This window comes from Heloderma suspectum, chromosome 1 (genome assembly GCF_057233095.1).
Source record: "Heloderma suspectum isolate Gila_16-S chromosome 1, 16-S_ref, whole genome shotgun sequence".
Lineage (NCBI taxonomy): Eukaryota > Metazoa > Chordata > Lepidosauria > Squamata > Helodermatidae > Heloderma > Heloderma suspectum.
In genome coordinates this window covers 289117928-289360303 of record NC_139458.1, presented here as the reverse complement: position 1 = coordinate 289360303, position 242376 = coordinate 289117928, and the positions used below count along the sequence as shown (strand labels likewise).

General features: G+C 42.7%; 4 protein-coding genes across 20 annotated transcripts; 1 reads left to right on the top strand and 3 right to left on the bottom strand.

The window, feature by feature from the left end:
* Positions 1-31606: 31606 nt before the first annotated feature.
* On the bottom strand, positions 31607-140414 carry PRIM2 (DNA primase subunit 2). Of its 10 annotated transcripts, none has more exons than XM_084826851.1 (16): positions 140317-140414; positions 137688-137774; positions 136224-136343; positions 135794-135962; positions 135266-135369; positions 133106-133185; positions 126056-126176; positions 110879-110974; positions 109650-109787; positions 78394-78461; positions 75208-75280; positions 72655-72840; positions 55931-56057; positions 50769-50851; positions 42807-42875; positions 31615-33500 (listed from the first exon to the last, which is right to left on the bottom strand). In XM_084826851.1, exons 4-16 carry the CDS (start codon positions 135945-135947, stop codon positions 33273-33275), a joined length of 1527 nt encoding a protein of 508 aa, XP_084682977.1. In that variant the 5' UTR covers positions 135948-135962; positions 136224-136343; positions 137688-137774; positions 140317-140414; the 3' UTR covers positions 31615-33272. The 10 variants fall into 10 exon arrangements, with proteins under 10 accessions (XP_084682970.1, XP_084682977.1, XP_084682978.1 ...); XM_084826852.1 differs by having other exon boundaries at positions 136224-136315; positions 137714-137774; XM_084826848.1 differs by lacking the exon at positions 137688-137774 and having other exon boundaries at positions 140178-140414.
* A 234-nt stretch (positions 140415-140648) lies between these two features.
* RAB23 (RAB23, member RAS oncogene family) lies at positions 140649-179496 on the top strand. Of its 4 annotated transcripts, XM_084826857.1 has the most exons (8): positions 140649-140737; positions 149945-150031; positions 164412-164631; positions 166411-166496; positions 171310-171466; positions 172929-173011; positions 173372-173464; positions 174445-179496. In XM_084826857.1, the coding sequence occupies exons 3-8, from the start codon at positions 164477-164479 to the stop codon at positions 174582-174584; spliced, it is 714 nt and encodes a 237-aa protein (XP_084682983.1). In that variant the 5' UTR covers positions 140649-140737; positions 149945-150031; positions 164412-164476; the 3' UTR covers positions 174585-179496. The 4 variants fall into 4 exon arrangements, with proteins under 4 accessions (XP_084682983.1, XP_084682984.1, XP_084682982.1 ...); XM_084826858.1 differs by lacking the exon at positions 149945-150031; XM_084826856.1 differs by lacking the exons at positions 140649-140737; positions 149945-150031 and adding an exon at positions 156757-156792.
* Positions 179497-180601: 1105 nt separating this feature from the next.
* BAG2 (BAG cochaperone 2) lies at positions 180602-190574 on the bottom strand. 2 transcript variants are annotated; one of them, XM_084826859.1, is made up of 3 exons: positions 189819-190086; positions 183492-183601; positions 180602-182809 (listed from the first exon to the last, which is right to left on the bottom strand). In XM_084826859.1, exons 1-3 carry the CDS (start codon positions 189980-189982, stop codon positions 182409-182411), a joined length of 675 nt encoding a protein of 224 aa, XP_084682985.1. In that variant the 5' UTR covers positions 189983-190086; the 3' UTR covers positions 180602-182408. The 2 variants fall into 2 exon arrangements, with proteins under 2 accessions (XP_084682985.1, XP_084682986.1); XM_084826860.1 differs by lacking the exon at positions 189819-190086 and adding an exon at positions 190241-190574 and having other exon boundaries at positions 180912-182809.
* Positions 190575-204009: 13435 nt separating this feature from the next.
* On the bottom strand, positions 204010-242047 carry ZNF451 (zinc finger protein 451). Of its 4 annotated transcripts, none has more exons than XM_084826840.1 (15): positions 241887-242047; positions 240061-240147; positions 234788-234862; positions 231800-231925; positions 229991-230102; positions 221998-222148; positions 221568-221694; positions 220797-220950; positions 218681-218828; positions 216487-218114; positions 214183-214320; positions 209268-209398; positions 208582-208768; positions 206036-206101; positions 204010-204959 (listed from the first exon to the last, which is right to left on the bottom strand). In XM_084826840.1, exons 2-15 carry the CDS (start codon positions 240142-240144, stop codon positions 204901-204903), a joined length of 3186 nt encoding a protein of 1061 aa, XP_084682966.1. In that variant the 5' UTR covers positions 240145-240147; positions 241887-242047; the 3' UTR covers positions 204010-204900. The 4 variants fall into 4 exon arrangements, with proteins under 4 accessions (XP_084682966.1, XP_084682969.1, XP_084682967.1 ...); XM_084826843.1 differs by having other exon boundaries at positions 234788-234858; positions 240087-240147; XM_084826841.1 differs by lacking the exon at positions 241887-242047 and adding an exon at positions 241578-241851.
* Positions 242048-242376: the final 329 nt, after the last annotated feature.

Genomic DNA, 242376 nt, shown 5'->3' with positions numbered 1-242376 from the left:
ATATTTTCATTGATTTGTCACTGAATACTCTCAGGAGTATTCCTCTGAAGGCCCGGATACTGTAACCCTATGTTTCAGACTTGCCCTTGATTGGATAGCTACTGACACTTTTTCTGCCCGAGGTTTAAAATATTATAGAACACACACACACACACACACACACACTTTGAATTAATTGATGGCTTTGAAACACATAAAGCAATTGGCTGAAATAAAGTTTCTGTAATTAAGGGCAGGTGTGCTTTGCATACATATTCAGCCATAAATGAATGACATATAAACACCGTAACTATTGCCCCTCCCCACAGCATTGATAATATACTATGGCATAGTGAGTCTGTCCTTATGGCCAAGTAATACGTCCAAAGGAGTAATAGAAGTAATACGTCCAAAGTAACTCTAGGAACATAGGAAGCTGTCTTATACTGAGTCAGACCAGGGGCCTATCTAGGCCAATGTTTTTGACACTTACTGGCAGCATCCCTCCAGGGTTTCAGGGAGGAGTTTTTCCAGCCCTACCTGGAAATGCCAGGGATTGAACCTGGGACCTCCTGCATACAAACCCTACCTCCCTACCACTGACCCAGGGCCCTTCCCTTAACTCTCTTTGAATCTGCTACACTTAGCTCATTTATTCTCACATCTCTGAGCCTGCATTTTTCTAAATAAAAAGGCAGACATTTACAGATTGTGGGCAAATATCTAGATTCATTCCATTACAGTCTGAAAGGCCAATCTCGTTCTCCTGGAACATTAAATGTCATATCAAAACCTTGGATCAGCAGAGAAAAGCCATAGGGATTTCTTAACCCACTGAAACACATTGCAATTCTTTTTCAACCTTTATAGCTTTTTGATGCGAACAATATCTTGTTTTTGTGGGCTGTACCACTGCAAACTGCAGGTGGAGCTGATGTTTAATGACCCCCTCAGGGTGGGAGACTAAGGGCATTTCTTCATGAGGCTTTTATCCTGCACCTTTACTGAGGCTTCTGTTTCCAGATTCTTTGCAGGACTAAGATCACCTCCTTTACACGTGCTTTCCCCCCGAGGGGTTTCTTTCTCTGCCTTTCTATTTGTTTCATTATACAACCACTAGATAGTGCTGTGGTATAGTGGAATTGTGCAATTACACGAGACTCTCATTCTGCCATTTCTAAATAATACCAGACTTTCCTCGTTAGGAGGAAAAAAACAACCATGATAATGGTTGCAACGTACGGGAGAGGCCCTGGAGGGTGACATCATGTAAAGGACCTGCACACTACTGTGAGTGAGCAATCACAAGCACACAATAAAAAATAAATAAAATTTCATGTAGCATGGCTCTAAGCCTGGTTGGTACTGAGATGGTAAGCCTTCATGAAACCTCTGCCACTTGAGACTGCAGATGAACTCTTCTCACTGACATGCTAATTTTCTGTGCATGTTTCTCAAGCATTTCATCATCTGAGCTTCTGCTCTCAGTCTGAAGTGGCGCAGTCCATGTGCAGGTCTACTCACTCAGTGAGAACAAAGCCATAGTAAACTAGCACAATGCAGGCCAGGGTACATGGATGAAGATGCATCAGCACAAGTGAAAAGCTGCTGCTAAAACATAAGCTAATGCATATAAAAAGTGGTCAAGCACCATCTGGCAACCAAAAACTTGCAACAGGGAATGGCCAGTGAATGTGTGTGCTGGATACTCAGGTCTTGTGTGTGCCAGAATCACACAGTGATAAAATGCTTTGATTTTTAGCCCACCCATCCTGAATACTTCATATGAAAAATAAAACAAAAACATTACAAGCCCACACAAATAAACAAAGTAAATACTGTTTGCTTTATGTATGTCTGCCTTGGCTTTAACTGCAGAGATATGAATGACAAGTAAAATTAGAGTGCGGTGCACAGACCACCGGAAAAGTGGTTGTTTCGCCAAGTCATTGTAAAAATAAACAGCCAAATAAAATAAAAACATAAAACCAGAGGTGCATAGAGGCTGGCTATTACCTGTAAGTTCATGAGAGGTCCCCAGCTGTGAACCACTGCATAGAGCTCCTCTGGTCTCAGTTTAGTGAAGTAAGGCTCTTCAGCTATTGGTTGAGGGCTTCTCCACATGACTAGTTTACCCCACCAGTGTACTGCTGTTTCTAATTCCAGTTCAAGCACAGGCTCTGTACACTGGTTGTCCTTATGTCACTACATTCCGCCTATTATCTTTTCACAGGGTGGGGCAGAGCCTCTCATAAACATTGCTAGGCTTGTGCGACAAACCCTTACCCGCAGCGGGGGCATCGCACAATCTTCTCCATGGTACCTCCCCCTTTCCCTCCCCTTGCAGATTACTGGACAGTGGGTTGTGATTGACATAGTGACACAGTACAGATGGACAGCAACACCACGGACACCCCCCCCCCCTATACATGGCTCTCGGTGCCAGCCATTCCGTGTTGCGCTGGGCTATTTCGTGACCACGGCATGGCGGCATGCCACGCTGCTGCTTTTACAGACTCCCACCACATTGTGTTGTGCTGGCAAACAATACAGAATGACAAAGAGATGGAAGGGCGCAGGCGTGGCGGGGTGACACTCCCACCCCATCATCGTCATAACCACACACCCTGCAACTGCTCACACACAGCGGCTCATTTCACCATGGTACAAGTATATGGGCTGGTGCTTTCACGGCACTACCGGAGAAAATTTTCTACCATTTTCCCCGTTCTGAAATAGCACGGGATAAGCAGGGGGAAAGAGCAGGGAAAATCACTGAAGGAAAATAACATCATGTAAAGCACCCAGAAAATTCCATGCTTGAGGAATGATGAACACACAACAAAACCCAGGTGTAGAGACACCCTGGGTCACTGTGATATAATGGAATGTTCACCAGCAGTCTAACTTCAGGAGCTGTTAGCGTAAGCACAGAGATCTTAGTGTAAGCACAGAGATCTTCGGGACAGAAAAGGGTGCATGCTGTTAGTGAGAAGGATAAAGACTGAATGTCTAGTGCATTTCTGCTTTCCTAGGAACATCTGCAACCTTGCAATGTAGCTCCTACACTGGAGGAAGCTCAACAGTGCTCCATATGAGAGAGCCCTCAGTATGTTTATATGTGCTGATGGTGGGAACGTGAGGAGGACTGAATTTACCCTAGGTTTTCTGTAATTTTTTGTGGACTTCCACTTGTAGAATTTATAAATATAAACTCTTCATACAAGAATCAAATATCATTTATTATCTTTTAGGTAGAATAGTTTCCTTAGTAACAACAGATCCAGTGATGCCCTTACCTCCCTGTCTGCCTCCTCCGGGACAGAACTTGTGGGACACCATCACCATCAAAGGTGGAATTATGATCTCACCTCACACAACCTATCCCACTCAGTAGCACCTCTTGCACACAGCACAGTTTAGCAGGTGGACGCCTGCAGAAGCCACTGAATCCGGCAATACACTGCATTGTATTCGGGCAGGGGTGCACTGTAATATTGTATGGCAAGTAAAGGAGGATATATGGCAGGAGCTATTAGCTCCAGCCAGCATAGCCAGTGGTCAGGAATGAAGGGAGTTGTAGTTCAACAACATCTGGAGGGAAACACATTGCCTACCTCTCAGATATGATCAGATAGATTAGGGGTGGGAAATCTGGTGCCCTCCAAATGTTTGGTCTTCAGCTCCCATGATCTCTCTCCATTGGCTATGCTGGCTGAAGATGATGGTACTTATAAGCCAAAAGAAGTTGGCCACCCCTGAGATAGATTAATGTGCTGTAGTTTAGGAACTGAAGGGGGAGAGTTGCTACTTGTCAGTCCTGGCCAGACAGAAAATAGCTGCTCAATCACTTTCATGATGAGCTTTTCTACATGAGGCTGTTAATTGGCTGTTAATCCAATGTATCTACTTTTGGTTTCATCACAGAATTTGAGATCCAAGCACTACATGAAGAGCATTTTCTTTCCTGCTTTTCTGCTACATAACCTCTAGGTGGCACTCTGGTATAGCAGAATAGCATAAACACACAAGAGGAAACCGCACTTTCTTTTGCTTTCACAATTAAATGCAGCATTTTCCCTGCTCCAAAAATACTTGCCAAAAGTGCTGGTTAGACATAGAAGTGAAACTGGAAGATCATGTCATCCTCTAAAGAAGCTGTAAATAACTGTGAGTAGGGAATGATAAGCGCATGATAAATGCCACATGTAGAAAAGCCCTGTGTGTATAAAAAAGTCATTTTTAATTAATTGGGCCTCTTTTCTCTCTCAAATGTTTAATTGCTTAGATTGGATGCCCTTTGTGGGGTGTGTGTGTATGTGTGGATTGGGACGGGGAACTACTGTAACCCACTCTGAATCCATGGGATTGAGTGGGATATAAAGCAAGTAAATAACAATATTTTGTTAGACATAAAAAAGAAACATTCGTATTTTATTATTTCCATGGCTGGAACAGCAGCTAATTGCCTGGTACTCATATTCTATTTGGGTAGGCGGCAGGAACATTATATAACTAAAATCCTTTATGTAAGAAGTAAAGGTTCCCCTCAATTATGTTTGAGAAATTATATAGAGAATTAAGTGCATGCAGGTTTTCTGGATGCAGGCATTCAAAGAAGGTTCTATTGCTCTGAGACAGCATCTACACTGACAGGGTAGTGGGTTTTAGCTTAAATAAGAAAAATAGTAATAAACATTCCTCTGTTTTGTTAAAATGTTCATTACATTTAAGTCCTAGCTGAGCCAGGATTGATTAAGAGTGTGGAATTTTATTACCTTCAATGGGATTAAGCGCCATTTATTTATTTATTTATTTATTTATATATCTCCATCCTGAGAGGGGAAACAATCTACTAACTGCAAGAGATGTCCAGCTGAACACAAAGAGCATCATAAAAATTATACAGCCACAAAAGTTTTGACCCTTTTCAAGTTGCGCTGTAACATGGTTCAGAAGCATGGCTACATTTATTCTAATGCATAAGCCACAGTTCCTTTTTTTAACTACACCTTTTATTTAAAGTACTGTCATCTTGACAGATTCTGACCCCTTGACTAACTATAGCCACAATAAAATGGATCAGTTCAGGTGAAGAAAGATTAATTGCAATTACCATAAGCAAGCATTCCTCCAGCATTGCTGTTTCTCTGAAGTTTAACTGAAATATATAGACTATGTAAATCTACCATTCATCATGGTGGTGGTAAATTAAGCTAAAGCTATTGGGGGACAGATGGCACACTTAGCAGATCTGTAATTGTTCTTGCAAACACACTATCTGCATAGAATCAAACAAGTGGAAAGATGGCTCCATTTGTTACACTACATTTGTGGGGACACTCACCTATTAGTATAGCTTTATTTAAAAATCCAGGTGCAGAATTATTTTATTAAATAAATTTAGAACACCCCAACCGAAACATGTGGGATATAGGCTAGGGTATTTCAAGACTAGAAACTGTGATAAGGAAAAACAATAGATACAATTATTTTCTAGTTGATGAATTATATGTTTTAGTGTCATCAAGCAGGATACAAATATTCTTATAAAAATGAAAGGAAGAGAGAGAGAGAGACAAGGTAAATGTAAACAATCAAATTTATAGAGAAATCTTGTTACCATGTGATAAATGTTTGCAATTCTTCTGGGTGTATTTGTTCTTATAAATAAAACACACATGTTGAAGTAATGATATAATATTGGATGCTACTCTGCTCATTCTAAATGTTGAACTTCTGCCTTTGTCTCTCTGTTGGATATGCCTTACATATTATACCACTATAGCGAAGTTGGAGAGGGTTGTAGCTCATTGGTAGAGCATGTGCTTCGCATGTGAAAATGTCCCAGGTTCAGTCCCTGGCATCTCCAGGTGGGGCCAGAAAAGACTTCAGTCTGAAACCCAGGGGAGTTGCTGCCAATCAGTGTAGAAAGTACTGAGCTAGATGGACCAAGGGGCTGACTTGGTACAAGGCAGCTTCTTATGTTCCTTCCCAGGTTGGTGCAACCACTTCTGGTGCATCTGCAAAACTACTACTACTATAGTTATTTTCCACCAAGATAATTACAAAATTAATCCGTACAGTCCTTCAACATGGAGGATTTGGGGGATGTCTTTGGCTTATGCAGCCTGCCGAATCATGCAATTGGAAAGCCCCTTTCCCCCCCCCCTCTCTCTCTCACACACACACACACACACACACACACAGTCATGCAGCGGCTATTTCCCATAACCTCACTTCCTGTGATACCAAATGAGAAGCACCCACTGACTGACAATGTTGAAATGCTTGCGGTATGCAAAAACAAATAGGATAATACCATAAGGAGGGAGTTCCCATGAAGCAACAGATGTAGTTTGAAGGTGGCCTTAATAGAAGACCAACTAGCAAAGCAGCATGGTGGCACAGTCCAAACAGCAATTGTTACCTGAAACAATTGGGCAACTTGGCACCTCTTTCTTACAGCACTGTCTTTCTCTCACTTCCAGTTGAGCGCAACAAGACATGGAGGAAGTTGCTGCATAGACATGTGCTTAGAGAGCACAGTAATGGGTCACTGAGTAATACTGTATGGAAGTCTATTTTCAATCAGGAAGCAGATGAGTTCTATTGTCTGGACAGGAAAATGGTTTGCTCTGTAAAGCAAAGCAAACACTGACAGCCTCTGATGTATATTGAATGAAGAATGAATGTTGCTCACAACTCAGTGAATCATTACACTAGTAGGATTTTGATGTTATAGGATAAAACGGCATAGTATCCTCATGCACTGAAATATCGTCTGGGGGTGGGGGGGATGTAAGTATGAGAAAGAAATGCCAAACGGTTGGTCATAGCCCATTAATACAATTCTGCATACCTGCAGGGTTGTGAAGCTGTATGTTTGTGGATTCAACATGAACAAAAACAATTTTGCACAAGACGCAGGGGAAAGCACAGCTGACTGGGGTCTTCTGCATTCAGTTCATGATTAAATATTTTGCCTAGAGCAAGTGACCTAGATTCTAAATCGAGAGAACTCTCTGGACAGGATAGAAAACATCTACAATTTTATTCCATATACAAAATTTAATTCTATGCAAGGACTCTTTTAAATATCTAAAACTATTGAGTATAGGTGAATAAAGAAGGAACCTTTTTTACCTTTATTCCTCCTGCTGGGAAATTGTTTCTGAGCTGAAGAACACTCTGTCAAAGTAGAGCACTAAAGTTTGTCACAGCACATCCTGCTATCCCGCTGAGGCAAAATTACGTTATCCTAGAAAATATAGGACAGAGATATTAAAATAGCTCTTCTGGAAATGAGTATATCTGAATGAATACTAGTGAGAGAATATTTCCGCCTTTCTCTAATAGAGTCAATTCACATGAGGAGTTTTAGGTGGTGACATGTGCGTTAAGTGAATGAATGCCATTTGGAGATTTCTCCCCTCTGGTCACACTGCAATATGGTTGTTTACATGAATGACCAGCCAAAAAAAAATATGTTACCAGTTTTTTTGTACCCTTCCCAATTATGCATTTTGGTGCCACCTAGAGAGGACTTAAAGGATTGCCTGCCCCAACATCAATTTACCTGTATGCTACGACCTTATTTGGCAACTCCCCTCCGAGTGGCCTGTCATGTGAGCTGACAGTGTGCCCCTGTGTGTGCAAGAGAGAGAGAGAGAGGGACTACTCAGTGGTGGCACCCTAGAATCATAGAATCATAGATTCATAGAATAGTAGGGTTGGAAGGGGCCTACAAGGCCATTGAGTCCAACCCCCTGCTCAGTGCAGGAATCCAAGTCAGAGTCAGAGCATCCCTGACAGATGGCTGTCCAGCCTCATCTTGAATGCCTCCAGTGTGGGAGAGCCCACCACCTCCCTAGGTAATTGGTTCCATTGTTGTATTGCTCTAACAGTCAGGAAGTTTTTCCTGATGTTCAGCCGGAATCTGGCTTCCTGTCACTTGAGCCCATTATTCCATGTCCTGCACTCTGGGATGATCAAGAAGAGATCCTGGCCTTCCTCTCTATGACAACCTTTCAAGTACTTGAAGAGCGCTATCATATCTCCCCTCAGTCTTCTCTTCTCAAGGCTAAACATGCCCAGTTCTTTCAGTCTCTCTTCATAGGGCTTTGTTTCCAGTCCCCGGATCATCTTTGTTGCCCTCCTCTGAACCCTCTCCAGTTTGTCTGCATCCTTCTTAAAGTGTGGTGTCCAGAACTGGACACAGTACTCCAAATGAGGCCTAACCAGTGCTGAGTAGAGGGGAACTAGTACTTCCCGGGATTTGGAAGCTATGCTTCTATTAATGCAGCCCAAAAGAGCATTTGCCTTTTTTGCAGCCACATCACATTGTTGGCTCATATTCAGCTGGTGATTGACAACACGTCCAAGATTGTTCTCGCTTGTAGTGTTGTTGAGCTACGTATCCCCCATCTTGTAACTGTGCATTTGGTTTCTTTTTCCTAGGTGCAGAACTTGGCATTTATCCCTATTAAATGTCATTCTGTTGTTTTCTGCCCAGCGCTCCAGTCTATCAAGATCACTTTGAATTTTGTTTCTGTCTTCCAAAGTATTAGCTCTCCCACCCAATTTTGTGTCATCTGCAAATTTGATCAGCATTCCCTGCACCTCCTCCTCCAAGTCATTAATAAAAATGTTGAAGAGCACTGGGCCCAGGACTGAGCCCTGAGGTACCCCGCTCATTACCTCTCCCCAGTTTGCGAAGGTCCCATTGATAAGCACTCTTTGAGTCCGATTCTGTAGCCAACTGTGGATCCTCCAGATCGTTGTTTCATTACCTCTCCCCAGTTTGAGAAGATCCCACTGATAAGCACTCTTTGAGTCCGATTCTGATCGTTGTTTCATCTAGCCCACTTTGAGCTAGTTTGCTCATCAGGATATCATGGGGCACTTGGTCGAAAGCTTTGCTGAAGTCGAGGTATATGATGTCTAGTTATGGAATACTCTTCCCAGAGTATTCCACATTCAGGGCACAACCTGTTTCACTTCAGATGGTGGAAACAATGCAGAGGGTGAAACCATTGCTATTTTCCCAGGCCTTTTAACAAATTTAATCCCCAATTAAATTGGTTTAATCCTGCCTTTATGTGCTGTTTATCTGTTCTTAGTTTTAATATTGTCATGCTTTTATTGATTTTATTTTAGTTTTTGTATTGTAAAGCCACCCAGGAAAAATCTTTTTGAAGATACACCACCACACACACACACACACACACACACACACATAGACTTTGAGAATTCCAGTATTCAGTTCTGCTATCTGCAACGCCTATACAAAATGGGAATATTCAATTAACCGTCTGAAAACTTGATGTTTGTGTGATGCATCTCAACTGAGCCAGTCTGGTGTAGTGGTTAAAGTGTTGAACTAGGATCTGAGTTCAAGTCCCCACATAGCCATGAAGCTCACTGGGTGATCTTGGACCAGTTAGGCTGTCTCTCATCCTAACCTTCCTCACAAGGTTGTCTGGGAAGGGGATGAAGTATGTTTGCTGCCCTGAGCTTCCTGGGAGGGTTGGATAAAAATGTAATTATGAGGATGTTGTATTATTCCAAAATTCTTGAAGTGCCCTTTTTCCAACACTGACTTAACATGAAATTACTAGAATATGGGATCAGCATGAATCTAGCAGAGCACTGTTTAAGTGCCTTCAGACTGTGAAAAGATACTCTGTACCAAAAGGGTTTCATATTTCACAGGGTTTTCTTGTTTTTTGTACTTCAGTAACTTTGCATCAGGAAAATTATCTTTGGCTCCTGTTCTCTAAAGAAGTGGGAAATATTTTTGCTGGCTCATAACAACAGTGAAGATTCTGTCAGTCAAATTCTGCAGTACCCATAAGTGCAATTTTAATTAATTTTGCATCACTCTCCCTTGATTAAGTCAGGATAATTTGAGCCTCATTCTCAACTCTGACACGGCCCAGCAAGCTTCTGCCCAGGACTACAGAAAACCACAAAGCAGCTGAAAATCATAGAAGTGAACCCTGAAAGCAAAACAGGGAAAGAACAGAGAAAAAATCAAGGAGAGCTGAAAAGTGGCAAATATTTTAAAAGGGTCTGGTCTGTTTTGCCATTAGTATCAATGGAAATTCTCCTGGTGGTGTAGCATGCAAAGTTAGTTCATTCGATGGCTTTTGACTGAGCATAAGCAGAGCTGTTCTGATATAGATGCACATACTGTATTTTCTCCCAAACAATGCCAGTCGCTGTGTAATTATAATTTATTGTTTCAGGTTCTTTTCCCTGAAGAAATAAGGTACATGTGTGGAGCAGTGATAGGAGACAGTCAACCAGATATGCCTCTTGAGTATCCAACAAAGAATCTCACACAATGCTTAAGGATAGCGTATTATTGGTTAGATTGATTACCGGACATGAACGCCAAGATGCCTTGAATGGCTTTCCTAACCCCACCCAGCATTGCCAGGGGAACAACAATATAAAGCAAAACAGGAAAGTCAGAATCAGTGTATGCGGTATTAAATGGGTGAAACAAAAGGTGAAAGGGCTATGAACACTGGCGTTCCCATTCTCAAGCAGTGGTTCCCAGAGCCTTTTCTGATGGGCCCCAACATTAACATTTCACCATTGTTTGGGACACCCACCCATTGGGTTCCATGACTGCCTCTCAACAACTCTGTAGGTCTGCAGTTCCCACTGCACCACGTGCCCCCCACTCCCACCCATACATGTGTGCTGGGGGTTGCCTCATCAAGGGAGCATCGGAATAATTAAAGCACTTCCATAGCAAGAAACCCGGAATTGGGTACATTGCTTGCCAGAGGTACCTTCCAAAATCCATATGGTGTAACACCTTTACTAGGCCAACTCAGAGGTCACAAAAATGTGCAAGCTTTTGAGATCTCCAGATCTTTTCATTGGGCAAGATGTTACAAAGAGCAGGAAGGCGGAGGGGAGGCTAACTGGGTGTTGTAGTCAGGGCGTCTGCACAGTCAGAGTCTTATGATATGGAGGGAAAGGGTTTGCAGACATTCAAACTGGGCTCTGCCAGGTGATGTGATGGCTTCGGTACCCCTATGATGGGTGCAGAACCTCAGACCCGGGGTCCCAATCAGGCTCTCCTCCCACCCAGCCATTAATTGTAGCATCTATATTAACAGTATGACAACCTTCACTTACACATTAACTTGTGCCAGCTACTTGGTCTAAATATGCCAACTTTGGAAAAGACCAAAGTAAATCTAAGGGAGACTCCACCTTTAGAGAAGGCCGAGCACCAGCCGAGCACCTTCCAAGTCCCGAGGGTGGTGCATGCCACCCAAAGCCACTTGGCAGTCACTCTTTTCAGCACCATCCATGCACCCTACACCAGCATCCCCACTCCAACCATCTCCAAGCTGAGACTGGGGTTAATAGTGGGGATTCCCTTGTGAGCCATTCCCCATGCTGGGACTATTTAGTAATGATGCCTCCTGTTAGAAAGGCAATTGGCAGAGAAGAAAAGGCAAAACAGAATGAGTGTTTACCAGTCCTACATGCACACCTTTATTATCTTAGGATAACAAAAGGAGACCACATGCTTTTTCAATGAAGAAAACAGTTTTATTCACAAATATTCTTACCTTTAAAAGGCAGGTACAGCATAGAGTTTCAAAAGGGTTTGTTCCATCACACCAGTAGGCGCAAGAGCAAACATATGTGCTCCCAGCAATGTTGGGGGGGGGGAGAAGGGGAGGAGCAAAAGGAAGAAATCACAATGAAGAAACCACACTGTATGCTATAGAGATCCTGAGGCTGTGGTCAAAATTCCCATGAGCTAACCCTAACAGTGCCCCCTTCCAATTAACTTGCAGATGAGGCTGTAATATTCCGAACACCCAGTTGCGGGGGGGCAGAGTGACAGCAAAGGAATCCCCACTGTTATCTCTGATCTCAGATTCAGCGGTTCTTGATGGAAAGTGGAATAGAAATCTAACTGAATGTAATAGAAATCAGAGATGGGGGGGTTCCTCCAGTGGGCCGGGGTTTGGAGGAAGCCAAAGAGGCTCCATGAGCCAAATGCAGAACCTCCATGGACTGGATTAGGCCTGCAGCCCAGTTTTCGATTCTATCCCCCCAGGAACAGGAGAAGCAGTAAAAAAAAAAAAAAATGTGTGCCTCTCAGCATGTGCAGAATAGCCTTCTGTAATGTAACTCTCCCTCAGGTCTGTCTGCCTCCGCTTTGGGAGCTTCAGCTCGTAAATTCACCATGTAAAAGAGACACCAATTACCCAACCAGGAGAAGTACCTGGTTGGGTAAATAGCTCAGAAACATTAACAAGATGTGGGATTTTACTATTTTAAAACAAACAAATTAAAGTTTATTTAATACAAGAGATGTTATATTTTATAATTAATCACTCAGTTCTCAGTGTTACCCTGCCTACTCTATCCTTTCTACCTGCTACTCCTACAACATTCTAGATGTAGCTTCATCAAACCCTATCTCTATCTAACCAACTAACTCTCTCTGCTCTTGCTTTTTATAAACTCAGTCCACAGACACACACACACACACACACACACACCTCCTACCTCCCACTTTTCACTCACTTTCTACTAAACAATTGACCCTAACTTACCTGGGTTCTATATAACACAGCAAAGACACATAAACATCAATATAGACTCCACATGGCAAGCATTGTGATTTTGGGCCAATCTACACTTATGGTTTTTCCCGCCTCCATTGCCCTCCAATGAGGTTTCACCACCTGTACTCCACACTACGCAGCATCCACCTTGCTTTGGAACTGGAATTTCCCACTCTCGTGCTCCCGCTTTCAAAACCCTGTTATTCTGGTATTTCCCATTAATGTGCTCTGAATTTCTGTGTTCGTTACCGTATATGGTTGTTGTCCCCTCCCATGCATGCCCATATATGGCAGTGTTTGTATTTCCCTCCTGTCCAATCAGAGCCCTCAACGGCCCCAGGTCGTCTTCTGGCTAGCGATCACGTCGCTTCCTCAGCAGTCGGCGTTTTAGCACAAACCGATGATTTTCTCTTTGTTGTGTTTTAAAAAAAATACTGAGATTATCTTCGAATCTTCGTAGAATTGAAGCTTGGAGGGTGTCACTATAGCTTCCCCGTCTCCGAGGATCGTACAGTAAGTGATTTCACCCAACTTCCCACTTTCTGAGTGTGCAGTACTATTTGTCCTGTATATTCCTGCTCCCCCACTCTGCTGGTACCCCCATGATACCACCACTGGCCACCCACTGCACCCTCCCCCCCTTTATCTGAAAACTCTCTTACCCACATGGCTTTCTTCCCCGCCACCGGGGTATTGCAATGCTGGGAGCGCCAAGCACCATAGTGGTGCACAGAAAATGTTTTTGGGGAGACTTCCGCATTGCTGTCATCACTGTAAATGCTGTCCCCTTCTTCGAGAGTGCCCCGGTGTAGTGTATGAGGGTGCCGTGGCTCTTACACTACCTCCCCAAGACATTTTTCGGTGTTATTTCCCACTCCACACGGGGTGTTTTTTCTAGGGATGTCAAAGAATTCCACCACGGATCTCAGTGAAGCTGAATGCCAGTGCATTCGGCCCCCCAAAATCCGTGGTGGAATGAAGCTCCCCCCCCCCGGAAAAGGTGCCCGAAACGGAGCACTTACCTGGTGCCATTCGTGCTACTTTGCGAATGGTGGCTGCATCTGTGGCCGCCATTCGCTTCCCATTTAGGCCGTGATAGGCTATGTAAATACTTACGTAGCCTATCACGGCTAATGCAGGGACGCCATTTGCGTCCTTGCGGAGGCCGTGATAGGCTACATAAGTATTTACGTAGCCTATCACTGCAAAAAAGGGGAACCCAAATGGAGGCTGCCGTAGCCGCCACCATTTACGTTCCTGTTTTTTTTTTTTTTTTTGCCGTGATAGGCTATGTAAATATTTATGTAGCCTATCATGGTAAAAAAACAGGGGCTCAAATGGCGTAGTGGCCGCCATTTGCGCCCCTGTCTTTCGCCGTGATAGACTACGTAAATATTTACATAGCCTATCGCAGCCAAAAACAGGAACACAAATGGTGGCCGCTGTAGCCGCCGCCATTTGCGTCCACAGGCTCCAGATGCCTGTGAATGCACCTGGCTGGTGGCTCCATGGAGTTGCTGCAGAGCGGAGCCAGCCAGGTTAGGATTTTGGGGGGAGGTGCGGAGCGCCTCCCCCCCACTATGAATCACCCCTGCGAAAAGGTAAGTGACTTTCATACATCCCTAGTTTTTTCCCTTTCGGGTCTGTGCGGTCTTTGCACCCGGAGCAACGCTCTTCACCAAGGGCTACCCCGTCGGGTAGCACACACTAAGAAGCGGCAACGGCTGTCAGTGTACGCTTGGGGTTTGGGTGGACCAATTGTGCCCCCTTCTGAATAGCATTCCAGAACAATGAAGATCTCTTCCCCTTGTGTGTCCCCTGTCGCCACGAGTCTTAAGGCATGCCTGTGCTTGGGAGAAGAATGCGGGCTGAGCAGGTGGAACTTACTTTCCGAGGCTTGTGCGCTGAATGGCTTTTCGGGCCTCAATCAGAGCCGCCTTGCTTGGGAGCTGGGGAACAGCGCAGCGCCAGAGTGTGAACCATGCTTGTGCATTCGAGGAGGAAGTGGGCCGAGGAAAATGGGTGAGTGTGGATAATCACATTTTACTGCGAGTGCGTAGTAACCCAACATGGCCCCAACTTCATTGCGGTGGCGGGCGCAATGTAGATCGGCCCACTGTCACATCTTTCCTGTCCAATTAACGTCTTCCAGGAAGACCCGAGTCCTCCCAACATCTTTCATTTTGGAAACAAACACTGATTTTACACACCCAAATTTTCAGAATATGTTTAGCATAACATTTTGAAGGAAAGGAGGCACCTACAGAAAGTGGGAAAGAAAATCACAGCAAGGGAATCATTCCTTGCTTAGCTTTCCCCCTGCTTCCAGTTTTTACACTTCTGTTTCACTTTCCATCAAGAACTGCTGAATACAAAACAAAAGAGATAGGAACACCCACCAACCCCAAACCTTGTGGCCAACATCTGACCGCCACTTTTCCAAGTACCAGCCCAATGGTACTTAATGATAGGAATACAGAAATATTGCAGAGAGCAGAAGCTAATTGCCTCACTTTCATTCTGGAACAATTTGAAATATTAGGCCTTGCATTTTGCCTGCACTTGAAGCTTTCAGATCCTCATTAAACCAGAAACGCCATTGCAAAGAAATTCCCCTGCCTTGTTTTTTTCTTATAAAACACTGTAATTTCATCATAACGAAAAGAATTGCGTGATCATTTGGAAGCAGGCCATTCTGTAAAGCTGTTAGCTTCCCCGCAGACCATCAAATTACATGCTGCCCTAGAAAAAGTGTTTAACATTGAGCCAGTCCCATATTATCTTCTGCTTTCAAAGGCAGATGCTGAACTGGAATCATTTGTCAAACATAAAGAGACACAGTCCAAACTATCAGAAGTCAAGGGCTTCCTTACAATGTCAGTGTGATACGTTCAAATATATAATATATATATTAAAAGCAAGTACCTATGTACGCACACACACACACCTTTGCAACCAAGCTAAGCTATTTAATCTGAATGCATTACAGTGTTGTAAGCCATCTATGGCATTTGTCAAATAATTTGTTTACATTTCGAAGTGGTGGGAAGATCACCATAAGGAATAATTGCTCTTTAGAGAAAACAGCCCATTGAACTTCAGAAGGGCAGTAGCTGATATTCTTCAGCTTGGTCGATTTTTCTGTCTAACATGCATTAACTACGTCTTGTGGGATTCTTAGAACAGGTGTTTCACTCTGGGCTCTGGGAATTGAGCTTTTATTTTCCAGTATAAGAAAGACATCTTAATGAAGGACAACTGAGTATAATGGCGAAAGCCCCAGAGGTTCATCCCCTTAAGCAGATGTCTGATGCATCTGTCCACCATTTTGCCCTAGAAACACAGACCAAATATGGCCCAGAGAATTCTCAGAAAGCACATGACAACATGGCTCTATTGCTGAAAGTAAGCAGGTCTGACCCTGTAAAGTAGGGGTGGGCAACCTGTGGCTCTCCAGATGTTGTTGAACGACAACTCCCATCAACCCTAGCCTGCATAGCCAATGGTGAAAATGATGGGAGTTGCAGTCCAACAACATCTGGAGGGCCACAAGTTGCCCATCTCTGCTGTAAAATGTTCTGAATGGAAGACTACCTGGTAACCACATGAAGCTCCTCTGAAGGTGAAAACATAACATCTGGAGGTAGCTCTACTGCTCTGTAAATATACTTTAAAAAAATATTTGTGGCAAACGAAAAAACACAGTTCTGTAGGTTTTTGTCTACTTCAAGTGAGAAACATCAGCTGTGAATGGCACTTATTGGCTGGTGCCTGTGAAATCATCAGCGCTCCTCTCTCTCCCAGTCCCCAGCACAATTTTGCGGGAGTTTAGAGATGCTTATGAAAATGTGCATATACAAATGTGTATATAAATAAATGTATGTGCACTAGGGTGGCTAAAAGAGGAACAGCATCACTGAAAAAGAGGGCAAAACAAGACACTGCTTTACATAAAATTTGCATATGTTAATTTATATTGTAGAGACAAATTTAGAAATAATTATTATAATTTAAATTGAAATGCAATACATCTCACCCTAGCAGGGAAGAATTTAACCAGGTGTGGTTGCTCGATCTGCTGTTGAGGTACTAACCATTGATGGGCAATTTCAAAGCCTCTGTGCTCCTTGTCCTTTGAAAGCCCTTCAAATAGAGAGCTGCAGGGGTGTCGTTATAAAAGGGTCCACCTGGGCATAGGCTCTGGATCTTCTGAGCTGTCCTAATTGCAATTTTTTACATTTTCCCATTGACTTGCATTGGAAAACAGAACCGGCCATAACTTTTTTAGTTTGTGTGATAAATACATGACATTTGGAGACCTGGTAGCCCCGATGGAGCTGATTGAATGTCCCCATTTTCAGGCAGTTAGGTCCAGTGGCTTTTATGCTAGCTACAGGTAAAATCTGCCTTTTTCAAGAAAATCTGTCAAAGTAAAGAGCTATAATTTTTTTTTTGTGCTTCCACATAAGTTTATGGAATTTGGGGACCTGGCAGTCCCTACGGAGCTGACTGAACCTGCCAAATTTCAGACAGTTAGGTCCAGTGGCTTTTGTACTAGCCGTGCATAAATGTTTCCTTTTCTCAAAGACTAAAACAAAAAGTAAAAAACTGTCAAGCCATACAGGGGATTAGAGATCCTAATCCCCTGTATCCTGGACAGCCATCTGTCAGGGATGCTCTGACTTGGATTCCTGCAATGAGTAGGGGGTTGGACTCGATGGCCTTGTAGGCCCCTTCCAACCCTACTATTCTATGATTGTAATCAGAAGGTGTTTAAGGTGACCACTAGGAGGTCACTATCCCTAATCTCTGGTGTAAGTTATTTGGGGGGGGGGGGTTGATGTGCAAAAGACCTCTCTTCCCCTAATTGTCTTTTCTGCTCTTACGTGCCCACTGTTGGGAGCTTGCTTGCAATGCAATTTTGAAGAGGGGGAAGAAAGGGAAGAAAGAGCTCCATGTATTTCACACCGCATCTGATTTTACTACCCCCAAATTGGAAACTTTGGCTTCTGCAGAAGTTGAGTAGCTTCAGTACAGCAAAGGATCTAATCATCCTCCACAAACTTCTTTCTCCCCTTCCACTTTAATTTCTCCTAAATAGCTGCAGGACTCAAATTATTCCAAAAGGAGGGTTAGAACTATGTGGCATCATGATCGAAGAACTGCTGAGGCTTTTAAATAGGTTCTACAGTTTAAAAAAAACTAGAAAAAGCCCTCAGCCACCTCACCTCATAAAGTTAATTTAACTACGTGTAATCCTTACAAACCCTCCACAGCCTCCCAAATTCCTCTGAAGTACTACCTCTCTGAAAGGAGCCACTTGGCTCTTTTTTCTCTACCCCCCGCCCCAACACATTTCCAATCACCATTCTTCTTTTCTTTTTCCTCCCCCTATCCTGTTCTTTCTTTCTCTTCTTTATTCCACCCAGAGCATACCTTGGGGAATTCTTAAAGAGAATTCTCTTCAGTGGGCAAGAGAAGTTCTGAACTGTATTTGACTTTATACAAACAGACAAGAGGGTTAGTTTTTCTCCTTCTCACTCAAGCGTTTGAGAAAAGTGGGTTCACATGGTTGCAGAGAAACAAATCTGGGGCTGTTTTGTTTGTCAGTTGCCACTATCCAGCAACAGGAAGGGCTGCAGCTCAGTGGCAGAGCACATGCTTGGCATGCAGAAGGTCCCAGGTTCAATCCCCAGCATCTCCAGGTAGGGCTGGGAAAGAATCCTGCCTGAAACTTTAGAAAGCTGCTGCTGCCAGTCAGTGTCAACAGTTCTGGGCTAGATGGACCCAGGGTCTGACTCAATATAAGGCAGCTTCCTATGTTCCTGTGAACAGAAAGTTTTAATAAAAATAGGAGTTTGGGCTTTGTTTTTTAAGTGGAGGGGAGATAAATACTGCTCATTCATATAATCCTATGTATGCCTACCCAGAAGCCCCATTATGTTTAATGAGGCTTCGCCTCAAGAGAAGTGTGCATGGGATTCCAGCACAAGTTACTTTTGTAGGGAGATTTTCACCTTGTTGTTCTGCATGTTTACTCAGAAATAAGTCCTGAGTTGTGAGCATGGTACTGCAGGTTTAATACAGTGCCTACCTAATTCCATCTAATGAATTGACTACCCTTTCAGCTCAGTACTATGCATGTTTTGTCATTTGTGTGGGGGGGTGTGGGGGTGTTGCATGAACTCTAGCTTCGGTGGTGAGGGAAAGGCACGTAGTACATGCTCAGAGCTTCTCCATAACTTAACCCTAGTTTTGAAAACAGACTCATTGGCTGAATCCTGGTGAAGTCTTGGCACAAATGAAGTTATGGGGAGGAAGATACAATGAGAGTTTGTACATAACAAGGAGGAGGTAGAGGAGAGTTGCACAAAACAAGACATCTTTTTTTATGAAGACATACTGGAGGATGGTAGGATGCGGAGGGATGGTTGCATGGAGGGAAATAGAATTGGTAGGGGGAGAATATAAGTGCGCAGTGGTGAAAGAAAAGCATTCTGCATATGCTCAGAGGCACTCTCTATTTAAGAACATAAGAAGAGCCATGCTGCATCAGACCAAGTTCCATCCAGTCCAGCATTCTGTTCATACAGTGGCCAACCAGATGCCCACAGGAAACCCACAAACAGGACATGAGCGCAACAGCACCTTCCCATCCATGTTCCCCTGCTGCTAACATTGGTGAAATGTAAATAAATTCTAGTATTTCTAAATTTGCATGCCTGTATATCCTTCATGCAGGTTTCTTGCCCAGGGGACACCTGTAATAACCTGTGCATTGTCATACAAACTTACCCAAAAACTACTGGGGAAGGGGTGAAGGGAAGGGAAAGCAAATCACTCCCTCCCCCAAATTGGAGAACTCCCCTTCCACATGAACTGCTGCACCTATCCTTCTGAAACTTTGCTGGTTTCTTACTTAGGGGCAACTGTAGGCGGTCTGCAATTTTCAGAACAATGGTCCACAAGGAACATAGGGAGATAAGTATATCCCCTTTTGGAGACCTCAAAATGTAGGGATGGGTGGATTCCCTACCTGCTGGTCCGGGTAGGAATCTGCCCACAGGGGGAGGCAATCCGTCCCTCCCCCCAGAATCCATCTGAGCCAGCTCTGCTCTGTGCTGCAATTCTGCGGAGCCAGCCACCGGCTCCGCATCGCTGGTGATACGGCCAGCCACCATTGTGCCGTATCGCTGGCTGAGTGAGGGTTAGCTAACTCCGGATGCAAATGGCATAGTGGACACCATCTGCGGCCATAAAGCTGTTAGATTAACCTAAATACAGCCATTTACAGCTGCATTTAGGTTAATCTAACAGCTTTATGGTCGCAAATCGCATCCACTACGCGATTTGCGTCCCTGTTTTTTCACGCGATAGGCTAGCCTATTGCTTCTTATGTATGTATGTAATCTATAGGAAATTAGCAAACAAACACACAACTGTAAGTGGGTCAGGTTATACTAATATGATATTGTAACAATATAGAAACACACACAATAACATAGTGAGTGTTGGTAATCTATTTAGAATAGGGTTGTTATTACAACATTATAATTATACATATGAATACAATTGTACATATACTGGTAGATAACAGAAGCATCTGCATCACTGGTATATACATATTATTATTATTATTATTATTATTATTATTATACAAATTATAATTATCACAGTTTCTAGATCAGCAGTCAGGTCATCAATAAACACCAGTGACCCGGTTCCATTGGCACCCATACACGCCCATGCCATAATACTGCCTCCACCATGTTTGACAGATGATGTGGTATGCTTTGGATCATGAGCTGTTCCTTTCCTTCTCCATACTTTTCTCTTCCCATCATTCTGGTACAAGTTAATCTTGGTTTCATCAGTCCAAAGACTCTTATTCCAGAACTGGGCAGGCTTTCTTAGGTGTTTGCAGGCAAAGGCTAATCTGGCCTTCCTGTTCTTGAGCATTGCCAGTGGTTTGCACCTTGTTGTGAAGACTCTGTATTTACATTCATAAAGCCATCTCTTGACTGTAGATGTTGACAATGACATGTCTACCTTCTCAAGAGCGTTCTTGACTTGGCTAGATGTTGTGAAAGGGTTCCTCTTCACCATGAGCAGAATTCTGCGGTCATCCACATTAGTTGTCTTCGGTGGTCTGCCAGGCCTTTTGCTGTTGCTGAGCTTGCCAGTTAATTCCTTCTTTTTCAGGATGTTCCAAACTGTTGTGTTGGCCACTTCCACTGTTTTTGCTCTCTCTGTGATGGGTTTATTTTGTTTCCTCAGCCTAATGATGGCCTCCTTCACTCACAAGGACACTTCTTTGGACCTCATGTTGGGAGTTCCAGTGAACAGCTACCAAATGCAAATGTAACACTCAGAACCACCTCCAGGCCTTTTATCTGCTTGATTGGTCATGGGGTACCCAGGAAACAGGCCACACCTGGCCATGCAGCTGCTTGTCAGCCATTTGTTCCATACTTATGAGCCACCAACGATGGGTGTGTGTGTATGCCACTGGCTGTCCTTCCTGAATGGTTAGTGCCCCACTTTTGTCAAAGCCCTTGAATTACAGCTGAAAGTCCTGACTTTGCTCCCATCTGGGTGTGTTTCCTTTCAACTTCAATGTGGTGGTGTACAGAGGCCAACTGCCAAAACAGTTATCCTTGTTCCAATATTTCTGGCCCTGACTGTATAAGGGATTTGATCATATATGGATTAGATGAGATAGGATAGGATAGGATAGGGTTTGTGAAGAGATTGATTGTGAAGAGATAAATTGTGAAGAGAGTGTGAAGATTGAGAGAGAGAGAGAGACTAAGATTTGTGTGTATAAGATATACATAGATAGAAGCTTTAAAAGTTACTTATTTACTGTTTACCCTCTTAATGCTGTAAACAATAAAGATTTATTTGTTTTATGAAATCCTATGCCTTCTGCTCTTGGCTACAAAAGGGTAAATTAATAAAGGGAATAATACAAGTTATAATAAAGTTAGTGTGTCCTCACAGCTTGAGGAAAGAGTGAAGGGTGTTGGACCTGAGTCAAAAGGTCCTGGTGGCAGCATTACTGGGGGCGGGGGGTGTTGTCTGCTGTGGGAAAGGCCTCATAGAAGAGATATACTCACTGGTAACAGGCAGGAACACCACAGTCTTCTGTAAAAGAGGATACCTGGACACCCTAGGCAGGCCAGGACAGAGGTGGACTCAAAAGCAAGGCCCAACCAAGGAGCTTGAAACAGGAGATACCAGCCAGCCTGCCAGCAGCCTTTTGCATGTGCAGAATATCACATTGGGACAAAGAAGTTGGCTGCTCATGTTACTGTGTGGGGAACGGCATCCATTAGAGAAAACATTCTGAGGGCACAATCCTATCTAGATAGGTGGCTGCCTCCAAACTCGGAGGTGACCACCTATCCAAAGCAGGGCAGGAGAAGCACGGAGGGGATCATTCCCTCTGTGCTTCTCCTGCCCGGCTTTTTCTGCTAGACGGCTGATTGTAGCTGTCTAGCCACAGGAGCACGGAGCGGGGAAGGAGGCTGCTTTATGACACATTGGATGTGTCATACAGGCAGCTACGCTCTCCCCACCCTGGAATGCCCCCAGCCATGTCCCCTTCCAGCCCCTCTGCGCTCCTTTTGTGAGCGCAGAGGATAGGGCTGTTTCGCGCTGCCTTGCTGGCAGCTCGGAAGTGGGGGGAGGTCAGTTTTCTGGGAACCAACCTTGGAGCGCGGGCTCCGGGGTCGGTTCCCGGAAAAAAGCATATCCTGTGGCCATCTATCTGCCGTCTAGCAGCCATAGGATTGCTCCCTCCGTGAACTATTCCCCCCACCCTCGCCCCACAAAGCCATAATGAAAGACAATGCCTAAGAAAGCACCCATTTTAACTTTTCCAAATTTTTTTGCAGAACAGTTTTTAACTTTTGGCTCTTTTCTGCCTGTTAAGTGAAGACAAAAACAAACAAACATATGGCTCAAAGCTGGTTGTGGATTTCTTCATTTTGGCACCAAACAGAATGTAGTCAGTAGAGAGTTTTTGGAGCCCCATGCTCATTTATCTTATTCAGGAGAAAAAGCCACTGGTTTTAAAATGTGTACAAGTAGGAATGAATGCACTTGCCTGAGTCGAATGGACCCAGTGCTCCAATCGTAGAGGTCACGTTACGCACATCTAGCACTCTGCAGTATTTTACACACCTGGATGGCCAATGTTAGGTGGCACGTTCCTCTAAAGAGCTGCCAGACATCTAAAGCCCATCCCCACAGCTGTATATCTTTTCAAAATGGTGTACGCTGTGTTGCTTTTCTCCCCAGTGGCTAAAAGGCACAGGGATTTGTATATTTTAGCCCTCTGGGAGGAAAGAAGCTTGGGGGTGGGGGTGCCTCAGTGGGTGGGAGGCGATTTTTAGGAGACAAACAGTTGGGAAGAAACAAAGGGGATAAACAGGCCCTTCCATCAACCCACACTGTGGGGTGGGGAAGACCAATCTTGGCACTACATATAACGGGTATTGCCAGCCTCAGTGGGTGTTGCTATTCATCACCATACCCACAGAGACAGACACTGCAGAATCTAAGGGATAGCACATTTATTCTTAGAAAGTTTGTCTGCTTTGTCTGAACTAAATGCTGCAGTTGGCAAAATACAGCAAAGTTTTGTGAATGAAGATTAATTTAAGCACACTCTGATTTGTCCCTGAATGAGAAAGAGACAGAAGGAAAAAATGAAGAAAATAAATCAGCCAGCAGCAACAAGATGCAACTTAGGAGTGAGCTTCATTATTCAAGGGAGGGATTATTTTCTCCTCTAAAAATATGTCTCTTAATGGAGAAGAAAACTCTGTGGGTTGGATCCAGTGCAGTCATTCCACAGATGGAACAGCTTCTGTCAGTAGAACTGGGAGGAAGGGAGTGATCCTCCAACCCCACCCCACCCCATCCGCCATTGTTCTCAGAGGTTTGGGAAACCCTCTGGACCAGATTTTTGGGCAGTGTAGAGGGCTGCAGAATGGAGGATAGAAGGAGAAAGTCCCATTGTGCTAGTGGATGTCCACTAGAGTTATGTTGGGTTTAAACTCTATACTGTATATACTCACCCGCCCCTCTCTCACCCACACACAACATACCAACTTTAATGTGTTTAAACAACAAATTTCAGTACTACATATCTCGTTAGACTGATGTATCTAAACACACACTAATCTAAGTCAGTACATAACATCGATAAAATATAATTTTAGGGATTTGGGGTCTTCTGGGGGTGGCGACAGCCGACAGGAAGCTCTGGCGTGGGCTGGTCCATGAAGTCACGAAGAATCGGAAGCGACTGACCAAATAAACAACAACAATGACACTTGCCCTGACACTACTGCCTACTAAACTGCAGACAGCAATATGCTGTAAATATGGAGTCTCCAACATGGTCTCCTCTCTTGGTGCCTGCCAGGTTCCCTGTCTCCTTCCTGATTTTAATTTTGTTTCTTAAGATTATGTATGTATGTATGTATGCATGCATTTTTACTAGGATGCCAGCATCCTGCAAGGCTGCCATCCCACATCTTTATTTGGGTTCAAAAGAGTGATTTTGAATTTTAGATCTCAGACCCCCTCCTCTGCCTTGTACTTCAGTTCTTGAGGAAGTTACTTTTCTTTTAAGCCTCACCAGTTAGCTTTCTGGGAAACGAGTATTTTGTGACAGCCCATGCCCACCATAGCAGCCATTTTATGAATGGGCAAGTCCCCTCCTCCATGACAGCCATTTTATGAGAACACCCACAACAGTCTCACAAAATTCCAAATGTGTTCACCAACCCAAAAATGATTGGGATCCCTGCTGTACCTGAACTAAACCTCCAAGAGGAGCTACAGCGTTAGGCATGAAGTCAGAAGGAAGGGAATAGCCCTTTACTTGCCATTACAAATATCACGATTCCTGGCCTGATACAATACATAGATGTGACCACACAGCTCTCATTTAGAAAACGGGCTGCACTGCTTCCCTGTACTAGACTTTTACACTACAAACATGAAGGGTACTTCAGCCAGTGAAGGCTCTCCCATCCACGCATACAATCGGCAGTAACCTTTGAAGAGTGCTGTCCACACAGGTAACTTCCCTGTTTCAGTCCACAAATATCCCTAGAGAAATGGCACCTGCCTTATGCAGGGACAATTAGTGTATTCCTGGAGGCATGCTCCCTTATTCCTGTTTTGGCACTACTAGATGGACCCATAAACCATGCAGTATCACAGCAGGTGTTTGGAGCTGTACAGAAAACAGTTTCAGGACAAGAAAGAAAGTTATTGGTATTAGAAGTTACAAAATAGCAGCTTAGCAGAGGATGACGAACACCATACACACTTCAAGAATATGAAGCAAAATTGGCCAGACTTTACCCCCATTCATCAAAATGCCTGTAGTTTTCCATTTTAGGGGAGGATGGATGATGATAAATGTAGTGCAAACAAATTACAAGCTGTTCAGGCCCTTTCCAGCAGAGGGATCTGGGCTGAATTCTCAGGAAAGCATACAATCCGTTAAAAGCACCAGTATCTTACCATCATTAGCAATAGACTCTATGTTACCACAGCAAATAGTTTAGGGAAAGCTTTAGCACTAATCTTCCCGCTGGGCGACTGTGTCGAACTTCTATTGGAGGGCTCTTCCAGCTGTGGGCTCTTTTCTGGATAACATCCTAGACACCACTAGACTTAGACAGGCTCTGAATAGTGTAAGAGAACTAACTTTTTACAGTGCAACTTTTTGTGCACTGGAATTCAGGAGACCTTAAGAAACTCAAGGATAAGACTCACCTTTACTGTACCATTTTATGAGTGATACCTGTATTTATAAATGGCCCAGCATTACTGCAAGAGAATACATTGTGCCTGGGGGCCAATGTTTTGCAGTCCTAGGCTGGATTCTAGGATACATCTATACTACAAATGTAAGCCAGTCTAAGGCATTCCCTCCCCACTCAGCCCCAGTAAACTTTGTGAAGGTTATTCTGGGAAGACTATTCAACTGATAAAAGCTTGTAATATATGTATGGGCTCATGGACGCTGCTGCCTCTGTGCAGCATAAGGTTATATTGTAAGCTAAAAGCAATTAGGGGGCAATCCTATGCATGTTTTAGAGAAGAGGCCTACAACTCCCAGCATTCCCCAGCCAGCCTTGATGTCTAAACATGCATAGGATTGCACCCTTAATTGTTTAAGTTTTTCCTTGCCTGAGCCCATGTAGAAATGATGGATTAGAAATAAAACAGGTGGGACCCAATGGCGTCGAAAGGACATAAGACTAGGTGTCAAGTGAGACTGCCTGAGCGTTCCAAAGATGGGGCACTACAGCTGAAAAGTTCTTCCCATCAGTTGTCACCTGACAAAGGCCACCAACAAAGATGTCAACACATGGGCAGGTACATGAGGAAAAAATCAGTGCCTCAGATACCCAAGGCCCAAGTTGTAAAAGGCTGCTAAGGAGGGAGAGACAAGATTCCAATGGCTCATTGTTTAATAGGGCTGAGTAAATACGTAACATAAGGACTGCAACCCATGTGTATAAAGGTGCTATGTGCACAGTGCCTAGCTGGAGAGAAATACATTGTTAGTCAAGTAGCGCTATGATGTCTGACTGACTGACTAACTTTAAGGGTATATTGAAAGGTATTCCTTGTAGCTGCTTCACATAACATACCTCCTTTTCCTTAAAGGTTTGCTTGGGCTCTAGAAGTTGGGGAGGATAGAAGGTGAGATTTAAAATTCATTTTAATATTTGCTCAAAAGTGAAGGTTGGCCATAAGCAAAACTCTAAAATCCATGTTAGTGTAATACCTTTATTAGTCCAACCAAAAGACCACCAAAACAAGTGCAAGCTTTCAGGATCTCCAAATGTCTTATCAGGCAAGATGGTACAGAAAGCGTGCCGGGGGGGGGGGGGGGAGCTGACATTGAAATAATGGTGTCTGCATGCTCACAATCTTGAGATAGAATGGAGGAGGGTCTGCAGACATTCAAATAAGGCTCTAGCTCCAAGAACTGCAGGTGAAACCTGAAGCCATCACAGCTGCTTGTAACATCTTGCCTGATGAAGAGATCTGGAGATCTTGAAAGCTTGCATATTTTTTGTGATCTTTCAGTTGGCCTAATACAGATAGTACACTAATATGGATTTTAATATTTGCTGCTATTAGTTATAGCCTTATGTGCTATGATACCTCAGGGTATAGTGCCTCTCCATATATGAAGATCTTAACCTGAGGCCTTTCTCTGGGTCCCCTGCCCTCAGAGGTGTGGTGTTTGCTACCAGGTATAGGCTCTTTTCAGTGGTGGCACCCTGATTGCAGAATAATCCCCCCAGGGAAACCTACCTAGTTCCTAGTCCGCTGTGTGAATGGAAGGCAAGAATCTTTTTATTTTCCCAGGCTTTTTAATTGTTTAATTTAATCTGTTTTATATCTGCTCATGGTTTTATGCTGCTCTTTTAAGATATTGCTGCTTTGTTATGTAGTAGGGAAAGTTTAGCTGTTTTTATTTTGTTTTGGGGGGGGTGAGAGAGAGAGAGAGACAACACAAATGAGAACTACCCTGAGAACTTGGCTTGAAGAGTGGGTATTAAATTTCTGTAAGTAAATAAATTCTTAGCCTCAAATAGTTGGCTTAAAAAAAGTCCGTATCAGTAGCAAAAGCACAATATTACCATTCTAACTCTTGTTTTTGAGAGGTTGAATCTTGTGTCATGAGAGGCAGAAATGATTTCCAGATGGTACTTTGCCTTCAAGGAAGGAAGGAAAACAGCCTCATTTCTGCCACACAAGAGTATAGTTCAATGTTCTAGAGTTGCCTCACGGCAGCCCAAAGTTACTAATCAACAGCTCAGCATTTTGTTGTAAGTAAGAAGTGTCAAGCGTGCCTTCTCTTGCGAGCAATTGATCTCAGGATCTTCGGTTTTCCAAAACACTGCTCTTCTAGTGTCTCTCCTTCAGCTAATGGCTGCACAGGCATGAAACATTAAGAGCCCAGACAAAAGGCAATGCCATTTCCAACTGCAGCACAGGCGTCGTTTTCTTCTTCAGGTGCCCAGCTGAAATGCAGCCAAAGTCAAAAGATTCTCCAAAGGCAACCTGCCACCTGCAACCCTGAAAATATGACAATTCTTAGCATCCTGTTGTTTTCCTCTACATATTCACTGATGATGAGTAACAAGCTACTAGAAGAGATGGCCCTGTGCCACAAACCTCTCTTAAAAATGAGAATTCTCTAAAGGGTCTGGAGAAGCATGCACTGTGATTTTACACAGGATGGAGCAGGCAGTAGGCAGCAGACATCAAAAGACAAAGCTTTGAAGAATGGGACATTAACATGACTCTGAACGAAATATGGCAGGAACAAATGCAAAGTGAGTTTTATACTGCAAGAAAAGTAGTAGTATAAAAGAATTTTATAAGAAAAGGGGTGGGGGAGAGAAATGCAGCAAACAAGACACAGTACCCAATTCAGCAATTGACTGGCTAAATAAAACCAAAGTAATGCAGACACCATTCTACACAAATGGCTGGTTTTTTTTAAATTTTACAGTCAGGGCCAGAAATATTGGAACAAGGATATTTGTTTTGGCAGTTGGCCTCTGTATACCACCACATTGAAGTTGAAAGGAAACACACCCAGATGGGAGCAAAGTCAGGACTTTCAGCTGTAATTCAAGGGGGTTGACAAAAGTGGGGCACTAACCATTCAGGAAGGACAGCCAGTGGCATACACACACACCCATCGTTGGTGGCTCATAAGTATGGAACAAATGGCTGACAAGCAGCTGCATGGCCAGGTGTGGCCTGTTTCCTGGGTATCCCATGACCAATCAAGCAGATAAAAGGCCTGGAGGTGGTTTGGAGTGTTACATTTGCATTTGGTGGCTGGTCACTGGAACTCCCAACATGAGGTCCAAAGAGGTGTCCATGCGAGTGAAGGAGGCCATCATTAGGCTGAGGAAACAAAATAAACCCATCACAGAGAGAGCAAAAACAGTTGGAGTAGCCAACACAACAGTTTGGAACATCCTGAAAAAGAAGGATTTAACTGGCAAGCTCAGCAACAGCAGAAGGCCTGGCAGACCACAGAAGACAACTAAAGTGGATGACCGCAGAATTCTACTCATGGTGAAGAGGAACCCTTTCACAACATCTAGCCAGGTCAAGAACGCTCTTCCGGGGGTAGGCATGTCATTGTCAACATCTACAGTCAAGAGATGGCTTTATGAATGTAAATACAGAGTCTTCACAACAAGGTGCAAACCACTGGCAACGATCAAGGACAGGCCAGATTAGCCTTTGCCAGCAAACACCTAAGAAAGCCTGCCCAGTTCTAGAATAAGAGTCTTCGGACTGATGAAACCAAGATTAACGTGCACCAGATTGATGGGAAGAGAAAAGTATGGAGAAGGAAAGGAACAGCTGATGATCCAAAGCATACCACATCATCTGTCAAACATGGTGGAGGCAGTGTTATGGCATGGGCATGTATGGGTGCCAATGGAACCTGGTCACTGGTGTTTATTGATGACCTAACTGCTGATGAAAGCAGCAGGATGAATTCTGAAGTGCATAGGGCTATACTTTCTGCTCAGATTCAGCCAAATGCTGCCAAACTGAGAGGATGCTGCTTCATATTGCAGATGGATAATGGCCCAAAACATACAGCAAAAGCTACCCAAGAGTTTCTCAAGGCAAAGAAGTGAGATGTTCTTCAATGGCCAAGTCAGTCAACTGATCTCCACCCAATAGAGCATGCTCTTCACTTACTGAAGACCAGACTGAAGGCAGAAAGACCCACAAACAAGCAGCAGCTGAAGGCAGCTGCAGTAAAGGCCTGGCAAAGCATCTCAAGGGAGGAAATGCAGCATTCGGTCATGTCCATGGGTTCCAGACTTCAGGCAGTCATTGACTGCAAAGGATTTTCATCCAGGTATTAAGGGCGATCCTTAAGTTTGAAATGATGTTGGTTTGTTCCATTACTTATGAGCCACCAAGGATGGGTGTGTGTGTATGCCACTGGCTGTACTTCCTGGTTAGTGCCCCACTTTTGTCAAACCCCTTGAATTACAGCTGAAAGTCCCGACTTTGCTCCCATCTGGGTGTGTTTCCTTTCAACTTCGATGTGGTGGTGTACAGAGGCCAACTGCCAAAACAGTTATCCTTGTTCCAATATTTGTGGCCCAGTCTGTATATAACACAAATCCATGTGCAGGGTGCTTTACAAAATAAAACAGGACAGGTCACTCATGGCCCTAAAGGGCTTACAGAGGAAGGAGAGGGAGGCGGGGTATATAGGGGAATAATGAGTGTTTATTTCAGTTACACATAGTTAAGGCTTAGTTGCAGTTTATGGGGAACGAGGGGTAGTGCCAAAGACTTCATGGAAAAGGTAGTTTTTAGTAATGGACACAAAATGTTTTAAAATCTGAACAGGGCCTATTGTTCCTACATTTCCCCATGTTAACCACACAACAGAAAGAGAATATTAGAAATATGGAGATGGCCCGTTTGTAAGACCTCCTCAAAGGATTGTTTTAATCAGATAAACACCTTACCTGTGTGAAATAGCTTCCATCAGAACAACTCTTTATCATGAATGAGCCTGTCATATGGGTTTGAGTCCTAGCAGCTCCCTTTTTGCCTCTGACATGATTGCTGCTTGGTGAGAGATCTTGTTCCTACCATTCCTCATTGTAAGCTTGAATTCACATTTTCTGTTGCCCTACCCCCATGCCTTATGTGAACCTGGTGTCCTCCAAACGGTTTTAGACCACAACTTCCATAGGCCAGAGCCAGCATGGCCAATGGCCAGGGATTATGGGATTTGTAGCCCAAAACATCTGGAGGGGACCAGGTTGCCTACCACTGACCTATGCAGCAAGCTAATGGAGGTTGCTCCTTTGAGAATGTGGTTATGGCTTACCTTGTTACCTGTCTGTCCCTCCCTTTCACTCCCGGGTAAAGGACTCCAGCTCTTCTTCCCCACCCCATTGGGCTTGAACTCTTTGTTCAGATGAGCTCATGAAGTGGAAGGCACAGTGCTGTGATACCTGGAGGATTGTGTATGGAGTGAAGGAGACATGGGAGCATCTCATCGCTGTGAAGTAGATTTGCTCTTTCTGTGACTGTCTTTCAAGGGGATGTTGTCAGCATGCCACCCCACGACCTGTGTCATTGGTGTTGCTATGGTCTCTGAGGGCATTGATAATTGCAGGAGGGATTGCAGCTTAAATGACTTTACTGCTGAGCTTCTTCATCATATGGAAATATTTATAAAGTGACACACGCTCAGTAAAACTTCACAGAAAATGTGTGTACTTTCAGCTGGCTATGTGTTTCATCCAACACTGTCTGAGCAGACTTCCACTCACATAACAGGACTTGCTCTTCCGGTTCTCCTCTCTGCTCCTCCTGTAGAGCAGATTTTGGGTACGCACAGTGGGCTGCAAGGGAAGGGGGAATCTGCAGGCAGATGCAGTTGGCTCCAATACAGTGAAACTAAAACAGAAGGAGGTACTAAAGCACAGGGAAACAACACTACCTGCTGTGCTGGTAAGTCAATCCCAGCCCCAGTGCAGCAGCAGCCTTTGGAGCTGTTGTGCCCAGGCCCTTCCTGCAAACCTCTTTGAGCTGCTTAAATCGAGATTGGGCTGAACCTATGTACCTTGGGCCCAGCTAGGGGTATTCAGTATGAGAGTTTCAAAATACAGCAATATACTATGCCGGTCAGGAGCATCTACTGAATTATATACACAACCAACACATTTGTGGGTCTTCTAAAGAGGGGGGCACAGAACAGGAAAATGAGGGCTCAACAAACTTAGTACATCGCAGCTTATCAAGCTTGAGTCATGTCTCCAAACCAAACCCTTGAGAATCTGATGAAAACATGCAGGAACTTGCAGGAGCAAGGGAAGGGCAGCATGTAGTCAATAACTGCAGTAGCGGTATGGGATTGTACAAGTCAGGAGAAAAGTACTGATGAGACAAATGCAGCCCATGGGTTGTAGATTGTTTATTGCTGACTTAAATTCAGTTCACAAGATAGGGCTTCTTGACTACTTCAAAACGTATGGGACATACGTTTGAAAACATATTGTGATAGCTGCAGCATCATCTTCTTTTACACTCTTTCCATTTTCTAGTGAATAATCTGATGTACAGACAAAAATCATCCCTCCACAAAGCTGAGAGATGATGGAAGTCCATGATCTAAAAGACGTACTTTTGTGGCACCCTGGTATTTGATAAAAGGCTCATTTCAAGTAAAAGCTTCAGATCCCGTTCAAAATTCGCTGCTTTCAAATTCTTGAAATGCTGTGAATTGTGAAGAACAGCAAATACATTGCCCCTGAATAAGCAACAAGGGCATAGCCATTTCAGCATTTAGAAGTCTGCATTTATGGTTGGCTCGCTGAAGCATTACCTGCGAAGTAATACTATACTATAAAGCAATTGAGCTTATGATATAATTAAATGCTACAGTATCACATTAAGGGGCGAAAACCTATTGAAAATGTACACCTGTAGCAGAGGAAGATTTTTAAGGGGCCATCAGAGAAAAGTACCTCCGATCAAGAAAGATTTCTCATTGAAGTATGCAGTGCAATCCTGTACATGTCTACTCAAAAGTAAGTTGTACTAAGTTCAATGAGGCTTGCTCCTAGGTAAGTGATTACAGGGCTACATTCTAGGTAGCTCTTAATACTTCCTTTCCATCAACAGTTATTCTGAATGTCATTCTTGATTTTTAGAACTAATTTCATTGTTGATGTGGCAATCTAATGTAGTATCAACAAAGCAAATCACTCTTGAAATGAGAGGTTTCACAGTGAATATACAGCCACTCTTGGAGATGCAAATTACATCTTTAAAATGTTTAATTTTCTGTAATTATAAAGTGTTCTCTTAAGCATCCTGATCTATAACAGTAGCACCCACTGTTTTTCATGTAAGCATTCTATTGCAGATTCTCATTTCTGTTTTGTGGCTTCAGATGCAAAACTTTCTTACACTTCAACACAAATCATAAATGGAACTTTAAGAACAGATGGGAACCTAATCATTTTTAATTATGCTGGCTGTGACCAGTCTACACAATTAAGTGTAATTGGATTTGACAATATGTGCTTAAAACCTAGTTGTTTCAAACAGCAGCCTTTGCTACTTGAAATCACAGCAAGAAAGCTTCTCTATTATTTCAAGGAGCTGTTCATAAAGCAATTATGTGTTATATGTAATGTATTTAGTAGGCATCACCTGAAAACCACAATAAATATTTGCCCTGATCTACATTTCAAAATCAGGTTTATTAAGAAAAATAGTGGAGGGGAAAAAAAGATGCATAACAGTAAGCACTGGGCAGGAGGGCTAACAACTCAAATGTTTGCCCACAGAAATAAAAATGTGATTCAAACTGCTGTATTGCTCACATTTGCACACCACTGTGTCATTGCCATGTCACAAGCAATGGTTGCTTTTCAGAATTGATGCACAGATTACTAAGTTAGATGCATTATGCTGCTTTCCCCCTTTTCTTTTTAATGTAGAATGCAATAGGTCCTTATTCACCATGGTGTTGGCTCCTGAGTCTTAAGAGATCTCTTTCAAAATACAGAGAGGAACAGCAAAAGCTATGTTGTAAAGGGGAAACGATGCTCCTTAATCTTCAGCAAAGTACTCTTCGAGTCCCTCCAGTTCCATTTCTTCTGTTGTATTTAAAGACGAGGGAGTGGAGGCTGTATTTATACTTTTCTGGCTGCTCTGCTTTGGCTGGGAGCTTTCAGGTTGCCTTTGTTCTTTTTTTATTTCCTTGATGCCACCGAGTAGCTGCTGACTCTCTGCAAAGTACTGATTTGGATGGTTCAAAGAAAAGCCAATATCATCAACCTGTGCCGAAGACAAAAGAGAATAGGAACATGTCACATTACTGTACTTCACAAAGTCTTAGGGCGGAACCCAACTAGTTTCCCTCCATTGACAGAAGACGTCCATCAACAGAACGGGGAAGGGCATGATTTTGAGCAATTCCCACTCCATTCTGCAGCACCCACTCCCAATTTGCTCTGGAGGGTCATACACTAAAATTTCACTTTGTTCAAGCTTTGAGATAGTCAACTTTCCATTAAATATTAGGGTCAGCTTCCATTAAATATTGGTCCATTAAATCTGCTAAGAGTCAAAAAATGTTTGGTATTTGATCACCCTGTTTAGTTGCAGCAGCAGCAAGTACTACCACCACCACCTTGAAAAGAAAGTAAAAGAGTGGCAAATACACAGGCAATAATCCAAAGAAGCCAGTCAAGTACTATGGGAACTAACAAGCACTCATTTTGTTTTTTTTTATGCATGCTTCCTTTGGTGTAGGAATAGCAGCAGTGGGGTTTTTTAAAGCCCTGATTGCCTATTCCCTTTACATGTTCTGGCATAAGCAGAGGACGGGTGTTAGGGGAATAGCTGGGCTGGCTACTATATCACTGTTTTTTGTGATTTTGGAAGAGGTGTGGCCCTACTTTCCTCCCTGGAAAGGGGAGGAGTCCAAGCTCTGAAAAAGGGGTCAAGAAGGAAAAGATCTCTGGGCACTAGCATCGCTGAAGTTTTTTGTCAGTGTTTTCCTGCTATTGCTGTTGGCAGTTTTATAAATCAGTATATCGTTTCTTCACTGCAGGAACATGATACAAGTTCTTTGGATTTGTAATTTCTGGCTGATTCTGGACCCAGCGTAACTGCAGGCCATTCACTTCATGCATGTCTAAATGACTGCTTTGGTGCCTAGCTTTTGGCTGTTTGCACACACTGTTGGGTTGCCCTCTCCTTTCCCCTCAGCGGTCTTGAGCGTGTCAAACCGCCAGTTCTACACTTCCGTGCAGGGAGACAAGCAAATCACTGGCAGATTTACAGATCAAAACTGAGAATCTCTACTAACAAGTCAGAACCTACAACTACCAAATCCTCAGAGTAGCCTGCCCTCTCCATTTAGATTTTGCGCCTTTTCTTCTTTGCCTGCTCATTAGCTCATGTTATGATTAATTAGTTCTCTTTAGAGGTAAGCCTGGTTATTTTTAATCTGAGGATGTTACTGCTTCTATATAGAGCATATTTTCAAGACGTAAATTTCTGTTTGTAACACCTTTGCATAAAAACATTAATACTAAGCTGGTGTGTTTAAGGCATTAAAGAGAGAGTGGGATACACATTTCTTTGGTTTTTTTAAAGAAGTCTAATGCTTTAAAAAATGGTAAGCGTTTGATAACTATTTCCTCCAGCCATAACGTTTTTTTTTACCAAAAACATATTGATCATTTCTTTTGAAAAAAAAACTGAAAAGGCATTTAGCTTGAAACGAATCCCTGCTGCCCCCCCCCACCTATTGTCAATGACAAGCAAAACTTTAGCATGCAAGAAAAAACTAAAACCAAAACAATTTGTTGGACCACGTTAACCCCCCCCCCCCCCCGCAAAGCTTGTAATCTGGACTGATGCAGTAAAGGGCACTGTATTTAAAAACAGGCCTCTCTATTTCACCAGCTTTGTATTTCATCTGCAAGAGCCTCAAAGCTTTCCTCAGAGTCTGTTCATCCTGAATGGTGTCCTTCACACAAAGCTTGGCATCCTTTTGGTGTTATATCATGTGGCTTTAGAAAGAAGTTGAAACAATAATGCTGAACCTGTGTGATCTTGGGGTTTTAATCAAGAAGTTTTGAAATGACAGGTGATAATGATGCAAGGTGGTACTACAAAAAAGCCATATGGAATTATTTCAGATTATTATATGCTGCTGCGGTATTTATACACTCCCTCGCTTTCTTAAGAATTTGCTTTTAACTGAGATTTGATCACCAAGAAATTGAAAAGCAAACTTCCTTCCTTATAAACATAATCAAGATATGTATCTTCCAATAAAGGAAAGCCATTAGAAAGGCAACAACACCGTATCAAATACACTGGTCTTTGCAAAACTACATTAAAAGTGGCCATTTCCCTTATAACAAGGGATATGTACACCACCCATTTTAATAGCAAACACTGTAATTTTATTGTTTGCAACGTTATGGGCTTGACAGCTTCCGAAAACACCTTACATCCATTTTATTATGTTTATTAAGCAAAACATAATAAACTCATGATAGCAAAACATTTAGAGCTATTCAAGCACAAAGAACACATTTATTTGGATGGAATGCACCATTCTATCAGTTAAAGCAAACAAATAATTGATGCAAGAGATGAATGGGAACATTTCCAGCAATTTGTCATAAGTGAGAAGGACGATTAATTCCCTCTGCTTGCTCCTACAAAAGGTGGACTACCTATTTGCCTCGTTCCTTCATAGAGGCGATCCCAACTGCCCTCTGAGGAAGAGTACCAGCTGCAGCCAGCGAAGCAAATGATAACACCCTATTTAAAGAGGTGCTGATTAACAGTGCAATCCTATACAAGTCTATGCAGAAGTAAGCACCACATATTTCAATAAGACTTACTCCCAGGTAAGTATGTATGGGATTTCAGCCTTAGGCTGCAATCCTACACACTTGCCTGGGAGTAAGACTAACTGATTTCAATAGGACTTACTTCTGAGTAGACATGTATAGGATTGCACTGTTAAAGAACACATGCACTTTTTACAGCTTTAATTATTTGTTACTGATCTTAGTAGGGCATGCTGGAAGTCTTAATGGCTGAAAAGAGGGATTAAAATGTTTAAAAATAAATAAATAATAAACAACAAAGAAGACACATTGGAAGAAGCTATTTTCATCATGGCAGTTGCGATGCCACCAATATTTTTTTCAATGATCATGTATTAAACTGTAAATGTGATTACTTATACCTAGTGCTGGTTATATCCTTGTATCATTGTTTTATGCCATTTTTAGTGATGTATTGTTATGGCCTATGGCCAAAATAAAAATTATCTCAGGTATTTTTGCTTACAATCATATTTTCAGGGTTCGGGACTCAGTTTTAATATTATGACACCAGAAAGTAATTTCATTACATTTTAAAAAAACTTGAAGCTCACCGTGGCATCACTACTCTCAATTTCTCAATATGTTTTCAAGCAAAATACTAATTTGCAAATAACAAAGAATCTATCCTACCACATGCGAAAGTATAAACTTGCTCATTTATTGCTTTGCTTAACCATTTTCTGTATTATTTTTTCTTTCCTCTTGCTGTATTCACAAATATTTTAGTTCAGCACTTGGGGGTGGGAGGTGGGGAGGCCTCATTTCTTCCCATGTATATGAACTGACCAGAGCTAAAATCTAAATAAAAAGACTACATTCAAAGGCATCTGAGGTGAATCCAAAACAAGGTTATAGCACCCAAAAATATTCACTAAGAAGTGATGCAAAATAACAAGACTGTGATAGAAGTAAATAAATACACACACACACACACACACCTCACCCAAACTTTTCAGAGAAGATAAGGCTATCCAGCAGGCCTCTTCTTCTGTTCTTATCAATGTGTACTGCAGCTTTAATATACTACAGATACTACATTAATTATGAGTGCTCTAAAAGCTCTTCAAATTCTCCTTTGTACGAGTCCTTCAATAACTGTTTCAGTCCACACTTTGAGCAGCATAGTCTTTAGTCTTCTATCATAATAAAAGATGATGTATGTGGTCTGTCAGCACCATAGCACCAGGACCGTGAACCCTAGACACCTGAAACTTGGCACGCATACTAAGGAGACCCTAGGGGAATGCATCTCAGGGTTATTTGTTTTTAAAATGCATTAAATTTTAATTAATTTAAATGGTCTGCAGTACCATCCCAGTCACTAGAGGCAGATTTCCTTAACCAGTGCATAGCTTTGCAGTTGACACAGTTTGAAGTCGGGGGGGGGGGAGTAGTCTGAGGGACAAGGCTATACAGCTGCACCCTTCCCCCTGCTGTGGGGTAATCCCCCATCAGGGAATGGAATGGACAGACCCTCCATCAGGGGTGCACCACGGCAGAGGCCATGCCTAGGGGTGCCAAGAGGCATGGTTTCACTCAGACAGGCCCAACTCTGAAAGCTGCATGACTTTGCTTCAAGGCTTCACTGTACCAAACTAAGGGCTACTCCAACCCATGAGAGGCCAGGTTCATTTGCTAGTCCAAATATATGGCATGCCACTACGCTCGCATATTCTCCCTTCTATCAGTCAGATTCTGTGGTTATAATGCACCTGAGCCACACTGTCACTGACAATGCATCAACAGCTGCTGGCACTACTGCTGGCCCTCTTCCTACATCATCACATTTGAGTTTCATATGAGCATATTTGCTATTCTTGTTATTTGCAGGCCAAGATTTGGATTGATTGATTGATTGATTGATTGATTGATTGATTGAACTGGGAGGCTAGCACATTGCAAATCCTTCTGAGAAGTTGGTGTTTTGTTGTGCTTTGTGGGGGCAAATAGGTGATTTGGAATGTGGGGCTTAGACGCCACCTCTGCCTTGTGCTCAGTTTCTTGGCCAAGTTACTTTTCTTTTAGTCTCACCAGTTTGCCTTCTAGGAAATGGGTGTTTTGTGACTGGCCCCACACCTACCATAGCAGCAATTATATTAATGGGAAAGCTCTCCCCCATGGCATCCATTTTGTGAGAGTGTCCACAACACTCTCAAAATTCCAAATGTGTCCACCGCCCCCCACCCCAATTGAGGACCCCTGGTATAAGCAAAAATACTTGAGTTAATTGTTATTTTGGTCTAAGCAGTAGAGCTAAAAATAAATTAAGAGGCCTAAAGCTCAAGGTTCAACTCTAGATAATACACAACATATAAATATGCTTGACCTTTGCTTTTTTTTGCTTTTTTGAAGTGTGCTTTTAAAACAATTATTTTTTACAAACTTCATCTTTTGCATAACATATTGGCTATTTAAAAACATTGAGGTTATATGTATACAAATGAAAAGGTGAAGTTCACCATGCACTTCCAAGTTTTGAAATATCTATATAATAGGGGCAAAAATACTCCATACAATTGAAGTGTATCACATCATTGGAAACAACTGTTGAGGGGTTGATTTCCTGCCCCTCTTTCTCATCTCCCTTAGCATAAAGAAATTAGTGGAGTCGACATGATGGCAACATGGCTAAGCTGTGGTGCTCTGACTTTGTTCCTGCCTTAAAAAGCTAGTAAGTGAGAAGAAGGACAGAGAGCCACATGCATAGCCTAACATGGCAGTAGCAACCAATGGTGCTCTCTGTTGGCCCAAGAGCAACCATGAATTCTTGTGAACTGCCCAGAAAGCTTTGGCTATTGGACGGTATAGAAATTAAATAAATTATCATCATCTCATCACTGCCCTGTGTTAAAAACAAGACCACCCTTGGTTGTCTATACCATCCAGCTTTGCTCTTCTCTGAGCATGCATACTGTGAGTTTGCCATTCAGGTTTATTCCTTCTATAATTATTTGTGAGCCAGTTCTAACTATAAGTGAAACTATAAAATAAAATTGTTTAATATATACAAAATCCAACCAGCCCCAACAGTAAAATAGAAGGCATTAGTATGTTTAAATCAAACATTAAGTACTGCTTGTTGTTGTTCAGTCGTTCAGTCGTGTCCGACTCTTCGTGACCCCATGGACCATAGCACACCAGGCCTTCCTGTCCTGCGCTCTCTCCCGGAGTGTGCTCATGTTCATATTCATTGCATCGGTGATGCTATCTAGCCATCTCATTCTCTGCCGTCCCCTTCTCCTTTTGCCTTCAGTCTTTCCCAGCATCAGGGTCTTTTCCAGAGAGTTTTCTCTGTGCATTAGGTGGCCAAAATATTTGAGCTTCAGCTTCAGTATCTGTCCTTCCAATGAGCACTCAGGGTTGATTTCCTTTAGGATTGACTGATTTGACCTCCTTGCAGTCCAGGGGACTTGTAAGAGTCTTCTCCAGAACCACAGTTCGAAAGCATCAATTCTTCGGCGCTCAGCCTTCCTTATAGTCCAGCTCTCACAGCCATACATTACTACTGGGAAAACCATAGCTTTGATTAAACGGACCTTTGTCGGCAAGGTGATGTCTCTGCTTCTTACTATGCTGTCTAGGTTGGCCATAGCTTTCTTCCCAAGGAGCAAGCGTCTTTTAATTTCATGGCTACAGTCACCGTCTGCGGTGATCTTGGAGCCCAAGAAAGTAAAATCTGTCACTGCTTCCATATCTTCCCCTTCTATATGCCAGGAAGTGATGGGGCCAGATGCCATGATCTTCGTTTTTTTAATGTTGAGTTTCAAACCAGCTTTTGCACTCTCCTCTTTCACCCTCAACAAGAGGCTCTTGAGATCCTCTTCGCTTTCTGCCATTAGGGTGGTATCGTCTGCGTATCTGAGGTTGTTGATAATTCTCCCGGCAATCTTAATTCCGACCTCTGATTCATCCAACCCGGCATTTCTCATGATGTACTCTGCATATAAGTTAAATAAGCAGGGTGACAATATACAGCCTTGTCGTACTCCTTTCCCAATTTTGAACCACTCGGTTGTTCCATGTCTGGTTCTTACTGTTGCTTCTTGACCCTCATACAGGTTTCTCAGGGAACAGGTAAGGTGGTCTGGTACTCCCATCACTTTAAGAATTTGCCACAGTTTGTTGTGATCCACACAATCAAAGGCTTTAGCGTAGTCAATGAAGCAGAAATAGACACTTTTCTGGAATTCTCTTGCTTTCGCCATGATCCAGCGAATGTTGGCAATTTGACCTCTAGTTCCTCTGCCTCTTTGAAACCCAGCTTGTACTTCTGGTAGTTCTCGGTTCACATACTGTTGAAGCCTAGCTTGTAGGATTTTGAGCAACACCTTGCTGGCATGTGAAATGAGCGCAATTGTGCGGTAGTTTGAACACTCTTTGGCGTTGCCCTTCTTTGGAAATGGAATGTAAACTGACCTTTTCCAGTCTTGCGGCCATTGTTGAGTGTTCCAAATGTGTTGGCATATTGAATGCAGCACTTTAACAGCATCATCTTTTAGGATTTTAAATAGCTCAGCTGGAATACTGTCATCTCCACTAGCTTTGTTGTTACTAATGCTTCCTAAGGCCCACTTGACTTCACTCTCTAGGATGTCCGGCTCAAGTTCAGTGACCGCACTATCATGGCTATCAGGGACATTCAGATCTTTCCTGTATAGTTCTTCTGTGTATTCTTGCCACCTCTTCTTAATCTCATCTGCTTCTGTTAGGTCCCTGCCTTCTTTGTCCTTTATCATGCCCGTCTTTGCACAAAACGTTCCCTTGAGATCTCCGATTTTCTTGAAGAGATCTCTAGTCTTTCCCATTCTGTTGTTTTCCTCGATTTCTTTGCATTGTTCATTTAAGAAGGCCTTCTTGTCTCTCCTTGCTATTCTCTGGAACTCTGCATTCAGTTGGATATATCTTCCCCTTTTTCCCTTGCTTTTCGCTTCCCTTCTTTCCTCAGCTACTTGTAAAGCCTCATCAGACAGCCACTTGGCTTTCTTGCATTTCTTTTTCTTTGGGATGGATTGAGTTGCTGCCTCCTGAACAATGTTACAGACCTCCGTTCATAGTTCCTCAGGCACTCTGTCTATCAGGTCTAATCCCTGAAATCTATTCCTCACCTCCACTGTATATTCATAAGGGATATGACTGAGGTCATACCTGAATGGTTTAGTGGTTTTCCCTACATTCTTCAATTTAAGCTGAAATTTTGTAACAAGAAGCTCATGATCTGAGCCACAGTCAGCTCCAGGTCTTGTTTTGACTGACTGTATAGAGCTTCTCCATCTTTGGCTGCAAAGGACATAATCAATCTGATTTCGATATTGACCATCTGGTGATGTCCATGTGTAGAGTCGTCTCTTGTGCTGTTGGAAAAGAGTGTTTGCTATGATCAGCGTGTTCTCTTGGCAAAACTCTATTAGCTTTTGTCCTGCTTCATTTTGTACACCAAGGCCATGCTTGCCTGTTATCCCGGTGATTTCTTGACTTCCTACTTTAGCATTCCAATCCCCTATGATGAAGAGGACATCTTTTTTTGGTGTTCGTTCTAGAAGGTGTTGTAGGTCTTCATAGAACCGATCAACCTCAGCTTCTTCGGCATCAGTGGTTGGGGCATAGACTTGAATTACTGTGATGTTGAATGGTTTGCCTTGGATTCATACTGAGATCATTCTATCGTTTTTAAGATTGTACTCCAGTACTGCTTTTCCCACCCTTTTGTTGACCATGAGTGCTACTCCATTTCTTCTAAGGGATTCTTGCCCACAGTAGTAGATATGATGGTCACCTGAATTAAATTCGCCCATGCCTGTCCATTTTAGTTCGCTGATTCCCAAGATGTCGATGTTCAATCTTGCCATCTCATGTTTGACCACCTCCAACTTACCTTGATTTATTGATCTGACATTCCAGGTTCCTAAACAATATTGTTCTTTACAGCATCGGATTTTCTTTTCACCACCAGACACATCCACAGCTGAGTGTCCTTTCGGCTTTGGCCCAGCTGCTTCACTCTTTCTGGCGCTACTTGGAAATACCCTCTGCTCTTCCCCAGGAGTATACTGGACACCTTCCGACGTGAGGGGCTCATCTTCCGGCGTCATCTCTTTTAGCCTTGTGATACGTTCCATGGGGTTTTCTTGGCAAGAATACTGGAGTGGGTTGCCATTTCCTTCTCCAGTGGACCACATTTTGTCAGAACTCTCTGCCATGACCTGTCCGTCTTGGGTGGCCCTGCACGGCACAGCTTATGGCTTCACTGAGTTACGCAAGCCCCTTCGCCACAACAAGGCAGTGATCCATGAAGGGGAAGTACTGCTATCTTAATGTAACTTGGAGTTATATCTACTTCTACCTTGTAAAGAAAAAAAAGGAAGAAAAAAAGTGAGTAGACATCAAAACGTCTCCCTTTATCTAAGTAATTTCATTTGCCAGGATCAACCCAATGCCACTCCGTAAGTACAAACAGTTCTGCCACAAAGTAAAACTGCATAACCTCATAACACATTTGTTGATTATGTATACTAAACAATTAGAAAATGTGGAGTGTCAATTCATACATGGAACCAAAGACATCTGCTATATAATCATTCACTCAGCATAATTACCAACAGATAGCAGTACATGATGAATATGAGCAACAGAATGTCTGAAGTTTCGCACTGGATTTCCCAGAGTCTTTCTAGAGACAAGAGACTGAATCTTGAGTGATAAAAATAACATCTGAACATGTACTCACATCATGTGTCAGTTCAAAGTACTTCTGACAGGCCAGCTGGTAATGCATACCTTTCACCAGGTCCAAAACCTAGAAAAGGGAAAAGGGATTAAGAGGTTAAAAACTCTTTACAGCAATCATGTGAACATATGACCTTTACAAGTTATAGCACAATTGGCATGTGTATAATACAGGAATCTATATTCTTTAGTTCACTTAGAAGTTATAAGATTCAATGCTCCTGGCAAAGTCCCCCCGCCCCCTGTTTAAAGCCACATTATCCATAGAAAGAAGAGTGCTTCTCCCTTCACAACTGCAAATATCAGCAGTTTTTACTTCACAAATAAAACAGAAATATGGAAGAGTGAGCAGCACTGTATTCGTAATAGTTATTGTCGGAATATATCATGCTGCAAAAATCTCTTCTATGGTTTCAAGCAGAAATTTAACATTTGAGAGACAGAACTACTCAAGTTTGCTGTCACTTTTGTTTTACATATAGCTTGTTCATATATGTGTGACAAAATACGACTGTGGTCCCAATTTAGAAGAGGAGGTACAGAAAGCAACATTTTGTATCCTCTGTAAGATCAGTCCTCAAAGTAAGTTGTTCATAGAAATTCTCAGAATGAGAAAGGTAATTATCTGTTTTGAACTCCTATTAGAAACATCTTTCTATCTCTTGTAAATACAATTTGCTTTCCAATTCTACCTTGTGTAATCTCTTCTGTCCTGCATAAGCACTCATTCTTATCAGCGGAATGCAATGCCATTTGAAAATTTAAGTTGCATGTCATTTTCCCTTCCACCATTATATAATTAAACTGTATATTCGCTGCTTATCAAGCACAGAAAACTGCTGCAACTGAGAGATAGCCTCAGCAGTGTGAAAATTCTTGAGAAATGCAAATGTCCAACCCTTTTTCCAATGGCTGACCTTCCTGTGTCAAGCACAGCAATAAACTCCGGCACAAATCCCTGCTGTCCTCATTATTGGAGGCTGCCTTATAGTTATTGACAGATGTACAAATAATATTTGCTGAATATATCAAACCACAATGCTGCCAAAGAAATGCTTACTGGGTCTGTTTTGCTGTTACAAGCACAACTGATTTCATGTCTGCCTTTCCTTTCCCTTCCTGTTAAATATCATGTGAAAAAACAAGTCAACCAACCAAAAGAGTCTCAAATTTGGTACTGCTTATTTGCTTTTGAAATGGAACAGGTAACAATATTTAATTTTTTAAAACTTGGTTTTACATAATTAAAACTGTTAATGCAGCTTCACACAAAATTGAAATGGTGCCCAACAGAAGAAGATTTGGTAATAATAAACAAAGTGTATGCTGTACCTCTAAGGGCATGCTGCTAACTCATTTTGCCCACTGTAAGAGATGGGTCATATAAAGGCAGCATTAAACTAAAATCCTGAGTGGCATGCCACTTGTCCTATGTGAACCACAGTGCTTTTAACTAAGAGCAGCTCTCTCACCCCTTTTCCCATCTGCTTCTGCTTGACAGGCCACTTCAGATACTCAAGGCAATTTGAAAAGCAGACTGGGGTACAATGTAGGCAGTCACTGCTAGGACCAACCCACAAAGGGTATAGAGCCCTGCTTTAAGCATGCAATCCCTAAAAGGGCTTTGTGGATAGCAGTCTTTAGCACAATGCTAATCACAAATTATTGCCAATTATTGCCCAGCCCAAGTCAATGGGTTGGATCCAGAGAAGACGAAGGGGAACTCCACTTACACAATGGGGCTTTCCTGGTTCCTCCACCCTGACAGCCCCCATGTCCCCACAACCCAGTCTTCAAGGTTGATGGACCGTTTGGAATGGCATGGGATGGGGCATGGGGGCTGCAGCAGGATGGACGAATTTGGCATGCTGCTTTGTGCAAGCTCAAGTGTTTTTCCTCTTGTGCAAGACAGCTCTGGATCTAAGCCAAGTGCCCATGTTAAGCTTCAACAGTATAAGCAGAATTCACCATGCCAGATATTACCATGAAGTTAGAAAGATTTCTGGTCAAGTGAAACTTTTTTTGTATTTGCATGTGGTTATCAGTTTAACTATGCAACAACTCTGAATCCTGCCACAGTCCATGCACTTATCATATGGGCAGTGGCGCTTTAAATTTGCAGAGTGTAATGGCCCAGTTTTGTTGAAATGGTTGCTTTGATCCCAGGAAGCCCCAGACACAGGAAGCGTGATGATATTCATGCTGCAAGATAGAATGAACTGGTCCTCAAGCTACCAAAAGTTATTTGATAGCTGACCTGTAAACACTGCTTTCCCAGCAGCATTACTAGGGATCACAACATTTATTCAGTCCTTGTTGTATGTAGCCAAAGCAACAGTCTCTACCTAGACAAACATAAAACCACTTATAATTTGCAGCCAACTGAAAAACCTCACAGACCAATTTTCCTTTCATCCCCATGCTCTCTTACTTTCTGGAACTTTGCATACAATTACCCTCATAACAATAGCAAGATTGGAGAGGCAATGGAAACCAAGGCTCCTGTAGTTTTCAAAGTGGTGGAGAAGGGGGTTTGGCAACTGCATTTTGTCAAGGAAGAGTGAAAAAGATGTGCTATAGTCCCCTCATCTACATAACTGTAGAAGTACTGGAATGCTCACTGTCCCATTGCTATTAAATACTTTAATTGCAGTATACACATCGAGATTGGCTTGGACTCAAAGGTACCGCATGGAAGTAGAAAGGCAAGCCCTGCTGAATTCTGATTTGCAGCCCCATCCCCCTCAGGAGCAGCTTTGGGGGAGGGTGGGGTGGGAGCACCAGGAAAGCCTTATTGCTTAAAATGGTTAACTACTTTTGCTTTTATAATCAGTGATATACTCGTTTACTCAAGGTCAGTTTGAAGCCATTTTCAAATAAAATAGTAACTTCTATTCTTAAAGGCTCAATCTTTCCAGTAAAGACTTGCTGCATTTTATCTATTTCTAACCTTCATTTTTATTTCAAAGGTGACTTCAAATGTGATTGAGGTGCAGCTACTGGAACATACTTAGAGACATTTTCCCTAGTTCCAGGTCAGTTTCTCACTACCTTGATGTAATTCAACTTGTTCTCTAACAGCTTTGCAAATACCTTCATTTATATGCTTACATGAAGCAACCATTTTCTTTCTTTGCATGTTTTATTTCCAACATTCAACATCAAAAATTTACAGGAACTCTACTTTGTATATCCCAACAGAGATTTAACAAGATTGTTTTTACAAAAATTGCTCATTTTTAGCCAGCAAAAAGGCCGAACAGAAATAATACTTTCCTGCCTTCACATTCTTGAGGTAAGTGGAGGAAATGCCCCAAGGCACAAAGGTTTTTTTAACTTAGCAATATCCAAGTTGCATGTAATATTACATTGCTCATACAGAAAGAATCTAAATTAGTTATCCTGCAAATAATGGTTAGTGATAATCCAGTGCACTCCAATAAAGATCTACTTTTTTATCACCTATTAGCACCTCAGATTGTATAGGCAAGAAAGTAGAAAGGATGTATCACACCCACTTACAGGGACTGAATTAACAAGGTGTGGGAAACTGAGTTTACTTACAAGTCCCATTTGGTTCAATGGGCTTACTTTCTAGGAAACATGTTTAGATTACAGTCTTAACAGAACACCTGTGACATATGCAATGACTGAGCCTTTAAGGGGTGTTTGTGCAGAACTGCAGGCCTGGGGGCCAAATCCCCCGTCCTTGGCATCCCAATCTGGCCCTCTGGGGTTCACTAGATGGCCACCCCTCCTTCCCCTCACCCCACTCCCTTTCCCCCTACCACCTGTCCTGTGCAAAAGCCAGGAAACCCTCAATGAGTATTCAATGGTTTCCTGGCTTTTGCACAGCCTTTTCTCCATTCTAAAATGTTGCAATGCCTCTCCTAACACTTAGTTCCTGGCAGAAAGAGCTTGAAGCTGGTATTTTGGCCCCACCCCTTTTGCCTTTGGCCCCACTCACTACAGGAATGTAGACCCCAAAAGCTTATCCAAAATGGAATTTGGCCCTTGAACTGAAAGAGGATCTGCACCCCTGCTTTAAGGGTAGGGCAAGTGTAGGTAGGTGGTAGACTGCAGTTGTTCAATGAAACACTGGGCAATTTTCAGTGGACTACCTAAGGACTGCTCACAAGTACAGCCAACATGTGGAGGTAATAGCTGGACCACCCCCAACATCTGCACATCTCCCAGCAATACCCCTGATGGTCATGCATTGAGCGAAACGTTGGAAGGAGAGACTGTGTATAGGCTCTTCTTGCATTCATTAATCATATGAATGCTAAGGGCGCCCACACTGCCTTCCACATGTACAGTATACACATGGAGGGCTGGTTTGTGAACAGCCCTCCAGTGTCTGCTCATTGCTAGGATTCTCACAAAATGCTGGACTGGGTCAGCTTTGGTCTGATTCTGCAAGGCATTTGCTATTGTCTTAAGGAAGACTCTTGATCACTTCACAGATTCATTATGCCTGAACTGTAAAAACAGCCCGAGTATGCACACATGCTTTGTAAATGTAATGTGCGCGCATGCGCGCACACACACACAGGTAAACCTAGGGATTACAGCAAAATAAAAGAAGTAGTGCCTGCAGGTTTTTAACAATGAGCCAACAACAAAACATGATCTTGAAGACTGACCCCATCCCTCTCACAGGTGCAGTGTTGCATTTTTCCAGAGAGAATGCTAAACAGACTAGTAAATTATTAGCTTAAAGAATTAGCAGCAGAGAAGTGCTTCAACGCTGTTGTTGTGAGGTAGATTAAAGCAAAATGTTCTATACACCAGTAGAATAGGTTCCTTATACTTATTATATTAAGTTACAATTTATTCTGATGTTTTAGCTGAAATCATTTCTTCAAAGTAAGCCAAACTGAGTAAGATTCACTCAGAAAAGGAAAAATCTGAAGGTTTTCTACAGAATGTGAAATTACCTTAGCATTTCCCTGACAACTGTAGTAATCTACCAGTCACCATCATTAATGACAAGCCATCTGAAAGACCTAAACATACCCCAAATGTGAGTGTTTTAATCTATTACTGGAAATTATGAGAATGAAAATTGCCACTTTTAAATCTTATCTCTGTGCTACAATTGTCGCTTATTTTTATGTGGAACTCAGCCTAAGACACGGAATCTCAATAAAGTACTTGTCAAGCCAAAAACATGTACATCATGGAGAAATCTAGCAAGACAATGGGTGGAAAGCAGGAAAATTGTTATCACTGCCAGTGAGAGAACTTAAAATGTTGAAATTTCATGCAGAAATGCTTTCCTGACAGTTTGTGGCACTAAACATTAAATTGGCAAACAGGCCACCCACTCACTTTAAAATAATTTACATTTCATATAGGTAGCTATTGCATAAAGTACAAGCTAGGAATTATTATAATTGCATATTATGCTCTTTTGCAGTTTCTACATTTTATACCAGGAATATTTACGCTGTTGGGAAGAGATCTGAGAAGTCTCCCACCCACAGGATGCCTAGATTCAGCACTTGCCAAGAGCCCCCATCCCCCACTACCAACTGCCATCGCTGAGGCCACTGGAGGCAGGGAAGGCAGCACTCAGGCACTCCTCCTCCTTGCCTACATCCAGCTCCAGCTGAGAACTCATTGCTTGAGCAGCATTTTGTTTTTAATTGCTATTTGTACTGGATTTTAAGTACTGTTACCCACTTATGAAAGTCAGTTTTTGGCTGAAAAGCAGGATAATCGTACAATACAACACAGTGTATATCAAGGGCAGTTTACAAAGCAATGAACTTGTTTATCTCTTTGGATATTCATCTGCAGAATTCCTGGTCACAAGTTGTTACCGCACATGAAGCCAAGGTGTAAAACTGCACATAAGTCAAGCATCTGAGTGCCCCACTAAAACCTGTGAGGATTTTGAAAACAGTTTTACACAGAATTGCAGAATGCATGTTTGGATAGTTGAGATGAGGTACTTTTGCTGGGTAAAAGCAGTTGGTTCAGGGCTTGATTAAAAGCTCTAAACCCAGAGGACTGAACGGAAATAGGTTGGGGGCATCAAATCCCCCAACTCAGCAACTCAGATTTGCCCACAATGAAATATCAGCACCTTGCTTCAGACCCTTATGGACACACCCAGAAGCAATGGCCTTTATTTATGGCTGCAGTGGTCATGAGAATTAGAACACCCTGAGGGCAAGAGGTGAAACTGTATGCTGATACACAGCTTCTGGGTTTGCATAACGGGAAATTACTGGAAGTTAAATCAACAGAGCAATTGTAAACTAAAACAAGGAGTACCTGAATCAAGTATGGCTTTGGGAAAGAGAATCTCTGAAAGGCCAAGCAGCTTTGAACTGGACTGGCACTGTGACTGGCACTGTGACTGCCAGTCACACACAGTGACTGGCGTTGTCACTGTGTGTGAACCAGGCCTACTTGTATTCAAGTATTTTAAGAAGGGTCTAACACTTAGAAGCACATTGCAAAGCAACTTACTATACTGAGGCGACAATCCTACATACACTTATTTGGAAGTAAGTCCCATTGAACATAATAGGATTTACTTCTTAGTAGAGACGAATAGGATTGCACTGCCAGGTCTTATTTATGGCAGTTAAGCACAATAAAGCATTCCTAAAGCAAATATGTTTAGCAAAAAGCAAATATGGAAAGGCTTGCAATACATTCCAGCAGCTGTGGGGAGACTGAATTTGGATGGCTTGGCTGAAATAGTGTTGTATTTCCCATTAAAAAGCAAGTGGGATGACAGTGCATGGAGGAGGATAGAAAGGAAATCAGTGGGAGTGCTAATGGCTGATTAGCCTATTTAACTCTGTTAAAAGATGTGTCCTAATGTTTCCAGGGACAGGAAACAGGACAGACCAACTGATGTGTTCAAGTGAGAGAGGAGTGGGAGGCAGGGAATCCTTTCAGCAATGTGTCATATGACTCTATGGCCCAGTTCACATGCAATTACAACCCAGGTTTTTTTAAAAAAACATTGGGTTGTTGTGGACAAGCCAGTATGCTAGTACCAGTGGCTTGATTGCTCCCACTTGCCTCCTTCTGCCAGCAGAAGCAGCTAAACAACCCAGAGTTTAACCCAGGATTCTAACTCTGGCTTGTTGAAGGAGAGACAAACCAGAGTTTGGACGTCACTATAAGCAAGCCAGAGATGGAGCATCCTTGAGTTGTTTAGCCACACCTGCTGGCAGGAAGAACCAAGTAGGAGCAATCGAGCCATGGTGAATAGCATGCTGGCTTGTTCTTAACAAGCCAAGGTTTCAAAAGACCCTGCGTTGTCACTGTGTGTGAACCAGGCCTACTTGTATTCAAGTATTTTAAGAAGGGTCTAACACTTAGAAGCACATTGCAAAGCAACTTACTATACTGAGGCGACAATCCTACATACACTTATTTGGAAGTAAGTCCCATTGAACATAATAGGATTTACTTCTTAGTAGAGACGAATAGGATTGCACTGCCAGGTCTTATTTATGGCAGTTAAGCACAATAAAGCATTCCTAAAGCAAATATGTGCATGAATTAATGGATTATCAGAACTGCATATTAGATAGGGTAATAACTAATGCATATCACAATACCCATTGACTGCAAAACATTTTCACAGTCATAGAAGATTTTAACATTCCAAAGAAAAATATTGTCATAAATTCCCACTTTCATTAAAAACACAAAGTTATAAGAAGCTGTAATAAAACAGAACTTCATGAGTCTGCTCATTGTCCTTGATGAAATATAAAAACATGTATTATAATAATGAGAAACAGATCAATCCACTTGTCAGCGTTGTGAAGAGAACACTTCCTGGGGGAAAAATCTGCTGAAGCAAATAGTATACCCCGATTTAAAAGATATTTTATGTGTATAGTCACACATTGTACATCAGTATTAAACTAAACTGAAAGGTAATACCTGATGCAACATTACTGAAGTATCAGAAGATATTCCCTACCTGACTGATCCCAGTGGCAGGGACTTTATACGACTGTAGCTTCTGCTTCAGTAGATCAGGATCACTGTGGCGGAATGGGCACCCTGACAATAAAAAACATGGGCAAGCACACAAATAAAACTATTTACTCAGAAATTAGTACAACACAGTTGAGAACCTGGCTAAACAGTTCTTAATTCTCTAATACCTTATTAATAATAATTTTTTAAAAGGTAATTGCGCGTGTGTGCAATTGCTTTATATTCTTCTTCTAAATGACCACTGTGTGTATTATGGTTCTACAGGTTCAAAAGTTACATAACACATTACAACAAGTAGGCTAAGGTTCGCATTCATTTGAATGGAAAATAGTTTTAATTAGGTTTCTTACAAATGAGTATGAAAACTCACACAAAAAATATTGACCTGGTTCAGACAACCGTGGGTTAATTAAACCTTGGGGCGTCATGGCACATGTCGTCCACCGTTATAAATACACAAGCCTTGGCCAGGGGTTCCCATAGCTTGTTGTGTCATCCAAACATAGGTGGCAGGGATTATTTGACTGTTAAAGAACCCTCACATAACCCACGGTCTGCTCTAGGGTTAGGCAAGCATTGTTTAACTCTCAAATCTCGTCCACTCCCAGGTTCATATGACATGACAAGCCACAGCAACCCCTGCCTGGGGCTTACATATTCATAATGGCAGATGCTGCAGCTCCTCGAGGATAAATTAACCCACAGTGGGCTGTAGTGTCATGCAAATTGGCCTATATTGTAGCTACATGAAGAGAAAAGGCTGCAATAGTTCGGATATGAGAAAAAACTGAAAACAGAAAATGTATGAGAAATATTATTAAATGGCATGACAGCTATACTTCTGCCGGGTCAGCATGGGAAAGGAAGAATATTGCATACAATGCTGTTTACAAAATAATTAAGCTGGAATATTTGTTCCTAAGAGTATTTTATTCTGTTGATTTCACTGGGGCTACCTGTTGTTCAGTCGCTGTGTCCGACTCTTCGTGACGCCATGGACCATAGCACGCCAGGCCTTCCTGTCCTGCGCTCTCTCCCGGAGCATGCTCAAGTACATCTTCATTGCATCGGTGATGCTATCTAGCCATCTCATCCTCTGCTGTCCCCTTCTCCTTTTGCCTCCAGTTTTTCCCAGCATCAGGGTCTTTTCCAGGGAGTTTTCTCTTCGCATTAGGTGGCCAAAATATTGGAGCTTCAGCTTCAGTATCTGTCCTTCCAATGAGCACTCAGGGTTGATTTCCTTTAGGATGGACTGATTTGACCTCCTTGCAGTCCAGGGGACTCGTTGAGTCTTCTCCACTACCACAGTTCGAAAGCATCAGTTCTTCGGCACTCAGCCTTCCTTATAGTCCAGCTCTCACAGCCATACATTACTACTGGGAAAGCCACAGCTTTGATTAGATGGACCTTTGTCAGCAAGGTGATGTCTCTCCTTCTTACTATGCTGTCTAGGTTGGCCATAGCTTTCCTTCCAAGGAGCAAGCGTCTTTTAATTTCATGGCTACAGTCACCGTCTGCGGTGATCGTGGAGCCCAAGAAAGTAAAATCTGTCACTGCTTCCATTTCTTCCCCTTCTATATGCCAGGAAGTGATGGGGCCAGATGACATGATCTTCGTTTTTTTAATGTTGAGTTTCAAACCAGCTTTTGCACTCTCCTCTTTCACCCTCAACAAGAGGCTCTTGAGATCCTCTTCGCTTTCTGCCATTAGGGTGGTATCGTCTGCGTATCTGAGGTTGTTGATAATTCTCCCAGCAATCTTAATTCCAACCTGTGATTCATCCAACCCGGCGTTTCTCATGATGTACTCTGCATATAAGTTAAATAAGCAGGGCGACAATATGCAGCCTTGTCATACTCCTTTCCCAATTTTGAACCAATCGGTTATTCCATGTCTGGTTCTTACTGTTGCTTCTTGTCCCACGTACAGGTTTCTCAGGAGACAGGTAAGGTGGTCTGGTACTCCCATCTCTTTAAGAATTTGCCACAGTTTGTTGTGATCCACACAATCAAAGGCTTTAGCGTAGTCAATGAAGCAGAAATAGACACTTTTCTGGAATTCTCTTGCTTTCGCCATGATCCAGCAACTGCTGGCGATTTGATCTCTAGTTCCTCTGCCTCTTCGAAACCCAGCTTGTACTTCTGGTAGTTCTCGGTTCACATACTGCTGAAGCCTAGCTTGTAGGATTTTGAGCATAACCTTGCTGGCATGTGAAATGAGCGCAATTGTGCGGTAGTTTGAACACTCTTTGGCATTGCCCTTCTTTGGAACTGGAATGTAAACTGACCTTTTCCAGTCTTGTGGCCACTGTTGAATGTTCCAAATTTGTTGGCATATTGAGTGCAGCACTTTAACAGCATCATCTTTTAGGATTTTAAATAGCTCAGCTGGAATACTGTCATCTCCGCCAGCTTTGTTGTTACTAATGCTTCCTAAGGGCCACTTGACTTCACTCTCTAGGATGTCCGGCTCACGTTCAGTGACCGCACTGTCATGGCTATCAGGGACATTCAGATCTTTCCTGTAGAGTTCTTCTGTGTATTCTTGCCACCTCTTCTTAATCTCATCTGCTTCTGTTAGGTCCCTGCCTTCTTTGTCCTTTATCATGCCCATCTTTGCACAAAATGTTCCCTTGAGATCTCCAATTTTCTTGAAAAGTTCTCTAGTCTTTTCCATTCTATTGTTTTCCTCGATTTCTTTGCACTGTTCATTTAAGAAGGCCTTCTTGTCTCTCCTTGCTATTCTCTGGAACTCTGCATTCAGTTGGATATATCTTCCCCTTTCTCCCTTCCTTTTCGGTTCCTCAGCTACTTGTAAAGCCTCCTCAGACAGACACTTGGCTTTCTTGCATTTCTTTTTCTTTGGGATGGATTTAGCTGCTGCCTCCTGAACAATGTTATGGACCTCCGTCCATAGTTCCTCAGGCACTCTTGTCTATCAGGTCTAATCCCTTAAATCTATTCCTCACCTCCACTGTATGGAGTAATCATATGTAATCATACATAAGGGGTATGATTTAGGTCATACCTGAATGGTTTAGTGGTTTTCCCTACATTCTTCAATTTAAGCTGAAATTTTGCAACAAGAAGCTCATGATCTGAGCCACAGTCAGCTCCGGGTCTTGTTTTTACTGACTGTATAGAGCTTCTCCATCTTTAGCTGCAAAGTACATAATCAATCTGGTTTTGATATTGACCATCTGGTGATGTCCATGTGTAGAGTTGCCTCTTGTGCTGTTGGAAAAGAGTGGAAAATTGGAAATACCCTCTGCTCTTCCCCAGGAGTATATTGGACACCTTCCGACCTGAGGGGCTCATCTTCCGGCGTCATCTCTTTTAGCCTTGTGATAAGTTCCATGGGGTTTTCTTGGCAAGAGTACTGGAGCGGGTTGCCATTTCCTTCTCCAGTGGACCACATTTTGTCAGAACTCTCTGCCATGACCTGTCCATCTTGGGTGGCCCTGCACGGCATAGCTTATGGCTTCACTGAGTTACGCAAGCCCCTTCGCCACAACAGGGCAGTGATCCATGAAGGGGCTACCTACACTGGTTTAAAACCCAAGCATCATAACTTAGCTGGCATATGAACCATAACCAAAGGTAAATTGAAATCAACAGATACCAATGGTTATCCACGTGTTTAAAAAGAAAAAGGAAAGAGAAATTATACAGCCTTAGTACTTGGAAAAAAAACATCTCCTAAACAGTACAATGTGTACTCTGGCCAAAGGCATCCAGGCTGTACATTCCACAATGAATGACATTTAAGAACATGAATGGTGATGAGGATGGGGCTAGGGAATTGTTATTTACCTTCTTTATAATACAAAACCCCACACACAAACATATACCTTCCGCTGAATACAATTAACAAGGAACTTTTCAGACAGTAGATGCATACCTTAGGGGATTAGACTGAACTGACTGAGCAGAAATAGAGGTGAGAGTAAACAAGTCACTGTAATTGGCTAGTGACTTCCTTTGGAGCAGATCTCCCACTGGCTGCTGTCAGGGGAAAAATGGGCTACGTAAGTCTCCTAATTTGACCCAGTCTACCACTTCTAAGATTTCACTTTTCTGACAGAGTTCCATAGGCCTTTGTGTTGAGAGAATGGGGGCAACATTATTATTATTTTTATAATGAAACCAAAGGTTTCTGTACAAGTTTGAGGACAGATTCCTGCTTAAGAGAAGCCCTATACAGGCATTCCCCTGAATTTGTGAAGGCTCAAAGTGTGTACTGGGGCAGGGCTGTGCATACTGTCTCCATGACCTATGTCTCTGTGTGCACCTTCCTCACTCTCCTCAGTTCAGACTTCATTGTGTTGAACCAGCAAGGTCTGAACAGGAGTTCTACTCGCGCTCACTTGAACGTGAGTAGAACTCTCCACGCAATCAGGAACTTTGCCTTATGCCAATCACGTGGAGAGTTCTACTCACGTTCAAGTGAACCGATGTAGAACTCCTGTTCAGACCTTAGTGGTTCAACATGGCAAGGACTGAATGGAGTAGGGCAGCGCACATGGAGACATAAGGGGTGGATCTAGCATGTATGGCCTGTCCCAGTACACCCTTTGAACCCTCGTGTGTTCCAGTGAAGGCTTGAATAGGGCTAAAGAAAGCTGAACATCTATAAGAGGACCTGCTTTTATACAAGTCATCTTTAGACCAGTTATAGAAGTGTGCTGTGCTACCCCATTAGCGTTTTATTTTTATGACTTTATTTGTCAAAAGACTCAAAATATTTAACACCGTTCCAGAGATCATTTAGCTATTAGAAAAATCAAATTATTTATCACTATTTGAGAGACCACAAGCAAAGCAAAAGCACTGAGGAACTTTGTTCTTTGTCCTAAGACATATTGGGGTGGGCTGGAGGGAGTAGAAAAGCAGCCACAGAAGCAAGAAGAGACAAGAAACACCAAAAAGCTCGGTGGAGCGCATATTGAATGAATCTCTCTTGCTTGACCTACTTCTGTAATAAGACAAATCACCAGAAGAGTAACAACACACTAGGCTTGACAGTGATGACGGGCATAAGCTGCAAAACTAACTTCTGCCAGTAATACAGCCAGCCAATCAGTTGGCTTCCAAAGCTGCTGGGTCCCCATGCATTGTGAACATGTCAGGTGTAAGCACTCACCATGATAATCCCCTTGGCCTGGTGGATTGGACAGGATAATTTTCATGCAGCTGAATGGAGTATAATCAGTTCTTTTGCCTTCTTTTCCATAGTTATGCCGGATGCTGTAAGCATACCCTTTGTCAAACTGAATAGCAAAAACATTAAAAAAGAAAAAGAAAAGCAGATGGTTTACATTTGAATTGCACATGTGGGGGGGGCAGCGATTTCAGCTACTATGAAGGATGAAATACTTCGACTTCGAGTGGTCATATTTGATAACATCTTCCTGCTAGAACAATTTTAAAGTGAAAACTGAAACTATGTTGTCAGGCAGTTGGCAGTAAGTGGATCTCTATTCTTAGTTACCAGAGGACTTGTAAATCATTTCTGAGTTTGGCAAGTTGATATTGCAGATTTATTTCTCAATTTTCTACAATTACCTCTTGTACTGGACCTATTAATAAGAACCAAAGTAATCAAAGTTAAATCAACAGCTAATTTGAAACCAAGCTTTTCAAACATAAAAAAAAAACATTTAGTGAGTAAGAATTATAAAGTCCACATTTGATAATGAGTTAATTTTACAAATTAGCGCTTCAGGTACGGTTAAGGGCAAGTTCCTGCATGACTGTGGAAAAAACAAATACAAACTGTTATACTGATCTAAAACACTGTAGCCTAGTTGTACACATCCAAAAGAGGTAAACACCTTTCCCTTCCTAGCTTCCTCCCAAACTGAAGAGCACCTAGCCTATATAAGACTCAAACCCCATCAAGGGCCCATCATTTAACCCATTTGTTGACTGTAATTTTCTCCAGAGCTCCTCTGAGCCACTGCCCTTCTTGAGACGAGGACTCTCGGGTGATGATCCCACTTTTCCAAATGATGCAAGTTAATGCAAAGAGAAGGGATACAACTCCGCCTTGCCATTCAACTTGACATCAGACAGCACTCTGGGATCAGTTTCAGTTGTTGCAGCCTAATGATGTGGACAAGACGCTTGAATCACTCCGGCCCACCACATGTAAGCTTGACCCTTGCCCATCTTGGCTTATATGATCTAGTGGGGTGGATTGTCTGGGTGGGTCCAGGGAGTGGTAAATGCTTCGCTCTGTCAGGGGGTGGTTCCTGCTGCCTTGAAAGAGGCTGTAGCGTGCCCTTTCCTGAAGAGGCCCTCCCTGGACCCAGAGGTGTATGAGAACTATCCCCTAATTGCTAATATCCCCCTTTGGGGCAAGGTGCTTGAGCGTGTGGTGGCGGGGCAGCTTCAGACATTCTTGGAGGAAACTGATTATCTGGACCCGTTTCAGTCTGGTTTCAGGCCAGGGTATGGCACTGAAACAGCCTTGGCTGCTCTGACTGACAACCTCCTCCGGGTGAAAGACAGGGGCAGTGCTACCCTGTTGATCTTCCTGGATCTCTCAGCAGCTTTTGACACCATTGATCATGGTGTCTTACTGGAGCGGCTCTGCAAGATGGGGGTTGGGGGCACTGTGCTACAGTGGTTCTGCTCCTACCTGCAGGGCCGATTCCAGAGAGTGGTATTGGGGTTCTACCCCATGGCTATGAAGCTGTGGGGTGCCACAGGGTTCTATTCTATCCCCCATGCTGTTCAACATCTATATGAAGCCATTGGAAGAGGTCATTAGGAGTTTTGGGGTGGGGTGTCACCAGTACGCTGATGATACTCAGCTCTATTTCCCCTTGTTGAGGTCGGTCGAGGTGGTGAAGGTGCTGGACCAGTGCCTGGAGGCTATAATGGGCTGGATGAGGGCCAATAAACTGAAGCTACATCCTGACAAGATGGAAGCACCATGGATTGGTGGTTCCCAAGTCCGGGAATTGGGTAAGAGACCCGTCCTGGACAGGGTTGCACTCCCCTTGAAGGAGCAAGTGCGTACCTTGGGAGTACTCCTAGATCCATCCATGTCACTGGAGCCTCAGGTGGACTCCGTTGCCCAGAGTACTTGGGGCAAGCTTCAGCTGATCCACCAGCTACGGCCTTTCCTGTACAGGGATAACCTAGCCACAGTAGAACATGCACTGGTAACTTCCCAATTACACTATTGCAATGCACTTTACGTGGGGCTGCCCTTGAAGACGACTAGGAAGTTGCAGCTAGTGCAAAATGCAGCAGCTAAACTTCTGACCAGAACATCTCATAAAAAACATATAACACCGGTTTTAAAGGAATTGCACTGGCTGCCAATATACTTCCAATCGGAATTCAAGGTTTTGGTGATGACATTTAAAGCCCTAAGCGGCTTGGGACCTCAATATTTGAGGGAATGCCTCTCCCTATATATGCCAACCCAAGAACTGAGATCTGTTGGAGGGGCCCTCCTCTGAGTCCCACCAATACGAGACATACACTATGGTGAGACGTGGGAGAGGGCCTTCTCTGCTGTGGCACTCCAGTTGGGGAATGCCCTCCCCTTGGAGGCCAGATTGGCACAGACATTGATCTCGTTTCGGCACCAAGAAAAAACATGGCTTTTTACCAGAGCCTTTGAGGGCTAAATGCATTCCCTAGCACATTGTTTTAACTGTTTTATTGTTTTAGATTTTAACTGGTTTTAGCTTGTTTAATAGTTGAATATGTTTTTAGGTGTTTACATTATTTATTGTTTTATACTGTTTAAATTGATTTTATCTGTATGTTGACCTGAGATCTTAATGATATAGGGCGGGATAGAAATGTTTTAAATAAATAAATAAATAAATAAAAAATCACAGGCACTTACTCAGTACCCAAGAATATTTTGGGTGTCCAAGAAGGATAATTTATCATCAAAGCATTTTTAAAAAATGAATATTGGTGCATAGATTTTCTGAAATAAATAAATAAGCTACGACTTCACTATCAGCACTGAAGCTGAGATAGATGGACTAAAAGAAAAACTGGAGCTGAACTTTAGAAAACGTTTATTTTATAGTTAAATCATGCAGCATGTAACTGAATGATAGTTTTCTTTTGGAACACACTAACATGAAGCTGCAGGTAACAATGAAACATTCAAAGGAAGAGATTTTGAGCCATTAATGCACATTTGAAAAATATTTCATATTACCAGTCCTAAACAGATGCCTACTTTACCACACATCTGCTCCGATGTGTGGTAAAACTGCTCTCATGTGGCAGGAGAATTCAAACAACCATGCTAGTCCAGGAGGAAAATGCTTACCCCCAGGGGAGTTTGGTTTTTCATATAAGCTCTATGTCATTTGCAGCTAGGGATGGTGGAGAATTCCGCCACGGACCCCAATGAGGCTGGATTCAAAAGAATCCGGCCCCTGGAGTCCGTGGCGGAACGGAGCACTTACCTCTGCCTCCCTTCGGAATCCTCTTTGGCCGGATCCTCCCCAGCCGGCTCCGTATTGCCGGTGATATGGCCACCATTGCCATGCTGCATCGCTGGCTGAGGGCTCACTCCGGACGCAAATGGCGTTGCAGATGCCATTTGCGGCCATAAAGCCCTTAGTTTAAGCTAAAAGCAGCCATTTACAGCCACATTTAGCTTAATCTAAGAGCTTTATGGCAACAAATGGCGTCCACTACACCATTTGTGTCCGGAGTGAGCCCTCAGCCAGTGATGTGGCATGGCAATGGCGGCCATATCACTGGCGATACAGAGCTGACGGCCGGCTCCGCGGAATCACTGAGGAGTGGAGCCAGCCGAAGAGGATTCCGAGGGGAGGCACGGATCGCCTCCTCCTGCGGGTGGATTCCCGGACGGAACAACAGGTAGGGAATCCGCCCATCCCTATTTGCAGCTCAGTATTAGGTCTGTTTACTCAGAAGTAAAAAAGAGTTTAATGGCACATACTCCCTAAGTGTGCTTTGAAATGCAGTCTCAAATAAACTTCAGCATGATAAAACATTCTGTTTTGATTCCTTAGATAGTGAGGAAGATAAGGAACAGACAGAGCTGAACCTTAAGGCTGCATGCATTTCAGGGGCAGCTACATATCTGAAGACTGACTACCTCTAGTTTTTAACATGCTTATGGCAAGTAATGTTAAGGAATGACATTCTAAATAATTATTTCCAGGAAACATGCATAACGATAAAGCACATGCCACTCATTAACAACCAAAAAATAAAAGAAAAAGAAAGTCACCCTTGCCCTTCCTCAAAGTAGTACAATTTTTGCTATTTCATTCAACACTTGCTATTCTTTCTTATCAGTACCACAGTTCCAAGGAAGAGAAAGCAGGCCTTTCAAGAATCAGATTTGCTCCTGTGTCCATCATGCAGTTAATGAACCTGTCTATCAGACTGACAGTCAGGACATCTCAAAATACTAACAGCCTATGACATGAATCAACCACTCAACCCTGCACCAGTCCCTATTTCCCAGTACTTTCCCAAGATATGGGAGTGGGTGGGGAGGTTACATATGATAGACAGAGGTGTGTTTTAAAGAAAACCATTGTTTTATTCCTGCATGGTTAAGTGAGGGAAGGAAAAAAGATGGTCTGATGAGTTTTATATTCAGTGGCATATTTTACAAAACAACAGGGAGACGGCTAGAATGCAGGTGGAGGAAAACTCGTGCTGAGCCTGACCAAACACAGGTTAGAGCTCATTCTTGAGCCTACTCTGTGGAGGTGATGGTGGCAAAAGGGAGTTCTTTTCCACCACCATTGCATCATCCAGTGGAGCTTTTCCTAGTGGCTCATGGTCTGTTACAATCTGGGCCAGGGAGAGAGATGGTGGAACCTTCGGTAGCATGCTGTGACAGGTTTGCGCAACATTTTGAAGATAAATTTGTTCAAATCTGCCATGAATTGGATACCACAATTAATGCAGTTCCAATAGCACAGGAGCCCAGAGCACCGTCTGGTTGTTTTATTGTATGGGTTTCAGTTGTTGAGGCCTGAGGATGCAGACAAGGTGGCTGACCAAGTCTGGCTGACCACCTGTGTGCTCAAGCCTTGCCCTTCATGGCTCATTACATCTAATAGGAAGGGGATATCCAGCTGGGTCCAGGAAGTTGTAAATTCATCTTTGAGAATGGGAGTGTTGCCAGCCTCTTTAAAGGAGGGCACTCCTGAAAAAGCCTAACCTGGCCCTGGGTGATGTTAACAACTATAGGCCAGTAGCTAACATCCCCTTCCTGGGCAAGGTGGTTGAGTGGGTGGTTGCTGGTCAACTCCAGGCACTCTTAACTGAAACTAGTTTCAACTGGGCTTCTGGCCTGGTTTTGGAATGTAAACTATCTTGGCTGCCCTGTAGGATGACTTTTGCTGAGAGAGGGACAGTGGAAGTATGACCCTGTTGATTCTCTTGGACCTCTCAGCAGCTTTTGATACCATCAACCATGGTATCTTTCTGGATAGATTGTCTGGGTTGGGAATTGGAGGCACTGCATTGCAGTGGTTCCACTCCTGCTTGGATGGCTGATTCCAGAAGGTGGTGCTGGGGGATTATTGCTCTGTACCTTGGGCAACTATGCTATGGGGTTCCACAGAGATCTGTTCTATCCCTCATGTTGTTTACCATCTACATAAAACCACTGGGGGAGGTTATCCGGAGGTATGGGCTGAGGTGTCCTCAATATGTTGATGATACCCAGCTCTATTTCGTCTTTTCATCAAATCCAGGTGAGGCAGTGGCTGTTCTGAATAAGTGCCTGGGCATAGTAATGGACTGGATAAGGCCCAATAAACTGAGACTCAATCCAGACAAGGCAGAGGTACTGTTAGTGGGTGGTTCGTCTGCCCAGCTCAGTGATATTTAGCCTGTTTTAGAGGGGCTTGCACTCCCCACTAAAGGATCAGCTTCGTAGTTTGGGGGTGCTCTTGGATCAAGCGTTGTCAGCAGAGGCACATATTGACTCAGTGGCACGGAGCATCTTTTGTCAGCTTAGGCTGATATACCAACTATGTCTTTATCTGGACAGAGATAGCCTAGCTGGTTATCCATGCTCTGGTAACCTCTTGTTTGGACTACTGCAATGTGTTATATGTAGGGCAGCCTTTGTAAACAGTCTGGAAACTTCAGCTGGTCCAAAATATGGCAGCGAGATTGTTAATGGGAACTGGCCAATTGTGATCATATTATGCCAGAACTTTTCCATCTGCACTGGCTGCCAGTCCATTTCCAGGCCTAATTCAAAGCACTGGTATTAACAGTCAAAGCCCTAAATGGCTTGGGGCACCTGCCCATACCCTAAGATTGTCCTCAGTGGTCCTTCTCTGGGAGCCTCCATCAAAGGAAGTGAGGTGGGTGGCTACTAAGGACAGTATGTTTTACATTTTCATTACAGACTCTTTCTTTGAAGTAATTGGATTTGGGCTATCATGATACAATTGTAAGCTTGCAAAACATGCATTAATAAAAATGACAAAGGAATGCAGGTAATATTTCAGACATCTACCAACAATGAAATATAGCAATATAATTAAGAGTACAAATGTATTACATTTCAGGAAATGCATAGCATTATGAATAACTTTTGACACACACACAGACACAGAGAGTAAAGGTTGGTAACTGTTCCTCAGTCCCTGAATAATGTAATTTATTTGCTACTCAATTTTCCTTCTTGGTTTCAAAGGAACAGTCCTAACAAGTGAATTAGGTAGAATCCTGTCTGACTGATTTATTGTAATTCAGAGATGGCACTAAGCCTAGCACAAATGCTTGAATCAAATGATTTAATATTTTCTGACAACACCATAAGATTACAAAAACGTAAGTTAAAGACTGGGCAAGTGGCTGGCAGGACAAACAACTTTCAGACTCATTAGCCAAAGATCTTGAAAAGGACAGACTCCATAGGATTGGTGCTGATGTAATGCTGCTGATCCACTGAAAGTGAATTTGCTAGTAAGTAAACTTAATTTGCTCGTAATCTCTCCTAAGTGGGGGATTTGGGATGGAGAACAACAACAGAATCAAGTGCACTTCCAAAATGGGCCATCCTGGCTTTCCACACTGATGAAAAAGTCACAACCGCCTTCCTGCTGTCAAGGAACAAAAGTAGAAAAATCAAAGTACAAAGAGCAGGAAAATAAAACGAAATTAATACTTTAAGGTAGATCGGAATCCCAAAATTATTTTTAATGCATGCATGATAAACTTGCTATCTTCTTTTAGTGTTTTGAAAATAATAGTTAAAGCAGTAAGAGGAAAACTAGACTACATTATAATACACATGACAAATTTTTAACAGTAGTAAGAAAGATTGCACGGGGAAATGTTTGGATTTCAGCTATTCAAAGTCACATGTTTCAGTAAGGAATCTCAAACCAATATTTCCGTATTCCACATAGGTGTACAGTGGTGGTATCACAGAAGTGCCTCAAGGACTATGCTTTACTCAAAACTATGATGTGCCAAGACCATTACATTCACCAGCTGATAGGATGTGTTAGAAGTACAATATAAAATCTAATCTGCCACTATTCCGCTAGTTTACTTAACCTTGGTGTGCACCAATGAGCTGATTAGTAATTTAAGGTCTGAGAAAAGAGAAATTTCAGAGGGAAATACACAGAGGCATGATTTAGTTTAATATGCATCTACATTAGCTACAGGGCATAATTAAAAGTACATCACTCCTTTAAATCTACATAATTATATCCCAAAGACATTCTCATTAGTATCTTTTACTTTGCAGCTAAACCAGAAGAGGCCTGAGGTCTACAAGGTCAAACTTCTTTATTTTAAATATAATACTATAACAGTGAAATTGAAACAGATGCATAATGGTAAGGCTGATTGTCACCAGAATATGAATGGCTGCGAACAACATTTCCAACGCCCATTCGAATTTATCAAAGACCCCTCCCACAAAATGACTTCTAAAAACTGTATCAATCACTGATTAATGAACAGGGCCTAGTGCTAAAAATATGGAGTAACTGACGAGCTTTATTAATTTATGCATTAATTTATGGTAATAGGACTGCAGTATTTATTCAAAATAATGTTCTTTAACCAGCAATTTAGCTCTTAATTCAGTTAACAGATGGAATATACTTGTTCCAATAGCACACAATAATCCTTCATATTAATAACTGCATTATCTTAAGTGTCATCCTGAGGGTAAGTTTGCAATATCAAGACAAGGGAGGTGTCATTTGAAGACTCTACAGATAAGAATTTCTATGGCATCCCCCTCTGACATCGCAAGGACAGCCTTCTGCTATTCACCATCCCCCACTCCCCACAATTTCTCAAGAACCTCTGATCAGTGGACACACAGTGATACTGCAGTGTCAACAGAAGTAGTATATGCTATGTTGTGAAATATTTTAATACATTCACTTGATCAAGTCTCTAAGGATACCTGAGAGAATGCCTTCTTCTTTACCAGTCATCAGAGGCCTTGCTCCTGGTGGTTCCACACAGACCTATGGCCAGGTTGGAGTCCACCAGGAAAAGAGCCTTTAGCGTGGTGACCCCCTTCCTGTGGAATTCCCTGCCTTTGGAGGTCAGGTAGGCACCAACATTGTGTTGTTTTTGGCGCCTCCTGAAGACATTGCTATTTCGAGAGGCCTTCCCTGAGTGACCAGCTGCGATTTATGAAGTTCAGAATCTGTTCTTTTAAAATGTTTTAATTATGGGGTTTTATTCTTTTATCTTGTTGTTTACCGCTCCGAAATCTTTGATGTGGAGCGGTATATAAATATTGTAAATAAAGTCAATCAGTGGAAATAATTTATCTACACTTATTTCACAGACTATTAATTGAAGGTGTTTACCAGAGTTAAAGCTATATTGTAATAGAATGTTTTTTGAATAGAGGTGGATAACATCTTGTGGACTACATGACCCTTAAGGCACTTAGCTGCTACTTTTAATGACTGCGACAGAAAACTGACACAATGAATGAGAAATGTTTATCTCCTATTATTTTGAATAACTGAAGCAGATTTTGGACCACTGGAACTAGTAGTGTTAGGGGTAACTTCAACTGGAATGTGACAGCTACCAAGAGCCCAGAGAGACTAGGATTTCTTAAAGATATGCACAACAAAAAGTGGTTTTAAGTTCCAGTCTTGCAGCTTATTCATTATATAATTCAACACTTAGACAAATGTTCATGTATCCAAGACAGGCAAAATCAAGAAAAACAGCTTCTCCTCTGTTACCAACAACGAAGCCCTGACCAATGGCAACATATCAGGAATAGCAACTGTAAAGGAACATTTCTTGCCCAAGGCTGACACAAGTATTTCAAAAAACCTATTGGTATCTAATTTTTAGGGACTTGGGTGAACAGGCAGCAGGTATTTTTTCAGTCCAGCCATGTCTTCCTAATATCCATCACAACAGGCATTTTCTACCAATTGTCCATTCTCAAGAGATCAGAAGCAGCATCTTAATTATAATTAAGACATGCTATAGTACAGCCTCCCCTTCATGGATCACTGCCTTGTTGTGGCGAAGGGGCTTGCGTAACTCAGTGAAGCCATAAGATATGCTGTGCAGAGCCACGCAAGACGGACAGGTCATGGCAGAGAGTTCTGACAAAATGTGGTCCACTGAAGAAGGAAATGGCAACCCACTCCAGTGCTCTTGCCAAGAAAACCCCATGGAACGTATCACAAAGCTAAAAGAGATGACGCCGGAAGATGAGCCCCTCACATCGGAAGGTGTCCAATATACTACTGGGGAAGAGCAGAGGGTATTTCCAAGTAGCGTCAGAAAGAGTGAAGCAGCTGGGCCAAAGCCGAAAGGACACTCAGCTGTGGATGTGTCTGGTGGTGAAAAGAAAGTCCGATGGTGTAAAGAACAATATTGTTTAGGAACCTGGAATGTAAGATCAATGAATCAAGGTAAGCTGGAGGTGGTCAAACATGAGATGGCAAGATTGAACATCGACATCTTGGGAATCAACAAACTAAAATGGACAGGCATGGGCGAATTTAATTCAGGTGACCATTATATCTACTACTGTGGGCAAGAATCCCTTAGAAGAAATGGAGTAGCACTCATAGTCAACAAAAGGGTGGGGAAAGGCAGTACTGGGGTACAATCTCAAAAACGATAGAATGATCTCAGTACGAATCCAAGGCAAACCATTCAACATCACAGTAATTCAAGTCTGTGCCCCAACCACTGAAGCCGAAGAAGTTGAGGTTAATCGGTTCTATGAAGAACTACAACACCTTCTAGAACTAACACCAAAAAAAGATGTCCTTTTCATCATAGGGGATTGGAATGCCAAAGTAGGAAGTCAAGAAATCACTGGGATAACAGGCAAGTATGGCCTTGGTGTACAAAACGAAGCAGGACAAAGGCTAATAGAGTTTTGCCAAGAGAACACGCTGATCATAGCAAACACTCTTTTCCAACAGCACAAAAGGCAACTCTACACATGGACATCACCAGATGGTCAATATCGAAATCAGACTGATTATGTCCTTTGCAGCCAAAGATGGAGAAGCTCTATACAGTCAGTCAAAACAAGACCTGGAGCTGACTGGGGCTCAGATCATGAGCTTCTTGTTGCAAAGTTTCGGCTTAAATTGAAGAACGTAGGGAAAACCACTAAACCATTCAGGTATGACCTCAATCATATCCCTTATGAATATACAGTGGAGGTGACGAATAGATTTAAGGGATTAGACCTGATAGACAGAGTGCCTGAGGAACTATGGACGGAGGTCCGTAACATTGTTCAGGAGGCAGCAACGAAATCCATCCCCAAGAAAAAGAAATGCAAGAAAGCCAAGTGGCTGTCTGAGGAGGCTTTACAAATAGCTGAGGAAAGAAGGGAAGCGAAAAGGAAGGGAGAAAGGGGAAGATATATCCAACTGAATGCAGAGTTTCAGAGAATAGCAAGGAGAGACAAGAAGGCCTTCTTAAATGAACAATGCAAAGAAATCAAGGAAAACAATAGAATGGGAAAGACTAAAGATCTTTTCAAGAAAATCAGAGATATCAAGGGAACATTTTGTGCAAAGACAGGCATGATAAAGGACAAAGAAGGCAGGGACCTAACAGAAGCAGATGAGATTAAGAAGAGGTGGAAAGAATACACAGAAGAACTATACAGGAAAGATCTGAATGTCCCTGATAGCCATGATAGTGCGGTCACTGAACTTGAGCCGGACATCCTCGAGAGTGAAGTCAAGTGGGCCTTAGGAAGCATTACCAACAACAAAGCTAGCGGAGATGACAGTATTCCAGCTGAGCTATTTAAGATCCTAAAAGATGATGCTGTTAAAGTGCTGCACACAATATGCCAACAAATTTGGAACACTCAACAGTGGCCACAAGACTGGAAAAGGTCAGTTTACATTCCAATTCCAAAGAAGGGCAATGCCAAAGAGTGCCAGCAAGGTTATGCTCAAAATCCTACAAGCTAGGTTTCAGCAGCATGTGAACCGAGAACTACCGGAAGTACAAGCGGGGTTTCGAAGAGGCAGAGGAACTAGAGATCAAATCGCCAGCATTCGCTGGATCATTTAGAAAGCAAGAGAATTCCAGAAAAGTGTCTATTTCTGCTTCACTGACTATGCTAAAGCCTTTGATTGTGTGGATCACAACAAACTGTGGCAAATTCTTAAAGAGATGGGAGTACCAGACCACCTTACCTGTCTCCTGAGAAACTTGTATGAGGGTCAAGAAGCAACAGTAAGAACCAGACATGGAACAACCCATTGGTTCAAAATTGGGAAAGGAGTACGACAAGGCTGTATATTGTCGCCCTGCTTATTTAATTTATATGCAGAGTACAACATGAGAAACGCCAGGTTGGATGAATCACAGGTCAGAATTAAGATTGCCGGGAGAATTATCAACAACCTCAGATACGCAGACGATACCACCCTAATGGGAGAAAGCAAAGAGGATCTAAAGAGCCTCTTGTTGAGGGTGAAAGTGGAGAGTGCAAAAGCTGGTTTGAAACTCAACATTAAACAAACTAAGATCATGGCATCTGGTGCCATCACTTCCTGGCATATAAAAGGGGAAGAAATGGAAGCAGTGACAGATTTTACTTTCTTGGGCTCCAAGATCACTGCAGACGGTGACTGTAGCCATGAAATTAAAAGACGCTTGCTCCTTGGGAGGAAAGCTATGGCAAACCTAGACAGCATAGTAAGAAGCAGAGACATCACCTTGCCGACAAAGGTTGTATAATCAAAGCTATGGCTTTCCCAGTAGTAATGTATGGCTGTGAGAGCTGGACTATAAGGAAGGCTGAGCGCCGAAGAATTGATGCTTTCGAACTGTGGTGCTGGAAAAGACTCTTACGAGTCCCCTGGACTGCAAGGAGGTCAAATCAGTCCATCCTAAAGGAAATCAACCCTGACTGCTCATTGGAAGGACAGATACTGAAGCTGAAGCTCAAATATTTTGGCTACCTAATGCGAAGAGAAAACTCCCTGGAAAATACCCTGATGCTGGGAAAGATTGAAGGCAGAAGGAGAAGGGGACGGCAGAGGATGAGATGGCTAGATAGCATCACCAATGCAATGAATATGAACTTGAGCACACTCTGGGAGAGAGCGGAGGACAGGAAGGCCTGGCGTGCTATGGTCCATGGGGTCACGAAGAGTCGGACACGACTTAACGACTGAACAACAACAAAATAGTACAGCCTTCTCCAATCTGCCATGCTCCAGATGTTTTGGACTATAACTTCCATCATCCCCACCCAGCATGGCCATTGGAGCCACCCAGCATCGCAACAAATATATTTTATATTGAAAAATATCAACCTACTTGGTAGTAACTGCATCCTCCACCATCTGATGACTGACAGCCATAGAACCCTGAAACTAACCAAGACTTCCTTGAGCCTAGGACATCTTTAGACATTTGTCCCCTCAAGCAACAGTTTGCAGTGCTGCATTGCAAACTATTTTTGAAATGGAAAGAGTTTCACAAGTACCTCATGATATGTCACAGGAGTCAACAGTTCCAAGAAGAGAAAAGTCAAATATCCCCCTAGTGCACGTACCCTGCAAGAACCAAAGGGAGTCCTTCCATCCCAGCTAATATTCTTAAATTTTCAGGTTTGAAGTTCACATTGAATTTATATGTGAACACAAGACACTATTGTCATCCAGCAGACCACCACTGTAAATTGGGGGGGGGGGGGGACACAGAAGCATGAAAAATGCACAGAATATGCAAGATGAAATACAAATAGTAATTAGTCCTACTTAAATTAATGTATACAATCAGAGGTGCCCATTTTCATTTTAATAATTGACTAACTGAAATATAATCAAAACCATAATTTAATCAAATACATGACTTGCTAGCCTCTTGATGATTCATGCAGAGGAACGATCTGTTCCAGCAAAGTGTTTAAATATTAATTGTCATACTGTGGTACTGTGACTTATTCTTCCCGTTCCCACAAATTTCCCAGTAATAAAAAGTAGCACTTTGCATATGCACTCTTTGCATATGCTAATAATATAGCAGTATTAGCTTTCCATTTTAATATCTCATTCTAATGTTTTAGAATATCTTAAACTGAAAAGCTACTTCTAGGGGCACAAAAGCTCTAATGCAAACAAGCATCATTACTCCTTTTCATTTCTAGACCTCAGAGTTATTCTGGGAGAGCTAACTGAGGTAGAAGTAGGCACAGGGTGATTATTAGGAAAGTGAACCAGAATGAAGTAAGGGCTGTTTCCTTAATGGAACACTACCTTTGAAAAGCAGGTAATCCATGAAGCATCTAACCTTCAATATGAATTTGAAGACATCTAACCTTCAGTATCAACTGAACAACTTCATAAGTAAATATTATACATTTGTTTTTAACTTTTAAATAAGTCTCCTTGTCTCTTTATCCCATGCCTCTAGTCTAGAACCTCGCTACTGTGTGCTAAGCAGATACGGTTTTGTAGGAATTTAATGGTTGCAATGGAAATATGGGAACCCAGGAATATTTATCACATATGATTATTTGTGGGATCATAAGAACTCCCTGTCCTGCACATTAGGTGGGATGGTATAAAACAAGTCAAATCAAGGCAGGATTGGTAAACATGTTTGGCCACAGCTTCCCTGCAGCCCCTGCCCTCCTTCAGCAATTATTTTGCACTGTTGTCATCTAAGGGTCCAACTGCCTGCCTGGCTCTTTTCCTGCTTCTGATGTATTTAAATATTATTCTTGGTGTTAATTAGATAAGAGCGTTACAGGGATGGTAGTGGCAGACTATTACCACTGTAGCTTTTCAAGGTTCATAGTAAGAGGAAGATAGAGGACTTTGGTTTCATCCAGAATAATGAAGATTTTCCAAACTTATATATAAGCAGACAAGCAGAGCAGAGAAGCTACCACTTCTTAAGTCCCAGCAGGCCAGGGCAATAGGTGAGGGGAGCCTTTTTCCCTTCTCCTTTTTTTTTCTTTCATCTATCATCCTTTTTTATTCTTCCTTCCATCAATTTCAATGGGAGGAAAATAACTACACTGGCTCCATGGCCAGCAGAGTTTCTCTCTTATCGGGGTCATGTCAAGGGAATGGAAGGGCTTTGGATCCAGTGCATCCAAGGCCTCCGGCAACACACCCTTTTTCAGAATATACCACTTTCAGAGCAGCAATGGTGGAGAAGCAATGGCATCAGTGCTTTCTGCTACTACAACAAGGCCTCCAGTGTTGGGAAATATTACAGGGAAATATTATAGATATTATTTCATGTTTAAAAATTATTTTTAGCAACTCAACTATAACTGCAGTTTGAAAAGCCATTAAGCCAAAAGCACTATTCTTGTTACTGAATTAGTGAAAGGGAGGTCAGGGAGAGAAGAAAATGGATTATCCACAGACAACTGTAAAATAAAAGAATATTTTATTTTCTTCTAAGAAAAATATGGACTTCTAACTGGAAAAAAAATACTCTCTTGCCTCAAGTTGCCTGCATAGTTTCCCTTGGCAACCACAAAATTTAGATAGCACTATGAGCATGCAATATTTCTAGATCAGTCTAGGTAACAGAGATAAGTCCCCTTTCACCATCACTTGTGTCTATGATCACATCCCACTTATTCCACATAGGTATTGAAGCATAATGCAGTGGAATCTCATTATGCAGTCCAATTTATAAAAGAAAGGCAACAGGTATGTCATCAGGTTCAGTGCCTATGTTCTATTATTATAGGCTGACCATATTTCCTTGAGACAAAAACGGGATATTGGGATGACAAAAACAGGACAGCAGTCTGAAAAGTCCAAATCAAACTGAATGTAGGGCAGAAAGAATCTCTATGGGCGGAATGATGATATTGGGATGACAAAAACAGGACAGCAGTCTGAAAAGTCCAAATCAAACTGAATGTAGGGCAGAAAGAATCTCTATGGGCGGAATGATGATATTGGGATGACAAAAACAGGACAGCAGTCTGAAAAGTCCAAATCAAACTGAATGTAGGGCAGAAAGAATCTCTATGGGCGGAATGATGGTAGAAATAACAGTAAGACTCACCCTCCTGGCTCCCGCATGCTGAATGGGGCTTAGCGATCGCCTCTTGAATTCCCCGCCACTGCAGACAAGCAAGGGGGCAGCATCTGATTGTTGCTAGCTCAAGAAGCCTGGCCCTGACTGAAGTAAGTAAATGGAACTTCCTCTTTCGTCACACTAGTAGTTTTCCTGCACACACTGATTAGCATAGAGCCTTATGAAAAACGCGTTCAGTTTTTTACAAAAAATTAAAAACGGGACAAAATTGACATTTATATTAAAACGACAGGACCGTCGGGAAATATGGAAAAAACGGTACTGTTCTGTTTAAAAGGGTATGTATGGTCAGCCTATATTATTATTATTGTTATTATTCTAATATTGGTGGCACCCAATTGGTATTGTGGTGGCACAGACTATAGACTGTACCATGAGAGGGAGTGAGCTAACATAGCCTTTCCTGTAGTCTTTGCAATTAGCAAAACAACTAATAACCAAAATAATAAATAAGCCTGTTGCTAGTGCACCCTACCTGCAGCAAACTGTCTGTGTATGTGGAAAACATACCCAAACATCTTGGTTTAGAATTGAGAAGGATATCAGCAGAATGATAGTTTATGAAAAATGATTAGATCTGGAAGTAATATTACTTGAACGTACTCATCAAATCATACCCAAAATGCATCGTTTACTAATCTCAAATCTTTTAACCACTGCGAAACCTGAAGTAGCACAAAATCAGCAGTTTGCCAAATAGCTCAAATGTACAAATACATCAAAATCGTAACGTTACAGGAGGAAAGACAATGTATAGCAAGGTTTAGGGTGAAATCCAATGGTGCCTGTCAACCAACAGAATGGTCACCATTGGATTTCCCCTCCTCCTGAAACCCTCTGTAGGAGCACTGGAGGACCATCCAAAGCAGATTGGGGGGGGGGGGTTGTAGGAAGGAGAAGTCCTGTTGCACAAGTGGACATCCACTCAATGGACATTGGATGCTGCCCTTGCTGTAGAATTGGGTCCTTTTATTGATTTTGGAAGCGGAAACATATTGATATCCATGTATATAAATGCTTTCCAATACTGTAATTAAGCTTTCTATTTTCTTTTTGTAATTATTGCAAACAAAAGAAAGGAAATTTGGCAATATAAACTTATGAGAGATGAGTGAGGATAACCCACTGTGAGGAGAGGATGCAAAAGCAGCTGTTTTTGTATTTACTGTTTATGTTAAATAGCTTAAGTCTACAGCAGCTGTCCACAATGTGCATGTGCAGTGCCTGTGGACTATGCAAGTGTCCAAAAGAGAACAGTTAAAAACTGAGCAATGCTCAGTTGCCCAACAACTAATTTACCTTGTCTGCATCTACTTTTCCTCTGATGAATTCAGACTTCCAGAACTGCAGAGCTTGTTCTAATGTTAAACCAATGCCCTTTAGAAACAAGCCATATTGCATACGGCCTCCGTGACGGAGATGATGGTTATCACGCAGAGCTTTGTGCAGCTGGCGCATGCAGAGAGGAAATGATTTAACTGAAAGCTGCAACAAGAAAACTTGCATTAAAGACCTACTGACTAGATTAGCTTACAGGCTGTATTTTGATCACTAATTAAATCCTTTTAGAAAGGTGAATAGCTTGAGGAGAAAAGTGAATGCAAAGGCTATAGGGACTGCGGATAAATCTATTTTACAACTTCAATATTACTCTAAGCATTTAGAACTAATAGCGCTTTCTATACAAGATACAATAACAAATGCAACACAGAAGTACATTTATAAAAAGAGAAATGATTTTATTAATTCTAGCCGAAGGCATTAATCAGTATGATTAATTAGTTGCTGGTTTAAAAATATGGATTGTGATTGTATTTTAATAGTAGCTTTTCCCAAAGGAAGTATATTCTAAGTTGATGACACTGATGTCAATTATCTGTGGATATCTCTTATATATTTATGTAAAACATTTTTATACTGCCTTTTGTCATTATCAGACTTCGGGGACAAACAAATACAAAAAATGCCAACAGAACAGAACAGATAAAGCTTTAAAAAGAAACTAAAACAGTTGTACACTGTATTCCGCAATTTATTTATTTTTATTTTCTCAACTATTACTTCCTTGCATTTTTTAGAAACGAAGGGCAATATCCAATGCTGCCCATGCACCAGGTGCATGCAGGTACAGTGGGAAGCTGGCACTTCCTAAAACAACTGGAAATGAGCCGAAGCACTTTACAGAACGGTACAGGTCAGCAGAGCTAGCAGTTCTTCTGATCTGTCCCATCCCAGAAACTAGTGTTTTGGCTCATTTCTGGGGTTGCTCTAGGCCAGGAGTGGGCAACCTTTTCGGGACTGCACAAAACTGTCCTGGGCACCACCAGAAAAGGGGTGTGCTGCAGATGAAAGCATCAGCTAGGAGCTGCCTGACTTCTTCATTTCTTAAGAATGTCTCAGAGCCCCATGTGTGGCCCAGAAGCATTAATGGGAAAAGAAAATGTGAGCAGCTCAAGGCTCTTACTTTGCTTTGAAGAGATCCCAGCTGCCAGTAAGAAATGTTGTTGTTGTTTTTATTATTATGAGGGATAGGACATCTTGGCAAGTGCCAAGAAAGGCATCCAGGGGCACACTGGTGCTCAATGGCGCCACGTTGCCTACCCCTGCTCTAGTTGCTTCCTGTTGTACCAGTGGTGGGTCCATCTGGGGCAACATAATCAGCAAGAGGTGCACAGTTAACACTGGATACTGCCCAAAGTATCAGCTTTAATCAATACCACTCAAACAATCAGCACTATTAAGCTAATGTGCCAGGTGAACAATAGCCTATTAATAATTACATGTCATGTTATAGTATGTGAATAATAATATTAGCTTACCTTACAGGCTCAATTTAAGAATTACTGGGCCTGTTCAGACAACACCACAGCAGGATATGGAGTTAATAAATGCACTCTCAGGCTTGCATGCTCACTCAATCCCCTCCCCAACAGCAACTCCCTACTCTGAATCCGTGTTTGCAACAATTGGTTTGGTAGCTTGCCCTTTTGTCCAAATATGCAAGCTATGGCTTGCCTACAAAATCAGAACTGGAAGTAAGCAATTGTCATGGAGGGTGGGGGGAGAGCACATAAGCCCAAGGGTCATTAACATTCTGCCAAACAATGGTTTGGCATTCTATGTGATTTGAGCCCAGTGTATATGAAATGCTTTGAACAGTCTAAACTGCCATATAACATGTTAAGCCTTACTGACATTCACAATTTTGTTTGTTATATTTTTATCCTGCTCTCCCTTCATACAAGCAACATCTTATTTGGGGTGGTTTTAATGAAAATCTGTACATCCAACCCACGCTAACCAGTATACTACTTTTTAAAACCAATATGAATTTTATGCAGTTAGAATACTTGAGACACTCTGGGTAGCATCCAATAGGGGCCATGTGCACATGGCCAACCCAACCAGGCCCTGGTCCGCACATGCAAAGCTCCACCAGCCCAGGGCTGCGCATGGCCATAATATCATGCTTCTGGGGACAAGCCTCGACACACACGTTGGCCTTGCCCCTGGAAGTGAGATATCGCGGATGCATGCAGACCTGGGCTGGTGGGGCTGTGCATGCACAGACTGGGGCCCAGTGGGGCTGGCCATGCACACACAGCACCTACTGGATTCTACCCAGTGAATCCATGGAGTTGGATCCATAGGAAGTTAGTCGTGCATTGGTCCTGTTGAAATAAATGGAACTTAAATTAGTCATGTCTAACTTGTTCCAATGATTTCAATGGTACTAATACTTCACTAACTCATTATTATTTTCCATTGGTATATGGAAGTGGGTTTCTTCACACAAACTGTATGCTGGACCAGGGGAACGTGGAGTACAGAACAAAACCATAAAATACTTACAGCATCGATCTGTTCTAATGCAATTTTCCCAGTATTTTTTTCAATGCTGTAATCTGGACCAACATATGCATGGCTGTAATGTGGAAAAGAAAGAAAGGAAGTTACTTATGATAAATGTAATTTTCAGAAATTGGAAAAGGTAGTCTTGCTGTTACTATGGGAACCTAAAGTTAATTTTGTCTTTGTTTCTAAGAATTTTAGAAGTAATAATTCAACATAACAATTTAGCAAACCTAATTAAAACATGCTAAAGCCAGGCTTCTTTTTTAATCCCCTCAAATAGACACTCTGGTACTTCCAAATCAATATATTGCTTCCTTGAAAAAGTGCTCAGAACAGCAGCCTAAGCTGAACATTATGTTTCAAGTGTGAGCAAAATATGTGAAATCTAATGAGGCATATCAAAGTAGTTGCCCAAAGAAAATCTTTCTAGACTTCAGGTATAGATCTCCTAGAGTTTTCCTATTAAAAGAATCACTAGAAAAAAAGTGCCTTCTTGAATTTATCAAAGAACGATGACAACATTTCTACTGAGATATTATAGAGCACTATGAGGAGACAACCCAAGGGAATTTATAATAAAATCATGATTGTGGCTTTAAAGGGGTTCTGAGTGACAGAGAATATTCTACATGAATTTCAAGCAGTGAGGCCTTTTTTTCAAGGACAAAATATGATTTTTCCAAATATGAGGCAAAGATTAGTTAAGGGGGAAGCTTGAAGTGTTGACAGAAAGCAGATGTTGCATGACAACAATATTGCTAATTATCTGCCATTGCAAGCTCATTATATACGGGAACACTTCCATTACTTAAATGTTACCAAAGTTGATACACAAGTATTGCAGTATTATCTTCAAAAATAGAGTTGAGATGAATCCAGCTCCAAATTTATTTGTAATTTAAAATGCTGGATCCAAGTATGCACTTTATTTTATTTTAATCTATGTTGCCTTTCCAAATTTGGGGTGACGCTGGGGAGAAAAGTGAACTCCATGGTCTGCTATACAGGCTGGAAAAGAAGCATATTGCAACACTTCATGCTGTGCTCCCCACTCAGAACCAAGAATTGATACTCTTCATGGTCAGCTACACATATCAGAGCAGGAATGGGGAACATGTGGCCCTCCAAATGTTGCTGGACTGCAACTCCCATCATTCCTCGCTATAGACTATGCCTTCTAGGGCTGATGGGAGTTGCAATCCAATAACATCTGGAAGGCCACATGTTCCCCATCCTTGAACCAGAAGGGCATCTTGTGTGTGGCGGGGGAGGCGAGTTCCGCAACAGACGAAAGAACCAAGAAAGGTGAGATCATTCCACCTTGACCCAGAGGGCAAGGTTGAATTTGCGTGCAGCTGAGAAACTAGTCATCCCCTGACTAAAAAAATATTCCCTTCCCCATATGCCCCCAAAACAATCCATATACTAGGGATAGGGGGGCTGAGGAAAGAGGCATCCATGAATGACAATGGAAAACAATATTATGCAGTCAAACAAAAGAAGCTCTACAAAGCTCCTACTTCCTGTCCAAAGGTCAAGGCTGATCTGGGAAGCTTGGGGGAAGGAGTCAAAAGTTGACCCAGGCCCAGCATCACCACAACACATGGCTGGGCAAATGCTGGGGCTCTGATAGGGGCCGCCACCACTGACACTTGCCTCACTAGGTGGGGTGGAACCTCCTTAATTTTTTTCCAGTGTTGAGTGAAGCACTGGGCAGCAGTTGCTGCTGCTTGAGCAACCTGCCATTTGAATTCCCCCACAATGCCCATGTAGCATCGCTCTGGAAGCAACGCTACATTCGGGCCAACTGTGGGGAATTCATATAGCTGCTTGCTGCAGGCAGCTGCTGCCAGGTGCTCCTATTGGAATCTCTGGGCCGCAGTTGCTATTGCATACTCCAACAACACACCACCCCTACTCCCTCTGTTACAGATTTGGCCTTTGTGGAGTATTTTCAAACTTATAGTTCTAGCATTTAGGAAGCCTTTGGCTGCCAGTTAACTACCCATAGCTGATTAATACACTTCAAACAAAGCATACACCAACATTTGTTTAAGGTGGATTCAATTTTGGTTTTGTACTAACAAAAATTAGTAAATGAAAATAATTTTTATTAGAAATATACTTGTAACATCATATTAAAATATAACTTGCATAAAATAACGAAGTATTTCTTGTTGTTAAACAGCTTTGCTAAAGATTCTTAGATCTTAATAGCTTAACAGGAAATAGAATTTCCAAAACATTTTTTGTTCTTAGGCTTTTAGTGCTAATAGATTTAAAAGGAGAGACCTCACTCTAAGTACAGAGTTTCCCATTCAGTACTGAATGGGCTATTTAGCCGACAGATATACAGACATTTATTCTTCTAATAAGAAGCTCCTGCATTCTAAAATAACCACAGATTTGTACCTTTTTTGTTTAGAAATTACCTCATAGCTAATATTATCTACTGTCCCATAAATTAGGGCTCAGTCTTAATTATCTTATTGTTACTCAGCGTTCCTGAAAAATTAGAACATAACAAAGAGGCTTACATGTATACCTTTCAGACTAGATAATGATCAATTCTGAATCATACGTTTGAGAAGGTAATTTCTTAACAAAATGTGCTAATTACTCAAAATGTCTATACATTTTTCTAAATATCTGTATATCAAGCTTTTTAATGTGCATACCTTACAAAATAGTTTTTGCTCATTAGCTGATAAGCAAAAGCTTTAAGTACACTTTTGACCTGGAATAATACACTCTCACACCTGTTCATTACTCAAATAACTCTTTGGTCCAAGTGACAGGGCTTTAACTCAGTATTTTCTCTTTGAAAACCACCCAGATCATCTTAACAACCCCTTTTTATGCTAGTTACCCAGAATTAATTGTGAACCTGCTTGGGTCCTTGTGCATCCCTTCGATACAATTACTACTTTTTATTTATTTACATTTTCTAATTATTAATCATTAAATATTTGGCATTTGCATTTCATAATAAGACATTTTATACTGTTTTAAGAGAGATGGGTTAGCATTTTCTTAATAGCCTTCCCAGCAAGTTCAATAAAGCAAAATCAGCTATTTCTTAAAAATCCAGAACACTTCCTGCTGCCCCTACCAGGCTACCCAGTAATGCTGCTGCTTCACTGGGGTAAATAACTATTATAAAAAAATGTGTATTTGTATTACCTGAGGTGATTAAGCAGAGGCTGGAGTCTCTCATCAGTTTGTACAATGGGCAGTGATCGCGCTGTTAGCTAAAAAGGGCCAGATAAATAATCCACAAGTCAGCGAGTTCCAATAAAGTAATTTTCCAAGTGTTTTAATTTCTTAGTACAAACAATGCTGTTACTAGCAGTATAATTAATCTCATACTTACTAACTAATCAGTTAGTCTTGATAAGACTATAGGATCTTACCTGTGTCTTTTACCTTCAGTCTCACCTGCCATGTCCAATCTCAAGAAACAGAAATCAAAAGCTTTTCTCTTTTGTCAACACCTTTATAACCTCCATTTGTTTACCATCTTCCTACTCCTCCCATTTACACTCATCTTTACATCATCCTTCCACACAAACTGCTAACCTTTTAACTAAAACAATTTAAGTTCTTTCATACGTTTCTTCTTCAGTCCTAAACCCATTCACCATTGCATTTCAACTACTTTAGGGCTGAATCTAAACATAGCAGTTATACCATTATCATAACTATTGGTGCCCACTGGTATCGTGTGTATGAATAGTTATGATAATGGTATGATAACGGTATAACTGCTATGTGTAGATTCAACCTAAATCAGCTTATGGCAGCTAACACTAATCCACTCCTGTGCCAAATTCACTCCTGATGAAATACTGAAAGAAATCACGTCCAGCTCCCATAGAAATTTCTGCTACAACCAACTTGTAGTATCTTGAAGTTACTGTCTTACCAAATACATTCCTTTCTCACATTCACAGCACTTTCGTTAGATTGTCATGGCTTCTTCTATGCTGGTATAACACAGTACCTATGCGTGAACTTCAAATCAGCAAGTTCCCAGTTCAAATCATATTTCTGCCACAAAAATCAAGACGCAGCCATCCACAAGCCACTCTCAGACTCAGCATACCCCTGCTCCGGTCATCTCCAATATGGAGATATTATATCAATCTACTTTACACAGCTGCTGTAAAGGATAAGAAGAAGATCATATATGTCAAGTGCTTTGAACATTTGGAATGCTAAGTATTATTATTCTAGTCTCGGCTTTTCAGAAGATATCCTTCCTCTGTCTTGCCATTTGTCCTACAAATCATCCTCTTAACCAGAGCAGGAAGGCTTGCCTCACTTCTCTTTTGGAAATATAACAACCACCTCCATTTACACCACTTCTTCATTTTTCAGTTCATACATTAATCCCATCTCAGAATATTGCATCTCTTGATAATGTATACAAGTAACAACAGGACACCCCCATATGGATGTCACATAGCAGCTGAAGTATAGGACTAGTGAGATAACATAGGATGTCTGAACACATACAAAAACATGAAGCTCCCGGAGTCAAATACTTTGTCCATCTAGTCCAGGACTATCTATTTGAACTAGAAGTAGCTCCCGAAGGTCTTAGACAGAGATCTTTCTCAGCCTCCTATCCAAGAATGTACGAAGGCAACAAAAACAGTTTTTTTAAAACTTAATCATTTACAGTGAGGGCCAGAAATATCGGAACAAGGATAACTGTTTTGGTAGTTGGCCTCTGTATACCACCACATTGAAGTTGAGGGGAAACACACCCAGATGGGAGCAAAGTCGGGACTTTCAGCTGTAATTCAAGGGGTTTGACAAAAGTGGGGCACTAACCATTCAGGAAGGACAGCCAGTGGCATACACACACGCCCATCCTTGGTGGCTCATAAGTAATGGAACAAACCAACATCATTTCAAACTTAAGGGTCGCCTTTAATACCTGGATGAAAATCCTTTGCAGTCAATGACTGCCTGAAGTCTGGAACCCATGGACATGACCAAATGCTGCGTTTCCTCCCTCGAGATGCTTTGCCAGGCCTTTACTGCAGCTGCCTTCAGCTGCTGCTTGTTTGTGGGTCTTTCTGCCTTCAGTCTGGTCTTCAGTAAGTGAAGAGCATGCTCTATTGGGTGGAGATCAGTTGACTGACTTGGCCATTGAAGAACATCCCACTTCTTTGCCTGGAGAAACTCTTGGGTAGCTTTTGCTGTATGTTTTGGGTCATTATCCATCTGCAATATGAAGCGGCGCCCTTTCAGTTTGGCAGCATTCGGCTGAATCTGAGCAGAAAGTATAGCCCTATGCACTTCAGAATACGTCCTGCTGCTTTTCTGAGCAGTCAGGTCATCAATAAACACCAGTGACCAGGTTCCATTGGCACCTATACATGCCCATGCCATAACACTGCCTCCACCATGTTTGACAGATGATGTGGTATGCTTTGGATCAGGTGCTGTTCCTTTCCTTCTCCATACTTTTCTCTTCCCATCATTCTGGTACAAGTTAATCTTGGTCTCATCAGTCCAAAGAATCTTATTCCAGAACTGGGCAGGCTTTTTTAGGTATTTGCTGGCAAAGGCTAATATGGCCTGTCTGTTCTTGAGCATTGCCAGTGGTTTGCACCTTGTTGTGAAGCCTCTGTATTTACATTCATAAAGCCGTCTCTTGACTGTAGATGTTGACAATGACATGCCTACCTCCGCAAGAGTGTTCTTGACCTGGCTAGATGTTGTGAAAAGTTTCCTCTTCACCATGAGCAGAATTCTGCGGTCATCCACATTAGTTGTCTTCCGTGGTCTTCCAGGCCTTTTGCTGTTGCCGAGCTTGCCAGTTAAATCCTTCTTTTTCAGGATGTTCCAAACTGTTGTATTGGCCACTCTCACTGTTTTTGCTATCTCTCTGATGGGTTTATTTTGTTTCCTCAGCCTAATGATGGCCTCCTTCACTCACATGGACACCTCTTTGGACCTCATGTTGGGAGTTTCAGTGAACAGCTACCAAATGCAAATGTAACACTCAGAACCACCTCCAGGCCTTTTATCTGCTTGATTGGTCATGGGGTACCCAGGAAACAGGCCACACCTGGCCATGCAGCTGCTTGTCAGCCATTCGTTCCATTACTTATGAGCCACCAAGGATGGGGGGGGTATGCCACTGGCTGTCCTTCCTGAATGGTTAGTACCCCACTTTTGTCAAAGCCCTTGAATTACAGCTGAAAGTTCTGACTTCGCTCCCATCTGGGTGTGTTTCCTTTCAACTTCAATGTGGTGGTGTACAGAGGCCAACTGCTAAAACAGTTATCCTTGTTCCAATATTTCTGGCCCTGACTGTAGATAAGCTAAAGCCATAATTCCAAGGGTTAATTCAGATACCACTGCAAATGTATACAAAATTCATTATTCTTAAACATCTAAATCTTAGAAGCTCATGTGCTAATTTTAGTCAGAAATTAATAATATAACAGATAGTAATGCTTAGAAATTGGATTTGCTCACAACTATATATCTGTTAGAAATTCCTACTAGTCACAATTCTAAAGAATGATTTGAGACACGCACTTGATAGATTGGTTTTCAATGCAAGTATTTCATGGTTTTCGGTGCAGACTGATAGTGTTTGATTAATAGCCAGACAAGCAAAGGACAAGCTTGAGCAGGAGCCATTGTCCTTTACAACTGACAATTCCATATTTTATTATGCATTTTCTTCCAAAGAGGAGCAAAACATAGTATGTTGGAACAATATCCCTGCATTTCACATTTTTCATGCAAGGTAATATGCACACTATGTCAGGACAACAACACGGAGGTCCGTCAAGCAGAAGCACTTTGTTAAACATAGCACTATTAATGCAATGAATTCTAATTACTTTATGTGCTTGTCTAATCACTTGCTGTATATGAGCAGCCTAAGAAACTTGGGCAAGACATATATGAAAACCTCAATTCTTTCTGATCCTTCCACACCATAGCAAGGCCCAAACTACATATGACAGTGGTAGACTAGCGTCTTCAAATGCAGGTGTTCCACAAATACATTAAAAGCAAGGAATGGGGAATGATTTAAAGCACCAAAGAGGCTGGATCTTCCCTCTCTAGCCCCAGCCGCCAAGCCATTTTCATTTCTGGTATCAGAGCCTGAATGGCAAAAAAGAGGACTTGGGGCAGGGGTAGTTGAACTGGGATTATATCCAGTGTTAGTCCTACTTAAAGTAGAGCTATTAAAATAAATGGGACTTAAGTTAGACTAACATTGGACACCACCAATTGGAAATAACTCCTGATGACCTCCAGATATTTTGGATTATAACCCCCATCAGCCCCAATTAGCATGTCCAATGGTCAGGGATTATGGGAGTGGTAGTCCAAGACATCTGGAGAACACCACGTTGCTTATCCTTGAATTTACGGAAAATAACTGCAGAGTAAAAATGTAAGGAAAGCTCAAGACTGCACCCACATTATCTTTTTGGTGTTTTAAATCACACAGCCACTCCTGCCTTTAGACATGACTGGGACAGAACCAGATTCAGCCACAAAGTTCACTGGGTGACCTTGAGCCAATCACTTTCTTTCCGACTAATGCACAGCACAAGGCTGTTGTGAAGATAAAATTGTGGGGAAGTGTGGTCAGCCATGTATCGCCCTCTAAATTTCTGGGAGAAAGAGTGATGTATAAAAATGTGATAAAAAATTATTTATCCTATCAAATGGCATAACAGGAAGGGGAAGAGAAGGTAAGTTTGGTTTTACAGAAAACACTAGAGGGAAACGCAAATTAAATATTTCCTTTAAGAATATTATAGACTATTTTTTTTAAATGCCAAAACAGTTTTCCTTTCAGAAAGACCAATACAAAGAAACTTAAATACAACTCTCACAAGAATCCCACTTTTATTACCAAGGCTGCAATGTTTTACACACTTACCTGGGAGTAAGCCCCTCTAAATTCAGTGGGAGTAGAAATGTATAGGATTGCACTGTTAATATTGCTTTGCCTACATTTGGTATTCATTCATCTTAAATAAAGTTTTATATAGCTTCAGATACGTTTGAAAATTGCATCTTTTTCAACTGAGCACAATTCACACTTCAAGTTTACATTTAAAAATATATACTTTAGCCTGATGGTTAATATGCAATTCCAAATAGGTCACATCAAGTATAATTGTATGGTGTGTACTATCAAAAAATGATTGATCCAGAAACAGCCACTTTGCTAATGTTGTAGCAAAATGTCACAATGCAAATGTTATGCAACCAGGGAAATCAATATTAGACCAATGTTTGCAAGCTGGTATGCTGCCATAACTAGACAGCTGACATTTCAATGCTGATCAATTTAGAAAAAGTTTGATGTTAACCTTTAACATGTTGCAGTTCTCAAGAAATACTAAAATAAGCAAACAAATATGTAGTGATATTTTACATTATGCACATCTAGAGACAGTTGTTAAAATTCAAAAAACACTATTAAAAGCAGCAGTAATTCAGTTTTCTTTTCTTTTCTTTTGTTAATAGCCAACAAGCATCTTTTATAATTAAGAAAAATCAGGTGGTTGATATCAGTGGGAATTCACATGGACTTGGTACTATAGAGGCTTGAACAAAACCATTTACAATACATTTATTGTATTTAGATGCTGGCTTTCTTAAAAAAAAATCAAAGGACCTAATAAAAGAACTATACATGACTGTTCAAAAGCAGAATCGTCGAAGGAACCTTGATCTCTCGCCCTGTCCTGCAGAGGGGTTGACTACTTTAGACATCAAGAGAAGAGGGACCAGGAATCAAAGAAGGGGCAGAGACAATTGGGAGAGAAGTACTTGATGTAGCTGGAACAGCTGTTCACTATGCTATTCAGTCTGAAAGCAAGACCCTGAGTCTCCAGAGCTCCATCCTTTCTGAATGTGCCCCTTCTTTGGATCTCATCCATTATGTGATACAATGAATGGACTGATATCTGTGAAAATCCAAGTCCCATTCATTTCAATAGAACATATTTGTACTCTGTGCATTTAGGACTAGGTTGTTCCAAAATTCCTACCACAAGAAGGCAAGAATAAGTACTGGAACAGAATTACTATCATTACATGGTAAATGCTCTATACAAGCATTGGTATTCTACAACTATCCAGTTTATGATTTAGCGAGACAAGTGGGACTGCAGCAAAATATTGCAGTGGATTACTACCAGTGTGTGCACGCATACCCGCGTTACCTTAGCCACTGGATATTGGTAGGGAGTTTCGCCTCATTGCTAGGTCAGTTGGCAGTATTGCATTCATAGCCCAAGCATCATTTGTGGGGGTGGTACAGACTTGTAACACAGGCCCCCTCCCACACACATACCACGATCCATTGCATATATGCAATCCCATGAGTCATGAAAGAAAATTTTATATTTTAATTCTGAAATTATGTTTTCTACATTTCTGAAATCACACCATGGGCCTAAAACACCCCCACTCCTTTTTCATTCTTTTTCTTTAACTTAATATCCAGCATCAGCAAGACTCCGGTTTGTTTTGTAATTTTTGGCTGGTCCGAATAAATGTATTATCTTGCTGAGGTTTTGATTTTTTTTTTTCATTATAATGAACCAATGCAGAAGCAAACATTTTGTGATGGATCCGGATTTATGCTAGATCAACTGCATGGTGGAAGTGGACTTCCCCTCCTCCCCACAGCAGCCCCTTCAGCCCCCTCAAAATGGTACACAGTCAGGAGAACCTACTGAATGGGGTGAGCTGCTGTGTGCGGGGAGAGGAGGGATCCCCAAAAATTAGGCAGAGGGACTTTCCATGAGTGGAGCCCTTCCTCTTGTGGAAAGCAGCTTGTAGATCCAACCCTTTCTAAAGAGTCAAATCCTCCTTTAAGCATTATTTTTCTGGCCTTTTTCATTGTAAAATGAATCATCTCCTCAAAACCAATTTTCTCTTGTAAGTTCACCCTCAATAGACAAAATAGTTGGGTAGCATAACCAGTTCTTGTCCCATAGGAGAACATCTGTGGTTTTTGGTGAGTGCTAATTTGCTGAAATTTCTTTCAGTTTCTACCAAGTCAGTGGGCCAACTTGTGCAATTGCTGCATCCCGCCGTGGCTTATTTAAGCTATGGTGGGTTGATGTGCATGCTGGCGGCCATTGTGAATATTCAAACTATGGTGGGTGGGCACCGTCGTTTATCATGATGTCTGAACCTAATGCAGGGTGGGTTGTTGCTGTGGTTAACAAACCATGAACAACCTAAAAACAGCCCATGGCTGCCTAGACACACAGCAACCCAGCATGGCTTAAATAAACCACAGTGAGCTGCTGCAATTGTGTCAACTGGCTCAGTGACCTGTTGTTGGGTTATTTGAGAGTGGTTTCCCCCTCAAATAAATGATGCTGCCCAGATTTGGACAAGACAACAAGGTGCACCCAAGCAGGTAATTAAGTAAATGGCACCTGGCACACACCACCAATTTAAATAAGCCTTGGTGGCTTGTTTTGATTGTGCGAACTGGGTCACTGTCAAAAACAATCTCTAGAGCTATGCACACTTCACTCAAAATTAGTTACAATTATCTGTAAATCTTATTTAATAAGGTAAGTGTAAATAGATCCATTTTCCAAAAGAAGCCATGAATGTTGTATTTCAGGTGCAACATTTCACAAGATAAATTATCAGAAAGATCTGTAGGATACCTGTGAACTAGATTGTCAGAGTTCCCCTTATGACTGGACCCCCTGAGCAACCCCTTAAGGATCTCTTGCCTCCTTAATAGTCCCACCGTCCTTCTTTTAAACATCCCCTTCCCAATAATGTGGGGTTTAGGCTGTAGATGTGGGGTGACTGACATTCCAGACACCTGGGGTTTAACACAACCATTTACAGGTAAATAAAGGAAGCAAATTACAACTAAAGGTATTTACAGAATAGACCTAACTGATACAAAAGGCAGTAAGAGAATATAAAGGTTGAAAAAACACAAGTTCCTCTGTCCTAGCTGCACTTAAGAATTCTCCAGGCTGCTTCTTCCTGCTCTTCCTTCATGCTCTGGTCTTCCTCTCTCTCTGGTCTCTCTCTTCCTTTATATCCCCTCCTTCCCCAAAACCGAAAGTACTGTTTCAAACCTGGAGAAATGAAATCTAACTCAGGAAAATAAAACTTAACCAGGGAAATGAAATTACTTTTCTCAGGGATACCCCCTCCCAACAAAAAACCCCAGGCTTCTAGGCCTGACCTTTTTACCTTTCCTTGCTTCTGTAGGCCTCAAACTTTCACACAGACATTTACTCACATATATTTTGACCCTGTAAACCCTATGAGTTGCACTTGCTCCCACTGTCCCTGGGTTCAATCTCCCTGATTATTACAGTGCTTTGTCCCTCCGTCCTGTCTATGCATAAGGAAATCTGGGATTGGTAGTTCTTGAGAACACATGTCACATAGGGAAGCACCCCTACTTTTGGGACTGTTATATTGCTGGAGCTCAGGTTACAGCCTTCCTCGGCTTTGCACATGTTCGCTCCCCTTACCAGAGAACAAGCACACGCACGCATACTCCTCAGATAACTGTCTGCGAGGATTTTTGCCCCTTTGAGGAAGTAATTTTTAGAAGTCATAAACTTCCCCATAGCTTGGTGTCCCCCAAGCATGCAGAAGCATCCAATGTGTTTGTCTGTAGCCCCATTTTGCTCCCAAAATTATCAGCACTAGATTACCAACTTTGTTATTAGCGGGAAATATATTATATATATCAGTCACGATACATGGGTACTTTGACAACGTGATAAATCTGGGCTTTTATATTTTAGAACAATGTTTCTAGAATGTCTGTGTTTTAATATTTTAGAGGTTAGAATGAAAGGAATGTCAATTCCAGTTTCGTTCCCTATGTAACTTGAGATACGTCACAGTTTTGTTTATCAAAGCAGTACAAATATCTACAGAAAATAACAATTACAGCTTGTGTTGAAAACATTCCATTTGCATGCCTGTCATATTGGACATGTTTATGTATTTGTTTTATTTACCGGATGTATATCCCACCTTCTTGCCAAAAGGCGTCAAGGCTGCTTGCAGTAAAGCTAGAGGCAACAAAACCCCTGAAGATAAAAAGACAATATGATACAAAATAAAAGAAACACATGTAAGACCAGCAGACAGACATCAAACAGGCAGCAAACATTTAAAAAGCTCTCAGATATTTTAAAAGCCACTAAGAGCATCTCCCAAATGCCCCAGCCTAGGATAAGGAAGTATATGCTGAGCATTTTGGTTTATGGAGGGTACAGTTAAATCTGTGGTCCTTGTTTCACTCTGTAAGCCTCCTATATTCTGCTTCTGGCATATAGGTATTTCTGGAGACAGGGAAACATGAGCATCCCAGTAAGAACTGGTACATGCATATGGTGCTTACATATTTTCTCTGCTTAGAATTTAGGAATGCTTTTGGAGCATATATATTCAACCCAAAAGGCACAGGCCCTCACACCACTTATCCACTAGCCACAGATCTCTGTCTGGAATCCAGTCTTTTGCTTTCCTGTTATCTGAGCAGAGGAGGCCACCACGTCTGGGGTTCTCTCTCCTTTGAGGCATTAAGATTGGTTACGTCAGGATTTATTCAGACAGGCTTTATTCATACAGTTGGGTCCAGTATTTCCTCCTGCTGGCCCTGAGCAGAGTTCTGCACAGAATGTTTCCACTGGTAGAAAGGAAGGGAGGAGATTTTGGACAATTTTGCTCTACAGTCCCCTGTGCCTCCTCACCCACTGTTTCAGGGAGTCCCCAGAATAGATTTGGCACAGGAGTGAATTAGTGCCAGCTGCTACTGGATCAGCTCTGCATTCCACAAGAAGTAAGTTCTGGATCCAGTCCCATATGACTAGATGTTTGCTAAGGAATTCTTTGTTGTTTTTAAAAGGTCCTTGCTATATCCAGCCTTACATTTTATTCAGTTTTAAACTTTGATTCTTGTCTACCCTCCATTTGATTCTCGTCTACCCTCCAAAGATGCCTTGCACAGCATCTAATAAAAGCATAAGAACTCTCTGCTGGCTAATCACTATGGGTCAAAAATAAGAACAACCATTGACAACAGCCTGAATTAGGGAGCCATTATGACTGACTATATGGGCTTACTATTTGGCTGCTGGTAAGAGTGAATGCATCAAAATTTGCTGGTGGCAGCAAAAAAACATGATCTGCCAGGAGTCCCAGTATCAATCCTACAGGTAACACTAAAAGTTAAAGTACTACAAGGATAATGCAGTCCTTGCAGAAAAAACTCAAATATTTGTCACAGACAATTGACAAGATAAAAACTAAAATTGCTAAATGCTAGAGTGCTCAAAAGCACTCTGATGCATACTATATTTTATTTTAGGAACCAAATAAGGGAAACGTATTTGCCCACAGGATTGTCTGTTCTTTAAAGTCAAGATAACAAGTTGTCAATAGAAAAGAAGATATAAAAGGTCATTAATGTATGTTGCTTTACTTTGCAATTTAATATTTTTGTCTGATCGTTTTAACTACATTTCCCCCCAAACGTGTTAATTTTTTAAAGTATATTTACTTAAATGTTCCAGACATGTGTAAGGACACTCCTTAGCAGAGCTTTACACAATTGTCAAAGTGCTATTCCTAAAGCAGTGAAAATACACACATATACACAACCATAAAATGTACTTTTCAATCTTTCACCAATATGATACAATCCTTCATGCCGTGGTGTCTTAGCATAACAAGATTATTTCTCAATGTTTTCTAGACTTAAAGAGGTGGGTAGAAAGTAGATCTCCAGATGTTTTGCACTTCAACTCACAGCATTCATGACCATTGGCCATGCTGGCAGGGGCTTCTGGGAGTTGAAGTCCGAAACATCTGGAGATCTACCTTCTGCCCACCCATTTAAGACTTTAAATAGGTGTGTGTATGTGTTATATAATCTTAGAAGTAAAACACCCTCAAACTCAATGGGCAGGATTGACATAACTATAAGCAGAGTTCCATGCATGCAACAAAGCTTTCCCATCACTTCCTTCCTGCTGTAGCCCCAATGTCCCACCCCCAACTGCTTGGGTGGGGTGAGGGACCTTCCAGAACAGCATGGAATATGGAGCACCAAGCTGCAGAGCCAGAGGAACTGGAAGAAAAACAGAGGGCCTCCCCTTGCTTGAGTGGATGTACTTTCCACTTGTGCAAGTGCTCTCTGACTAATTTTACTCAGCACTAGGACACAGCTGCTACTTAAAAAACCAGGTACTGACAGAAGGGTAGACAGACATGTGACAGAGCTGAGGAAGGAGTGGAACAGAGCTCTCTGGGTGGCTATTACAGTTGTAGCCGTGTAGCTGTAGTGGTCACTTAAAGGCTTTTGACCATATGAAGGTTTGTTGTCCTGTGAGAACTGGCCCTGTAACCAAATATTTCAGGAAGTTAATTTGATTGTTTGATTTTTCCTAATATTGTGTCCTCTTTCCCCACTTCTCACCCACCCAATTATTCCCCAACATCACCATTTCTTCTTCAATTACAGCAATTTTAACTTCTAAAATATTAAGACAATGCCCTGGTATGAACTAAATATCAACACAACTCATTCCTCTTGCAGAAACGTCTTTAAAGTATTGTAATTTTTTTTAAAAAAAAACTTAAGCAAGCATGATAGTCCATAGATGGAGACTGCAGCTATAGTCATTAAAATAGATTTGAGTTTTCCTGTATGCAGTTTGTCACAACTTTAACACTTTTTGTACTGAACTTGCTGCTTGCATGATGGACAGTGAAGCAACACAATTTGCATTTAATTGATTTAAATAAGACTGAATAAATCTTCACCTTTATGTGACAAGCAGTCAAGACTGACAAGTGATGGTAGGCAGGTAAAAGTAAATGAATAGAAATTTGAATTGCCCTTGCCATTTATCTTGGTCTTATGTGTCGTAAATTCTGTTTGGGAGAGAGATATTCTGAATTTCACTATTCAAGCACTAAATGAAACTGTCTCCTTCAAAATGATAGTTCCACTACAGTAGTGATACATATCCTCATTTTAATTAACCTAATGGTCTATTCACCCACCATACTTGGAGGCCTATTTCATTACCCTAAATTAACATTTTCGTTCCATTAAGTATCAGATAAAAGATACCAATTGCATGCCTGGTTTACAATACAGTTAATCAGTAGCATTCCTTGCTTAGTGATAGCCATGTACTTTAAAAGAATTCAAATATCATAATGCATCATGACCAGCACTAAAAAATGAAGGGGACTATAAATGATGACACACAAGGTACTATACCTTTCGTATTCCTGAATACAGTGTTATTAGCTAGCCTGATACAGTCCTAGATAATTTGTTCATATTCTAAAAATACACAGCATTTTTTTTGTTTTTTATCGAAGTGACCACTGATGCAGTGTATCACCCAAACTATCTCTTGCTTCTTGAATAATTATTTAAGAAACATGACAAATTCATTGTTTCCTTAATAGGTACACAGAATTTTGTTGCAGGATCTAGATTTTTCTTAGCATTATCCCATCATCAGACGTATTACCACACAGTGGGCTACAACTAGGATCTATTCGAGCCCCCTGCTTTTCAGTTTTCTCTCATTGTTGCTTGTTTCAACAATACACTTTCAATTAAGGCTGTCGTGTTTTAGAAGCATGCCATATGTACTAACGCAGCTGGAGGAAATAGGGTTTGAGGATGTATCTTCCTTTTCTTGTCCTCGTCAAGAAAACCCTTTCCCTCAAATTATCTAGTGTTCTTGGCAAGTTTTCATAGAGATTTCCACTGGAGATACAGTTCATGAGTACCAGGGATAGGACTTTCTCAGCGGTGGGGCCATGGTTATGAAATGCCCTCCTGGCAGTGACCTGACAGGATTGCTCTCTTCCCACTTTTAGGCAGGTAGTAAAGACATTTTTATTCAGTAAGGAATTTTAGTAATATCTTCTCTCTGATAACTTTAATTATGTTTGTTTTACTGCTGCTTTTGTTCTTTTTATAAAGTTTAGTATTTATATTTATATTTGTAATGTGTGCTTCTTTGCATTTTTATGTAGAAAAGCAGGCTAAAAATAGTATTAAATAAGTAAATAACTTTACTCAATGGGGAGGTAACACAGAATGCCATCAAGTAGGTAGTTATAATAAGGTAAACAGTGAATGGACTTGCATTTTAGAAGTTTGAGAGGGAAGGGTCAATCTTGGAGATGCTGAAAAGGAACGCAAGACATGATTTGTCAATTCCTTGAATGTAGGAGAAAGTATTCATGATGACCCAAGAACTGCAACCAGGAAAGGAATAACCGTAACATAGACAATAAAGGATGGAATAAGTTAGGATTTAGTTAGGACTTTTAGGAGATCCATAATTTGCCATATCTGATGAAGGGAAAATAGGTAGAGGCATGAAGCTTTAGTAATTCATTCGTTTTCACATTTTTGACACATAAAAATAAAAAGATCTTGTGAATCAGCCAAACATGAGAGACTGGTACTGTGAAGTTTTAAAACTGGTTAAGTTTTTTTGATGCCTTAAAAAGAAATGCACCGAGAAGAAGAGATATTTAACCTGGCAAACAGTGCAAAGAGAGAAAGCATGGGCCATTTATTTCAACTTTCCAAACTAAAAAACATTCCCTACATAGAAAGGTGAATTTAAATAATGCTATAACTACAAATTAGAGAGAGATGTACTTGGAAATCACAGAAGTAATTCTGTCTCTGTATGTAAGTTATGAGACTAACCAGAATGTTAACTCACTTCTTTTAGTTCAAGAAAAAATGACTATGACCCCAGCAAGCCATTTGTCTCATTGCACTAGAATCCAATAGGGCCATCTCTCTCTCTCTCTCTCTCTCTCTCTCTCTCTCTCAAGTCCAACTGAGATGAGGATTGCCAGCCCTCTTAATTTCATTTGTAATCTGCTTCAAGGAATAGATATTTTAAATTAAACATCAGAACAGAGGTATTTTGAATAGATACTAGAGTAATATATCGTGAAGGATATTAAGAGATTTTTGGTTTTATAACTTGTATCAGTACTTCAGGTGTTTTTTGTATTCGGGAAGTCTTTAGTAAGAAATTTACTATAATCCATTCATATTCATGCAAGCTGTGTCCTATGCATATTTACTCAGACATAAGTACCACTGTGTTCAATGGGACTTAGTTCTTGGTAAGTGCATAAGACTGTAGCCTCAAAATATTAAAGAAAGCTCAATTGATGCCTCATTCTCCATCCATTCCATCAAGACCAGTTAGTTTGAGTGTCTAGAGAACTCTGAAGCTCTAAGAAAACACAGCCAAGTTAAAGGAAGTTAAAGAAAAAACCCAAGACAATGGGAAAAATCTGTGGCAATTCTGCTGTGACTGACCAGGTAAGAGTCATAACAGGATGGTTTGTATCATGTCCAGGAGACTGGCGGGGACCACAGATAGCTTGCGCTTATTTTATTTTATTTATTTTCATTTCATTTGGCAGCACACTTAAGAGAAATCAGGAGAGAGATCTCATCTGTTGGAGAAACTCAGGCCTGTAGTATATCTAACCATGTCAAGTAAATAACTCCACGACCAAGTGAAAAACATTTGAGTTTTTTTTGTTAATAAAACCATTCACCTTCAAGCATAACAGAGAAAATCTGTATGTCCTTCAACCCTCACTCTACTTATTCCAGCTGCAAGTACACTTTCAGCAACAGACCCAGATCTGGGAACCTGGGAATCCATTGGTCAGTGTAGAGGAAAAATATATGGCAGAGAGGCAGACAAAGGGTTAAGAAAAAAAATTCCACTGCAAAAAAATGTCTCTCCATCCTGGTGCTTTGAAGTTGTTCAACAGAGACCTGGATTCCCAGAGAAGGGCCAATAACAGAACATGTACTTTCAGGACAAGGGCACTGGTCACAATCCAGAGGACTGCACAGTAATTTTCTGCTTTAAAAAAAAGCCATTAAGATGAGCCCCATGGATTACCTAGCAAATTATTTTTATAAAGAATTTTAGTGGTTTCCAGTGCAGTGCAAAAAGTTGGTGTTAGGCAAAAAGAGTAAAATGCCTTACTGTGGTTATGCGTGCCTTTAGTTTACAGCCATTCTCCAGGTAAGGATATATGTGGATCCAAATCTCAGAAGACCTTGGTGAATGATGGGATGGCCCCCATTTTATATAGGTTACATTACTGAATCAACTGTAGAAATCAGTCATGGATCATCACTCAGTGGACAGGCCCCAACATCTGCCCAAATTCTGCTGAAGAAGTTGACTAGAAAAGCTTTTCTTTCCATTAATATTTTTGAATCTAATAATTAAAAACTTAATACAGTGAAATGGAAAACACGTTTCCTTTCCCACTGCAATCCATCTTGTATTCTACATACAGAAGTAGGGAGGAGGTTGGGACAGGGAGAATAATGGTATACTGCAATACAGAAATTAATTTTACTTTTAAAAATTGCTATGCTGCAATTTTAGAGAAAGGTAACTCTCAAGTAGTAAAGTAAGTGGCAGTAACCACTCGTGCAGTGTTATATACAAAGCCTTCTATAAAGCCTCTTTCAATAGCTTGGCTGTTTTTCAATAATGGAAAGCCTTGAAAATGAGAGGAGAAATCACTTGCACGCCTCCCATATTGGTTCTAATATTTTTGCATTTACTCAGATCAAGTACACAATGCACTAGTAAATCACTGAACCAATGTAGTGTAAAATATAACTGAGGTACTTCCATTTACATGACATTAGAATGGAAATAGGAGGATATAAAAGTATACTAACACCAATTCTTTAAGCAGAGTTTGATTTAGAATAAAATTGACTTGGCTAAAGAACACACTTTTTAAAAAATGATAAGAATTCTGGCTTCATTTCATGAAGTAATTCCCAGCTTTCTTTGATCTCACTTGAAAGATATTTAACTGACAATTTCATGTCAGACTTTTAATAAAACTCGTATGCTAGAAGGAGTTGGAAAGCTAACCTAAGGAACATGAGCATGAAAAAACTGAAGAAATGATGGCAAGGAGAGAAAAAGTTTTGAAGTTGACAGTTAATTCAGACAGACATAGGAAAGTTGTTCCAAATGCCACTGCAAAGAACACCGTAGCAATAACTGTGATGAGCCTCAGCGTCTAGATATAAAAGAATGGCCACCACCTCCCAAAAAACTCATTGGGGGAATAGCGCAAGTTCAAAAGTATTAGGGCTGGAGACCTGAAGCCATTCAATGTACTGTTTACAGTGTAAGACTATACATGTCTAGTTAGGAATAAGTCCCATCGAGTTTAATGAAGCCTGCTCTGAGATATGTGGGTATAGAATGCATTCTTAAGATTCTCATAACTGATGCAAATGCTCTTAGATCTAAGAAAGTGAAACACTATTGTAACGTCAAGGAATCTAGGCCCACAGATAGAACAAAGGTGTTGCAATTCGAGCAAGGGTAGAATGAGTTGTAGAAAAGTATGCCAGTTTTACCACCACACCTATTTTGTGTGTAATCAAAGTACTTCATAGAGTTCAAGCACTCTTCAATATAGTTACAGTTGAGTAAAAATGTTTGGTGTTAACATTGGCATACCCCTCTTTCCTATGGAGGGAGCAATCCTATTGAGATAGGTGGCTGCCTCTGAACTTGGAGGCGACTGCCTATCCAATGCAGGGCGGGAGGACCGCAGAAGGGATCTTCTCTGCTCTCCGGCTGCCCTGCATTCTCAGCTAGATGGGCGGATTTCAGCAGTCTAGCCGCGGGACTTCGTAATGGGAGGAGAGGCCAGATGATGCATAGGAAGCGTCGTGCCAGCATTTACGCACTCCCCACCCCCAGGAATGCTCCCTTTTGCCCCGCTCCATGCTGCTCTTCCAAGTGTGGAGCCTGGGGACGATCCGCGACACCTACGAGGTGGTAGAGGTGGTTTTCCGGGAAATGACCTCAGAGGACAGGCTCCAAGGTCAGTTCCTGAAAACTGAACAATCCTATGGCCATCTAGCCACTATCTAGCAGCCATAGGATCGCATAGGTCAAGCTTTCTGCAGCAAGGGTCTATGTGTGTGGATGGGAAGAGATGATACCTAACAGAATTTTTAAGCTAAAAATGTATTCCTTCTGTGACAAGACTCTTTCATAAGCTGCTAACTTAATAGTACACTAGTATATTCCGAAGGTGACTATTGCCTAGTTTGCTAAGTTTTCTAAAAATTGATACACAGAGATCTAAAACCTTCATCCCCAAGACCAGAGGCTACTTTTAGCTTGATTCCCCCATTTATACTTCTCTGATTCTCAGAATTTTGAAGTACATTTTAATATAGTCCCAAAGTAAGACATCACCTTTTAGACATGTATTTTCCATTTTATTTCAATTCTGCCTTGTTATGGGAAATAATCAAGGTGGCTGCTGTTGCTCTCATGTTGGTAAGGGAACATCCGAAGTGTTCCACAGATGTAGGTTGCTGTTACATCATGGTTAGCAACCACACAGACAACTCCAGTGCTGACTCCACTTTGAGTGATTTTAATTCTGTAAATCCTTAAAACTTATGTTAAGTTCAGATATGGAAACTGAGCCAATGTGATGCTATAACTAAACTAATAAAACTCCCAAAAAAGAGTTCTGTGGCAAACAGAAGTACTTTGTTCTTTAACAACTCACCATCTGTGAACATTTTCACCAGTTAAAAATAGATGGTTAACTCAAATGAATCCATTAGAATTACAATAGGTTGTGCACAACAGATGTCTTGTTTATACAACAGTTCTGGGGAACATATTTGTTAACAGCTTCTTCCAAGTTCTACAACCCAACAAAATATCTAAAACTCCCCATCTTTGCTATATTATCTCTTTAACTACTGGGTGAGTGGGGAGGCCCAAAGGCAATGAGAATCTAGAACATATTGTTACAGCCTTTAGGATGTCACAAAAATTGTGCTTAAGCAACCCGAGTGTGTCTTTTACCAAAGACATAAAAATCCTATTTGTATAACTGCAGCATGACAGATAAAGATTCGTTTTAAAATAGCTCATATCCGCACTCTGCAAAAATCTAGTAACAAGATATGGCACCCAATTCTGCTTTACCATGACCTAGGTAGCATTTGCTAAACTGTAAAAAAAAAATATGAGGGATTTATCAGTATCTCCAGGAGTAAGCAGTCAGCGAAACATATAGGGTAAGTATCCTATTGTGCCCCTAAATTCACACAATGGGGCCTTTGTGCTCCTAAAATATCCCAAAACAAGTGGAAACATTCGTTTCCAGTCTCAGAAGGGAGCTCCGCTGACCTGTCCTGATCTGGAAACCAGTGTTTCCGCTTGTTTATGGGGTTATTTTTAGACGTATGAAAACCTCGCTGTGCAAAGGGTCGCTCCTGCAAGCACAACAGGACCTGCAGAGGCAGAATGACCCCAATGCATACTGCCCATAAGATGCAGCACCAATAAAGCAAAATACAAGGGCTTTTCTCCTGAACTGCTATGAGACCAATGGAGTAGAGCAAATCCCCAGTTGTATGGAGGAAACTAAGCCCAGCATCTCAGAGTCCCCATTTCCCTACCTGTCTTGAGAGTATGAAGGTGAGTTTCAAGCAGATAGTTGCAGCTGCTGAGTTGGTTGCTATATGTGGACACAGGTTGCTGACATCTGTAGGGGTCAGCAGCCATGTGTTTGCATGGTGCTGGCTGTAGCACCCCTGCTTCTACTGCCACAAGCCAATAAGAGGAGTCATTCTATTCTATAATGCTAGCATAGTGATTAAGTTCCCTAGATCATTCTGGCAGCTCAGTAACCCACATCCCTTAAGAACACAGCATGTGAGCAAGCATTCTTTTCTGTTTGCTGAGGTCACCTGGCAGACTGGGACATCAATGCTTGATGTACCCCTCATAGCAAGGAAGAAGCGGTTTAGCTGCCCACAGTGAATGCTGCAATTAGGCCAGACCTTATTACTCTGTGTAGCAAGTAAGTATATCCTCCTATCCTCAGCAGTGAAAAAATTACCATATGGAAGTAGCATACCTCACCTGAGGTCTACAGCACTAGAATTCAACACCTGAACAAGCAGAAGATGCTTGTTCTCCCCACCAATACTGCTTGATAGCAACAGGATGATGCAAAGTTATACAACATAGCCCATGGCTGTAGCTGCACATAAGTATGACCAAAAAACCCTGGAAATGCATAGTGGCAAATGCCAAAGCAAAAAGATACTCTTCCACCACATCACAATCAGCTCTAGATTTCTGCTCTAACGACACAAAAGGTTTACTGCACACTGAGTTATCTACATAGAGATGTGTTAAACCCAAATTCATGCACCAGTATCAGCAATCCTGTTCAAATGAAACTCAGATTTCCACATTTCCAGTCCAATTCCTATCCACTACATTATAGGGCTCTGAATTCTCTGCTTACTCAAAGGATGAACAATCAACTTATGCACACCCATCATCTCAGTGGTGCCCAGGTCAGTCCCTTGAGATCTACGCAGACCACAATAAGATAACATTACTTTCTTCAAAAATACTCCATTATATCCCCAAATACCATGCACTTAGTTGTCGCTTCTGCTGGACTCCAAATTATTACAGCACCACTGTCTGAGATCTTAGACCATAATAGAACAGCATCGACTGGAGCTTAGCATGAAGCAACAAGGCATCAGAGAGATCCACCAACTTAAATTATGCCAAACATGTAGACATTCTACCTGAAGCATTCTCAATCCAGGAGGAGGGGGGCACCCACATTTCCCAGATGTGGATCTGAACCACAGCTCACCGTTGATGACAGACTTCAGGTGAAGGGGAAAGTCTTCATCAAATAGAAATGGCCAGCAATGTTCATGTGCAGTTCCAGTCCATTCTGAGTGACTATAAAAACACCATTTCTCCTCTACACCTATCTTGACTTTGTTTTGACATATGCAGTTGCAGCAGCTTACCTCAGAAAATGGCCTTGCAAGAAATAATATTTATGCACTCCGCTGCACAGTGACTAAAATTGCTAAAAATATTTCACAAAAATATTGCAAGTACCTTGAAGTCCCAGGCAATGCCAAACATCTTCTAACTGCTCCATAGTACCACAAATGGGGAAAAATAATAAATGGTACAGAAATAATAGGAAGTCATTAAATAAAATTATACTAAAATGAAAGCACTTTTCTGCTGCACTTCAGCATGAAGCATCCAGAGGACAAAGCCATTTTAATCATGTTTTATACTGCACTGTCAAAGTTATTACCTTACTAACCTTGTATATGCATATTATAAAAATCATCCATTTATGTTACAGTGAATTACTTTGGGTTAATGCTCAGAACTCAATACCTGAAACGAATCTCAAGTGACAAGACCCTCATTAATCATAATTTTCGGATATTAATGCCACAACACAAAGCCTTCTTCTTCACAGCTTGAAACTTCAGGTGATCAAATATTATTGAACACCATCTGCACAAAATTGCATACCCCACTCCCAATTCCAAATAGAATTTACTGGCAGAAGCTCCAATGATAGATGGTGTTTACAGATCTAGGTAGTGGGGGAAGGGAGAATCCTTGACAGAAAGGTGTAAAAAACATTATTCCATGTGGAAAAATATAGCATTTCCACCTCTAAGCACCAACAGCAGAGATTTGTAAACTATTTTGTCTGTTTTTAAAGATTTACATATGGGCTTCATAATCTGTATTTATATTCACAACCCCCCAATACCCAGCACAAAGATATCATCTCAAGTTCTCCATAAAGAGGAAAGGGGGGGGTGTCTTTCATGAGCTAGGTTGGCATAAGAGCAACCTAGCTCGTCTCACCCCATCCTTCAAGTTCTTGGGCAATGCGGATATGTACAGCAATGAAGTAAAGTGGAAGATCAGTTTTAGCAGTATATGTAGAAAGTGGGAAGGGTTTTCTCTTTCTGTTTAACTTTAAGGAAAGCACACCTTAAGGGAATTTCTAGACTGTATCTAACGCTATGGAAGATTTTTAAAAATGACTTGTCATAGGTACTGTGTTTTGCTGGAAAGCTGCAGTAATAGAGGCACTGACTTACATGTGTGCTGGAGCTATACATGTACAGAGCAATCCTTTATTATTTGTTTAAATATAAGTAGATATTTTCTTGGAAGCAGTGTAATTCCAGGGACTTCAACTGAAGCTAAAATACCCATATTTCTAGATGTATATTTGGAAGCACAGCTTTCCTTTTTGAGGCCAGAAAAGCCACAGTATAAACATGGGTCTGTACAACTTGTAACCAACCACACCAAACACAGCCCACTAGCTATTTACGACAGCCTATCAGGTACTTGGAAATCTCTAAGGTTTTGTAGCCTTAGGCAGTACGCACAAAGAGGTGGCGTATCAAGCTTTGGTGGGCTGCATCCTGGTGGATCGCACGTTGTAATTAACGTCTTCCAAAGAAACTTCTTAATCGCTTTTCAAGATTTCAAAATCTGTTGATGAATGCATATCCTAACAAGCTGACCTGGCCCCTCATATATCAAGTCCGGATTTTATGAAGTTATTTCAGTCCATTCTTCTGCTACGCAACTCAGAGCAGCATTTCAGCCTTTAAACAGCCCCAATGAAGTACCCAAGACTAAGGGACAACTTGCCCCAAACTACCCAGATGAGCTGCCTGGATGAGTGGAGATTTGAACTCCGGTATCCTATAAGCATAACATGCTAGCTGCTGCACCATGCTGACAAACAGCCTGTTCAGACATCATGCTAGGCCATAATAGTTAGCGTTTTTAAGCTAACCATGGTGGCTTAGCATGACATCTGAACAGGGATCAGACCCAACCATGGCGGTTTATCAGCTACACACAAACAACGCTAACTAACCACCTGCTGCAAGGTGGTTAGCAGCACATGGCTTAGGGTGACATCTGAACAGGCCCCATGGTTAATGGAGCACTTCCATATAGCTCCATGGCAAGAGCGGCTGAAAACAGCCATTACAGGAGCAGGGCTGCTGATGGTGGCCAATTTGTTCCTTCTTTCTGATTCCATTACAGAAATAAGTAAAAATTAAATTAAAATGTTGAAAAATTTCACAAAAATTGCTGCTTCGCTAAAATTCGCATTGTGCAAAATCGCTACATCAATATGGTGATTTTGCATACATGGGCAAATGTGCATTTTAGCAATATATAAGGATAATGTGCATTTTAGCAATATACTGCAATTTTGCATAAATGTGTGAGGGACAGGTGGGAGGACTACAAGAGGGAGTGTGGTTAGGGAGTGGTTAGGCTAACCACACTGTGGGATATGGTTAGCTGCACGTGTGGCAGGGGCTCTCGCAGTGGTTAGCGCTAGCTACCCAGCACCGTGGTTAGTCTAACCACCTGCCCCAATGTCTGCCTGAACAGACTCAAAGGCTTGGATCCACAGATAAGACTCACAACAGGGATCTCCCAACTCACACCCCCTACTATAGCCCCTGCATGCTCCAAAAGCTGTTCCTGAGGGTCTTGAGTGACCAACCGAAATCTCGTGGTTTTTGACCCTAACTTCCAAGACACAGCACAAGGTGAGAGACGATCTCCTTCTCCAGCTCCAAACTTGGAACTGGAGGGGATTCCATTCCACACAATGATAAAACAAGTCCCTCCTCCCCCTCCAGGGAGGACTAAAACTTCCTTTGGCTCTGTATTTATAAGCACCCAGCAAGCACAGAGCCAAACCAATGCACCTTCTCTACCTCCCTCCAGCTCAGAAGCCAAGGAGGAGGCAGACTTGTTTTGACTCAGCACTGTGTTGCAAGTACACAGCAAGAGAGAACCCAAATCAAATTCCAGACTTGGGGTGAGGGGGTGGGGGGACAGGGATCAGATCATCCTACCCCCCTACAGCAACTTTAATGCTCACCAGAAAGTGGCTGAGGCTGTGCCACAGCAATTGTAATGAGCAAATTAGTGGATTGAAATTTAGCAATGCATCCCTTCTCCATTTGTCTTTTCAATGTATTACATTCTTTTGTGGCACAGGTTTGGTTACCAGAAAACAGACTATACTCTGGCTTCTCTTTGGAACTTTGAGCAAAAGTTTTATCAATAGATTTAAAGCTTTTTACTTGGATCTTCATACATTTAATACATCCAAAAAGCAATTTTAAAATCCCAGTATCAAAATATGCATGCAAGCACATTTTATACATGTATATTTACACATACTTTTAGCTAATATGAGAATGCCTGCCACACCTAAATAAAGCTTTAAAATAAATAATAAATATCTCAGTACTTTCTGTATTTACAGATTACTGTATAAATTTTTTAAGTGCAGATCTATAAGATTTTCCGTAGTCTCCAAGTACAGTTTTACTGTAAAAAAACTATCAAAGGGTTTACAAGAACCAAAGAATTTATTTCAGTGTTCTGCTGTTTCCTAGCAACTAGGATCTGCTGATGTCTTCTCATCACAAGTAGACAATTTGTATAAAATCTGTTGTGTTTCAGGGCAGTCATGTGTCAAGGAAAGCAATGCTGTGCGCAGCAGTAAGTTTCCATCTATAAATAACATAGTCATGAAAGTATTTTAGTAACTATAGAATTAGGTTTAGAAGTCCAAATCGTTGATTTTTGTTTTGTCTTAAGTTGCAGTAATATGTATCTATGAGCACATAATGAGACAGTGAGGTAATTCAGATATTTATTTACAAAACTCCTGGAGGTTTGCCCCCAGAGCAAAACTTTAATTTTATTGTTAAGTCAGGGAGAAGGGGAGCAACATCCACCCACATGCTTTGCCAAAGCAACTGTGGTCAAATTGTAGGTATAACTCTCCACATTTGGGGATAAGGGTGAGATTGCCCTAGTGTAAAGGCCCGTCACCCTAAGGAGAGGTTCTCCACAGACTTAAAACAAAATTAAAACATTTAATGTTTTAATGTAAAACATTTTACAGGATTACAAGATACATTACTTGGATCCATAGGTGCTCTTGCATGAGCAGAAGGCAATACCACTCGTAGAAGGCGGCCCACTCCAATTTCCACTGATAATCTCCTTCCACAGCAGCCCCCCGTGCCACATCCCATACTATTCCAGAGTCCCCCTATGTTTGGGTGGGGGAGGCTTTTTAAGGAGTGCAGGATGTTGCAGTGCACAGAGAGGTAAAGAAAACCTCATTGTGTGAGCAAAATTATGCTCACACATCTGTGGATCCAGGCCAAAAGTGCTTTGAATGTGCTATACAAATGCTATTGATAATCACCCCTCACCACTGGCCAATCCCCTCCTTTCACTTCTTCTGCCACCATGAAACTACACCCCTTTATTTTCAAATGCACCTTCTTCTCCTAAGATAGCTGGCTATTAGGTGTGAAACAAAACAGATCAGAGGTACCAGGAAAGTAAACAAAGATATATAGTATTTTATTAAAAAGAAATAAAACACGAAAGCTTATTATTTACAAATATTGTTACTACTTTTAATTTCAGCAGCATTTGTCTCTATACAGGGTTTCTATAGAGTTACATTTACCACCAATGAGGTGTTGGGAGCCCCAGTTCCTACCCCTAACCAACATTAAGTCAATTCCCCTATCAAGCTTCACCCCAATTAACTCACAGGCCTAACAATGAAGGCTTAAAAGGCAGTCTTCCTTCTGATCGGGTTGGACTTCCACCTGGAACCTTCAAGGTTGTTCACCAAGCTTCTCCTGAAACCTTCAGTTTGGTCCAGCAGCTGCTTGGTCTTCAGACCACCTCCACCACTGATACTCAGCTCTTCCCTCCAAAGGCTGCTCCAGGAGCCTTCCTCTACCCACTTGCAGACCTTCTTCAGCTTAAGAACATAAGAAGAGCCATGCTGGATCAGACCACGGGTCCATCTAGTTTAGCATTCTGCTTCTGCCTCAGATGCTCTTATCTCGGCTTCTTCGTCTTGTAACTGCTTTTCTTCCTGGCTGCTGTCTTCTTCCAGCTCCCCTGCCTTTCACGGGAACACCTCCTGACAACTCTTCTTCAGCCAAACTCTCCAGGCAAACTTTCCTGACAGTCTCCTCTTGAGCATCCTTAGAATGGGCATCCTTGGAATGTTCAGTTATTCTCCAATCAAATGGTACCAATTTTGATCCTAGCTTCCCATATATGACAGAAAGAAACCTGGCTCCATTTTCACCTTAGTGGTAAGGGTAATGGCAAATTTGCCAGCACACCATATTGTAACTTTCCTCAGGCACAAGCCTTGAGTAAAAGCATACATTTTTCTTTTATTGTTAACCCATTTAGACCCTCAGTACATGAAAAAAAAACTAGTTAAACTTTTACCTCAGTTCCTTCACAAAGTCACCTTGAATCTCTCTTGGGAAAGGCATCTAAGAAAGCTAATTAATAATATGTTGATGAAGAAGGAGAAGGAAGAGATGAAAGAGGAGGACAGTCTCCAATATGGGGATGAAACTGACAAGAGCGGCTTCCAAAAGGTCACCTAGTGAGTTCTCAGCCAAGGCTAGATTTGAATAGTAGGCTTCCTAGTTCACAACCCAGGCTCTTATTCACTAGCTCTCAAACAGATCAAGTCTTATGCATGAAGGAATGAGTTAACTGTGAAGTACAAATAAACCTAGATCGTGAGCAGAAAAAAACTAAGAATGTGATCCTCTTCAAAGCCACTTCCATTAATGCAGACACAAGAGAATTATGTTGATTTGAACCTTCCATTATGGCTTATGTTTCAGAAACCATCTCACCTACTTCTCACTGTTTGGGAGCTTCTTTTTTTAAAAGCCATTAATACATGATGCAACAATGTGACCAAGTGTAACAGCCCGCCAGGACTCACTGGCCCAAGTCATCTTTCTTTTGCTGAAAACACCCAAGCAGAGAGGCAGCAAGGTCCCAGTATAAAGTTAAAAGGAGGCCTGCCTGGGGATGGCTCCAGCTGATAAAGGCAGCACAGTACAGCTGTGGGGGAGTGAAGCCTCAGCAGCAACAGCTGAGCCTGATCAAGATGCTGCTATAAAACTCTGGGAAGGTGCAGAAGGGATGTGTGGGAAGACAGGCTGGTGAGAGTTCCTTGCAAGAGGGCAGTTGCTCACTTTCTGCCAAGACACATGCTGGAGGAGGGCCTCACCTGCAACCACCAGCCAGGGCTTCTGTTGCTGGGAGATCTGAAAATTACCAGCTGGCATCCACAGCAAGACCTCAGGCATATCCAAGCTGGTGCTTCACATCCTTCTCTGAGGCACCTGAACAGCCATACCCACAGCTTGGTCCGGAGAGCTACTTCCCTAGGAATGGACAACCACTGGCCACTTGAAAGGCCAGTACTGCAAAAGGGGAGAGTTGGGCATTTTTGTAATTTAAAGCCAGGGAGTGGGGGAGGAAGATGTAATTCCTTTCCCTGAGTTGGAAATCTATACACTGGCTTGGCCTCAGTGCTGTAACTGGAGGCAAAGACTTGCAAATAAAAGCTGCCTGCACTTACTGGTGGACTCTTGTAATTATGGAGGCTATGAAAGAGGGTGGGCTTAGTTTACCCCTTCCAGAAGACATGCGCACACCAAGCTATGGAAACTACCTTTTAAATTTTAAATACTAGCTAATGTTTGCTTGAAAAAACACTTAAAAAGGGACACAGTCAAATTCACAGAAAGCTGGGGAGGATAGGCTTAACAATTCAGTCATCTCAACCTGAACAACTGAGCTGATGACAAAATGAAAAGTCAAGAGACCGAATGTGAAGTGGTTCATACAGGAAAGAGCTGCAGAAGTTGATTGCTGACTAGACAGTAACACTTCTGTGAGTGACAAACCGAACATGAGTCAACGTTAATGCTATAAGACAATTGGACAGTGCCATTTTTACTTGTGATAGGAACAATGTTGTCAAGACACAGAAATAGTAGTTCCACTCAGTGTCAATAAAATGTTGTTTAGAGGTTCTGGGCACCACAATTCAAGTTGGTATTGACAGGTTTCGGATTCAGATGAGAGCTATGAGGATTTTTTTAAAACCTGCCAAAATGTATAAGAAAAGGCTGAATGAACTTCCATGAGTTGTAAACATTCCAGAAATTTTGAAACCAGTGAGGAACTTATGGAACTGTAGTCTGCTCCATCTGTTGGTCTGGCTTAGAGTGTGATTCTCACCCAAACCTTCAGGTTTTTCCTCTGAGGCTTTGGTACTGCCTTGGCAGTTTCTGCCCCACCTCCAACAAGACAGGGCAATAAGCTGCTTGTTTTTGTAGCAGGTTGTCTGTACAGGGGTTCACAGAAACCCCTCTACCTGTTCAATGACTGCATGGAGGGGTTCCTGGGGCCATGCAGGCTGGCCCTGCCCATTGGCAGTATCACACACTGCTTCCCCACTCATCTGAAGAATGTCTGTTGGATGTGTAACAAAAAGAGTTCTCTGCACACACAGATTATTATTTATTACATTTCTATACTACCCCATAGCTGAAGCTCTCTGGACAGTTTACAGAAGTTAAAACATTAAAAACAATATACAAAGTTTAAAAGTCAGACACATAAAAGCACACAGACAATATACACAAACATACAACTAAAACCAACTTTGAACAGCCAGTCATAACTAAAGACACACCCAGGACCGATTAAAACTCATCATGCGCTGCCAAATGCTTGGGAAAAGAGATAAGTCTTAACCTGGCACTGAAAAGATAACAATGTTGGTGCCCGGCGGACCTCATGGGGAGCTCGTTCCACAGATGAAGGGCCACCACCAAGAAGGCCTTCTCCCTCATTGCCACCTTCTGAGCTTCCCTCAGAGGAGGCACCCAGAGGAGGACCTTAGATGCAGAGTGTAGTGTACAGGTCAGTTCATTTCGGGAGAGGCATGCCATCAGCTATTACGATCCCAAGCCATGTAGGGCTTTATAGGTTAAACCATCATCTTGAATTGAGCTTGGAAGCATATAGGCAGCCAGTGCAGGTGGGCCAGAGTCGGTCTTATATGTGTGGACTTTCTGGTCCCCATTATGAGTCTGGCTGCTGCATTTTGTACAAGCTGCAGCTTCTGAACCGTCTTCAAAGGCAGCCCCATGTAGAGCACACTGCAGTAATCTAACTTGAAGGTTACCAGAGCATAGACAACTAAAGCCAGGCTATACCTGCCCAAATAGGGGTGTAGCTGGGCCACCAACCAAAGTTGGTAGAAGACACTCCATGCCACTGAGGCCACCTGAGCCTCAAGTGACAAAGATGGTTCCAGGAGGACCCCCAACCTACAGACCTGCTCCTTCGGGGGGAGTGCAACCCCATCCAAAACAGGCTGAATACCCTCCATCTGGTCAGCAGAACCACCCACCAACAGCAACTCAGTCTTGTCTGGATTGAGCTTCAGTTTATTAGCCCTCATCCAGTCCCTCAGCACATCCACAGCCTCACCTGAAGAAGATGAAAAGGAGAAATAGAGCTGCATGTCATCAGCATACTGATGTCAATGCATTCCAAAACTCAACCGTTTCATGTAGATGTTGAACAGCATGGGGGACAAAACTGACCCCTGTGGAACCCCATATTGGAGAATCCACGGGACCGAGCAATGTTCTCTAAGCACCACCTTCTGGAGCTGACCCTCCAAGTAGGAGAGAAACCACTGCAATGCAGTGCCTCCCACTCCCAGCTCAGACAGATGTCCCAGAAAAATACCATGGTCGATGGTATTGAAAGCCACCAAGAGATCAAGGAGAATCAACAAGGTCACACTTAGGGATGTCAGAGAATTCCACCACGGATCTTGGCGAGGCCGAATGCCAGTGCATTCGGCCCCCGAAATCTGTGGCGGAACGGCCTGTCCCCCCCACCCCCCCATGGATCCCCCCAAGGACGAGACTTACCTGGGGCAGATGTTCCGGGCAGCAGCAGCTTCGGCGGTGGCGGTGGCTGGTCTTCCGACCGGCTGCCGCAGCCACCATTTGCAGTCTGGAGGGTTTTTTTTTTTTTTTACAGAGACGTGATAGGCTACGTAAAGATTTACGTAGCCTATCACGGCTGGGTTAAAAAAAAAAAACACGTATGCAAATGGCAGCGGCTACGGCTGCCGCCATTTGCATTCCTTATTTTTGGCCATCTTAGTCTACGTCAATATTTACATAGACTATTATGGCGAAAATAAAGGGGAACACAAATAGCGTAGCGGGCGCTATTTGCGTTCCCCTTTATTTTCGCCGTAATAGTCTACGTAAATATTGACGTAGACTAAGATGGCCAAAAATAAGGAACGCCAATGGCGGCGGCCGTAGCTGCCACCATTTCTGTACGCATTTTTTTGTTTTTTGTTTTACCCAGAGCCCTCCGCAGCCAGAAATCCAGCTGCAGACAGCTCTGGCCTGGGCCTGGCCGGCTGCTCTGTGGAGCCGCTGCGGAGCACAGCCAGCCATCGAGGATTCCGGGGGGGAGGAACGGATCGCCTCCCCCCCCTGTCGAGGATTCCGGGGGGAGGGACGGAACGCCTCCCCCCCCATAAATATAATCCGCGGAAAGGTAAGTACATTTCGTACATCCCTAGTCACACTCCCCCTGTCTTTAACCCAATATAGGTCATCATATAAGGCGACCAAGGCAGTTTCCGTACCAAAACCAGGCCTGACCCCCCCAGCACAGATATACTTGTGGTGAGCTCCTACCCTTGAAGAGGGAGGCTGCCCAACCAGAGCCCCTCCTTTAACTTTGTAGCTCTTCACACATACAAATTTACATGCAACAAACTCTGACAATCATTCAAGGATGCCTGTCAGGGGAGGGATATGAGATAGAACGAAATTCATTTGGTTCACATTTTACTACAAATTCACCTAACTCACACTTTCCGAACTACTACGTGAATTAGAATGCAATTGACATACTTCTCTGTATTTTGGGATGCAATTACTTGATTAAAAATGCATATATTAGTGAAAATTGCATAGAAAAATGTGATTTGGGGGGAATTTTCCAGGGGAGATTTTAGGAGAGGGGCGACAAGTTCTGTGGCACGAGCATACTTCCATTCATGTGAAATTAGATTCTGCCCAGTAGAGAAGACCAAAGTTTCTTAATACCGAGAATCCTTTCAGTTTACCACAATATTAAAATATTCTACCAATATGAAATATTTGCCTCATAGGTTCCACCTGGTCTCTCAAGCATGCCCAAAATTACAGTTAGTAACTGAAAATAACTAACTCCTTTGTATATACATTAAGATTTTATACAGGGATAAGTAAGGTCTTAACATATTTAAAATTGGTCAAGAACTAACGAAGACCTGCTGGGCAGAATTTGGCCTTAAACTGAACACACGTACCTTCACTTCTTCCCCAATGTGAAATCATTTCAAATTGCTAATGCAAACAAAGAAACTACTCTGCTAATAAAAAGATGAGATGATCCATTTACACAGGAGGACTAAATTTATATAAGTCACTAAATTTTACATTAACCCTCAAGCACCAATTTCCCTCCTAAACATAACGCTGTGATTATCTTAATGAAGTGGTGGCAGGGGAAGTGACATGAGCAGTTCAAATAATTTAGTGCAGCCTTCCCCAACTTGGTGCCTTCCAGATGATTTGGACAACTCCCAGCATTTGAAATCAAAGGTGCCTTCTAAACTTTTCTACAGGTGCAGCAACCAGAGCATTAAAAAAATGTAAAGGTAAAGGTGTCCCCAACTAGTCGCGTCTGACTCTAGGGTGTGGTGCTCATCTCCATTTCTAAGCCGAAGAGCCAGCGCTGTCCGAAGTCACTTCCAAGGTCATGTGGCCAGCATGACTGAACACCGAGGTGCATGGAATGCTGTTACCTTTCCTGCCGAAGCGGTACCTATTTATCTACTTGCAATTTCTTGCTTTCGAACTGCTAGACTGGCAGAAGCTGGGACTGAAGACGGGAGCTCACTCCATCACGCAGCACTTGGGTCTCGAACTGCTGTCCTGCCGACCTTCCGGTCTGCAATTCAGCATCTTAACCACTAAGCCACCGTGGCCCCTAACCAGAGCATACTGGAGTCAAATCTTTTCCCACAGCAAATATTTATTCTACCAACAAGAGTAATAAAGCTGACTCAAGTACTATTAATCAGGTTCAAAAAAGACCATCATTATTTCTGCCTCTGTTTTTCTACCCCTACCTAAAATTATTATGAAATTGACTAGAGCAAAAGAAAGCTGATTATCCATAACACAGAAAATTATTGCAAAATACTAATGCCACCTCTGGCAGAAGAACTACAGGTCTACATTGCATGGTAAAGGTGAAGTGCTGCTTAATAAGGATAAGGAGCTTATACTTTTCTTTTTAAAATAAGACTTAAATATTTCTCAAATCCTGTAAACTAAATCCCCACCCTATCCCAATCATTTTTTCCAGGGTGGATGCAATGTTGCCTGGAAATAATACACTGAAAATAAAAAGGGGCCATGAAGCACAGAGCAAATTAGGTAGAAAAAGACTTACTGCCAGGGCTTTCGACAGTTTGGTTCTGTAATTGTTTGAGACAATGGAAAGAAAATCCTGCCGAGGTACATAGGCATAACCACCATGGAAGTAAGCTTGTCTTACACGCACTAAATCCACAGCATCACAGAAAGGAACCTGAATTTGAAAAGAAAAAACAGATGTAATCAATAAAGAACCAGGCCAAGATACTTTAACTTAATTATACCACACTGAAATAAATAAAAATCCAATAAATCAAGGAAACATTTTAAAAACCTGATGAAGAGAATTTGTAACTTAAGGAATGTGATGTGGAACTCACATCAATTCTTAGCAATTAAAGGATCAACCCATAGCTCTTTAGATATCATGAAGGACCTTTTGCCCAGCCATATTAACAGATAGGTTGTATACAAGATACAAAAAACGACATGATTTTAGAAGCTTTCCGAATCAGATGCTTCTTTTCTCACTTCATAAAAAGGTAGGTGCTTGCAACTGGGTGCTAATTAACATGGAAAAATATCCTGATACATTAAATGAACCATATTCTTTCAGGAGTCATCAGTTCTGAGGAAGCAGCCACAGGGTTTTTTTTTTCAGCAGCCATTGTGACAGAGGGTGACCACTGGATGTGCCCAAGATGTTGCGATATTTGCACACATTCCCCAGTGGCACAGAATTGTATCACAGGGAAGTGGTGATTGAAACACATCACTGGATATTTGGGTAGGTAGGGGACCAAAGCACAACTGATATTGGGCATCTTGACACTTTCAGCTCTTAAACCATTTCCTTATTTGCAACGAGCTCAAAACTTTATACAGAACGATGTTGAGCATGCTTGTTAGTTTTGAGAAACCTTCTATGAAATAATAGTACTTTCAAGTCCAACTTCAGGAAGATTCTTTTCCTGAAAAGAACAATTCTGTCAAACTACCTTCCTGCAGACCTCATTGGTGTAAGATTTGTTTCAATACGTGAATACTCAACTTTCACCGAGGAAAAACACTTCATCTGCTTATCTGCACAGATATTGGCAAGTTAGGATTAGTATATAGATTGGTAAATCAACGAACCATTTTCCTTTGAGACAAATCTTTTACGTGAGGACTGTGGACAGAAGTAATCGGAACATGAAATAACAGCACTATTCACCTAAGTGGAAAAACTGAAGCTATGAGAATGACAGTACAAAAATTTTCATTTATACTAAGTGCCATCACAATCTCTGCCAGCTCACTTACCTTATAGAAGACATTTTTTTTTACTTCAGAGGGACTAAAACCAGGAGTTGCATTTTGCAACTTGTCTTCAATGTCCTCCTTTTCAGCGTCTGGAATCTAAAATAAAAGTAATTGTATTTTTAAAAGTTACTGAAAATGAGAGGTCAGAGCCTTTAAAGGGACCATGCAAACATAAATGGGACATCTAAGGCAAGCATAGTAAAAATGTGGAAAACAGATGTACTATTAAAGAAAACTAAGTAAGAAAGAATTAAAAAAAGAAAAAGGCTCAAGTGGAAGACGTAATGGCTGCATTCGAACATCACACTAAACTAGTTTAGTGCAGGGGTGGGCAACTTGTGGCCATCCAGGTATTTTGGCCTACAAACCACCTGATCCCTCACCAATGGCTATGCTGGCTAAGGTTGATGGAAGTTGTTGGCCAAAACATGTGGAGGGCGCAAGTTGCCCAACCTTGATTTAGCACGGAACAAATAAGTAAAAGCGAGGCTTTGGGTTGCACATTTCCCCCACTCCTCCTCCTGTGCAGCCAGGAGGAGTTAGAGGCATTTACTTCTACTTTTGTTAGTCACTGCTTGTTGCATCATCCTGACTGACAAAAACACATTTAACATGACTATGGTTAGTTCCAAACAAGCCAACTGCAAACCATGATTTGTGAAGCTGGCTTGTTTCAGCATACTATATTTAATGTTAACCACAGCTTCAAAGCCTGCTGCAGCTCATTTGTCAGGGTTTCCAAGCCCTCCTGCTGAATAGTGAGGCAACAGAGACTGCATTATGCAATGCACAACTCTTTTATTCAGTTAATAGCACCTCTTCACACCTGAAGTGACTACAAAGGCTGGGAGGCTCTGGGCCTAATTAGCTAAATAGGGCTTTTGTTAAGAGAGCTATTGAAAGCCAGGGCAGTTTCCTTTCAACTAATGGATGGGTTTCCCTCCGTGCTTGGCAAGCGTTTTCTGGGTTCCTCCCAACTTCTGACGGGCAGCCAATCTGGCGGGATGCCTCCCACTTCCTCGCAGCTCCACCCGCTTAATGTGGTGGTGGGCTCTGGCATCTGTCAATTCTGGTGCTTTCTGCCCCTCCGACAGAGGAAAGGGGGAAGACGATCTCTAAGACAGGCTCTCTTGCTTGATCAGCCCCTGGGAAGGTTCTTTGCTGACTCCTGGAGAGTCTTAAGGAATTTCCTTGCCCACTCCCTGTCTCGGCTGGGCTTCTTCTTCTAACTCCATCTCCGAATCTGAATCAGAGTCGGAAGCCAAACCAGGCAGCCTGGGCCCAATCCTCACATCAGTCACTTCATGCTAATCTATTGTCTACTTCAACTAAACAAGCAAAGCATGAAATGTTAACAAAAATGGAAGTGGCATTAAAAAAAATTGTGCTCTCTTTTCCCTTCAACATCTCAAATAGAAGTCACCTTCCGTCCCCAGGAGAATACCTTTGGGTATTCAGGAAATTGAACCCACCTTCCCATGGACACTGCAAGGCTCACATTTAAAAGGAGCTTTATGCTTTGGTTAAGCAAGTTGAAACAGATGTAAGGTATTAGGAAATCCTTCCTAGAGCTGCTTCTTAAGGCTCCAGAATGATCCATAATTAATGTGCCACCACCAGAATTATTTCTACCAACTCAATAGTGTGTTACGGTTGATAGCGGGAACATACATGGTTAATAGTAGGGCTGTGTGCGTGCGCGCGCACCCTTGTGTTGTGGTCAAGCAAAGCAATACGTTCACGTTGCAATATAGCGGGCTAGACACTGTCCTCTTTCGAGAATAAATTTGCCCCAGTGGGCTAAGCACTGTCCTCTTTCGAGAATCATATGCCCTGGTGGGCAAATATATTTATAGAGATATAAGTATTCCCAAGATTAAAGTACAATCTTTTTAACTACAACCACTATAATATACCTTATGGGAGCAGTTCCTTATATAAAAACAAAATCAACCAGGTAACCCACTCACCCTCCAGTGTCTGGGTGGAATAGCTGGGCTTGGAGGTATTGATAACCATTTCCTAAGATCCAGCAGCATGGCTGCTTGCACCAGACTTGCCCTCCTACGTAGTCATCCATTCCCCATTGCTTTCCCTCAGTACCTACCTGGCACCAGACTTGCCCTCATGGATGTTCGTTAAAGGACTTACAGTGTACTCAGTCCTACAGGGCCTTATAAGCACTGTGTTGTTTTAATCACCTCTATGCCCCTCCCATGTATTCATTACTGGGCGTAGAGTCTGGGATTCTTTTCCTCACTAACTCCCTGGCACCAGACATGCCCCCCCCCCATGGACGTTCATTAAGGGGAAGTGCACTCATTCATTCCAATTACCGTGCCTCGAAAGAATTCTGTACTGTTTTGTCAACACGACCTCCCCAGGTCAGTAGTGGGTATTCCATTCGGGAACGAAGAGCCTGACTTAGTGGAGAAGCTGGTCTTCCTCAAAGTTAACCTGCCCCTGCTGGGCTACTCCACCCTCATGCCCTCCGGCAACTGAGCAGCACACTCACTCACCCTGCTGTTTCTTTTTATTTCTGCTGGCCAGTTTTTGTCTTTATTTAAGTCAGTCAGGGCATTACATTTTTATTACTACTATTATTACTTTATTTAAGCCTCTGCCTGCCCGCCACACCCAAAGGAACCATAACTGATTTAATGAGCCTTACCCAGTTTCACTGTAATGCCCATGTATATGCACGGTTTAATCTTTGAGAGAAGCCTTGCAGGATCAACCTGGTCGCCCTCCTGTCCCGTGGCTGGGTGGAATAGCTGGGTTTGGTGGCTTTGACGCCATGGGCCTATTGCGTATTTGCACCCATGGGTCTTTCTTGCTCTGCCTGCCTGCCTGCCTGCGCCAGCCTCTACCTGCCTCCACCAGTCCACCCAGTCCATGCCTGAGTGGAATAGCTGGGCTTGATGGCTTTGATGCCACAGGCCTATTGCTTATGTGCACCCCGCTGCACTTACGGGTGTCTCTCTTTCCCCGCCAGCCATGTGCCAGTGCCCTTGCCTCGGTCCATCAAGACAACTGTCATTGTTCTTATCCAATCAATGTGCCCTCCTAGCATGGGTGGATTTCTGTTCCCAGGAAGATGGACATTACGTCAGAGGTGTCTGATGTCAACAGCATGAGAGTGGTGCCCGTTCTCCAGTTTCAAGTCCCGAGGAGTAATGCACTGTTACTCCCTTCCCCCTACCTTTTGGCATGTAGGGAGTTTTCTTTCTGTATCTGCTTTTCATCTGCTCTTGCTGTTTGTCCCAGGGCAGTCAAGCCCCAGTCACCCCTCACGGTCTTCCCCTATTACAGAATATGCCCTCTTGGCGGGCTTGGCTTTGGTTTGTCTCCGCCACCACTGTTCCGTATGCCCTGGTGGGCAGGGCAAAGTTGATTTGTTATTACTTTTTCCTTTATTACAAAAATATATAAACATAATTAACGAGCATTTTTTGAAGCAACTTCAACATATGCTGTTGGAGCTGGCATTACCGCGGCTGCGTGCACCACACTTGCCCTTCAAAAGCTCCTTGCTGAAGGACGTAAAGTGTACTCATTCAATCTAGAGTAACCAAAGCATGACAATAATTATACTATGCCCTGGTGCACAAGGCACTGTTGAGCCATTTCCAGTCCCAGGTCTCTCTTCCCTAACATGTCCTGGTGGGCAAGGCATTGTAGATTCGTTTGCAGCCCCAGGCCACATTCCTGTATAGCATTTGAGGTCAGCGCCCGTTGCCATGTATTAGCTCTAGAACTACCACAGGTCCCACCTGGCAGAGTTGCTGTGTCTTTCTGCCTCTGTCAGAAGACCACTGAGAGCCTGAGGTCATCAGAGATTACCAACAGCAAAGCTGAAACTGGATAATGTAAAATAAATATAAAATATTCATTTTGTGTGTGCAACAAAAAAAAGCACATCACTAAAAAAAACAAAGAACTCTGCCAGCCTGCCTGCCAGGTAATGTGTGCATTCAGCCAAAGAGAGGCTGAGCCTCTGATTCTTCTGAATAAGGGTTGTTTTGCACTTCAAAGAAACCTACAGCAAAGATTAGGGATACTGACCTCTGCTTCAACACACTATCCCTTCTGAGTTTGGTCTGCATTTCTCGGAACAGCACATATCACCTGCCCCAGTACAAAACTTAGTGGGCCAAACTGCCTGAATTTTGGCAGGTAGGATGCCCTCCAGGGGGGCTGAGAGGGCCCCAGATTTCAAGCACTTTTGTAGAAACAGTGAAAAGTTATATCTCTTTGCTTTGAGAGTTTTTTGTGGAAAAAATAAAGTTTTACCTGAGCCTAGCACAAAACGTAGTGAGCCAAACTGTCTGAAATCTGGCAGGTGGAGTCCCCTCCAAGAGGGCTAAGAGTTCCTCAGATTTCATGTATGTATCATAAAAACTGAAAAAGTTATGGCCATTTGTGTTTTCCCATGCAAGTCAATGGGGAAACGCCCCAAACAGGTGATTCAAATGTCCAAATCTCACTTCAGATCCGGATCTGAGTCAAAATGGATGGGGTCCAAATTGGTCTGAAGCAGAGCAGGGCCACTTCAGAAGATCCAAAGTGGCATCTGAAGTGGAGAGGGGGGTCCGTGCACAGCCCTAGTTAAGAGGTAGTTTTGTTGCTGCAGTATAATTCACTTATGGTAATGGTCTTCATGTATAAAGTTCATAATGTTGCAATAAGCTTCTTGTAAACAATTGTTTTTTTTAAAAAAATACTTTTTGCAATAATTCAGTTGTAGGAAATCTCATTGTTCCAACCCCTATAGGAGTTACACCATTTCCTCATTTTTTAAAAAACGTGACTAGCTTTGATCTAGCACCCTTTTCTATTTTGCAACAATTTGATTTTAAGCTTCTACCAAAACTGTATTAAACTAGAAAGTAGAACATACAGGGCAGAATCCAATGGGGTGCTTCCATCCCCGCTGATTCTCCTCCACCCCGCTGATTGCATTGCTCAAGTGGCCCCCACTGCTTGCACAACGGTAATTTAGCGCTTCCAGGGTAACCTGAAAGAAGCAGAAACACCTGTTTCTGGAAGGAACCACGTCGGCGGAGCTTGTGTAAGGGAGCTGTGCTGACCTGCCTCCTTCCAGAAACTAGCATTTCTGCTCATTTGGGGGCTCCCCAGAGGAAACACTAAATCTTCCTTGTGTTAAGTGGTGGGTCCCACTTGCACAATGCAATCAGCAGGATCCACCACTTGTGGAAGGGAATCAGCGGGGTGGGAAAGCATCGGTGGAGGCATAAGTGCCCTGTTGGATTCTGCCCATAGACAAGGACACACATGCATACACACACGAAGTGATTACTCCAGACCTAGTCATACTTAGAGAAGTCCCACTGAAATCAGTGAGGCTTAAATTAATCATGACTAACTTAAGTCCCATTAATTTCAGTGGGTCTACTGTAAATATGACTAAGTCTGGATCCAATCTATACCCAGCCATACAGCCCTCGGATTTTCAAACCATGCTGTAGTCAAGAAAATTCTATTTGAGCTCTTGTAGAGGGGATAGCCTCTTTCCTTCCTTAATTTAACATAGCCCTGGGATAGTTAATGGGTCATGGGAAGGTCTGAACTGAGTGAGGCTCATTGCTTTCTTCACACCCACTCATACTGCATATTAACATTAATTCAGGTCAGCACTCTGCCTCGTGGACAAGGTACAGGAGGACTGAGTTACAAGAGGTAAACGAGGAACTTTGGCTTTCCACAGCAAACGTATAATGAGTTATGCTTTACTTATAAAGCATTCCACTGATTTTCCCCCATATAGCCTACAGCTTTCTCACAGCAATAAATCAGATATTTAGCGCACTGCTGAAGCTGTGTGAAATCCAGAATATTCAGCACCTGGGTTTGTTTAGCTGTATTTAGGACCGGTAATGTATGGCTGAACAATACCACAAGAAGGAATGGGCTGCAGACACCACTGCAGTTATATTCACAATCAGAAAAACTCTACATTGCATCTTTCTTGTAGTATCATTACAATGAGCACATGATGTAGATTAGGCCCAGTAGGTCTGGGGGCTGGGCAGGTATCTGGATCTCCCATGTTCAAAACCAATTATATCCAATGCCTCCTCATGTTCTTTTAAAAATGAATCAATTAAAAATTTTAAATCAAAGGTGGCATTAGATGCAACTATAATATAGTGTGTAGTTCAGTTTTATTTTAAACTATTTTTACAAGTTTATTGTAACTACTAAAAACAGTCTTAGAAGGGTCCATTTAGATCTGTTGATAATCACCATCTGTCCCTAATCAAACTGAGATGATTAACAAATTAAAACCCTTAATTAGCATTGTGCGTATTTCCCCCAAATTACTTTCCATTATGTTTATGGAAGTGAGAAGAGGCAGCCATACTAGTAATTCTTCAATCACATTTACTACTTTGTTTTTACAAAACCATGGAAACCAACACACCATATGTGCAGAAAACTACAGCCAAAGATGGTATTCTTGAAGCAAACTTCACAAAATTGCTCTGTAGATAATATAGGCAAACTGTCTCAGGGAGATATAGAGAGGAGGCAAGAAGAGATTAACAGAGAATCATTTTTTATATAAGAGACTCAGATTTAATAGAAAAAAACACACCACTAACCTATGTGAACAAGAACAGCATGCCTCTGAGAAAGCAAGACAGGGCACACTAGTATTCCCTGGAAAAGTGACATCACCTAACAGGAAGACATGGGGCTTTGCTTCAATACAGACCAACCAGCAGTTCACTATGCCAAGCCCAATTATTCCAGGCCTTTAATAGGCCCTAAAGACAGTTAAGTTGTTGGCCAATACCTAAGTTAGGACCTTACTGAATACCACTGTGTGTATGGTGTTACCTGGTTGTAATTGTTAGTTTTCCTCTTTTATTCTTACTGTTTTTATATTGTTTTATTGTATTTTGTAGTTTTAAATCTTGCTGTATGCTGCCTTGGGATGGCTTACCCTAAAAAGCATCTTATAAATATTTTAATTAAGAAGCAAAATAGGATTCCTAAATCACTGGATTACTGCAAGACGTATCTGAAAAGATAAACTCAGAAAAACTGTTGTGCTAACCAATGCTATTGACGTTGCGCTAGAGGTCGCTTACACTAGTGCAATGTAATTTATGTTAACACTAGTGTCAAATAAGATACTGCCCACAGTTGCTTCTCCTTCACCATCTTGCCAGATTAGGCAAATGCTAGCATTGTCACACTTCTATCCAAGTTTCCACATTCTGACAAGTCACATAAGTAACAAATGCTTCTGCAGAGCTTTCCCTTCTCCAATTGGCTCGACGACATTCACATCTCGCACTAGGTCCTGAGCACCACTTAGGATTAAGTCCAGGATCACCTCCCCTCTGGTCTATTTTGTGACCCTCTGGTCTGTTCCTAGATCACAGTCATTTAGGTCTTGAGAAATTTTATCTCTTCAACATGGCCAGAACATGCTTTTCAGGGTAACTGAAGTCACCTGTAGCTACAACACTTCCTCCTTTGGATGCCTCCCCAGTTTTGTTCTCAATCTCAAGATCACCCTGAGCATTTTGATTAGGGGGATGATAACATGTCCCCAGCACTAAATTACTTTTGGGGCTCATACTGGATGAACTCACTGGAACCCACTTTAATGAGGTTTTTTAATCTGTGTTCATGTTTTTTGAAATGTTTAATTTTCTATGTATTTGAAAATCTTATAATAAAAATGTATTTTTAAAAAAACTTTGGAGGCCTAGCACTGTCACCCATACAGATTCTGTGGTGAAGTCTTCATCTTTCAAGGTTTCTCGTTTGTGTGACACTATGCCCTCTTTGACGTGCAAAGCAACACCACCTCCAGTACACCCTACCCTGTCCTTTCTATAGAGTTTGTATCCAGAGATGACAGTAGAGAGCCACTGTGGTGTAGCGGCAAGAGTGTTGGACTAGGAGCTGGGAGATCCGGGTTCTAGTCCCCACTCGGCCATGGAAGCTCACTGGGTGACTTTGGGCCAGTCACACACTCTCAGCCCAACCCACCTCACAGGGTTGTTGTTGTGAGGATAAAATGGAGAGGAGGATAATGTAAGCCGCCTTGGGTTCCTTGCAAGAGGAAAAAAGGCGGGGTATAAATGCAATAAATAAAATAAATAAATCTCACTGGTTCTCTCAATTCCACCAGGTTTTTGTTATGCCCACTATGTGTGTGTGCGCGCGCGCACACACATGTTCTCTTTTAAAACCAAGTACTCAAACTCTTCCTTCTTAGCTTGGAGGTTTCTAGTATTAGCATAGGAACACCTATACATGGTGTCCCTTCTCCAGATGCCTCTGGTGCATGCATTGTCACCTTCATCCCCAAGGCCAGGGATGATTCAGCCCAAAATGGAATCTACCCTGATCTTGTTGGCTTTTTCCCAGAGGTCAGTTTAAAATCTGTTCTGCCACTTTTTCAATGTTAAGCGCCAGCAGTCTAGCTCCATTGTGGTTCAAGTGGAACTCTTTCATACAGGCTCAACTTGTCCCAAAATATTCCTGAGTGCCTAACAAACAAAATCCCTCTTCCCTATACTACCATCTCATCCATGCATTGAGATCCCTCAGCTTTGCCTGTCTAGCTCACTTTGAGTGTGGCACAGGTGGCATTTCTGAGAAAGCTACCTTGGAGGTCATGGCTTTCAACCACCTACCTAGCAACCTAGGTTTGGCTTCCAGGACCTCACAACTACATTTTCCCATGTCACTGGTGCTGACGTGCACGCTGACTCCACCCCAGGACTATCTACCAAATTACTTAGACGATGTGTGATATCTACAGTCTTTACAACCGGCAGGTAATTCACCACGTGGACTACATGCTGATCACAAACCCAGCTATGTCTCTAATGATCCTAACCACTAATTCTGATAGTTTACACATGATGCCGTAATGGCATTATGGGTCCCCAACTTTAAAAGACTACAGACTGATGTACTCAATACCAGGGAAGTTTTAAGGGTGAGCTCCTTCAGTGTAATATTAGTGTAAGGCTCAAACAGGGTCCCCATTAGACCCATCAGAACTCAGTTCAGGTTCCAGGTTAGCAACTGGTGCACCAAAGTAGAGTTTAAGGCAGGAATGGGGAAACTCCAGCTTGCAGGCTGAATCCAACCTGCTGCTCAATGTGATTATGCTCACAACTAGATTAATTAAAAAACCCAACAAACTAAAAATGCAGTCCAGAGCAGCTACGTTATCAAGCTGGCTGCTTTAAATCTCCACACCGAACATCAGGAGGCTGCAACCCAACCTGAAAGTCAGCTTGTGCTGGTGGAGAGATGAACAGGTGGGGGAGGGATAGCCAGGAAGTAGCCACAGGACACAGGATCAACTGTGCAGGGCATTAGATTGACCTCTTGGTCACAATCTCAGCCCAACCAGCTCCTCTCAGTCACTTCTCAATGACAGACCAGTGTTAAGGCATGGCGAATGTTGGCGAGAAAAGAGAACACGTGTACAGCAGCTGTGGCACAAGGAAAGGGTTTGCCCATTCTGCTTGCACCACCCTGTCAAACAAATTCTGGATAAGGTGCCAAACAAGGTTTTCTAGCCCAGGTTCCCACATGACAATGGAAATTAGTGAACACTAGCAGCTGCCATTCTTTGCAGCTATTCAACGCTGGTTTAGATAGGCCTTTTGTCTGATCCAGCACAGCTCTTATATTTTGCAGACACTGTGACCACTGAAACCCAAAAGTGGTTTGGATTCTACTACTAAAATTCAAATTGGTGAGAAACCACACCAACAAAGCACTTCAAAAATGTAAATGAACTAACTACTATTAAAACCCAGTTATCCTCACGTTACTTTCACAAAAAGTCAAGAACTCTCAGTTCACTGAGATGAATTACAAGTGTCCTCATACTTTCTTCGACTGGTCAATTAAAAAAGCTTGACAGTGAAATAAAATGAAAGAGGCCTGCTCTTATTGGAACAATTCAGTGATAAACCAGCAAACTGAAAAACTTCCATTTTCACTGCTTAACAAACCTCTCCAAAGACACCCTTTTAAAAAATCGCAACAAAATCAAAGAGCAGCTACCTGGGGGAAAAAACTGAACTTTACCAACTTCTGCTGCCTATTCCCCTTTTATTCTGCCCAGCAGGCCAGTAACCGCATGACAGAGCATTAGCTCCTCCAACTGACTATTCCAGGACATGGTTTTTTCCTCCCTCAGTAGTACAGAAAATGCACTCTTGGCAGAATTTGATTTAAGAATATGCAATATGTGTGTATGTTTTTATTTATATATATATATATATATGTATATATATACACACAAACACACACACACACACGTGTGTGTGTGTGTGCACGTGCATGAGAGAGAGAGAGAGAGTGAGAGAGGGAGAGAAAGAACCATGTACAGATTTCCATGAAGTTCAAACAGTGGATTGTCTAATGAAAACTATATAGTCCACAACCTCAGGAAATACATTAGTACCAATATGATGCAATTCATTATAACATTTGATCATGCTGCATCTTGTCATTTTTCATTTGCTAAACTCAGCACAACCAGTTTTTTTTAAAGGTGTAGCATCAGTGTTAAAAAAAAAAGATTCACAGTTGTTGCTGTTTTTTTCCCGTCAGAGCCCAGGGTCGATAAATCCACAAGTATAAGCGTCACTAGGGATGTATGGATTCTGTAAAATCTGTTCCATCTGTGTTTCACAGGTTGTCAAGCGCCTTTTGTTCTGTCGTCCGCCCACTGGTGGAAATTGATTTTTTATAGTTTCCAAATGTGGGCAAATTTGCATTTGTGCAAACTTCACATATGCAAAAACGAGCAAATACCAACAAAATGTGTGAATCCCCCCAAAATGCACATAGCCTATGGAGGAAATACACATTTTTGGCTGTTTTTTTCAACTTTTGCATATTTTTCTACGACGAAATTTAGGCAAAATTCCCAAAGGTTAGAGAAACGGTCCTTCGGAATCTGCCCGATAGGAGAAAAGCTGGTCTTTTCATAAAAATCTGAACTCATTTGGTTCTGTTGCAGATTTCTCCGACATCCCTAAGCCACACACATTTAACTCTCATTGATATCTACGAGGCTTAGGTATGCCCAACTTTGCACTAGATTGTGACCAGGATCTGCCTGCCAGTACAACAATAAGGCATCCTTGAAACAGCTCAGCATACAGGAAACATGACAATAAGATCACAACCAGGCGCCACTCATCCACAGAGCAAATGCTCCTCGTCCTCTGACACAGAATACTCCAAGCAGTCTCCAGCAAGAACCCTAATTAACACTACCAGGGTTCCTTCTTAATCAGGCCAAAAATTTGCACATGGTAGGTCAGAGGCTATGGGTTGCAAACATGAGATCCATGACCTATCCCCAGTTCTTTAACCACAGAGTATTTTCTCCCCATTTAAAAAAACCCTATTTATATTTTAATGAGGGACCTTCTCTTCTATTCTTAAAAGATGTCTAGGTGCAACAACTGTTGACACCTGGAGCTCATTATCTGTTTCTGACATTTTAAAAGATCTTATAAAAGAACTAGTTTCCTTCACTGATAAAACATGAGATACTAGATCCAGCTATAGTGCTCGCTTCTGCTATGATTAAAGCATCACAGCCCTAAAAATAAGTTACCTGCGTTTGCATAGCCCCTTTGATGGCCACTGTCACCTTAAATGTCAGCATTTACTCATAGAGAGTGGTTCTGTGCTTGTAACAGACTCTGCATGTAGGTTTTGTACAGTATTTTACAGTCAGTCCATACAATATTTTAAACCCTTGGTTTTCTCAATACATCTGGGTGGAAACAAACAGAGAAGCTTTTCTTCAACAAAAATATCCAACCCAGTATGGATTATACACAACTAATGAAAGCTTCTATACTGAATTTTGGTATTAGTTTAACATCTGGTTAATGATATCTGGTGACACAGGCTAGTACCCAAATGTTAGGCCTACTTAGAGTAGACCCACTTAAGTCATGACTAACTTAAGTGCCATTCGTTTCAATGGGTCTACTCTACATAGGACTAACATCAGATACTACCCAAAGTGTAACTCTCTGGACTTTATTAATAAACCAAGGTCAAAGGAGAAGAGTCTCAAAGTTCTTCTGCCTTCTCCTCTGGTTTTTCTCATATGAAACTTAGAAGTAGGAAGACTAATCAATTAAGTTAAGAGGACAGGAGGGAAGCTGGCAGCATGATCCCATCCTTGCCCATCAATGTGGACACTGGGCTGGATCTAGACTTGCACTCAGGGGAATTGTGCTTGGGCAGGGCAGCAATTTCGGCTGATTCCTCCTTCCCTCTGAAGCCATCTGAAAACCTGCTCTGGAGGGTTGGGGGACTCTCCAGAACAGGATGGGAGGTGGTGCTGGGGGAAGGGAGAATTGACCCAAATCACTGTGTTTCCCACCTTACTCCAGTAGGAAGCCTCTGCCAGAACCTGGGTCTCTCTCTGAACAGAAGGAGCCCTTCCATTTATGGAGGAGAAGATATGGATCCAACCCATTATATCAAATAATATGTATAACAAAATGTACCAGCTTCACATGACGTGCTGTAGTTCAAATGGGAAAGCCACCAATACAAGTTTTTGAAAAAGTACTTTTTTCGGATTTTCTGGAAAAGTAAATGTATTATGCCACTTGTCATAATACAAATGGCATAATACTTGTGAACTGAAGTATTCTGAACTGAAACCTCTTGCAGTTGTCTGCTGTTGGAGATTTGACCTTTTCTTAGGAAACAAAAGTGTAACTAAACAGAAACCTCTGTACAAATCTTGCTAATCCTAGTCGTTCACTTGTACCATACTAGAATAACTTTATCAGCAAAAGTGACCTTCAAAAACTTCATTTTAACCCATCTCCTTCACATATCCTTCCTCCAGCATGGTTACAAAACAAGAAATGCTACTCGCTGACAATGTCTAATGCAGCACCCAAGTGCTGTCAGGAACCTGGAGATCACAGTACAAAATCCTATCACGAAAATGCCCAAAGAGTTCCACACACATTCACCAGAAGTCTTTCAGTATGTTCATAGTCACTCTAATCATGTTTTTAAAATAACTGTACAAGGCCCAAAAGCTTTACCTCAATCCCATCCCTTTACAGTACCAAAATCAAAGAAAATGAGATGGAGCAAACTTTATAAGTAAGGACCTAGTGCAGGGGTGGGAAATGTATGGGTCTCCAGATGTTGCTGGACCGCAACTCAGCCCTAGCCTGCAGAGCCAATGGTGAGGGATGATGGGAGTTGCAGTCCAACAACATCTGGAGACCCATACATTCCCCATCACTGACCTACTGTTTTGTACACTGTGGTGAAGCTCCTATGTCCCTTTAAGCCAAGTAGTATGGCCTTATAAACCAGGATGTGAACCAGGAGAGCGCTCGTGCACACAGTCCATTCACCCCTGCTTAGCATGAGCAGGTAAACTAACCAGGAAGACGATAGCTTCTTGTGATGTCTGGGATTATGGTTTAAGTGCAACCAAAGAAGCCAGGATTATAAATCACCTTTAAACCAGTTTGTTGTTGGTTTACAAATCCTGGCTTGTTTGGGCACACTGAACCATAATTTTAGGATCAGACATCACAAGAAACGATAACCTTTTAGGTTAGTTCACCCACTCTGAGAGCCAGTGTGGTTTAGTGGTGAGAGTGTTGGACTGGGAGCCAGGAGAACTGGGTTCTAGTCCCCACTCAGCCATGGAAGCTCACTGAGTGGCTTTGGGCCAGTCACAGACTCTCAGCCCAACCTACCTCACAGGGTTGTTGTTCTGAGGATAAAATGAAGAGGAGGAGGAGGATTATGTACACTACCTTGGGTTCCTTGCAAGAGGAAAAAAAGGCGGGATAAATATTGAATAAATAAATAATATAATTACACAAAGGGGAGAGTGACGAGCATGTGTGCATGAGCACACTGCTTATTCCCATTTATTAAACCACAATTGCTGGCTTAAAGTGATGTGCAAGCATTGCCAGTAAGTAGGTAGTTGAATACAAGTCCTAGCAAAACTGTGCAACTCTCTTTGCCTTCATTAAAAGAAACTGAAACTTAACGGCATTACCTGCCACAGTGTGATTCACATCTTACCAAATGTGGCAAAGGGAAAATATCCATGAATTTGAATTAAAAATAATCTTATATCATTAAAAGGTGATTCAAAATGTGAATGCTGTAACAAGTCTTACTGATAGGAAGGGTATATCTCTACAGAGGACTTGTGACCCTCCAGATGTTTTCATCTACAAGTTCCATCAGCCCTAGCCAGCATCGCCAATGGTGAGGGATCATGCGAGTTGTAGACCAAAACATCTGTAGGGCCACAAGTTGCCCATCCCTCCTCTAGAATGCCTCCATAGGCACCTATGACTTCTCTAAAATGATGGCTGCCTATTAACGTGGCACAAGACTAATCAGTCAAATGAAGCCAAAAGGACCATGTCCAGATTAAGAATCTGTGCATCACACAGTCTCTACCATGTCCCTCAGAGTTTTCATCCATTAGCACTGATTTTTCAATAAGAATATTAACCCCTGTATTACATACAAGGTAAGAAACCTACTTAATTCAAAATCTCTGAATAAAATGGATGAGTTGTCAGTATGCCTTTTACGACCTAGTGCAGAAGTGTTTTCTAACCAAAAACAAGCTTGCCCTAGAAAAGGAATGCTCCCCCTGTTATGGTCCCATATGGCATGCATTCCTACAGGGATGAGTTTACATCAAACTGGAAAACTTATGCCGAGTGATGTCAGAACATGGATTCAGATATGTTGACATCAGTATTGTGTGTTGTCTTCATGCAACATAGTCCCCGTTTTTGCTTCTTTTGTACCAGGAACAACCACGCTGAAGATCCTCAGCACTGTGCACACAAGAACAGAAGATCTGTCATGAGGGACCGCTAGGGACCAAAATTCATTTCTACTGACAAGCACTGCAGCCCAAACAACTGCTACAGAGCAGAAAATTCAGAACTGAGTAGCAGCCAGCGGGTGAAAATGGGGGCGGGGGGGGGGAGTGTGTGCGCTTACAAACCTTATCCAGTCTTCCAACCAAATTTCAAGCATTTCTACACTACCACAAACACTAAGAATTCTGGAAGTAAAAGAAAAATTGCCACAAAATTCATTTGTCAAAGGACTTACAGCATCATATTTCAAATTAACATATCCAAGGAATTCTTCAATCAATGGGTCAGTTAGCTGAGTGAATCTGTAGCGGAAAAGATCCATTTCTTGTTGGATAAACCACCGCCTAAGCTCCTCCCTGCAATAGAATATTTAATACATGTTGAAATTCATTTAATTTAATAACACACCATGGTTCTCTAGATGCACCCTTTGAAAGATAAATGGCGTGGGGGAGGACTTAACTTGAAATTTTGTCACATTCAGGTTTCTATTACTGGAACTAAGTTCATTACATAATTTGTTTTTGAACAGCTGTCTTTAAAAAAATATTTCCAGTGCTCCTGTTTGTGGTATTTGCCCCTCCCACATTTCTTCTAGCTGGACAAAAGGAGCCAGCATAAGTAGTGACTCCTATAGTTTTTGAGAACATCTAGATACATGTTTATTCAGAACTGTTCTACTGAATTCCACTAAGACTGGTCAAAAGAAAAATCTGAGAACACTCAGACACCTGAAATGACTAAACAAAGCAAAACAACACACAGGAATATGATTGACTGATGACACCAGGTAGAGACTGAAACTGTTAACAAGTGCTGAAGAGTGTTGAAGTTTACTGCATGGTGACTGCATGTGTTCTGAAAAGCAGAAGGGAAGAAGCTAATGTGTTTATAGGGCCAAGGGTCTCTGCCAAAAGATAAAAAGACATCAGTCACTCTCCTCTCTTCCCATTTGGTGCTCAGTTCATAGCACCAAGAAAAATGTTGATGTGTTGAGACATCACATAAACCTGAAATACAGTTTCTTCCACTCATGCCAAAGCCATGACTTTTTAAATCAAAAATGTCAAATTCTGTATTTTTCCAAGCTCCTGATAACTTACTTCAAGGTAGGGCTGCATCCAGAGTTCCACTCACAGTAAGGCTCCCATTGGAGGAAGGGTGCAGAGCCATTTTTGCATTACAATGCTTTGCAGGTAGTAATGCAAATTGCAGTCGTGCGCACAACATGTGTCGGGGCAGGGGGAGAGGCTTCTTTTGCCCCCTGCGATCATCCAAACCCAGCTTTAGAGTAAACCCACTGAAATCAATGGGACTAATGTAAATCTTATGTAAATCTCATTGACATGAATGGGTCTAGGTATGACTAAGTATGCCAGCAAATTTGGAAAACACAAGAATGGCCAACAGATTGGAAAAGATCAACTTATATCCCCATACCAAAAAAGGGAAGCACCAAAGAATGTTCAAACTATCGAACGGTGGCACTTATTCCACATGCCAGTAAGGAAATGCTCAAGATCTTGCAAGGTAGACTCCAGCAATTCATGGAACGAGAGTTGCCAGATGTACAAGCTGGGTTTCGAAAAGGCAGAGGAACTAGAGACCAAATTGCCAATATCCGCTGGATAATGGAGAAAGCCAGGGTTTCAGAAAAACATCTATTTCTGTTTTATTGACTATTCTAAAGCCTTTGACTGTGTGGATCATCACAAATTGTGGCAAGTTCTTGGTGGTATGGGGATACCAAGTCATCTTGTCTGCCTCCTGAGGAATCTGTATAACGACCAAGTAGCAACGGTAAGAACAGACCACGGAACAATGGAGTGGTTTAAGATTGGGAAAGGAGTACGGCAGGGTTGTATACTCTCACCCTACCCATTCAACCTGTACGCAGAACACATCATGCGACGTGCTGGGCTTGATGAAGCCAAGGCTGGAGTTAAAATCGCTGGAAGAAAACATTAACAATCTCAGATATGCAGATGATACCACTTTGATGGCTGAAAGCGAGGAGGAGCTGAGGAACCTCATGATGAAGGTGAAAGAAGAAAGTGCAAAAGCTGGGTTGCAGTTAAACCTCAAAAAAACCAAGATTATGGCAACCAGCTTGACTGATCACTGGCAAACAGAGGGAGAAAACGTGGAGGCGGTGACAGACTTTGTCTTTCTAGGTGCAAAGATTACTGCAGATGCTGACTGCAGCCAGGAAATCAGAAGGCGTTTACTTCTTGGGAGGAAAGCAATGACAAATCTTGATAAAATAGTGAAGAGCAGAGATATCACACTGACAACAAAGGTCCGCATAGTGAAAGCAATGGTATTCCCCATAGTAACCTATGGCTGCGAGAGCTGGACCATAAGGAAAGCTGAGCAAAGGAAAATAGATGCTTTTGAACTGTGGTGCTGGAGGAAAATTCTGAGAGTGCCTTGGACTGCAAGAAGATCAAATCAGTCCACACTCCAGGAAATAAAGCCAGACTGCTCACTTGAGGGAATTATATTAAAGGCAAAACTGAAGTACTTTGGCCACATAATGAGAAGACAGGATACCCTGGAGAAGATGCTGATGCTAGGGAAAGTGGAAGGCAAAAGGAAGAGGGGCCGACCAAGGGCAAGATGGATGGATGATATTCTGGAGGTGACGGACTCGACCTTGGGGGAGCTGGGGGTGGCGACAGCCGACAGGAAGCTCTGGAGTGGGCTGGTCCATGAAGTCACGAAGAGTCAGAAGCGACTGACCGAATAAACAACAAAAATGACTAAGTCAGTATCCAACCTACGGAGTTTACAGATGCTAGCTACTGAAAGAAGCCCTTAGGAATATAAAAATATGGTACGTAATTTTTAAAGGATCAATTTCATGTTTTCCACAACTCCGCAAGTATTATGTAACCAATGGTAAGGATGCATAAACAACTCCACAAAATTTCTGCCTTTGTTTACTAAAGGTACTTTGTTTACTAAAAGTACTAAATATGTGGCAAGCAACAATTTACTCTCTCTTTCATGGGAAAATGAGTTATGGACAAATATAGAGTGAAATCGAGTTACATTAGCAAACAACGCAAAAAACATTTGTGAATAAAAGCAAAGAATGAAAATGCAATCTTTTGCCTCTTGGTGGCACTATTGAACCACTAAAATCTGACAGATTAACAATTTTAATTTTATTACTACCAAACCATCAGATTCACTGAAAAATAATGCCTGACATTTTCTTGTTATAAGCCACCAATGTTTACTTAAAAATATTAAGGTCGCAATCCTATGCATGTTTAGAGAGAAAAAAGTTCTACAACTCCCAGCATCCCCCAGCCAGCCATGCTGGGGGAGTTGTAGAACTTTTTTCTGTCTAAACATGCATAGGATTGTGACCTAAATTATTATTATAAACCCACCTCTTCAAAAGGCCTGGATTTTCTTCACTGATTAAACAATTACCTGCTTCCTAAAAAAGCCAATAGGTAATGGCTAGTCTCTGTAAGCAGTTTGTGCACTTTTACTTATTACTGATTTAAAATGGTTTTCAATTATTTAACTGTGTTACCATATTAGAAATATTTTATTTATTGATATGTTATGAACTGCTTTGGGGTGTATTTTCCTTATAAAAGAAAAAATACTATATAAATCTTTCCATAAGTAAATTTAGCACATATGTCCTATTTAACATACTGCAGCTTAGACTTCCAGAGGCAAAGGTGAGCCACAGGGCCAAACAGCCCATCACGGGTTAATATGACTGTGAGGAGCTGTGGTGCATGCCGGTCGCCATTATGAATACACAAACCCTGGCTGGGGGGTTACAGTAACTTGCAGTGTTGTACAAATCTAGCCAGAAGGGGTTATTTGCGGGTTAAATAACCTTAGCATAACTCTAAAACAGACCACTGTGGGCTGTCGTGTCATCCAAACCAGGTCACAGACTCAATTCAGACATTACACCAAGGCATGGCTTTTGCTAACCCAAGTTTAGAACAGGGGTGAGTAACCTCAGGATGTCCGGGGCCATTTTTGCCCCCCTGGACCCACCCACCGCGGGTCACAGTCTGCTGTGCAATCTGATTTTTAAAAAATTTAACAAAAATAAAAGGCATCCGGAACACTGTGGAGCACCAAAAAGGCCAAATTTAGCACTCCCTAATGCTGTGGACACCATTTGTTTTTGTTTTTTTAAAAAGTTTGTAAATTTTTTTTGCAGGGGGCAGTGAGGGCTGTCACAGGGGTTGTGTGCTGCCCACGCCTGGTTTAGAATCTAAACCATGGTTTGAGCTTTCAAATTAGCACAAAACAAGGTTAGAACTGCTTATCTGCTTGGTTTTCCTCTTTCCCAAAACTCCAGTTCATAAGCTCATGCCCTTCTCCGTGGGCCTGGTATGCACATAATGCTAAACCATGGCGTGGTTTGTTGAAATCTGGCTTGTCATTGTGTCCAAACCCATTCCAGCAAACAAACCATAGACTGGGTTCGCACGACACCTGATCATAGGTTGTCGTGTAAAACAAGCTGTGGTGGGTTGTCGTATTGTATGAACCTGGACTGCTTCCCACAGGGTGGCTTGTTTGGAGGCAACAAGCCACTCTGACAAATCATGCCTTGTTCTAGGGGTTGTTTTACCCACTATGGGTTGGCATGTTATCCAAACCCAGCAGAGCCAACCCATCGTGAGTTACAGCAATCAGGTACAGAGCTGGTCAGCAAGAGTGGCAAAAATGCCTCCCGCTCTTCCCGATCATGCCCACCTGAGCTGCCTCATGCCTCCCTCACCAGTGACAGCCCCTCTGACAATGCTCAAACAGCACTTTCGAGGCTGTCACTTGTTTACCAACCCCTTTAAAAAAAATTGCCACCAGATATTTGTGCAAATGTATTAAAATAATGAAATACTTTTAAATTATTTTTCTGGCCCCAGGAATGTGCACAAACACCTTCATAATTCGTGTTGATTTTTGTTGGGTTCTCGCAGCGGCGCAAGTGTGCACTTGCACCTGTCAGGTCTACGTAGCCTCGCCTTGGCAATATCCTCGTCAGTTTCAGCTGTGGAAGGGAAGGAAGTGCAGTATGAATCATAGAAGGAAATCGACAAGACTGTGTATAGGCTATTTTGACAGCCGTTCCGTTCGACAGGGACAGGTCAGGAAAAGAGGACAAGATCGCCCTCTTAGCGAGGTGATCCTCAGGGTTTTAAGAGTTGAACTGACAATTGTGTGTGCCTTGGTTCCACTCCACATTTCTCCTAGTAGCAAGTCCTTTTATGAGAGAAATAAGGTCCACCCCCTTTTTGCAGCTCTCATTTGGAGCAGTTGCTGCCACAGTTACCAAGAATGGGAGCTGGAAATAGGAATGGGAGCCTGTCAGTTCCCTTGTTTGTTTCATACTGCACTTCATTCCCTTTCACAGCCAAAACATACAAGAATATTGCCAAGGCAAGGCTACACAGATCTGACAGCCGCAAGTGCACACTTGCGCCGCTGCGAAAAACCAAGCAAATATTTTTTAAAGATTATGAAGACATTTGCACACACTCCTGGAGCCAAAAAGGACTCATGATCCGAGAGGGGAGGCGGATGGGACAGACAGACAAGACAGGTTCTGCCACACAGGACAATGGGATACTAGGTGGAGAACTGAGGGGGAAGGAGGGGGAGAACAACCCACAGGGAGCCCCATTGTCTGTCAGGTGCACCACAGGTTGTTCCAAAAATAACCCACATTGCGTAGCTTGTGTCGTGCAAACCCGTCTACTGTTTGCTAAACAGCTACAAACCACAAAAAGAAGCAAGAGACTGGGCTCACACAACATCACTGGGTTCACAAAACAAGAGTTGAATATGAGTTCAATGTGCATTGTCACTGAACTGTTGGTTGTTGTTGTTGTAACGTGGGTTATGCTTAGGCTGACCATACGTACCATTTTAAATGGGACAGTACCGTTTTTTTCATATTTCCCGACCATCCTATCGTTTTAATATGTCAATATGTCAATTCTGTCCCATTTTTAATTTTTTGTAAAAAACTGAACGCGTTTATCATAAGGCTCTATGCTAATCAATGCGTGCAGTAAAACTACTAGTGTGACGAAAGAGGAAGGTCCATTTACTTTCTCCAGTCAGAGCCAGGCTTCTTGAGCTAGTGACGCTCAGATGCTGCCCCCTGGCTTGTCTGCAGTGGCAGGGAATTCAAGAGGCAGTCGCTAAGCCCCATTCAGCATGTGGGAGCCAGGAGGGTGAGTCTTACTGTTATTTCTACCATCATTCCACCCATAGAGATTCTTTCTGCCCTACATTCAGTTTGATTCGGACTTTTCAGACTCATATTTCGGTTCAACAGGCTGTTAGCTTTTTTTTTTATTACAGCAGAATATTACATAACCCCGTCCCGTTTTTGTCATCCCAATATCCCATTTTTGTCTCAAGGAAATATGGTCAGCCTAGTTATGCTGTCTGAACCTAGCTACAATAACAAACCATAGTTTGTTAACCACGAACAACCCACAGTTCATAACCCAACAACAACCCATGAGTTCTCTTCATGGGTTGTTCATGGTTAACAAACAATGGTTTGTTAGCATGGCTGGGTTCAAACAACACAATAACCCATGTTTCAATAACAACTCATGTTTCAACAACCCATACTCAACCCTTGAGTGTGGGTTATCCTGTTGTCTGAACCCAGCTTTGTTGCTAGCTTGCAAAGTCTGGCTTGTTTAAATCATGGCTTGTTGTGATGTCTGAACCCAGAACTAGCTTGTTTGCACTGCTGCCTACCCTGAAACAGAGGCATTCAGCAAGAGCAGACTGAAAGCAAAATCACTCTGAAGGCTGGCAAAATCCGGGGGTGGGGGAGAGAAATGAGCCAGAAATAGGGAAAATAAGCTGAGGTTTGCTCGTCTCTAAGACAAGTCATGGTTAAAGCAACAAACCATGGTTAACATAAATCATGTCTTAGTGTTACATGTCAACACAGCAATCTCTGGGGACAAAGTGATGGCTGTAACTATAGTATTTGGAGCTTCCTTAACCATGTTTTGATGTGATGTCTGAATTGAGCCACTATCATTTTCACTTCAGAATTAGCAGCATTTTAAAGATCAGATTATTCTGAAAGGGAATGTTGCTCAATGGATAGCTAGAAATACAACTTTACAAATTATAAAATCCACAAGGGTGCGGATTGCGCATATATACACACACACACACACACACACACGTGTGTGCGTGCACGTATGCTTGTGTGTGCGCGCGTGTGTAATTCAACAATAACTGGACAAACAATACCTACGATTGGCAGTAGGCAAGGCGCAGTATGAAGTGAGAAATATGATCTTTTCTTCTTGCCTCATGTTCCTTATCAGCCAAAGCCTAATTACAAAAGAAAAGAAAATTTAGACAGCACCCAATGTAGCATATCATATACTGGGTGAAATCCAACACTGCATGAGCAGAAGGCAAACTTGCACAATGGATTTTCCCCTCCCCTTGAAGGCCCCTGTACTGCCACCCCAAAAACCCCTTCTCTAGAGAGTCAGGTGGAACTGCCAAACATTGCAGGTTGTTTCTTATGGGGCTGCAGTAGGAGGGGAAATTGTCAAATCGGAACTTTGTACAGGGAGGAAGAGGGGCAAGGAAAGATCCATTGCGTGAGCTGCTTTCCACCCATGCAACATCAAATTTCACCCACTATAAAAGTTTGAATACTTTACTATAAGAACGATTAAAAAGAGAGTAAGTTCTATAGCCCAACTGAACAAGGTGCAAAATAGTGGGGGTGGGTGACAGAGCCAGATGCAAAATGATGCATCCCCACCACATTCAAGATATAATTGGTGGGAAAACATACAAAAGATTTTTGGAGTGCCCTGAGAGATTCATTTAGCACCCTCTCTGATGGAATTATTTATTTGAAAAAAAAATCCCACTTTTCTTTATAAAATAAACTCAGCAGCTAACAAAAAGCAACAAGATAAAATACATGAGCCGCAATAAAAACTGCTCAAATTCCTAAAATTAATTTCATACATTAAAATCAAGAGCAGGATAAAAAAAATTCAGGAAGAGGGAGGCAGAACTTGAAGCTACATGAATGTGTAATAGTGGCCAGATTTGCTTCATTCAGGAAGGGGCGTAGCTGGTGCACCAGCCAAAGTTGTGCAAAAGTGCTCTTATTCAAGACCGCCACTTGAATGTCCAAGAGTAAGGTTGGATCCAGAAGCACTCTCAGCTTGCAGATCTTGTATTTCAAAGTAAGTACGACCCCATCCAGAACAGGACATATGACTATTTCTTGTTCAGCAATCCTATTGACCAACAGCACCCTCGTTCTATCTGGATTAAGCCTCAACTTAATTCAGTCCAATTCTGCACTCAAGACACAAATTCAAAACTTCCTCTGCTTCCCCTTTCATTTCAGATGAAGAGGAACAACAGAACTGGGTATCATTCACATATTAATGTTACTCAACCACAGATCCTCCCCTAGCAATTTCACACGCATGTCAGACAGCATATTCTGCCATATGAAGACATTTTTATTTCAACTGGCATTTGGTCTGGCAGTCTGATGCTATCTGGTTCCCCCACCATTTGATTATTTTGTAACTGTACAGTTTTATCTGCCACTCTGCCTATTTTATTTTGTCTGAGACTGTATTTTTATGTTGTAGCCACCTTTCATGGTTCTGCTTTTAGAATCAGAAATGTGGAGTATAGATATCTTTATAAATAAATTGAATTATGAGTCACAGAAAGAGCCCACTCTTTCTGGACAGTACATTGGGCAAGATAGTGAGCGAGCAGACAGAGAAAAGGAAGAGCTACTGCCTACATGATACCCTGCCTTTTCTTTCTAGGAAGCACTGGAAATTCTGCCTAGAAAGAAACTGGCCATTGGGGCAGCAAAATGTGGAAGGTTGATATATTGGGATACAACAGTCCCTTTCATCAAAATTTGGAGTGAAAATCTTTGGGTGTGTCCATCGCCATCCACTAGGTAGGGTGTGGGCCCTGCAACCCATTTCAGTTTTGATTCTCCTGTCACTCAAGGGAACCTAAGCAGCAGCAGGCTCAGAAGCCACAGCACCCTGGCATATGCCGACTGATGTCAACAACACACACCAAGGCCTCTGAACAGATCTAGCATAGCCTACATTGGGTTGGGCAGAAGGTAGATCTTCAGACGTTTTGGACTTCAAATCCCAGAAGCCCCTACCAGCACAGTCAATGATCAGGAAAGCTGAGAGTTGAAGTCCAGAACATCTGGAGATCTACTTTCTGCTCTCCTCTGGTCTACATGACAGGAGACCCAAGAGTTGCCAGTATGTACCCATTTTTAAGCTATCAGCACTCCCCATCTCCAGTAATGTTTCTTCCAGAATTGCCTCAACTACAAATTAAATACATTTATATTCAAAGAGTCAAAGATATATTATGCCATTTTACTTACATAGTATGGAAATTTAAGATGCTTAATTTCCAGTTCCAGCTTTTGTTTGTAGTTAGCAGTACCTTTCACATAACTCACACCCAAGTTCTCTACTGCTTTGAGTACTGCAAAGAACAGACAATATCAGCCTTGAAATGTGTCAGTGAGTGGATTATCAAAGACATATTTGAAGATATGTAGTCTGTAGGATGGATCAAAACTAGTAATTAAAAAAACAGATAATATTGATCTTCCATTAATGGTAACAATAGCCACGCTGAAGAGAACTCAAAAGGCACAATCCTATACATGTTTACACAGAAAAAAGACCTACAACTCCCAGCATGGCTGGGTGGGGAATGCTGGGAATTGTAGGAACTTTTTCTGTCTAAACATGCATAGGATTGTTTCCTAAGTATATTAACTCTATAATCATGAAAAAGTTGACAGGAAGTAATCCACAGAATAGTTTCACAGAAATATAGCACTAACCAGTCTGGACAGCCATACAAAACAAGTGGCTTCATTCCATTCTACATTGTTACTCACATTTAAGTCTGTCAACAGCAAAACTTTCAAATTCTATTAGAGAGATATTTTCAGTAGGAGGATCCACATAGAACTGAACACTAAGTGGGTAATGAACTTGTCTGTCATTCGCCAACTTCGACAATTTCCATCTCTCTTTTCCAGAAAACAGCATTTTCCCCGAGTAATCCTATAAAGAATCACAACAAGAGTTTTCTTTATAAGGAGTGAATGAACAGTAGTCAAAAGAATATGCAAGCTTCAGAACCTACATTAGCCCCAATGACACATAAAATCTAGATGACATTCTTTTGAGCTGAGGTCCTCTAATAAAGTTAGAAGAATTTCAACATTGATTTTTAAAAGTTTTTAGCTGCATCATGAACATGTACATATTTCAAAAACTGTGTGGATTTGGCCACTCTGTGACTTGCAACCATTCCCCACTTACTTCAGAGAGAGTTTGCCTTCCACTGGGTGCAGATGATCATAGCGAGGGTTAGCACGATTTCAAAGAGCAAGTTCCCTGCTACACTGTTCTTCCTAAGACAATGGTATGGATTCACTTCTCCTACAAACAGGGGAAATTCTCCAAATAACCAGCATCATTAAGTAAATACCCCCATGCAGGACACCACATATTGTATTGTAGTTACTTGGTTTTTTTGGTAAAACTTTCATTTGTTAGCTACTCCAGGAACCCTTTGGGATTGAAGAGTGGAATATCAGTACATACAAGACAGAAATAACATTTAAATGCCTCTACAGCAATCATCAATCTAAACAAGTAAAGTGCCAGAAACAGTTACCCCTGTGGCAGTGGTATACACTGCCATGCAAACATTACACAGTTTGGACCACTGCATATGGTAGAGGCACTTCAACATTATTCACCACTGCCTAAGTCAGTAGCACAATTGGAGGAGCAATCCAATGCTCCCTGGGAGGACTGCTGAAGGGCTATACAATACTTGGGATCTCCCTCTCTGCAGGTGAACTGTGCAGAGTTCTCCCCGATGCAGCAACCTGCACTGCTGTGATTGAACATTCCATGGGTAGCAGAGACCAGAAAGGGACATTCCAGGGATGCATTGGGGCAGGCCATGAATCCACAGGATCCTAAGTCCCCTCGTTCCCCCAGCACTTCCCCAAACAGACTCCAAAACAACATCAGTCCTGAGCTGATGTAGTTAATCCCTACCCACTGGTTTCAATGGGAGGGGAAAGTTTGTTTTTTTTACAGCTGGCAAAGAGTCCAGTGGAAAAAAAAATGCTGCCATTCCCACTGTGAGTCAGCAGGGCTTTGAATGCGGTGGTGACTCCACCATGGATCTCACCCCTACCTTCCTTGTACTTAGGACTGCTCTGTTACGGATTAATTCAGTGGCAAGCACAGGCAGACATCAACATGTACATTGGCTTATCATTTTTTCATATTCAATGCTGCTAAGCCGCCATGAACCTGAGGCTTGAATAAGATTGCTGCCAGAAGGCTCTTGGTGTACAGCTATCATACTAATTGAATGCACATGCGATGTACACAGAGTGGGAAACTTCAACCAATCCTGAGTTTGCAATTACTGTACACTTCGCAACAGAAAGCAGAGAGTAGGAATAAATGATAAATTCTCCCATTGGAGGGAAGTAAATAGTGGGATCCCACAGGGATCTGTATTAGAACCAATGCTTTTCAACCTGTTCATAAATGATCTGGAATTTGGAATGAGCAGTGAAGTGGCTAAATTTGCTGATGACACCAAATTATTCAGGGTGATTAAAACAAAAAGGGACTGTCAAGAGCTCCAAGAGGATCTCCTCAAACTGGGAGAGTGGGCATCTAAATGGCAAATGCAGCTCAATGTAAGCAAGTTGAAGTGATGCACACTGGGGAAAAAATCCCAACTTCAAATGTAACCTGATGGGATCTCAGCGGTGACCAACCAAGAAAGAGATCTTGGGGTTGTGGTGGACAGCTTGATGAAAATGTCAACCCAGTGTGCTGCTGCTGTAAAAAAGGCAAACTCCACGTTAGGCATAGTTAGAAAAGGAAATGAGAATAAAACTGCCAATATCATACTGCCTTTATATAAATCTATGGTGTGACCACACTTAGAATGCTGTGTACAGCTCTGGTCACCACACCTAAAAAAGATATTGTACAGCTGGAAAAAGTGCAGAAAGGGGCAACTAAAATGATCAAGGGGCTGAAGCATCTCCCCTATGAGGGAAGGTTACAACAGCTAGGATTGTTTAGCTTGGGAAAAAGGAGGGTAACGGGAGACATGTTAGAAGTGTACAAAATTATGCATGGTGTGGCGAATGTGGATAGGGAGACATTTTTCTCCCTCTCTCAAAATACCCGGTGTCATCCCATGAAGCTGACTGGTGGGAGATTCAGGACAGATAAAAGGAAGTACTTCTTCACAAAGCGCATAGTTGAACTATGGAATTCACCACCACAGGATGTAGTGACAGCCACCAATTTGGATGGCTTTAAAAGGGGGTTGGACAAATTCCTGGAGGAAAAGGCTATCAATGGCTACTAATCTTGATGGCTATGTGCTGCCTCCAGTACCAGAGGCAGTGAGCCTATGTACAGCAGTTACTGGGGAACATGGGCAGGAGGGTGCTGTTGCGCTCGCATCCTGCTTGTGGGTCCCTGGTCGACAGCTGGTTGGCCACTGTGTGAATAGAATGCTGGACTAGATGGACCCTTGGTCTGATCCAGCATGGCTCCTCTTATGTTCTTAACACACATATTCAGCAAAAATAACTCTGTGTATGTAGATAAATAGTCTTCCATGCAGGAATTGTTCCTTGTTTGACACACCACTGAGCAAAAAGAAGGGGGTTAACTAAAGATGTGAAGGCCTGGGGGAAAAAAACTGGAAAAATTCAGAGGAGGTTTTTTCTCCCATTTTTTTCCCCAATGACTTTTCTCCAATAGAAATATTGGAATTTGGTGAGAACATTGAAAAATGCATTTTCTCTTTTGGAATGAGTAAAAAATTTTACTTACTCTAAATATGAAGTATTTTATTGTAGGCAACCTACAACATTAGAGAATTAGGCATTACGCCACCGGTGAGCATGTTGTGGCTCTCCAGATGTTTTAGCCTACAACTCCCATAAAGTCTAGTCAGCACTGCCAAGAATGAGGAATGATAGAAGTTCTACTTGTATTGAAAGTCTACAAAGCCCTTTCTGAAATCCTACTTTACTCTCCTATTGTGTTTGATCTGCTTTGCTCTGAAAGTGTAACACATCCAGCATTATCTGCTTAGCTACCTTGAGTCAAGATTTGTCATGCTTATTTGCTATGGACCACTTCCAATACATAATTAGTCAGACCAGGGGTAGGCAACTTTTTGGGCCCATAGGAACATTTGGAAATTCGAGAAACTGTTCTGGGCACAACCATAAAATGGCTGCCATGTGTGAGCATGGCTAGTCACAAAGGAAAATAAAGGAAAATTACCTGCCCAGAGTAAGATAGCAGCAACTAGAGGCTGCCACTTCACTTCGAAGCAATCCCAGGTGCCAGTAAGAAAATATATTTGAAAAATTAAACTGAGAGGAGTAGGGTGTCTTGGTGTGCACCAAGGAAGATGTCTGGGGGCACACTGACACCCACAAGAACCACCTTGCCTTCCCCTGAGTCAGACAATTTCTAAGACCGCTCTTACTTTCTTCTTTCATAAAATATTAAGACTGTTTTCCTATGCCTGTTGAAAGCAAAAATAATGTGCCCCCACTCTGAACTATATTTTTAGTAAAGCAGTCACATCCAAGTAGGATCTCTGTAAAGTGGAGACTGATGACAAGTTGTGTGTGGGAGGAGTCTAAAATCCTAGCAGCAACTAGTTTAGTGAAGAGTGGTGGGCAAAGCTGTCCCAGTCCTCCCAAGTGTATTACTACCAAGACCTAGCTCTGCCAAGGCAATCAGTTCTTTACACACCTCTTGATTAGCAACTTGTATTGGAGGGTGGGAAGAGTGACTGGTCTTCAGTTGGCCAGTTTTGGCTGTGGGGTCTCCAGTTGCTTATCCCTAGCCTAGACACCAAACATGGAAGGAGGGGGCACCATTCTTGTGCTCGCCAAATATTTTGGACCACACACCCTTTAATCCCTGGCCATTGTTATGCTGACTGGGGCTGATTATTTTGGAACCCCAAAAAGCCTTTCCCAACCTGATTCTTTACAGATGTTTTGGATGGCAACCCCCGGCCCTGACCACTGGCCGTGCTGACTGGGGCTGATGGGAGTTGAAGTCCAAAACGTCTGGAGGGCACCAGGTTGGGGAAAGTTGATTTATAGGATGTGGAGGAAGAGATGAAGGCAGTGAAAGGTATCCATTACGTCTCCCGCCGGAAAGGGCCATCGCCGCCTTCGGAAGCACACTTACCGGGGAGTAAGCCCTACAGGGCTCACTGGGTCTTTCTTCTGAGTAAACGTGTGTAGCATCGCACTTGGCATCAAACGGGGGGGGGGAGCAAACAAAGAATCCCCGCACCCGAGAATCCCACTTCCTAAAGGACACTCACCGCGCAGCCTCCTCAGCCCCGCAGCCTCCCTGCAGCCCCGTCCCTCGCTACCACCAGAAGTCGACCCCACTTTCCCGCGCGAAAACAACAAACGCTCCGCCCCTCCCCCGTGACGTCATCTCCTTTCTGCGTTCGAGCCTCGTTCTGATTCTGCTCCACAACGCGACCTCTTCCGCCGGCTTCCGAGGTTGCCACGACAACGCCCCGGCCTTTCTCCCTTCACTTCCAGGGCCAGTTATGCGAAGGGGGTGGGGAGAGGAAACTTGATTAGGGGCGGGGCAACGAGGGAACAGCGAATGACAACAGGTGAGGACGGAAGTCGGAGGACGCTCAGAGCGAAGAACGCCTCGTTCTGGGGTGGAAGCAGATCTTGTTCTCGAGCCGCTGTTTGGCCTGTTGATACCATAGAGATAAGAGAAAGGTAAGAGTCGCGTACAGCCCTCACTTCCGTTTTCCGAGTGAACGCCGCCGTATGAGGAGAAAGAAGCGTAATCATAAACTTCTTTCAGAAAATTGTAAACTGCATCTTCTGCTCCCTGAAGAAGGGGCTTCCTGGTTAACTTTGACGCCATCCCCACCCCGGCGTAAATGTGAGAGTAAGGCAGCCTTCTCCAACCTGGGGCCCTCCAGCTGTGTTGGACGACAGCCTCCGGAATCCTCCAGCCAGATGTTGTGAGTTGTAGTCGGACACATCTGGAGGGCACCAGGTTGGGGAATGCCGCAGTAGAGCCACCGAGAAGGGGTGCAGGAGGGCTTGCGCGTAGCTGTGATTTGGTAGCAGCGCCCGCCTCTCCCTTGCCTAACAAAACTGGATAAGCAAAGACTGGAGCTTGAACTCTTTCTCTCCTTCGGTCTTCAACATTTAAAAAGCTGTGCTGGGAAATCCAGATAAAAAAGGTAAAGGTGTCCCCAACCAGTCGTGTCCGACTCTAGGGTGCAGTGCTCATCCCTGTTTCTAAGCCGAAGAGCCAGCGCTGTCCGAAGACGCTTCCGTGGTCATGTGGCCGGCATGACTGAACACCGAGGTGCACAGAACGCTGTTACCTTTCCCGCCAAGGCGGTACCTATTTATCTACTTGCAATTTCTTGCTTTCGAACTGCTAGGTTGGCAGAAGCTGGGACTGAAGACGGGAGCTCACTCCGTCACGCAGCACTCGGGTCTCGAACTGCTGACCTGCCGACCTTCCAGTCTGCAGTTCAGCGTCTTAACCACTAAGCCACCGCAGCCCAGATACCCGCCCATAATTATCACCCCCCTATTGAAGGAGCGGGGTGGCCTCTCTTTCCTCTGCTTGAAAACAGGGACGGCCCTAGTCGCCTGAGGGCCTGCACTGCTTAGCTTTTCCAGTGAAACTTTCCAAATATTCAAATAGCTGCATAATTGCAACCTTTGCGTGATGTTTCCAACGCGATATCCCCGTCCTTCAGCGCTGTGTCCAGACGTGTTGTGCCCTTCCTTTAAAAAGATGGATAAATATCTCCTGCGTCGGGAGAACGAGTGGGAAAATTCAGTTTTTATGTTGTTCAGTCGTTCAGTCGGACCCCATGGACCAGAGCACGCCAGGCCTTCCTGTCCTGCGCTCTCTCCTGGAGCATGCTCAAGTTCATATTCATTGCATCGGTGATGCTATCTAGCCATCTCATCCTCTGCCATCCCCTTTTCCTTTTGCCTTCAAGCTTTCCCAGCATCAGGGTCTTTTCCAGGGAGTTTTCTCTTCACATTAGGCGGCCAAAATAGTTGAGCTTCAGCTTCAGTATTGTCCTTCCAATGAGCACTCAGGGTTGATTTCCTTTAGGATTGACTGATTTGACCTCCTTGCAGTCCAGGGGACTCGTAAGAGTCTTCTCCAGCACCACAATTCGAAAGCATCAATTCTTCGGCGTTCAGCCTTCCTTATAGTCCAGCTCTCACAGCCATACGTTGCTACTGGGAAAACCATAGCTTTGATTACGGACCTTTGTCGGCAAGGTGATGTCTCTGCTTCTTACTATGCTGTCTAGGTTTGCCATAGCTTTCCTCCCAAGGAGCAAGCGTCTTTTAATTTCATGGCTACAGTCACCATCTGTGGTGATCTTGGAGCCCAAGAAAGTAAAATCTGTCACTGCTTCCATTTCTTCCCCTTCTATATGCCAGGAAGTGATGGGGCCAGATGCCATGATCTTAGTTTTTTTAATGTTGAGTTTCAAACCAGCTTTTGCACTCTCCTCTTTCACCCTCAACAAGAGGCTCTTGAGATCCTCTTCGCTTTCTGCCATTAGGGTGGTATCGTCTGCATATCGGAGGTTGTTGATAATTCGCCCAGCAATCTTAATTCCGACCTCTGATTCATCCAAACCGGCATTTCTCATGATGTACTCTGCATATAAGTTAAATAATCAGGGTGACAATATGCAGCCTTGTCGTACTCCTTTCCCAATTTTGAACCACTCGGTTGTTCCATCTCTGGTTCTTACTGTTGCTTCTTGACCCTCGTACAGGTTCCTCAGGAGACAGGTAAGGTGGTCTGGTACTCCCATCACTTTAAGAATTTGCCACAGTTTGTTGTGATTCACACAATCAAAGGCTTTAGCATAGTCAATGAAGCAGAAATAGACACTTTTCTGGAATTCTCTTGCTTTCTCCATGATCCAGCGAATGTTGGCGATTTGATCTCTAGTTCCTCTGCCTCTTCAAAACCCCGCTTGGACTTCCGGTAGTTCTCGGATCGCATACTGCTGAAGCCTAGCTTGTAGGATTTTGAGCATCACTTTGCTGGCATGTGAAATGAGCGCAATTGTGCGGTAGTTTGAACACTCTTTGGCGTTGCCCTTCTTTGGAATTGGAATGTAAACTGACCGTTTCCAGTCTTGCGGCCATTGTTGAGTGTTCCAAATTTTTTGGCATATTGAGTGCAGCACTTTAACAGCATTATCTTTTAGGATTTTAAATAGCTCAGCTGGAATACTGTCATCTCCGCTAGCTTTGTTGTTACTAATGCTTCCTAAGGCCCACTTGACTTCACTCTCGAGGATGTCCGGCTCAAGTTCAATGACCGCACTATCATGGCTATCAGGGACATTAAGATCTTTCCTGTATAGTTCTTCTGTGTGTTCTTTCCACCTCTTCTTAATCTCATCTGCTTCTGTTAGGTCCCTGCCTTCTTTGTCCTTTATCATGCCCGACTTTGCACAAAACGTTCCCTTGAGATCTCCAATTTTCTTGAAGAGATCTCTAGTCTTTCCCATTCTGTTGTTTTCCTCGATTTCTTTGCATTGTTCATTTAAGAAGGCCTTCTTGTCTCTCCTTGCTATTCTCTGGAACTCTGCATTCACTTGGATATATCTTCCCCTTTCTCCCTTGCTTTTCGCTTCCCTTCTTTCCACAGCTACTTGTAAAGCCTCATCAGACAGCCACTTGGCTTTCTTGCATTTCTTTTTCTTGGGGATGGATTGAGTTGCTGCCTCCTGAACAATGTGACGGACCTCCGTCCATAGTTCCTCAGGCACTCTGTCTATCAGGTCTACTCCCTGAAATCTATTCCTCACCTCCACTGTATATTCATAAGGGATATGATTTAGGTCATACCTGAATGGTTTATTGGTTTCCCTCACGTTCTTCAATTTAAGCCAAAATTTTGCAAGAAGCAGCTCATGATCTGAGCCACAGTCAGCTCCAGGTCTTGTTTTGACTGACTGTATGGAGCTTCTCCATCTTTGGCTGCAAAGGACATAATCAATCTGATTTCGATATTGACCATCTGGTGATGTCCATGTGTAGAGTCGTCTCTTGTGCTGTTGGAAAAGAGTGTTGGCTATGATCAGCGTGTTCTCTTGGCAAAACTCTATTAGCCTTTGTCCCGCTTCATTTTGTACACCAAGGCCATGCCTGCCTGTTATCCCGGTGATTTCTTGACTTCCTACTTTAGCATTCCAATCCCCTATGATGAAGAGGACATCTTTTTTTGGTGTTCGTTCTAGAAGGTGTTGTAGGTCTTCATAGAACCGATCAACCTCAGCTTCTTCGGCATCAGTGGTTGGGGCATAGACTTGAATTACTGTGATGTTGAATGGTTTGCCTTGGATTCGTACTGAGATCATTCTATCATTTTTAAGATTGTACCCCAGTACTGCTTTTCCCACCCTTTTGTTGACTATGAGTGCTACTCCATTTCTTCTAAGGGATTCTTGCCCACAATAGTAGATATGATGGTCACCTGAATTAAATTCGCCCATGCCTGTCCATTTTAGTTCGCTGATTCCCAAGATGTCAATGTTCAATCTTGCCATCTCATGTTTGACCACCTCCAGCTTACCTTGATTCATTGATCTGACATTCCAGGTTCCTAAACAATATTGTTCTTTACAGCATCGGATTTTCTTTTCACCACCAGACACATCCGCAGCTGAGTGTCCTTTCGGCTTTGGCCCAGCTGCTTCACTCTTTCTGGCGCTACTTGGAAATACCCTCTGCTCTTCCCCAGTAGCATATTGGACACCTTCCGACCTGAGGGGCTCGTCTTCCGGCGTCATCTCTTTTAGCCTTGTGATACGTTCCATGGGGTTTTCTTGGCAAGAATACTGGAGTGGGTTGCCATTTCCTTCTCCAGTGGACCACATTTTGTCAGAACTCTCCGCCATGACCTGTCCGTCTTGGGTGGCCCTGCACGGCATAGCTTATGGCTTCACTGAGTTACACAAGCCCCTTCGCCACAACAAGGCAGTGATCCATGAAGGCGTCAGTTTTTATAGTATTTTTTAAATTATTATTGCTGCCCCCCAGTGGTTCATTTTAAAAAAAGATGAAGGTTCCTTGCAATTCTTCTTGACTTAAAAAAAACAAACATTCCAGAATGGATTAGCCCCGGGGTTGCACAAAATATAGTAATTGAGATAAGCCAATTTTGCAGCTCTCTCCAAGTTAAGGTATGGAAGAAAGGTTGCCCCTAGTCTGTTTGTTTTTGAGATCCAGGTTTGAAAGGAAAACAGCTCCTTAACAGATGCAAAAATTTAACTATCAACACTAGAATCCAAGAAGGGGTACTGACTTAGCTCTCTCCACCACTCCTTTTCGGAGTGGTTATCATCCAAATTACTATCTACAAGAACATGACAGCTTCTGATTGACAATATTAGGTTTAAATATACATCATGCAGGCAGTTCTTTCAAGAACATCCTGATCATTCATAATGCTGATTTCTCACTGATAACTGCAAATATATGTCAGTGATTATTCATGTTACTAGTCCTCAGGAATGTCAAAATCAAAACTTTCTAGGAATAAGCAGTCAGCATTTTACCAGTTAATAACAGAGAGGGGAAAATCTCACATAGTCAACATGTGCAAAGGCAAAGACAGTCTACACCCAAACACAGAATTTCAAGTAAGTAGTCAAAAGCAATACTGGGCAACTCTTTCTCTTACAAAATACCTTCAAGATGAGAAGATAGAATTCCCAGAGCCATTTCCAGTTCTCTGCGATATAATGGTACACCATTTGAGAAACTTTTTAAATTTGTCTTGATTAATAACCAACATCTGAGCATGTGAATTTGCTAGGCGGAAAACAGTTTTCCATGTCACAAAGTAGTGTTTGCTCCCTTCATATTGTGAAGACTTGTTCCTTTCTTTCTGAATAGCTAGCAAAATTAGAAGCAAGTCAAATAGATGTATGCAGGTATGGAACATAATATGACTATTATTAAACAAAATGTGTATATGAGAAAGTATTGTTGCAGTTTACATTTTAACTGACAGCTAGAGAAGCAGAAGCTTTACAAACATTTGTTGTTCTCCCCATGTTGGTTCTGCTTTCATTCTGCTTTTCACCCACAGGCAGCTGTATAGTTCCCAGATGTATAACCAGGACTGATTGATCACAAAGGCTTTCACTACAGTCTGAGCATTTATACAGCATCTCTGCTGTGAGAATTCTCTGGTAGCTGTGATTGCTCTGTGTGTGGAAAAAAGATTGATTTTATATGATTTCTCCCGTGTGCTTTTAAACTTTTACTTCTTTACCTTTACATTCTGCATTAGTTAGGGGGCAATCCTATGTATATTTAGACAGAAAAATGTCCTGCAACTTAATGCTGAGAGGTGTAGGACTTTTCTGTAAAAACATGCATAGGATTTCGCCCTTTGTTATTCAAAGTATGTATACCCCGCTTTTCAACTAGAAAGGCTCCCAGAGCAGCTTACAGATCAATGAAAATAGAGTCCCTGGCCCTAGTCTTCCAATCTGAAAGGACATTATGAAAAAAGGATAGGTGGGTAAAGGAAAAATTTAAATAAAACGTTTGTGTTTTGGCTTCCTTGGGAGGAGAAAGCACTGGAGTTGTACTTTATAATTTGCTTTGTTTACAAGCATACAGGTAGAGCATAGGTGGGAGCAAACAGCATGTACTCTTACCAGGCAGCAAATCCGCCATCCCACATCAGAGAAAAATGCCCCACATCACAAGGTGTTTTCAGTCATCTCTTATATTAGCATATTCTCTCTGCTTCTGTCTCAAATGCTGTTTCCTTCCTTCATTCCCTGCCTGGCTTCCTATTCCAAACACTCAAGAGAGATCTATCAAGAAACTATCTCCTAACGATTATCTCCTATAAAGAAACATCCATTGATCATTAAGGCCTGTTAACTATTACTCTATCTAACAAAAGGAATTGGTTGGCCAGCCATATTAATATGGGACTTTTGTGAATTCTTTGATGTAATGTCAGGTGTGCACCTCCTCGGCTGAAACCCTTCCTGCATGTGAAGTATTTATGTCATGTGATTCTGATACCTTATCAATAAAGCAACTATTCTATTTTACTGCATCACTCTGCCTTAGATTTAGTGCCTACTCACACTGAACTGCTCTGTTGGGTCCTGCCCTACTGATGACTTGTTATGGAGGGGGGAGAGAAGAAAAGTTGGGGGTTCTAAGTGGGCCCAAATACAGGTGGTGATGGCAAATGATAACTGCACATGTGTAATGTCTTTGAAAAGTTATCATTTTTAAGTGGACGCCATCAGGAAAGCAAGGACAAGGAGGTTCTTACATATCTGAATTAGCAAACTATGTTTAGCACCTTGCCTTCAAGCCATGGTTTTAAGTGGGCTTGCAAACCTGTGGTTTAAAAGTTAGTGCTAACTGTAGTTTTCCAATCAGGACAACACAACAACTGATGGCTTGCCAAAAAAACCCGCATGCAATAAAGAAGGAGCAGGTGCTTATTGATCACCAAACCATAGTTAGTCATTAGATCTGAATCACTATAGCTAAGACACTGACAAGAGGCACACATCACATTTGGTATTATATAATGTTGGAGGGGCAAATACCAATTCAGCATTAATTTCTAAATTACGTGAATTGGAAACCAAAGATTCATACTAACAGATGGTCTTTAAGAAAACACTAAGTAATGTGTTTCTCTGCTGTTTGAATGAAAGTCTTGTGTTACACAATGTAGGCTATATTCTTAATGTAGGCACAAGCTTGTTTAATGCAGAATGCCATCTGGTATTATACTGATTTACAATTTTGGTGGTGATGAGGAGTGTATCACTGATGATGTGTTGGATTTTTTATTTAACCCTGCATTCAATATGCTTTGACACAACTCTTGAAAGAACAGGAGCAGTGTCTTCCTTTGCATCTTGTTACTTTTCCTCCAAGCAGCAGGAAACCCTGATGAAGATCAGGCTACTTGACAAATTAGTTTTACTCACTACTTAAAATGAGATTTGAGGAACAGGCACATAATGTAACCTGAGCTTATTGTCTGTAGATAGGAAAATATCTTCTCTGCTTCCATCAACAGAAATAATTACACTGGAGATACAGAAGTTAATTACTACTGCTAAATTTTAAGTAAGGCCTGTTCACTATGGAATTCCCTTCACATCACTGATATTGTATATGAGTCATAGAAGCATTCTCCAGTGCACTGCTGCAACCATTAATGTTGAAAATAATTGCATTTGTACTTAATGAAGTTAACATTAATGAACTTTTTCTCAAATTTTAATAAAATGAATGAAATCGCAAATGTGGTCATTCCTTTTTTTAAATAGCTACATGTGTGAACGTACAAAGAGAATTGTAAGAGGATATTTTGATCACTAAATAAATTGATCTAACTTTTTTTCTTTTGGGACCAGGCAATAAAAAGTTAATGTAATTGGGGGTGGGGATTAACACCACACTGTAGCAGTGCTATATCAGCATTAGCTTTATTCTGTGGGAACTGTGCACCATTAAGTCCCCTGACATTACTCAGTTTCCTTACCAATTCCTGTTATCAAACCCAGTGCAAGTCTTGGGCAGAGGAGAAAGTTGGCCATGAGTAAGCGCAGCAGCTGGAGCTAGTCGGTAGGTTGGTTGCAAACAACAACGAGTCTCACTGATCTGTACCTCAGCCAGGTCTCTATTATGGCCTTGCTGTTCCAGAAGAGACACAGAGAGGGGGACAGCAGAGGTGGAAACAGTTCTCTGGCTTCAGCCTAAGCCGACATCTTGTTCTTCTTCGGTACCTTTGCCACCTGCTTTCCTGGCACATTCTGGTTGCTCCCCTCTCCCAGCATGAATGAGGCACCAAGTTTGAACTCGGCATGGATTCAGTTCTTCATGGTAGAAACTGCACCATTAGTACAGCTCTAAGCATCTCTAAAAGGAACTGCCACATGAAACCGCAGCTAGCACAGCTGCATTTATTCCTCCGTCTTTTGCTACAGCCTTCGTTTTGGGGCAGGGCAGAGCTACATTAACTGTGCTGCTTCAAGCAGAACAACAAGGCTGGCGAAGTTTCGCCCATCCATCCATGTCCTTGCTGTTGGCATTGCTTCTGTTGCTCTGAGAACGGAAGGGGATGTTTTTATTTACAAGGATATGCATTGCACACAACAGTACTCAAATCTAACAAAGAACCAACTAGGCACTGGTGACACCTTTCTTCATAACCATGTGAATTTCACTCACCTAGGAGCAGGGATGCAGGACAATGAAAGAAATGGTTTATTTTGTTATTTTATATTCTTAGGCTGCCTTTAATGATGGAACCCTCTCCAGGTGGTACACAAGATTTATAAAAACATACCAACTGGATACATATAAAAAAAATCAGTAAGGATCAATTAAAATTATGGTGGTATGGGAAGACAGGTAATAGAAGAAGTCAGAGTCACTGGTTGCTGATCACTTCTCTGCACCAGGTGTTATAATATCAGTACATCAGTTCAAACCTGAAAGGATTGGGCTGCAGTGTCGTTCGAAGCTAAATAAATTATACCAATATTTGAAAAAAATTGAGTCATAGAGAATGCAATGATGTGAGAGGAGTGGTGACTGTATTCTCAGCAATAAATGACTGAACAAGTGGTGTCAATACCAGAGAAGAAGGCTAGGGTGGAAGCACCCATGATTAAAAAAAAAAAAGAGTAAAACTAAGCCTGTTCTGGAATTTGGATATGAGAACATGTCTTTACACAAAGCCTAATACAAACTCTCTTTTAGCTGAAGTCTTTACACCCTTTTTACTTCAAGTTAATTGTTTCATAAGCGTAATTATGGGGAAGTAGCTAATCATTTAAAACTTTGGTGTATATTGCCAGTGTTTTTAAGAAACCAGCTGCAATGCCACGTTCTTTGCCATTTCAGGCATATCTTCTGCTGGATAAAGAACCTTCAGTGGCGCCGCAGTGCTGACACCAACAAACAGATCTTTCTGAGCTAAGTATATCCCAGGTATATATGAATTAGAATGAATTGCAGCTCCTGACACTGGTCTCAAAGAGATTTGCTATTCTGCAGTTTCTAGAGAAGACACAGCACCCCTCCCCAACCCCCATCCTGCAAAGCCCAAGTCCTTATATATGAAAGCTGGTGCTACAGATCTGAAAGGTTGCTTCTAAGAAGCTGAAGGCTTTGAGAAGTCGGATGTTTTGTTAACTATGGTAATCTTAGGGAACAATGATTTCCCCATTCCTTCCAGCCTCCTGCATCCAGGGTCCACCAACATTTATTTTAACAAGAATCTCTGATCCTGATGTAACTGCTTGAATTTAGCAACTAGAATTGTAGATAAGGCCTGAAGTGCCTATATCTTGTATCCATAAAGATAATTAAACAGGTATATACAGTCCAGTGGGCCCACAAAATACCCTGCTGACACCTGTGATTGATTGGTTTTTAATTGTCACTGGCCATCTTTATTCCTCTGAATGTGTTTGCACCCCACGTGGACACAGAGACATTCATAGGAAGTAAAGATGGTGAGAGGAGACTGGAAGTCAGTGCTTTGCTTTGAAGTGCTCCAAGCTGCCTGCAAAAAAGGCTGTCATCAAAAAGAGACCCAAGTGGAATGGGGAGAAGAAGCAGAATGACCAGGGAGAGTTGCAGAGAGCAACCGGAGGAGTTAGACAGGGGTGCAGGGTGACCCAAGGGTGCAGGGGAAGCAAGGAAGGAGTTTGGGTGTGATATGAGAGTCAGTCTTGGGGGTGGGGATGATCCTGAAAAAGGGAGAGAAATGATTGACTGAGGTACATTAATTTTATGTACTTGGGGTGTGGAAAGAAACAGGAAGGCTGAGAGTTTGGGGGGTTGATTTTGAATGAGAGAGAACTGTGGGTTCAAAGGAGTGGGGTTCTGTTTAGGGGCTCAAACCCCCACCTCTGCCTTGTATTCAGGTTCTTAGGCAAGTTACATGTCTTTTAGCCTCATCAGTTTGCCCTTCTGTGAAATGGATGTTTTGTGACTGGCTGTGCCCACCATGGCAGCCATTCTGTGACTGTGCCCATGATACTTCCTCAGAATTCAGCATCAGTAGGGAATTGTTATCATGAATTAACCAATCCAGATTAATGTAGCATGATAGTGTGCTCAGGCAAAGGTATTTTTACAGCCAAATCCTATGCAAATTAGACACACCTAATATTCGGCTTGGGCACCCTTAATTCTTTATAACAGAAGTATAAATGGTGCATGTTCCACAAGACATGCTGGCTTTGCCCAAATAACTCTTATGCATTTTTAATCCCAATACTGTGCATGTTTTCTCAGAAATAGGACCTACTCAATTGGATTCACTCACAAGTAAATGTGCACAAGATTGCATCCCTAACACCAATCCATACCAAGTAATTTTACCAACTTGTAGCCTGCAAGGTTTTTAAAGTGTCATTTAAGCATTCAGCTGCCATCATATATGCTATTTTAATTATATTTTCCCAACAGCAAACAATGAAAATGTTACTATATTTATAGCCCATTCCTAAATACGTTTACTTCATGGGTCTTTCTTCTTAGAAAATATGTTTAGGGCTGCAGAAAACTTTGTTGTGTTTTTTGCTCCAACAGACTAACACAGCTATCCTTCTGGAAACTTTCAAACCAGTTATTAATATTTTTTTCTTTCCTTAATGCTGTATTTGACTTTCACAAAACTGGACAGCATGTTTGAGTTTGAATATTATATGGAAACACTGATGTTTGCTTTTGTATCAGCTGCCACTGGATTTGAACTTTGGCATACAAGGCTACCAGCAGCACCCTTATATGTTGCTTACATATACTCCCCTGTGCTCCTTGAACAAAAAGTGGAATCCAAATGTAATAAATTTCTACCTGTTATGCAGCTGGTAAAGGCACAGATTTCACGCTTAAAATAATAGTGGCAATCCTTGGGCATCTCTACACCAGCCTAAAATCCTGCATTTAAAATGGGGCTTTCTGCTTCCATTTTAAATGCAGGATCACCACTCCCTTTTTCACATGCTTCCTTCTATTTAAAAACAGAACAAAGGGCATTTAGTGCAGGACACGCCTTGAATTATCACAGCATCATGTAAAGAGCCTGCAAACTTCCATGAAGGAGCAATCTCAATCACAGGATAAACGCTCTAGCAATCATCTGTCCTTCCTGGAATCTTAAACCCTAAAAAAATCTCCACCGTTCAGTCCTGTACCTATAAACACCAATCCCATGCATGTTTCCTCTGTGGTGTATCTGGGGTTTGCTCCCAAGTGATGTACAAAACTGTCATTATTTCCTTTTTTTCTGAATTACATCTCCCCCCCCCCATACACCACCTAAATTAGAAGTTTTGTACAACTCGCGTTATATAATCATAATTTTCTCTAGCTCTAAAATTGGATGGTCTAGTGCCTATCTGTTTGAAAGTGAAAGGGGGCCACCCAAAATAAGGGAGCAATTTCCTATTTGGGGCTGGGGACACATTGCAACATTATGTTACTGGTCCCCATTTGTTGAATCTTATTACTAAATGACAAAACAAGTTTCAGCTGTACTAAGGCAAGGATATTTCATAGTGTTACCCATGGTTTGTTGCTGTTGGCTTACCTCAGTTTCAGAGAGTAGCGCTTGCCCTCTTAGAACATGACATGACTCTTTGTTCTGATGGTACATAGGAAGCTGTCTTATACTGAGTCAGACCATGGGTCCATCTAGCCCAGTACTGCTGACACCAACTGGCAGAGGCTCTCTAGGGTTTCAGGCAGGAAGTTTCTCAGTGCTATCTGGAGAAAGCGCGGATTGAATCTAGGACCTTCTGCATGCAAAGCAGGTCCTCTACCACTGAGCCACCATCTAACCATTAGGTGGATTCACCTCATTTGTCACAGAGTGTGTGTGTGTATATGAATATCAGGGCATGGAACATGTGTACTTACATGCTCAGATGTTATTCTGTAGCATCACAAACTACCACGGAAGAACCTAATTTTCTGAAAAAATGCCAACCAGAAACATAACGTAAAGCTGTTAAACTTTAAAGCAGATATACCTCAGAAGTCTTGATAGTTTGCTGTTATAGTTTCAATCCTTTTGCGTTAGTTTTGTTCTCAGTTCTTGCCTCAAACATTCAAGACAAACACATTCTCAAATAACCAGTATTAATAACTGTGATCCCGGAAGTAATGTATTGCTCTTACTATACCTAGTAGTGCAACTTTAAGTTTCTGTGTTTTGTTTGGCCCTTCTTGTATGAGCCAGGCAACAGTTGACTCCATAGCTTTAAATAGCCTTCTGTCCCTTGTCCTTTCCATTCTTCCCCTGACTTGCAACACCACCCTGGAAGCAATGGTAATTAATGCCTCTCTCAGATAGGTTGAAGTACAGAATTAGAGGGGGTAGGATGGCTGGGTCAAAAACACAACACTGACACATTTAGGGTGCAATCCTATGCATGTTTAGACAGAGAAAAGTCCTACATCTCCCAGAATTCCCCAGCCAGCATATATAGATCCTTGACAAAATGCAGTCTCTGTCACTTAAGGCTAAGATTTAAAAGTCAAATATGCTACATATCCAGATAAAGAGGGTCAAATGGCTTGAAGAAAGTGGAAACATTAAACAATGTAGCACAATATAATTTCCAACTATAGTAGTTGGAACTTAATAGGCATAATCAAAGGCAGAAGAGGCAAAACATATTGTCATCAAATGTTCAGTTTAGAAATAACATACCTTTTACATCTGACTGATTACTCACAAAGTTTACTTAAAAGTCAAATTGTATTTTAGTGGGACTGCAGCAGATTACACGGTGTTGAGGACTGCACAAGCTGACAGTCTAATCCTATGGCTATTTACTCAGGAGAAAATCTCACTTAAATCAGTGGGGCTTACTACCAGACAACTGTGCATACTATTGCAGTCTGAGTGTTGCCTATCTCCTTTTCCTCTACTCTACTTTATTAGTAACTCTACTTTACTCAAGCAGTGAAGGTTCCAAACTAATGGTGAAAAGCAGTTAATGCGCTCTTTTCTTTCCCCATTCTCTGTATCTATAGAGGATGACATATAGGATCTGGCCAAAGATGACAAGAAATGATTGAAGAGGCCCTTGTTATTCTTTACTTGCCTGCCAATTTGTTTAGGCTATGACTGAGTAAACAAAACCAAGCCTGAAGTGTATTATGGGGCACTATCATATTGCCATGCATTAATCTCAATTATTTAGTGCCTTCAGCAAGCATCTCTTGTCTCAGGTTTTCATGGAGCACAATTTTGAATGGATGAAGTCTTGCCAAAAGCTGGCTGAAACTAGAGAGAGGTTTGTTTGTTTATACATACAAAAATGTATGTCCTGCTCTATTGTTGCTTACACACTGCTCAAGGCGGATAACAATTAAAAACAACCATAAAATACAATCAAATTCCAAACAAAAACAAAATATAGTAAAAATAGAAATAGGTGCAGCAGATAAAGCAGAGGCATCAAATAAAATGTATCTATCTAATGCCTGCCTGAATAGGGAGGTTTTTGTCATCTGGTGAAACACCATAAGAGAGGGGACCAACTGAGCTTTCTGGGGCAAAGAGTTCCATGGTTTAGGTGTGGCCACAGAGAAGGCCATTTCACTTGTCCCCATCAATTGAGCCTCCACCACAGAAGGTCCCCTCTGTCAGATCTTAGGGCATGAGCAGACTGATATGGGAGGAGGCGGTCCCTACAATGTCAATTTAAGGTTAAATTATGGCATATTATTATTGCCCCAATTCTCTGTTTAAGAACAATCACAGTAGCCTTTCACATACCTGAAGAGCACACCAACATAAAATATACTTCTCACATTTACCTCAAGATTCAGACATTATGGCTTCTGCGACCAGGCTGGATACTTTGTGTAATTTGTCCATTACTCTGCTACCCCATTGCAAGAATGCTTTCCCCCCTTGGCCCAGAGTTGCAATTAATTAGGACTGGAGGAAGCACTTCCTGTCCCAATAAATCCCCAGATTCAAGGGTCCAGAGCCCATAAAAGTATGTAGCACTCTGGAAGGTGTGGAACCTTCCTTTGACCTAATTTCTCCTGCCCCCATAGTATAGGTGATAAGAGGTTGAGGCTTCAGCACATACACATGAACTGGTTTTCCTTCCCTTCCCCCACCCATCCCCATTAACTCTTAAGAGCCCGCAATATTCCATAGCTATTAGAAAGCAATGAGCTTGTCAGACCACTTTGGTTCTCTGTCTCCTTTAAAACGTACAAAGTAATTTTTTTCTGCAAACTAAATGTAACTAATATATGCGTGGTCTCATCTAGCCCTGTGCCAGGTCAGGAGTTGGGGTTGGCCTAGCCTTGCTGAGCATTAATGGAATCTGCTTGCTGTTGGGGCAGACAAAGGAGAGGAGCAAGTGAATGAGGCTTCTTTAACCATCTCCACAAGTTCCAAAAATTCAGTCTATATTCCATTTGGTCTGTGTTCTTCTGACTAAGGATGATGGGAGTTGTAGTTCAACGCAACTTTGGGGAAGGAATCTTGCAAATTTCTTCACTGTTTCTTTTTCCTTCAACTGATGCCCAATGACCATGCTGTCACAGGATGCTTTCAGATGGAGGGCTTCTAGTGCTACCAGTCAGTGCATTGTGCAGCAATTGTATTTATTTTTCTTAACAGATTTTCTGCAGTAAGAAAAAAAGGATGGAAGAAGAGGGAGCATCAGAGGCAATATGCCTATGTATACCAGTTGCCGGGGAACATGAGTGGGAGGGTGCTGTTGCACTCATGTCCTGCTTGTGGGTTTTCCATGTCCAGTTGATTGGCCACTAGGTGAACAGAACGCTGGTCTAGATGGACCTTTGGTCTGATCCAGCATGGCTCTTCTTAGAGAGGAAGAATGGAAAATGATGAGATCCGGACCCACAGTCAGGCTATGTGGCAGGATAACTCTCCTTCCTTCCTTCTCCTTAACTTACAAACTAATTTTTTTCTCAGCATAGCATAGAGTCCCCTTAATAGACAGAAACTACTATCTCAAATAGGGCATTGATCTTCCAGGCCAAAGTGCAATCCCTGTATCACACACACTAAGGCTGCAATCGTATACACACTTACTTGAGCATAAGCCCCATTAAACCTAAGAGTACTTAAGGAGTAAGAAAGCTTACACTGTGACATATTTGTTAGTTTTTAAGGTGCTGCAGGACTTCGTTGTTTTTACTTCTGAGTAGACAAACACAGGATTGCGCTGTAGCACCTTGATTAGAATTATTATTAGGGTCAGGGTATTAAGTGTCTGAATGCTGTAGTAAAGAAAACAAATATTCTTGTAGTGCTGCAAGCCCTATCCACCCTTACGTGGGAGCCACAATGCAATCTTACGCATGTCTACTCAGAAGTAAGCCCTGCTGAGGTCAGTGGGCATAGGCTCGATCCTTCGTCTCGATCAGGTCAGCGGGTTTACGTCGGGGGAAACGCGCGTGAGGCTCCGGCAGCACGTCTCTGAAGGGCCCTACGGCAAGTCCTCGGTTTGCCTTGGGGCCTGGGTTGGGCTGAATCTGGGGAGCTCAGCGTCGGAAAAATCTGTCGGGATCCTCTGCGCCTCCCAGGCTGGAGGGCTGGCCGGTTGCTCATCGCGTGTGGCGCTTCTCTTGCCTGCAATTATCCCTCCTCCTTCTCCAGTCTCCCACCCGGGCCCGCCAGGCTGTTCCCGCCCCCACAGAGCAGAAACGGCAGGCGGCTTGGGCCGGCGGCGGCGGCGGTAAGCGCGTCTCGCCTAGCCTCCCCGTGGTCCCGAAGGGGAAGGGCAGCTGCTGAAGCGGGTCCCCCGCGCGGCCCTGACGGTGTTTCCGGGCGTGTGGTGGCCCCGTTGCGGGGGGGCCGGGATACGCGTCCGGGCTGGGCCGGCCGGCCCGCTTCTCCCGGCTGCCCGTCGCCGTGGCGGCGCCTCTCCCTCTTCCCCTCGCGCGCGTACACAACCCGGCAAGCGGCGCCGGGATTGGAAGAGGGCTGGACCAGTCTGCGGTTCGGCGCGGCCCGGGCGGAGGCTGCCGTAAGCGGGCTGCGTCGCAGGCGGGGAGCGGGGTGCCGCTGGGGCTGCGCGGGCGGCGGAGAGGGGATGGCCTGTGCAGGCGCGTTGGACTGTGTGAGGGCGCCGTGGTGGGAGTTGGTTGGTCTCGGAGAAGAGACTGCCTGCCTGCCTGAGCGGCAGCGGCTGGGCTGGGCTGGGCTGCGGAGCGGGTGAGACGCAGCCTGCGTGCTGGGATGAGCACAGACGAAGTGTTGCTCCCTCAGTCTTCTCCGACCCCGCCTTTCTCAACACGAACAGCGGGGGCTTCCCCCCGGCAGTGCCGCTTATGTAAGAGCCCTGCTTGAAAATCATTGGCTATGATCAAAGAGCTCAGGCCCCTAATTCCCAAGAGTTGTGGTTACTCAAGTGGAGATGAAATAGCACGCAGTGTATGCTCAGGGACACAGTTACCTTTGTAGCATTTAGGTATTCCAAGGCTGTGGCCTCGCTCAGATTAAGTTTTGGCCCTTCTTAGTGCTGATATCTCACAGACAGAATACAGTATAAACATTTTGGCGAGGAAATCTTGGGGTAGACTGTATTTTGCTAGGGAATCCTTTCAGCTACGTTGGTGAAAGTTATGTATGTACCTCTGACTTGACAGAAATGGTATGCCGCTTGTCCAGATGGTGGGGGTATATATTGCCTCTGAATGGCAAAATGGTCAAATAATGGTCAAAACTACACCGGCAATTCTATAGACAGTTCTGCAAATGATATGAGTTATGATGAGCATAGTATGTAAGTGCTGTAGAGAAATGCTGTTTCTACGGAAGAGGTATTAGCTAGTTTAGGGGTTTATTATTACATTTATGTCCCGCCTTTTTTCCTCTTGCGAGGAACCCAAGGTGGCTTACATGGCCCTCCTTTCCATTTCATCCTCACAACAACCCTGTGAGGAAGGTTAGGCTGAGAGTCAGTGACTGGCCCAAAGTCACCCAATGAGCTTTGTGACCAAGTGGAGACTAGAACTTGGGTCTCCAGAGTCCCAGTCCAACCACTACAACGCACTGGCTCTCACACTGGGTTGAATGGTACAGTCACTAATCTGGATTGTGCTCTGCATGTTTATTCTGCTGTAGCAACTGTAAACATAGGGCTGTCTGGCTTGGAGTGGCTTGCAGATATCAGGTGTGCTAATTCAATATAAACAAAACTTGCAAATCCCTTTGGAAGTGATCCAAGGCCTGGCAAAGCTAGGCTACACATTACATTTTCCTCATAGTGACTTCTCTGAACACTGACTATTATATAGTGCACCTTTACCATGTGGCTCCTTCCTATGGCAAGGAATGCCATGATGGAAGTACCACACGTTCCTGGTGCTAAAGTGGTAAAGGGGCATTTCCCAAAGTACAGTGGATTCATGCTGTAAAGTGTGCTACATGTCCTGTGTGGAGCTGCCACTGTGTGGAAACGTTTTTGGTTCCCCTAACTCTGATAACGTGTAGGTGGCCTTTAAAGGTTGGAGCTGGAACAATTATTGACCTAGGGAGCTTTGCTAAGACCAGCCCTAAAAACTGCTACCCTAAATATATTAAGAGTAGGATATAACACGTGAGGCCGTTTCCCAAGGCCGTTTTCCAAAGTGTGTAACGTAGAAAGGAGGGATTGAGAGGGGTTTTTTTGGTAGTTGATGGTTATGGGAGGGAGGAACACATTAGATTTATGGGATTAACTTGATGCTGGAAGAACATTGCACAGGGTACAGAAGGAAATAGGCATGGAATGAGGCTATATGGAATATATATAGCATGGAATGAGGCTATATCCTCAGAGGAGAGAGGCTGCAGTTACATCTGAATTAAATCTGGGTGTATCTTTGGAAAGGGCCTATTGTAGAAACTGACAGTGCCTCAAAAAATTACAACTGGGCAAGGTTAAGAGCAAACAGTATGCAAATGACTAAAGTGTGATAATGTGCAGCTGTAAGATACCACACATTACTGCAGAGATTGTATCAAAATTACTATCCGAGCAACTCTTCAATTGTTGTTTAGCTCTTGCTCAGAGAGCAAGATTGTTCTAATCCATTTTTCCAATTTTACCTTGTTTTTAAATAATTCTGTAACCAAATACTTTATCGTACTGTTACAGAAGAAATTGTGCATGCATAATATAGATTAGAGAACAAACCATCTATGGAAAAGAGCATTATAGTAACTGTTGCCACAATCCACAATCCCTTTAGCAGGCACCTTAACTTTTAATTTCATTTTTTGTTGTTACTGTTCACATTGGAATTTTAGTGTAAAATGATAGTGTCTCCTTCTGCAACCCATTGAGGGCCATGAGCTATAAACGACAGGGGCCTGGTAGCTGATGTAATTGACCCTGGCTACCCTAGAAGCACACGGGTTCAAGATATATCTATGCTGACAATGGATAGACAACTTCAGAATGTTCAGTTCCCACGACATGATGCCATGGGAAAAAGACAGAAGCCCTATTCAGGTGTTTAGTATCCAGAAATACTGAACATGCAGGGAGGGGGATCACACTAGCCCCACCCTCTCCTTCATCACCCTTTACTTGTGGAGGGCAACTTTGTGAAGAGGAGAGCCTCCTGCATCTCTGGAAACTCTCCACACAATCAGGAACACAGCATTCTTAATCATGTGGAGAGCCTTCATGGATACAGGAGGCTCTTCTCTTCTCTTTATTTATTCATTCATTCATTCATTTCTATACTGCCTAATAGCCGAAGCTCTCTGGGCAGTTCCCAAAAATTAAAACCAAACAGCACACAATAAAACAATTTAAAATATATAGAACATTAAAACCACAATATAACAATTTGTTGTTGTTGTTCAGTCGTTCAGTCGTGTCCGACTCTTCGTGACCCCATGGACCATAGCACGCCAGGCCTTCCTGTCCTGCGCTCTCTCCCGGAGTGTGCTCAAGTTCATATTCATTGCATCCATGATGCTATCTAGCCATCCCATCCTCTGCCGTCCCCTTCTCCTTTTGCCTTCAGTCTTTCCCAGCATCAGGGTCTTTTCCAGGGAGTTTTCTCTTCGCATTAGGTGGCCAAAATATTGGAGCTTCAGCTTCAGTATCTGTCCTTCCAATGAGCACTCAGGGTTGATTTCCTTTAGGATGGACTGATTTGACCTCCTTGCAGTCCAGGGCACTCATAAGAGTCTTCTCCAGCACCACAGTTCGAAAGCATCGATTCTTCGGCGCTCAGCCTTCCTTATAGTCCAGCTCTCACAGCCATACATTACTACTGGGAAAACCATAGCTTTGATTAGACGGACCTTTGTCGGCAAGGTGATGTCTCTGCTTCTTACTATGCTGTCTAGGTTTGCCATAGCTTTCCTCCCAAGGAGCAAGCGTCTTTTAATTTCATGGCTACAGTCACCATCTGTGGTGATCTTGGAGCCCAAGAAAGTAAAATCTGTCACTGCTTCCATTTCTTCCCCTTCTATATGCCAGGAAGTGATAGGGCCAGATGACATGATCTTAGTTTTTTTAATGTTGAGTTTCAAACCAGCTTTTGCACTCTCCTCTTTCACCCTCAACAAGAGGCTCTTGAGATCCTCTTCGCTTTCTGCCATTAGGGTGGTATCGTCTGCATATCGGAGGTTGTTGATAATTCTCCCGGCAATCTTAATTCCGACCTGTGATTCATCCAACCCGGCATTTCTCATGATGTACTCTGCATATAAGTTAAATAAGCAGGGTGACAATATGCAGCCTTGTCGTACTCCTTTCCCAATTTTGAACCAATCGGTTGTTCCATGTCCGGTTCTTACTGTTGCTTCTTGACCCTCGTACAGGTTTCTCAGGAGACGGGTAAGGTGGTCTGGTACTCCCATCACTTTCAGAATTTGCCACAGTTTGTTGTGATCCACACAATCAAAGGCTTTAGCGTAGTCAATGAAGCAGAAATAGACTTTTTTCTGGAATTCTCTTGCTTTCTCCATGATGCAGCGAATGTTGGCGATTTGATCTCTAGTTCCTCTGCCTCTTCTAAACCCAGCTTGTACTTCCGGTAGTTCTCGGTTCGCATACTGCTGAAGCCTAGCTTGTAGGATTTTGAGCATCACCTTGCTGGCATGTGAAATGAGCGCAATTGTGCGGTAGTTTGAACACTCTTTGGCGTTGCCCTTCTTTGGAATTGGAATGTAAACTGACCTTTTCCAGTCTTGTGGCCACTGTTGAGTGTTCCAGATTTGTTGGCATATTGAATGCAGCACTTTAACAGCATCATCTTTTAGGATTTTAAATAGCTCGGCTGGAATACTGTCATCTCCGCTAGCTTTGTTGTTACTAATGCTTCCTAAGGCCCACTTGACTTCACTCTCTAGGATGTCCGGCTCAAGTTCAGTGACCGCACTATCATGGCTATCAGGGACATTCAGATCTTTCCTGTATAGTTCTTCTGTGTATTCTTGCCACCTCTTCTTAATCTCATCTGCTTCTGTTAGGTCCCTGCCTTCTTTGTCCTTTATCATGCCCGTCTTTGCACAAAACGTTCCCTTGAGATCTCCAATTTTCTTGAAGAGATCTCTAGTCTTTCCCATTCTGTTGTTTTCCTCGATTTCTTTGCATTGTTCATTTAAGAAGGCCTTCTTGTCTCTCCTTCCTATTCTCTGGAACTCTGCATTCAGTTGGGTATATCTTCCCCTTTCTCCCTTGCTTTTCGCTTCCCTTCTTTCGTGAGCTACTTGTAAAGCCTCATCAGACAGCCACTTGGCTTTCTTGCATTTCTTTTTCTTTGGGACGGATTTCGTTGCTGCCTCCTGAACAATGTTACGGACCTCCGTCCATAGTTCCTCAGGCACTCTGTCTATCAGGTCTAATCCCTGAAATCTATTCCTCACCTCCACTGTATATTCAGAAGGGATATGACTGAGGTCATACCTGAACGGTTTAGTGGTTTTCCCGACGTTCTTCAATTTAAGCCAAAATTTTGCAAGAAGCAGCTCATGATCTGAGCCACAGTCAGCTCCAGGTCTTGTTTTGACTGACTGTATGGAGCTTCTCCATCTTTGGCTGCAAAGGACATAATCAATCTGATTTCGATATTGACCATCTGGTGACGTCCATGTGTAGAGTCGCCTCTTGTGCTGTTGGAAATATAACAATACAACCACAATAAAACCTAGCAGCAGTGCAGGAATTTAAAATACAAATTTAAAACAGCAAAGCTAAAAGTTTAGAAAGCTAAAATGCTAAAATGCCTGGGAAAATAAAAAGGTCTTCACCTGGCGCTGAAAGGAATACAATGTAGGTGCCAGGCGAACCTCGCCAGGGAGCTCATTCCAGAGCCAGGGTGCCACAGCAGAAAAAGCCCTCCTCCTAGTAGCCACCTGCCTCACTTCCTTTGGCAGGGGCTCACGGAGAAGGGCCACTGATGATGATTTTAAGGTCCGGGCAGGCACATATGGGAGGAGGCGTTCCTTCAGATATCCTGGCCCCAAGCCGTTAAGGGCTTTAAATGTTAATACCAGCACTTTGAGTCGGGCCCGGAAATGGACTGGCAGCCAGTGCAGCTGAAAAAGTACTGGCGTAATATGAGCTCGCAGGCCAGTCCCTGTTAACAATCTTGCTGCCCTATTTTGGACCAGCTGAAGTTTCCGGACCGTTTTCAAAGGCAGCCCCACGTATAACGCATTGCAGTAATCCAGACGAGAAGTTATCAGAGCATGGGTAACTGTAGCTAGGCTATCTCTGTCCAGATAAGGGCGTAGTTGGTATACCAGCCTAAGCTGATAAAAAGTGCTCCGTGCCACTGAGTTCACCTGTGCCTCAAGTGACAGTTCTGGATCCAAGAGCACCCCCAAACTACGAACCTGATCCTTTAGGGGGAGTGCAACCCCCTCCAGAACAGGTTGAATATCACCTAGCTGGGCAGACGAACCACCCACTAACAGTACCTCCGTCTTGTCTGGATTGAGTTTCAGTTTATTGGCCCTCATCCAGTCCATTACCGTGCCCAGGCACTTCTCTTCACAAAGCCACCCTCCACTAATACAGAGGGTGAGGCTAGCACTCTCTCCCTCCTCATGTGTTCAGTACTTCTGGGTGTAGAATGCCTGAATAGGGCTAAAGTGGTACAAGCTGCATATCTCCCTTAAGCACTGTAGATCATACATGATACATTTAACAGTTCAAGACCAGATGGTTCAGAAATTTGGACTTACTCAGTTGACTACAGGCTAAGGGAATTCAAGCCCATGTTAGATTTTTTAGACTTGAGATGTGTTAGTGGAAATAGTTAACAAATTGTTTCACTAATATGTATGTGCATTATATATTATATAGCCTTGATAATAGCTTCATGTTAAGAGTTTTTATTTCTTGGGGTACCTTTACGTACTGCACCCTTGTTGTTGTTTTTTAAAAAAACACACCTGTGCTAGTTTATGTGATATTCTGCAGTTCACATTTTGAGAACATGAAGATAAATTATCCCAAATTACGCACTCAAGAGCTGATGTGCTGAAGTGGCCAAAGTCCTATGCACACCTTGACTGGGAGTAGTCCCTATTCAACACAGCGGGACTGAGTTCTGAATAAACATGCATAGGAATGCACTGTAAGAACATCAGTATTGTGGGCCAGGAAGTCTGTAGTTCAAGCATGGCCTCTGCCACAAATGTGCTGGTTGACTTTAGTCTCGCCCTGTTCTAATCTCCCCTACCTCTCATCTGCAATATTGGAATAATGATATGGACCTGCCGTACAAAATTATTATGAGAATTATTGAGATAATGTATTTGAAATGCTTTAAATGCTAAAGCTTTTCCATAAATTCGAAGTAATATCATACAAAGTGTGGTACTCAAAAGTTGCTGTGTATATTTAAATGTTAATAGTTCCTGTTCACTTTAGACACACGACAGAAGTTCTAGTGATTTTGAACACTCCAATATTAACCATGTTGCTGTGCTCCAGCGAATGCTACCCAAGGAATCTTAGGCTCAGCTGGACTTCTTGTACTCAGTGGCATAGTAGCCACAGAAGTTGCTGTTGACCCTTTCTCTCCACCCAGTTGGTGCTATGTGTGGATTAACAGTGGTGTGTCAGCCTCATGCCCTTTTACTAGAGCCTATTGATCTAGTGTGGGAGTCCCTGGACTGGTGTGAGAATAGTGAGGCTATTAATATGCGGTATATGTCTGTGCACATTTATTCAGAATTAGGCCTCACTGTGTTCAGTGGGACCTGCTCCAAGCTAAGTTTGTGTAGGATTGTAGCATTAATGTGGTAGCTCCAGAGTCGCGTAATAAATTTGTGGAAGAACTAGAAGTCTGTCTCCTTGATCACAAATCCTTTATCATTGTTTTTTCTCCCATTCAGTTACAGATTTAGGAAGATCTCAACTGAAATTGTGAAGTAACTGCAGTTTTTTGTGACTTGCCAAGATGTTGGAGGAAGATATGGAAGTTGCCATCAAGGTGGTGGTGGTTGGAAATGGAGCTGTTGGGAAGTCCAGTATGATCCAGAGATATTGCAAAGGAATTTTTACGAAAGACTACAAGAAAACTATTGGAGTTGATTTCCTGGAAAGAGAAATGCAGTATGTATTTAACAGGTGGGGGTGGGGTGGGACAACTCCTTCTTGCCATTGGGGTATGTGGTGTTGTGTGTATTTAATGCTTTTGTAAGTGCTGAGCTAGCGTGTCTCAGAGAAAATGTTGTGACATTGTTCTTTGTTCATAGAGCTGAATGTGAGGTATTTATATGGTAATTGTATTCTGCAATGTTCCCACATAAGTGCCAGATTTACCATCTTGAATAATAAATGCAAAAATGCTTACCTTTTGTGTGTGAAGAAGAAAAGGGCTACTTTTCCAATAGCGGCAAGATGAAATAGGATGGTTCTGAATGAGGAAACAAATGGGAAATATTACTAATAATGAATAACAACAATTTATACAGGAGACATGACCTTTCCAATAAAAGTAAACTGGAATCTTAAATTTTGTCCAATTTATTTCACTGCCCTACAGTACTTGGATCATTTTCTCAAAGGAGGAGGGGGAAAGGAAGTGGGATGGGCTCATTCCAAATTAAGCATGACTTAATTACATCTAGTGTGGAGTAGTAGTCAAGAGAGTTGGATTATGACCCAGGAGACTTAAGTTCAGATCCTCACTCAGCAATGAAGCATTGGGGCAGTCACATTTTTTCAGCTTAACCTACCTTGTGCAGTTGTGAGGATAAAAAGGGTAGGAGAGAACCTTTGGATGTGTTAGGTACGCTCAGAGCACTGTCTTTACATAAATCCATTGAGTTGTATCCAGTGGTGCTTTTGCCATAGAAAAGGGGCAGGGAACCTTTTTTGGTCCAACGGCTGGATTGCCTGCTACCCTGAGACCAATCCCGCAGACCACATGTCAGGAGGGCAGGCCTGTGAAGTCATTCCCCTGATCTTATCCACCCATGTCCCACCCATTTTTCCTTTCTCTGAGTCAGGCACCCTGGCACATAGTGCATCATTCCTACTGGGACAGTATGCAAAGGGAAGGGACCTGGGTGGCCCATGGAGGAGCCCGTCCTCCGAACGCCAGCTGAGGCAGGTGCCTTCTTCATGCACCATCCCGTCTGGAGCAATGAGTGATATGTGAAGAGTAGGGACTCAGGCAGCGCGCTGGAGCTCTGTGCCTCTCTCTGCACAGAGATACGTAAAATAGGTGGGGATGATATCAGGGGAGGGGGCCTGGGAGAGGGGCGTGATCCACAGAGGTACCTCCTTGGGCCTATTTCAGCCAGGGGGCCAGAGTTTTCCCATTGCTGACTTAGCCAAAAGTGCTTCAGGACGCCTGTTTTTTGCCAGTCCTCTCTAACTACTGCAGCCCTCTGCGCCATACCCAGTTATGTTGTGGAGGGCCCCCCAACCCCCAGGAACTCCATTATGTTGTGGAGGGGCCCCCAACCCTCAGGAACAGCAGTGGAGGTAAGTAGTTAGGAGGGATCAGAGAAAATTAGGTGCCCCAATTTGTGTGAGGCAAAGGCATCATTGGATACAACCCACTGAAAAGCAGTGGGATGGGATTTACAACTGCCTGAAAAGAAGTGGGATAGTATCCCACCAGTTGCTGGGGAGCATGGGTGGGAGGGTGCTGTTGCGCTCATGTCCTGTTTGTGGGTTCCTGGTCGACAGCTGGTTGGCCACTGAACAGAATGCTAGAGTAGATGGACCCTTGGTCTGATCCAGCATGGCTCTTCTTCAGTTCTTAGTTCAAGCACTGCTCCTACATGCATGTTTTAAATAACAAGTTCTTTGTTTTTTCATAGTATGCTGTAGCGTTTTAGCCTATTAATAACGCATGATATTGCTTGATTTTTTTTTTAGAGTCAATGATGAAGATGTCCGACTGATGCTATGGGACACAGCAGGTCAAGAAGAATTTGATGCGATTACTAAAGCTTATTACAGAGGTGAATAGAATTATTAATTTATGTGAATCTAGCTGTATAAATACTTCTACACTATGAAAACTTTTATTGATGGCACAGGCTCCCCGATAATAAAATTTAGTATACCTCAAAGAACCTTTGCTTTGTAAGTTATGTTGAAGACAATTGTACTTCTCAAATGCCCTAGCTAGATTCATATTTTCTTTCTTGGTTTTAAATATATCCTGAAAGTAGTGTATTGTATCTCTTTTTGTAACGTTGAGGGACATATTTAAAAATATTACTATAAACATAACTAAAACATTTTTAAATTGGGTTTTTATAGAATCATAGAATAGTAGGGTTGGAAGGGGCCTACAAGGCCATCGAGTCCAACCCCCTGCTCAATGCAGGAATCCAAGTCAGAGCATCCCTGACAGATGGCTGTCCAGCCTCGTCTTGAATGCCTCCAGTGTGGGAGAGCCCACCACCTCCCTAGGTAATTGGTTCCATTGTCGTATTGCTCTAACAGTCAGGAAGTTTTTCCTGATGTTCAGCCGGAATCTGGCTTCCTGTCACTTGAGCTCATTATTCTGTGTCCTGCACTCTGGGATGATCAAGAAGAGATCCTGGTCTTCTTCTCTGTGACAATCTTTCAAGTACTTGAAGAGTGCTATCCTATCTCCCCTCAGTCTTCTCTTCTCAAGGCTAAACATGCCCAGTTCTTTCAGTCTCTCTTCATAGGGCTGTGTTTCCAGTCCTCTGATCATCTTTGTTGCCCTCCTTTGAACCCTGTCCAGTTTGTCTGCATCCTTCTTAAAGTGTGGTGCCCAGAACTGGACACAGTACTCCAGATGAGGCCTAACCAGTGCTGAGTAGAGGGGAACTAGTACTTCCCGGGATTTGGAAGCTATGCTTCTATTAATGCAGCCCAAAAGAGCATTTGCCTTTTTTGCAGCCACATCACATTGTTGGCTCATATTCAGCTTGTGATCGACAACAATTCCAAGATCTTTCTCGCTTGTAGTGTTGTTGAGCCATGTATCCCCCATCTTGTAACTGTGCATTTGGTTTCTTTTTCCTAGGTGCAGAACTTGGCATTTATCCCTATTAAATGTCATTCTGTTGTTTTCTGCCCAGCGCTCCAGTTTATCCAGATCACTTTGAATTTTGTTTCTGTCTTCCAAAGTATTAGCTATCCCACCCAATTTTGTGTCATCTGCAAATTTGATCAGCATTCCCTGTACCTCCTCCTCCAAGTCATTAATAAAAATGTTGAAGAGCACTAGGCCCAGGAGTGAGCCCTGTGGTACCCCACACGTTACCTCTTTCCAGTTTGAGAAGGCCCCATTGATAAGCACTCTTTGAGTCCGATTCTGTAGCCAACTGTGGATCCTCCAGATCGTTGTTTCATCTAGCCCACTTTGAGCTAGTTTGCTCATCAGGATATCATGGGGCACTTTGTCGAAAGCTTTGCTGAAGTCGAGGTATATGATGTCTACAGCATTCCCGCGGTCCACAAGGGAGGTGACTTGATCAAAAAATGAGATCAAATTTGTCTGGCAGGACTTGTTTTTGACAAATCCATGTTGGCTTTTAGTAATCACTGCATTGTTTTCAAGGTGCTTACAGATGGATTGCTTTATCATCTGCTCCAGAATTTTTCCAGGGATTGATGTCAGACTGACTGGTCTGTAGTTCCCAGGTTCCTCCTTTTTACCCTTTTTGAAGATAGGGACAACATTAGCTCTCCTCCAGTCATCTGGCACTTCCCCCGTCCCCCATGATTTCTCAAAGAGAATAGACAGCGGTTCTGAGAGTTCTTCTGCCAGTCCCTTTATTACTCTAGGATGCAGTTTTAGAACTTAATATCTTCAAGGAAGAATTCTGGAGCTCCCATAAGCTAGTTGTACCAGAAAATTTGCAAAGAGGTTGTATCCATTTGTTTTTGTATATGGACAGGTCTATCAGTGCATTACCCTAGAACCTAAAATGCAGTTCTTAGTGTTACTTCAAAGGTAGCTCCCCATGTGGAGGCCATCGAAAATAGTGTGTGGCAATAATTTGATGTGGAACCCATAATGTTTGTAACGTGTTACTATAAGGATTGTTTTAGTTGTTGGAGAGTTTCTAAGGGTGCAATCCTATGGCCACTAGACAGCAGCTAGACAGCCATAGGATTATTCAGTTTTCAGGAACTGTCCTCAGAGCCAGCTCTCCGAGGTCAGTTCCCAGGAAACTGCTTCCCTGCCCCTGCCGCCTCATAAGAGACGCAGTTCATCCCTGGCTCCATGCTCGTAAGAGCAGCATGGAGCGGGGGGAAAGGGGGTGTTAGTGGGGGCGGGGAGGGGTGGGAACAGCAGAGGCATCATTACGACGTTTCCTATGCACTGTCTGGCCTCCTCCGACCCACTCTGCCTAGACAGCTGAAATCAGCCATCTAGATGCTAATGCAGGACGGCTGAAATGCAGGGGAGAAGATCCCCTCCGTGCTCCACCCACCCTGCACTGGATAGTTGGTAGCTTCCGAGTCCGGAGGTGGCCGACTGTCCCCATAGGATTGCACCCTAAGTCAGTTCCAACAGCTGCTAGTAATGCTGACATGGAGTCTTTTCATGCAGTGGAGCCAATGACAGCAGGTTACAAATATTGCAGCCTCTGTGTAAAACACCACACACAACTGTGTTTTGCAGACCATAATATTTGAATCTGTCTTCAGTGATGTATTGTCACCAGCATCAGTTGCTTGCAAGCTGGTGACCCATTTATTCTTCCTGGTCTTCCACTGAGGAACTGCTGGCATAGTAAAACTGGCTACATGGGTTTTTCTGGAGAGTTGAACGATTCATAAGAAGGGGCCTTGTGGTTCCACTCTGCTGATTGTGAAAATGATTCCAATGTTACCTGTTAAGATAAAAGACTTCAGCTATACACACTTACCTGGGAATACGTCGATTGAAGTCAGTGGGCCTTACTTAGGAGTAGACATATATAAGAGTACACTGTCAAGCTGTAAAAAAAAGTCTGTTGAAAAGTTCATGTGCATAGCTGTTTCCTAATTAAAAATACCCATTCCTTAGCTTAGATTCTCTAGATTGTGTTCTGCTGAATGTATAACTTCACTAGAGAGAGAGAAAATCTCTGTAACACTCTTCTTCCATGGCATTTTTGCACATTTTAAGACAGAGTAGTGTGATCCCTCTCTCTAATATGGAGTGTAGTTCTGAATCTCTCATTAACGCAAATAAACAAATAAACCAATAAAAATACTAGTGTGTAAAAAGTAAGACAACCTTGTTACCTTTCTGTAGGCATTAAATATTGCAACTGCCATTATGAAATCTCCCTCTAGGTTTATTCATTGTGTTCTGGTGCTGCATTAAACATTTTAAGCTATGTGGCAAAGTCTATATAATATTAGTTAGATTGGGCAGTATCTTATGGTGTTATTCCACTAATGCAAATTATGTTGTACTAGATTAAGGGACTAATAGCATTAGCTTGAGCAACAGGATTCCCCAGAAAATGCATCTCACAAACTAATGATATTGGCATTGCAGTAGAAGTCCCTCATGCGAGCACAATGTAATTTGTGTTAGCAGAATGACACTGTAGGATACTGCCCATTGTTTTAATAACTGATGTTCCAGCTAAATGAGAGGGAATTGATACATTGGCATACCTCTCAAGTGTGAATTTGCAGGTATTTCTTACAACCCCCCTATCTTCAGCTAAGGCATAGGATATTGGGTTACCTTAAGTACACAAGGTTTCTTCCTGCTAAGTGACTGCTCAGAATTCAGACAGAACACTTACTAGTCTAAAATTACCTTTCATCCACTATTAGCAATGGGAACTGGATAGAATTACAAGAGTAGCCAGCTCTTATAATACAAAACACTGGTGTTTATTGTTCAGCATCAAGTATTTGACTCCTGATAAGGGTCTCATTACATAGTTCTCTTTAAACTGTAGTATAAACAAATTAAGAATTGACTCTGAAAGCCAAGACCCCTTTTGGCTGTGTAACCAAATGGCCTGAATTAAGTGTAAGGGCTGGAAGTCATCTCACTAGTGGATTTAACATGGCAGGAGATGTCCAGATGAGTTATTTGCTCACATGGAAAATGTAGAGGATGGAGTCTGCAGCAGAAAGAAGAAAACTGTTTCTTTGTTACTGTTTTTGCAAAGCTGCTTTTTACATGTTTTTACTGTGTATTCATATAATTAAAAATATTGTTACCAGGCAGTATCCAAACCTGGATGTGTAAATGCAAAAGAGCAACCTGTGAGTAATCTTCAAGGGCAACCTTGTTGGCATCAGTATTTGAAATTTACAAGGCTGTTGCTGGGTTTAAAACCAACAGAAAAGGTTGCAACCTTCTCACCAGCTGGTGAAAGAATTTACCAAAATAGGGGATGTAGTCCATAAATCCGCTCACAAATGTAAGCTAAGCTATAAAGGCACCTGAAGCTTTCTGACCTTTTAGGATCAGAGTGTCTTGTAATAAATGTGAGCAGCAAAAAAGTAATCATATTTTCTGTCTGTGGGGGTAGTTCAACAGGTAACTGAATTGGGTAACTTGAAAACTAGCAGCAGTAAGTGATGGGATCATATGCATGTTTACTCAGGTAGAAGTCCCACTGTGGTCAATTGAGCTTATACCCAGGTAAGTGTGATTAGGATTGCAGCCTTAGCTTCTGATGTCTGGCCCCAAGTTGAATAAAAAGCACCTACAAAATATTGTGCTGGAATAAAATAGGAGAAACTGGCCAGTTTCAGATACTTGATAGGTTTGATGTAGTTAAACCAATTCTTCAGAAATTACTATTGTGTGCTAATTCTATTTTTTAGGAGCCCAAGCTTGCGTGCTTGTGTTTTCAACCATTGACAGAGAGTCTTTTGAAGCAATCCCTACCTGGAAGGAGAAAGTAGTATCTGAAGTTGGAGACATTCCTACAGTGCTTGTTCAGAATAAGATTGACCTCTTAGATTATTCCTGTATAAAAAAGTAGGTGTTGTTACCATACTTTATGAAATCAGTTCACCAAGCACTTTAGTGACTTTATAATAGTCACTAAGGATTGCTTAATGTAAAAAGAAGACACACACTTACCCTGGTACTTTGGCACAAGTTATACTTTAGATCAGGAGCACTGAACCTCCTTCATCTTGAGGGCCAAATTCAGTTTCAGAGATGCTCTTGGGGGCCGTATTCCAGTGCTGGTTGGAGCCGAAGGCAAAAGGGGCGAGGCCAAAATACGAAGAATACATGCATATTGCAGCTTAAAGCTCTTCCTGCCAGTACCTCAGCCTTAGGAGAGGCATTCCAACCTTTTAGAAGGGCAGGGGGGACTGCACAAAAGCTGGACAACCACCAAGTGATAGGTGGTCAGGGGTGTGTGTGCCTGCGGGACCCCAGGTGGGCTTGATTTCGCCTGCAGTCCTAAGGTTCAATGCCCCTGCTTTAGATAATGGAGATATTGCAGTTGTATACTATAAATGTTGCTTAAGATAGCTTTTTTTTGTTGTTCAGTCGTTAAGTCGTGTCCAACTCTTCGTGACCTCCAGTCCTAATTATGCTACAAGCAAGTGAAGGCCAAACGACATGTGATGGGGCAAACTTGTGTCTTTAAATGTGGATCTACATGTCATGGATGAGCAGGGACATCTCTAGAGGAGTCTGTGTAGGAGGTGTGACTTATGGGGCATATAGGAAGGGGATGTTGGAAGGGGATGTCCTCCCCTGCTCACTGCTTTCCCCGTCACATTCTATCCCGAGAAATCTTCTGTTGCTGTTGATAAATGAAGTGAGGCTGGCTTGGGGGAGGGAGGGGTGGGAGGGGCTCAGCACTCCCACCCCATGCCTCATTTCTGCTTTAAATCACACCCCATTCTCGCTTTCCATGTGACATGAAAAGGGCAGATCTGCATTTCAAGACTTGGGCCTGGCACTATCAGGAGGTGTAGGTTAGCCATAAGTCCTACTGAAATCAATGTGACTGACTTCCATGTAGTGTATTTAGGACTGGAATGTCAGTTACATTTGGTTGTACATCACCAAGGGGAATGTAATCTAGGCTTATGTAAGAAGTGTATGGGTTTTTTTTCTGTATGACCGCAAATAATTGATCTAGTTTTGAATCTCTCCCTCTCTCTCAGTATGTGTGCTGTTTTACATATATTTTATTAAAGAATACTATAATGGTTTTTAACAGATCGTATTTTTATAGTGTCTGCCAGCCCACCATCCATTTTAGCTCCCTTCCCTCCGCTTTCCTTGTAATAATTAAAGCTAGTGCTACACTATTGTCAGTAGTAGTCATGTCTACTACTCCTACATACAATTAACTTTCAATAAATTAAGGTGCAATCCTAGTGTACTTTCATGAACGTGATTAACTGAATTCTATCTATTGTACTGGAAAATAACTGGTGTCCAAAATAAACCTTTTTTTCTCCCTGGTAAACAGTGAAGAAGCAGAGGCATTGGCAAAAAAATTAAAATTAAGATTCTATCGAGCATCTGTAAAGGAAGACTTAAATGTAACAGAAGGTAAGGAGCTACTGATACAGAGCTATAACTTATCCAGATGCCAATTTTTAATCTCTTTAGCATTTTTATTTTCTTATTACCCAGCATTAGTGTCAGGCCTAGTTCTGACTGAATGATAAAATCTATATCTATGCTTGTCCCTGACCCCTAATTTTCTGTGTCCAAGGAATCTCTCTTGGATGGAAGACCGCAGACTCATTTGCCACCTCCTACATGTGCATGAAGCCTGTTTTTATAGCAGCTTTCTCACTTAACAGTTAGACCTGGATTAGTAGCACTCTGTATGTTCTTAACTTGACTATTAAAATGTGTGTGTGTAATTTTTCTTAACGCCTTAATGTAGCTTTCTGTATGCCGCAGTTTTTAGGTATTTGGCTGAGAAGTACCTTCAAAAACTCAAACAACGGATAGTTGAAGATCCAGAAGTAGTACACACAAGTAGTAACAGAATTGGTATGTATGCAGCAATAAATTGCAGCCAGACAGTATTGCCTGCTGATAAAAGCCCACTGTTAACTGTGGGATGCTTTTTGTGTTTCCAGTGTATTTCAACGAAAATTGAATCAAAACGCCTACTTCCCAAATTGTTACAGAATATATGTGTTGTTTTCTTTTTGTAAAATAAACCATTATGGCCATGATGACTATGATGGATTGTCATGTTACGGCACTAATGATCCTGACTAGACCTTGTCAGCCGCTCCTCTTAAAATCTTGTACAAAGAAGTTATGCAACAGATGGAGAATGCATGATTTCTTATATATTGTCAAAGGTTTGAAAAGATGTAGTTTCTATTAGTAGTCAGTATTCTGGTGAAGATGTACAAGAGGCTTGTTCTCTTAAGAAAAAAGCTGGCACCTGATGAAAACAGCTTTGTAAACTGTCTTTTTTATGAATACACTGAACTTTTGTACATAGTCCTTCCTTAAAGCTCTTCACAGTCAGTCTGACTCTTCTTTTTTTCTTCAAAGTCCTCTCCACTCCTCCCCCCCCGCCTTTACAATTTATTTTGTCTGTAAGTGAGATTTGTTGGGTTTTACATCTCTATTGTGCTTGTTTAGTTGCCAAGTGATGAGTGTGGCTGAGTGCCAATGACCAGTTACTTAGGTTTAAGCTCTCCATTGAAAATTAACTGGACAGTGGCATCTATTTACTTAAACTGGCTTTAGCATCTTAACTAATGGAATCATTATTAGATCAGGAAGTGGACACACATTTTTAGAATGGAAAAAAAGATATATCGTATTTGAACAGCTTTAACTTGTATTAATCGTTTTTGAAAGTATATAGGTCACATCTCCAAATGCTCAAGATGACTACCAATTAAACGATTAAACTAAAATCTTAAAATCTCTACACTTTGATATACTGTGCTTCAAAGATGGTCACATACATATAACTCTTTCTGTGCCTGTGTTTTGATTTTATATAGGTGTCTTCAACACAGCAGGCGGAAGTCATTCTGGACAGAATTCTAACTTGCTTAATGGTGGTGATGTTATCAACCTTAGGCCAAACAAACAAAGGACCAAGAAAAACAGAAGCCCTTTTAGCAGCTGCAGCATACCTTGACGATGTACATAGAGAAGAAAAGCCGGTCTGACACAGCTGTTCAGCTGAAGTTTGTAAGGAACACAGCTGGCTATAGAGGTGTTTTACCAGTGCTTTAGCAGATGTTGCACACATTGGAGCCCACATTAATAGTGGATACTGCTGTTAAAATGAATTATTATTATTGGTACATGAGACCGCTGGTGGCACAGAAATAGAACCACTGCCCCATGCATTTATTTCACATAGGACAACTTTCCAGTTGAAAGCTATGATGTATTAAAGTGTACAATAGGTTTCACTTTTAAAAACTTGTGGAAAGGCTTAAATATCCAAAGTAGTCATACTGTTCAAGATAAAGCAGCTTTTCCTACTCATTAGAAGGATACTTAAAACTAAAGCTGGAATTAATAGTTGGTTAAACTACCCAGTGTACATTCCTGCAATGTTGGTGGTGCAATATTTGTATAGCTTACGAATTTTAACTGCAATGTGCATACATATATAGAAGCTTGGTCAAAGATTCGGGCTAATAAAACAGGTACTGTGTCTGGTTATAAGGTCTTGATGACTTCTAAAGTGACATCCTAAAAGAAATTTTCATTTTCAAAAATAACTTCTCAATGAACGTATCAGAAATGGTACTCTCCATGTTCAAACTTTCCCTTCACAGTGGGCCTTAACTAAAAAAAAAATGTGCTGTGCCAAAACCTAATATTTATGCTGCTACATTTAAATATCTTAGGCAATTTCATGTTGGGATATACATTCTAAATTTTTAGAGGGCAAGGAGGTGATAAATGGTACAGTCAGGCAGAACACATCAAGTTGTTCCTTTTTTCAAAATAGAACTCTATAGCTTGTATATTCATACACTCTTATGGGAAAACATGGCGAAATATGAAGAGATTTGTTAACAAAAGATTAAAGTTATTTTGAGGAATTTCTCCAGTGCATCTTGTAACATCTATTGTGCACCTAGGTTAAGGGAATGAGGCCCTATTTCTGTTCTGTCATTTTTAAAGATGTGCCTGTTCTAAATAACACTGTGTGAATGTAAGCCTGCAATCTTATGCTTACTCATCTGGGAGTAAGTCCCACCAAGTTCATGGGACTTACTCTGAGTAAACATGTGTAGGATCAAGCTGTTGTCACCTTAAAGTTGATGTACATCCATATAATATGTTTACGATCAGGGTGGTAAACTATTTTTTTTTTTAATCTCATGGTGTAAGGTCATTGCTAAAACTTTAAACCTAGTTTTCTTTTTGTTGAAGCATGTTATCTACAATACTGATTCTGTTTACATGATGTTGTGTAATATTTCCACAGTATTTCTGTAACAGTGCTCTGCCAGCAGCAAATTGCTCTGTTTCTAAGAAATGTTAGAATATCAGTAGTTTAGGAGCATAGTTCTATTCAAAGGCAAATAACATGACCTGGAGCTCTACCAGCTGAGCTGTACAGTTCTTTTGGATGATGATCTCTTCTTATGAATATTACTTTTAAGCTACCATATTGATTCTTTTTATGAACTATAATAATCAACATTGAAATATTACATTTACTTAGGAGATCTTCTCACCATAAGTCTGTATCTTGTTATATTTTTGGAGAGGGTTTCTAACATTCTATGAATTTATATATAATAAACCTAAAATCTATACATTTTTTCAGTGGTTCTTGGCCCACCTGTCTCATAACAGGGGCATGGGAAGCAGATATTATTCACACATACTGAACAGAATAAGATTTGTTTTGCTTTTGTAGCCATTCCTATTGCTGGCAGTGAGGTGGGCATTGCAGTCATCAATCCCTCCTTTCATTTTGACAGTTTTCATTTGTAACAAGCGTATCTAGTCACTGGATGACTGTACATGTACAGGTCGAAATTGTATTTGTCATGCTTTATGAGACAATTGCATGGGCAGATAAGCAAGTTATCAATTGTCCAATCTCCGTTAAACAGTCTTGGTTTAAATATCTAGGGCTCTGCGTGCATATTATTTTTTTATATGGAAATGTTTACATTAAACTGGTAGCCTTACATGTTTTGTACTTGTGAACAGAAGGACTCTGATCTCAGTTTATTTTGTCTTGTTTGCCTTTCTGTAAAATAGCGCAAATGTAAAGTGTATGTGTAACATGTACTTGCCATTTGCGCTGCTGTGTTTAAGGCCTTCATACATACTACTTTTTTCAGAGTTGAAAATTTGACTTGAGCACCTGTAGTAGGCTAAAAACCAACTTTGAACGCATCCTGGATGTATACAGATATCTATGGGACTGTGGCCTGGAAAGCTTGTTATTTCCAGAAAATAATTATAGAAGTCCTCTGTATTTCATTTTCAATATAGATGTACTCAAAGTACAGGAGGAAGTAACACAAAATGCTACCCTTTCTTTTAGTAATGAAATTCTAGTGTCTGTGTGTGTAATTGAGAGTTAATGCTAGTACCCTAATCCAAAGGTTTTAATGCAGAGCCATGCTGCTGGCGAGCTCCCTCCCAAAGGGATGATTGGTGCTGCCAGCTTGGATAGTGCTAATTACCTGGAGGCTTTGGAGGGGAAGGATGGAATTTTTCCTGCTGCACCTCCAAATAGGCCAGGGGTGCATAATCTTATTGGTCCCAAGGGCTGCATGAGATGTGGCTCCAGGGCTGCATGCATGTGTGCTCCTACCACATGCATGTACATGTTCCAACAATCCGTATGTGATCTCTGGGGGAGAGAGTAGAGCACCTTCCTTCTACCCCGTCCCCCAGTGTACCTGATACAGATCACTCCTTCCTTGCTTCTAGAAACAGTGCAAAAAGAGTGATCTCTATGAGGCTCTCTGGAGGAGAAAGTGGAGAGTACAGATGGTGGAGAATTTGGTGATGCTGGGGTCAGGACACCCTTGGGGGGCTGCAGGTTATGCGTCCCTGAAATAGGTGTTCGATGCTGTCAGAACATAGAATGATCACCATATTTCTTACAATTTTTCTACAGGCAAGAAAGGAATATCATACATGCAGCCCTGGGTGCTGGATAAGGGTATTTCCCTTTATCTGCACAGAACACAATCCATAAAGATTATCTGTGTGCAGAAGCCTGTTTCCACACCTATGTCATTCTTAATGCATGGGGGTGTAAAGAATAAGCACAAAGAATATACTGTAGCTGACAGCAGTTTCCCTAAAACCAACATGCAGTTACCTTGACATGAGAAAACGTTAGTTACCATCTATACCTTGGGTGCGATGTAGCCATGCTCGGCACAAACCATTTTAAAAGCATCAGAAGTGCCTCTTACGTTATATAGTGTGCCTGTTTCTGTTTTGTGCTTCAAAGTATTAGATACTATAAGAACAAAAATGGCTGGGGACTGATATTCTTTGTGGTTTGTGTCACCGTCTTTAAAATAACTCCCTCCCCCTTTCACTACACCTACAAATGCTCATTTTGAAAGTTTTCTTTAGAATGATACATTTTGAGGAAGAATAAGCAAACACTGTGCAGCTCAGGTCTTGTGCTGCCCTACAGTGCAGCACTTAAGGTGGGGTGTGAAGGAGGGTTTTTTGGTTCTTTGGTGGACCCACCTAATGTCCATTAGCTATTGACATTATTGCAAAGAATGTTGAACTAAATGGATCTTTTGGTCTAGGAAGGCACTTTTTGCTTTTTTAAACAAGAGTGTATGCTCTGGCTCATGTAAAACAGATTTGTTATGCCTTAACCGAAGAGATCATAAGTATCCTCTTCTGTTGTATAACTTAGAACATTGGGCACCATGCAGTTTTAAATAAGGATTCCAGTTTTAAATAAAGGGGGAAAAACCCCGTTTTTGAAAAGTAGAGCATTCAAGGCTTAAGTTGGTAACTCTCTGACATGGAGAACGTACTTTCAAACAATTTTGGTTTATCAGTAAAATGTGCATTCATTAATTCATTCAGTTCATTAACTTGCTTGTGAGTAATCAACCTGAAGTCTGCAAGGTAGTCAGATCAGTACCTTTATCAGTTCCTAAACCTTGGTAGATTGCTAAATGTACACTGTAAATTATTAGCTTAATAGTAGCTGATGCAAATAATATGGCATCAGTTGATTAGCTATAATCTACCTAACCTACTTGTGTCTATAAAATACCTTTCTAGCTAGAGTGACCACTTACAGAACTCTATTAGGGTACTCAGAAAACTTCCAGCATTTATCTGATGATAATGGGCAGTATCCAACAGGGTGCAACGGCTAGCGTAAATTATGTTGCGCTAGCATAAACTATTCTCGTGCAAGGCCAATAGTGTTAGCTGGCGTTCACCGTGCCAGTAATTTGATTGTCTTTGCACTAGTGCAACGTAATTTAAGCTAGCAGTTGTGCCCCATTGGATACTGCCTGCTGCGTTAAGTATTGTGTGAATACTGAGAACAGCAAATGCGAAGAGTCTGAAAAACATAACTATTACAGAAAGATGGTTAAAATATTTTCAGCCATTCAAATTGAAGAGTCTGATCTTGTGCAACCCTTTTAACCCTGTTTAAGTCCCCAAATGCACAGTGAAGTCATAGCTGGCTTGTCAAGTTGACCTCTGAGACTAGGGTGACCTGCTTGTTGCCAAAGGGGCAGGTAAGCTTGCTTAATACCAGTTGCAGTTGAAACCTCATTTCAAACCTAGTTTCACATTCTTGTTTGCAGCCGATCCTTTACTATGGTTTAGAACTTTAGGTTAAGTGATGAATTTGCATAGGTCTACTCAGGCAAGTAATTTAGTTTAGAAGCAATATCCTCAATTTCCTATTGATGGTGAAGGTAGGGTTTTTACTTTAGTTGATCCGAATACTTTACAAAGTAGTCTTAAATTAGAAGAGATTTTTTTAAAAACTTTTAATCCATTATAGAACGAGTGATGCTCAATCTCTCATTAATCTAAATGATTAAAACATATGTATATGCACTTTAGTGGACGTTGATTATTTTAAAGGAATTTGTCATTTCTTTTGAACATTGGGGGTGTGGGGGAATGAATGCGTTAGGCACAAACTTTGCTTATGCTTTCTCTATAAAATTGATAAAAGGTACGTTTGGCGACAACTAGAGGCTGATTGTCAGAACATTTTACCTAGTGTAGTCAATGGCTTAACTAAAGCTGCAATCCTATACACCAGGCTTCTGCAACCATCCAGCATGGGCTTCTTTCCTCTCCAGTCACATGACAACTGACAGTTGGAGTGGAGAGTGCCTGGGGTGGGGCAGCTCCACACTGCTGCTTCTGCAGCCAACGGCTGGTTCAGACTGACTCAGACTGGCTCGTCTTGCCATGGCATATTAACTTACTATGATCATAGACTACCTTTCAGCCATAGCTCCACAGGTGGTTTACAAGAAACAACAACAAATTAGGTGCTCATTTGGTCTGTGTGGATACATGTACTGCACGCTCTAACTCAGCCTTCCCCAACCTGGTGCCCCCCAGATGTTTTGGATTATGACTCCCAGCATTCTTTACCATTGGCCATGCTGGTAGTTCAAGTTCAAACATCTTGGTGGCGCCAGGTTGGGGAAAGCCATCAAGATGTGTTGAAGTTCAAAACATCTTGATGGCGCCAGGTTGGGGAAAGCTGCTATACACAGTTGGGAGTAAGTTTCTTTGAACTTCATGGGACTTGCTTCCCAGTAGACATGCATAGGATTGCACTGTGTTTCTATAGTATCTGAGTAATACACTCAGGGAGCAATCCTATGGCCACTAGCCAGCGGCTAGATGGCCATAGGATATCTGGTTTTCCGGGAACCGACTTCTCCGCCATTTCTGTGCTGCCTCAGAGGCAGCACAGAACATCCCCATGCTCCCCCAAAATGCAGGGCAGGAGACGCACGGAGGGAACGATCCACTCTGTGCTTCTCCTGCCCTGCATTGGATAGATGGTCACCTCTGAGTTCGGAGGCAGCTGCCTGTCTGAATAGGATTGCACCCTTAAAAACCCAAATTGATTCCTACATTATTTAAATCAAGACATTCCATACCCAGATGTGTTGCCATTTAACAAATACACATATAAGGAATATAAATAAAGGTTATTTTAGTACTGCTTAGATACCTATGTTCAAAGATTTTTTAAAAATGCACCTTTACCACTTGAAAGTCAATGACCATTAGGCATATATGGTAAAAATCACATACAGAATTAACACACTACAATAATTTGGAAGAACTGAGCAGACAATAAAGGACTTAAAATACTTAATATGCTGGGGGCAGTTCTCTATAAAATCCCTAATTGCATTTTGAAACCTCCTTTGCCAATATTGCTGGATTTGTCATGAATATTAGCGTCGTTGCTGGACATGGTGGTTCTGAGAGCATGATTAACTTAATATCCTAAATTTATTTTCTGTAACGGCAGTGAGTAGTTTCAATATAAAAATTAACCAAGAGTAGTAAGAGAGGGCAATTCTGTCGTGATCAAAACACACCTCTACCCCAAGGCATTTCTCACAATGTTCCCTCTTTTTCTGTTATGCTAGAAGTGTGAAAGTTTTATAGAATCATCAGTTCTACTCTAGAAATATCAAGTGATGCACACCAGTCAACTTAGAGTCTTTTATTGCAATATATAGGGTTGGATCCAAGGACCCTGTGAGTGAAGTTCTGCTCGGGGGGGGGGGGGGGCAATTTTAGCTGGGTCTCCCTGCACCTCCAGAAAAACTGCTTTAGAGGGTTGGATGACTGTGTGGGAGGAAGTAAAAGGGAAATCGGCAAAAATTGCCGCCTCACCTCTTTCTGTGTCCATGAGCATGATGGATGTTGCTCATGACTATGGGACTATGAATTGATAGGTGGTACTTGAAGTTTGTTTGTGAGCAGGGAGACTAATATGGGGAGTGCAACTAAAATATAGTTCAGTAAAGGTCTTCTCATACTTTACCTGGTTCCAAGAATTAAGAGATCTTTAGATACCAAGTTTGTATATTCTCAGAAAAGGGGGTGGGGGGAAGGCTGTTGAAGTGTTTACAGTGTAAAGCATAATCTAGTTTATTTACAACTCTTCAGCAAGAAAAAGTGCACATCAACCCTTCCTTCACTTCTATTGCAACATCCTCCCCACCCCACAGTCTCTCAAGCATATGTTCAGAGGAAAGAAAAAGTGTGCTAGGTGAAATGTTTGTACATGACAAGTAACACTGAAGCTTTCTAGAGCCCTGAAAAGAACAAAACAGGTACTGCTGAACGTCCAGAGTTTAGGAGGAAGAGATGACTTTACAATACAAGTATTGAAATACTAAATGGGAGCAAACTGGATATGACTTATGAAAAGGTTAATCCTTAGGGCATAAAATGTCTACATTTACAGCCAATATCTTAAGTAAAGCTATGGCTATGCTACCTATTAATTTAAATATACCCAGCAGTTTAAGGACGTGTTCCCTGTACATGGTAAAATAGTCTGTTGAGCCTGTTGGTGGGAACAGAAGCCATGGAATAAAAACTGCTAAATGTTCATATGGTTCTTACAGCTGCTTAACCCCGTAGCTGTCACAGGATGTGCTTCATAAAAACGCACTTCTTAACCGGTGGTCTAACCAGGGACACTCTTTACCCCCAGGATAAGGGGGTAAAGAGGATAAGGTACCTCTTTACCCCAGGATAAGGTAAGGGTATTTTTCCAGTATTCTCCCCTTCCAGCTGTATGCTCTGAATGGCCAAGGATTGATTTAAGGGCTACATAGACATGCAAGGTCTCCTTAAATTCCAGGGTATCAGATTTGTACTACTAAGCCCCAAAAGTTTAATGTTAACAGCAGCATTTCTTTGCTTTTGTATACTGGATGGAAACATTCATTTTTATAGTAGTATTCAACAGCCTTTAATCTTTTCCATTGTTGCAGAGCTGCCTTGCAGTTGTCTTCTGATGCTCTAATAGCATGATGGATTTTTCAGAATTTTCTATATTTCTAAGCAGAGTCTCTAGCCGTCTTTTGATTTTCTTCTGATCTTCTATAGCACATCCAATTACAACAGACTGGAATTTTTGATCAACGGGTCCAGATGGAACCTCAGACGTACATGCACCATAAAGTGACATTAAGTGGCCCTTGGAGTCTTCCAAATCATCCAAGGTTTTACAGACTATTTCATCAATTATCCGTGTGGCACGTAACAGGGACTCCTGCTGCTGGGGATTTCGGATGGTTTCTACAGAAACCTCAACTGTGAGGGTCCTGCCCATGAGGCGTTTGGCTGTCAGATTGAGTTCTTCCCTTTCACCTGCGTTTTCAAAGTGAAACATTTTGGTTTTAAAGCTTTATATAAGACTAAATTACCATACTGAGTTGGAAGAGTAAAGAGTAATAATAGTACTTGCATCATTTACTCTGTAGGCCATAAAAATTGGCGTGCAATAATACTAATAATAATTATAATAAATAATAATAATAATAATAATAATAGTGGGCTTGAAGTGACGGTTATGAGAGATTGGCCTGGTCTGTATGCAGCACCAACCCTGGGTTGTGAACAAGTCAGCATACTAGTTCATGAAGCTTGATTGTTCTCAATGCCACTGGGAACAGCTAAGCGATGCTCTGTTCCTAAGTTGTTTAGCGTGACGTTCTAACCTGAACTCTGGCTCGTCTCTCCTCCAACAAGCCAGAGTTGGGGCTCAAGGTTTAACCAGTGACTAGCATGCTGGCTTGTTCATGACAAACCAGGTGTTTTTTTAAAAATAGTTGGGTTGTAGCTTGTGAACTGGGCCATTTTTTCTTGAACAATATTAGCAGCCCTCCATATTAGATACTGTGTCAAGATGTTTCAACTGTCAGATAAAGGGGCTCAAACATCTTATGGCATGTGTTACAATCACATATGAATTTATGATCTTTCTATATCTTTTCTTCATTTTCCCGAAATAGGTTTCAAATGAGAGGTTTAAGAATTACTGGACTCTAACCTTCACTGATGTTCCTCATATCCTGACTGTTTTGTACACTGTGGATCATTTCCAGAAGAGTTTCTTTTTCTTGCTCCATTGTAGAAGCTGCATCACGCAAAGCCTCAACCCTGTGGAGAGGAAATAACAAATAGGAAGAGTTTACAGATAATTAAGTAGTACTTGTATTGACTTTTCATGTTCTCCAGTGAACAACTGAAAGTATTATTTATAGCAGTGCCAATTAATTTTACATTTAAATTGAAGGACTAAATTTCGTGCACTGCCCGTAAGTTTTACCTTGTAGGCAAATAGCGTGGCAGTCCTGCTATTTACGAATATAGAGATAGGAAATCCAGTTACGAATTTTGGTTGTCTCTAGTTTGGCCTTTATGAGAGAAAGCACTTGGACTGGGGCTGTGTAAAATGAGAAGGGCATACATGTGAAGAAGAAAAAAATCTCTTTCCTCTTCCACTCCATACATGTGAAGAAGAAAAAATCTCTTTCCTCTTCCGCTCCATACATGTGAAGAAGAAAAAATCTCTTTCCTCTTCCACTCCCCTTGCGTATATACAATAGGAGGAGGGTGGGAAGTATCCCAGGTGCTGTCAAATAAGAAAGGAGAAATGACAACCAAAGGAGTACAACAAGCTGGAACTCTCAATTGTGGAACTTGCTTCCAGTGGCCATTACAAATCTGACAGTGACCATTTTAAATAGTTTTCAACTACTTACACAGACAGGACTGTGACTGTACTCCTGAAAAAATGTAAAAATGATAAAACATTTTCTTTAGGGAAATGAGTGGGTGGGGGGAGGTTGCTTTATTACAGTGTGAGGGTGCATGCACATAATCAGGTAATTTCAGTCAGAAAAACGGAATAGGGAAAAGGGTAAACGTATGGCGGCTTTTTAAATTTTAAAATGTTGAGATTGCTGATAATGGCTATTCTATGTCATCTCTGTTCAGCCCTTTGATTCAATGTAAGGGGTTAGGAGATGGTCTTTTTTTAGACAGGGATGTCTATAGAAAGATGCTTGTATTGAACTAGCAAAATGCCCATTGTCATCAGTGGGAGAAGGTAAAGAAGTAAACTCAGGAACACTACTAGAATAATGTGCTAAATTTGTTCCTTGCCCATGTAATAGTTAACAGCTCCTGCTTCTGCTACAATTTTTGAAGAGAGCCTTAAATGTCAAATCAATACTGTGTTTTTAACATAGCCATGTCTAACAGCATTTTCTTTCACACATCTCGTTAAAAACTCCTTAAGAATGTCATACAATTTGATCAGAAGAACTAGTATACGTAAAAGGATTATTTTTTGCTTCCACAAGGGATAATCACTGTTTGAATTAGCAAAATTAATACTATCTTGTTGGTAAGCTATACTTGCTCTGCAGCTACAGTCGTATAGCCATGTTATACGGATGAAGTTTTATGTTTAGAAAAACAGGCAGAATCCTATACATTATTACTGTTGTATTTTCCAAATAACTAAGGCAATGGAAAAAGCTTTGAACCTCTTTAAGACCCAGTTCTGTGCCTGCCTTCTCCACTTCAGACTGCAGAAGGGGATTCACATGATGGAATGCTTGACCGTAGAAAACAATTTTCTACACACCTAACGTTATCCTGTCAGACAGAAGACCAGGCTAGAACCCTTCTTCCTAAAATCTGGTTTTCTGTGTTCAGGGAAGGTTTTGTGCAGAGGGGTATTTCATCAAGTTAGTGGCAACCTGCACTCAGAAATACTGTGGCTTTGACAATTATTTACCATTTCATAAATATGATTGAAGCATATTTACTATGCTTCAATCGGCTTGTAGAGTAGCTCAACCTGCAGCCAAACTGTTAATCACAGTCCATTTCTAGTAAATCCTCCCTTTTTCTAAGCTTGCCAGCTTCCTTTTTTGGAGGTATTGGAATATATGTGGAAAGGCAACAGCAGCTCTTTCAGCTTTAGTACAATACGAAGGAGATAACTTGAGTGTAAGATGATTTTCCTATTCCAGTGAGGAGTATAGTAATGTTAGTGTAGTAGTGTTGTCTTATTCACCTGTATATAGCTCCAGCTTCTTCTTTTTTACGAGTTGCTCCCTGTGCCTTGAACAGCAAGCTGACAATGCAGAAATTAAGCTTGTGAACCCTTTCCCTTCCCTTCATCTCCATCATAAGAAAAGCTTCATCTGCTAAATTCCTGCATGTCAGGCTGCTGTTACAAGCAAAGGAACAGAGCCAGGGCGAAATGACAATCTGAACTATGCTCCCTGGATTGGTTCCAGGTTTAATTTTGTAGTGTCTTCATCTATTTTTAAAAGGTGTCCTGTGAATAACTTCAAATTTTAAGAGAATCTGTTTCCTTCCTCCTGTCCGTAGAAAATAAACGTCCAGTTTGTGGCGTGAACTATCAGGCAACTGGATTATGTTGTTGAAGTTCTGGGGGATGAGGAAGGGTTGATCTGTGATATAGTTCTGAAGTCATGTTTGGATTCACCATCTTAAGGAAGAGGGGCTGGGATAGATGCTATTTAATTCTGGACCTCGTTTTCCTGGCCAATTAAGCTGAAATCCTAAGCACACTGAGCAAGGAAAAAAATCCATTAAACTCAGTGGGCTTATGTCTGAGTAAACATGCTGAGGACTGTGCTGGGATCCATCAGAAACTGAAGGCCCAGGCCCTGCCAACAAAAAAGGTGCCCAGGCTCCATGTGGTTTCTGGAATGACAGCTGGGATGCCCAGGTCCCTCCTAGTTTGGAACTATATATAGCTCTCCCACCATAGCACCTGTGTACTTCACTCACAAAGCTGGACCATCTTTCTGCAGCAAATTTTTTCCTCATTCTTGCACAGATGGAGAAAAAGTCTGAGGCAGCCCCAACCATCTATGAAATTCCAATTCACCAACGTCCACCACGGGCCACACTTTGGGGCCCATTCAATACTGGGAATATCAAATAACTACTTGCATGTGTGAAATAGCCATTCCAAAATAAACTCTACAGAGCAAGTTTTCATGTCACCTGATGCCACTGCAAACACAATATTTTACAAGAGAGGCAGTTCAGAGGTTTCAGAGGTATGTGTATAGGTATCAATCATCTGTAAGCAAGCAACACGGAGAGAAAATCCTCATCCAAACGTTTTGGAAGATGAGAACCTGTCCTGCCCAAAAAAGTTTGCTGCATTAATTAATTAAATTAGAGAATTTAAATTCTTCAGATAATAGTGTTCTGAAGCACCTAACATGCAGTTAAAGCAATCAGTCATATTGTTAAAACCCCATAAAACAGAAGCAGCAGAGAATGATAAAAGCCAGCCTAAAACAAGGCAAACAATACAGAAGAAGAAGAACTGAAATATTGCCAAAATGATGTCAGGTTCAGCACCAGGTGATCCTCCCTGGGACGAGTGTTCAAGAGCTGGAGTGCCACAATCATCTGCCTTACTTCTGCAGGCAAAGGGACCCTGAGCAGGGCCTCTGAGGAAGCTCTTTGTAACCATGCAGATTTATGTGGAAGAAGCGAGACCTCAAGGTGCCCTGGTCCCAAGTTATTTAAGGCTCTAAAGTTTTAAACCAGAAGCTTGAACTGAGCCCAGAAATGGACTGGTTGCCAGTGCTAGTCATCTAGCTGTCTTATATGTATGACAATTACAATTTATGAAGCATCTTCAAGGGCATCCCCACATATAGTGCACTGTAGTAATCTGAACACACTGCAGCGCTATATATCACCCCTGTCCCTTTTGATATAAGACTGCAGCAGCCCCCTTTCTTCTGTAGTGTGGTAGCTGATTAATGGACTTTCCCTAGAAGTCCAACTGCCTCTGTGTGCATCATGACAAGGAGGTGCCTCATCGGATGTTACCACGGATAGTCAATCTGTTCTGCTGACTTAGATCAGAGAGGCCTGGATTCAAATTTCAACTCCACTAAGCATCCTCTGTGAAACCTTTAAGCAAATAACCTCCTATCAATTTCCATTTCCTCTCTGTATTATCCAATTTCCATTTCCTCTCTGTATTATCCAAGAAGGCCATGGTCAGGATGGAGTCAGTGGGTACACCACTCCAGCGAAAGCACTGATTAATACTCACCGAAGAAGTTTTAGAAATGATTGCTTCTATTTAAATGACAAGAGCTAGTTTTTAAAGTATGGAAATGTCTGGTTTAAATACACATGCACGCATGTGCACTACAAGTTAGATCCACAACCTGCCTTCCATGGACGGAAGGCTCTGCTCATGGAAGGTGACTCTGCCTGATTTGGGGGGATTCCCCCCGCACAGCTCACACCATTCAGCAGGGTCCCCTGACCCTCTGTGTAGCATTTTCAGCGACCTGTTGCGGAGAGGAGGGTGCAGGGAAGTCCACTTTTGCCAGCCCAATTCTACACACCTAAATCTGGATCCAACTCTATGTATCAGTAGTGGTGGCTACCTCCCACAAAAGTGTCAGTGCTCCAAAGGCCATTAATCTGACCAGCCCAGCTCTCCCTTCTCAAGATTCATCTGACTCAGTAGATTTTTTAAGATCACCATCACACTTCAGCTTAAGTGCCAACAATTACCTACTATGACTTTGGGCATGGCAGGATGTTTAAAACAGGGAAGGGAATGCTAAATAATAAGGGGTAATTCAGTTATTAAAGTAAGGTGCTTGTTATAATTAGGAAAAGATATCTGCACTTAATAACAATCCTTATTCACCCAGGACCCAACTCCAGGTTTGAGGGGGGCCTGGCCCAAGTGCTTTACGGTGGGCCCCCTTGGGCATACCTAGTATGGTGGCACTAGAAGCAACAGCAGCCAGCGTGCTCCACGGGTGGCCGGGAGCTAGCATTTTAATGGCTCAGAATGCTCTGGAGTGCCCGATGGTGTCCACTCAAGGGCATTCTGGGAAATTTAAATTACTGCTTGCAGATCCATCCACCTGGCATGGACACCCAGGACAGGTGTCAGTGCTGATGGGCCCTGGCAGTTGCCCTAGGATGCCAGGTGTTGAAGGCAGAACTCTCTATTCAACTTTTATGTTTCTGGCACCATTCAGAGACATAAAAATAAACACAGGTACTTGGACTTGGTGACAGAAGCACCAATGTACATGTTATATTGAACATGTGGAAGGGAAGGAGGAGTTCCCACTCCTCAGTCCCAGCCTAACAATATGTGCAAAGATACTCCATAGGCGCCTTCTCTGGAAATGGGAACCCTACCTTTCCAATTGCATGGAAAGCCCTTCTCGCACAATTGTACACGCATATGCACTATGCCGGGGTGTTGAACCTCTTTCAGTCCAAGGGCCAAATTCCATTTTGGAGAAGATCTCGGGGCTGCATTCAAGCGGCAGGTGGGGCCAAAGGCAAAAGGAGCGGGGCCAAGATACCAAAAAAAATTACTAGCATATTTTAGTTTAAAGCTCTTACTGCCGGGAACTAAGTCTTAGGCGAGGCATTTCAATATTTTAGAATGCGGGAGGGAGGTGCAAAGGAGCTGGGAAACCACCAAACGATTGGTGGTAAGGGAAAAGGGGGTGGGGAAAGGCAAAGGCATGGCCATCTGGGGAACCCACACAGCCAGACTGGGACCCCAGGCCAGCTGGATTTGGCCCCCAGGCCTGTCGTTCGACACCTCTGCTCTATGCTCACATTAAGTTAGAGGCATGGAGATGGGGAGCAGGGATGGCGCGCCTGACCAGGCTCTCCCGCCTCCCGCTCATCCACCGTCCTGTGTGAACAGTGCTAGGGTTGTAGAAGGCTCTGCGAACTAGAAGGAAATCACTGCTTTTCCGTTCATTTCTTTGCAGCACCTCAGAGTCACAGAAGCTGGCAACGGGGCTGATGGTGCCCAAAGGGGGCACTCTGCAGGTTTTAAAGTAATCCTAATTACAGGATTATACACAGAAATGTCAGCATTTCTCTCCCCGCCCGCCCCTGACAGGGCTTCTGTGCCATCTTTTAACAGACGCCTGGCAAGTTAAAAAAGAACAAACAAAAACCAGCAGGTGACGTCCTGCGGCCCACCCCACCCCCAGCCGGGGAAGAATGCGCAGTTGTTAAGACACAGGAGCCAGACGGGGAGGAGGAACTTAGAAGAAATATAATGAGCAATCATGGATGAATGACTGAATAGCGCTTTCAATGACGGGGAACTGCCAGAGCCAGCCCTCCCCAGGAAAGCGGCCGCCTTTCTCATTTTCATTCTTCAAAGCTACACACACAAGGCGGGAGGGGAGGGGGCTGCTCTTAGTCGCGCGCGCTCTGCTGCAGGCACCCCCTCAGAAAGATACCGAAGCCCCCGCCGATCCCCCTGGCCAAGCGGCGCTGCCCACCCCCGGGGGGTCACCTCCGCTCCAGCTGGTCGAGGCACTCCAGCAGGCGGCTGGAGCGGTCCGCCATGGAGGTGGAGCGGAAGAAGCGGCCTCGGAGCTGCTGCCCGGCGCCCGCTTGCTGGGCTGCCTCGCCGCCGCCGGAGCTGCTCTTGGCGCGGCCAGTCTCGGCCTGGGCCATGGCGAGCTGCGCGGCGAGGGAGGCGCCGCCGCCGCCGGGTGCGTCTGCCGCTTGCCGAGACAGCGTCCCCGCACAGGCAGCGGCTGCAGCGACCGCGGCGCTCCGGTGACACCCGACTCGCCGCCGAAGGAGGAGAGGAGCCGCGCCCGCCCCAAGCCGCTCCCTCCCTTCTCTCACCCCGGCGGCGATGAAAGAAAGCGCCCAGCCCACCTTCCCATAGCCACCGTAGGAGCACGAGCATGACTATTAAGTCATTACACGGGGGGGGGGGGAGGCGCTCTGCGTATGTTCAGAGGCGCCCTCATCTTCATGGATAATTCACACATCGCGCATCCCAGCCACAGCACGGAAAACAGGTTCCTCCGAGGCTGAGCCGCAGCGGCCCCTGGCTCGAAGGACGCCCTTCTCCGGACGCACGTGCGTCCGCCACAGTCTCGCCGGAGGGGTTGGGGCCAAGGGCCTCCCTGCGCAAGAGGCGACGCACGCGCTTGAGAAGTCTCCGGTGCCCACCTCCGCGCCCCTCGGAGGGAGAGGGAGAGGAGGAGGTCGCTGCGCCTTCAACGAAGGGCCGCCTCTCTATGCTGCAGCCTCCGCGAGCATGCAGGGCGCGAAGGGCAGGGCGGCTGCTGGTCTTACCGCCCCTCTAGGCAGCGTCCGGGACGGCTGAGCAAGAGAGGGGCTGGTTGAGGCAGGGCCTCCTCCGGCTTGCACGCTGCCCGCCCACCCCTCTCGGGGCGCGGGAGACCTGGGGGCCTCCTGGCTGGGGGTCCCTCCCCCTCGCTCTTCTTCAGCCTCTGCTGCGGGGCAGGGGTAAGGACAAGGGATTGGCATTCAGGGGCGACCCAGCCAGCGACTGGCCCCCTAGGCAAACTATGCAGTTGGCACGCCGCCTCCAAAACCCAAGGGCATATCTAGGCAGAGGTTCTTGGTAAACATTTTGCCCCTATTTTCCGTTTAATGAAGAGGCAAACCCCTCCCCCCCCCGATCTTTAGAAGCAGAAATATTACCATTTATAATAAACGGCACGCCCTCCCAATTTTTAATTTTTTTCACTGAGCATTGTATCAGTGCAGTTGTTGTTCAGTCGTTCAGTCGTGTCCGACTCTTCGTGACCCCATGGACCATAGCACGCCAGGCCTTCCTGTCCTGCGCTCTCTCCCGGAGCATGCTCAAGTCCATATTCATTGTGTCGGTGATGCTATCTAGCCATCTCATCCTCTGCCGTCCCCTTCTCCTTTTGCCTTCAGTCTTTACCAGCATCAGGGTCTTTTCCAGAGAGGTTTGTCTTCGCATCAGGTGGCCAAAATATTTGAGCTTCAGCTTCAGTATCTGTCCTTCCAATGAGCAGTCAGGATTGATTTCCTTTAGGATGGACTGATTTGACCTCCTTGCAGTCCAGGGGACTCGTAAGAGTCTTCTCCAGCACCACAGTTCGAAAGCATCAATTCTTCGGCACTCAGCCTTTCTTATAGTCCAGCTCTCACAGCCATACGTTGCTACTGGGAAAACCATAGCTTTGATTAGACAGACCTTTGCTTAGACAGTCACTTTGATTAGACAGACCTTTGATTAGACAGACAGTCACTGCTTTCATTTCTTCCCCTTCTATATGCCAGGAAGTGATGGGGCCAGATGCCATAATCTTCGTTTTTTTAATGTTGAGTTTCAAACCAGCTTTTGCACTCTCCACTTTCACCCTCAACAAGAGGCTCTTGAGATCCTCTTCGCTTTCTGCCATTAGGGTGGTATCGTCTGCATATCGGAGGTTGTTGATAATTCTCCCGGCAATCTTAATTCCGACCTGTGATTCATCCAACCCGGCGTTTCTCATGATGTTCTCTGCATATAAATTAAATAAGCAGGGTGACAATATGCAGCCTTGTCCTACTCCTTCCCCAATTTTGAACCAATCGGTTGTTCCATGTCTGGTTCTTACTGTTGCTTCTTGACCCTCGTACAGGTTTCTCAGGAGACAGGTAAGGTGGTCTGGTACTCCCATCTCTTTAAGAATTTGCCACAGTTAGTTGTGATCGGCGCAGAGGGGCCGATAAAAACAACAAAGGAGCTGAGCACAGCAGTCCACTCTGCAAAGGAACAAAAGTCCCATCCATAACGAAAGGAGGTCCCTGGATGAAGGGTCCCAGTTCCATCCTCTGGGCAATGCAGCCAACAGAGTGCCACCAGTCCCTAAGCTCAGCCCTCCAAGAGCAAAAGAAGTGGCTGCGGGGGGAGGGGCTCTCACTGCAACTGCGAGCACCAGTGCAACAGGAGGATATTCTGCATCCTTTGAGGGAGGACCGAGTCCCAAAGGCGGGCGGGCGGGCAGCCTGCCTGACTTAGCCTCACCATCCCCAGTCACCCCCTTGCTCACCTCCACAGCCTCAGTCATATTCCCTCTGTATGCACATGGGAATTGACATAATAACATCTTCGTTATTTTATTTGTTGTTGATTTGTATTTGTATTTTTTCCCTCGAATTTGGCGCCCTGCTTAACTTGGTGCCCTAAGCGACCGCCTAGTTTGCCTATATGGACGGGCCACCTCTGTTGCTATTTACTGTTTGATTGTCTCTCCTCTCCAATCGGCTGCTTTTCCTTACTAGTGGCACCAGTGTTAAATACCCTTTCCCAAAAATATGTTTAACATAAGTAGTGAGGCACTAAATACATGTGAGAGGGGAGCTAGCCACACCGTGAGGGTCTAGAGGCACACTTGTCTTCATTAATGCTTGACATATTAGAGCTTGTTTCAGCCATGCCATTGAAAACGTGTTCTGGAGGCCGCATCTTCCCTGAAACCTGGTTCAAGGTATGTCGTGGAAAGTCCATTTATCCCCATAAAGGTGGATGGAGCAAAGTGAGATCAGCACTGCTTCCCCCTCTCCTCCCCACTAGAAGCATCATTCACCACCATCCCAGGTTCTCATTAAGGTCATGTTTTTCATTCTCAGCTTAGATAAAACTATTTCTCGTAGCAAAAGTGGTGAACCTTTTTCTCCACTTGCAGCATCTGTCCTCATGCATACCTTTAAGTAGATAGTGCTACCTGTGCTTAAGAGTTCTATATTTGGGGGGAGGGTGTTAACAGGATACAGCAGTCCTGCAGTTTCTTGAGCTCATACCAAGAGTTGACAGAAATTTTCCTTCCATTAACTGCATTGTAGTACTTTCTCAACATTTCCGTTTATCGCCACCTTTTTTGGGTGGGGGTGGGTGGGCCAGGATTTCCTACTGCTTTTAGAAGGTCCAAATAAATAGTTTTTAACCTTTGATGTAAAACAAATACAACAAAAACAATACACTAAGAACATGTGAAACAATAAAAATCTGCCAAAGAATGCCAAGAAACTGCAGAAAAAAAGGTGAGAGATACCGTGGAGCCAAGAGATGTTGTAGCATATGGACTGGTTTGAATCTTAACTTGGGCAAGCCACTCTCAGCCTGAGCCAGCTACCTAGCTACAATACAGGGATAATAATACTGACTTTCCTTACAGGTTTCTGCAAGAATTATTATAAGATCATGTATGTGAAGTGCTTTTCATCATTACAGCTCTAAATAGCTTGGGAGCAGAGTATCTGAAAGACTGCCTGCTTTCAGAGTTGGCTTTTTAATACTTGTGTTAGAGGCTGTGACAAACTCCTGTATTCCGACATAGCTCAACAAGCCTGGAATTTCATGCCTTTGCAGTGAACCCTGAAGAAATTGCTAGAGGTTGATAATTTCATCACAACGAATACTGCATCTAGTTGGAACCCACCAATTATTTTGACATGTAAGTTCAGAGTTGCTAGGGGGGTGGATCTAGCCACTGAATAATTTTCTGATTGGGTGGTTAGAAACAGAGCTTCTCTGACCACTGGACAAAAAGGAACAATCCATCTGCACAAAGGGGGATGGGCTTTTCCTTTACTCAGATTCCCATAAATATATGACTTCACTGTCAGCCTGGGCCTTCCTGGAAACATATTATTAGGAGCCCAAAGATGTTTTCTGTCAAACCACCCTCTCTGCAAAGAAGTCTGCATATGCTCTGAAAGCAAATATTCTACTGAAGTAGGTAATGTGTAACTAGTTAAGTCAATATCAGTTTGGAATTGTGCGATGGTTGCCTTCCCTTGTTCTTCCCTCCCCTGACCCCAATATATTTCTTTTTTAATGGGTTGGATCTAGATTGTTTTCCCACCCCATTCCAGAGGGTTCCCCAGGAGGGAGACAGATGTGGCGGTGTGTGTGTGGGGGAGATGGACATGGCCAGGGCAGTGGTGGGGAGACAGATGCAATAGCGACAATGGCGGGCGGTGTGTGTGCTTTCCTGCCTCAGGCAGCAGGAGATCTTGTGACACTGGGGTCCTCCAGTCCTCTAGAGCAGATTTTCAGGAGCATGGGGAGCTGGAGGAAAATTAACAAAAAATGACTCCTTCCCCATTCCATCAGCAGGCTTCTCCACTGGACCACAAGCCTTCCATGGGTAGGAGGCGGCCTTCCATCTGCAGGAGGCATGTTCTGGATCCAAACCTGTGGGTAGTATCCAACGTTGTCCTGGCATTAGCGCTAATGATGTTGCGCTAGCAAAAACCAGTGGTTTTACAATGCAATTAGTGCAATGGGAAAGAGTGGCAATTTGCTGCCAAAATCTGGCAGCAAAAAGGGGGCGCTTTTTCTTCAAAACAAAAGCTCCCTTTTTTGTTGATGCATCACTGAATTTTGGTGGCAAAATTGCCACTTTTCCTGTTGCACTAATTATGTTACACAAATGGATACTACTGGACATTTGGCTGCATTGCTTTAACGGAATTTCTTACTAAAACCTTCCCCACATGCAAGACTGCAGTTCAGCTACCCCTTGTGTTCTTACAGTCAGGGCCAGAAATATTGGAACAAGGATAACTGTTTGGCAGTTGGCCTCTGTACACCACCACATTGAAGTTGAAAGGAAACACACCCAGATGGGAGTGAAGTCAGGACTTCCAGCTGTAATTCAAGGGCTTTGACAAAAGTGGGGCACTAACTCTTCAGGAAGTGCAGCCGGTGGCATACACACACACACCCATCATTGGTGGCTCATAAGTAATGGAACAAACCAACATCATTTCAAACTTAAGGGTTGCCTTTAATACCTGGATGAAAATCTTTTGCAGTCAATGACTGCCTGAAGTCTGGAACCCATGGACATGACCAAATGCTGCATTTCCTCCCTTGAGATGCTTTGCCAGGACTTTACTGCAGCTGCCTTCAGCTGCTGGTTTGTGGGTCTTTCTGCCTTCAGTCTGGTCTTCAGTAAGTGAAAAGCATGCTCTATTGGGTGGAGATCAGGTGACTGACTTGGCCATTGAAGAACATCCCACTTCTTTGCCTGGAGAAATTCTTGGGTAGCTTTTGCTGTATGTTTTGGGTCATTATCCATCTGCAATATGAAGCGGCGTCCTCTCAGTTTGGCAGCATTTGGCTGAATCTGAGCAGAAAGTATAGCCCTATACACTTCAGAATTCATCCTGCTGCTTTCATCAGCAGTCAGGTCATCAATAAACACCAGTGACCCAGTTCCATTGGCAGCCATACATGCCCATGCCATAACACTGCCTCCACCATGTTTGACAGATGATGTGGTATGCTTTGGATCAGGAGCTGTTCCTTTCCTTCTCCATACTTTTCTCTTCCCATCATTCTGGTACAGGTTAATCTTGGCCTCATCAGTCCAAAGAATCTTATTCCAGAACTAGGCAGGCTTTTTTAGGTGTTTGCTGGCAAAGGCTAATCTGGCCTTTCAGTTCTTGAGCATTACCAGTGGTTTGCACTTTGTTGTGAAGCCTCTGTATTTACATTCATAAAGCCGTCTCTTGACTGTAGATGTTGACAATGACATGCCTACCTCCTCAAGAGCGTTCTTGACCTGGCTAGATGTTGTGAAAGGGTTCCTCTTCACCATGAGCAGAATTCTGCTGTCATCCCCTGTAGTTGTCTTCCGTGGTCTTCCAGGCCTTTTGCTGTTGCCGAGCTTGCCAGTTAAATCCTTCTTTTTCAGGATGTTCGAAACTGTTGTGTTGGCCACTCCCACTGTTTTTGCTATCTCTCTGATGGGTTTGTTTCCTCAGCCTAATGATGGCCTCCTTCACTCACATGGACACGTCTTTGGACCTCATGTTGGGAGTTCCAGTGAACAGCCACCAAATGCAAATGTAACACTCAGAACCACTTCCAGGCCTTTTATCTGCTTGATTGGTCATGGGGTACCCAGGAAACAGGCCACACCTGGCCATGCAGCTGCTTGTCAGCCATTCTTTCCATTACTTATGAGCCACCAACGATGGGTGTGTGTGTATGCCACTGGCTGTATTTCCTGGATGGTTAGTGCCCCACTTTTGTCAAAGCCCTTGAATTACAGCTGGAAGTCCTGACTTCGCTCCCATCTGGGTGTGTTTCCTTTCAACTTCGATGTGGTGGTGTCCAGAGGCCAACTGCCAAAAGAGTTATCCTTGTTCCATTATTTCTGGATGACCGCAGAGTTCTGTTCATGGTGAAGAGGAATCCTTTCCCAACATCTAGCCAGGTCAAGAACACTCTTGAGGAGGTAGGCATGTCATTGTCATCATCTACAGTCAAGAGACGGCTTTATGAATGTAAATACAGAGGCCTCACAACAAGGTGCAAACCACTGACAACACTCAAGGACAGGCCAGATTAGCCTTTGCCAGCAAACACCTTAAAAAGCCTGCCCAGTTCTGGAATAAGATTCTTTGGACTGATGAAACCAAGATTAACCTGTACCAGAATGATGGGAAGAGAAAAGTATGGAGAAGGAAAGGAACAGCTCATGATCCAAAGCATACCACATCATCTGTCAAACATGGTGGAGGCAGTGTTATGGCATGGGCAAGTATGGCTGCCAATGGAGCCGGGTCACTGGTGTTTATTGATGACCTGACTGCTGATGAAAGCAGCAGGATGAATTCTGAAGTGCATAGGGCTATACTTTCTGCTCAGATTCAGCCGAATGCTGCCAAACTGAGAGGACACCGCTTCATATTGCAGATGGATAATGACCCAAAACATACAGCAAAAGCTACCTAAGAGTTTCTCCAGGCGAAGAAGTGGGATGTTCTTCAGTGACCAAGTCAATCACCTGAAGTAGGCCTTGCTTTGATACATTTGGTGAACTACTTTATTGTGTTTTTCTAGTGGCAAAAATAGAGTGATCTTTCTCTTATCTATTCTTCACAGTGACAGACTACTATTGATAAACCACTGTACATTAGTGTCATACAACACACAACCTTAATCATGATCACTATATCTAGAGTGCTGTAGATGCTGGAAATGGAGGCACACAATACATGAAGTACATCTGTTGTAACTGGGGGCAGTATCCTATGCTGCTGGCGCACCTCTGCCAGTTCTGTTGTTCCAGCAGGACCTACCATTTCCTAAAGCAACCCCAGAAATGACCAGAAACACTCATTTCTGGGATCGGACAGGTTAGCGGAGCTCTGACATGCCCTGTTCCGGAAACTAGTGTTTCTGCACATTTCTGTTTTTTTCAGGATCTGCTACCTTTTTGTTGAACTAGCTGTAGGTCCCGTTCACACATGGGGCAGCATAACATACCTCCCTGTCATACTTTTGGAGACAGAGATGCAGCCATATTTCATAAAGGCAGCCATATTTATCTATAGCAGCCTTCCCCAACTTTGCCCTCTAGACATATTGGACTACAACCCTCACAATGCCCCAGCCAGCATAGGTGGCTGGGGGTTATGGGAGTTGTAGTCCAACACATCTGGAGGGCACCAGGTTGGGGAAGGCTGATCTATAACAATGACAGGACAGGATTCTTTTATAGAGTAGAATATGGCACATAGATAAAAGTAGGAACTGACATAATAAACACACCAGTTTTTACCTTTTAACCCATTTCTGTTTTCTTAAGTCACTACAGAGCATATTATAGAGCTATCTCATCTCAACAAGTATAGCCAATTCTAGTTTCTAATCGATCCTTAAGAATGTATGTTTCCATTTCCAGCTTTGTATATACAAACCTGAGGGAATTAGTGCTGTAAAATGCATCACCCAAATTAAAATAAGTCAATAGCCTTTTGGCAAATTGAGCAAAATGTTCAGCCATGGTTTCAGACTTGTTTTTAAAAACTTTACTCAGAAAGAACTGAATGTGAGTATAAAACGGCACTGTAAGACTTCTGTAAGAGTCCTTGTAGTTACTGGAAGTCTCTCTATAAATAAGCATTTGAAGAGGACAGAAGACTTTCCTTCTATGAAAGAATGTTGTGACCTCACAGTTATGTAAACTTAACCATAGTTGGAAGGATTAGAAGAACATGTATGTCAAGACAATATTCACTCACTAATGGATTTCATTATGACTTTTAAAGGTCTGATTCTCCCATGCTCAGCCCCTTTTTTCTCTATATACCTCTGGAAGGTTTGAGTTACATTACTTACTACAAAGGCTAAAGTTTCATTCAAACTGAAGTGTATTCTAAAATTAAGTCTGCAGTCTTATGCACGCTTACTTGGGGAGTATGTTATACTGAACTCAGTGGCGTATACTAACGTATGTAGAAGTGGTCATAACATATAGCCATGATCTTATTGAGGCTACAAAAGACCTTGCAGACTGATGTCACATCCCTATCTCACGGTGAGGAAAAAACATCTGAAGTTGATTCTACTTCCCAAATTATTTTTATTTGCAAACTTACCTCTTGAAGCTGAAGCTGCTTCAAAATGGCAGAAAAAATGTTTATGTATCTGGGATGGGAAACCTCCAAGATTAACAAAAACATTAAGCATAACTTTGAAGGGGTGTAGGACTACATAAAATAAAACTACACTATGCAACTAGGCTTGCATTGCTGCTCACTGGAAATCTTTAAGAACTATTTTGGATGGACATGTTTTTAACTAAACCCATGTATCAAGATGTAAGGAAACAATATACAGATAGAGTTATGGAGAAATGGAGTCTATATATAAACATTGGAACTAATTTTGTGATATCTAACCATGCAATTTCTTTTCTCTTATTCAACTCCTTGAAAATATTCTAATATTTTTATTTAACTTAATATTTTGTTGTGTTAGTACTTGTGTATTTATGTTGGTACTTACCAATAATATCTTTGTATTTGTTGTCTTTTTCAAAATTTTAATAATAGTTTAAAAAACTTTAAAATAAAAAGGTACCTCCAATTAATCAAACAGAAGTTTGTTTAAAAATTGTATTTAATGCATTTACAAAACAAATGGCAGGTACCACTTTAGAAGCGACATTCCCCCTTCTCACCCGCAGGAGGGGAATAAAACCTCTAAGGGTCGGGGAACTGGTGTGGAGCAGAGGATTAGATCCTCTTTCTCACAGTCCAAATATCCTCTTGCAGCTCCCTACCCTAAACACTCAGGAAAAAAAATGAGGAATTCTTATAACTCTCATATAACACGGAGTTTAACTCAAAGATGGAGCCAGATGCAATCTGTATGATTATTTTTTAAGAAAGAGAAGCAGTAAAGCTTTTCCTGAACTGTACCATATTATGTGCAGAAGGAGAGTTGCATATGTTCAATTGCTCCCCAGAGGATAAAATTTCCTGCTGACAGAAAACTAGCATGACAATACCCTAAATTTTCCTCAGACATACTAGTTTTCTATGTGGAGTTTTTGTTCATCACTTCAGAGAAGCCAGGGATGCTCTTTAAGTGGCGTTATAGTCAGATGTTAACAGAAAATATTCTGGCCAGGGTCATTTTGCTGGGATTATGCCGGAGGCAGTTTGGCAGGATTTATAAGGCACCCTCTCCCTTAGGGAGGATTCCCATTCAGTTATATCCACATAGCTAAAAGCAAATCCATGTGGATACTGTTACAGCAGAATGGTGGTGCTAACAAACTAATAGAATTAGGGCGGGGGGAAGAGCAGAAATTATATCATGCTGCAGGTAGAATATGGGAGGGAAAAAAGCAGAACAGAATCGGTTTATAAAATGTGGGGGGAACCCCATGATACTAGACACTCTTAGAAACATATGGTATCTCATTCAGAAAAAAATGGCATGCAGCCGAAGTAGGGTTTAGATTTCTATTTATAGGGAACCATGCTTTTATGAGGTGGGACGGATGGTTCTTGCCATTGTGTTTACTTGGATTGCCTTCAAGTAATGTTAAAGATGCCCAGGAAAGTGTTTGGGTACTTGTATATGAAGTATAAAAAGTATGTACATGTACTAAATCTTTGAAATGAAGAATACAGAAAGCAAACTGGCAGCAACTAAGCAGCCAAGATACTTGAGTCCACTGGAAAGCAACACAGCTTATGAACAGACAGAGGCATAATCCAAGCACAGATGAAAAAAGATAGTTTGAAACCATTTCAAGTCAGCCACAGACAAGTATGTTCTCTTCTTGGGAGATGGCCAGTACCAGTTCCTTCTCTCCTGTATCACTTTTATAATAACTGTATTATTATGGTGCATCAGAATCCTACATATGTGTGCTCAGAAGTAGACATGTGGAACCAGTTACCGGGGGGGGGGGGGTGCTCTCCCTCACTGGAAGTCTTCAAGCAGAGGTTCAACAGCCAGCTTTGAGGATGCTCTAACAGGGGTTTGAAACCAGATGGCTTACAAAGCCCCCTCTACCTCTCTGATTCTATAACTACTTAGATATATTTTTAATATGTTCAGCGGTATATATATAAATCTAATCAATAATAATTCTATTTATGCTCAGTGGGGCTTACTCCCTGGTAAGTGTTCATAGGATTGCAACTTCACTGCTTCAGGTCAAGAATCCCAGCACCAGGAAGGGAATAATGGCTTTGAAAAGGGCACATATGTAGAACCTAATTACTAGTGGCATTAGTCAACCACTATGTTGACATCTAGCTCCACGATTAGACTACTGCAACATGCTCTATGCACATGGTTCAGAAGCTGCAGCTAAGGTGCTTACTGGGACACCCAGCTATGCTCACATAACACCTGTATTAAAAGAACTGCACTGGCTACCTATTAGCTACTGAGCCATGCACAAGGATATGCTGTTGTCATACAAAACCTAAAGAACTTAGGACCAGGGTACCTAGCAGACCGCCTTTGGTTATATGTACCCAGGCAACCTTTCAGATCATCAGAGGCGGCCTTACTGGTCCTTCCGAAACTAACAGAGTGTTACCACGCAGTACCCCAACGGTGGGCCTTCTTGTTAGAGGCACCCATCCTTTAGAAAATCCTCCCTTGTGCAGTCCAGGAAGCAAAAAAATGTAGCACCTTTTAAACACCTCCTTCAAATGCACCTATTCACCCAGACTTTCCCTGGGCTGCAATTAAATTAATTGAAATTTTCAATGTTTTTAATATTGTATTTAAATGTGATTTTAATATTTATTGTGAACTGCTGAGGGATTTTATATTTAGCAGTATATAGCTGTCACAAATCAATCAATAAAATCTGGAGCAGTTATTTTTTGTTTCCATACATAGCATTTCTCTATATCTACACACCAACAGTGAATTAGTATTTATCTATACTTGCTATTTGATTATGAAGATGGCAAGCCACATTGAAACCTAAATTTCAGCATCACAAAGATTTTGTCTACACATTTTTGAAGCCAAGCTGAGTTAGGTTCAAAGCAGTTTATTGCTGTGGGATTAGTGTTGAATATGTGAATGGGATGTTGCAAGGACCATAACACTTCTCGTGTTCTGCATTAGAAATGGTTTGAGCGATGTATGGACGCAGGTGGCCAGGCCAGTGGTGTGTCTAATGCTGAGGGCAGGGATGGAGATACTCACACAACATGCTAACCCACACTCAGTGGTTCATTGTGGGTTGCTTGAACTGTGGGTTAGTGTGTTGTCTGAACTCAGGACATCTTCTGCAGGGTGGCTTGTTAACCCCCCTGAACAACCCAACAAACCATAGGCTCTCAAGGTGGCTTCTTTGAGAAAAATAAGCCACACTGCATGGTTAACAAGCCACCCTGCGGATGTTCAGACAACACACCAACCCTCAGTTCAACAAACAACCCATGGTTCAACAACAACCCACACTGAACCAGTGTTGGTTAGTGTGCTGTGTGAACACCCCCAATGACTAGGGAATGGGGTGTAATGCATGAAGGGGCTGTGGTACCAAACATTTATGAAAAGTGAGTTGCATGTGAGTTTAGTAAACACTGCAAGAACTTTTTTAAATATGATTTGACTGTCATACTACTGACTACTGAACAAAACCTTCACCACTCCTACTAAAACAATTAGTCTGTCTCCTTAGCCTGTGTGCAGTTATTCATATGAGATCCATATGCCCAGGTTGCAGTACAAATTCATAAGACGGGGACAAGTTTGGGAGCTGCTCCTTCATCTCCCCTTAGCTAAGAGTTCTGATGTTGCACATGAAACAAAAGGTAGGATAAGGGTCCCCGGCCACCCAATTCTCCTGAGAATATGGAAGAAGGCAGCAGCAGGACACCCTTCTCCTTTGACTGCTCTTTTGAAAAACTATATTTTTATTTTGTCTTGCATTAAAACCTAATTACATTTTTTAAAGAGTGAGCACTCCTGTTTAAATATCAAGTGCACCTGAGTTCTTCCTACAGAACAGAGATTGTATGCACATAGACAGTTTTACATAATATGCACAGATTAATGGAGTACATGCCCACCTCTGACACACACCCACACACTGACCTGGTTTACATGCAATGACCAACCATGGGTTACTTAAGTCACAGTTGGTCATTACATGCAAACCATGGTTGGTTGAGGCCACACAGGAGAGAGCATGCTGCCTCTTGCCCACCACTTCACATCCGGTTTAGAAAACAACCTAGGAATACCCCTGTTCCAGAGTTGTTCAGCATGAAGTGCAAACTTGGAACTCTGGGTTGTTGAGAGGGAAACAATCCTGAGTTTCAGGTTCACACATCGTATCACACAACCCAGGAATGGAGGGTGTTCCTGGGTTGTTTTCTAAACTGGATGTGAAGCAGAAAAGGTGAGCAGGCAGGAGGCAGCAAACTATCTCGCTCGCTCCTGCATGGCCCTGACAACCCATGGATTGTCATTACGTGCAAACCAGGATCATAGTCTCAGGGGTACCCAATACCTTTTCCTGTTCTGAACTCTAAACAACCACAAACACATACACACACACATCCATGGCAGGCTGAGGAATCCTGGAAAAAGAAGGAGCATACTATTAGTTTGCCAATATTAATAAAAACAGATCAGGAAAAAAGAGCCAATACTCTGATTTATGAAGGAGGCTGCATACAATAAACTTCCTAGCAGAGTTGCAATGCTGGGACAAAAGTTGAGAAGGCTGGAAGCCTAGTAATCAGTTGGGTCTTAATGCTGCCTGCAGCTCATTTAGCCCTAGTAAACAAAACAAAAAAAAGAGGCCATAGCTCACTACAGAGGGATGTAAAGATGGAAGAAGGGAAAGCTGTCTATCAGGGATAGTGGATGCCCCTCCTTCCACACCAATACCCCTGAAAAGTGATCCTTATCAACCCAAGAGCTGGTCAAGGCTCATTAGGCCACTTTCAACCTCAGAGAGAGGCAGGCAGGCCTGTGAAAGAAGTTCCTATGGTCTCCCCAAATACATGTCCAAGTTTCCCACTAGGCTGTGCCACCTGGTTACAGGCTTCTTTTTCCCCTTAAACATGCAGCCTAGAAAACTCAATAAACAGCTAGCGCCTTTGTAGAGAATATTCTCCTTCCAAGAGCAGTTAACACTCTTTTCTCAAAGCTTCTTGATATTTGTATTATATTTATGGATTGACATATATGCAGTTTTATGCCAATAGAATGGCTAAGCAGCTTTAACGCAAAATTAGTCACTTCAAAACACATCTTAAGGAGGCCGATAGTGGAATCAGAGGTTTAAAATCAACACTTCCTCCATTCCACTCCTCTATGCATAGTGAAAATAACTAGAGAAACTGAGTCATCAATTTGTATGCCTTTCAAGCAGCATTTGGCTGAAATGAGGACATAATACAAAAATTGTTGACATTTTAATTATGCTCAAATATAGAATTCTGCTCTGAGAAATAGCCACAATAAATTAACCATGTAGGAACGTAGAAAGGTCATGCCTTTCTGTAGTTACACTATTCAGATGATGACAAAAAGAGGGGGAAATAAATCATTGGATTATTAAGACAGAAAACAAAATATAGACATAGCCCAGTCAATTTGTCATTGCATTCATTCTCAAAATAAAATATACATAAGAACAAATATACAGGCAACAGGAAATAACTAGACCTTAGTCACTCAGTTTTAGTTCATGAGTCACAGTGAAGCCACCTCATGAGTTTACCTCTACACTGTAAACTTCAGGATTAGTGCCTAATCTTCTCTTTATGAACTAATCAACAAAGACAAGATGGTCCCAGAAAATCTGGATTTAATACTCATTCCAATTGCAATGGTTGTACTAGAAATACACACGCAACAGGTTAGCAGTGCTTCCAAAAGAGGTACATTAAAATTCAAAAAGGAAAGCAAAGTTATAAAAAAGAGAGAAAGACAGGATAAATCATAAGGTAAGCCTAGTTTGCAGACTAGGTAGAAGAAACAAAAGCCATCCTGTGGCTCAGTGGAACTGCCATATCCTTGAGCTTTAAGTATACTTTAACGTACCACTTTCATATACCATTATTGCTTGAGCAACGAAGTATGCTGATTGAAATCCAGTGTACAGTTAAGTGCGCTTGAGTTCCACTGCAGCTTATTGTACTTAAGTGTTGCTGATATAACTCAGGTCTTTCAAGTGCCATTGAGACCTTGAAATATTAACCAGCATTTTTTTAATCTTTATAAAATGATGAACACATTTCAGTTACTCGGAAGCAGTTTGGATGTTTTGCTGCACTAATCTTAAGAATCTTCATATTTCCTCAAGGCTTCGTCTGATTGCTTCTTGAAATTCTGCATCTTCCTCTGCACCTGCATAAAAACTTCAGAATTTGAAACTGCAGCAGCAAGTAATAGTTACACAGTTAGTTTGGATACTGACTCAGGTGAGAGTTTTGGCTTCCCAATTAGTGCCTTGTTAAACAAAACACCAAAAAACACCCCACCAACCTTTAAGTGCCAGGTGAATACCACTGTTGAATACTTGTGAGAGATACAACAAGAGTCCTTGTGTTTATATGCTTGCAGGATTAACAGACCACCTTCCTACTATGAAACCAAGTAGGTCTTGGTCCTGGGCTGTAATCCTGTCTCTGGCATGATCTGACTAGGTGGCCTTGAATATGGCCTTAGACCGAGTCAAACCATTACTCCATCTAGCTCAATATTGTGTACACTGATTGGCAGCAACCGTCCACAGTTCCATCCCTACCTGGAGATGCTACGAATTGAACCCAAGGTCTTCTGCATGAAAAACATGCGCTCTACCACTGAGTTGTGGCCTTTCCCTAAAGCAAGTCACTACTTTTTTGTGCTGGTGCATACAACTGGCAGTTCCCACATGATAGTCTTTGGAGGCATGCGTGGGGGCTGTACACATGGTTGTCATGATGTGTGTCATCACAGCAGCTCTAAAAAGAACAGCTGCAATAACACAAATTGTGGAGGCCGTACAAGCACAGCCCATACACAAAGGGGCTGGTTCATACAACCATTGCCTCCATGTGATCCTGAAATGAATCACAAGCCTGCCAACAGCCCCGCTCACCCAGGGAAACTGATGTGCAAGTGCCAGAGTGTATGGACTAGTCCTCAGATTCGGATCGCCAGACTGTAAGTAAAGGAAATCTATAACAAGGATTTAAAGTAGCTGCCTCATGATCAGTGGTTCAGTTAAGGCAACTACCATTTTGTGGATAGTCTCCTTTTTTCTCCGGCTATTTTCCGGAGTGTGTTTTTTTCTCTCCACAGTGCACTTATTGCTCAGGAATATACCTCCATAGTGAAAAACGTGTTCTAGATTATTCCACATTTGGTAATATTATCAAACCCTTCTATAGCCACTTTGTCTTTTTGAATAAGCAGCCTGCATGTAAATTAAGACATACCCTTTTGGTCCTTTGTTTCTTCCAAAAACGGCTGCATTGCCACTGGAGTATCTTCCTCTTCACTTTCTGTAAACAGACACAAATTTAACTATGCAGTACTCTGGCACTCATAACTAGCTTTCCTCTTTTGAACTTTTTTGACTGTTAACAATTGGCTGCCACATCTTATTGTACCTCCATTCAAAAGACAATACCCTCAAACAGAAAGCAACACCAACACAGCTAACCCATCTCACACGGTGGCTATGAAGATAAACAGGGTGGAGGCAGGGGAGAGAAAAACCACGTATGCTCCCCTGAGCTCAGGAGGCAAATGTGACACCCAGGAATGAGCCTCCATTTAAGGAAACTGGGGTTTTATTTCCATTAGCCAGGTCTGTTTTGAAAGGCATCCTTAAACCCTTGATTTCCATGTAGGAACGAGCATAGAATCTAATCACACATGGTCAATTGCATGTCCATGTATTTTACTGCGCGTTCACGCAGTGAGAAGACGAGACTTGCATATGCTTTTCACATTGTTACATATAACAACTGCACAGGATGTGACCAACTCAAAAGCTTTTCAACAGGGATTTTTTTTTTTTTTTTTTACAATGTACCAAACAGGACTCTGAATCATCTAAATTTCAGTTCTAGATAATATGGATTACATAAGTAGGGTTAGGCATATTCTGTGATCCCCTAGGGAGTTGAACTGAACTTGAACCCAAAAGTAGGTTTAGAAGAGACTTCTTGTTCTTTTTAGTGAACCAGAAGTGAACCCAAATCTCAACTCTCCTGAGGCCCCATTCAGACATTTCCTTCTCAGCATGGGAAGGAGTTATGGACCCACTTCGGACATAGCAGCTTTCGGCAGCAATCCATGGGTTAATTAACCGGCTGTTTTATTTTTTTACTGTGTTGTTCACCACTCCGAAATCTTCTGATGTGGAGCGGTGTGTGTGTGTGTGTATATATATATATATATATATATATATGTGTGTGTGTGTGTGTGTATATATATATATATATATATATTTATACACACACACACACACCGCTCCACATCAGAAGATTTCGGAGTGGTGAACAACACAGTAAAAGACAGACAGACTGACTAACTAAACTAACTAACCTAACGAAACTAACTAACCTAATGAAACTAACTAACCTAACAAAACTAACTAATCTAACCCACCCACCCAAGAATTGCGGGGACATGCATGCTTCCAGCAACAACCTACGAATGTGGCATTCATAGGTTGTTTCCATAACGTCCAAACCTGGGCACTTGGGGTTGTTTACGCGTTAAACAACCCCAAGTTAACCCACAGTTCGCTTCTGGGTTAACTTGGGGTTGTTTTAACCCATGAATAACGTAAGTGCCCAGGTTTGGATGTCATGAAGCAAACTATGAATGTCGCATTTGTAGGTTGTTGCTTGAAACTGGAAGTGGCTTGCCTCCCCACAATTTGTTAATTAACCAACAAATTGTTGCCAAAAGCCATAATTGCAGCCGAACAGGGCCATTCTGTAGCAGCTCCCATGCAGAAATGGTAACTTAAGAGGGAGCTGTTAGTTGTCTTGAATCTCTAACAAGTCCTCCAAGACAAAACTGGTTCAAAATAATAGTTTCAATAATCAGGTGAACCAGAGGTTATGCTGATTGGTGAGCAAGTGCGTGCCTTAGCTCCAGATCTGAAGAGATATAAGAGCAATTAAGAATCTAGAGAGGGGCAAGAAGAAGAAATGGGAGGGAGAATTTTGGGACGGGTAGTTCTATCTCTTGAATTTACCTTGATCTCAGGGACAATCTGCTTCTAAGAGGAATCTGAATGAAATTTTCGCTAATTTCTAAAACATTATACGCCAAATTGTGAACTGTAAGTGTGCCTAGCTTTTTAAATTAGAGATGTTGGAGCTTTGAGGAAGAGCTCTGGGCTATTCCTCAAAGTGTACAAACATACTGCACACTTCAAGGATTCTTTCATTTTCTATTTTGTAGTTGCTAGGCCCATGTTGCAGAGCTTCTGCAGTATACAGCAGGACTGGGCAGGGCAGACTTTAGTGAAAAACAAAAGCGGATCCGAGAAGTCTCGCATCCCAAGGTCTACCCAGTCCGAGCCAGGTGCAAAATAGTGGCTCTGGAAGGTGGAAATAGAATAGAGGAAAAAAGGTGCCTCTGAGTACATGCTCAGCCCAGGAACTTGTTTTTAGTACCAGAACTGGAGCTTGTACACAAATCCTTTCTCACATGTATCTACTCCAAGCTTTCTTGATTTAAGCACTTTAACTTAGGGTGGAGAAAAAGGCCTTTTGTCGTCACTATTGTTAAACCATCAGGAGCTGGAAACCCTTGTTAATCTAATACAAATCACCCAGAGATATACCAGTAAATCCTGATCTACTTTCTCCCCACCGTATAGAGAATCAACTAGTTTGTTAAAACTGTGTCAAAAATGGCCACTACAGTATTTGATTGGAAATTACTTGTTCAATAAATGGAAATATTTTAATTGCATCAGTTTCTTTTACCAGGTGACACATGCTTAGCATAGAGATACCTTTGGCTGTATCTGAAATGCTGTTTAATAAGGCACACATTATACTGGCATCAATCTTATGAGGATCTAGAATGCGGGTTGCCCTCTGAGTCATCTTCAGCTGGTCCTCCAGCTCTAGAAAGCTTTTGTCTCCAGAAAGAATAGTGAAAGGAATATGCTTCGGAAGGTGTTCATCCAGACGGCCCACCTATGAAACGGAATAAAATTAGAAGTCTGTAATTAACATGAAGACATTTGGCATAAAAATCCCTAGTAAAAGATACTTCACAAGTTGGAAGGGTGGAAGTGCCTTGAATGTCATGTAGCCCAGTCTTTTGCATTGCAATAGGATTCTCAATGTATACCAGAAGTTGACAGCCAGACTGAGCAAGCTGGAAAGAACAACAGGCTGACCCCTGCTCCACGCCTCCATCTTTATATGCTACTACAACTTTAAGAAGCTTTTAGGCACGTGCACATTTTAAAAGTGACAACCTGTGTCATAAAAGGAAGGTCAGAAAACAATTTAGGTTAGAATTTCTCAAGTCTCATGATCGGCCTAAACTCTATTCCCATCGAAGTAAAAGTGCACCAGAGGAAAAACAGGCAGGAATGTTTTTCAAAACATCACCCATAATGAAAATTAAAGACTAGAGGCCCCAATCATCCCCTATTCATCTTATCAACACCGAAGCCTGAAAACGTACGTGCACACAGATTGCAAAGTCAGCAGCCTCTCTCCTTGTACTACAGCGTGGATGGAGGAAGAAACACCCAATCTTGTTAAGGTAATTAAAAATCTTGCAATTTACAGGTGGCTTCCAGTTGTTGTGCCCACCTAAGCAAAGAAACAAAAAGGCAGCTATTGTTAGAAACTTCACTTAAACGCTGCCAGTGCAAGTTTTGAGGGGGAAAAGCTAAGTGTTCTGAAAGCAATACAAAAAATGATATACATTTTTGGAAAGCATCTAATCTAAGTTGCGTATGGCTGATATATGCAATGAATTATACACGCCCAACTCTAAGCTCTCAGTAGAGCATCGAATCAAAAGAGGAATGCTGGAGAACTTTGCAACTACTATATTCATCAGGAATAGCCAACTCGTAACCTGCAGATTGTGTTCAGCAGCTTTAACTGACCCCATCACATTTTTATAAAAGTTGTTTTGTTTTTTAAGATTGTACCCAGTTTCATTCAAAGGAAAATATGTCTTCAGGTTGTAAGGGATAGTCCACCTTAAGTTTCTGACTCTTTTGGTTTTAAACACAATGTTATATCCAAGTACATGTGTTCTGGAGTTTCACTATACAGTAAGGGAGTCCCCCGTCCTGTGTACACACACCCTCTCTCTCTCTCTTGCATGCACGCACACCGCCCCACCTCATAGGAACCTAAGAAGAGCCATGCTGGATCAGAACAAAAATCCATCTAGTCCAGCGTTCTGTTTACACAGTGGCCAACCGGCTGCCTGGGGGAAACCCACAGGTAGGATATGAGTGCAATAGCACCCTCCCACTTGTGTTCCCCAGCAGCTGATGTACACATACATACTACCTCTGATACCAGAGGTAGCATATAGCCATCAGGACTAGTAGCCACCGACAGCCTTATCCTCCATGAATTTGTCTAATCCCCTTTTAAAGCCATCCAAATTGGTAGCCATCACATCTTGAGGAAGTGAATTCCATAGTCTAACTACGCGCTGTGTGAAGACGTACTTCCTTTTATCTGTCCTGAATCTCCCACCAATCAGCTTTATGGGATGACCCCAGGTTCTAGTATTATATGAGAGGGAGAAAAATGTCTTGCTATCCACTTTCTCCACACCATGCATAACTCTATTTACTATTATCCCAGTGCATGACTAATCTAAGAACACTCAAGCCCTACCTACTTATTTCTCCCAGTTATTATTACATGCCCTGAAAAACACAATTTAAGGATGGTAACACCTAGTTAAATTAAATTATGTAGCTTCAGGAGTCAAAAGAGTTCTTCTGAGCAAAACTGACCTAGAACGTAGCCATTTTCTTCTAGTTCTTTTAACTGATCCTTGATAGACTGACCTGGTTTGCATGACATGACAGCCCATTGTGGCTTAATTTGCCTGCGAGGCACCCGTAGTAGCCCAGCTTGCTGTGGCTTGTCACGTTGCATAAACCCAGGTGGCAAGAATTGAAGGGTTAAACCACCCTCAAATAACCCAAATAACTATGGCACAATGCAAGAGCCCTGTAAATTACACTGCGGTGGGCTGTCGTGACGTGCAAACAGGCCCGTTTTCTCAAGCTTGGTGATACACCAAATTCTGCAGCCAGATGCATCTTATTAATAGTTTCAGTTATGATATTTTGCATCAATATTGTTCAATAGCCCCCTTTCTCTGCAGGTTCTCTTCTTCACTGATTTCAGAAATCTTCTATTCAACTCCCTCCCCACACCCAACACCACCACAACGCACGGGCTGTGAACGAGAATTGCGATTCATAGAACACTGGAAAGAAGAAGTTCAGTCCCTTTATACTCTTCTCAAGATAGTGGTCAATATGTTGAAATACATAGGATTACACTCCGTTCCGGTTGGAGCCAATGTCGCCCTTGCAGCATGCCATGGAGCTTCTGTGGGACGCTATTTCAAACAGCTTTTTAAAAGGTTGAAAAACCTTTCCATCTCCCCCCTGGAATGAAAAGGGGGGGGGGCAGGAGCAGCTTTGGATCAAGTTTCAGAAGATTAGCTATCTCTGCGTATTAGCAGGGGGGCTGGACTCTGGAGCTAGTCTGCCAGAGCTTAATCATCGTTCAAAGCTGTTTTGAACCTCCTATCTAAATGGGAGAAAATAGGGCTGATGTGCTCCACTGTAGTTTATGGATTAAGAAACACCAACAACATTTGAGGAATGGATTAAGATATATCAACAATATTCGAGGACCTGCAAGATTTGTTTGAAGAGAAGGATGACTACTTTAAGGTGAAAAAAAGGTTCTCTGCCTACCCCCCCCACACACACCCCTTTCTTGGCAAAGAGACTGGATACTATTCAAAATTCCATCACCACCCTGCAAAGGGCTGTGGATTTAATCAACACTTCTTGGCAAAAAATGGAGGTGAAGATTAATGAGCTGCAAGATCGGGTGGCAGGGAATGAAAAAAACATCACAAGCTTTTTTCAACAATTTCTCTGTCAGAATTTCTCAATTGGAGGCTTCTGTACGCAAAGAAAATGTACGTATCATTGGTATTAAAAAATTATCTACTGATGTAAATTTTTCTACTTTTGTGGATAGGTTCCTGCATGAGATACTCCCTGTGCCATCTGCTTATTCATTTGATACTGAGCAGGCATTCCGTGTGTCAAATGCCAAAGGGACTGGTTATATGGTTATAGTCCAATTTGCAAGAATCTCCACAAAAAATTATATCCTGCGTTTGGCAAGAGAGGGTGGAAACCTTTTTTGGAAACAAGATAAAGTTATGCTATTTCCGGATTACACCAAAGAGGTTGCTGATAAAAGAAGGCAATTTACCAAGGCGAAAAATCTGGCAAAACAAATGAACTTACAGTATCACTTAAAATATCCTGCTACATTTTGCATTTTTTCTGAAGGCCAGATGAAGAAGTTTCTAAATCATGAAATGGCAGAGGTGTGGCTAAATAGAAAATCACATGAGAGTTCTGCTCTACCACCATGAATTGGAATCTACAAACATGTTTTGCTAACTGGCTTTGTTTAGTCTGGAAGATTCAGCCTAGGCCAGAGATAATTGCTCATATATATATCCGTTCTTTTTGTTTATCTTCTCTCATTTTCCCCCCCCTTCTCTTTCTCTTTTTTCTTTAAATCCTTTCTTTTTAAAATGGATATGATATACTGTACTTAAATTTACTGTCTGAGGGTGTATAGAGATGTGCACACTCATTTATATATCTAGTACAAAATATATTAGTGATTGTTGTAAGGTTGATTTTAAGATTTATTATCATACAATATTATAAATTTTATTAGTGATTTGTTAGTATTATTATTAATCCTTTTAAATCTCCTTTTTAATTATTATTATTACTATCATTATTGGTTACTAAGATTTTTGGCTGTTTAAATTGTTAAGCTTTAATATTATATATTAGCTGAAGGGCAATATATGGTTACTAGAAATGAACTCTAGGCCTGCTTCCTTGCTATAAGACTGATGATATGATATTGAAATGTAAGGTTGATTATTTAAACTGTATTGAATTGTAATATTGCCAATGTTATAGGTATAATTTTTAAGTGGAATGGGATTTGAAGTTTCTGTGTAATGGAGTTTAAATTTAATCCTTTTCTTCTTTCTCTTTTTTTTTTCTTTTCCTCCTTCATTACTGCTGTGTCCTCCTAAGAATACTGTATTGTGGAGAAATTGTAGTTATTGATTAGGTGGTTGGTATTGTTTATTTCATTTATAAAGATAAAAAATAGAATAAAAAGTATTCCCCCCCCCCCAAAAAAAGGATTACACTCCACCAAACTAAACGGAATGTATTTCCACATAATGGCTTATAAAAGGTCTTACTGTCCTATGCCCATTTTAGGATTAAAGTGTGACAACTTACACATTTTCACTTTTTCCCCCCTTCAACAACGACAAGACTTAGAAACCTATTTAAAATTGAAGAGGAGATTCTAAGTAGTCCACGAGTCAAGAACTACCAGGTTTTGCCTCAGATGATATATGGCATGAACCGGCCTCAACAGATGCTATTCGGTTCCTAGATGCTCTAGCTCACGTTTTACATCATGGTTGGGGAATCTCTTTCTGCCCAATGCCCAGATTCCATTTCGGAGAAACTCTTGGGGGACACTGCCTACCAGAGGTAAGCAGTGCCGAGGACAAAAGAGGTGGGGCCAGGAATAAAAACTATCAGCATATTTTAGCTCTTATTGCAAGTATCTAAGGGAGCAATCCTATGGCTGCTAGACAGTGGCTAAACGGCCACGGGATACTTCCGCGCTGCCTCGGAGGCAGCATGGAACAGCCCTGTCCTCTACACTCGCAAGAGGAGTGCGGAGTGGCTGAAAACGGGCGTGGCTGGGGGCGTTCCGGGGAGGGTGGAAATGCCCGTACGACACATCCAATGTGTCATGCAGCAGCCTCCTCCCACGCTCCATCCTCCCGCGGCTGGACAGCCACAATCTGCTCTCTACCCAAAAAAGTAGGGCAGGAGAAGCACGGAGGGAACGATACCCTCCGTGCTTCTCCTGCCCTACTTTGCATAGGCAGTCACTTCTGAGTTTGGAGGCAGATGCCTATCTAAATAGGATTGCTCCCTAAGCCTTAGAAGAAGCATTTCAAACCATTTAGAATAGGGAAAAAAACTGCACAAAAGCTGGGAAATCAAAAGATTGGTGCTTGGGGGAAATGGCCTACGGCCAAGGGAAGGGTGTGTGCCCATCTGTGGAACCCTGGAGGATTGGGCCCCCAGCAAGAGGTTCCCCACCCCTGATTTGCATAAAGCAGCAAAGGAAAACACATTCTGAAATGTGGGCAACATCTGACTTTTAATCTCTCTCAGCCCCTACAAAGCTGTCTGTTTATGTGTGACTTTTATTGTTATGCTTGAACTGTTAGTTTCTTTCCTTACCTTGAAAACCCCAGATAAAAGTTCCTTGATTAAGGGTAGCAGGCAACTGATGAAAAAAGCTTCCCCAGTTATCCAAATCCATCATTATAATATGTGTCATGGTGCACAAATAATCAAGATCAGGTAGATCTCCATCATCTAGATTCGGGGGTGGGGAAGAGGGAAGAATAATCAAAATGTATTTGTGTTTCATCAGTTGTAGAAGTCAGTATCGCAGGCAGCTTTCAAAATATAAAATCCCCTTCTTATATTTAATTACTCAATATAATTAAAATTGTAAAAATTCAATATAGCACCTCCTTCAGCAAATTTATAACAACTTCAAGGAACCTTTTCCATTATAAGTTTCTGCTTACTTTCATGTGATGCCAGTTTGGTTTCAGATGGTTATTTGCCAAAAAGGGGACAGTGACTGTAAACAGTGGGGCAAGAATACAGATGAAAAGGGGAAGAGATGATCTTAGGTGCTGAAAAGTGTACTTTTTAACAAAATCATGCCAAGATGGATTAATCTTGGCACGATTTTGCAAATAAATACACTTTTCAACACTTAAACAGTTCACTGCTTCTCAACCCTCCACTCCCAGTATTTTGGTGCAGTTTTCCTCCTTCCTTTCCCCCCTGCTCCAACAATACAGACTCAAAGTGTGTCATTACTCCCACCAACCAAACCAATACTATGGGGTTACATAACACAATTGTCTCAAAAAAGGCCACATATCCATGCAATCAAACAGTTGCTAGCTATCATGTGGAAAGAGAAGAAGGCCATGAGAAGTGGAAAAAGGTAGAGATTTCTTTGCCACGTGTTCCAGATTTTTAGGAAGTAGCTGATTTTGTTTTATAGGAATTGCTGGGAAGGCTACTGAAAAACTGCGAACTCGCCTCGCAAAAGGCTTCCTAAATACTAGAATTATAGTTTGAAAACACTCAGCAAAGGCCCAAACCATAAAATATGCCCCTCAATGGCAATAATGCACCATGAGTATTAGCCAAGTGAAGAACCATCCTCACTTATGCAGGCTTTTGTAGACTAATGCCAGGGCCAAAGCAGACATGGCACGGGAAACCTCTTATCTCCCAGCACCATTGCCATGATCCAACAATCTCTAGTATCCACTGTGAAGGTATCTATCAAAGATCTCCCACAGTCAGAATATCTGTTTCCACCCTAAGAGTATCAGAGAAACAACGGACGAGTGGGGGTGATTTAAGAGATCTCTAACTATAAGATGCCTAGTTTTTTCTTGGTTAATATCTGTACAGAGGCATAGTCTAAGTTACAGCCACATATTTTTCTGTATGCATTTTATAGCCTCCTTACACAACAAGAAGGTGCATTTAGAACTCCTGCCCATTACAATCCCATTTACAAAGACTAACGGTAAAAGAGTTTCTTCAAAAAGAGAGCATGAAAACTGACTCCAGCTTGTCTGGCAACTCAGCAGTGGTCAGACATGGGAAGGCCACAACATAGACCTAACAGCAGATGCCATATCAGGTGTTTGCTACAGACTTCCCACTGAGCCACAGCAAATGATCACAGGCCACTATAGAGGCTGGTGTACAGGGGGAGCCTATCTCACTGCGGAGCATCTAGGTTACAAGGTTTGGTTTTGTCTTTCAAGCCAAATCCATCACAGCATGTATTTTACCATCAGTTCCAGAAAACATGGCAAAAGCTCCTCTAATTAAGGGCTGGATACAAATCTCAACGTGATCAACGACCACAAGATAGTTCAGGCCATAGTTGCTTATCCCTTCACGTCTCACCACGAACATCCAGCTGTCCCCCCGGCCCCGCCACTACTTCCACTGCACAGCACCAGCCAATGTATTGCTATCTCCCTCCCTAACATATACGACTGCCACTCCTCTAATATAATAAGTATCCTCATATACCTCACTGCTCCTTTAGCCTCCTGTCTCAAATGGTCATCACTTCTAGTGCCCATCCCGCACCTCCTTTTAACTTTCTCTTTCTTCACTGCCCTGAACTGCTTGAAAGCCACATGTGGCTCTCCTGGCAAACAGCACCCAGGTGCAAGACCACCAAATGTCTCATCGCTGGCTTGCAAAAGGTCCAATCTAAAAAGGTTTCTCACATCACTACAGACACGAATTATATCAAGAAAATTTGCATTATTTAGATAGAAGATATGAAATGTTACCTTTTCAGCTTGATCAGAGAGCTTCAGCTACTGGACAGTATAGAAATTTAATAAATAACTAAAGTGCTCTGCAAGGTTCTCTAAGCAGTCATATTCATTCGTGCATTAAAAGTATACCAGGATTTCTACCTACCTTGGCCAAGGACTTCACAATATGGCTTCTTAACCTGTTCTTTGTTTGTATCTCCCAACTTCAAAACCTTTTTCTCTGATGTACTTGATGTAGCCATATCTAGCCTCAGTTTATCAGGCTTCTTGTCCATGCAGGAACCACTGGCAGAGAACTGGAAGACATCACTTTCTGCTGGAGATCCAAAGGCTAGTTGGGGCTTTTGTGAGACGCAATGCTTGCCATGAAAGTGCTGATGGGCAACTGCAATATCACTGAAGTTTTTGTTACATGCTCCACACCTCACTACATACAATTCTTGGTCTGTTTTTTTGCTTGCGTGGCTCTCAAGATGAGCCATCATGTCAGAATAGCTTTGTGCTGTTGAGGAACATGAAGTGCAGCGGAACCACAGATTGCCTTTTTCCAGCATGGCTTCTTGACACCTCTCATAATCTGCCTTCCTGTTTTCTTTGCAGTTGTATTTTTCCCGACAGCCACAATTCAGAAGGTTGCTCTCTTCTACTACTTCAAGATTTTTGATGGATGTCCCTACTTCCTCAGAAACACACAGGTAATCCACACTATGTAAACTCTTGAAGTGAAGGGAAAACTCCTCCTCAGCATCAAAAAAGAGGTTGCCACAATACCCACAGAAGTATTTAATCTGCACAACATTATTATGCCTGTCCTGACAGTGTCGACGTAGTGTTTCTGTTTTCCGAAATGTCATTTTGCACAAGCCACAGCTGTACCTGTGAAAATGATGGCTCTCTAGTGATGCACAATGTTGCTTTACACTGTCTTCCGAGTCAAATATTTCCTCACACATGCGGCACTGCCATTGGGGGGAGGTTCTCTCAGACATGTCCATCGGACTTGGAAGTGGAGACACTTCCATAGGGCTTGGAGATTGGCCATTTTGTTCAAGTGAATTACCACATAGTGTATCAGATGGTAACGCAAGCTCATCCTCAGCAATGTTCTTCTCACAATAGAAGCTGTGCCCACCATGAAGTTCTGTCACATGGGCCATAACATCGTCCTCCCTCTGAAGGGGTACATTGCAGGCCCGACACCAGAAGATGAAGTTAGCCAAGTGTGCTCCTCCATGGAACCGGCTCATGTGCAAACGGATGATGCTTGAACTTTCTGCAAATTTCCCACAAACCCCACATTTGTGGCAGATTCTGTTTTCAGAAAAAATATGTTTTTCTACCAACTCCTCAGAAGGAAATGCCAGATCACATTGACATATCCAGGTTTTAACAGTTTGAGCGCTGCTAACCTCTTGGCTTTTGCCTTCCAAATCCTTTTTTCGTTTTGAAATGGTTTCTCTATTATCACCAACTGATACATTCAAGTCCAAAGGTCTCTTCAGAGGAGAAGATTTTAAAAGGCTTACATGCTTCTGTAGTCGAGGAGCACTTTTATTCCCTTCATTGATATGACAGATCATCAAGACAGATTCTTCCATTGTGGTGAAAACTTTAACCTTGTGTAGCGTTTCGGAAACATGTTGACTGATATCATTGTCACTGGCAAACAGTTTGCCACAGCTGTGACAGAAACCATTGGCTTTAAATATTTCAGCAACCTGGGACATGCTTTTCTTTGACAGAGCTATCGGACCAGCATTACGACAACGAGTTCTAGAATTGGAAAGAATTCAGTAATACCTTCACAGCTGCACATATAAAAAATTCAGGATTATCTTAGAAGCAATCGACATTCTCAACATTATTTCTGGCTGCTGGGCATGCATCATTTGCCAAGCTTAGGCCAACCTTGCAAAGAAATTATCAGAAGGCAATTGCTGCCATACCAACATCTCTCATGCTCCCCCCCTTCACATCCCTCTCCTGCAGTAGCAACACCCCCAGATACCTGTCAAAGCCTTTTAAAACCAAGACTGGCAGTTGGTAGAAACTTGATTCTCTATCTTCTTAGGCCGTTAAAGGCAGAAAAGTATATATGGATACAGTAGCTATGGTGTATTGCTCTTTCCCCTGTATTGCTATAGTTCAACTTTATGGTTGCTGCATATGTGACTATTTTAGTCTTCTAGCATTAGATAACCCAACATCTCCATGTTTAAAATACACGGAGGAGGAAGAAGACATGTGTCAGAACTGAAAATGCACCTCAGGCCCAACTGATATTTAGAGAAAAGACAAGTCTGCAGTTTCGTTCTGCAAGTGTGAAGACCTTCACAAACCTGAAGTGAGCGGTTAGCTCCACGTGGGAACGCAACACCTGATGGCAGGATGTGCACTTCACTTGGAAAGGAACTTCTTTGCACAAGGAGATTAGAAGGTTCTTTGCATAGGTTGGGAAAGGCAAAGGAAGTGGGTTCCCTGGTTTCCCTGCAATGGAATACATAGCATGACTGAGTTAGAAGGGACCAAAGGTAATCTGGTCACACCCCTATACAAAGGGAGGGCCACCCACATGTCAACCTCCCTGGGGCTCCCAAATCTAGACTCCAGTACATTAGCAGCGAAGGCTGATGTACAGATTAGGTTTCGTTTAGGCACCACTGAACCATACACCAGAGTATGTTGCGGGCTGCTGGCCATTTTCAATGAGTTTGCATAAAAAAAACACTTTCTCCTATCAACAACCAGGTGGTGCACTGCTGCAAGCTAACTGGAAAATGAAGAGTTACAAATGATTTAAACAAGTGCCAAATCAGCAAAACCATGAATGCATCAAGTCTGAACAGTTAGGCTGGGCTGACTAAAATCCTGAGATGCTACCCCATATCTACGGAACTCCCTATTCTTCAGAAATGTAACAGTCAGATCCCTAGCATCTTTCCAGAGTGTTGGCCCAGGTATGGGGTCAGAATGCAGGGACTTTAGTTACTGTCAGGGTGGAAACTGAGCCGATAGAACCCCAGAGCAGTTCTGATTCTGAGGAGGATCAGCAATCGGTGGGAGAGGAGCCTGCTCATCCCTCACAGGCACAGCAGCTGGCAGAGATTCCTCCTGCCAGCATTCCTGCGATAGATAGTGACCCAGGCAGTGAGAGAGTACGGGAGGGGGGCTTGCTAGACGCTCGACACAGAGAGCGACGAGTGATGGAGGGCGCGGAAAGGAGGCGTAGTGCCCGTTTGGTGCTCAAGCAACGGCCGCGTCCTGTGGACCCAAGGGAAAGAGGGAGGATCTCTCCCTAGCCCATAAGTTCAGGGTCTTCAAGTGATTCTCCTTCAAACGGGGACCAACTGCATATCCAGAGCATAGGCTACTCTGCTGTTCATTGCTTAGTCGCTGGTGATTAGCATCTGAAAGAGTCATTAAGTTGTAAAAGGATTAAAGCCTTGAAAAGAATCCTTTCGTCTGTGTCTTGAGTTGGCTATTGGAGTGTACTGAAAGAGGCTGCTAGGGCGCTCCTGGAAGTTACTTTGCACATGCTTTAGATCTGTTTCCTGTCCCAAGACTTCAAGAGATGGTGAGCTATAAATCCAAAGTAGTAAGCAACAGGTTAACAGTACCCAATGTCATAGAGAGTGCCGCCCCCCCATGCCCGCAGGAGAAACAGAAAATTCCTAAACCAGAGAGAAGGAAAACAATTACATTGCCATCTTCTGAAATATGAAATTACAAGAAAGAAACACAGTACTTAGTACATATGGCTGTACCCAGAAACATTTGTAATACAGTATCAAGTATATTTTAATGAACCTCACATATATTGGAGTGTGGGGTGGGGTGGCATAAGCCTTGGCCACACTGTAGAGAACAAACATTGTCCCAGGAAAAATCTTTCTTGGCATCTACCTTAGAGAGAGAGAGAGAGAGAGAGAGAGAGTGTGTGTGTGTGTGTATGTATGTATGTATGTATGTATTGCTTTACCAGATTGGCAAAAGTATATGAATCAATTAATAGAGCTGTGGAGCCACCACAACTGAATCTAAGCTTCTAATTCCTTCTATTCTACACAAGCTACACATCCACATTCTTAAGAAGCTGGAATTGTATATGACCTTGAGGGTATGATTTGATCTGCTAAAGCTTCTTAATGGGCAGTGTGTAGGAAAGACAGAATCCATCTTGGCTTACAAAGTCTAGGAGGAACTGGCACAACTGACAGTGGGGAGAAATGAAAGCATTATAGTTGGCAGGTTCAGCACATTTAGCGTGGGTCAAAAAATGACATGCCAAACTGCACATTCTATTGACACTTCCAGAATAGAAACACTTCCTTAAAATAAAAATTACCCCACTGGTGAAGATGACAGTGCTACTGTATTTGAAGCTAAGGATCAAATCATGCAGTGTCCATTTATACCAGCCAGAAAAGAAAATATGTATCAAAAGAAGCAACCTACCGGTCAGTTTAAAAGCCTGGAAAAAATGATTCTTCCCAGACATATGCTGCAGACACTCGTCTCTTATGCTAAAGAGGAGGAAGCAGCATGGACATGCAAAGCACTGAATACTTTGAGGAGGATAATTTCTTTCATGGCCATCACCTTCACTTGCCTGAGATGGGGGTGGGGAGTGAGAGGAACAAAAACAGAAAGTCAGTTTTATATGAATAGAGAAGTTTTATGTCCCGAGGTTACAGAAAGTATTTTTCTATAACCTGCTGTGGAAAGAGCATTATTAATACTAAAAGCTAGAGACGTATGAACGCAACGTTTGCTTCACTTACACTTAATCCTGCAAAGTGGAATTCATGTATAGCTATATTCATCTACCAGCAGCAGTTGTTCTGGAATTGACCAATATCAAACCAAACCCTGAGCAGTCAAAATGGTTACAATTTCAATTGATAGCATTCTCTGCATTTCTTTTTTCAAAAGTTATACAGCTGCCAACAAAAAAAAGGTAATTTCAGTATCAGCCAAAGACCATACTGGACCTTTGCTGCACTGCAAACGTGGTTTTCCAAATCTCATCCAGTGTATGCTGAGGTACATGCATAGATTTGACGTTCCCCTCACAAGCTAGGCAACCTATAAGGAATCAAGGCAAATCCTAAATTTGGGTGAAGATGCCTGAAGAGGTCCATGTATAAGTGGGTCAAAAACATGGATACCTCTGAGAAGGGGAAAGCTTGCTATTTTGTCAAAATATACCTATCCTTAAATTCTTGCCTTAGATAAAACGTGATCACTATATTGTTGAGAGGTGGGAAATCTTCTGTTACAGATTATGCAGGCAAAGGCATTGGCTGGAGGTCCATGTAGTGTAATGGATGGATCACATGGAGAATGATCAAACCTAAGAAAATAATAAATTAGCATCATTACGTGTAACCTGCTTTACAAAACATTTTACATTTTGGGGATTGCCCATGATAACAAGAAGTTTAAAATCAACTACCACCCTGTAGCTTAATTTAGTATCAACCAAGTTAGCTAAAATATACTTGTGAAAACTGAAAAGCTCCTAGCATCCATCTATATAAAATTTCTACAGAGCACAGATCAGCGCAGTGCACATCTGAGACTCCTTGTAAGACACTATGCGCCATATTCAGGCAATCTGGTGACAGTTTTGGGGGGTATCATAAAGAACTGTTACCTTTTAAGGTGGCCTAGGAGAAGATGCCCATTGTCAAACTTTCTGTTGCAATTCATTATGGGACATAAAATGGATTTACTGTTAGATGGTGCTTGGTCTGATCTCTGAAGTAATGCTCTTCTTCCAGAGTTTACAGCACCTGGCTTGAGACCTATGAAACAGAAATGTGCAATGTGTGATTATATTTCAAGACAACATATAGTTAAATCACAACAGGGAAAAAGAAAATAATTGCACTGCTGTAATTTTCCTTATGAGAAATTGTTATATTTTGTATCATGCTGTTTCTTTGTTAGATGTTTGGGCTGTGTATTAATTTGGGGTCCTGATTCTGTCAGGGCCCGGTTAATAATATAGATTCTTTTAGATTACCAAGATGAAACGAAGCCATTTACGCAAAAAGATGACAGTTTGTTTACTGATAGAAAATGGATGCAGAATATATATGCAACAAAAGTTCACACCTTCCTTCAGTTGACAGAGCAGGCACCCTTGTAACAAGCTGATATGACTATCTGAGACCTCAAGACAGACAGGGAAGCTGTTCCGGGTCAAAGGTTTTCCAAGTTGGTAATGCGTATTTCCCCTTCAAGCAAGACTGAATATCAAAACTAGCCTGCTTCCTTTTATAGCTTTCCCCCTCAGCTTAGGAGCTGACAGGGAGAAACACACAGAAACACACTCTTTTGGGAGAAGGGGGTCTTCCCTCCCAAAGATGCTCAAAGCATTTTAGCGTGGGAATCTAATGCCTTTCTGAAGAGAAAGAGACTCTAGCGTTCCTGCTTAGGAGTGAATCCTCCCAGCTCATGGGTGAGATAAGGGTGAGGTAACTAGGCATATGCACAGTTGTTGACATAGGAAGCTGCACTTGCTTGATACCAATTAAAACTGTGTGAGAGGCTCACTCTAGAAGCACTTCCCATCTCCCACCCCCATCAAGGGGCCTACTTTTGTTAGCTAAAGCCTGCTAAACTCTACTGCACAGGTCTATGCGTTTAGGGACTCTGTGAAGTCCACATTTTCTACTCACCAACCAACCCATTATACATTGCTATTACATACTGGCTTGTGAGGTTGTGTACTAACTAAGCTGGCCAATAGTCTGTCTGCAACATCTACTGGAAGAAGACATTTCTAGCTAACCTATCTACTAAGTGACTCTGCCTGCCTGTATAGTTGGCTGGAAACTGGGGGGGGGGGGGGGCAGCAGCCTAGTTTTCTTACTATCAATAGAGATTCTCAGAGCATATCAAAAAATAGTGAAAGATCAACAAACCACTCCTTCTTTAGCTCCCAGAACCATCCCACAGCTACCACAGATGCACTAGCCTCAAAAACCCTTTAAAAATAGGCTTAGTGCTGATGTCCATAAGGAATAAAGTTCGCAAGTCATGCTTCCTCCATCAGTGCTAAAACATGAAACAAGAGCCCAGAAAAATATGGAAACAAGCATAAGGTGGGATCCCCAGAATGAAACCAATTTCTATTTTAGCCTTTCATATGTTTATGCTTATGTTTCAATTTATTTTCTCTGGTTCTTTCTTTTTCAGTTACTTGTTAGCTGTTTTGACCTCTTGGAAAAGTGCTCTATAAATATATCTTTAAAATAAACAAATACTAACATGTGAAGACATTCATAGCAGTGCTGATACTTCGTATCCCAGTTTCTAAAATATACTTACCAGTGGAAATTCCATTCCCTCCCACAAAGCTTCAGACTAGAGGTATAAAGCCACCCTTTCCCACTGGGCAGAAAAACCTGCAAAGGAGCTTCTCTGAACTTCATACAAATATTATAATTCAGGGATGGGTAACTTTGGAAGGTCCAAGAGCCATGTTTGTCCCTTCGACCTCACTACTGTCTTCCGCACACACTTAGTCCCCTGAGGGTGCCAAATACAGGGGGAAGTAAACAAACAAAAAATGCCATCAAGACCTGTTATGAAGGGCCAAAAAGGTTCAAAATTAACTTCTCTGCAAGCTAATTTTGACCCTTTGGGGGCTCCATAGCTGCTAGGGAATTCCCAAAGGGTCAACATTAGCTTGCAGACAATTTAATTTTGATCATTTGATGCTCTGTAGCAGCTTCAGATGCCATTTTGTTTGCAAAAAAGAAAAACACAGCTGTTACACTTACCATGAGCTGTTTTTCCCCGACTTCTCCTGGAGTAGCTCCAATGAAGCATGGGTTAGCCAAAGGCTCCCTGTTGACTGGCAGAACTTTCAAATCTTTCTAGAAGTTTTTAGTCCCTGCCTCCTCCTCCACGAGTACCCCAGTCCAAGTACTTGCAAAGCCTAGAGGGAACCCACTCCAGAAGAAAATAAGACAAAGAGTCCTGCACAACCCATGCTGAGTGGAAGGACTGGCCCTCACAAGGAGACAGGGACACCATAAGAAGGGTGCAAACACCCCTCCAGAAAAGACAGCAGTGCAATAAACAAAAGCTGCACATAAGAAAAAAGCATGAGCACAGCAGAAAGAACACATGTAACACACCCACACAGTAGTGGAACAAGCTTGGTATCCTGTACCAACCACCCCACAACCAGCAGATAGGCGGGATTGGAGCTACTCTGGGAGAAATCAGAGAAAAACTGTTCATGGTAAGTGTAACAGCTGTGGTTTCCTCTGACTTCTCCCTCCAAGCTCCAATAAGGTATGGGATATACCAAAGCTACAGCAACTCCTGGAGGGATAAAGGCAAAAGGGATACCACCCTCCAAGGGCTCAAGTGGACCACAGCCTGAAGGACCGTTCACCCAAAAGCCACCTCCGCCTCAGCCCATTTACTAATACTGTAGTGTGTAATGAACGAATGATCTGAGGCCCACGTGGCTGCCTTACACACCTCCTCCCAAGAGGCACAGGACTGACGAGCCCATGCTGCAGCCGCCCATTTGTAGAGTGCACCATCACCCCTGCAGGTGGAGACAACTGTGGCGCTTTATAGGCCTCTGCTATACAGGTCTTGATCCACTTTAAGATAGGCCAAGGCTCTCCTACCTGTCTTGTTACATCCAGAAATAATAAACAGAGCCTGATCTACCCTAAAAGGCCTGGTCCAATTAATGTATAGCTTGGTAGGCGGCAGTATTGCAACCGAAACACTCCCCATGACCTGAGTTCGATCCCAGCGGACGCCGGGTTGGTAAAATGAGTACCCAGCTTGCTGTGGGAAAGGCAGTCACGACTGGGGAAGGCAATGGCAAACCGCCCCGCTGTAGTCTGCCATGAAAACGCCAGTGAAAGCGGCGTCCCTCTAGGGGTCAGTAATGACCCAGTGCTTGCACAGGAGGAACCTTTCGTTTCCTTAGTACCCTGCATAGGTCCATGGAATGCCAGGCCTTCTCGCATGGGAGCTGAGAGTTGGGATAAAAAGAAGGCAGGACCAACTCCTGTTCCCTGTGGAAACGGGAATTAACACTGGGCTGAAAACGTGGGTCCAAATGGAGACCACCCTACCATTGAAAAACTGGCACAGCGTTGACAAAACAGAAAGTGCTTTTGATGCCAAAACCCTCCGGGCCAACATTATGACCACCCAAAAATTCTAGTGGTAGCCAGGGCCCATGAACTGCAAAGTGTGGGGATGACCTTCCTTGATTACCTCAGAGCATCTAGTTTGCCCAGCTCAACCTCCAGGCCACCAACTGTAGAAACCCCGGGTTGGGGTGAAGGATGGGGCCCTGGCCGAGAAGGGCCCTGGACAGGGGGAGGTGGAAAGAAGGACCCATCGCCAGCTGCAGAACGAGAGGGAACCAAGGCCTCCAGGGCCAGTACAGGGCAATGAAAATTACTTCAATCCCATTCACCTCCACTCAAGCTAGGACCTGGGGTATGACGGCCAGTGGAAAGAATGCATAAAGCAGCCTCCTTGGCCACTCAATGACCAGAGTGTTTGTCCTCTAGCCCCCTGAGGCCTAATGCCTGCTGAACAATGCTGGGACTGTTGCATTTAGCATGGTGGCGGATAGAAACAGGCATGGGTTTCTGAAGTGGCACCTCACCAACTCCAACACCCGAAGATGAAGAGCCCATTCGTTCGGGTCCAGTCTCTGCTGGCTGAGCCAATCCACTTGCACGTTTAGCTCCCCTTTTACATGCACAGCACCGACAGACAGGAAAGGGAGTTCTGCCCACTCCAGAAGGTGGGGGGGGTCACCTCCCTCTATAGTGCCGCTGACCTCGTGCCTCCTTGATGGTTCACATAGGCCACTGCTGCTGTGTTGTCCGATTGGATCAGAACATGGCTGCCCCGACCAGATGACCTGCTGCCTGAAGGGCCAGGCAAATGGAATGGACCTCCAGGATGTGTATGTGCAGGCTCTGTTCCTGTTGACTCCAAAGGCCCTGGGTGGAAAATGAGCCACACACAGCACCCCACCCCTCCAGGCAGGCATCTGTCATGATCACTGTCCTGTCCACCACAGCAAGGAGGCACCCATCTCTTCAGGGTAGAATCACAAGCCACCAGTCCAAGGACAGGCGAACCCCTTGTGGTAAGACAAAATGCATCTGGACAGAGTTGGCAACCTTGTCCTGGAAGCAAGCCAGAAAGCACAGCAGTGGTCGAAGACTGAGCACTGCCCAGGGGACAATCCCCAGGCAGGAAACCAATAGGCCCAGCAACCAGGAGAGTGAGGACAGAGGGAGGCTCTCCTGGAGGGCCTGTAACAGTGTCAACTCCCTGTGGGGAGCCAGGCACAATGAGAGCTCCACAGTGTCCAGGATCATCTCCAGGTGTTGGAGGGAGTGTGTGGGCTGCAGGTAGCTCTTCCTGTGGTTGATCAAGAAGCCCATCAGTGCAGTCACCTCACTCCCCAGGTCACCTCCTGATGGGAAGGGGCCACCATCAACAGGACACTGAGATAGGTGAAAATAGCCAACTCCTGTTCCCTGAGGGTGGCTTGGTGAAGATCCTGGAGCTGGAGGAGAGGCCAAATGGAAGCGTCCAGTATTGCCAGTGTTGGCCTTGCATACAGGAACTGCCTGTGTTGGTGCCGAATGGCGATGTGAAGATACGTGTCCTGTTAAGCCCACAGATGTGGGGAAGGAACCCAGGGAGTTGGTCTGGACTATGACGGTCAGTGGAACTTTTTGATCCTCAGGTTTGGGTTGAGGTTGCAAATTAGTCATACCCTGCCATCCCTTTTTGGGACAGGAAAAACGATTGAGTAAAAACCCGCGCCCCATTTCCTGGGACACCTTGCTGGTCACACGTTGGAGAAGGGTCTGAGAAAAAATGGATTGCTGGAAATCAGAGGGAGTTTCAGTGACAGAAGCAGAGCGTTCCGCCTCCTCAGCTGAGGAATCCTCCTGCTCCTCCATCCTGGATGATCTGGCAGGCACCTCCTGGTGTTTGGACTTGGAGATCTGGTTGTCCTTCTTGGGAGCCGGCATCTCGCCTCCCTCATCAGCACTGGGCTCAGTCTGCAAAGCTGGCTGTGGTCCCCCACCCTCTGCCTGGAACACCCAAAATTGGGACAGGAGCCATTGCTGCATATCCTGCTTTTCAGCCTCCTCCTCAAGCAGAGCCTGCTCATCAACTCAGAGAGCAAGATAAGAAGAAAAAATAAGCAACTCTAAGAAGAAAAGGTGCCTATTGTTCCAAGCATCAAGCCCCTGCAGAAGGCAGTCCTGAGCCAAAGGATGGACACGCCCTTGTCCACAAGGCCACCCTTCAGCAGTGACAGAAAGGCAGGAGAGAGGAAATGAAGAAACCCAGGAGTGGGGGGGGGAGCTTCCTCCCCCACTCCTAAAGTGGGTCTGTTGAAAAAAGCCATTTCCCCCTCTTTAACACTCTCTTCCTCCAAGGTTTTTTTTGGGGGGGGCGGGGAGATGAGCATGGGAAAACTCCAACCAAAGAAAGAAAGGGCCTCTAACAACAGGCTGAAGGAAGACCGCGTCTGATCTGCCCAAAAGGACTCTCACCACCACCTGTGAAGATGGCCCGAAAATGCATGGGGCGAACAAGCGGCCAGAGCAAACGGCCTCTGTGTCTAAATGAGCTTGCCACAATAGGTCAGAGGAGGAGATCAGGGTGAGGCCTTGAGGAGCCACCTGTGGCAATGGGGCCTCCTGCCCTAAGCAGGGCATTGAGTCTGCATTACTTCACAAGTGGATAGCCAACCAGCACTGGCTTGGAGCCAGAACCCAACATAAAGACCACTCGCAACTGCAGTAACATGCTGCTGTCCCCCACCACATGAGATAATTAGCCAGATGGACGATGGGGGGGAGCCACATTCTTGTCCCCCACCCTTTGGCTGGCTGGATGGGAGGCGAACCCATTCCGAGCACCAGGTCCCCTCTTAAATAGGGCACATGGGTGGGAGACACAAAAAGCCCAGGGAAACAATCCATGGGGAGCAGAGGGGGGACATACAATCCTCCTCTGGTTGACTCCGAAGACTCCCACGAGGATCAGCCCTGAGTACCGGTTCCCCCTTAAAATGGGGGCATGGGTGGGCACAAGCGAGAAAAAGGCCTCTAATCCTGTTTCAATGTGGGCCCTGTAATAGGGAACGCGGAAGCACTGGCCAAGCCATTCCACCCGAGGACCGGGTTTCCCCTTTAATTGGGGTCGGTGGAGAAACACCTTACTCCATCCTTGTTGCAGCACTCTTCTCATGAAGAAAGCAATAAAAAGAAAAACTGTGCTCCAGAAAGTATGGCTGCCCTCAACAGGCAGAAAAAGTAGATTACGGAACTCATGGTGGAGGAGGAGCGAAGGACTAAAAACTTCTAGAAAGATTTGAAAGTTCTGCCAACCAGTAAGGAGACTTTGGCTACCTCATACCTTAATGGAGCTTGGAGGGAGAGGTGGAGGGAGGAATTACACTGGGGGCTCTGAATTGGCGGGGGAGCACATGCAGCCGTGGGCTGTATGTTGCCTACCCATGCTATAATTCCAGGGTGGCCTGCATGCTTGTGCAGTTGACCTTTGAGGGATTAATCCTGAACTGGTGGGTCACAAACCACAACTAGATTAGAATATCACCTAAGGTAGGTCATGCCTAGGAAACATATCTGTCTTTTGGAAAGAAGTGGAAAGGGGGAGGGGGTTAGTTCTGACATAATAGCTTTGGGTTAATAAACCATGGTTTATTAAGCTGGGAATGAGTTGAGCCCACTCTCTCCCTCTTCCCACATGCCAGCTCTGGTGCTTCAATTGTGATTTCTTTAAAGCAGTTTTCTGATACATCCAAACTGTGGCTAAATGTTGATTTACTAACCAGGATCTGAAAGCTGACATGTGAGGGAGAGTACATGGACCCAACACTCAGTCCTGGCTTACTAAATCGTTTATTAAGGCAAGATTGTTACATCTGAATCAATCAAGAGAGAAGGAAACAGACATTAAAAGACAGGTAGGTACCTATAATAAAGGAAGAACCTGCTTTTTAAAAAAATGCCTAATATAGAAGTGGTTTCCATGTTAACTGGCTGGAGTTAAAGTGGGTCCAGAGTTTGGAAAATCTGAAGGCCACTGCAATAAGGTCTCAGACAGAAGTCCCTCTTGGCCAAGATCCTTCAGTGGAAGGCCCCGTAGATTGCCCTTGGCTCCTCACACGTAAAGTGCTCTGAACATTCAGAGTGCTATATAAATGTTACGTATTTACACAAAGCAGGTACTATACTACTAAGCTACAGTATCTCCTAGAAGCAGCGGTGGGGAACATGTGGCTCTCCAGATGTTCTTGGACTGTAACTCCAATGATCCCTAGCCAGCATAGCCCATGGTGAAGGATGATGGAAGTTGCATTCCAACAACATCTGGGGGGCCACACATTCTCCACCCTCGCCTTAAAGGGAAGGATGGTGCTCAGACACCTCCATGCTCGCCAGCGAAGGCTATTAGCCCTGCATCCTCCTTTCCATGCCTCTGAAAGCAAGAAGAGATCAACTGTGACTAGGGAAGAACACTATTTCTTTGGAAGAACTGCTGATCTCTCTCTCCTACATGGTGAAGTCACCACACCAATTAATTACCTGGCATCTTTAGCCACTGGTTCACACACAATCTTGCTGCTTCTGTGTCAGTATGCCCCTGGATAAATTCCAGCTCTTGTAGTCCATGCGCATGTTGAGAATCCAGTTTTTCCTAACGGTCCCAGGGGTTAGAAGACAGACTATTAGTATTTTTTTTCTCATAAGATTAGTCACACTGAATATGAACTGATTAGGACAACTACAAAAAGTGTACACATTCACATAAAAAAAATGTAAAGCTGAGACATTGTTGAGGAAGACATTTAAGTGTACGGTGTATATGTTTGGGAACAACTACTTTCACGAGTCCCTGCAGATTACCATTTCTGAGGAGAAATACATCTTGCCTCTTTCTGGTAACTGCTCATATGGCAACACTGAATCAAGGCTACCAGGTGCAAGCTGGTGCCATCTGCATTAATGCAGATTAGCTTCAGGCCTCTAGTTCATTATAGGTTTATAATATATCCCTTTCATAGTCATTTCAGTCAGGGGAACATTAATATGACAACCCATCCTCCACCCCCAAACGCCAACCACAAGATGTTGAGTTGGGGGAGATTATATCTATAAACTCATCACAATGTTATGCATATAATAAGTATTCAAAACAGGATTAATAAGCTGGCAATGCTTCATTGCTAGGCAATGTAAGGCCTGCAAGTCAGATCCAGTTCATTTGAGTTTTCCCCCAGCCTGACAATGTTGCGCGTTTGCCGCTAGCAACATGAGATTGTGGTAAAAAACGTGGCACACTTAGATACAGCTCATAGGCCTAAAAAGTTGCTAATTCTTGCACTTTTCTATATCATTTACATCTTAAAATAACTAAAAAATCATTTTCCTTGGGGAAGCATATTTATGGCATATGTTTCAAACCACTATTTGGCCTTTGAAGCTATTCCCGAGATATTAGTACATATCACTCTCGCTGTCTGCAGAATCCCCTAATTGCGCCAGTTCTGTGCCAATCCAAAACCCACTGTTTGTGACAGGTAACATCTGTTCACTAGAAGGTGAACCAGGAACAAGACATTATTTGGAAAAAGGCCATCCAACATCCTAGGATGCCTGCATAACTACTGGACGTGCTATATTTAACACAATGATCAAGAGCAAAAACGACAATAGTTTTACCTGTAAAAAACAGACCTGAACATATCAGCTTTTTTGTTTAAAGTCTTAGGCAGGGGGTTGGACTCAATGGTCTTATAGACCCCTTCCAACCCTACTATTGTATGATTCTAAGTACAGAGGGAAAGCTGAAATATGGCCAGTTTCACCCTGCTACATCTATTGTGACTGCACATAATCACCAAAGTAATGTACTATGGCAACGGTACCCAAAAGGTGCTCTCTGCCTAGAGATCTACCCACATGGTAGCAAGCAGCTACCCTGAAAATTGCTAAGAGGGGATGCTGTTGGAGGATGATGGGAGTGGTAGTCCAACACATCCAGAGGGCTCCAAGTTGGGGAAGGGCTGTATTACATAAACCAGGGGACAGCAGCTACTGGGTGGCTGAACACATGGGAAGCACAAATAGCAAGTGAAGGACACCTGCTGGTGGGAAGATGGATAGGCTTTGGATTGGACACCACGGCAGCATGAAACGGTTCAAGGATCAGTAGAGAGGGTGGTTATGAAGATACTTTTAGATGACAATTGAACTATTTAAAATCAAACTGGCAAGGTTACCCAACATATACCATTTGGTGTTTTGTTTTATTTGTGTTGGATTGCAAAATGGAAGAAACAAAAAGCATGCTGTAACGGTTGTGCCACAACTGCATATGGTGAAGAATCACACCTTGAAAGCTTTATTTTTCTCTTCTTTCAGTTGTTTCTCTACCTCTACATGGCGTGCCAGGCGATCTAGGGTTGAATCAACTTTTTTCTTCTGATAATCAATGTGGTCTTTGCACTTTACTTTGTTCTATAAATGAAGAGAAGTTCTCTAAAGCAACCAGCTAGCACAAACTGTCAGACAATTCAACTACAAACAAACACAAAAACAGTCTCAAAATTCCAGGGCAGCAGGGAGAGAACAGACAAGAGCCCTGCCTCTTCACACATCCACTGCATTTTGAGGGGAGTGAGAAAGAAAAGAAACAGAACACTATGGATTCAAGAACTGAACTGTCCAATATTCGAAGATATCTATGAATTATGCTTGTATAATGCCATGGGCCAATTCTTTATATTCCAATAGCCAATGAGGAAGCAGGCTTAGTTAGTAAGCCATAAAACCTTACTGGGTGCTTGGGAGTTGGGAAGGAAGAGACAGCACTCAAGTTAAAAGCTGGCATGGTAAAACTTAGTTTTTGTTGTTTATAAAGGAGAACAACGATGTATACCCTTTGGAAAATTACTAGTTTTGCCTCCCCTCAATCCAGATCTCTTAAGAAACCCCCTAAGGCCACAAGTCTTCTAGTCTGGAACCTTCCTGTAACCACAATACAATTCATGCGACTGTTCTGCAATTGAAGAAACAAGTCATGTCGACATGAAAAAGCATCTGTCTGCAGCCCCAATGAAACTACAGCCTTGTGAACATGCTGCCTTAAACTTCAAGGTAACATCTGAGCCTCAAAAGCATTTTCTAGATGCCATTGTATTCAATATGAGAGAAGTCACACAGCTCAGTAAAGGGATGCTTTCTTTAAGACAGTCATTTGTAACACCATCTTCAAAAGGACAGAAGAGCGTTCAGAAGTAAAAACCCCTATCAGATCATTTTGAATTTAAAAAAAAATTATACGCTGCATTCTATACTTCTAATATATGCCATCCGAAATGGATAACAGAACAACTATCAGAAGCCTGCATCCAAAGAACTGGATGGCTGGTTCAAAACAATAGGTAAAATTCAGCCACCCCCCACCCCTCTGGGTCCTAGGATTGCCACCTTTAACCAGAGCCTGACACGCAAGTGAAGCTTTTCCTGGCATGGAGATCATGTGGTGGGAAAAGCTTCACCTGTTTAGTGGCTCTCCTTCATCTACCCTTTCCCCAGATTTATGTTTTTCAGCCCATTACCTACCCAGTCATCTTCCTTCAGTCCCCCTGCACTTCAGCTTCCCCATGTGAGGTTTTAATCTTAGCCACATAACAACTCTCTCTTACCTCACAAAAGCCATTTGTGCTGTTGAAAGCTTTGTTACCTGAGCAGCTGGGAGGTTTATGACACCATACTAGCTTAGCTGTTGGGTATCAGACTTCACTGGCACAAGCACAATGCAAGTGCAAATTGCATGGGTTATTAGGATATAAATTTAAGAGGGATGGTCCTGATTTAACATTAGCCACTAGGTGTACTTCATGCTAGTTTACTGAAACCTTCACAGCACAGATAAGTTCTGATTTAGAAGACCTACTCAGGTGATATTGCCTAAACCGACAGAAGGATGATAGGGGCCACGCATGCTAACCCTGCCCTCCCCAATGTTCCCGTGAGCAACGCAGGAAGGTTTCAGGAGGAGCTGGCACAGGCAAAGACATTTGGGGTGGAGCAGACTAACATGCCCAGCCCCATTCTTTCCTCCACAGGTATATTTATCTACAACATTTGTATACTGCTCCACATGATATTAAAATTATTTTTTAAAAAACAAGAGTACCAATAAAACCAAGGCTGATTAACCAAGGAAGGCTTCCTGGAAAACAGCTGTTTTCAGGAGGTGCCAAAAACAATCCAGCGTTGGCACCTGCCTGACCTCCAGAGGCAGGGAGTTCCACAGGAAGGGAGCTACCACACTGAAAGCTCTCCTCCGGGTGGCTTTAGGCAATAACACTTTGAAAATTTGCTCCAGAGGGTTGGGGGACCCTTCAGAACAGGAGTGGTGCCGAGGGCTGTAGGAGGGAAGTAGAAAGAGTGAAAATTGCCTTCCCTCCTTCTGTTCCTTTCACTTGACTAAAAACAAGTGCTGAAAAAGAACAAACTCCATTAACACAAACAAGCAACCACAGGGGGAGCAACCATACACATTCTCATTCACAAGGGAGGAATCAAAGATCCACATAGAATATATGGAACAAACTGGGACTAGCATATCTAGCAGACCACATTCCCCTATTTATACCCAGCCAGCCTTTAAGATCTTCAGAAGAGGCCTTGCTGGTCATTCCATGACCAATGAAAAGCTGCCATGTAATATCTCAAAGCTAGGCCTTCTTGGGAGCAGCACCCACATTCTGGAAAACCCTCCCCTATGCAGTTTGCGAGGCAGAATATATGGCATGTTTCAAACCCAACCTGAAAACACTTTCTCTAGCTTGTAATTAATTGCAATTAATTATAAGCTGCTCCATCTTACTGTTCCTTGTATTGTTTTGCATTTTTTTTGTAGATGGAATGTTTTTGATAATGTATTTTAAATGTGATTTTTAACATTTATATGTGAACCTCTTAGAGATATTATATTAAGCAGTATAGAAGTATAACTAACAATAAATAAATAAATAAGCAACCATGAAAACAAGAAACCAACAAGGCTGATGATGTGAATTGGCTTAGTTCTCAGGATTCTCAGCTGCAATTTAAAGGCCGTTGAAAGATTGCATGCAACACACACACCTATGAAGCTTTTAATAACGCAGCTGCAAGTAACATTTGTAAAGCTTCTCCTTCAAATCTTCTACAATCTCAGAACTCGCTCTTATTATAGAGAAAATAAGACTGTGCATGTACACCATTCATAGTTCCTAAAATCAGTATAGGCCTACAGAAAGGCAGACAGGACAAAATAATTCCAAATAAAGTCTGTTCCAACAATTTTAAGAGTCAGGAAACACTCACATTAGAAGAGCTGCTACAGTCTTCCTCACTACTACTAAGGTCAATGCAGTCCAGGACAGGTCTCAATACACCTTCCTAAGAAAATGAACAAACATTTTACTTTCAGCAGTGTTTTTTCTCACATCGACATCTGCAAAGATTACAAGAACAGTAAATATAACCAATTGGCTGGATATTCAGAAGCACAGCCTTCAGAAATCAGTATTGTTGAGTTCAGATATCATTGTCTGCCTGACACAGATAATTGTGGGGCTGGGCTTTTGTCAACTGACCGCCTACTAATTGAATGATCAAATATTCCATAAACCAAGAAAGCTCTTCTATTGGCAGAAGCCTACCTTTTTTAATTGTATGACAGGGGGTGGTTCAGATGTAATTGCCCCTCACCTCAGGGCAGCAAGACTGGAAGCAGGCCCTGGGCTCACAGACCCAGCTCACACAACACAGCAGGGTTAATTAACCTACAATTAGCTGCAGTGTGTACAGCCATAATTTTGAATATGCAACCTCCAATCGCAGGTTGCAGCAGGTTGCAGCTTGTCGTGTGAACCTGGCCATTGTGGGTTAATCAAGTGTTAACAACACAGACTTAACCTTTGATTAGTAGCTGGGTTAAGTGAGGGGTTTAACCCTTGATTAACCCATGATGACCAGGTACACATGACACACACAACCCCCAATCAGAGGTCACATATTCAAAATGGCAACCACATGCACCAGGGCTAATTGTGGGTTAATTAACCCATGATGTGATACCGTGTCATGTGAACAAGCTCATCCCTTACCTTCATTGCTCAGAATGTTGCAGGAAGGAAAGGTATGGACTGACATACAGTCAGCATCCAAACAAAACATAGAATCTCCAGATTTGAGCACTACCTTTCCTGAGCAATGGGATGGGGAACAAGCCTACAAGCCCAAGTCCAATTTCACTCTCACAGAACAAAAAGGTATGGGGAAGGAGGTAACATATGAACAGCCCCATCATGACATTATCTAATAGAACAGGAAGGAGTCAAGGCTTTTTGCTCTCTATCCCTGCTAGAGCCTAAGCAGACACTCTGAGAGATGGTTTGCCAAGTACACAAACAAGTTCTGGTTGATAGATTTCCGTCTCCAGGTTAAATTGCTCTGCTGTGGCTTTGTTTTATTGTTGTGATATTACTGTATTTTTGTTTCCAGCATACTATAAGCCACCTTAAGGGCTCTCACAAAGTGGAAAGATGGGGTAGAAATCCAGCAGATAAGCAAATCAAATTTAGACATAGGCAGCCCTTGCCCTACAACACCACCGAAGCTACATTTAAAACCTATCCCATGACTTGTGTAGCTGCTACAGCCATTTCATAAATCTGCCTCCCTCACCACCATTACCACGGCCTTCAGAAGTATGTGGGGCTGCTGCTATGCATGCACTGAGGAAATGCCATTTATATGAACCAGGATCTCCAATTGGGGCTTACTAACGTGCATATTTTTGACACTACAGACTGATATGCAAACAATGATTTAGTGCTTGGTTAGCCTTTCTGCATAGTCTTCTGAGCTTTCTTTGAAACACGTTCTGCTTCACTCTCTAAAAGGATGGCAACAGGTAGATGCCACAAACCGGTTACCTCATGTTCACTCCACTCCACCAGCAGGGAGAAAAATGCTTGGGGTCAAAGCCTATGCGGAGGTAGGCAGCAAACAGAAGGAAGGTTCAGCTTCTCTAAACTATCTACCCCTTTGCCTTAAAATAAATAACTCAGATCTGCGCACACACACTGTTGCACCGCCCTTGCTGATGGGCACAGGACCATCAAGTTTGCTAGTAACATTAACTACTGTTAATTCCATGCATCCATGAACATGATCCTTCACAGCATTACACAGGCAACATAGGTAGGTCTTTGCTCCAAAGCAATTTACAATCTAAGACAAGCACGGGAAAAACAACAGAAGGAATGACAAGGACAGGGAAGGAAGAATGTAGGCACATGCCATTATATGATAGCCAGCTTTCAGCTAGGCAAACTTGAATCGTCTGGTGCATGTTACAACTACATATCACCAAAGCTTCCACTCAGTAGAAACATTTTTGTTTGGGGGGGGGGGGTTGAACCAGCAAGGAGGACAAGACTATTTATATGCATGCCACTGCACTCACTGAAAAATATTTTCATCAGTGACTTATCACACTTAGAGCCACTTCAGAGTAGTGGTTAGAGTCTTGGACCATGACTGGGGAAATCTGAGTTCAAATCCCACGAAGTCATGAAGATCATTGTATGATCTTGGGCCGTTTACTCTCTCTTGTCCCTAGCCTACCTCTCAAAAGTTATTGTGAGGATAAAGAGGGAGATGCATCCCACCATGAGCTCCTGAGAGAAAGGACAGAATAAAAATGGAATAAATAACATCTTTAAAAGGGGACATTTTTATATCGCTTATCCTAGCACATCTTTGTACAAAAAACCCAAACCAAACCAAACATTTTCAGAATTCTCAACACGTTCCTAATGAGAACAATTCAACTGAACACTAGCTACTAAGATATGTTAATCCATACTCAGGCACTGATCAAGTTGGAATACACTACAGGTTCAAGTTAACCATAAATTGAGATACAGTCATAAAACCAACTCATTTTAGTAACATCCCTTAGAAAAGTAGCCAGTAAAGCAGATATCTATTCACAGAAGAAATGTTTGGCTTCATCTCAACCACTCTATGCATTTTTAAATATTTATATCCTGTCTTCCAATAAACTTATCTCCAAGGTTTTTTTAGAATAGATTAAATATTTGGGGTGGGTTAGGGTATTTTTAGAAATATGTTTTTAATGTAGGATTTTATTATTTTAAACTGTTCTATTATTGTACATCGTCCAGAGTGGCTGGGTGACCAGCCAGATGGGCGATTAATAAAGTTAATAAAATAAACAAACAAACAAATCAATACAGAACACTACCCAGCAGCCCTTTGGCTCGTATCAGAGGCCAGCATGGCTTCGTTTTCCTCTCCAGTTCCAAAGCAACTGAGAGTTGGAGCACAGAGCTCCTTCTGGCAGGGACGGGGGAAGCCAGCTCCATGTTGCTGCTGCTTCTCTGGCCAATGGCTGGGCTAGACTGGCTCATCTTGCCATGGCAATCTTCTTGGGAGGAAGGAAACTCAATACATTAAATTTACTATTTATTTACTTACTAACATTATAGACCTGCCTTTCAGGCATAGCTCCCCAGGTGGTTTACAATAAATAAAAAAATACGTGCTCATTTGGCCTGTGCAGATAGACATACTGCATGCTCTAACTCAGACTTCCCCAACCTGGTGCGCTCCAGATGTTCAGGATTACAACTCCTAGCATTCCTGACCACTGGCCATGCTGGCTGGGACTGATGGGAGTTGGAGTCCAAAACATCTGGACAGCACCTGGTTGGGGAAGGCTGCTTTCATAAACTTTCTTTTTCCAAGTTCTCATAGTGAAAGATAGCTGCCTCACTCCTTTGTTGCTGTCTACACTTCAGTCACTTTTTCGATCAGAGCTCACGGGATGGTATATTGCATCAACTTTGTTGATTAGCACAAGAAGATTTTTTTTAGGTTGCAAACACTTGTTACAGCGCGGCTCCAGCAGTGAATTCTGGCAAGGCTGTGCACATGCATCAAGCCCTCTTCTCACCTTCCACTGAATGTGAGGCTAGCAGGCACGACCCCTCTCCTCCTCCAATGAACATTTGTGGGCTAAAGCAGGAAGTTTGAAAGGCCATGCCAGAAAGCAGAATATTGGTTTCAGACTATCCATCATATGAGAATTCATTTTGAAAAGCACAATAAATACTATTAACCATTTCTATTCAGAAATAGAATGGAGTTCTAACTAGTTTTTAAAAGGCTGACAAGATATAAATATTTGCATCTTTGCCACAATCAAGCCTATGCAGACCTTTCACCGCACAGCATCAAAGAGTTGCAATGGGCCCTCAAGAAGACGACTCCTAGGTCCAGCCATTCTGGCACAAGAACCTTGTAGTGCTGTTCTAGCCTCTTGGGCAGGGGTGGGCAACTTGTGGCCCTTCAGATGTTTTGACCTACAACTCCCACCAGCTCTAGCCAGCATAGACAATGGTGTGGGACAATGGGAGTTGTAAGCCAAACATCTGGAGGGCCACAAGTTACCCACCCCTCCTTTTGGGAAGGGGGGGGGTTATTGAGCGGAGAAGGGAAAAAGGACACCCTTCGTTCTCTCCACCCTCCAGTGCTGTGCTATATACTGCTAGCAGCCTCAGGTTTGGGAATCGGTGCCAACACTGAATCTGAGTATTTTATTGCTATATAGTAGGGGAAGAAGGGGAGAGTAGAAGTGGGAAAATGTGTCCTTTCCCCTCTCTTTCCTTTCAAAACATCTCTGTACAGTGTAGGAAGGGGAGTTTTGTTTTTAACTTCACAGAACACATCCCCTTACTATGTGCTATTAGGTAGGGGCTTGGTCAGGCCAATTCTCTCTCATCCTCTTTTGCTCTCTTTTTCTCTGACCTCCTAACATTCCATGTCTCAACTGCTTTCACCCACAGAATTGACTAATAAACTTGCAGTGTTTACTTAACTTCTGTTTTGTTTTGTTTTTTAAGATCCCTTTTCCATCTCTTTATATGCTCAACTGTAATCAGCATTCCATACCTCCAGGAAGCCTATAGTTTCTGTCAGGCAGTTCGGGGTTTTAAAAAAATCTTTTAGGTCACAATCCTATGGGGATAGGTGGCTGCCTCCGAACTCAGAGGCTACCACCTATCCAATGCAGGGCAGGAGAAGCACGAAGGGGATCATTCCCTCCGCACTTCTCCTGCCCTGCATTTGCAGCTGTCTAGGCTCAGGAAGGCAGGCCGGGGCAGGAAGCTGCTGGACATGACATAGGATGTGTCGTACTGATTTTTCCGCCTTCCCTGCCCTGGAGCGCCCTGTTTTGGTTGCTCTGCATTCCTCTTCCGAGTGCAGGGCAACACGGAAGGGGGGAAGGTCGGTTCTCTGGGAACTGACCTCGGAGCATGGGCTCCGAGGTCAGTTCCTGGAAAACCATATATCCTATGGCCTACTAGCCACTGACTAGCGGCCATAGGATTGCTCCCTCCATTTACAAACTTATATATTTTTGCATACCTAGGGAGTCCCCCAGTATGCAGAAACTGCTACATATTTTGCTTCCAAACTCATAGACACTCAACCACCCAAGCTTGCTATTAGAAAGAACGATGCTGCTACTTATAGGTTTTAAAAGTAAACTGTCTACATACACCGACAAACTCAACGTCATCATCACTTTCCTCCTGTTGAGAAGAGGCATCCTCAATGTTTTTGGAAGACACAAGACAATCCATTATCTGAAAAAAAGAAAAGAAAAATCATTTGTGTAATTTTAGCAACTGCATAACACTGCAGCCATTAGACCCAGTTTTGCCACTTAATATGAATGCTGCAGTTACCTCATATGCAGTTACCTCATATGAGCCAACAATGTGATGTGGCTGCAAAAAAGGCAAATGCTATTTTGGGCTGCATTAATAGAAGCATAGCTTCCATATCCCGGGAAGTACTAGTTCCCCTCTACTCAGCACTGGTTAGGCCTCATCTGGAGTACTGTGACCAGTTCTGGGCACCACACTTTAAGAAGGATGCAGATAAACTGGAGAGGGTTCAGAGGAGGGCAACAAAGATGATCAGGAGACTGGAAACAAAGCCCTATGGACTGAAAAAACTGGGCATGTTTAGCCTTGAGAAGAGAAGACTGAGGGAAGATATGATAGCGCTCTTCAAGTACTTGAAAGGTTGTCACAGAGAAGAAGGCCAGGATCTCTTCTCGATCATCCCAGTGTGCAGGACACGGAATAATGGGCTCAAGTTACAGGAAGCTGGATTCCAGCTGAACATCAGGAAAAACGTCCTGACTGTTAGAGCAATAGGACGATGGAACCAATTCCCTAGGGAGGTGGTGGGCTCTCCCACACTGGAGGCATTCAAGACGAGGCTGGACAGCCATCTGTCAGGGATGGTCTGACTTGGATTCTTGCATTGGGCAGGGGGTTGGACTCGATGGTCTTGTAGGCCCCTTCCAACCCTACTATTCTATGATTCTATGAATAAACAAAATACTAGCAATTTATTCTCGAGTTTGATAGTACATATATTTTGTTTTACATCAACAACCTGTACTCTGACCAGTCATATACAAATCTGATGACAAACTGCAACAAGCTACACTATGACAAAGCACTGCAACATATCCTACTTTGCAGATAATACTTGTAGACATTAAAAGACAACTATGGAGACTATACTCAGTGACACCTTAACTTTCAATTATTTAGCAGACAAGTGCTACACAAAATGACAAGAACAACACAGTCCCTGCAGATGTGGCAACAACTAGTAATGGGGATTGGCAGAGCAATTGCCATGCTAGTCTTAAACAACAGGAGATGCAAAACACCATTTTATTTAGACTACTTATATTGGAGGCATAAAGAGTATGCAAGCTTTCAAGCTTCATAGCACTTTATTATCGTGTGTGTGTGGGGGGGGGAGAGAATCTGCCTTACTTCTATAAACCTTGTTTACACAATGCTTCCACACTAGATTGGCTAGCCCTGTATTATTTCACATATATTGTTACCTACAGAGATTGAGGTAAAGGAACAACCAAAGGGAAACAGAGGAGTCAAGCGATGGTGACTCAGGAAAACATCTGCTGAAGAAATGGGGCATTACGAAGAATCGGGGTGCTAAGAGACAAAGGAAATCGGCAGGCAAATACCTCGTTTTCATGCCTACAAGGCTTCACCAGGAATAGTGGAATAACAACCATTGTTGTTGTTGTTGTTGTTGTTATTATGCTATACAGAAAGGCTAGGCAAGACCTCCCTGCAGCTCAGCGAAAACAGCTTCCGTAAGCAAACGGGAAGGTGCAAGGAGAGAAGTGGAGAGATGCCGGAGGAGGAGAGGGCACGACGACGCTGCCCCCGAAGTGCGGGGGCAGGCGCGGGTCACCAAGAGGCTGCCCCCAGCGCGCACCATCGGCGCTCGCAATCGAGCCACGCGAGGGCGATGCTGATATTGCGCGTACCTTGCAGGAGCCGGGGAGCCAGCCAGGCCCTGCCCACGACTCAGCGATGCCCCGGCGGGCACCTCTGGCAGGCGACAAGCGCGGTGCAGCTCCGCGGCCGAGGGACGAGGGGCCCGCAGGCCGAACCGCCGCCAACCCCGCCCACGCTCTCGCAACGGTCCGCACCGGGGGAGCCGACCCCGGAACTCGCACGTGACCAGGCGACGGCAGGACGCGCGCGCCCTTTTCCTTCCTCTGCTTTAAACTTTGAGGCCGGCGCTTTTTCCCCCCGCTGGAAAGACCGCGGTGGCCTGCTGGGAAACGTAGTTTCACACCCATCCGCCGGCGCCGACGGCTCTCACGCTCCGCTGCAAACGCGAGAGTTGGGATCTTTCTGCTGCTGTTGGCTTCCATCCGGGGACGGAGACGACAAAAAAAGCTTGTGCCGCACTGTGAAAACTAACCAGTTTCTTACGGCGTAAGAGCTGGAAGGCTGAAGTCTATTATTTCA

What these genes read in the sequence shown, in the direction of transcription:
- ZNF451 (XM_084826841.1), bottom strand. Translation starts at nt 241,628, where the DNA reads ATGGTTGTTATTCCACTATTCCTGGTGAAGCCTTGTAGGCATGAAAAC. An exon ending in ACTGTAGCAGCTCTTCTAAT is followed by an intron (nt 231,926 to 234,787) that starts GTGAGTGTTTCC and finishes CTTCATTTATAG; the next exon opens with AACAAAGTAAAGTGCAAAGA. An exon ending in TTGTGAAGTCCTTGGCCAAG is followed by an intron (nt 214,321 to 216,486) that starts GTAGGTAGAAAT and finishes CCCCGAATCTAG; the next exon opens with ATGATGGAGATCTACCTGAT.
- BAG2 (XM_084826859.1), bottom strand. Translation starts at nt 189,982, where the DNA reads ATGGCCCAGGCCGAGACTGGCCGCGCCAAGAGCAGCTCCGGCGGCGGC. An exon ending in CTCGACCAGCTGGAGCGGAG is followed by an intron (nt 183,602 to 189,818) that starts GTGACCCCCCGG and finishes TCCTCTCCACAG; the next exon opens with GGTTGAGGCTTTGCGTGATG. An exon ending in TATGAGGAACATCAGTGAAG is followed by an intron (nt 182,810 to 183,491) that starts GTTAGAGTCCAG and finishes TTGAAAACGCAG; the next exon opens with GTGAAAGGGAAGAACTCAAT.
- PRIM2 (XM_084826844.1), bottom strand. Translation starts at nt 135,947, where the DNA reads ATGCTGTTTTCTGGAAAAGAGAGATGGAAATTGTCGAAGTTGGCGAAT. An exon ending in AACTGTCGAAAGCCCTGGCA is followed by an intron (nt 78,462 to 109,649) that starts GTAAGTCTTTTT and finishes GGCCCTTTTTAG; the next exon opens with CTAACAGCGCGATCACTGCC. An exon ending in CTGCCACTGGGATCAGTCAG is followed by an intron (nt 42,876 to 50,768) that starts GTAGGGAATATC and finishes TCCCTTTTCTAG; the next exon opens with GTTTTGGACCTGGTGAAAGG.
- RAB23 (XM_084826858.1), top strand. Translation starts at nt 164,477, where the DNA reads ATGTTGGAGGAAGATATGGAAGTTGCCATCAAGGTGGTGGTGGTTGGA. An exon ending in TACTAAAGCTTATTACAGAG is followed by an intron (nt 166,497 to 171,309) that starts GTGAATAGAATT and finishes TCTATTTTTTAG; the next exon opens with GAGCCCAAGCTTGCGTGCTT. An exon ending in GATTATTCCTGTATAAAAAA is followed by an intron (nt 171,467 to 172,928) that starts GTAGGTGTTGTT and finishes CCTGGTAAACAG; the next exon opens with TGAAGAAGCAGAGGCATTGG.